Here is a 264,904-nt window from a genome sequence, read left to right as displayed (position 1 = left end):
ACATAATACAGAACTGAATAAGAGAACAGTTTGCTACAATTCTACAGTCGCACCACACTGAACTATATTTAAAAATATAAAAATATGAAATACTACCAAAACAATTAGATGCACAGTGGATGAACACCAGCACAGGTGTTTGTCTTTCGATTTCATCTACACAAGATGAAAAACTGGAACATTGGCAGAATAATGCTGTCTTGTCAATTCTAACAGTAGCGTGTGTCATTCTTGTTTTTTAAAGACATGTTACACAAGAAATTGCAATGCTAACAGTTGTTAGTGGGTTTGAGCTCACTGTTTTATAAGTGGCAAAGCGTGTTTGTGGTATTGTGGTATTTTTGAGGCCTGTAATTTTCTTCTAAAGAAAATCTTTGTTCACTTATTAGGAATTTTTCAAGAAACGAACAGTACTTCCATAAACAGCTTGGAATTTTTCTAAGAAAGAAGTTAACACATATAACATATGCGTTAACTTCTTTCTTAGTGAATCCGGCTTTTGATGTCCCCGCATGCCCTTTGGCTTTGTTTGTTTGTTGTTTTTTGTAACAGGTTTGGTATGATCATCAAACTTCAGCACAAAGGAGGAATATTGGCAGCCATCAGTGAACATGACTCACCTTACATTCATAATTTACATAATACAGTTTGTGAACGCTTTGGAAATATTAGGATTTCTGCATTGATTACTCATAAAAAAATGTGGTCTGATCTTACTCTCAATTATGCAATAAACTAATAGCACAAAAACACTTTTCACATCTTTGTTGCATATGTTGATCAATCATTTGGAAAAGGAAAGTGAGCCCTTGCATGTAGTAACCTGTAGATCCTTTAAAGTAAACTTTCAGTTGATCAATACTTCACTATTGTCTTGATGGCAGAGTCTTTTTAGGTTATGCATCTCATTTAACTTAAGGTTGGGACTCAGAAAAACACTCTTTTTTTCTTTTTCAGCCATCATTATTAGATGTCCTTGTGTGCACTGGGTCATTGTTTTAATGCACCACCAAACCTCTCTTTAGCTTGAAGTCATGAATATCTTGATGCACATTTGAATTCTCTAATTGCGGCGTTTCTAGGCCCTGAAGCAGCAGCAAAGCAGCATTAAACCGTGATGCTCCTACTTTACAGATAAGAAAGGGTTTTGCTTGCATGCAACAATACTTTTTTTGTGTGCATGTTATTGGTTAAGTCAGATTTTGTTTGTCTATCACTGGCTTAGATAAAGATCGGACCACATTTTATCAGTAATCAATGCAAAAGTCCATATATTTTCAAATAATTTCAATTTCAAACAAACACAAACAATGTGTTTTCCTGCCACAAAGTTTCATTACTGTAAGAAGCATTTATGTTAATACTTTACTTTAAAGACTTTTTTTATGATGCATTATAGAAGTAGTGTTAAAGCATTAATTATGCTTTGTAATGCACCGCAATGCATAATCTCAATAATTGTGATCACAGTTAGTTCAATATAACACTTATCAATTCATTGTTACACTATGCATTTTTAAGTTATTATTTACATAATTATTTACAACAAAATATAACATATTATAATGCACATTATAATGCATTATACACATTAATAACCCTTTATAATACATTATACATAAAGGCTTTAAGTGAAGTGTTACCGGGTTTATTTTACATGTCTGTATACAAAAGTCTCAAAAAAGCTCCCCTACTCACAAGTTCCTTGAACAACATACTTCCTCCTTCACATTTAGCCAGAAAAATATCAAGATAACTCAAAAAAATATTTGTTTTCAAATATTTGTTTAATGAACTTTCCTTGAGAGTGAAGTGCACAAGTGCTGCTTTGCGCTGATGTTTACTCTTTGTGGGCTGAACCCGACATACTGCTGAACTAGTTCCTTGCCCTCCTGGCATTCTTGGCAGCGTTAGGATTGCAGTTCAGGAAAGTTTGCTCAAACAGGCATTGAGATATTGTGACAAGTATTTGCTTTCTGTCATTCAGTTTTGTTCAAGTGTTCATCACCATTCCTTTGTTACCGTAGTTTTCTTTTATTTGTCTTTTCTTTTCGTTGCTGGTTATATTATTTTGCAACACTTTGCAAATTAAGAGTTTTTCCTGTGTTCTCTGATCGTTTGGGCAATTGTGAATCACATCCTAATTTCATATAATAAGCATGGAATTTGAATTTGAGTCATCTGTGAAAGTGAGAGATGAAGAAATATATTTGACTACAAGTCAAAGCAGCTGCTTCTTGGTGATAAAAGGCTGTGAAAAAATACTGTGAGCCATGCAAATCAAGTCACCTCTGTTTACACTTCTCATCATTCAAGTGTGAACAAAAAAAAAATCACACGCACAGGCACAGTTTACCTAAAAATGAAAGTACTGTAATTATTTACTCAACCTCATGTTGTTCCACACACTTCTGACCTTCTTTCTTCCATAGAAAACTTAAAAATTCATTTTGTTAATTTCACATTGATGTACATAGTGATGACGCTTGCTCCAAAGAGGGCATATTAATACCATGAATGTAGTCAAAGTCTAGATAGCTTTGTGTGAGGAACAGATCGAAACTGTTGCCAGTTCTTTAGTTGATAAAACATCTTTCCAAAAATCTTTAACTAAAAAAAAAAAGTTTTGAGACTTTTTACAGCTTGTGTTATTTTAAAGACTGGACGTTTATACCTTACATGTAAAATTCAATATGAATTGACTAAGGTCTGTATGTGTTTACAGAATACAGTGTTCAAGATGCGGTATGACAGGATGGATCCAAACTGAGATAAGATGTAGATATTATCTTGCAATGCTGAACTATTAACATCATATGACATAAAAAGTGTTATTTTGCCTGATCTTTTTCCTACAGGGAACAAGACATTTCTCTCTGAGTTTAAACAGATATTTGCATGTGTAAATATTTGGTAGCAATTGCTTCAAAAGAATAAGATGTGTGCAACCAACCAGCCTCTTCACGCTAAATGAACCTAAAACATCTATCTATCTATCTATCTATCTATCTATCTATCTATCTATCTATCTATCTATCTATCTATCTATCTATCTATCTATCTATCTATCTATCTATCTATCTATCTATCTATCTATCTATCTGTCTATCTGTCTATCTGTCTGTCTATACTCTGTCTGTCTGTCTGTCTATCTTTCTATACTCTATCTGTCTGTCTGTCTGTCTGTCTATACTCTGTCTGTTTTCTATGTCTGTCTGTCTTTCTATAATCTGTCTGTCTGTCTGTCTGTTTGTCTATACTCTGTCTGTTTGTCTGTTTTTCTATGTCTGTCTGTCTGTCTATCTATACTCTGTCTGTCTGTTTTTTATTTATGTGTGTCTGTCTGTCTGTCTGTCTGTCTATCTATACTCTGTCTGTCTGTTTTTTATTTATGTGTGTCTGTCTGTCTGTCTATACTCTGTCTGTCTGTTTTTCTATGTCTGTCTGTCTGTCTGTCTGTCTATCTATACTCTGTCTGTCTGTCTGTTTTTTATTTATGTGTGTCTGTCTGTCTGTCTGTCTATACTCTGTCTGTCTGTCTGTCTGTCTATACTCTGTCTGTCTGTTTTTCTATGTCTGTCTGTCTGTCTGTCTGTCTATCTATACTCTGTCTGTCTGTCTGTTTTTTATTTATGTGTGTGTGTCTGTCTGTCTGTCTATACTCTGTCTGTCTGTCTGTCTGTCTATACTCTGTCTGTCTGTTTTTCTATGTCTGTCTGTCTGTCTGTCTGTCTATCTATACTCTGTCTGTCTGTCTATCTATACTCTGTCTGTCTGTCTGTTTTTTATTTATGTGTGTCTGTCTGTCTGTCTGTCTATACTCTGTCTGTCTGTCTGTCTATACTCTGTCTGTCTGTCTATACTCTGTCTGTCTGTCTGTTTTTCTATGTCTGTCTGTCTGTCTGTCTATACTCTGTCTGTCTGTCTGTTTGTCTATACTCTGTCTGTCTGTTTTTTATTTATGTGTGTCTGTCTGTCTGTCTGTCTGTCTGTCTATACTCTGTCTGTCTGTTTTTCTATGTCTGTCTGTCTGTCTGTCTATCTATACTCTGTCTGTCTGTCTGTTTTTTATTTATGTGTGTCTGTCTGTCTGTCTGTCTGTCTATCTATCTATACTCTGTCTGTCTGTCTGTCTATACTCTGTCTGTCTGTCTGTCTGTCTATACTCTGTCTGTCTGTCTGTTTTTCTATGTCTGTCTGTCTGTCTGTCTGTCTATCTATACTCTGTCTGTCTGTCTGTTTTTTATTTATGTGTGTGTGTCTGTCTGTCTGTCTGTCTATACTCTGTCTGTCTGTCTATCTATACTCTGTCTGTCTGTTTTTTATTTATGTGTGTCTGTCTGTCTGTCTGTCTATACTCTGTCTCTCTGTCTGTCTGTCTATACTCTGTCTGTCTGTCTACACTCTGTCTGTCTGTCTGTCTGTTTTTCTATGTCTGTCTGTCTGTGTGTCTATACTCTGTCTGTCTGTCTACACTCTGTCTGTCTGCCTGTCTGTTTTTCTATGTCTGTCTGTCTGTCTGTCTGTCTATCTATACTCTGTCTGTCTGTCTGTCTATACTCTGTCTGTCTGTCTGTCTGTCTATACTCTGTCTGTCTGTCTGTTTTTCTATGTCTGTCTGTCTGTCTGTCTATCTATACTCTGTCTGTCTGTCTGTTTTTTATTTATGTGTGTGTGTCTGTCTGTCTGTCTATACTCTGTCTGTCTGTCCGTCTATCTATACTCTGTCTGTCTGTTTTTTATTTATGTGTGTCTGTCTGTCTGTCTGTCTGTCTATACTCTGTCTCTCTGTCTGTCTGTCTATACTCTGTCTGTCTGTCTGTCAGTTTGTCTATACTCTGTCTGTCTGTCTACACTCTGTCTGTCTGTCTGTTTTTCTATGTCTGTCTGTCTGTGTGTCTATACTCTGTCTGTCTGTCTATACTCTGTCTGTCTGTCTATCTGTCTATACTCTGTATGTATGTCTATACTCTGTCTGTCTGTCTTTCTATACTCTATCTCTCTGTCTGTCTTTCTATACTCTGTCTGTCTGTTTTTCTATGTCTTTCTGTCTGTCTGTCTATACTCTGTCTGTCTGTCTGTCTGTCAGTTTGTCTATACTCTGTCTGTCCGTATGTCTGTCTATACTCTTTCTGTCTGTCTGTCTATGTCTGTCTGTCTTTCTATACTCTGTCTGTCTGTTTTTCTGTGTCTTTCTGTCTGTCTATACTCTGTCTGTCTGTTTTCTATGTCTGTCTGTCTGTCTATACTCTGTCTGTCTGTCTGTCTATGTCTGTCTGTCTTTCTATACTCTGTCTGTCTGTCTTTCTATACTCTGTCTGTCTGTCTGTCTGTCTGTTTTTCTATGTCTGTCTGTCTGTCTATACTCTGTCTGTCTGTTTTCTATGTCTGTCTGTCTGTCTGTCTGTTAGTCTGTCTATACTCTGGACTCGGACTCGAGTCCGACTCGAGTCACTTTTCTTTGGACTCGAGTCCGACTCGAGACTCCATTCTCTGGACTCGTGTTTTGACTTGGACTGGTGGACTGATGACTCGTACTTGGACTCGGACTCGAGGATATATAAAATCAGACTTGAACATTCATTACGTTGTTTTTGACTAAAAATTTTATAAACTTAAAAATGTTATATTTCGTGCCCAAGACTGGCCGGGATCTATTCTTTTCCCTCACAGACACTGCTACCGCTCGCTCTCTTTGCTTTACAACACACTCACTGACGTCACTCACTTTACTTTCACATTACTTTTTTCCAAAGCACTTGGGCACTTGCAGGAAAAGATGAAGCTGATTTGTTAGTTCTTGTCACATGACCCGTGGTGCCCTTGCAGCATTCTGAAAAGTTTAGATGTTTTTTAACTCAATGCGGTGCGGACGCGCCTGGATGCTGCCGTTATGAGCGCGCATACTTCCATTATGAGCGTGCATACTGCGCGCCTACAGTACAGTGGACATAACGAACTTGAGCGTGCAAAAGACGCGATATTTGAACGGCCCTTATACGTTGCTTTCTGACCATGCGCGTGCCGTCACACACACACATTCACTTGAAAACATACAAACGCACTCACGCTAAATCACTCGGTCACCGTCACTCACACACAAATGCTCTCTCTCTCTCTCTCTCTCTCTCTCTCTCTCACACACACACACTCACACACACACACACTCACACTCTGTCTCTCTCTCACACACACTAATTGTAATATGCACGTTTCTTTTTTTTCAACGAGTGCATTTCTGTAATACAGTGTTAAATGATTAATTCACACATAAATGAAAATTTCCTAATCATTTACTCCTCCCAATGCCATCAGGATATCCATGGCGTTTTTTCTTAAATTATGTTTTTTAAGGAAAACATTTCATGATGTTTTTTTTCATATAATGGACTTCAATGCCTACCAACTCAGTTGGTTGCTATTGTTTCCTCAAAAAAAAAAAAAAAAAAAATTTCCAATTGGGGACTCGAGACTCGACTTGGACTCGACTCGGACTCTTCTTTGGTGACTCGGACTTGGACTCGGACTCAAACACTGAGACTCGAGACTCGACTTGGACTCGACAGTTGGTGACTCGACTACAACACTGCTGTCTATACTCTGTCTGTTTTTCTATGTCTGTCTGTCTATCTAATCTCTGTCTGTCTGTTTGTCTATACTCTGTTTGTCTAAACTCTGTCTGTCTGTATGTCTGTCTTTCTATACTCTGTCTGTCTGTCTGTTTTTCTATGTATGTCTGTCTGTCTGTCTGTCTGTCTGTCTCTTTTCTATGTCTGTCTGTCTGTCTGTCTATACTCTGTCTGTCTGTCTGTCTGTCAGTTTGTCTATACTCCGTCTGTCTGTCTAAACTCTGTCCGTCTGTCTGTTTTTTCTATGTCTGTCTGTCTATCTGTCTGTCTGTCTGTCTATGCTCTGTCTGTCTGTCTGTCTATACTCTGTCTGTCTGTCTGTCTCTCTAACTATCTGTCTGTCTGTCAGTCTGTCTGTCTATACTCTGTCTATAATCTGTCTGTGTGTCTGTCTTTCAGTCTATAATCTGTCTGTCTGTCTTTCAGTCTATAATCTGTCAGTCTGTCTGTCTATACTCTGTCTATAATCTGTCTGTGTGTCTGTCTTTCAGTCTATAATCTGTCTGTCTGTCTGTCAGTGAGTCTATGATCTAGCTGTCTATACTCTCTTTGTCTGTCTGTCTGTCTGTCTATACTCTGTCTGTCTGTTTGTCTGTCTATTTCTCTGTTTGTTATCTGTCTATCATCTGTCTGTTTATCTATCATCTCTTTTATCTGTCTGTCTATCATCTGTCTATCTGTATGTATGTCTGTCTATCATCTGTCTGTCCATCTGTCTAACCAGTATTTCCATCTGTTTTAGGTGTAAGACACACAACCACAAGAGTAACCAGTTCTAAGGAAGACGGCCTGAAGTCAGTTGACACCTGAGACTGATCACACAGAATTAACACTGACAGCTGCTGCTGAGAGCCCTATCAGTTCAGTTTTACTTGTACCACAATGGCCTTATTGAACGTTACTCTTCCCTGGAATGTCTCTTTGGACCTTAACCACAGCGATTTCAAATCCAACCTCACAGAATTAGAGGACACACAACCCATGGAGAAGAACTGGCCAGCCCTGTTCATTCTGGCCATTATATTTTTTACTGTTGCTGGGAATATACTGGTAATTATGGCCGTATCCATCGAGAGCAAACTGCATAATGCCACCAACTACTTTCTGTGCTCACTGGCCGTGGCAGACATGCTGGTGGGATTCCTAGTTATGCCTGCTTCACTAATTAATATTCTTTACAGTAAGTACTATCCTTTTTGTAAAGGAAACCTATCAGGTGCACACTTGAAAATGAAAATGGATGAGTCTCACAAAAGCTGTTGACCAATGTCAACAACAAATATCAATCTTGATTGTCACTGAATGGGATTAATTGTCTTCATGCAATATAGATATATATAATATATCAGCTCCACTTCTTTCAGTTTGTACCTGAGTCTCTGAAACATCTCCTCTTGTTGTGTATTTCCAGATCACATCTGGCCTCTCCCTGAACTGCTGTGTCCCATGTGGATCTTCCTTGATGTGCTTTTCTCCACAGCCTCCATCATGCACCTGTGCGCCATCTCTCTGGACCGCTATATTGGGATCCGTAATCCAATCAAATACAGCCGCAGCAACACACTTCGCAAGACCATGTTAAAAATCATTTCTGTCTGGACTGTTTCTATAGGTGAGAATTGAGCATCCAATTTACAGAAGATACCATTGTGGTACCATCAAGTCAACACATTTTCAAGACACAGGCTTGACCAGGCTTAAAAGAAAACAAGAATAATTGCCTTAAGAACCCATATTTAATTTTTCATTGTTCGAAAAAATAAAAAAAATAAAAAAGGAAAATGAAAATAAAATAGTGCCACAATATATATATATGCTGATGCTAATGTCATGTCTGTGCAATAGTCTTACCCCTCAAAACATCTAGTCTTTAGTTCATCATATAAGTCATTCAATGCAAAATGGTTAATCTAGTTGTCATAAACTGCCAAGCACACTTTTTATTTTTACACATTACTATTAGATTTTTTGTCAATTTGGAAAGTGAATTTTTACCGATGAAGAAAATGTAGATGATAAACCATTTCTCTGAAATATCTCAAAGGTTCACCTCACGAGTTTTCAGTTGGAAAGCTTATACTATATAGACCATAGACAGTAAAAGAAATGGACACAGCGACCCCATTGGAACTCAATTGAGACAAGTGAAGCCCGTTTTTAGCGTTTTTTAGCACTTCCGTTTCTGACGCGCAGACTAAAACGAAGCTTGACGATGTCAGCAACCTGTCTGCCAGATGTAAATCTTGTAGTAGCTGTGCGTGCAAACTGCCATCGTTAATCTTGCAGAGACGGCGAGCTTGAGTTCTTTGTCCTGAGTGAGCAGGAGTAAGTATTCGGATTAATTATTTTGTATAGTATTTTAAAATGTAACGCCAGTACGCCATATTAAGTTAATTGCCTGCGAGCTTCTCCTCCTGTCTGTACGGTAATGCGACAGAGAGTCGAGTGGTTATGACGCAATCGTTAGCTTATTTTTACAAAAACTGTTTCTACGGGGCCATAATGTAACATAGAAGGTAATGGAGCCCTTTATACATTGTAGTGTGTCTTTAGAAATAAATAATGGACAAACAGAGTCTTTAAACGCCTCAGATGTAAAGTTATTCGCTGTCAAAGTGACGCCAAAATGAATGGGAGTCAATGGGATGCTAACGCAAGTGAAGTTCTGCTACAAGATGCCGGCACCCGGCCGACTTCCTTGCCGCTTGGTATAGACAGAGGACAACAAAAGAGTTACAAATTCTGAAAATTGACTTATTTTCATCTTTGTGCCAATATTTCTTTTTCCTTTTCTATATCATTTATTCATTTAGCTGACACTTTTATCTAAAGCAACTTACAATTGCTATAAACGTCAGAGGTCGCATGCCTCTGGATACTAAGCGATTTGACTGTCTTATCCATAAACTATGACACAAGGACTTGTCATTCTGATGGCACTGACATGCTCATTGACACAGATATTTATTTTTGAGAGATGAATTAAGGATTTTGAGCAGGTGTTTTGCTATTTGTATGAGTTGTTTTGAGAAATGCACTTACTGTTTTACAAATCTCAAGGATGATCCGAGAAATGTACCAAAGCAACTGAGAAAAACTGTAACATACATATACTGCATCTGTTCCTCCGCTCATTTAGCATGATGAGCAATAATGTGAGCAGTCAGGCAAGTGCTCTGACCCTGTTTCTGTGTGCTTCCCGGGGCATCACAGACTCTGCTTGATGTCTTTACCTAGTGAGTACACAGCACTAACAGGAACTGACAGGAGAAGCCACTACTGCTGCATCAGGCCCTCCGTCAGCACTCCAGCCCTATCATGTATTTAGCATTTCTGATTTTCATTTTGAAGCAGCTTGCATCCATGCATTTACCTAATCCACAAGAAGCATCTCCTGTTCTTGGTCTAGAGTTTTTATTATCTTACGATGTGTTATAATGAGTAGCGATCCAATGCTAGAATTTGTTGTTCTTAATGTTAAAGCTGAGCGTTTGTTGCACACAGATGAGTGGAGAAAAGTGTGCTATAGAAATGTATATTTCAGTTATTTCTGGCCATTTCTCTTTTGACCTGAAATGAGCAAATGCTCTAGCACTGATCTCTGACTCTTAAAAATAAAGGTTAGTTGTTTATTTCATCAGTACCAGTACAATAGAAGAACCAGTTGTGTAAAGAGCATTTTAGTGAACAATTCCTTAGATAAAGTTATTTTCTAAACCTGAAGTACAGGAATCTTTTGTGTAGTTAAAGCTCCCAGTGGTGTTAAAGGTTCTTTGTGGAACCACAGATTAATTAAGGACATTTGTTGAGTGATTTCACACAATTAATATTCTAATTTATGCTTAACCTAATTATTTACATTTATGCATTTGGCAGACACTTTTATCCAAAGCGACCTACAGTGTATTCAGGCTATATATATACATTATCAGCATGTATATTTATCAGTACAGTATAATTATATAATAAAGTCACAACCATCAAACAACAAAGTAAAGTCCATGGATGTGATGTCATCTTGAAGCATCTCTATACTGCCAGATTAAAGCTCCTTTGTAAGATTTCTGCACCAGTAATGGAAGATTTGAAAAATAGAATTACTCAAACACTTCTGTTTGCTGTTGTCTTGTACTTTTATGCCTCACTCAAGAGTTCTGTCATTGTATCTTTCCATTTGAGATCTGGCTTGCATTCTACCTGTGTCCTTGGTTTGGTATTACATAGTACACTTATGCTTTGTAGTCAAGTCCCTGGATTGCAGTGAAAAAAACGGCATTCCTTTTCTGTTTTTTTTTTAAATATGTCTAGATTTATTAAGGCAGTTGTAAACTGATCAGTTAGACCCACAAAAAAAAAGACCAAAAAATAATATAGCAAAATTTAATATTTTGCCCACTGTAAGGGTAATTTACAACGGCATTTTAGTGCCATGATAAAAAAAAATCTAAGATTACGAGATTAAAGTCGTAATATTTTGAGAATAAAGTTGAAATATTACGAGAATAATATTCTCATCATAAATTACTTTATTCTCATAATATTTCAACTTTATTCTCGTAATATTTCGACTTTATTCTCGTAATATGTCGACTTTATTCTCATAATATTTCAACTTTATTCTCATAATATTTCGACTTTATTCTCATATTTCAACTTTATTCTCGTAATATTTCATCGTTATTCTCATAATATGTTATCTTTATTCTTGTAATATTTCGACTTTATTCTCATAATATTTCAACTTTATTCTCGTAATATTTCAACTTTATTCTCGTAATATTTCATCTTTATTCTTATAATATTTCAACTTTATTCTCGTAATATTTCATCTTTATTCTTATAATATTTCAACTTTACTCTCATAATATTTCATCTTTATTCTCGTAATATTTCATCGTTATTCTCGTTATATTTCTACTTTATTTTTTAATATTTCATCTTTATTCTCATAATATTTTGACTTTATTCTCGTAAAATTTCGACTTTATTCTCGTAATATTTCATCGTTATTCTCATAATATGTTATCTTTATTCTTGTAATATTTCGACTTTATTCTCGTAATATTTCATCGTTATTCTCATAATATGTTATCTTTATTCTTGTAATATTTCGACTTTATTCTCATAATATTTAAACTTTATTCTCGTAATATTTCGACTTTATTCTCGTAATATTTCATCGTTATTCTCATAATATGTTATCTTTATTCTTGTAATATTTCGACTTTATTCTCATAATATTTCAACTTTATTCTCGTAATATTTCATCTTTATTCTCATATTTCAACTTTATTCTTGTAATATTTCAACTTTATTCTTATATTTCGACTTTATTCTCGTAATATTTCATCTTTATTCTCGTAATATTTCTACTTTATTCTCGTAATATTTCATCTTTATTCTCGTAATATTTCGACTTTATTATCGTAATATTTCGACTTTATTCTCATTATATTTTAACTTTATTCTCGTAATATTTCGACTTTATTCTCATAATATTTCATCTTTATTCTCATAATATTTCGACTTTATTCTCGTAATATTTCGACTTTATTCTCATTATATTTTAACTTTATTCTCGTAATATTTCGACTTTATTATCGTAATATTTCGACTTTATTCTCATTATATTTTAACTTTATTCTCGTAATATTTCGACTTTATTCTCATAATATTTCATCTTTATTCTCATAATATTTCGACTTTATTCTCGTAATAATTCATCTTTATTCTCATAATATTTCGACTTTATTCTCGTAATAATTCATCTTTATTCTTGTAATATTTCGACTTTATTCTTGCAATATTTCGACTTTATTCTTGTAATATTTCGACTTTACTCTCGTAATATTTCAACTTTACTCTCGTAATATTTCGACTTTACTCTCGTAATATTTCAACTTTATTCTCGTAATATTTCGACTTTATTCTCGTAATATTTCATCTTTATTCTCGTAATATTTCGACTTTATTCTCGTAATATTTCATCTTTATTCTCGTAATATTTCGACTTTACTCTCGTAATATTTCAACTTTACTCTCGTAATATTTCGACTTTATTCTCGTAATATTTCGACTTTATTCTCGTAATATTTCGACTTTATTCTCGTAATATTTCATCTTTATTCTCGTAATATTTCAACTTTATTCTCGTAATATTTCGACTTTATTCTCGTTATATTTCATCTTTATTCTCGTAATATTTCAACTTTATTCTCGTAATATTTCGACTTTAATGACATGATAAACCTAGAATAATTGTTTTTTTAAGCTGTATTAACATTTTGAAATCAGCAGTTTTATAATGAGGCTCACTTACACAGTTATATGTTATAAATCAATAACAGACCATTACATGTCTTTGACAGCTTTTACTTTTTACTTTTACTGGTGTTCACATCAGTTAACATGTTCACATAGAATCATTGTGATTGAAAATGTAAAATTCTGCATAAAATTCCCTCCAAACTAAATTTGGGTCACTAATGTAACCGGTGGGATGCGATGGATTAAAACACGCTTTCTGAGCTGATTATTCATTCTTCTCGTTTTATTTCTTCCAGTGTTGTCGCTGCCCATTCCAGTGATGGGCTTCCAGGACAAGCAGAAGGTGTTTGTAAACGGCTCCTGCACTCTGAACGAGCCTCGTTTCGTCCTCGTTGGCTCCTCCGTGGCCTTCTTCGTTCCTCTGGTCATCATGGTGGTCTGCTATTACCTCACGCTCCGTGATCTCCAGAGGCACAGCGCTTCCTTCCCGCAAGAGAGCAAGGGCCAGTCCAAACATTCATCTGTTGAGATCAGTGACACGAGTCTGCTGAACAGTAAGTCCTCCACCATCAGGTCCGCACCAGGTCCACAAGGCCAAGGCAGACGAGGCATGATTCAAGCTTTGAACAATGAGCGTCGAGCCTCCAAAGTCTTGGGGATCGTCTTCTTCCTCTTCCTGGTCATGTGGTGTCCGTTCTTCATCACCAATGTCCTGGTCGCCATCTGTCAGGACAACTGCAGCGAGCATCTCTATAAACTCATTCACTTTTTTGTCTGGGTGGGATATATCTCCTCCGGAGTGAATCCTCTGATCTACACCCTTTTCAACGAGACGTACCGACAAGCCTTCGCTCGCTATCTACGATGTAAATATCATTAAGACGTGCAGCAGAAGAAAGCCCAGGCCGTCTGATAATATTCACACAGTTGCAGCATAATGGTTCAAACCAGCTCCACTAGTCGAGTGCTTAACGTCTAATTCACTAGTTGACCATCTTGACCTAGCCTATATTTCTAATATGAGTCTACCAAACTTACTTTCCCTTTAACCTCTTAAATGTCATTTCTGAACACTTTTTCACTTTTGGTGTGATCGGGCTTACTTTTGTAAAATATATGTTTTATATAAAAAAAACTAAACAAAACAAGCAAGCTCTGCCCAGATTTAAAAAGTAACGTACTACTTTCCATAAAAAGAGAAACTAATAAGCATGTTTTTAGGGAGTAATGCAATATTGTGATGCTTTACTTTCCCCAACACTGCCTGTAAACTGTGAGGATTAATGTTGTAGCTCCTGTCGTTCTCCAGATTTGTCTCTGAAAAGAACAGTTAGGATTCTTTACTTTCCCGATGGAAAACGTGATGCAAAAGCGTTTTGAATAACTCTCTATAATACTTTTGCAAACGCAGCTCTATCCAGGACTCGTGTCTGTCCACTTGTACTGAATGCATCGCAAGGCCAAAGCAAACACTAACACACTCCTTGCACTGTTTTCTTTGCCAGCCTTATCGCTCAGCCTGATTTAAATGAATCTGTTGATATCAAGGCTGTTTGTGTTACGCTTCAGTAAAAGCCTGCGAGTTTCTCATAGGACTGTGCCACCACGTGGTGACGACATTCATTTGTATTCTGAACCTGTGATTTATGGGGTTACTACAACAATGATAAAATATATTTTAACATGCTAAACTTTAGTTATGTGTTCTTGATTGAAACTGTTTGTATTTGAAATAAATGACATAAAGAAATTAATGGTCTGCAATGAATGGTGTTACTTTTTTTTTCCTTTGTCACTTAAGCATGCTTTATACATATAGGCCTATGTGTGTGCATGTTTATATGGTTTATCAGGACACAAATTTGTATTATGGGATGGGTATGACATAGGTATTACAACATGAAGGTGATTTATGAGGACACTTTCGCTGTTCCAATTATTCAATAGGTTAAAAAAAAAAAACTGTTACATTGTGGGGACCAAATGGCCCTATAAGGATAGTAAAACCTTTTTTTATGGGAGCAGCCTGCAGTGTGTGTTTGTGTGTGTGTGTGTGTGTGTGTGTACCTATTTAACCATATTTTGGGGACAAATTTTTACCCAAAAGTGAGCAAAACCTGACAAAATTTCCATAAACCTCCCTTTTGGGGACGTCCTTATGTAAAACGGGTAAAAAAATTTTTTAAATATATATATATATATATATATATATAGTAAAATGCAATGTAAATAAAGACCTTTTAGCTTTTTAAAATTTTAGTCATGCAGTATAGCAAGGGAAGAACGTAAAAAGATTTAGATTAACAGACTGAAATGCAACAAATATCCTATAGAAAAAAGTAATTTATTCCGTAAACAAGGGTCGAAGCCTATACAATACAAAGGCTCTCTCCTACTCAAAGCTTTCCCACGGTGGCCACAAGAAAACCCTCTTTTTTTCCCAAACAATGCAAACAGTTAAATGGGAAGACTTGGTTAAATTGGGTAAGTAACATAAAAAAGGACAATTCCTGAAAATAAAATACTAGTGTTTCCCTTCAAGCGTGTGTATTTCTGCTTATTTCATCCATTATGTCTCAGTGTTCCACACACACACACACACACACACACACACACACACACACACACACACACACACACACACACACACACACACAGGGTATCGCACACGCATGCGCAGTGGCATCGCCTCTGCAGGCGCACAGCGACGAGCGACGCTTCCCAGGCAACGCGAGCGTGCGTTTTCATCGCACCTCAACCCATCGACAGCGTGACGGCACCGCGCGCGTCTTAACGCCATGTAACGCCGAAAAGCCCATCGAAAACGACGACCTCGCGAAAGAACAGCGAGAGGACGGAGACAACTACACTTATTCGTAAGTAAATGGCAATTACGCGCAGGATTTCCTTGCGTTCAGTGTTTTCTCATACTTGTTATGTGATAATGCCGACATGACTAGAATAGCAGAAGCGAAGATATAACACTGCTGGCTCTGTGGGCTTTCAAATGAGCCGATAGATCAACAATTCATCACCTTCATATTAATGACTGTCACCGTTTCGTTATTTTCCCGTGTGACCGAAAGATGCACCTGTTATCATATCACATGCCAGCGCAGTGGTTTGCGTGGATGACGTCATGCGACTCGGCGTTATGGATGAGTGACGTCATGGTAATCAACAGCCACAGACTGAGATCTCATATGTGACCCAGGACCACAAAACCAGTCACAGGGGTCAGTTTTTTGAAACTGAGATTTATAAAACATATGAAAGCTGAATAAATGTAATTAGGACAATAATTGGCAGAGATGCAACTATTTGAATATCAAAATCTGGAATCTGAGGGAGCAAAAAAGAAATTAAGTCCTTAGGTATGCATATTACTAATCAAAAGTTATTTTTTTATATATATTTTTAGGTTTGGACATTTACAAAATATATTCAAAGAACATAGTCTTTACTTAATATCCTAATGATTTTCGTTTTTAAAAAAAAATCCATAATTTTGACCAATAAAATATATTCTTGGCTATTACTTATTACTGGTTTTGTGATCCAGGGTCACATATGTTCTTCATTTTGTCTAAGACACTGATTCATGATTCATGATTCAAAATGATGTATGCAGAAATGAAATAAACAGAGATAGTACAGCTCAGATCATTTGATGAGAATTGCTTGAGTTCAGTGTAATCTTTAACGTTTGAGTGTCTTGGCAAATCTGAGCATAGTTTGAGACATTGAGAAAATGTACAAAATGAAACCTATTGTGCAGCTGTCATGACAGATTCTTCTTGATTACTCATAATTAATTGATGCACCCAACATTTGAGATTTTACTGTATAATCAACAGCCACAGACACTCACTGGTCTCCTGTCACGAGCTACACCTTGCTGTGAATTTAATTAGCACTATTATCATTAAACGGTAGTATCTGAAAGACACTGGTGGCTAGTTCACCAAATAAACCATCATTTTTGCCATTTATTGTGATTTTTTTGCATTATTGAGGATTTAAAGCCCTCTGTGTGAACATCAGTTTTCAGTTCAGACTAATCCTGGTTATTTTATGCTTTTAAGCCTTCTGCTCAGAAGCAATGATGGACAAGAAAAAAAGAACATTTGGCAATGATGTACGATCTTATTTACAAGAAATCCCACGTTCTACAGACTGAAACCTGGGTGACCCGTTCCCACAGCTCTGAAAGCAGCCGCAAGCACGGGAATGCAGGGCTGGATTCACATTCCTAGCGCTGGGAACAGATTACGTAAATGTGTTTTTGGTGAAGGAGTCTAGCATGTCTTGCCACCAGCATAGTTGAGACGTTGCTATGGTTTCCTCTCATGAATCAGTTCCCGCCTCTGACTGTAGAGACAGAAAGTGAGAGATAATTCATCTGTGCAGAGAAATAATCATCTGTGGCTAGCAAATGCTCTTTAATTTTCACATACTATAAGGCAGACACAATATGTGCAATATGTATATTCCTTTGCTCTGTTCTTTTCCCTACTGTTTTCTATATTCATGTTTGTATTTTATTCACTTATTTACTTGTAGCTGTATCACATATTATCATTTAATCTTTTTGTCTAGTTGTTCCTGTTTGTTGTTGCACTGTTAGATGACAAAAAAAAAACACTAAGGAAAAAAAAAGCGGTGAATTAGTCAAAAGTAGTGTGGGTTTTTTGGGAAATGCATGTTTTCACTGGACCTCTGCTTCTCAGAAATGCTACTGTGTATTGTGCACATTGTTTTTTAACAGATATTGATGTTGTGATATTCAAATAATGTGGATTTGGAAACAGATGGATCGTAAGGTAATATTTATTTATTTGCTGGCATATATAATTCAGTGAAGTGATTGATGTCTGAGTGTTTTATTGTCAATGTTTTAGTTGTAATATTCGGACATTATAAAATGCATTTTTGACATTCGGGTTATAAACATGCTCGAAGTGAGCTTGAGATGGTCAAAATGCTTTTTGCATAGTTCTTTATATTTTTTTTTTACTGAATTGAGTTCTAATGCTTAAATAAACGACATGTTACTCAGAGACTTGATCAGAAATGTTACATTATGTTACGTGATGTTACATTACGAACTATCACAAGCTTTTGTAAATAATGCTCTTATTTTACCAGAAGAGGAGCAAAGTTGTTTTTATTGTCTCTTAAAACAAAAATATATTATTTAAAACCATGAAAAAGAAGATTCTGCTGTAAAAAATGGTGAAAAATCACCCTTATTAGATTTGGAGATTTGGTGTGTGTGTGTGTGTGTGTGTGTTTATGTGTTTGTGTAGGAGTATGACGCAATAAAATGAATATGGATAGAGTAGATAGAGTAGATACAAATGAGATTTATTTTTCAGTTTGTGTTAATGAAAGTAAAGAGGGGGAGCACTGTTAGCATACAAGTGCTAGCAAACATGCACATCTTCAGGCTAATTGCTAGGCTACTCACGCAGCTAAAATAATACGCGTTTGTTTCGTTTGAATGAGCTTACCTCGTCATGCGCACCACAGACTGAGTTCCCCGTGTGTCTGTATTTCTCTCCATGCCTCAGGGAGCACTGCAGCCTAGATTAAAAAAATCAAGTGTTGCCTTTTTATTGAAAATGGCCAAACAGAAATAAAATGAGTAAGAAAATGGATGTGTTTCGAGTAGCCTTACAGAGAGATGATCAGAGAGGAACAGACTTCCTCTCATGAGAGCGACTCTATAGTGTTCAGTGGAGCGTGAGAGAGGGCCTGGCTTCAAGACAAACAGTCCAAGTAAACCCATCAAACACACAGTGACTAAATATATTGGTAATATATAGTGAATATATATATATATATATATATATATATATATATATATATATATATATATATACACGTTTAGTCATTTAGCAGACGCTTTTATCTAAAGTGACTTCCAAATGAGGACAATGGAAGCAATCAAAATCAATGAAAGAGTAGTGATATACAAGTGCTAAACTATTCTCGGTTAGTGTAATGCAGTACACATAACAAGCTTTTTTCATTAAACTGTAGAATAGAAAAGAATAGAGCAAGCTAGTGTGCAAGGCATTTTTGTTTTCTGTTAATTGTATTATAAAACAGATCAAGAAACACATTATTTTTAAATAATATAACTGTACATTATTGTAGGTCCTCTATGCCCCGCCTCTCTCAAATGCGTTCCGATTGGCTGATCACCACAAGGACTCATGGGAAATGTAACGCCGCTTTCCATAATCACGAGCTTCATCTTTCAAAATAAATGTAAATACAGTTAATCATTTCCTTAGAACACACACACGATGCACAAAACTCTGCATTTGAACATTCAGTAGCCAATACTTAAACTAATAACAAAACATACTTACAGTACCTGTTTCAGAAGCTCAGATTGTCAGAATAAGCTCCTCTACTAGGTTCACGAAACAGTTGTCCATAAAATGTGTTGCTGTTCGGTTGTAAGTAATCTTAAAGATGCTAAATGCATCTACTTTGGAAGAACAAATAAAGTGCTTTTTCTTTCTCCTAGAAACACACACGTCTCCTTGACACGACTGCTTCAACACTAACTGTGTTACTGAAACCAGACTTATTTCTTTACATTAATATTTGGGCGGCATTACGCAAATATTTCCACATAGTGACATAGACATGTGGGGGCGTGTTTAAATGAGCCGTTTTAGGGGGCGTGGATGAGTCTTAACTTTGATAAAAAATATCTCTTTGGATTTAAGACTTTAGTCTTTGCAACTTTACAGATCTTCTTCATGCACCAAGAGCTTGTAACACTCCAAAGAGAAAGGAAGAATTGTTTAAAATGTTTGTGTTTGCCGCATGACATTACCCCATGATAATGTTGTGTTAACAAGCCTCCTGTGCTCTCTCAGGTCGGTGTGTGTAGCTGAGCTCAGTCATGCCTCTCGTGAAGAGGACCATCGAGCCCAAGCACCTGTGCCGGGGTGCTCTGCCCGACGGGGTGACCAACGAGCTGGAATGTGTCACAAACAGCACACTGGCGGCCATCATCAAACAGCTGGGAGGACTCAGTAGGTTCAGTTTTTTACTCTAGAAGTGCTGATGCACAGTCATCTCTCTCCCTGGTTTAATGCAGTCCTGACTCGGTCTTTTCATTCGTTACCCTGGGTTTGCTGTGAGCCCATTAGGCTTCTGCAGCTTCGGCGCTGAGCACAGCCAGCTGTGTTTTAGCTTTGAGCATATAGCTTTACAGTGTGTTTCTACATGGCTTCTTCACGAGCTTAATGCATTATGCAAAGACAAACAGCCTTTTTATGACAAGTTGCTTGTGATGTTCCTTGTTAGTAAGTCTCGGCTAAATTTTAAGAAAAACACGTTTATAGTTTAAAGCATTTAATTCACACGGACCGACCATCACAAATAGAGAACATGTGATCATGCTGGATACACACTTCACAAGATCTCACAGCTGGATGAGACTAAGTTTGCAAGGTTTGTGAAAATAAATGTTTATTAGTCATTCAAAAATTTGCTTAAATTATATAAATGCTTATTCGCTTAATGCTAACGGCAAACGAGAAAGTATTATAATGTTTGCCTTTCTATCAATAATAATATAAAAGCAATCGTTATAATACTTTTTGTATACATTAATTCTTTTGTTTAACCGTTGTATCTGATTATTAGACAAACTTCTATCCGTCAAAATAAAAGTCCTGCCTCGAACACAGTGGCCAAGCAGAAAAACTTATCCGCCAATGCTAATATTCTAAAAATGCCAAATATCAGCCGATATAACAGCCTTGGCGATATATCTGTCGACCACTATTAAATATAATTAGATTTAAATTATAACTCAGATAATTATTGCTGTTGATTTTACATGTCATAGTTTAATTAGTGCCAAATGTTTTGCAGATGATTATAAAGGACATTTTATTAAGCTACTACAACTTAATTTAAGACAAAATAACGCAGAAATTTGAGTTTAAATTGTGCACAATAATAAGCAGAAATGTACATTATTGTGTCACCATAACTCACTGAAATAATCGTTTGCAACTTAAAAGTTTTTATTTTAATTTTTCAAATAGCCCATCCCAAAATACTGATAATTCTGATGTCTTTTCAAAGTTTTTTTGATATGTAAGGAATACTATATTAAGATGAAAGTTTCATTAGAATGTGAAATGAAAATTTTTTTGTTGCACTTTTGTGATGAATTTCAAGGTTTGAATTTTTTACTCTTTTTGAAATGTGCACTTTAATAAATTATTTTTCAAAGTTGTAAATAAAACATAGACTGGAGTACATCTAAAAAAAACTTTTCTAATTCAAAATTGTATGTGTTACTTGCAGTTTTATTGTTACTGTTTTTAATTTTTTTTACTAGCAATTTGTGATTTTCTACAACATTTTTTTTATTCAGTGTACATTAAAATAAGAATAAGCCTTTTTCATGGGCTCATTCTGTTAGAGTTGTGACGTTCGCGAACGAACCGATTCTTTTGAACGGCTCATAAACATGAACGATGGGAGCCGAGTCGCGACTGGAGAGGAGCCGTTCTTTCTATCGTTCTTTTTTCCTATGCGTGTTCATACAAATGAGCTCCGCCAGGAGACAGAACAGTTATAGGGGGAGGGGCGCACCCAGCGCAGGCCAACCCTTTATAGCGTGATGATATTAGTTATTAGTTGTGCATGCATTTACATTGCATTTTGTGTTCATTTAAAACTTATTTTAAAATCATTAAAAATGTTCTTTTGTGATACTGTACTTGTATAGAAATGTTTCACTAAAAGCTGTTTTCCACAGACATTCATTGCAGCCCACTTTGTTATTGTTCATTGACTTGAAGGGGCTGATGTCCTATTTGCAAAGTTTACAGTAGTAATAGTATGTAGTATGTAGACATTTCCATTTTATTTATTCTAATTTTATCTACTTAAAAAAAAAATTTGTTTTCTATCAAAATGTTCTTGTGTGGAAGTGTTTGTAGTAAAAGCTGTTTTGCACAGAAATTCATTGCAGCCGGCTTAGTTTTTTATGTTTATTTGTGAGTAGGTATTGTATGAATAACATAAGTCAACGTAGTTTTACACACACACACACACACACACACTTTGTACTAAAGGTAAATCAAAATAATGATGTCAATGTCTAAGCAGAGGGATTTGTGCAACCCTATGGAATATAGTCGACACATGAGAAATGAGGTAATAATCAATATTTCAGAATAATTCAAACTCAGATATTGGTGTGTGATATCTGAGCTTTAATTATTTGACTACAAATCTCACCTCATAATACCTCCCAGTGATTATTTCCAGGATAAACTGAGATGCTCCCAAGCTGGCTTCTTAAAACTGACTAAATATTTAAAAAGAGCCAAAAGAGCCATTCTTTTGAACGGCTCTTTGAAAGGAACGGATCGCGAAGATCCGGATCCCCTCAAAGAGCCATAAATCCCATCACTACATTCTGTAGATGAAAGCTATTTAAATGGTAAGTTTTGCCTTATTGTACATCATTGTGTGTTTATTTGCTCAGGTCGACATGCGGAGGACATCTTCGGGGAGCTGTTTAACGAGGCCAACGTCTTCTACATGCGCATGAACAGTTTGCAGGAGCGCGTCGACCTGCTGGCCGTGAAGGTCACACAACTGGACTCCACAGTGGAGGAGGGTGAGTAACAGAGACCTGATCTTTTGTGACACGGCCTGGAAATACACCAGGATACAAACACAGGTCTGCTGTGAGGATGGGCGCAGGTCATCAGTATAATGCAGAAGTTAAGCACCCTATGAAATCCATTGTAGTTTTTCCCAAATTCTATTAAGTTTTTTTCCCAAAATATTGTTTTATATATATTTAATATTTAATGTTTTAAAAATATTTTACTATTTCTGGACCATTTTTAATGATTAAATTAATTTTAGTGATCAGAAAAGCATGTCTGATTAATTGAAATCATGAAACTTATACAATATTTATAAAAGTAACATTTTAGGTCCCTATAAAATAAGTTTAACTTTTTCTCAAAGTACGTTTTATATTTACAAAATTCTGTGTTTCCTTTTTTCTGTATTCAAATTAATTGGTTTAATTACATTGCAATAAACCATTAATATGCATGCCTAATTAAATCCAGTAATTCTGTGTTTTTCTAGTAAACAAATGATGGCATAACTGAATTTATCAACTCATTTTTGGCAAATAGTGCAGGACAACAGTGGTTTACTGTTAAAATGTAAACATGCAGGAATAACAGTAGTTTTATATTACTGTTATTATTATTATTATTATTATGGCATTTAGATGCACATTCTGTTGTACAATAGTAATATATTTCTTTCACAATTTGTTCAAGTTAACAGGACTTTTATTTTGACAGGTTTCCACGAACACCTTTAATTTTCCGTGTGTATATGATATGACGATATTTCTCTCATATGGCATGGTAAAACGCTCATGAAGTGATTTTCAGAGCAGTCTGAATAATAAGTAGAGATGGGTAGATGAGGCAGCTGCAGTAATTAGCAGCGTATCCCACTGATGTCTAGACACTAGCGGAGTTATTTAAGAGCACAGTGGAATAGTTTGGTTGACAAGGGAACATAATTAATAGAGCGGTGCCTTATGGGAAGTTCCTATTGATGTAATGATGTAATGTAATGTGCTTCATTGTCTGACTCACTTCATTAACCGTGCATGCAACATTTACAACTGCAGTTTAATTGGTCAGAACCATGAGTCTCTAAATGATATGCACAGAAAGAGAAAGCTCCCCACAGGTAACAGATTACCACAAACCTTAGCCAATCACCTTGCACAATTCATTTAAATCCTCTACTTACATAAATGTTGTGTCTAAAGGAACACTCCTAAAAAATGCGTATTTAGTAAATCTTGACAGCGAAAGAGTGTTTGTGGCTATGCAAGCTGTAAATCTGGCACTTTTTAGCAGGTTTGTGTTTGACGGTGTTGTCCGGCTCTGTCTGCTCGCTCTACAGTGTCCTTACAGGACATCAACATGCGGAAAGCGTTCAAGAGCTCCACTATTCAGGACCAGCAGGTGGTGACCCGAAACTCCATCCCGAACCCTGTCATGGAGATGTACCAGCGCTGTGACAAACCACCTCCTCTCAACATCCTCACACCATACAGGTCTGTGCACGCTGCAGCAAACACAGCTGACCTGTTTATCACCCCTTCCCTGTGCATCACATGACGTTAAGGTTCACCTGTCACTGTTAGAATATGACCTTGGCTAATCCAAGTAATGGCTGTTAAATAAGCTTAATTTTCTATATGCAAAATAGTAATAATAAACAAAAATAACCCTTTTAACTGTAATACATTCATTTTGTTGTGTTGTCTTTCAGGGATGACAAAAAAGACGGGCTCAAATTCTATACCGATCCATCCTACTTTTTTAACCTTTGGAAGGAAAAGATGCTGCAAGCCACAGAAAACAAGAGGAAGGAGAAAAGACGACAGAAGGTGTGTGTGTGTGTGTGTGTGTGTGTGTGTGTGTTTGCATATAGCCAAAAACATGCATTATGTAAGTACATAAATGCAGTCACAACTGCTTATCCAATACATTGCAAGAGGATAAAAAGACACAAAAAAAGAGTAATGTACAAAACAGAGCTTCCAACTTAAAGTGCAAGCAACAGAAGACACTAAAATACTTTATAGTATCTTTCTCCAGTGATGGCCATTTAAAAATAGCCATATATTTGACAAAAAATAAAATAATTGCAAATTTTTATCTCATAATTCTGACTTTTTTACAAGCTTTCCTCAGGTTTGGATTTTATAACTCGCTTTATTTACTTATTTATTTTTTCTCATAATTTATATTTCGCAATTCGGATTTTTTTCTTGCAACTGTGATTTTTCTTGCAACTGTGATATCTTGGAATTCACAAGAAACAAGCTTTTAGAATATATAAGTCATATTATTCTAGATGTTTTGCCAGTTACCAATCAGTTTTGGAGGGCTCTTGAAAGTGTGCAATGGATTTATTATATTTCTCACTGTCTGCTGCATTTAACATCTAATGAAGGCATTGGGAACATTGCATGTTCTGGTAAACATGTTAAACTGGTAAAATAAATATTACAATATAATCAAGTAGTTGCATTTTCAAAGTTAGTTGCTAAAACTAAATTACAGAAGAGATAATGTAGAGAGAATTGATTCAAAGTACAACAGATCTTTACTAAACGATACAGAAAACATTGACACTGATTTTTGTGAGATTGCTTGTTGAGAAGTTATCTTACGAATAATCTGTGATCATTAGGTCAGTGTTCATTTAGAGACTTTTTTCTGTTCTGTGTGGTTAAAGATTAGTTCTCGAGCTTATAGAAACACTTCCTTCTTTCTGCCTTAGCAAGAGCAAAAGCACGTGGAGGATCCCACTCGCGAGGTAAAGAAAGTGCGTAAAGCTCGTAACCGGCGTCAGGAGTGGAACATGATGGCGTACGATAAGGAATTTCGTCCGGACACTCGCCTGACGCCGTCTCCTTACCATGGCATGTCTTCTGAGGGATCTCTGTCTCCGGACAGGTGAGTCATGTGATCTCACTTAAAGGGATAGTTCGCCTAAAAATGAACTGAGCTCTGACAGCTCTCTGTATAAGGACTCTTACTGTTGTGTGTCACTTATTGAATTTTACTCTGCATTGGTTGACACGATGCTTCATTAACGTTTTTCAGATTACAGTTACTTTTTATAGAAGACTTTGGCCGTGTAATGTCATTGTTGTCTTCATGTTTGTTCATGTAATGCAGGGATTGCCAAACATTTTTGTCAGCCGTAAGATAAAATATTTACTTGAAAGATCCGAGGATGTAAATTTTCCAGTGATTTAACGATTTGCACGTTTACAGTTCTCTGAAGCTGGTTAATGGTCACATTGACATGCAAGCAAAGTGCTTACATTATTTTTATTTTACATTAAAGAATTGATACCTTTTTATCAACTCACAAAGCCACTGCAGTTCTTACATTGAGCCCAGTTTGGGAAAACCCCAGTGTAATGTACTGTTAATACATTTTATGGTGTTGATGGTTGAATGGTATATAATTTTGTTTATGTATCCCTGAATGTGACGTCAAACCCAGCAATATAAAGAGAGATGCATATTCACTAGTTAACACTGTTTAAAATTACTTACCTTAAAAACTATTAGCCAATGATTTCAGCAATACAATTTTTTTTTTAATTATTATATTTTCTTTGTGTCGTTTTGTGAACATGAACTTTTGTCTGTTTTTATTTTACTTGCCAGGGTTCAGTAAAGCAGATAAGCAGTATTAATGACATTTTCATTACTAATTTTTAATGCATGACTAAAAAACACGCATAAAATGCATAAAGTGGATGAAAATGACCCATACTATATGGTTTTTCTTCACACACAAAAAAAAGGTACCTTGATGTTCAGTTCAAGTAAATAAGTTAAGAACTTGACTACACACAAATGTTTCAACAATGATCAGAAATGAACTTCAGTGTAACACATTGTAACTATATTGTGCCTGCTGTGTGTGTGGATGTTGTTCTGTGCTTTAACACAGATCTGGCATGTCAGATGAACACTCGTACCCAGCGAGTCCCAGTCACCCGCAGGAAGCAGGTGCAGCAGGAGCTGATGGGAAAGACGCAGGCCTCACACAGACTCAGTCCCTGGACCGAGCGTACCGGCCCCCGGCCTCCTCCACCGCCGCGGCAGCCAGACAGCACTCTTTAGGACGTCTTCAGGCCCACCACGGACCCCCAGCGGCAGACTCGTCCCTCAACGGACCCCGGCCAACAGCTGCCAAAGAATACAGGCACGTCACTTCTCTCTCTACAGTTAAAGAATATATGTATATATACACAGTATATATATACATATATATATATATATATACAGTATAAACAGTAGGATGATTTTCTAAAACTGTACTCACCCTCAGGCCATCCAAGATGAAGATCTTTATCAGATTTGGAGAAACGTAGCATTGCATCACTTGCTCACCAGTGGATCCTATAAGCAGTGAATGGGTGCCGTCAGAATGAGAGTCCAAACAGCTGATAAAAACATCACAATAATCCACAGCACTCCAGTCCATCAGTTAATGTCATGAGTGTTTGTAAGAAACAAATCCATTACTAAGACATTTTAACTTAAAACAGTTAAAAATATAGATTTTCCATTAAAAAGTTAATCTTGTCTGAATCAGGAGAGAAATCTGCACAGATCAAGCAACATTTACAAACCGAAACAACAAATACGTTTCTGGAGGAAGCTTTACTAAGGATTATGGAGTTAGTTAAAAAGTTATAAAGTTAAAGTGTCTTAATAATGGATTTGTTTCTTACAAACACACAGATTTTGGCTTCATGAATATTAACTCATGGATGGGATATTACTTGTGGATTATTGTGATGTTTTAATCAGCTGTTTTGGACTCTCATTCTGATGGCACCATTCTTCTTCTTTTGTGTAATGGTGATTTGCATTCCTAGTGCATATTGCCACCTACTGGGCGGTTGTGCAATTATATTTTAATCTCATCTTTTAATCGTTAATCAGTTGTTATTACAGTGAACAAGAAATATATTGTTTCTTTAATGCTTACCTAAATTAAAAAATAGACTGATTGAACTACAACTGGGGTTGCAAATACAACCTTCTGAATGCAGAATAAAAAATAGCGTAAACATTGCTTTATGTTATAATTGTGCTTTATAATTAAAATACATATCTATAACTATATGATATAATATTGTGCTACTTATATACCCGAATTACCTCTGGAACCCAAAGATGAGGTTATATGGTATTTATCCATGTATTATCCAGGTATGCTGGTAAATTATCATTTTGTCCTCAATGAAAGAAACGACTGCATAAAGATGCATGTTTATTTTTGGGTTAACTGGGATGTGACAAATGCTTGTAATCACTTCTCAGCGGCCATCAGATCCTGGAGCATTTCGTGCCGCCCGCTCCTCCTCCACCTCCTCCCCTCATCCCGTCCTCTCAGACAGCCTTTGACAGTGCGTCTGGACCTCATTCACTGGCTCCGGGGACAGTGGTGTCGCTCTCACACTCCTACATCCCGTCTTCTCCTTCAGCTGCTCCATCTGCCTACACCGCTTCCCCTTCACATGCTGGAATGGGCGGCCCGCCTGTGGCCCCGCCCCCTCCTCCACCAGGACCCCCCACCCACGGCCCGTCCCCGTCCCGAGTAACACACCCGTCTGGAGAGTCTACTCTTCCCAGGAAGGGCCAGGTGCCTCTCATCCCCATGAGCGACGCCCGGAGCGACCTGCTGGCCGCCATCCGCAGAGGTCAGTGTGCACAGAAAAGAGAGTCCAGGGTAATGGGCTGAATGAAGCATGTGCTTTTTTTATTAATTAGGCTATTAAAGATTTTAAAATGGCCTTAAAATAGGCCCTTTAAAAGAAAACATGTATATGAAGAGTTAAGATGAAAATGCCTCTAAACGCACTCTGACATTTTCTTCTAAAATTAGCATTTTTAATCACTCTCCTATATTTATGTTCAGTTATTTTACAATAGTTATTTGACCTATACAATGCCATTAAAGTAAATTTACTGAACGTAGCCAGACACAAATGCTAATTTTAGACGAAAATCAGCAGTCACTACACTTTTTTGGCTTTTGCATCTGAACTCTTCAAATATACACTATATATATATATATATATGAACCTGAAACACAGAAGCAGTCATAAGCGTCAATTGAGATTTGTACATCATCTGAAAGCTGAATAAATAAGCTTTCCATTGCTGTATGGTTTCTTAAGATACACAACTATTTTAAAATCTGGAATCTGAGGGTGCTAAAAAAATCTAAATACTGAGAAAATCATCTTTTAAAGTTGTTCAAATGAAGTTCTTAGCAATGCATATTACTAATCAAAAATTATGTTTTTATATATTTACAGTAGAACTTTTTCAAAATATCTTCTTGGAACATGATCTTTACTTTATATCCTAATGATTTTTTGGCATAAAAGAAAAAATGATAATTTTGACACATACAATGTTTTTTGGCTATTACTACAAATATACCCCAGAGACTGCTTTTGTGCTCCAGGGACACAAATATATTACACTCCTGGTCAAAAGTTTGGAATCATAGAGATATTAAATTTTTTAAATAAGTATTTTCTGTAAAAACAAGGTTGAAATAAATTGAAATAATGTGAAATATTATTACAATCCAAATAGCTGTTTGAATATATTGTAAAATGTAATTTATTCTTGTGACACAAGGCTGTATTTTCAGCATCATTCCTCCAGTCTTCAGTGTCACATGATCCTTCAGAAATCATTTTAATATGCTGATATACTGCTCAAGAAACATTTACTATTATGTTTTTGCTGCTTTATATTTTTGTGGAAACGTCTCGGTTACGTCTGTAACCTCGGTTCCCCGAGAAGGGAACGAGACGATGCGTCGATAACGCTTTGGGAACGCATTCTGCGTGAGTGCGTCTGAAGCATCCATGTCAACTAGTCCAATGGCGAGAGTGAGCGTCAGGAGTGACGTCACGACCAGGAATTGATAAAAACCCCAACCGGAGCAACCGGTGTTAGCTTCGACAGTGCCGAAGCAAGTTGATCACAGGAACGAAGGAAGTATGGCAGGGAGACGCATCGTCTCGTTCCCTTCTTGGGGAACCGAGGTTACAGACGTAACCGAGACGTTCACCATCGAGGGAGAGACGATGCGTCGATAACGCTTTGGGAACGAGAATACCCAAACCGCCATATTACAAGTGCCTGAGTGTCAGACAGAAAACCCAACGCCTCTAGAATTAAAAACCTGAGACCCGGGAGTAGCGTCCAGGTCTAGGCTATAAAACCTGACGAATGTGAGTGGCGAGGACCAGCCTGCCGCATCACAAACATCCTGAAGAGAGGCCCCAGATAATAAGGCTCTAGAGGCCACCATACTCCTAGTAGAATGAGCTCTGACCCCCAAAGGGCACGGTAGGTCAGAAGACTCATAGGCAAGAAGGATAGCCCCAACTATCCACTTACTAAGTGTCTGTTTAGTGGCAGGAAGACCTATCTTAGGTGACCCGAAACAAACAAACAGCTGATCGGATTTCCGAAAAGAAGAAGTCCGATGAACATAAGTGTCCAATGCTCGCACCGGGCACAAGAGGTTAGACTTTTCCTGGTCCGATGATGCAAACGGGGGAGGACAGAAAGCCTGCAGAACAATAGGTCTCGGAACAACGGTCGGTACCTTAGGGACGTATCCCTGCTTCGGGTAGAGAAATGCTTTGACCATCCCAGGTGCAAATTCAAGGCAGGTGGGAGAAACCGAGAGAGCCTGAAGGTCTCCGACTCTTTTAAGGGACGAAATAGCAAGGAGAAATGTAGTCTTAAACGAAAGAAACTTCTCAGAGACCGAATCTAGGGGTTCAAACGGAGCCCTAGAAAGGCCTTCTAAAACTATAGCCAGGTCCCAGGCCAGCACTCTAGAACGAGTTGCAGGTCTCAGCCTCAAGGTGCCACGAAGGAAACGAGAGATAAGAGGGTCTCGACCCAGAGATGCACCACACACTGGGGCGTGGAAAGCCGAGATGGCCGCCACGTAAACTTTTAAAGGGGAATGGACATAGACCAGAAGCGAAGCGGTCTTGTAAAAACTCAAGAACTGAGCCAACAGAGCAGTGGACGGGGTCACACTGATGTTGGTAACACCAAGAAGAAAAAACACTCCATTTGAGTCTATAAAGTTTCCTCGTAGCTGGAGCTCTGGAGCTAAGAATGGTCTCCACAACCTCAGTTGAGGGAGACCACTCTCTATGAGTTGCGCCCCCTCAGAGGCCACACCCAAAGCTTCCAAATCTCTGGCCGGGGGTGAAATATAGTGCCCCCGGCCTGAGATAGAAGGTCTTTCCTGATCGGGATCTCCAAGGGAGAACCGTCGAGGAGATGAATCAGGTCCGCAAACCAGATTCGACTCGGCCAGTGTGGAGCTACGAGAAGTAGACTTACTCCGTCCTGGCGGACTCTCTCCAGAACTCCTGGGAGCAGAGCAACAGGGGGAAAGGCGTACAGACGTAGCCTCGGCCACGTCTGTACCATAGCGTCCAACCCCAGGGGGGCTGGATGAGTAAGGGAGAACCATAGTGGACAGTGCGTCGTGTACTGAGAAGCAAACAGATCCACTTCTGCTTGGCCATAACATTCCCATATGAGCTCCACCACCTCCGGGTGAAGCCTCCATTCCCCTGGCCTCAGCACCTGCCTCGACAGGGTGTCTGCTCCAATATTCTGAGTCCCTGGTATATACATCGCCCTCAGAGAGCGTAATTTCCCCAGAGACCATAGGAGGATCTGGTGCGCTAATTTGCAGAGTGGGCGCGAGCGCAGACCCCCCTGACGGTTGATGTAAGAGACCACCGATGTATTGTCTGTGCGGACCAGCACATGATGGTCCCTCAGGTCTGGCAGGAAGTGCCTCAAAGCTTTGAAGACAGCCATCATCTCCAGGCAGTTGATGTGCCAAGAGTGATGATGGCTCTCCCACAGACCCTGAGCTGAGCGGCCTTCCATTACCGCTCCCCAGCCGGTAAGGGAAGCATCTGTCGAGATGGTAACCCGATGACAAAGAGCTCCCAATACCGGACCCTGGGACAGGAACCAGTGTTCTCTCCATATGACCAAGGCGCGGAGACACCGCCGCGTGATCTTGATCGTACGAAGTGGGTTTCCCCTCGGGGAGAACCTTCTGGTCCTGAGCCACCACTGTAAAGGTCTCATGCCCAGCAGGCCAAAGGGGATCACATTGGACGCTGCTGCCATGAGACCCAACAATCTCTCGAACTGTTTTACAGTGCGTGACTGGCCTAGCTTTAGCTCCGAAGTGGCTGCGAGGATGTTGGCTACACGAGCGGGCGAAAGAGAGGCTCGCATCGTGACCGAATCCCATACCACCCCAAGAAAAGTGGTCCTCTGTAATGGAGATAGCACACTCTTCTTGGTATTGAGCCTCAAACCCAACTTTTGCATATGAGCGAGGACGACATCTCGATGCGGAACCGCCAACTGTTCTGATTCTGCTAAAATCAACCAGTCGTCCAGGTAATTCAGAATACGTATGCCCTGCAGCCTGAGCGGGGCCAGAGCTGCATCTACGCATTTCGTGAATGTGCGGGGTGAGAGAGCTAGACCGAAGGGAAGTACCCGATACTGGTATTCTTTGCCCCCGAAAGAAAACCTTAGGAACTTCCTGTGCTGAGGGAGGATGGAGATATGGAAGTACGCATCTTTTAGGTCTATTGTGACGAACCAGTCATCGGATCTGATTTGATTCACGATCTGTTTGAGTGTCAGCATCTTGAATTTTAATTTCTGAACTGTACGATTCAACAGACGAAGATCTAAAATGGGACGCAGCCCTCCATCCTTTTTTGGAACAATGAAATAACGGCTGTAAAAACCCGATGCCCTGTCGGGAGGATACACCTGCGCTATAGCATTTTTCGCTAAAAGAGATTTCACTTCTTGCTCCATGACCAGAGCCTGCTCGGGATGCACTACTGTGAGCAACACCCCGTTGTAGCGTGGGGGACGAGAACCGAACTGGATTCTGTAACCCTTCTCTACTATCTGCAGGACCCATTGAGATATATTCAGCAGACTTTTCCATTCTGTCAGACATTCTACTAAGGGAACCAGCCTCTCGAGGCTGGCCTCTGGTGTAATTTGAACAGCTAGTTCGGGGACCTGAAGCCGAAGCGCAGGAACCACCCGAGCTAACTGCTCTTGGACCCCCCTCAGAGGGAGCGAGCCTGACGCAGCGTCTGGGAGACACAGCGCCAGAGACCCGCTGGAGACCGCTGCGCCCCGAGGCACCAAGGGTGGCGGGGTTGGCAGGACGGCCCCGTGAGAGCACCGAGACTGGACGGGCACCGTATACTGAGGTGTACACCGCACCGTCTCGATTGGGGCTGCCCTCACAGGTCTGACCCATTTGGCGTCAGGACCTTTTCTTCTGAGCCGAAGCTTTCTTAGCGAGAAGAACGGTCCTCAGATCCGGCTTCTGCTTAGATTGCTTTGGCTGTGAGTGCTGGCTCGGTCCCCGTGATTTTTGAGGAGGAGCGCGAGACGCAACACTCTCTTTTTGAAAAACACGATATGAGGAGCATGATGGCTGGGGCTGCCTTGCACGCCCAGCAGCATCAGGATTAGAACGGCGAGGGAGAAAACTTTTAAAAGCTTCAGATTGCTTTTTATTTTCTTGAAATCTTTCAACCACTTCATTCACAGCATCACCAAACAGACCTTCATGAGAAATGGGAGCGTCTAAAAGAAAAGATCTATCTTTATCTTTAATATCTGAAAGATTAAGCCAAAGGTGTCTTTCTGTAGAAACCAAAGCAGCCATAGATCTACCAATAGCACGTGCTGTTTCTTTAGTCGCCCTGAGAGATAAATCCGTAGCCCGACGAAGTTCGCGAATTTCGTCACGGCTGACTCCCTCACTGTTATCTAACTCCCCCAGCAGCTCAGCCTGATAAGCCTGAAGCAAAGCCATCGAGTGAAGGCAAGCTCCAGCCTGACCTGCTGCTGTGTAAGCTTTACCCACTAAATTAGATGTGATCTTTAAAGGCTTCGTGGGCAAAGTCGGGTTCTTAATAGATGACGCTGAACCAGGGGTAAGATAGCTCGCGAGCGTCTGCTCCGCCCGGGGCATCGCTTCATAACCATTTTCTTTCAGCCCTCTTATATCAGAATAAATGCGCACTTGAGGGCTGAAAAGACGTGATGAATATGGCTTATTCCACGATCTAGACAGCTCACTGTGAAGATCAGGGAAAAAAGGGAGACCCCGTGATGTAGGCGATGTTTTAGAAGACAGAAAACGCTCGTCTAATTTGCTTTTAGGACGAGCGCTCTGTTTATCAGATGGCCAAGATATATGTAATTTATCTACAGCTCGTGTTAATACATCAACCAACTCCTCATATGCTGGGGAAAGAGATGGCGAATCCTCTTCCCCCCTGATTGTGTCACCTTCACTGCCCGTTACATCTAACTCCTCGGAGCTAGAGCAACGAAGCAATGGGCTCTCCCCCCGGGCGGAAGAAGCCGCGGGGCGGGCTTCCGACACCGGAGTTTGAGCTATGGATCTCCCAGGTAAGGGAGGAGAAAGAGCCCTCGGACCCGTCTCCAACCCCGCTGAGAGATCCATTTGCGAACCCCAGGAATGCATTCTCCGTTCTGCCTCGGCAGAAGCGGGTCCTGCACCCTGAGGAGCGCGAGGCTCGCCGCTCTTCTCATCAAAGAGTGACAAGCGGGAGCGGAGCATGCGAAGCGAAAGCTTCTCACAATGCGGGCAATCAGTCTCCTCGAAGGCTGATACCGCATGCTCCACTCCCAAACAAACTACACAAAGCTCGTGTGTATCCCCACCCGTTAAATAACGCGGGCAGGGAGAAACACACGGTTTGAATAGTTGCTTAGCCATAGTATATAAACTTTGCACAAGACAACAGTAAATATGACAGACAGGTTTGACACAGATCGCTTGCTGAGGCACAGAAAGCTAACACCGGTTGCTCCGGTTGGGGATTTTATCAATTCCTGGTCGTGACGTCACTCCTGACGCTCACTCTCGCCATTAGACTAGTTGACATGGATGCTTCAGACGCACTCACGCAGAATGCGTTCCCAAAGCGTTATCGACGCATCGTCTCTCCCTCGATGGGGAACTGATATTAAATTCAAAAATTTAGGATAAGTACTTCTTTAATGAATGAAAATAAATTAATGCTTTTATTTAGCAAGGATGATTTAAATTGATCAAAAGTGACATTACATAAATTTTTTTATGATTTTTTAACCATTTTAGAGATTCATAAAGGAATCCTGAAAAGGAATGTCAGAGTTTCCACAGAAATATGAAGCTGCACAACACATAAGATCACATGATCCTTCAGAATTTATTTATTTTTTGCATTATATATGCATGAGCTTTTATTAAACTGTTGGCTCCTCCTCCAGGTATCCAGCTTCGTAAGGTGCAAGAGCAGAGAGAGCAGGAGGCCAAGAAAGAGCCGGTGGGTAACGACGTGGCCACAATCCTGTCCCGACGCATCGCCGTGGAATACAGTGAATCAGATGAGGACTCTGAGCCGGAGGACAACGAGTGGTCCGATTGAGGCTTGGGAGGCCAGATGTGCGACCATAATGCTGCTATTTTCCATTCCTGCACAGTACACACTCCTCAGATGGGAGATCATGACAGACAGAGAAGGAAGGGAACAGAATTTGTTCAATTTAAGGTGAAAGGACACAGGGAGGTGACAGGATGACAAAATAGAGTTTGGCGAGGTAAGCACAGGAACTTTTAGAATACAGTGTGTCTCATTATAATCTAAATTCTACATTCTAGCATTTCTTTAAGAGACAAAATACTTATTGAAAAAAAAATAGTTGTGTGATTTTGGTTATATATTTTGGTAGCTGTCAAGAGAATGTAGAGAAATACTTATCCATCTTTTGTGGTACACGAAAATGTCATGATGGTTCACAAATTTATGTTACAAATCATTACCACGGTATTGTTGCACAAATTTGTTGTGGTATCTCTGGCTTGCTCCACTCGAGATGCCCTAAATATACAGTATGGACAATCAAATCATTGATACAGTGTCAAAGTACACTTCTCCTTCAATATCACAACTCTTCATTATCCAAAATGTGTCACTTTGTTCAGTTGTTGACAGTGTTGTGATGAATATTTATACCCCAAATTAGCCGTGAGTAAATTTCTTTATGCTTTTGTTGTTTTTCTCAAAGAACAGATGTGGACAATAATTTATTACTGCTTGCAGTTTACTAATCGTGTGTGTGTTTGTGTGTCGTGTGTGCGCCTAAATGTGTCAAATGAGATGATGGAGTGCAAGACAGTGTCGTATGCCATTTTAGAATTATTATAATTTGTAACAATACTATGTCATTTGCAAGTACTGTATCATTAATGTGTTTTACAATTGATCATTGTAAGGATTTTTGTAACACTACTCAAAAGATGGAAATGGCAACCATATGTATAAACTATCATGTTGTAGGAATATAGCCTAATGTGCATGTATAAATAATAAATAACATTTTGAAAATCTACTTAAATTTTGCATTTATTGAAATAGACAGTTCTCTTTTTCAGTTTTGAGAATGCAGCGGATGTGGAGGACTATTGTGCAATAAGAGCTTGTTCAAATACTGAGGTGCTAAACCATTCAGGGCTTTATAAGTAATAAGCAATATTTTAAAATCTATATGATTTTTGATAGGGAGCCAGACCGGGCTAATATGGTCATACTTCCTGGTTCTAGTAAGAACTCTTGCTGCTGCATTTTGGACTAGCTGTAGTTTGTTTACTAAGCATGCAGAACAACCACCCAATAAAGCATTTCAATAGTCTAACCTCGAGGTCATTAAAATGCATGAATTAGCATTTCTGTATTTGACAATGAGAGCATAGGCCATAATTTAGATATATTTTTGAGATGGAAAAATGCAGTTTTACAAATGCTAGAAATGTGGCTTTCTAAGGAAAGATTGTTATCAATAGCACACCTAGGTTCCTAACTGATGACGAAGAATTGACAGAGCAACCATCAAGTCTTAGACAGTGTTCTAGGTTATTACAAGCAGAGTTTTTAGGTCCTATAATTAACACCTCTGCTTTTTTTTTCAGAATTTAGCAGTAAGAAATTACTAATCTTCCAGGTTTTTATATCGGCTATGCATTCCATTAGTTTTTCAAATTGGTTTGTTTCTCCAGGCCACAAAGAAATATAGAGCTGAGTGTCATCAGCATAACAGTGAAAGCTAACACCATGTTTCCTGATGATATCTCCCAAGGGTAACATATAAAGCGTGAAGAGTAGCGGCCCTAGTACTGAGCCTTGAGGTACTCCATACTGCACTTGTGATAGATGTGATACCTCTTCATTCACTGCAACGAAATGATGGCGGTCAGATAAGTACGATTTCAACCATGCTAATGCACTTAACAAAGTTTTCTAGTCTATTCAAGAGAATGCAGCACTAAGATCGAATAGCACTAATAAAGAGATACACCCACGATCAGATGATAAGAGCAGGTCATTTGTAACTCTAAGGAGAGCAGTCTCAGTACTATGATACGGTCTAAATCCTGACTAGAAATCCTCACATATACCATTTTTCTCTAAGAAGGAATATAATTGTGAGTATACTACTGTCACGGTAGGAAATCCATTGTTTCCTCCGTGTCATGTTTTGTGTTTGTTTTTGTACTCACGTAGTCTCCATGTGCTCGTCTGGTTGATTGTTGTCACCTGTGTGTTGATTGTCTCGCTCCAGCTGATCCTCATCTCCACTCAGCTACATAAACTCACTCATCTCTCCGTCTGTTGTCAGATCCTCATTCATGTCTCCGCTCCCTAGCTGGATTACCGTCTCCCGTGTTCGTGTTCTGGATTGTGTTCGTGTTGTCGTCTTCGTGTCAGTGTTCCGGTCCGTTCCTGGTTTCATCCATTGACCGTCTTCACCTTCACCATCGACTTCACCATCCAGCTCTTCTCACGCCACCGTAGACCTTCTTTCCCATTGCCAACATTCTGGACTCTAATTTCAATAAACTTCATTTGATTGCCTGCAATTGCTTCCTCCTCTTTTTACTAGCCGTCACAGTAGGATCTGACCATCATGGAAGCAGCAGGCGATCGCTCCCCATCTCATCTGGAGGAATTTCTGCAGAGAGCCGTTGGTCGTATGGATCGCCAAGACAAGGCGATAGATGAGATGGGTCGAGCTTTCCAAGCAATGGTGACGAAGGTGTCCGAGCTCGCTCTCCAGGCTCAACATCAACTACAACCGCCACCCGCTGCGCCTCCCACGCCACCCACACCGCCGATTGTCTCCGGGGGGATTTCCCAGTCCGAACCACGCCTCCCCATCCCTGAGAAATATGCGGGTGAGCCAGAGTTTTGTCGATCATTTCTGTCTCATTGTTCTCTGCACTTCGCCCTGCAGCCCCGCACGTTTTGCACCGAGGAAATGAAGGTGGCATTCGTCTTGTCTCTACTGACGGGGAGGGCTGCCCTCTGGGGGACGGCGGTGTGGGAGAACCAAGACAGCTGCTGTGCCTCGTTCCACGCCCTTTCGGAGGAGATGAGACGGGTCTTCGACCGCTCCGTCGCCGGGAGGGAGGCGGCTAGACTTCTCACGGACCTACGTCAGGAAGACAGGTCCGTATCCGACTATTCCATTGAGTTCCGCACCCTGGCGGCGGAGTGTAAGTGGAACGAAGAGGCGCAGTGGGATCACTTCCTGCATGGGTTGGCTGACCGCATCCAACAGGAGATCCGCGCCGTCGAGCTCCCCACTTCTCTCAATGGCCTGATCGACCTCACCATCAGAGTAGACAACCGACTCGACCAAGCCGCCAGACGGAGGGGGAGAGCAGTTCTCGCGACCAGACCGGAGGCTCAGCGACAGCGCTCAGAGGTTGCGGTCAGCCCACCTGGAGATCTTGAACCCATGCAGGTGGGGCGAGCTCGGCTCTCCCGGGAGGAGAGGATCAGGTGGAGATCCCTGGGACTATGTTTATACTGCGGCAGCCAAGAACATCACATCCAGCGCTGTCCGGTAAAAGACCAAGCCCGATAGTAAAACGGAGGCTACTATCGGGTGGGATCTCTGCCAGGAAGACCTCATCTACATCGACACTCCTTCCGGTGAGTCTACGGTGGTCCACCCACGCACTCGATCATCACGCTTTGTTGGATTCTGGGGCCGAGGGTAGTTTCATGGACTTTAAGTTTGCCAATAAACTCAACATTCCTCTCACCTCCCTCAAACACCCCATTGCACCTTTTGCACTCAACGGACACAGACTGCCAGTCATCACACAGACCACCTTACCTGTTTCTCTCATCACATCTGGCAACCATACGGAGGAGATTTCATTCTTCATCACGGACTCACCTCAATCCCCCATTGTTCTCGGTCACACCTGGCTCCAGAAACACAACCCCAGGATCGATTGGCGCCTCGGATCTGTGGTTAGCTGGAGCGAGGAATGTCATTCGTCTTGTCTTTTGTCTGCTGGTGTTAATGTTTCTGAGTCTGTGTTTCAGGGGGAAGCAGTGGATTTGGCTAACGTGCCCGCGGAGTACCACGACCTGAAGGAGGTGTTCAGTAAGTCTCGTGCTGATTCTCTTCCTCCTCATCGTCCCTATGACTGTGCGATAGAGTTATTGCCAGGTACTTCTCTGCCTAAAGGCAAGTTATATTCTTTGTCTATTCCAGAGACGGCGGCCATGGAGAAATATATATCCAGTTCTCTAGCAACGGGGTTTATCCGCCCTTCTTCTTCTCCAGCGGGGGCGGGGTTCTTTTTTGTGGGAAAGAAGGACGGATCCTTGCGACCTTGCATTGACTACCGAGGGCTGAACAACATAACGGTAAAGAATACCTATCCTTTGCCGCTTATGTCTTCAGCTTTTGAGAGGTTGCAGGGAGCGTCCGTTTTCACTAAATTGGACTTACGTAATGCTTATCATTTGGTCCGCATCAGGGAGGGGGATGAGTGGAAGACTGCCTTTAACACCCCTAGAGGCCATTTTGAGTACTGCGTGATGCCTTTCGGGCTTACCAACTCGCCGGCAGTCTTCCAAGCACTCGTTAATGACGTGTTGCGAGACATGGTCGATCTGTTCATATATGTTTACCTGGATGACATATTGATTTTTTCTTCGTCTCTCCAGGAACACGTGCAACACGTACGACGAGTGCTTCTGCGGTTGCTAGAGAATGGATTGTTTGTCAAGGCGGAGAAATGTGTTTTTCATGCACAGTCTGTTTCTTTTCTAGGACACATCATTTCGACTGAGGGTGTTCGCATGGATCCTGAGAAGGTTAAGGCTGTGGTAAATTGGCCATCCCCAGAGTCTCGCAAGGCCCTGCAGAGATTTCTGGCGTTCGCCAATTTTTACCGGCGTTTCATCCGTAATTTCAGCCAACTAGCCGCTCCTCTGACCGCCTTGACCTCCCCTAGTTTGACGTTCAGGTGGTCAAACGCAGCCGAGGCTGCGTTTGCCAAACTGAAAAGCTGCTTTGTTTCAGCTCCCATTCTCGTCACCCCTGATCGCTCACGTCAATTCGTAGTGGAGGTCGACGCGTCAGAGGTGGGGGTAGGAGCAGTGTTGTCCCAACGCGCATCCTCAGACGGTAAGGTGCATCCTTGCGCGTATTATTCTCACCGTCTATCTCCTGCGGAAGTTAATTATGACATTGGCAATCGAGAGTTGTTGGCAGTCAAACTTGCACTGGAAGAATGGCGTCACTGGCTTGAGGGGTCGGGTGTACCTTTCATTGTATGGACGGACCATAAGAATCTTGAATACATTAGAACCGCCAAAAGACTTAACTCCAGGCAGGCTCGGTGGGCATTGTTTTTCGGTCGTTTCGATTTTACACTTTCTTACCGGCCGGGTTCCAAAAACATCTAACCCGATGCTTTATCCCGTCTTTTTGAGCGTTCCGATCGTACTGCTACTCCCGAGCCCATTTTACCGGGGACCATCATTATCTCCGCGCTCAGATGGGAGGTCGAATCGAAGGTGTTGACTGCCTTAGAAGGGGTAACGCCCCCGGCTCGTTGCCCACCGAACCGATTGTTTGTGCCGGAGGGGTTACGGTCAGACGTTCTCCAGTGGGGTCATTGTTCCAGTTTTGCTTGTCACCCAGGGGTTAGTAGAACTAGGTTTCTAGTCAAGCAACAATTTTGGTGGCCTGGTATGGCTCGTGACGTCCACGACTTCGTCTTGGCTTGTTCAGTTTGCGCTATTGGTAAGACTTCCAATCGACCTCCAGATGGGTTACTCTTACCGCTGTCTGTCCCTTCGAGACCCTGGTCCCACATTTCGCTAGATTTCATTACCGCCCTCCCGCCCTCTAAGGGCAATACGGTGATTTTAACCGTAGTGGACCGGTTCTCGAAGGCGACTCATTTTATTCCCTTGCCCAAATTACCTTCAGCCAAGGAAACAGCGGTAGCTGTCATTGACCACGTCTTCCGTATACATGGCCTTCCGACAGACGTGGTTTCTGACAGGGGTCCCCAATTTGTGTCCAAATTTTGGCGAGAGTTTTGTAAATTGTTAGGAGCGACTGTTAGTCTTTCTTCCGGGTTCCATCCCCAGAGCAATGGTCAAACCGAGCGAGCCAATCAGGATGTCGAAAGGGTTTTGCGATGTTTGGCTTCCAATAATCCTTCGTCCTGGTGTCAGCAACTCTCAATTGTGGAGTACGCACACAATTCTTTACCAGTGTCATCTACGGGCATGTCTCCATTTAAGTGTAGTTTAGGGTACCAACCACCTAATTTTGTCAGTACGGCATCCGAGGTTTCGGTCCCCTCCGCACACGCACTAGTCCAGAGGTGTCACCGCACCTGGACCAGAGCTCGCAGAGCTCTGCTCCAGGCTAGGTCGCGCACCAAGGCTAAGGCCGATCGCCACCGGTCGAAGCCTCCCCGTTACGTCGTCGGTCAAAGAGTGTGGCTTTCAACCCAGAATATTCAGATGCGTTCCGTTTCGAATAAGCTTGCTCCCAAATTTATTGGCCCGTTTTCTGTTACCAAAATCATTAATCCGGTAACAGTGCGTCTTAGCCTTCCTCCGGCGTACAGGAGGGTTCATCCCGTGTTCCATGTGTCCAAAATTAAACCGGTGATTTTCTCCCGTCTTAACCCGCCTGCCCCGGTCCCCCCCCCGCCTCGTATCGTTAATGGGGAAACCACATATTTGGTTAATCGTATTCTGGACTCTAGACGGAGGGGACACGGATTTCAGTACTTGGTGGATTGGGAAGGTTACGGTCCGGAGGAGAGAAGGTGGGTTCCTGCTCGGGACATACTGGATCACCGCCTTATTGATGATTACAATCTACAGGTAAAGCAGGCTGGGAACGTCAGGTGACGTCCTAGGGGAGGGGGTACTGTCACGGTAGGAAATCCATTGTTTCCTCCGTGTCATGTTTTGTGTTTGTTTTTGTACTCACGTAGTCTCCATGTGCTCGTCTGGTTGATTGTTGTCACCTGTGTGTTGATTGTCTCGCTCCAGCTGATCCTCATCTCCACTCAGCTACATAAACTCACTCATCTCTCCGTCTGTTGTCAGATCTTCATTCATGTCTCCGCTCCCTAGCTGGATTACCGTCTCCCGTGTTCGTGTTCTGGATTGTGTTCGTGTTGTCGTCTTCGTGTCAGTGTTCCGGTCCGTTCCTGGTTTCATCCATTGACCGTCTTCACCTTCACCATCGACTTCACCATCCAGCTCTTCTCACGCCACCGTAGACCTTCTTTCCCATTGCCAACATTCTGGACTCTAATTTCAATAAACTTCATTTGATTGCCTGAAATTGCTTCCTCCTCTTTTTACTAGCCGTCACAACTACCTTTTCTAATATATTGGACAGAAAAGGAAGATTCAAGATTGGTCTGTAATTAACTAGTTCTTTGGGCTCTAGTTGTGTTTTTTTTAATGAGTGGCTTAATAACAGCCAGTTTGAAGGTTTTGGGGAAATATCCTAATGACAATGACAAATTAATAATAGTCAGAAGAGGAGTTTTTGGATGTGCTAAGGAATTGAGATAAATCAGGAAGATTACTTACAAAGCAGTTTTTTGTTAAAGCACAGCTGACATCATGCGGTCTTTTTTTACTTCTTGGAACATGGTGAGCACAATTCTGAATTCTGTTTTTGTTTCTGTTTTGCTTCCATGGTTATCCAAAATGAACATACTTTAAAGAATTTTAACTTTCCTTTTTTGCAAATCCTATTTTTTTTATTGATATTATGAAATATTCTAATATTTTGAGATAATGGATTTTTGACTTGCATTAGCTGTAAGCTTTAATAATCAAAATGAAAACAAAAATACTTTTGAAATGTTTTAATTTACATGTACTAAATATAGAATATATGAAAGTTTCACTTTTTGAAATAAGTTTTAAAAAAGTAACTTTTTAATAATTGTGACGAGTAGGGCGGGGCAAAGAGCTGTGAGAATGGAGCAAGGTGGGTGGAGTGATTTGGAAATGAGCGACACCTGCTCCACTCACCGGTCTCAAGTCCCATGGAGGAGATCGGAAGGATACAAAAGAGGAGCAACGACAGTGAAGGACGAGAGAGGACCAGGCCTGGACTTTATTTTTGTTTAGTTTTGTTTGTGTGCGGCAGTCGTCCGCAAGGGCCTGTTGTGTGTTTATTTTGTTATTAAAGTTTTATTTGAATGGCCGCTGGTTCCTACCTCCCACCATATAAGTTTTTATAGTGTTACAATAATCTACAAATATTCAAAGGGCGCTAAAAACTGCAGCTACTAATGTAAGTCGTTAGTGCACATTTTGAGGTCAGGGAAGTGAGGTTTCACTTTTACTAGCTCACCCCAGGTACACATACTCCCATCCGGGTCACGGCACCAATTATATAAGGTCCTACTTGGAACAGTCAATAAGCTTTCAATTTAAGTCAATGTCAAGCCGGGCACACTATGAAAGACAAAGACCGCAACCTGAATGGTCAGTCAATTTTCAAATAACCCCTAAATATTTTTAATTAATGAATGGAGGAGTTTGAGCACCAGAGTTCCCACTGCTTTATATGCCTATTGTAATGTACGCTGTATCTCTAAATACTGCATTTAAGCCTCAAGAACACAAAAGCAAACACTCTCCTCTCTGCTGAAAATACATGCTTCTTCGGACATGGTGAGCACAATTCTGAATTATGTTTTTCTAATATATTTTGCTCCCATGGTAGCCAAGACATCATGGCTATGCAGCCATCTGGTGCCTCACAGCATGATGTAAGCTGTGCTTTAACAAAGCAAATTTTCAAGTAATAAATCATTCCATCTTACTTAACCTGCTCATGGCAGGCCACCTCCAAAACACATGCTTAGGCACATTTGTAGATTCTAAAATGACTAGCGTTTGATCTGATAGCTGTTGACATCATGAAATCTTGCGATGAAATCTCATGCCACAGAATGTCCCAGATATGGATACATTTGCTTTCAATAAGACAGGACAGACCATGTCGAATGCATTGCCTTTGAAGTGACCCTATGTATTTTTATCAGCACCATGTTAAATAAGCAGTCAGATGAGAGAGAGGGTGGGACAGGCAGGATCTTGTTTATATCTCCAGCTTCCCTCTGAGGCTATGACGTCACTGTCTCCTCCGTCAGCTAGGCTCCATCTGTCCCTTATTTCTCCGCCAGTTCTCCAGTAACTCATTGCGGAGCAGAGTGGATGCTGAGAGGAGACCCCTGACAAACAACAGATGCACACTACCTGTTTACCCCACATCAGTGAGTCACATAGGGCCATGAACTCTCTAGCACATTTATATGTACCTTTTTAGCGCACTGATGTTTCCTGTTAAGTGTGTGCAAATAATTCAACTTCCTCTAGAATTTCCTGTGTGACTAATGGACTGGAAGTAATATCCATGTTCGACTCATTGTGTGATTGGACAAACATTCAGTGTAATAAGATAACATACGAGTGACTTATATAATGTATACTGTTCCTGCTTTACTTTCACACGAAAAAAGTGCAAAACCGATTCCAAAAAAGTTGGGACACTGTACAAATTGTGAGTAAAACAGGAATGGAATAATTTACCAATCTCATAAACTTATATTTTATTCACAATAGAATATAGATAACATATCAAATGTTGAAAGTGAGACATTTTGAAATGCGATGCCAAGTATTGGCTCATTTTGGATTTCATAAGAGCTACACATTCCAAAAAAGTTTGTACAGGTAACAATAAGAGGCCGGAAAAGTTAAATGTACATATAAGGAACAGATGGAGGACCAATTTGCAACTTATTAGGTCAATTGGCAACATGACTGGGTATAAAAAGAGCCTCTCAGAAGTCAAGATGGGCAGAGGATCACCGATTCCCCCAATGCTGCGGCGAAAAATTGTGGAGCAATATCAGAAAGGAGTTTCTCAGAGAAAAATTGCAATGATTTTGAAGTTATCATCATCTACAGTGCATAATATCATCCAAAGATTCAGAGAATCTCTGTGCGTAAGGGTCAAGGCCGGAAAACAATACTGGATGCCCATGATCTTCGGCTCTTAGACAGCACTGCATCATATACAGGAATGATACTGTAATGGAAATCACAACAAGGGCTCAGGAATACTTCCAGAAAACACTGTCAGTGAACACAATCCACCGAGACATTTGCCATTGCCGGCTTAAACTCTATAGGTCAAAAAAGAAGCCATATCTAAACATGATCCAGAAGCGCAGGCGTTTTCTCTGGGCCAAGGCTCATTTAAAATTTTTTATTAAAATAAATTAAAAAACAAATCAAAATTTAAAGTTCTTTTTGGAACACTATTACGCCATGTCATCCGGACTAAAGAGGACAAGGACAACCCAAGTTGTTATCAGCGCTCAGCTCAGAAGCCTGCATCTCTGATGGTATGGGGTTGCATGAGTGTGTGTGGCATGGGCAGCTTACACATCTGGAAAGGCATCATCAATGCTGAAAGGTATATCCAAGTTCTAGAACAACATATGCTCCCATCCAGACGTCGTCTCTTTTAGTGAAGACCTTGCATTTTCCAACATAACAATGCCAGACCACATACTGCATCAATTACAGCATCATGGCTGTGTAGAAGAAGGATCCGGGTACTGAAATGACCAGCCTGCAGTCCAGATCTTTCACCCATAGAAAACATTTGGTGCATCATAAAGAGGAAGATGCGACAAAGAAGACCTAAAACAGTTGAGCAACTAGAAGCCTTTATTAGACAAGAAAGGGACAACATTCCTATTCCTGAGCTTGAGCGACTCGTCTCCTCAGTCCTCAGACGTTTGCAGACTGTTATAAAAAGAAGAGGAGATGCCACACAGTGCTAAACATGGCCTTGTCCCAACTTTTTTGAGATGTGTTGATGCCAACTTATTTTCCCCTTTAAATTATAAATTTTCTCAGTTTAAACAATTGATATGTCATCTATGTTGTATTCTGAATAAAATCTTCCACATCATTGCATTCTGTTTTTATTCACAATTTGTACAGTGTCCCAACTTTTCAATCAGAGGGCTCTTCTCAATCAGAGGGCCTCGATCAGCAAATTTATCTAAAAGTAATTATGTTCTTAAAGCAACTGTATGTAGTTCTGTGTATTTTTTCCAAGTTTGGAGCCCCATGCAGTTCAAGCGTGTGGAATTTGCTGTCGTAAATATATCATTGTCGTAATTACAGTAAATCTATCCCTGTCGTAAGGTTAGCAAAAGAAACTCAACTCTGGTCTCTATTGGTAATTTGTAGCCTTTTATTGGTGGCATACTACTGACATTTTTTTATGGTTAGTAGTTGATGGTTTGTATTGATTTTTGAAATGGAAACCATTAGAATTTTCCCAGCAGGGAGGATTCAGAAGGATGAATAAACTGCTTTTTTGGGAAAACATTTCCTATTTAAACCTGGGAAATCTTCAGCTTGTTTTAAATCAGGGTTCCTCAAATCTTGTCCTGGAGGGCAAATGCGCTGCAGAGTTTAGCTCCAACCTTGATCAAACTCACCTACCTGTGCTTTTCTAATGATCCTGGAGACATTGCATGCTCAGGTGTGTTTAATTAAGGTTAGAGCTGAACTCTGCAGGAAAGTGGATCTCGTGGGCCAGATTTGAGGATCCCTGTTTTAAATATTAATTTTGCACAGACCTATTTTTAGAGTTTATGCCAAACTTGTACTGTTTAATAAAAGACAATTTTACGAATATGACATCAGTTCACTATCCTCAAACAACAACTAACTGTCGCACAACTCTGCCAGAAATTCAGTGATGTCAAGGCTGTAAGAAATTATTGTTCATCAAGGAAGCCGTGATCCTAGTTGGCTGTTAAGCTTTCTCCAATGGTAAAGTCATGAAGCTTGGTATCTCCCAATAATACATCTCTGGCTGTAGATGTGCAATTGTTGTAACAAAAAAAAAAAGCCCTCTTCGAAGACAACACACCGGACTTACAAACTCCCAGAACAGACGTTCGGACGGAGACGTGGAAAAGAAACAGAAGCCATTCATCTTATTAGAGATCAGAGTACTATCAAAATGATTTTGAAACTGATATTTCAAGGTAAACATAAAAATGTATATACTGTTGCTTTGATTAAAAGAAAAGAAAAGAAAAGAAACACATAAAACATTACACTGAGATCTTTTTAAATGCATTTATTATCATTACAACTGAAGTATCAGAGATACACATCAGCTTAGCTAAAAGGGCCTTTGAATATTGTCTTAGACAAAGGGGGGCATTGAAACAGACAGGTTTCTGGAGTAATTGCTGGACAGAGATCAGTGACACTGTGACATGATATTAATGGGACCCTGCTCAACACACAAGGAGTGCAACTTTCGAATCAAGTATAAAAATATACTTCTATATAAATTTTAAGCAGAAAATAATTGCAATGTAACACTGTCATGTATAAAGACCAATATTTTATGTTAAACTGTCTTATAAAGTCTGAGACAATCACAGCTGCTAATGTGAAACTTTCATCAATGCACAGTACATTCAGACATCTAGACATTTTATACTATAATATTTTAAATAACACTGTAGTTTCATTCAAGTTCTGTAAATACAACATCACATTTGATTCTTTGGCTGCCTCTACTAGAAGATGTTGTCTCAGGTGAGCAGACATCTCATCAAACCAAACTACACGTTATCACACCCTTTAAGTAGATGAAACTTATGTTTTCACAGCGGACCCCACAATCTACTAAAAATGACTGTGAATACAAACACAACTCTTCTCTATTTACCATTGCATTTACAAATATAAAATGATTGCAAAACTGTTTGCAACATTCAAAGCAAGTGCAGATAAGGCATACTGAACCACACATTCGCACAACATCATTTAGATCATTTGAAATAGAAAGCAATCAATAGTGTACTACAGAAAACGATTATCTCAATGTCTGTTTGTATGGTAGTGTTGTAACAATACCTGGAAGATCACATCAATATATATCAGCATATGATGTAGAGAACTTAAACCCCAAACATGATGCATTAATATTTTAATAACTGTCTAGTTTAACACACGTTCTGCTATCCTAAACAAATCACTGATAGGGTTCCTGAACATGAACAAGCAGGAACAGAATGGCACACCAATGGAATATTGTACAGTGGTTAGTTTGATTGCACAAATTAATAGTGACACGCTGTGGAAATCATTTCTTTAAAATCCTGTTACCATTTTAAGTGGAACATTTGTAGAATGTGTATGCTACATTTGGATAATTAAAGGCCTATATATACCCTTTTCATTATCTGTGTTGAAATGCAATACTGGAATACTGTCTAAATGCATATAGAAACATCCATTTACATCAATGCCACCAAACATCACTACAGACATTGCAGGTCAATCTTTACATTACAGTGTTATTTGCCCAGTACAGTCATCATATTATTGTAGACAAAAAAAAATTGCAAGCGAATGCAAAGTTTTTTCGGAGGAATGTTAAACTCTTGCGAGAGAATCCAAAAACAATGAAATAAAGGTTTTCTTTCCACATCATAATATTGCAAGTTTACAAAATTTCACGGGGGAAAGTAAAAATCTTGCAAGAGAACTGAAAATTCACAGAACACAAAAACTGTAAAATATAGCCTTTTTTCCACCCCATATTATCTCTGTCATAAAAGTTGCAATCAAGCAAATACATTTCATGGGGAACACAAAATCTTTGTGAGCGAATGCAAAACATTAAAATATATAAAATTATATTATATTATTATATAATATTACATAGTAAAATATTTTCTCCAACTTCATATTATATCCAATATGAAAGTTTTGTTATCAAACCAAATTGAGCAACATAAAAGCACCAAATGTTTCCCTCCCAATCTCATTTTTTACCTTTACGTAAAGAAATTAAACTTTATGTTATATAAAATTATTCCAACTACCAATTAATCGTAATAGTAACTTATCATACTATACATGTAACATGGACACAAAGATATGAAGTGCTACCAAATTGGCCAAATAAAAAAATATTTACCCACTCCACTGGATTACAATATGTGGATTATACGCGCCATGTGCTTTACAGACAGGCCACCGCTAACATTGTGCTTTAATCTGAAGACGCTACACATCGCTGGGGGTCCTGGGTCGCATGATGAAACTGTAAGGCATGCACCAGCAACAAGCAATCCTCAAAGATCGGAGAATTTCAGGGTTCCTGAACGCATATATCATGGGGTTAATGATGGAGTGGCAGATGGCCGGAAGAGAAGTGGCGTAGGTGTAGATCACAGGGGTTCGAGAGTCGGCCACCAGTGAGTACATGGCGAGAGGGATCCAACAGAAGGCGAAAGTGCCCAGGATGGTGGTGAGGGTGGAGACCCCTTTCGTGGTGGAAGATGAGTGCGAGGTAGTCATAAACTGACGCTGAACAGCGATTTGCTGAGCGTGCCGGAAAGCGATCTTACAGATCTGGAGGTACAGCTGCAGAATGAGAGCGAAGACCAGGAGCAAGGACACGGCGAGCGCCGCGGCGTTGTTTTTGTTCACCGGTCGACAGATGCTACAGGTGCTCTCATCCTCCAAACAGTTCCAGCCCAGGACAGGGAGCGAACCGAGCGCGGTGCTGATGACCCACAACAGGATGAGTGTGATGTAAGTGAACATCACCGTGCCCTCGGTGTGGTACGTCAACGCGTTGTACAGCGACAGGTAACGGTCCACGGTTATCGCCAGGATGTTGAGCACAGACGCCGAGAAGGCTGTGATGACGAGCCCCGTCGACAGCAGCGTGACAAATCCCGAATCGATTATGTAAGTTACAATGAAATTGAGGATCAGGCCCAGGCCGGCCAGGAGGTCAGCGAACGCTAGACTCCCGATGAGGACGAACATAGGTGCTCTCAGTGTGGGCGTGTAGGCGATGAGAGCGATCACCACTGCGTTCTCGCAGGACATGAGCGTTCCCGTCACACACAGCAGCACGTCCCACGGGTTAACGATCACGGGCACCGGCTCCAGCTCCCAGGACGGGGGAGATGACGTGTTTCTTTCCTCTAATACATCCCAATTCAAAAGTGAAGTGTTTTGGAGCAGGTTACTCATCGCTTCAGCAGCAGGAGGGTGAATCACTGGAAATGAGTCAAACAGGAGAGTCAGAGACACAAGAGCACACAGTATCTATCTATCAATCTATCTGTCACTGTCAAATGATTAATCGTGATTAATCGCATAAAAAATGTAAGTTTGTGTTTACATAACAAATGTGTGTGTACTGTGTTTATTTATTATGTAGCCTATGTATACATGGAATATATGAATTAAATCAAAATGTATTTTTGATGTGATTAATCGCGATTAATCATTTGACAACAATGATTGATATCTATCTATCTATCTATCTATCTGTATATCTATTTATCTATCACTGTTGTCAAATGATTAATCGTGATTAATCGCATAAAAAATAAAAGTTTGTGTTTACATAACAAATGTGTGTGTACTGTGTTTATTATGTATAAATGGAATATATAAATGCAATTAAAATGTATTTTTTGGATGCGATTAATCGCGATTAATCATTTGACAACAATGGTAGATAGATAGATAGATAGATAGATAGATAGATAGATAGATAGATAGATAGATAGATAGATAGATAGATAGATAGATTAATTGATTGATCGATCAATCCATCTATCTATCAATCATTGTTGTCAAATGATTAATCGCGATTAATCGCATCCAAAAAATACATTTTTATTGCATTTATATATTCCATTTATACATAGGCTACATAATAAACACAGAATACACACATTTGTTTTACACAGACACAAACTTTTATTTTTGATGCAATTAATCACAATTAATCATTTGACAACAATGATAGATAGATAGATAGATAGATAGATAGATAGATAGATAGATAGATAGATAGATAGATAGATAGATAGATAGATAGATAGATAGATAGATAGATAGATAGATAGATAGATAGATAGATAGATAGATAAAGCTGGATATTGGCACTATGTAGCTGTTTGATAGATGAAATTGATTTGGTTTCATAATTTATTAATTTAGTAATATTAACACTGTTATGTATCCGTTTATTAATGTAGAACAATCAATATAGCATAGTGTGTTTTTAAAATAAATGTAACTTAAAAATCACCAAAAAATATACCAGGCTACACAACAAAAGCAAACCGGGTTTCAACACCCATCACAGATCTGTTAACAGTTCAGAGCATATTGAAAAGGAGGAGAGAGCTATTTTTAGACAAATTTCCATTTTTAGCCCTCTTCTGCATTTACACTTCATTCAGACATTTCTACCACTACTGAGGTGATAATCGAGCCTCTTAAGTAAAGTGAATATCTCATGCAATCTGCTGTACATCACTGTGAAATATTTCATGAACAAAAACCAGTACTAACCACAGAACGAGCTTGTTTCTCCATCCCTCTTCCATCAAGTGAAGATGAAGAATAGAGGAAGCTCAGGAAAGCATCCCATGCCAAGCGCATCTTTTCAGGGATAAGAATTTAAGGAATATATCGGCCTCCGTCTGTTTTTATTTTCATCTGTTTGCCTTTTTAATACACATAACATATTTTCTTTCTCTGTTTATTGGCTTCAAGGTTTCTTACCTGGGCTGCGTTCAGCCTTGGCTTGTCATTCCGCTCATAACGCGTTGGCAGTTCACAGACAGCGGCGCCTGCTTGTTCGCATCTGATTGGTCGCTGAGATGACTCGCACAGCTGACGTCAAGAGCTCGGGCTGCGCTATGATTCAGAAATACAGCACAGCCCTTGCGTTCACAATCACAACACCCATCGAACGCGACGCAACGAAACCGCGACGCTTCCACTGGAGACCATTCTGACGTCACGTGAGTGGCTTCATTCGACGCGAAAAACTAGCGTTATATCCACCTGCAAACATAATTGTGATTAAAATGTGAGAGAAAGAATAATTTAAATGTAATTCAGTTTAACTGCCGTCGCTTTAAATGTGACCCTGGACCACAAAACCAGCCATAACGGATAAATAACCATGGTTTTACAAAAAAAAAAAAAAAAAAAAAAAAAAAAAAAACCTGTAGTTAAACCAGGGCAACCACAAATTAACCAATGTTTTTCTGTACTAAATATAGTTTAACTATGTATTAAAAATGTGGTTATACAATGGTAATCAGTACGCCAAAAAACATGGTTACTACACTTTTACTACGTTAAAACTATGGTTATTATTATTATTATTATTTTTTTGTATCTAATTGAGATCTATAAATCATCTGAAATAAATAATATTTCCATTGATGTCTGGTTTGTTAGGAGGACAATATTTGGCTGAGATGCAACTATTTGAAAATCTGGAATGTGAGGGTACAAAAAAAAAAAAAAAATCCAAATATTTATCAAATCGCCTTTGACGTTGTCCAAGTTCTTAGCAATGCATATCACTAATAAAAAAATACGTTTTGGTATATTTAAAGCAAGAACTTTACTTGATATTCTAGATTTGGTGAATAAAAGAGAAATTGATAATACAAATATACCTCTGCTACTTATGACTTCTCTTGTGGTCCAGGGACACAAATAAGGTACATTTATTTTTCCATTATGAATTCAGTATGAAACATAATAATCAATCTGCATCTGTGCTGTAGCCTATATTTCAATGGTTTAACTGCAATCACTAGAGAAATAAAGACTTATATCTATTGGTTTAAGTTGATATCTCAACCAAAACTCAGTGGACTGGTATCTGAAAGGACTTAGTAGTTTTCTTGACGAAATATCTTGGCACATGCGTCATATTAGTCAAGATCCCCCACTATCTTATTGTTAATTTTGACAACATTACCCAGTAATGTATTAATGTATTAAAAACGGCCAAAAAAAATGTACAAATATATTTATATGAATATATTTTCTACCCACACAAGTTTTGGCCCTTTATACAATATTTTGGGAAAATATAAATATATATTTCTTTACAAATGCATTTTCCCTTCACATACTGTAGACTATCTCCGTCCAAGAAAATATATCCACATTTACAACAGCTTCTCTGTTTACATCTTATATTAAAATATATATTTTGTCCAGAAAAAAATATATATTAATATTAAACATTAATATAAAAAAAAAAAATGAGACTGGAACCACTACAGAATCTTTCTGTAGAGATGGAACATTAGCAAACTTTATTTTATTTATTTATTTATTTATTTTTATATAATAATTAACAAAAATCTGAAAGCTTCTCAGGATAAGGCAGGCCTACACGTAATATTAATTAATACTGCAGTTAAATATAAAATGCCTCGTCAAAAGCTTTCATGAGCTGGTGCTGGCCATGGTGCTGATTGTAGTTGATGGAGTTGACGCCAGATGGCAGCAGAGTCACGTTCAACGATATCCAGGGCTGTCTGATGATGCAAATGTGATCCCATGGCTTCTTTTTAGTTGTCAGCAACATTTAGGATGAATTCATCTGCAATATTATATTAAATATTTCTAAATGTCATGATCAGTCAATTACAACACCAAAGCATTCCTGTAGTCCATACAGTACAACATGGCACAATCAACAGACTTTTTCAAGAAGATATGACTTTGATTAGCAGGGAAGGCATCAACATGTAGACCTTGAAGGCAAAGATGCTTTACACTAAACATTAGAAAAAAGTCCAAGGCACTTCTCGGGTTTGAAAGCCTTTATTATTGTTTCGGCTGGTTACATTATATGTCATTAAATTGTTTTAAAAGAAAACTCCTCACTGACTGATACATTTCGGCCTTGTTTAACACTTTATGTACATCGTCAAAACTGTCATTAAATATTGAAATTTCAGCTCAATTATTTCAGCCATTTATTTGACGTATCAAATGAATATTTTTAGTATTCCTTTTATTGATATTAATAGGTTTCACACATTACAAAGAGGTAATTGGGAGCAGAATTAATCCATCTGAGAATATCCTACAATTCAAGGCACCCGACCCAAATAAAAAATCATGTTTGTCTTTCAGTCACTGAGTTTATGTGCTTATAGTTTAGTTTGATCTGTCATGTATTTCCTACAGGTGGGTGAATCACTCTCAATTAAAGAAAACCACAACTTATCTTACAGTCTCAGATATTTCAGTCTGAATCCACTCGTTTTCAGTCTTTCTTTTAAAGGAACGGTTCACTCAAAAATGTTAATTTGCTGAAAATCAACTCACCCTCAAAACATCAAAGATGAAGAAGAGTTTGCTTCTTCGTCAGATTTGGAGAAACGTAGCATTGCATCACTTGCTCACCAATGGATCCTATAAGAAGTGAATGGGTGCCGTCAGTATGAGAGTCCAAACAGCTGCTAAAAACATCACAATAATCCACAAGTGATCCACAGCACTCCACTCCATCAGTTATAATGTCTTGAGAAGACAAAAGCTGTGTTTGTAAGAAACAACTATTTAAAGTTAAAATGATGGATCAATTTTTTACAAACATGCAGATTTTGGCTTCACAAGACATTAATTGATGGACTGGAGTGGATTGTTGTGATGTTTTTATCAGCTGTTTAGTCTCTCATTCTGACGGCACCCATTCACAGCAAAGCATCCATTGATGAGACACTGAGTCAATGCTATATTTCTCCAAATTGGCTTCAGTGAAGAAACATATCTACTTTTTGGATGGCCTGAGGATCAGAAAATTATCATTTTCTATTCCAGTTTGGTTAAAAAACAAATAGATACCAAATGCGTCCCAGTTATTGATTCGGTAACTAATATAGCAGTATTGTTATGCACATGTGAGTACACTTAATATTAATCCAAATTGTTAAAACAGACTTGTTTTTGCGCCTTGTCTGTACAGTAACTGTTTGAGAAAACGGAGAACAACTACAAAAACATGCAATCAAAACCATCATTATTATTCAAGTGTGTCCCATGAAGGGGGTCCAGAATTTCGACACTTGGAGGCTGACATTTGACTTTGACTTGTAAGCAAACTCTCAATCCATCAAAAACACTTCTAACACCCTAACAACCACAATAACACTTCGGTGTCATAGCAAAAAAATATATATAAGCAAAAACACGCAGTCAAACATCAAACGACAAACGCCCTACGAGACCAAGTCTTTTATTTTGTTTAGCACTGTTGTTTTCTTGTGATCCTGATTTTACACTGCACAAAAAAAAAACAGTATCATTTTCAGCTCAAAGATTTCATCGGTGTAACATTTACTTTATTTCATAATCACGCAGATGTAGGAAAGTCATTCAGTTTAGGGCATAATGTAACATCCCATGTTTTATACATTAAAGGAAAGCATATTATAATCTCACACAAACTGTTTGAATTTGCTTGATATTCCTTTTTTGAAGTGAATGTGTCTTGAGGTCAAAATAATAACAATATTTATCGTAAATCTATTAAAATACAAATATGTCTGAAAATACCTATATACTATTAGATTGGAGACATATTTAAATTATGAAAATATTTGATTTCTCACTTATTTCACAAGTGTAATTTTAATTCTGAACGAGGAAGCGGCTGTTCTTGGGTGTAGATATATTTCGTGGTTTCAGATCCTCCCTAGGTGCTTCCGTGATCTTGGCCATTAGTTCACCAAATCTTTGTGCAATCTAGAAACCAAGCTTTGTGTTTCCTGTCAAAGTGCGCTTGAGCAAATCTGCTTCCTCTATTTAAAGGGAGTGTCTCTTGTTTTGTTTGTGGCTTTGGTGACAGTTTTTAGAAGAATGATGTCAGCTATGGGACAGGACCCATGACTGAGGGCATGCACTGAAACTGAACTACTGAGAAAAATAAATACATAAAACATTCATGCTTTATCAACTAGTCTCTTAATGCAAAGCACCGTTTCAGTGTAGCTGCAATGCTTCTTAAAGTCATAAAGTTATCTTTAAATTATAAAGTTACTTTTTCCATTAAGATACGCCAGTTACTTTATTTTTCCATTGATTGACTGATAGATCTCCTGTCCAAATGTTGAGAGAAATCGCGTGTGAACATGATTTTACTGTATTTCTAGACTAAATATGAACATGTATTAATTCATCTCATTTGCAAAAAAACACATTCAGTATTTCTCAAAATTAATAAAATTAAAATTAATAAATACATTGAGTCAGAATATGATGCAAACCTGAAATAATGAAATAGTTTAAACAACACAAATATCCTTTATTTATTAAATCCAGTTTTATTGACCAGTGTCTTGACCTTTGATGATCCATTCAAGCATACTAATAAACAACATAACATATATTTCTCTCCTTTTTATTGGTGACGATTGTTGAACTTTCTTTTCCTACATCATATCCTTAATGCAAGAATGATTGCAGCTGAAAGGTTTTTTGAGCTGTACAAAACATTACTGTACAAAAACCTTTTATCTTAACAACAAACAAGCAAGCCCAGCCCAAATGAGAAGCAGTCATGCAAAAGTAACGTAATGCATTACTATCGATAAAAATTAACTAATTAATGCAATTAGTTACTTTTATAGAGTAACACAATATTGCAATGCATTACCAACCATAAAAGGTAACTAACACAATTATTTATTTTTAAGGAATAACTATGTTATTCAATAAAAACTAAGTAACGCAGTTAGTTACTTTTTATGCAGTAACGCAAAATTGTAATGCATTAAATTCCATAAAACAGTCCTAAGTAATGCGGTTAAAAAGTAACTAAGCAAAGCAATTACACTGACTAAAATAATAAATGCAATACTTTTGTTTTTGCCCCCATTTTCCATGAACTGCACATTTTAGAGTGGCCTTTTATTGTGGCCAGCCTAAGGCTCACCTGTGCAATAATCACACTGTCTAATCAGCTTCTTGATGTGCCACACCTGTGAGGTGGGTGGATTATCTCAGCAAAGTAGAAGTGCTCACTAACACAGATTTAGACAGATTTGTGAACAAGATTTGACTGAAATAGGCCTTTTGTGTTGCATAGAAAAAGATTAAGATCTTTGAGTTCAGCTCATGAAAAATGGCGGCAAAAACAAAAGTGTTGCATTTATAATTTTGTTACTTTATATGACGTAGCGCAACATTGTAATGCATTACTTTCCATAAAACAGTACTAAGTAACACAATAAGTTACTTTATATGGAGTAACGCAATATTGTAATGCATTACTTTCCGTAAAAAGTAACTAAGTAACACAATTAGTTACTTTTTATGTAATAACGCAATATTTGAATGCATACATGGTTACATACATCAAATTGGACAGGGCATCTTTAATTATGCATCACCTCGTTTGACTCTAATAGTAAAACATCCTCAAGCTCTCCTGGTCTGAGCTCACTCATGATGTTAAGTGAAAGGCTACGCTGAGTATTACCACATGAAGTTTTACGATCAAACGGGCTTGTTATGCAACGGAGTTGTGTAATACTGAATGATTATATATTTCACACCCTTCAAACGTGTACTCACGCCACCTCTGTTGTTGAAATGTGGAAAATGCAGAACAATGGTGAATGCCTGTTTCGCAGTGTTCCTGAAAATGGGTGGATCTGACTTCATATCTCACTCGTTCAGCTGTGAGAACGAAACCTGCAGTGATATGCATGAGAAGCATCACTGTGTCTGCGATCTTTCTGAGATGTTTTTATACCATACTGCAATGCTGCACGAAGTGAGAACGGTCTGTTTTATCGAAACACGACTGCTGCATACTGCATTCTTAATATCAACTATGAGATCACAGTTTCTATGTTAATGCATCCCATGTGATTATCAGAGTAAATGCCTATGCATACAGGTGTATTATTATTTGATAATATAATCTAGGTTACAGTGGATTTTATTTGCTACCGTCATGGATTCTGACATATAGCTGTTTTTGACAAGCAGCACAATGTATTTCCCAGTGTCTCTGAGGATTTGGTGTTTATATAATGTCTCTCTCCCTCTCTCTCTCTCTCTCTCTCTCTCTCTCTCTCCTCACTCAGCATTCAACGAACTTGAACTCAGAGAGGAAGCAAGCAGCCCACTTCCTATCGTCATGGTAACAGCATGTGAATGCGTTGAGCCAGAGCAGCGAGCTAGAGAGAGACAGCATCACACGGCACGGTTCGGTCCCCAGAGCGGATGAAAGGTAAGACGAAGGGGACGATTCGGTTTGACCGTCCTCAGAGATCTGGGAAATGTGCATTTAACTGCATTGAAAGGTTTGTTGATTCCATGCCTTTGTCTGTGACGTTTGTCCTCTGCAGCAAAATTGTGTATTTCGGCGAAGTGACCTCTGACTTTGGTCATGCAACTTCGCAGTTTCTTAAACGGGTTGATTTAGTATTGTATTTTGCCTTGTAGTTATTCCAGCCTGTCAGGGGTGTCATGCACATCAGTACGGTTACAAAACATACATATTTCTGGCTGTAAGCAGCAACGTCACAATGCACACGCAGGAGCATGTGAGGAGTGTTTTTTTTTTTTTTTAATTTTATGTTTTGTTGATGTGAATTCCTGAAGATTCCTTCAGAGACAGCGCTTGTGACAACACAACTTTGGTGTCGACAGTGATATCACTGATTATAAACACAGAGCAGTTGTCGAGGTCTGAGCAATAGAAAACCAGTTGTAAACATTTGGTATGATTTTCAGAGCGAGCATCAGGTTGATTGCGTCCTTCACAGCAAGAAGCTTGGGATGCACTACAGGACTCGTTTAATTGCAAAACCATCAAATACTGGGTGGAATTGACTTAATTTTAGAAGAACATTAGTAATGTTAGAAATGACTCTGTTTTTAGTGAATACAATGAATGCATTCACATAGATGGTGGTGCGTTTAAGGATTTTTAAATAGATAAATGGACTTCAGTTTTGAAGAATCTTGTCATTTCCTTTTGAAAGGAATGAGAAGAGTGTGAATATTCTGTGCGATCATTCTGGTTTTGTTATTTTTCCCGCAAAGAGGTGCAATGTGACATCATCACTTAATTAATATTATATTAACAATGAGTATTTTTTTTTGTCCAAGGCTCCTTGAGCTTTGAGGGGGAGATATACAACAAATGGAAATGAAAAATCACAACTTTAAATGCCTGAGACATAGATTTTCTTTCTTTTTTTATTTACAACAGAAAGGATAATCGTCAAGGCCAGCCTGTGTAACACTTTATCATATAGGGACCAATTCTCACTATTAACTAGTTGCTTATTAGCATGCCTATTATTATCATATTGGTTGTTTGTAAGCACTTATCCTGCATGGATATATTCATCACTAAAACCTAAATTTAACAACTACTTTACTAACTATTAATAAGCAGCAAATTAGGAGTTTATTAAGGCAAAGACGTAGTTAATGGTTTGTTAAAAGCGAGAATTGAATCTTAAAATAAAGTGACCCCAGCCCCAGTAACTCTCATCTGAGCATTAATTTCCTCTATTCTTTAATAAAATATGATGATGGCTCCCTGCAGTCACCAGTCAGGATAAACGCATGTGGAAATACAGATTTCTCTCGAGTTTTTATGTGGATTAACAGGTAACTGTTTCCATGGCAGACACCCACTCGTGTGCCAAACAAAGACCAAGATGGGCAGATTTTAGTCCACTCTGTTTAAAGCATTCGGACAGTGATGTCACCCATGAGAGGAAACGATATTCAGTATTTGTCTTTATTTGTAGCATCACAGCCCTGCAATGAATTATTCTTTCTGTCGCACCAGGTTGTGTATTTTCAAGCTTGACGGAGCTAATGGAATATCTCTGCAACGGATTGATTCATGGGAAAGTGCTGAATTGAAATCGAAGATGGAAAACACGACCTTGGTTTGTTCTGCCCAAGGCTGGTGCGGCCCGAACATCTCCACCTTTTCATCCGAGTGGGATGATAACGTGAACTCCTTCCTGAAGGCACCTGACGTGATCAAACCCCCTCCACAGTTCCAGGATCCCGAGGAGACGAGCCAGACATCACCCACTAACTCTGCCGCCGTGATGAGACGAGATAAAGATTGCATGAAGAAGGAGCGTAGGAGTCGACCGATCAGTAACATAGAGCTCCACAGACGCTCCTTGTCACTTTTCGCCACGGTCAACTCCAATCCTGGTGTGGCCCGGCGCCGGTGTGAAAGCTATGCGCTTTCATATCCCAGCAGCAGCTCGGAGGACAGCGGCAGCGACAGCACATCCAGGAGAGGAGGTCGACTCCCGGATGCCGTGCCGCGATCTAGATCTCGAAGCATCGTCCTCAAGAAAGCCAAAACTAAACCAGCTCCACCTGTGCGCACAGTGTCACTGCAAAGGCTCGCGGCGGAGAATGATTCAGAACAGAAATTACAAGGGCTTCCTCTGAAAAAAGACGGCCGAAACATCATGATACTGCCTGATCTCATTCCAACCTCAAAGCAAGGAGTCAGTAAGAGCAAGAAACCAACAGCTGAAGCACCTGGCAAGACACTGAAGACGTCTGTCTCTAGCCACCGAGCACTTAATGAGCTTCGATCCAGCGAACCATGTAAGTCTATGCCAACTACAATAAACGGAAGCACCGTCGGTAATTATGAAATGAACACATCCCCGTCTTCTTCCCACTCCTCGCCCTCCCAGCCTTGCATCTCTTCTCCTTCCAAACGCTTCGGGACAAACTCTCCATCGAGTGGCTATGCAAGCCAATGCGAAACACCTACTCAATCTCAGCTGGGAGGCAGAATGCGCCATAAGCCTTCCAGTGTTATTCCTAACCAAAGAGTGAGAAACCGCAACGCAAGGCTATCTCTTCAGCTTCCCGATCTACATCAGCACTCTCCTGATCCAGAGCCTTCCGTAGCTCAGCCGAAAGTAAACCGCCGCTACTCGGACAGCACCGAAGCCACCAGACCCAAGCAAAGGATGAGCAACAGTTTGATGATCATGCCAGTGGTGACTCAAGAGGATCTGAACAGCGTGCGTTTGCGCTCGGTTAGCAGCTCCGATCTTGAGAATTCGCAGGAGACTACAGCGGATGCTATCGAAGAGGAGATCTCTTTAAGCCCTGCAAACCACCAAAAAGCCAAACCTCCAGTGGCTCCCAAGCCCCAGAGAAATAAGTGGCCACCCATGGCTCAGACGCGTTTTGGAACAACATCTGATCCAGAACCAGCAACAGTCAAACCCAGTGAGAGCCCGCAAGATATTTACGCAATGATTAACAAAGTTAAACCCACAGTGCCTGTACCATCAGACCAAGCGCATCATCTGAAGCAGCAGAAGGACTGCTACATTTCGGAAGGACATTCTCCACGGCCACAGAATCCAAATGTGCTCCCCTTCAGCACAACCACCGGCTCTAACCAACATGGACTTCCTAAAAAGCGAAGAGCCCCACCGCCTCCTCTGAAGAAGACACCAGCTGTGGACAATTCACTTTATTATAACTCACCAGCTCAGAAAAGCCCAGACGATTCCTTGTCTCCAAGTAAACTCAAGTCTCCGAAGTCTCCCATCTCTGCAAGTCAGTATCATGTTACTCTATATGGCGTCATTCCATCATATCCTATGGCCACTGACCAACAGCACTCAAATGCAAAAGGTAGGAGACCGAATTTGGTTTTTCCAGTGTTAAACTGTTATATACCAAATGCTTATCATTAACTCCCGTTCTTAATGTCAACAGATGAGCCAACGTACGATGTAGAGAAGAGGGAGCAAATGCCTGACCTAGGATCTCTGCAATTGGTAGGAGAGGAAGACGATGTGTTTCTTTACAAGTCCAAATCTCAAACAACGGAGGACCTGTTCACCATAATTCACAGGTTAATTAGAACGAAATACACTTTTTCTAAGTTGTTAAACTCTTCTTTTGGCTTCTAAATTCTGTCCTCATATCGTTTTCCAATTTTGCAGGTCTAAAAGAAAGCTTCTGGGTCGTAAAGACTCCTTTGAAAACAAGCAGGGGGATCCGGGCACTCAGACGCTCGGCAGTGGAGCGTCCAAAATCAGTTCTCAAAATGACAACTTCATGGCTTTTCTGAGAAGGACGAGAAGTGCCAAGGCTAGCTGCAGTGAACGAATCTCAGCGACAGAGCTCCTCAGAAGCTCCAAGCCCACGGCTAACATCGCGGCAAACATGACCCACCGCAAAAACAGCTATGTTCAGTCACACGCTCCATAGAGCAGACTTTTCCCCAGTCCTGTTTTATATCTAAATCAGTTTGTGACAAATGCCATGTTAAAGTTTCTGAAATAATATATTAAGAGTATCAAGACACCGGCTTGTAAATATTTGCTTTTGTTTTGAAAAAGACCTAAAGTAGAACATTATGAAGTTAAAACGTACAGTATATCTTCCTGAAACAGGTTTGTTGCTGTGAATGATAACAGAATGATACACATTTGTAAATACAAATACAGCTTTAAGTGTTAATGTAAATATAAGTGTTTTAAGAGTGGAGATGCTTTCCTGAGAAAATGTAACAGTTCTAGTCTCTATGTTACTGAATATTAAAACATAAATAAGTTGTTGTGTTTGGACTTCCTGTCTTCCATAAAGAAGACGACTATTGTATATCAATGACTGTATTAAAAGATGTTCTGCTGTAGATTTGCACATGTTCAGTATAATAAATTACTTTTCAGAAGTGACTCTTATATATTTTTGTGTATATTCACCCTTTTGCAGGCTTGTTTACAGAAATGCATATTTAGTTTGAGCTGTGATCTCAAACAGAAAGTGTGTCTATCATGTATCTCTTCACCATTAAATATGTGGGTTGTGTGAGGAAGAGCTGCCAGACATAACAAGGAATAATTCCTTACTAATCAATATAATCTTCAGGTTGCATAGACGTAAAAATGGCATCACACACCTTCTGCTGCCTGACTTTGAAGGGATTATTACTTAATTAACTTGAACTGAGTCTTTTATTTATTATCATGAATAGGATACTGCATGAAACACTCACTTTTGACAGGGTAAGTTTACAATCATAGGACACAGTAGCATGCATACATTTAATATTGCATTATGAAGCCAAAAATGTTAATCTCAAGCATTCAAATTCAGTTTTAGTTTATAATGATGTTGAGCTTGTGTCTTGGTACTTCTATTACAACCCAAATTTGCAATCAATGCTGCTGAATTTAAGGAGGAAAAGCACATCTCAAGCAAGCAAATAAATAATTTTGCAAGTTACTAAACACTGTGAAAAACAATGTCATCATCATGTCCAGTGACCTTCAGTAATTGTAGATTCTGGACGACTTTGGACCTGTAATGTTTATTCATATAATGTACTGCAATATAATGTTTAAAGCATTTTATGGCATTGATATAAAACATTTAATATATTTTTCTTTCACTGTGTTGTTTTATATCAATATGGTACATTTATAACAAGTTTGATTTAAAAAAGCAAACAAGTAAGATTTAAAAAAGTAATCTAAAAAGTCAGATTACATTAAAATAAGTAATAGGTTTAGTTAAATACAGTTATGAATAATCTCTAGCTCTTCTTGGTTCGTGTCTTCTGTGCTGCTTTTCTTTTTTTTGGCTTAATCTAAACCTTGTCTGTGAGACCAGGCCTTTTTTCAGTCATGTGTTTTAATTGGCAATAGTTGATTTATTTCTGTTTTTGTAAACTGTTTATAACTTATGGTAATAATTTTTTTAATACATGGAATATCATTAATGGGTCCTGCATGGCAGAGGCGCAAAGTAACTATGTAGGCCTATTGAGAGTGTAATTACTTACTGTACAAGTTTTAGTAACTTGTAGTAACTCTACATGTAGGCTAACCAAGCATGTTGAGATTGAGTAATTGTAACTCAATACATCGCTTATATAATATACTCACGCTAGTCACCAAAGAACAAACATCACATACATGTAGATATTTTGCCAAAACAATCCATCAGTCATTTTTGTTAGTCGTGCAGAAAATTAAAAATGTCACTTCCCAAAAATGTAAAACACAAAAATAGGTCAAAGTTTACGCTGTGTTGAATTATGCTGAATAGTGGACTCTCAGAAAGTTTGCAGGTCTACCGTAACACTTCAAATAATAGCCCAGTCCCAGACGCCTGTCCCTTGGGGCAGAAACACATATTTAGACAACTAGGGATGCTCGATATTATCGGCCGATATTGGCTTTAAAATTCAATATCTGTAAATATCGGTATCGGTTTAAAGATACTTACAGAGCCCACTTTAAGCCCATAGGGGCATTCACGATTGAATCCTGGTGCAAGCCCACTTTACACCCCTGTAGGCAGGTGGGGCCCAAATGGGTCTGACATGAATTGCCCAATTAAGACCCATGCAGTACCCTTACAGGTCCCACTTTTAGTACGTCTGGGCTTCCACGGCTTGCCCCAATGTGGATCCCGGGTGCAAGCCCATAATGGGGCCCACATTTGCCGCCCATGAAGCCCTCATCTGGGCCCCACATGTCATTGCTGGCTGGGAGAGCAAGCCGATAACATATTACGTAAAATATGACATCACATTTTACAAGCCCCACCCACAACTATTGACGGACACATCATATTAGCAGAGGCCCCGCCCTGAATGAGCCAGACACTCTCTGCAGTGTTCATCTTCACGCTAGAGCTTTTAAAAGCAGCATTCAAGTAAGAAATATCTTCTTACTGAAGCTTTAGGTGTTATTCAGTTCAGAGCAGTGAGTAATTTTCTGCTTTTATTTCATCTCTTGGGTCAAATTAACAGAATAGACAGCAGTATAGGTACTGAATGCTGCGTCACTAATAATAATAAATATTTTCCAGCTGGTAAACTTAATATAACCGACTGTGTTTCATAACCTATGTGTGTTTTCAACTTTCTGTGTGTGCGCTTAGAAACTGTATATCTGACATTTGAAATGGCTTTAAAACCCGTGATTTCAGCGATATAGACATAATAATCAAAACTAAACATGTTTTTAGCAGAGTATCTGAGATAAGAGCTGGAAAGGCACCTTTTGTTCTGGAAAAGTGGGCGGGGAGCAGCAGCTCATTTGCATTTAAAGAGACATCCACAAAAACAGCCTGTTTCTCTATTTAAAATAGGCATTTTTTTAATTGTGTAATTAATAAAATGTGTGGTATTTTGAGCTGAAACTTCACAGACACATTTTGGAGACATATTACATCTTGTAAAAATGGGCATAATATAGTAGGTGCCCTTTTATTTATGTAATATAGGGCTATATAACTAATTGATTCAGAGCCCATGAAACCTAAATCTAAATAAAAAATATACATTGCCATTAAAACATTTAAAATCAGTAACATTTTTTAAATGATCAAAAACACAGTATCAGGATGTTCTGATGTATAGAGGTAAGTTAATTGATTTGAAATAGAAATCCTTTGAAGTTTATAGAAAATTAGCTGTCACTTAGTTGAAGAAAGTATTCTTCAATTTTTTTTTTTTTTTTAATGACCACAAAAGTTTGAATAATATTGTAGAGTTGGATATTTTTCTAACATGCAAATTGCAAGGCGCGTTTCTGGTAAAAGAACCATTGATACATGAAGTGGAACCAGTGAGTTGAACCTGAAAATACATATATAATGTTAACACATTGTCAAATTTCATCCAGCAGTTACAGATAGCTCTTATACTACCTTATAGCTTTATAAACAATTAAACCCAAACCATTGACACTTATACATCCACAACCAGTGAACTGGAAAATATTGCATGAGAGAATGTATGTATTGGCTGCATCAAACATTTCTGAAAAGAGAGCTTCTGCCAGCAATCTGCACACAGTTGTTCACAGTTATTCAATTGCATCATTTACTTCGGATTAGGACAGTTAGTTTACACTCTGAAAAATGCTGGATTAAATATGGTACGATATGGTCCAGCTGCTGGTCATGCTGATACAGTGTTTGACTCTTAACAATAAAAGCTTCTTTATAGGCATTGATGGTTCCATGAAGACATCTATGGAAACTTTTCATTGTTCTTCAGATTATTCTGTTCTCAGTACTAAGAAGTCTTTTAAGTCTTTTAAAGAACCATTCACTGAAAGCTTCTTTGGGGAACCAAAAATGGTTCTACAGCATTACTATAAAAACCTCCTTTGGCACTCTTAGTTTTATGAGTGTTTTAGCGCTGGATGAGAAGAAAATATAATTCTGCAAGGCAAGGTTTATTTTGAGGTTTAAATAATGAGACACGACAGAGTAAACATTTTAAATACATATGCATTCTCAAGATATAAAATGTTTTTTTTTTTTTCAGGATGGATTCTCTGTTATTGCTTCAAGTTTCAGCAGTCCTAACATTTCTCATGACGTGTTTTGCATATGAATTTTTCTAATTATATATTTGTCATTGCATGTAGCACACAAGCTTTAATTCCCATATTAACCAGCATTTAAAGAAATATGAGCTTGATGTTCTTGACTGTGCTCTCAGTAGTGTTTGTTTATATTGCACTTTCTGATATAGCAATTATCTTGGGCTTGTACTGACACCTAGCGGTAAGAATGCAGCATGAGACGTTTGCTTTTGGAAAATCACAACTCTATTATTGCATGTCTGCTACATTTAGTGACTCATTAATTCATGCTACAATATCTAGTTATAGAATATGTGCATGTCTTCCATCAGTTATTCCAACAAATATTTCAATGCCACTGACGTGCTTCAAGAATCACACTATTAAGGTTTTCTTCTAAGGCACATAAAAATAAAAACCTTAAGTTAAAGGCATATTTTTGTATTTAGTCCTGGCTTAATTTAAACCCTGTCTGATAGCACTAATAACAATACAGCCATATGATATTTATGTGTACATATGATTAATTCCTAGTCTAGATTTCAGTAATAACATTTTATTTTATATATTTCAGATCAATATTCTTAAATATTGATATATTTAAATCTAAATTATTATTATTTTTTTTAATATGAATTATTTTAAAAGGCACCTCTTATGCAAAATTGAAAATACATTTGCAATTACTTGTAGAAATTCTAATTTTGAGCAAAACACAGCTTTCGGAAGAGTTCAACATCAAAGTTGCATTGAAGTGTTCAAAAGGCGCCATATGTGCAGAGAAAGAGGCCAAGAATAGAAAACCTTTTTTTTTTTTTTTTACCCTGTTAGTAATCTAGACAATGGCCCAATGTTCCTGTAAACACTCCATACCTTTAAAAAAAATTATATTACAGTTTTTCTCTTCCAGGAGATTCCAGTTAAAATAAGATTAGACATTTTAGTAAGAGAGAAAGTTGAGTTGTGTTTGACTGATGAACTCATTAATGTTCTTCCTTTTAGTATATGCTCGATGTAGGTGTTGTTGCATTTAGTTGCATTGCATTTTCAGTACATTTGCTTATGCTGTGTGAAACCCAAGTGTGAATGTTGACTGTTTATATGTTTAAAATCCTGATATTTGTACAATGACTTCATATATCAGTCCAAATGTTTTACTGCATTAAACTGATAATAATTAACTCATCTTCTGCGTCTTCTCCTAATCATTTGAAATCATATTGTTAGACAACTACACAAAGGGCAGAAAGGACTTTCCCCATCCTCACAAAGATGAAACAGAAGCTTTGTTTTATGAGAAATGAATAATAAACACTTTTCGTTTAGCATAAAACAACTGTCCATAAAAATAATGCTGCGATTATAGATCAAGTTGCCCACTTTTTTTTAACTTGTAACTTTGTTGTTCTTGTCCATATTCCCTTATTCGTATTCATTACCTTAATTAGAAATGTTTTTTAAAAATCCTTTATTTGTATATTTATTTATGTTTATGTTTATGAACACATATTATCAAACAAACATATAGAGCAACATACTTAACAAACCCAAAAACAGAGCCTAAAAGTCACAAGTTTACTCAATACATTTGTCAAATTAAAATATGTTGTGTTTGACATTAAATTTGTTGAAAGTGAAGAGAATTTTGATGAAAATTAACTTTACAAAATATTTAAAATGAACTGTTACACATGCAACAACGATAGGTTGAGTAGGAGAAACTTTTAAAATGTAATATTGTTCTGACTTTTTTTTCTAAACAATTTTATTGGACTTTAACTGAGACTATATTTTAAGCTTTATAGCCTACTCTAATCTATATTTTAGTATTTTTTTCATTCCAGATTCACTTCATGTTCTCTGTCCTTTCTATTATGTCTGACTTGAATTTCCTGACTGCTCACACATTAAATATTTAAAAAATTCAGTCTGTTAGGCTATAAAATAATCAGAGATAACATATTATGTAATGAATGTGAGTAGAATTAGTGAAGATTCAAGGTGCACCACTTTACCTAACAAACACTGTGCTGATGTAAAACTATTTTTTTATGTTTTATATTTATGTTTTTGTTCAACACAAACATTTTCGGGCAACTACAAGGTTTCTGTGCTTCTCTGCTACTTTTTTGTAACGACTTTGCTATAAGGCTATTTTAAAATTATCTGAATTGTAATCATATAATTTTAAAGAATGAGTAGAAGAGTCCAAAGTTTTGACTGATAGATAATCGCGAGGCACCACATCCCTGACTGTCATTAAAATCCATTTCGATATTAAAAAGTTGTAACACTATACGAAGAGTTAATTTGCAAAAACAGATGGCAAAAATATTTTTTGTTTTACAGTGCATTTCAATGAATCTCAATCAAACTGCCGTTGAAACAAAAAAACGATAACATAATAAAAACTTTATTTATTTATTTATTTACTTACTTGTCTGTTTTTGCAAATAAACTCTTCATATATTTTTGTAAAATCCTTATTCTCGTTACAAAGATATTTATTATTCCAGAACCAGAGTCTGCACACAGAGGCAAACGGCAGACGCGCTTGTTGGATTAACGGCTCTGATTGGTTTAGCGAACTGTCCATCACAGCTTTTTTCGCGAGCGGACCAATCAAAAGCGTCTGCTGACCCCGTTCACCCCGCGCAGTGCGCTGACGTGCTCGTCACGTGATGTTTTCGCTGGGCTGTAGTGATGTGTAGCCACCATGAGTGAAGCGGGCAAATAAAGATTTATCATGGCACCGAGCGATGATGGAGGCTCTGCGAAGATGCAATGTTTGAATAAACACCAAGGGGATACGTCGGAAAGCATCACGGATCACTCGAACGTGTAATTGTATCTGAGCTACGAACGCGCAGCCAACAAAATGGGCCGTGCATCAGTGTAAAGCGGAGGTAAAGTGACCTTTCATCGCATTGTCCCATGGAAGATCGGCCGCGTTTACCGAATCACGGCGTCATGTTGACACTGGAGCAACAACCGCGTCGCGCTGTCATGAAAACAGCCGACATCTCTAGTGCTGCTGGGGAGCCTCCATCCTCCTCCTCCTCCTCCTCCACCTCAATCAATAACAGCGGCTCCCGTTTGCCCATGCACTTAACAGCCTCCTCTCATTCTCAGCCTCAGAGGAGGTACCATCCGCCTTACCACTTTAAAGTGCACCATCTGTTCCCGGATGAGAGCCCTCAGGATGCTGTATTGAGGAAACACTTGCCACCGCTCCAGTATAAAGTGCACGATTCTGCCTTCTGCCGTGTCCTGAGCGCCGACACCACCGCTGCTGCCCTGGCCGCCGCCGCCGTCTGCTCCGCCGGTGTGGACCGGGACATATGGAAATGTGGCTATCTCAGAAAACAGAAGCACGGCCACAAAAGGTTCTTCGTCTTGCGGGGCCCCAGCAACCTCGGCCCCAGTCGGCTGGAGTATTATGACAGCGAGAAGAAATTTCGAAACGCCCTTAAAGCTGCTGCCTCTGGTGTTGCGTGCCCTGCCAAGAGGGTGATTTATCTGTCCCAGTGTTTTACGGTGAACAAGAGGGCTGATGCTAAGAACAAATACCTCATTGCCCTTTATACTAAAGATGAGTATTTCGCCGTGGTGGCGGAGAGCGAGCAGGAGCAAGAGGAGTGGTACCTAGCCCTCACCGAACTTATGACGGAGGGGAAAAAGGGGCAGCTAGACAACGACGAACTTGATGACGGTTATGGTACGATTTCGCCAGGTACTATTTTTAAAGAGGTGTGGCAGGTCAACGTCAAACCTAAAGGCTTGGGTCAGACCAGAAATCTAATGGGCGTGTACCGTCTGTGCCTTTCCGCCAAGACCATTCACCTGGTGAAGCTGAACTCGGAGACGCCGGCCGTCAACCTGCCGCTAATGAGCATCCGCCGCTGCGGCCACTCCGAGAGCTTCTTCTTCATCGAGGTAGGCCGCTCTTCTTCCATCGGTCCCGGTGAAATCTGGGTGCAAGTCGAGGACTCGGTGGTGGCGCAGAACATGCACGAGACCATTCTCGACACCATGAAGGCTCTCAAAGCCTTTCCTGACTTTAGGCCGCGGAGCAAAAGCCAGTCCTCTGGCTCGAACCCCTTGCCGTTCATCACTACTCGCCGACATCTCGGCAACCTTCCCCCGAGCCAAACCGGGCTGCAGCGCCCCTCCAGGACAGATTCAGTGACCGGCACGCCGCCTACAGGGAAAAACAGAGGGCGTGGCCAGCGCTATCGGACCTCCAGTGAGGGCGAAGGCACTCAGAACCGCCCCCTCAGCTCTGGAACAGGCAGCCTGGTGCATGTAAACACCCCCGTTCTCAACGTAGGCCGAGAGGAAAGCGGCAGCTGCTGCGCCCACGCCTCACCCGGATCGAGCCACCACACCCGGTCCGCTTCCCTTCCTATGTCCAACTTCCTGTCTGCCACCAGCCCCATCAGTGTGTCCAGCAGCAGCGGGCACGGCTCGGCCTCTGAAACCCACACCCGCCCCTCAAGCTCCTCCATTTGTGGCTCCCCTAGTGATGGAGGCTTCAACTCGTCTGATGAGTTCTGCCCCAGTCCGTGTGACTTCAGGTACTTTCACGCAAGTTGCACCACGCCCGAATCCCACGGCAGCACTCCGCCCGTTCGGGAGGACTATCGACTCACAGAGTACATGACCATGGATTGGCACAGAGATGGGGCGAGGACTTTCGAGGAGGAGAGCAGTTACATGGAAAGGACTTTTCTCAAGCTTGCACATTCATCCAAGCCGAAGCTAGGCGGCGGTGGCAGTGGATTAAGTATCACGCAGCAGAAAGCTACACAAACCTCATCCTCTTTAGATGAGTCGAGCCCGGTGGAGTCGAAACGACACCAGGTTTGCTCGTGCCTGCTGAAGTCAGCCTATAAGTCTTACTCTGAATTACATCATCCAAACAAGCCTCACTTGCTCAGCTCTGAGTGTCAAAAGAAACTACCAAAAGACGATGGCTATATGCCCATGATCTACAGCATTGCTCCCTCTCCGAATGCAGATTACATCCCTATGCAACCCCAAGCAAACCACCCCAGCACCCTGGACATCCACCCCTGTTCCTCGCAGCAAGCAGACCGATACGGTTACATGATGATGCTCCCATGCGACAGCGTCTCCAGTAGGGAGCAAGCAGAGTTTGACGACTACATGGACATGTCACAACTTACCGTGGCCGAAGGCTTTTCTCAAGCCTCGCCCGAAGGTCCAAAGACCTCGTACTTCTCGCTCCCACGCTCCTACAAAGCCCCGTCACGAGAAAAGCACGAAAAGATGGAATACATTCCCATGTCCCCGGCCGAGCCCCCAAGCCCGCCTAGCCCTGGAGAGTACATCCACATGGACTTTGGTTCCCGTTCCTCTCACGCCGCTGCTTCTCGCCCGTCAGTAACTTCTCCCTCCACTCCGCCGCCTTCTCAACCCTGTTATCAGCCTTGCTGCTCCTCACCAGACCATGACTACTTGGGCTTAAACATGGACGGCCTCTTGAAGGACCGCCCTCCTCGGCACTCGCTCGTAGCACCGTGGAACCCGCCCAACTACGCCCGTCCCTTAGGGTGCACTTACGGGCAGGCGCCGACTAATTTAGAAATGCACGACGAATGCAGAGAAGGTCCGTTGAGACAAATGCAGCACCTTTGCATCTCCGAGCGTCTGCCGTTCAGTCATACGGAGCCCAAGGTCATCAGGGCCGACCCGCAAGGAAGGAGACGACACAGTTCAGAGACGTTCGTCCCCTTGCCAGCGTCTTTTGCTAGCAGTTGTGGAATCAGGCCCTCAGCTAATCAAAATCTCCCTGAAGCTACCAGATGGCAGAACTCATGTGACAGCATGTGGTCGCACTCGGGCACCTCTCCTAACACAGCAGCCCTAGCGACGAGCTCCGCTAGCTCCGCTCAGAACACCTCATCCAGCTACCTCAACTACATCGCTCTGGACCTGAGAGAAGTGCCCAGGGTCACACGCGACACTCCCCCTTCACACCCAGCTCACAGTAACCTCCAAGAGAGCGATGCTTACGCTGGTATAGACTTCTCCGTTTCGGGAGGACGTGCCACTGCCTCAAAAGGTTGGTTGCATTTCTGTCTCCCCTTATGCTACAAATTAAGTGATCGCTAGTAGTCCTCAAACAGCTGCATGCTTCGTTAACATGCATTACTTGTACAAATGCAAACAGCAGAGACGGTTTTGAACAGAGTGCATTGTGTGATGTAAATGAACCTAAACAGTCTATTTGTTAAGATGCAGTTTTTTCTTTTAATCAAATGAGTCTTTTCTACAGTCCTGAGGAGAGACGAGAGAGCAGAATTGTCCTGTCAACTTGACACTGGCATGTTGTTGATATAGTGAGAAGAGAAACTATGAAAAATGTTGCTGTTGCTTTAAAATGTTTTTTTTTCTTGCTGATTTTCTGAACTGATTTGAAATTTGGTTTTGCACTTTGAATAGCACGTCATGTGCACAGAGCGACTGTGCAAACACAGAGTTGTGATGTGCAAACATGATATTAAAGGAATCCACTTGCATGCTGCCTAAAAACCTTGCTTTCAAAGTTTTAACACTCAAGTAAAACCTTTCACCAAGATGACTTAAAATGCTGTTTTTTTTTTCTTTGAATGCTGATTTCTGGTCTAACACAGATGCATTCTTGCTTAAAGTTTTTTCTTGCTCACCTATATAGATTTAAAAAATAACTTTTTGGGTAATGTTGCACTCACATTGTCATTCAAGTAAGCTTAAGTGATTTTTCTTACAGTTTTTATAAAAGCTATAAAGAGACTTGCACTCATAATGAACAACAAATAAAATTCCTCTGCAAAAAAAGTTTTCTAACTTAGTATTTTTGACTTGTTTTCAAGGACAAACATCTAAGCATTATTGAATCAAGATACAGTATATTTACTTGAGAAGCAAAATGGCTTAAGATATTAAGTATTGTTTTCTGAAAAAAGTATAACGTGTGTTAGTTTTGCTTAGAACAAGAAAAAATATCTGCCAATTGAGTAAGAAAATAATTTTCAAAGGGCAAACCAAAAAACAAGATTATTTTTCTTGCCCCATTGAAGAATTTTTTGTTGTTGTTGTTTTATGCAAAAACTAACAGTTTTAAGTATTCTTTTCAGAAAAGGCATCTTGCTTCTCAAGTAAATATAAATCTTGATTTTTTTGAATGTGTAGATATCTGTTACGGAAAACATGGTTAAAAACAACTAATTAAGAAAATCTTTCTTTTGCAGTGAATATAAGTAAATGTTTTTCTTTTTTACTCTCTTTTTTTACGCTCATCATTAAGAGATGATTTATCATAAGAGATGAGAGGTATATATTTGCTTGAATCAAATAACCTATAAAAACTAATAACACCAGGTTTTTGCATTTAAGAATTTATGAACACTAAAAACAAATGGATCCTGTTTTTGTTTGTGTGCGAAAAAAGTATGTTATTACTATTATTCATGAAGAGTACACAATTTAAAAAATTATCCTGATTTATATGAAGGTTATATTTTTTTCTAAAATCATCATCAGCTGTAACAAAACCCCTAACGGGTTAAAATATATTTACACCATAAAGTGTTTATCAGTCTGTTCTTTTAGAATAATTTAACACTACTATAGTAAACTGAAGAAGAAGAAAAAACAGATTTGTTTGGTTTCTATATATAAATGGGCTCTACTTCATAAAGATAATGAAGCTGATTGATGTTCAAAGTGACATTTTTATTGTACATATAAGCATGCATTTTCTGGAAATCAAGCCCATGACTTCTCCTATCCTAGCTCCAGGCATGCAAACACATTAAAGCATCTCATAACATGCTATCTGTCTCCTCACTCTTACAGATTGAGTGAGTCAAACTCCGGTGCCCGAAGGAGAATCGGGACACGGAAGAATCCACTGAACTCTGGATCGCCGAAGAGCAAGCCTCCTCCTCCTCGGACCTCCAACAACAAAGACTGAGAAACTGCACAACCTCTTATACTCTGTATTTCCCACATAACTGCCTCAACAACCGGTTTCATTTCTCCGAATGATAATATTAGTTTTTTGTTCCTTTATAGTCTTCGGTCTTGTTTACTAGAGCGGGTTCGCTAAACTAGAACTGTGAGCTTCAGATATCTAGCACTTCTATTTTTGTGTGTACGATATGAAACGCATCATAGCTCCTAGGTTACAGGTTTATGTTTCTCCGCGCAAAATCGGATGTAAATAGAAGCTTGTCTATCGAATATAATTTTGAGTCACCTGACACTCGCCGTACTTCGTTCCGGCCATTTTTATTTGTGTATAAAGTATTTTTTCAGGGGTTAACGGTGAACGCACTGTTTGAACTTTTTTTTTTTTTTTCGTTGTGTACAGTTATTAAATCACCTCGCCCTGTGTTTTGGGTGCATGAAAACATTCCTACGAGAGAGCGTCTGAGAAACGAGGCAACAATTCAAACGCAAAACGCTTCGAAACGAGTACGAGAGCACTTTCTAGCCGAGACAGTGTTTTTCCGAGTTACCCGGATGCTACCTCCCGTTCACGCCGTTGGGAAAACGCTCACGAAATCCTTTCAGCCTCGCCTGTATTAGTGCGATATCAACTATTGCCGACTCTTGAGATGCAAAACACCGTGACTTTTCTGTCCTCATTTGAAATAGCCTTGTTTACATAAATTGGGAGTGTTTTTGAGCCAACCGCTCACCAAACGACGATGTTTACTATTTCTTGTGGTGACGTATTTGCATTTCACTAACTGCCACAGAACTGAAGGATAACGTGCTACTTTGCCTTCACTCTCCACGTGGTACATCCAGTTTGTTGTTTTTGTTAATTTATTAATTATTTATGGATCGTCTGTGTTTATTTATTGAATCCAGTGTAGTGGCACATTCGTACGAATATAGTATTACTTGCTGAGAGGAGGAGTTCAATGTATATACGACTTCAGACCTGTTTTCCCCTCATCTCTCTCCAGCCTTTTTTTAACTGAGAGTTACTGGGCTCTTTTTTATTTTGCTTGTACCTGGAAGCTTTATATGAAGAGGGTTGTGGTTGAAAGCTGTGTAGTAAGATGTGTACGCTTTACAGTAGTAGTCCAGATTAAGTTGGGACGAAACCATCATCGTCGTTGACTTTTTCCCATCTTTCTTTGAATAGCTTTCGTCATGCTATTGTGTCATGATATTGATTTGCTTTAATGTAAAATGTGAAAATAAAAAAAACAGTAGTATACCGTTTCTTGGGGAATTTTCTACACCATAACAGCCTGGGAAAAAAAATAATAAAATTGTTTTTTTTATATATATATATACCAGTGGCTCTACTGAGGTTATATTTTGGGGATACTGATATTGTTTGGAATTGTGTGGTTTGCCTTTTAAAGTGACTGAAAGGAAGAGCTGGACAAAAAAAAAAGTAAAAATAAGAGATGGGTAAAGTTTGTCGACAATTTCCTGTTCATTTGGTCAGTACTGACTCACGCTGAAAGCTTGTGATTGGGTTGAAACATGTTGATAATAACGACTGAAGCAGACCATTATCAGCGCCGTCTTCCTTTTGTAAATATTGTAAGTTTTGATATCCCTTCTCTCGCCAACACGCTACACAGCACCTCGCTCGGTTTCAAAGATGAGAGAGTTTGAGGTCTTTTTTTTTTTCTTCTTTTTTTTTTTTTTTTTTGGTTCCTTCTACATTTTTATATATTTTCTTTTCATGTATATTTATTAGATTGGGTTTGCTTGTAATAGAGCTATTGCAATAAAAAAGTGCCAAGGTATCCCTGACTGAGTCATGTGCTTGTGATTTCTCATGTCTAGTATGATGCAACTTTGCTGTGGACATGTTAAGACCCCAGGTTCTCCACTTGTCCTGTATCTTAGTTGATGTCTGCTGCACTCTGCTGGACAAAAACAGTTAAGCAACAATTAGGAAGTATATGAATATATAATCCATTAGTAAATTGAGTTACATTTCCTACATAAATACACACACACACACACATATATATATATATATATATATATATATATATATATATATATATATATTTGTGTGTGTGTGTTTTTTTTTTTTTTTTAGCAAAATAAACACAGATGCACTACTGGTAAAATGTTTGTAATCAGTAAGTTTTTTATTTTTCTTATTCTCAGAAGAGAGAACAATTTTATTCAATCAAAAGTACAGTAGTAATATTGTGAAATATTACTATATAAAATAACTTCTTTCTATTTGAATATATTGTTAATTAATTCCTGTGATGGGCAGCTGTATTTTCAGCATCATTCCTCCAGTCTTCAGTCTCACATGATCTTCAGAAATCATTCTGATATACTGATTTACTGCTAAAGAAACATTTCTGATTATTGTTTTATAAATAATTGTATTAATATTTTTGTGGAAACGGTTTCATTTCCTTTCTTCAGGATTCTTTGATGAATTTTAAGTTTAAAAAAATATTTGAATTTATTAAAGTTTTTTTTTTTTTTTTTCAATTTAAGGCATCCATTTAAAAAGAAAAACTAATTATAATACATTTAAACATAAAAACCTTACCCAAAAAGTTATTAACGGCAGTATATATATATATATATATATATACTATATATATAGTATATATATATATATATATATATATATATATACATGTGTTTGAGATATTTATTTCATGCAAAGTAAACTAATAAAATACCTTGCAATTGTACTTTTAGGAAACTATACTGGTACACTTGCCAGTCTACTAAACTGGAAGAACTAATGTTGTACTTAATGCACTTTAAAGTAGTGCTGAAGTCCAACTAAAGATAGACTGAAGTATATTTGATTGTGCAGGTTTACTTCAAGAACACTTTAAATAATTGCATTTAAAGACTGATATTATTTTGAGATAATATAATCCTCACCAATAGTGATATTATTATTTTTTTATTATTTTTATTTTAGGCTTAATATTAAGAAACATGCATCATGCACAAGCAGTAATCCAAAATGTATATAAGCAAGTCTGGAGCTATACGTCAGTAAATATGTTAATAGATGTGGACTATACTTTGTATGAAATATTACAATCCTTTTATATTAGGGTTAGTTTTCTTTTTTTTATTATTTATGCATTAAATCTTTATATTAGTAAATATGAATAATATATAACACATGATTTTAGACATAACCAAAAGAAGAGTCATGTCCAGATTTGTCAAACCTTTATAAACATACAAAGACAGTGTGTACATGAAAAGGACAATATTCACCGATAAATGATAGGATCTCATAATTTAGTATCTTTACAGTTTATTTCATTTAAAAATAACCGTGATAGGAATTGGGCTAAACATTTTTAAATATTTCATCTGAAGCCATATTTACAGATGTGCAGGGGTGGGAGAAATAATTAACCCACTGTAATAAGAAAAGGAAACATCACCTTTACCAGACAGAAACATAAATATGTCGTAAAGAGAGGCACTTGTTTAACCAATAAGGTAGTCTTTTTTTTCCTTGAATAACACTGAATTAAAGTCGTCTGCATATGATCCATCTCCTGCGGTCAGGAGGTAGTGTGTGTTGAGGTTATAAAGATATCATCCTCATCAAAGCCTTCACCTCTCCATGATACAGTACGGAGAAAAGTTCTCAGTTTGTTTCCATAGTTAAAAACACAAGTCTCTTACACGAGCTCTGAACGAGGCTAAACGTCACTCAAAGCTGCTACGGGATCCTTGGAGGGGTTTTCTGCTCCGCTGTTGTTGTTTTTTTTGCTCGGTGTTGAGGCACTTGTTCAGTGTGGAGCAGAGCAATGCTACTGACATCTCTTCATCACACATTTAGGATCTCAAACTCCTCTTCTGACTCAAAAAGCTTGTCTGGGGACTCGATGAACTCTAGAAGAATGAGCACAGACTGTAAAGATGATATTCAGGTTATGAAACGAAATCATTTGAATCATTTTCTAGGAAGCCTGTATTTGTTATGCATGCTATATGTACTGTAATGCACTTAGATTTCTCTTGAACTATGGGAACTATATCATGCATGCACAAAAAATATCCAGATGATGGATTGCAAATACAGGCTTTTGCTGCGGTGTTCATTCCTCAGTACCTGCTCCTGTGGTCTGCACATCTGGTTTGGTGGGAGGAACGAACGGAGGCCAATGAGACGGGTGTTTCTCCACCAGCTCGAACATCCGCAGATTTCTTTTCTTGAGGAGCTCCTGGAAATCAGAGGGAAGAGATAAGAGCGAGTTAAAACTGTAGAGAAAGCACGCTGGTAAATCATGTTCTTGGTCGTTCTAACCTGCTGAACCAGATCACACCAGCTGTCAAAGTCCTCCTCACTCTTGCAGAAAAAACCCTAGGGACAAACATTCACGTTAACTGATCCATGAATGCATTCGAACATCTGTAGCGGAAGACGCTTGGCTCATTCTCACATTTGTTTTCGTCGAGAAAGTGAAATGTTCTGCCTTCATGAGAAGAAAAAGCAGAAAGCTGGTCTTCATTTTCAAAGGATGAACACTTCGTAACTTTTTTTTTTTTTTTATGTACATGGGTCTGTCTTCAGATAAAGCATCAGTTAGGGGCTGTTCACACAGAATACGTCTTTGTGGCTAAAAAAAGCGCACTATACACTATGCACTCATAAACTATGTACTTATGCACTATGTACTCAACCATGTAGTGCATGCATTATATAAAATTATTTTGTCATTCGTAATCTGATTCTGATAGCCCCTCCCCCTTTATTACATAATGTTTGCATGAAGTGTCCAACATTCCACACTTATTTTTTTTCAGTTACATAAGTGCATCATACGAAAGCAAAAGTAAAAAAAAAAAGAAAAAAGGATGCTTTTTATTTAAGCTACAAAGGTTAATCAGTGTTGAGGAGTGAGTGATTTCTCTTTTTTTGTTCTTTGATATCCATCAATAACAGACTGCAGCCGGTTTCACTTTAAAAGCAGCGCTGTCTCTTTAAAACCTGATGCACATGACTTTCTCCCAACTCTATAGTCATTTAGGATTTTTTAAAAATCTAATTGTTTACGAGATCACTGGCCATAAACAGGCATTTACATAATGTTGTGTGTTTTTGTGCATTGATGCGCTGCTGTCTGGTCCAGCTTATATTTGTGTGAATTCACTTCTGGTTCGGCACTGACGTGGTTTGAGCTCTCACCAGCGCGACAGACGGGTCCAGGCTAGTGATCTTCATGCGGTGTGGGGTCCTCTGACAGTGATAGCTCTGGTCGTCCACAGAACTGCCTGATTCAGTGTCCACGGCCTGCTGCGTGGTGTGAGGGTCCAGATAGATCAACTCATCATCTGAAAAAGATAAAACGAGAATGCCTCAACAACACATTTTCCAGGATAAAGCATGACGCTGATTTCCTTCGATCGGTTTATTTTTAATGGGAAACACGTTGGATCATTGCATATGCATTTAGTACATAACTTTATTACCCTACACTCTGTAAACGCCAACAAAACTCACCAATAAATCCAATAAAATAATAGGCGAGGTTGGGCTTTCCTCCCAAAACACCACATGACTGAGGCATCTTAAAACACTCCTAGGAAAATAAGATGAAACATGTGAGTTATATATGACATATGAAAAGCTTCTTAAGAAAGATGATACTGTATGTGTGTAGATGACTTACAAATTGTAGTTCTACACAAATTTTAGTTAGTAACGTAACCCATTAAATTACATATTTTAGGTAATTTAATCAGACTACTTTTTATATAATCAGATCATTTGTTTGATTGGTGGATAATCTCGTACCATATTGACTGAAAAATTCAAAGAAAAATAAAAAAATTGTTTCGTTGTTCTTAACAAACATGACGTGCATTCAACATTAAATTACATCAAGGTTTCCCCAAAACTGGGGTTTGTGAGTTTAATGTAAAGCTAATAAAAATAAACAATCAAAATTTTTAAACAATAAAAATGCTAAATTAAAATCATTTTAAAATAAAATCAATCCACATAAAATAAGTTGTCATATTTTATTTGTTTACCTGCATGTCATTTGATCGTTTACCGTGTTAAAACATTTATTTTTAAATCTAGTAAATATATAAGGCGAAAGAGTTTCAATGACAAAAATGTCTGGGAAGACGGTTTAGGAAGATTCAATATTGGTATTGTGTGAATAATATGTAATCATGTGATTAATAAAAAAAAAAAATTACATCAGTCTAATTACTATAACAGCGTTTTAGTGCCACGTTGAAAAAAAATTCTAAAAATACAAGATTAAAGTCAAAATATTACGAGAATAGTCTAAATATTACAAGAATAAAGTCTTAATTTTACGAGAATAAATATTTAGATAATAAAATTGTAAAATTATGAGATTAAAGTTGATATATTTTGAGATTAAAGTTGGAATATTATGAGATTAAAGTCAAATTATTGTGAGAATAGTCTAAATATTACGAGAATAAAGTCGAAATGTTTCAAGATTAAAGTCGAAATGTTTCAAGATTAAAGTCGAAATGTCTAGAGAATAAAGTCATTATACTACGAGAATAAATTGATATATTACGAGAATAAAGTCGAAATATTACGAGATTAAAATTGAAATATTACGAGAATGAAGTCGAAATATTACAAGAATAAAGTCTAAATGTTTCAAGAATAAAGTCGAAATGTTTAGAGAATAAAGTCATAATACTACGAGTCTAAATATTAAGAGATTAAAGTCTAAATATTACGATAATAAAGTCAAAATATTATGAGAATAAAGTCAAAATATTACAAGAATTAAGTAGAAATGTTTAAAGAATAAAGTCGAAATGTTTAGAGAATAAAGTCTTAATACTACTAATATTATTCTCATAATATTTCGACTTTATTCTTGTAGTAATATGACTTTATTCTCCTAGTATTTCGACTTTATTCTTGTAGTATTACGAGTTTATTCTTGAAATATTTAGACTTTATTCTCGTAGTATTACGACTTTATTCTCCTAGTATTACGACTTTATTCTCCTAGTATTATGACTTTATTCTCCTAGTATTAAACTTTATTCTCCTAGTATAACGTCTTTATTATCGAAATATTACAACTTTTTTTCTCGTAGTATTACGACTTTATTCTTGTAGTATTACAACTTTATTCTCGTAGTATTTCGGCTTTATTCTAGTAGTATTTTGGCTTTATTCTCGTAGTATTACAACTTTTTTCTCGTTGTATTACAACTTTATTCTTGTAGTATTATGACTTTATTCTTGTAGTATTATGACTTTATTCTCGTAGTATTATGACTTTATTCTCGTAGTATTATGACTTTATTCTCGTAGTATTATGACTTTATTCTTGTAGTATTTAGACATTATTCTCGTAGTATTATGACTTTATTCTTGTAGTATTTGGGCTTTATTCTCGTAGTATTACGGCTTTATTCTCGTAGTATTTCAGCTTTATTCTCGTAGTATTATGACTTTATTCTCGTAGTATTGTGACATTATTCTTGTAGTATTTAGACTTTATTCTCGTAGTATTATGACTTTATTTTTGTAGTATTACGGCTTTATTCTCGTAGTATTTCAGCTTTATTCTCATAATATTATGACTTTATTCTCGTAGTATTATGACTTTATTCTTTGTAGTATTTAGACTTTATTCTCGTAGTATTATGACTTTATTCTCGTAGTATTATGACTTTATTCTCATAGTATTATGACTTTATTCTCATAGTATTATGACTTTATTCTTGTAGTATTTAGACTTTATTCTCGTAGTATTACGCCTTTATTCTCGTAGTATTATGACTTTATTCTTTGTAGAATTTAGACTTTATTCTCGTAGTATTATGACATTATTCTTGTAGTATTTAGACTTTAGTCTCCTAGTATTATGACTTTATTCTCCTAGTATTATGACTTTATTCTCGTAATATTACAACTTTATTCTCCTAGTATTACATCTTTATTCTCGAAATATTACGACTTTTTTCTCGTAGTATTACGACTTTAATTCTCGTAGTATTTCGACTTTATTATCGTAGTATTTCGACTTTATTATCGTAGTATTACGGCTTTATTCTCGTAGTATTTTGGCTTTTTTCTCGTAGTATTACGGCTTTACTCTCATAGTATTTCAGCTTTATTCTTGTAGTATTTCAGTTTTATTCTCGTAGTATTACAACTTTATTCTCGTAGTATTACGACTTTATTCTCATAGTATTATGACTTTATTTTCGTAGTATTATGACTTTATTCTCGTAGTATTATGACTTTATTCTTGTAGTATTTAGACTTTATTCTCGTAGTATTATGACTTTATTCTTGTAGTATTTAGTCTTTAGTCTCGTAGTATTTCAGCTTTATTCTCGTAGTATTATGACTTTATTCTCGTAGTATTATGACTTTATTCTTTGTAGTATTTAGACTTTATTCTCGTAGTATTATGACATTATTCTTGTAGTATTTAGACTTTAGTCTCCTAGTATTATGACTTTATTCTCGTAATATTACGACTTTATTCTCCTAGTATTACATCTTTATTCTCGAAATATTACGACTTTTTTCTCGTAGTATTACGACTTTAATTCTCGTAGTATTTCGACTTTATTATCGTAGTATTACGGCTTTATTCTCGTAGTATTTTGGCTTTTTTCTCGTAGTATTACGGCTTTACTCTCGTAGTATTTCAGCTTTATTCTTGCAGTATTTCAGTTTTATTCTCGTAGTATTACAACTTTATTCTCGTAGTATTACGACTTTATTCTCATAGTATTATGACTTTATTTTCGTAGTATTATGACTTTATTCTTGTAGTATTTAGACTTTAGTCTCGTAGTATTTCAGCTTTATTCTTGTAGTATTACGACTTTAATTCTCAAAGTATTACAACTTTAATTCTCGTAGTATTTCGACTTCATTCTCGTAGTATTTCGACTTTATTCTCAAATCATTTCGACTTTATTCTTGTAATCTTAGTTTTTTTAATTCATTGTATTGTAGTCATAGATAACAAATACTTTAAAATAAAAGTACTTAATTTTTTTATAATCTGAATACATAATCCAGATTACATGTGATCAGTTACTGAATATAATAGACTCTTCAGATAAAGAAAAGTGTGGTACTTTGAAGGCCTGAATGTAGACGGGGTTGATGCTGTTGATGCCCATTCGCAGAGGGATGACCAGCAGCAGGGGCCTCCAGTCCAGGGGCCTTTGGGACTGAAGGTGAAGTGTCTCTGAACAGCTCTGGCCTGACGCTGGCTCTTCTCCTCGGCCACAGGGACCAGCCCTGGACCTGCTTTCCCGGCCTGGCTGCTTACACTGTTTCTCTGGTCCAGAGGAAAGAGGTTGGAAGTCAGAAAAAAAGAAGATTATTTATCGTCAGAGGAGAACTTGGGGAACTGTCTCCAGAGGTTTTTTCTCAATTTATGGGTTCCTTCCTACTGTTGCATTTGCCTTGCTTAGTTAGGGTTTAAAAGACACTTCATGTTCAGTCATATTCATGATTAAGTTGCACTGACAACAAAAGCTGGACTGAATATGACACTTTTTGAACATTTGATACATTGTTTTTAAACTGAAGTGAATCAACATTGAACTGACTTGAGATGTATAATGACACTATCGTAAAGCTGCTGCAGTTTTAATTCACTCTTCTACAAATTAAGGGTCTTGAATCAGAGCAGAAAGTCTTGCATTCATAGTCGTGGCATTAAATGTTGCATGCACTTAAAACAAATATCTGTCAGTGCAGGATGAAAACTTGTTTTCCCTTTGAATTAAGTTTAACTGGCAGATATTTGTTCTTGCTTTAAATCACAGAATCACTTAATTTGAATCAATTTCTCAGAAAAAATCTATATAATTTTGCTTCTCAAGTCAATGTATCTTGATTTATAAATCTAGACATTTGTACTGAATAACTTTTTTTGCAGTTCGAGGATCAGAAGCTCGGTAAAAGTTACTTCTATATTCTAGTAATTTGAATCAAAGCTATTCAAGCCATAAGCTTTTTTGTTTAAAAATATAAATAAATCTGTAGTAAGGTGTATTTTCTAACATTTAGAGATCATATTGACATATTGTGTTCCACTCGTTTTATTCCTTTAAATTTACCTGATCTTAAAAATCTTACATTTGCCATCATAAAAGCTGCAGAAACCCTATTTATAGCTCAACTGAAGTTATTTTCCTGTTTATTACTGTGTGATGCAGCTTTAAAAGAATCAGTATTGCATAAAGTGCTATAGAAATAAATTTCACATAACTAATCAGAAAAAGACACTTACTGATGTCTTCAATCACAACGGTGTTGTCCATCGAGACATACACAGCCAGTGTATTCCAGTCATCAAACAGAGCAAGCTTCCTGCAAGCATTAGTTCACACAAAATGTTGTTCAAACATGAGATTTAAATGCTGCTTTCATTAAGAGCAGTGTGGCATTCTTTAAAAGACCTTTTAAAGCGCACATTTTAGTGCACAAAACCTGTCTTAACTGTGAATTTTAAATACATAAGCTTTCCATTGATGTCTGGTTTGTTAGGAGGAATATATTTGTCCGAGATACAACTATTTAAAAATCTGGAATCTGAGCGAGCAAAAAAATATAAATATTGAGAAAATCATCTTTAAAGTTGTCCAAATTAATTCTTAGCAATGCATATTACTAATCAAAAATTACGTTTTGATATATTTACAGAATATCTTCATGGAGTATGATCTTTACTTAATATCCTAATGATTTTTGGCATAAAATAAAAATTAATAATACAATGTATTTTTTTTTTTTGGCTATTGCTACAAATATACCCCAAAGACTTAAGACTGTTTTTGTGCTGCAGGGTCACATATATAATTATTATTATTATACAGTACTTGATTACTACTTCACCCAAAAATAAAAGTTTGCAAAAAAAAAAAAAAAAGGATGTCTTCACTCTCAAGTCATCCAAGATGTATATGAGATGTCTTTCTTTGTGGGAACAGATTTGGTGAACTGCAGCTTTCCAGTGTGGATCCTATGCAGTGAATGGGTGCCGTCAGAATCCAACAGTTTGAAGTTAATCACATCTAAATGACACAGCTTTTGGCTTCACTGGATGTTAACTGATGGTCTGTAGTGGTGTGGATTATTAGTATTGGTTTTTATTACAGTAGCTTGGACTCTCATTCTAATGGCACCCATTCACTCCTTACAGGATCCACTGGTGAGCAAGTGATGCAATGCTACATTTCTCCAAATCTGATGAAGAAACAAACATCTTGGTAACATTTTCAGCAAATCTGTAAAACCACTGCATTAAAACAAAGACAAATGTGTCCAACAACAAAATATTATTTTTAAGAAATCAGTCTTTGGAAAAGAAAAATGGCACTTGCTTGAGTACTTGAGCCACTGTGTTGGGTCCATACCATTCTCCAACAGACTTGCCCTCTCCAACACCCATCTGAGCTACACAGACACACAATACTCATGACTTCAGCACCAGTACTCACACACACACTTTCAGATAGACAGTGCAATGATGTGCACTTGCTCATGGTTTTAAACTAAACATTCAATGGTCATTGATAGAGCTGAACCGGTAATAATGGTCTTGAATGACAAGGCAGCAACACACACACACATTTTCTGCCTTACCCATCTGGTGAATAGAGTAGCAGCTATCCTTCTTGTCTAAAAAGCAGTGCAAGATGCGATGATACTCTTTGGGCTGATGTTTCTCTGGATCCCATCTCCAGTCTACAACACACAGAGAAGCAGAGCACTTCAGAGTTGCAGTATGTGATACTAAAGGGTGCTGCAGTCCAAATATAAAATCCTGGAGAAGCTTCAGCGTTTGCTTACCTCGACCGAGGTGCCTGCAGACCAAAGCCTGCGCGAGGATCATCTGTCCACAGCGGAGCATGCAGCCCCATCCCGCGTCTGATGAAGGGCCTGTTCCTCCTGCAAACCACAGACACAGATCATCATCCAATCAAGACTGAATCAGCTCAACTCCATTAAGCTAGACTAGTTTACTTGCTACTTACCTATGGGAGAAAACTTCTTCCTATATGTGAACCACAGTCGTGAGCGCACATCCGACAGCAGCTCAGGTTTCTCTGGAAAGTGATCATTGCTAATAATTAGACATGAGCAGCAAATCAGCCAAAAATTATTGGGATTTTAAGCAAAGATCATGTTCCATGATGATATTTTGGCAATTTCCTACAGTAAATATATTAAAACTAAATTTTTGATTAGTAATATTGCTAAGAATTAATTTGAACAACTTTAAAGATGATTTTCTCAGTATTTAGATTTTTTTGCTCGCTCAGATTCCAGATTTTCAAATAGTTGCATCTCAGACATATATTGTCCTCCTAACAAACCATACATCAATGGAAAGCTGATTTACTCATGATGCATGAATTTCAATTTTGAAAATTTGACACTTAAAACTGATTTTGTGGTCCATGGTCACATATTAAAATGCTTTCATGTGAAGGATCATGTGACACTGAAGATTGGAGTAACGATGCTGAAAATTATGTTTTAAAATATAAACACATAGAAAATTACCCCTTTAAGTTGTAAAAGTATTTCCTAATATTACGGTGTCTTGATTAAATGAATGGAGCCTTGGAGAGTGGAAGAAACTTCTTTGAAAAACAAGAAAACTCTTTGATCGTCAGAGTAATGTATACAGTAAAAGATGCTTAGTTAGAAGCAACTAATCCTGAATCCTATGGTAACTATATTTTGTTCATACGTATTACTTTTAGTATAACTGTTTAATAACACTGTAACAAGGACAAGAGAAACCCAGATTTAATATCTTAATTAGTGGTTCGGGTGTTAATGGCTGATGTTGATATCCAAAATCCAATTTGATAAGAGTGAGTGTGTTTATATGCAGTAGTTAATTAATTCTGAAAGCAAAATGCCACTGCATTATGGCCTGTCTTACTTGTTTTAAGATTATAACATGCTCCCAAGATCCACACCGGCTCGTCTACATCCGGCAGGTCTTCTAGGAACTCTGAGAAAGCGTTGATTTGATTCTCATACTTGGCTAGAACTGGAATAATTGGTGAAAAGTTAGTGCTGTGACACAATCACAATACATTTCTGATAAAACAGCAACACAGAGGTACTTTTGACATCAACACTCTAACACTCTACTCTAAGGAACTTGAATACCATGGTACATAGCATGGTAAAAGTCCACAAACATGGTTTTACCATGGTAATTTTTGTTGTTAGAGGCAGTGTCAACATACAGAGTAATAACTTTGGTCATCTGAAGCACAACAACAACAACAACTCGTGGAGCAGACGAACTCTATTTCTTTGTGTTTTTAAGTGAGAGACGCACAGGCCACTGAAGAACAATGAGAAAACTTGAGACTCAGTTACGAAATGTCCTCTGTTGGAATCGCTAGCAGATCTCTGCCGACGATTTTCTAACTTAAAACATCGCCTTAACGTTGTCAACCGAACGAATCGAGGAATCGCTGATATTTTGCTTATTTTGTTTCTGTAAATTCCCTACCTGCCTCCATCCTCGGCCGTCATCGAATATAAAAACATTCGCAGTGCATTATGGGCAACGTAGTCCATCTCTGAGTCGTTCTAATAGTCAAGACCGCCAGAAAAACTACACTGACCAGATTTTGCGGCTCAGAGGCGGAAGTCAAATATTTGTTATTATTAAATGTACTGGGGCTTGTAGTCTAGTGACCCTCCATCTTTTCTTTTCACATCATTTTTATTTCTATTTTCCCACAACAGAGGCTGTGAAAGCTGTGGATTTGGAAAGATACATTCAAGATATCCCTCCGAGGTATTGATTTACTTTCTATAAGTTCGTTCTTTAAAGGAAGTTATTAAATGTTCACAGTCGTTTGCTTTGTTGAATAACATATTACCTTGACCAAGCTAGTCCGCTAGCTTGTTATCATTCGTCAAGTTTAGTTGTCATGTAATCTAAATGATACTTTCAGCACAATTAATAACCTTTATTTAATAAACGTTTACCGTTTTTGAAGCTTTAACCTGTTAAATGTTTGGTGCATTAAACGTCTGATGTGTACTTTAGGGGCTCTGTGTTTTTAGCCTTTTTAAGCAACTGTATACAGTTTATTAATTGCTGTGTGAAAAGATGAATTTGTAAAATATATATATATATATATATATTAAGACTGCATGATGACTATAAAGAAATTAGAAAACTAACATCAAAGTAGTTTTTAAATATGACATTATGTCATGTTGTCAGCTGTTCCAAATATGTTACAAATGTGATTTATATTTCCAGATCTCAGATATCAGGTGCAAAATGTCCTACGTGTTCATCAGTGACTCCCTGCAGACCACGGTGCCTCTGCTACAGGCCTGTATCGACGGGGACCTCGCTCACACTAAACGGCTCCTGGAGTCCGGATCCGACCCCAACACCCGGGACTGCCGCGGACGCACCGGACTGCACCTGGCTGCCGCTCGGGGGAACGTGGAGATCTGCTCTCTGCTGCATAAGTTCGGTGCTGATCTGTTGGCCACTGACTCACAGGGCAACACGGCACTGCACATGTGTGGGCATGTAGAGACCATCCAGTTCCTGGTGTCCAACGGCCTCAAGATTGACATCTGGTCAGTGTCTTCATGATCTTGTGATGGGTACCATGGTACAGTTATTATACAGTGGTACGCGAAAGTTTGGGAAACCCTTGCAGAATCTGTGAAAATGTGAATAATTCTAACAAACAAAGAGAGATCATACTTTTAATAGTTGTGTTTGAGTGCCTCAATTGTCCTCAGTGTGAAAAGATGTATCTCAAAATCATACAGTCACTGCTGGAAAGGGTTCAAATATGCAAAGAAACTGGAAAACTGAAGAATCTTCAGGACCTTAAAGCCCATCTTTCAAGATTTCTGAAGAACAGTTCTCAGTTTAACTGTTCAGAACAACGGACTCATGAACAACTATCCCAAAACAGAAAATAAAAATGGTTATCGATCATCCAGGTAACAGCACACAGTATTAAGAACTAACAAACTTCTGAATGGGACTATTTTAATAATTTCAGCATTTTTTTTTTTGTTGTGGACATAATGTAAACATCTTTTATGTACAATATCTTACTCAGGACAGTACTAAATAAAAAAATGACATGCATTCAGTATGATCTCTCTTATTTTGTTAAAATTTTTCACATTTTCACAGATTATGCAAGGGGTTCCCAAACTTTCGCATGCCACTGTATATAATGACACTGAATTACCGTTGTCCTATACTGGCATTCACATGCTATTCCAAGGTACCTTACCAGTCACAAATGCCATGACACTTATGTATATTTTATTTAGAAAAATCTAAACTAAGAAATAACTGATGGAAGTAAAGGATTTTTGCAGGAGTTTTCAAAGTTTTCAAAGGCAAAGACCTCTAAATATAATGATCACATAAAATAATATGATATAAACATAGATAAAAATATTAAAAAGATACAGTACACAACAGTATACAAAAGATAATTAATAAATATTTCTATTCAGCAACACATAACATTTTACATTTATATTTTTACATTTACATTGACATTTATAATCTTACAAAAAAAATATAAATATATATAAATGTTTTTTTTTAAATAATCTGAATTATTTCTTAAAAGGCAAATCAGCTTATTAGAATGATGGATCATGTGACAGTCTGAAGACTGGAGTAACGATGCTGGAAATTCAGCTTTGACTCTAAAAAAGTTACATTTTACAATATATTCATGTAGGAAACAGTTGATTTGTAATTATATTTAATATATTTTTGATCAAATGCCGTCTTGGTGAACAAGAGTTTTTTTTTACATAAAGAAAATGTAATTGTACGTGTATATGTGAAATAGAATAAATGTGTAAAGTATGATCTGGAAATTACTTTCTGTTCAGGATTTCTGGCCAGACTTTAAGCATAATATCATATTCTGAAAACTCTGAGTAACTTTTTTTATTCCATTTATTATTTTCCCACTTTATTATCTTTTTTTCTGCTGACCCTTTAGCTCCCCCTTGTGGTCTCCTGAGGGCCCCGGACCCCAGTTTGAAAACCCCTAACTAACAGTCCACATATCTAAAAGGCCAGTTCCCTGAAATGTGCTGTCTCGCTCGAGGAGGATTCATGAATTAACCTTTAGTTGCCACAAAAACTCTGACCGCTTTATGTCCATGCTTTTTGATCTGAACAGTAATCACAACGGAGGCACTCCTCTGGTGCTGGCCAAGAGACGCGGTGTGAATAAAGACGCGCTCCGTCTGCTGGAGGGGCTGGAGGAACAGGAAGTGAAGGGATTCAACCGCAGCTCCCATTCCAGTCTGGAGAAGATGCACATGGCTGAGAATGAAAGGTGAGATGATTAGCGTGACCTGTTTTGTATAATCCCACCGTTCGTTCTTCATACAGGAGCTGTTCTTACTCAGTGTGGGCTGCTGTTTCTCCTGCAGTGCCATGGAGAGCCACTCTCTTCTCAACCCACAGCTGCATCACGGCGATGGCGTGTTGTCCAGCTTCCGCACTACATGGCAGGAGTTCGTGGAAGATCTTGGCTTCTGGCGAGTGCTCTTGCTGCTCCTCGTCATTGCTCTGCTCTCCCTCGGCATTGCGTATTACGTCAGCGGCGTCTTACCTTTCACATCTAATCAGCTGGAGCTTGTGCACTAATATGAAAGCTCAATAAAACATGTTTTTTTTGCATTTGCATTAGCTGATGATTGTTTCTACAGTAACCACGCTTTAAATTGTAATCATACATTATGTGACTGAATTCTAAAATATTTTTGTGTATATTAATGTAAATAGACCTTTCTTGTTTGTTTTTTTTTTTTGTTTTTTTTGATTGTGTGTTAGGAAGAATATTTTTATTGCCTTTTCTGCATCCGTTCATGCTGTCGTTTCTGTACCGGCCCACATCAACACCTTTTTAATTTTATTTAAATTGTTGGATTTACACATTAAAGTTTTGTGATTGCACAAAGTGTTTATCATGCAGTGTGTGAAATTAGTTTAGGGGAATTTCTACAGTTTGTTGGAAATATTATGGCCCCATGAAACAATGCTGATTTTATGTTAATATTAACTCACTTTAATGCACAAATGGTTTTCCATACATTAACAAAAAAAAAATAATAATAGTGATAAAGCACTTAACAGACATTTTCCCATGTCACCAATCATGTTTTCTCAACTACATTTGGAAATAAAGGACACATATACATTTATAAATGAGCGATTGTGAGTATTATGTGCATCTATGTATTCTCTTTAATGCGAAATACAGTTTATCATGATACATATTTTGGTAAAATATGTGTAAACACCACTGAGATCAGTGTATTACATATGTATTCAAATAACATTTAGACATATAAAGCATTTTTTTATCTAGTATAAATAAACAAACATATACATACTTTTCTCCGAAAATGCTGATCTTCTGCTTGCATGTTGTTTTTTTCAAGCTTTAATGCGCTTCATTGTAAAGATTTCATAAGTGTGAAATGAAGAGTATTTGATCAGGGTAGGTTATACTACCCCAAACATTTTTTTTTTTTACAAAGTTGTATTAATGGCTCTTAATTTCGCCACTTTATCGATTGCATAAATATAAAATGTATTAAAATGGATTGCATAAATCTAGTTTGTGAATGTAACACTGCATTTAACTACAGTGACTTCGAAATAATATCCGTGATCCCCCAAACATGTTTGTTTTCATAATCAGCTGTGACGTAAACAGCGTCTTCCGACGGACGTGTGACGTCACCGTGTTTTGTCGCCTGTGCCATCTGTGTGCTCTGAAGCTAATGCCAGTCAGTTCGCCAGTCTTCCCTTCTCACTTCATCTAACAATGGTCTGAAGAAGAAATCATGAATCTCCGAGGCGTTTTTCAAGATTTCAACCCTAGGTAAGACTTGTGTGTGTTCCGTGAACGATAAAACCCAGCGCTTTGTTCTTAATTCGTTACCGTTCACTTTGTTAGCATAGCTGCTAATGTTCACCGTGTAACTTAGGCCTTTTGGTTTCGTCTCAGCACAGTTTCGCAGTGAAGAAAACTATTTTAAAACCGAAACCGAGAGCTTTGACTTAAAACACGACACGCCAGTTTTCCTGAAGACTCAAACCCTTACGAAAATAAACCATTGTTTTACTACAAATTAAACAAACAAACAAAAACTGTTAGCCATGGTTTTGCTACACTAACCATAGTTTAACAATGGTATTTGTAGTAAATCAATACACCAAAAAAAACATGGCAAGTACACCTTTACAACAATAAAACCATGGTTATTTTTTCGTAGTGCTGTCAAGCGATTAATCGCATCCAAAATAAAGATTTACATGTGTGTGTAAAGTGTATATTTATTATGCATATATAAAAAATACAAACACATGCATGTATTTACATTTTTTTTTGTTTATATTAAATCTATTTATATAAGAATACAAACATGTACATTTTCAAATAATATACACTGTTTGTGTGTGTTTGTGTATATACATACACAGTACACACATTATTTTGGATGTGATGAATCATGGTTAATTGTTTATAACAGTGCTATATTCTCGTAAGGGAAGCTCCTCAGATTTGTTTGTTTTCTGTCTCAGTGATGTCTGTTTTGACAGATGTGTCTGGCTCGTGCTCTGACTGTATGTGTTGTTGTTGTGATCCTGCAGTAAGTTCCTGATCTACGCCTGTCTGCTGCTGTTCTCCGTTCTGCTGTCTCTGAGGCTGGATGGTGTCATCCAGTGGAGCTACTGGGCTGTGTTTGCTCCCATCTGGCTCTGGAAGCTCATGGTCATCATCGGGGCTTGTGTGGGCTTTGGGGTTTGGGCACACCACCCACAGTACAGGTCAGACACGACTTCTCCTGCTTATGTCTAGGGTTGGGAATCGAAAGTCAATTTTGATTTCAGAATCAGATACTAAGGTCAGGAATCGTACACTATGATTTTAATCCCACTTATCAAGTCCTGAGTGTGCAGCTTTTGTTTTTAGCTGGCGAAAAAGAGCATGTTAAAAATGCATTTGTCTTTGAATCATTCATTCAAGAGATTTGTTCAAAAGCACTGATTCATCCAGTAACGAAACGAGTGAATCTTGAGTGAATCTTTCCATTCACAAATTCCACGAGATTTTGTTGAGTTGTCAGATATTTTTTCTACAGAAGTGTGAGAACTACAAGCTCCATAAAAAAAAAAAAAAATTATCCATAATCGTGCCGCTCTATTTAATCAATTCCAATTTTTATTAGCCAGCTGATTTTTATTCATGGTATCCAGCAGCAATTAAATGATTAGCAAAAAGAGACAGGATAAAAATGTGTGATATCGAAATGTTTGACTTCAAACATTGGAATTGAAACTGGGAATCCAAAAGCAGAAATTGAATCCGAATTGATAAAATTCAAACGATACCCAAATCTACTTCTGATCACTGTTGTGTAGCTCTTAGCATCGAGTCTGCAATGAAGTCACTTTTTAGACCTTGATCCACATAATCAAAACTGTGCTGAAATATTTACCGCACTACCTTCTGGAGTGTCTTTGAATGTTGCTTTTTTAGCAAGTGAAAGACCTTTGGTATGATTTTAGATTAGGGAACACTATTAACTATTTGCTTATTAGCTGCAAATTGGCACTTTATTATTGTGTATATGTAAATGCTTTCTTCTGCCTGACTGTATTTTAGATCTCTTATCCCGACCTTATACACATAACTACTACAACAACTACTTTACTTATGGTCAATATCATCTTGCTTGTTATTGGCGATACAGAGTGACAACTTGATATTTCTATGTTTTTTTTATGTAAGTAAAGATCTCATTGAATTACATTACAATCTACGAGAATTTCATCCTTCATTTTGGTCGTCTCACGAAGCACCAAAATTGCTTAGTTTTGGCCTCTGACTAAATCTGAGCTGTTTTTTCCTGTATGACCCATAAACGCCTGTTGTATTAAATATGACACAAAAAAAGAATGTTTCTTAAGGTAATATGTCATGCTTTAAACATTTAAGGACCCTCAAACACGTTCCTAGTCTTATTTAGCATAATTTATGTGTATACGATATCAAAATGTTGATTTGGTTCATGTTATTTAGGCATCTGTTGTAGGTTATGTCTTGCAGCACACTAGTAAACTTTGTGAGAATGTTACCTTGATGTCTTAAAGGGACAGGTCACCCAAAATGGAAAATTCTGTCATTTCATTGTTTCAAACCTGTATGAGTTCCCAAACAAAGGGAACCAGAAAGTCTTTGGTTACCAATATTCTTTAAAATATCTTCTTTTGATGGAGAGAAGATAGAGACTCAAACAGGTTTGGATTAACATGATGACAGTTTCTTTGGGTGCGCTGTCCCTTTAAGGACGTGTGATGTGGTGATGTGTTCTTCAGGGCTGAGGGTGAGACGTGTGTGGAGTTTAAGGCCATGCTGATCGCTGTGGGGATCCACCTGCTCCTGCTCACCTTCGAGGTGCTGGTGTGTGACCGTGTGCAGCGGGGCTCACACTTCTGGCTCCTGGTCTTCATGCCGCTCTTCTTCGTCTCGCCGGTCTCGGTGGCGGCGTGCGTGTGGGGATTCAGACACGACCGGTCGCTCGAGGTATCAGCTGAGATCCACAAACACAGAGGAAGATTTATCTGGAACAAACCAGTATTAACAAATCATGCTGAGGCAACATTAAAATAACAAATTATAATTTATGCATCGAAAACAAAGCTTGACTGGCTTTTTTTTGTTTTTGCATTGAAAGTAGTTTCATGACAGTTTAGTTGTGCTGTTTTATCACAGTTGTTTTGATTAGTTATATTTTTAATCTGTGGTTTATGTGTCAGTCGCATTTTAAATTAACAAAAGTGATTTAAATTTAGTCATTTAGTAGACACTTTCATCCAAAGAGACTTACAAATGAGCACAGTGGAAGCAATCGAAAATCTAAATCTGTGTATTTATAGACATAGGAAGCATATTAAATAAAGCTGCCTTAATTTTTCAAATAGCATTTGTGAAAATAAAATGTAAAATGTTACAAAAATGTTAGTTTTTTTATACTTCTGAACTCTACTTATTAAAATATATAAAAGAAAAAGTGATCACATTAAACGTTATTATATTTGAAATTATTAATAACTTGTTGCTGACAAATGGGTAAAATCTTCTGGTTTAAAGGAAAGATTTGTTAAGATTTAAAATGACAATTAATTAGTATTTTATTCATTTAATATCTAATGATTTTTGTTTTAGGTATTGGTATTTTCATACATATATAATGGTTTAAAGAAAAGAAAACTAAATAATAACTTATGTATTATAATGTGGTAAAGAAAAACGTATCTCTTTGTAATTTGTATTGATGTATGACCCACAGTTCACCCATATCTGCCTAAGCTTGTCGTGTTTACAGACAGAAGAGTTGTTTATTTGTGTGTCTCCAGACATGAATGATTGTGCACTCTTTGTGTTGTCCCATCAGCTGGAGATCCTGTGCTCTGTGAATATTCTTCAGTTCATCTTCATCGCTCTGAGACTGGATCGGATCATCAGCTGGCCGTGGCTGGTGAGGAGGGCATTCACCTCAGTGTTGTGATCTGAGCTCTGTGTCTCGTTCTGACAGTAAGAGCAGTGTGTGTGTGTGTGTGTTTCAGGTGGTGTGTGTGCCGCTGTGGATCCTCATGTCCTTCCTGTGTCTGGTGGTGCTCTATTATATTGTCTGGTCTGTGCTCTTCCTGCGGTCCATGGATGTCATCGCAGAGCAGCGGCGAACACACATCACGATGGCCGTCAGCTGGATGACTATAGTGGTGCCTCTGCTTACTTTCGAGGTCTGACTCCAGCATCAGTCAGTTTTTACTTGATCGTGTTTAGCAATGCTGAAGACGTTAGCATGTCTTGGGTAGAGATCAGCACATACTGACTTTCAAACCAGTCTACAATCAGATTATCTTCATGTTTGTGTCCTTTACTCAATATACAGGACCAGTAATTATAGTAAATATACCAGTACCAGTAAATATATATAATTCTTAGTTAATTCAAAAGTTTAGAGTCTGGAGGTGTAGGTTTTTTTTTTTTAATCTGCTTACCAAGGCTGCATTTATTTGATTTAAATACAGTAAAAACCGTAATATTATGAAAAATGTTTTTTTGTTTTGTTTGTTTTTTACATTTTACAATGTAATTTTAACTGTAAATTCAGCATAATCCTTCAGAAATCATTCTATGCTGATTTGCTGCTCAAGAATCATTTATTATTATTATTATTGATGTTGAAAAGGTCATATTTTTGTTAAAACTATAATACAATGATAACGATTATTTGCCGAATAGAAAATTCATTAGGACGGCCTTTATTTAATCTATATCTTTGGTAACATTATAAATAGCTTTACTGTTACTATTGATCCGTTTAATGAATACTTGATGAATATAAAAAAAAAAGCAAATTGTAGATCACAAAACTTGCATAACTATAGTCCATTTTTATATAAACTGAATGGAGTTTAATAATAATCATTTATTAAAAAAAAAAAAAAAACGGAAATGTCACCACCATCACAAAGTCTGTTTGATCACAAGTATTATGGCAAATGTTGCACTTAATCTTGATTACATGACAGCTGCTAGTAACTTCTCACATCCTGGTATTTTGCAGTGTTTTTGTTATGAGCGAAGGGATGTCTGCGTCTCGTGTGCAGCAGTAGCTCTACTTCACTAAATGTATTTCCATTATTTGACTATGGCTACAGACACACCCCACACAGAGATTGAGAAGTCACCAGTCCGGCTTCCTCTCAAGTACAAAAATAACATGAGGGCAGTTGACAAGACAACAAGGCCTCTACGATCTATAGATCATATTTCAGGACATGTTTTTAAAACTTCAGCTTCTGTGTTGTGAATTAAAAAAAATAATAATTTGAAAAATTATTAATTTTTCTGCAAAAAAGAAACAAAAAACTAATGGGAGCTACAATTGTAGTTTAAGGTCTGTTGACCATATTTATGTTCCATCTCTTTGTTAAAATATTTGAGTTGAAAACTCACATGCACCAATATAAGCTATGTGCAGTGTATCAGTTGACCAATCAGAGCACACCTCGCTTGAGCTTTGTAAGAATCAATGCATTTCAGAAGGCGGGGCTTAGATGAGAAACAATAATGTACAGTATGTGGAAAATAATGTTCTTTTTTTTTGCATGAGCACATTGCATTTCACCAAATACACAAATGATGTTTTTAGCAACATCATATGACCTCTTTAAAGGAATAGTTCACATAATGTTTGCTCAATAGTAGTGTTTTGTTTAATTGATTAATGTGAGTTTAATAGATGCAGTACTTGTGTTGTTTCAGATTCTTCTGGTTCACAAGCTGGATGGTCATTATAACTCCAGCTACGTCCCGGTGTTTGTTCCCCTCTGGGTTTCTCTGGTGACTCTAATGATGACAACATTTGGCCAGAAAGCAGGCAATCATTGTACGTGACGTGTGTTAACTACACTGCCGGTCACAGGTTGGGGATCAGTACGATTTTTCATTTTTTAAAGATGTTTTTTATGCTTCTCAATGCTGCATTTGTTTGATCAAAAATACAGAACAATGTTATAATTGTGAAATATTATTACAATTTAAAATAAAGTTGTTCTATTTTAATATACTTTTAAATGTAATTTATTCCTGTGATGCAAAGCTGATTTTTAGTATTATCTTTCAGAAATCAATCTAATATACTGATTCATTAATGTTGAAACAGTAGCGCTGCTTAATATTTTTTTGAAACGTGATACTTATTTAGGATTCTTTTATGAATAAAAAGCATTTATTTAAAATCTAAATATTTTGTAACAATATACACTACTGTTTTCGGGTCAGTAAATGTTATTTTATTTTAAATTACTACTTTTATTCAGCATAGATGGTTTAAATAGAAAAAAACTGATAAGAGTAAAGATTTCTATTGTTGGAAAAAAATTTTTTTTTGAATAAATGCTGTTCTTTTGGGAGGTTTTTATTCATTACAAAATCCTTTAAAAAAATTGAGGTTCCAAAAAAATATTAAGCAGTGATAAAATGAATTTAAATTACATTTAATGCATCTTAAAATAGAAAATTATTATGTTAAATTGCATCAGTTTTTCACAATGTTAGTGTTCACTGTATTTTTGATCAAATAAATGCAGACTTGATGAGCATAAGAAACTTATTATTTACTAAGAAAAATCTTACTGATCTCACACTTTTGAACCTCAGTATATCTGTCTTCTTGCTTCTCATTCTTTTTACCCGCTTGACAAAATGATTCAGAAGAAAAATAATTTTTACCATGCTAAAGTAGCATTATTATTATTTTTCTCATTTGTAATGAGTGATACAGTTTGCCATGTATCTCACCATACATGGTTTGTTTCCCCCTCACTCGCATTTTCTTTGTATCACAAATGATTAGCGCAAACCATTTGTTCCATATTTGTATTTAGTTTGTTTTAAATGAAAAGAAATCATGCAAAAGAAAACGACTCTGTACTGTACGTTTCCCCTAATTCAGCTCCAGTGCTGACTTCTCTGATTTCTCTCTGTATCAGGGTGGTTTGGGATTCGCAAAGACTTCTGCCAGTTTCTTCTGGAGCTCTTCCCCTTCCTGAGAGAGTATGGCAACATATCGTATGACCTGCACCACGAGGACTCAGAGGTGTCCGAGGAACTGCCCATCCACGAGGTTCCTAAAATCCCTCCCATGTTTCATAAGAAGACGGGTGTGGTGATCACTCAGAGTCCTGGCAAATACTTCGTGCCACCGCCCAAACTGTGCATCGACATGCCAGACTAACATTCAAAACTGCTCATGAACAGCACAGCACTATGCACTGAGCTCCGCTTCAGGACGTGCCATTTACGAAGAAAAATACAATCTACACAGATGCTTCTCCTGAGACTCTTAAACTCAAACACTGACTCCCAAGCATTGTGTGTACCATAGCCTTGTGTCTGTAAAATCCATAGATGGGACGTGTTGTCTTCTGGAGCGGATCTTTGAACTTTCCAGACAACTCAAAGTCAAAATGACTCGCAGAGAGACTGTCTAATCTGTAAATAAGCAAACCGTTTTGTTTTTTACCAGTTGTGTGTTTTAAATCTGTGTATGGTGTAGGCATTCAGTCGCTCATCTGTCGGTTCTTAGTTTTCTCCTAACATTCGTTCTTAGTCTGCGAGATTTTTCTCTGTGGGAATACACAACGCTTCCTGGTTTCCACTGTGATTGCAGCCTTTTCAGTGGAAGAAAAGCATTGGTATAAAAGCATTGTTTACGTCAATCTGATGTGGATTTTTAGCTATTTCTTCATCTGATAGGTGGCTACCATATGTGACCATGAAACCACGAAAGTTTCTCAAAATTGTGATTTATACATCTGAATAAATCAGCTTTCCATTGATGTAAGGTTTGTTAGGATCGTACAATATTTGGCTGAGATGCAACTATTTGAAAATCTGGAATCTGAATCTGGAAGTTGTCCAAATGAAGTTCTTAGCAATGCATATTACTAATCAAAAATTAACTTTTGAGATATGTATGGTAGGAAATGTACAAAATATCTTCATGGAGCATGATCTTTACTTAATATCCTAATGATTTTTGGCATAAAAGAAAAATCGATCATTGTTTTTTTGGCTATTGCTACAAATATGCCCCGAAGACTGCTTTTGTGCTCCAGGGTCTCACATGTGACTGAGGCTAGCCAATAAAACCAATCGAAGAAGTGACTTTCACAATATCACTCGAGTGTGCTAATAATGATTTCACACCCTGTGCAGTTAGATGGTCAAATAAACGCACTACCTGTTAGTGCTCTGTAATTCCAGTCCATTGCGTTGGCCTCCTACACTAACAGTTTTGATTTAATCCTGCTATTTAAGTGTTGACCAGCAATGTGTGTTGTCAATCCTACACCCAAATCTGAAAACTGGTATTTTTATGTTAAATACTGTCATGCTAGACAATATGAAATATTGTCCTCTTGTTCAGTAGCTAGCACACATTTACTCCATTCACTTTCTCAGCTGGTCTGAGTGAATAGCCATTGAAATATTGTTCTTTTTTCTTGTGGATCTGGACCAATATTACGGTTTCATGTACACATTTACCGCTCTCGATGTCCAGTGTGTCCATTTCTTTGTAAAGGCAAGACACAGCGTAGCTCTCGACAGTGCCTCACATTAAAATATGGTCATGCAAAAGCTGTGTGAGTCTTTTCATGTTTCAAATCCTTTTCTTTTTGGAATTATTCGTTGTCTTATATGTATCACTAATATTAATGCTTCCTTTTTGAATGATGGGTGCATGCTAAGGCTCACACTTAGGGGCAGTTTATTCAAGTATTCAGTAACTTGTACCTCTTTCTGCCGTCAATCGTGCTATTCAGTTTTTCTGTTGTTGGTTATTCAATTATTCAACTAATTGTGGTCTGTTACTGATTCCAAATTACACAACAAAAGTTAGTAACGTAATCCATGACATTACATATTTTAGGTAATATAATCCGACTAGTAGTTTTGGATAACTTGTTTAACACATTGATTTAAACAGGATAATCTTGCACCACCTTGATAGAAAAATACAAAGAGAAGAAAACATGTTCCATTCATTGTTATTAACAGACATGAAGTGCGTTAAACATTAGATTATGTCAACGTTTCCCAAACTGGTTCGTAAAGGAACTGCAGGGGAGTTTAATGAAAAGCTAATACTTAAATAATAAACAATAAATTTAAATAATTTTAAATCATAACATCAATTAAAATAAAACTAAAAACTGAAATATTTAGCTATTTTAACTGAAAAGGCAGATCAGATGACCAAAAGTTTGGGAATCCCTGCATTAAATGTAAATTTATGTTTACTCTTCAGTTGTAAATCCAGTGTTCAAGTGAAGTTTTCTGTGTAATTATATTCATCTGACTAGTGACTGGTCTTTGTGTTAACGTCCAAACTGGAAAAACTTTCATTTATAAGTGGTAGGCTACTTTAGAAAGACAGATTTAAAAGAGGAATTAGGGAGAATCCGTACATTAGTAATGTATTATTAATTTTTGGAATCTGATGGGCAATTTCACCCTTTTTTAATAGTTGTCATTTAAACATCTAAATATTATAAAAATCTAAAAGTAATTCCAAACTGTCCTTTAGGGGGACATCTTGCACTAGAGAGCGAGAGCATAAAAGTTTATCACATATATTTTTAGAAGAGAAGATTTAAGACAGTTGTTGGAAAAAGTGGGTCGAGGCCGCACATCTTCATTCTGTTCAAAAGTTTTCAACCCCGGCCTTAATGCATGGTTTTCCTTCTGGAGCATCAGTGAGCGTTTGAACCTTCTGTAGTAGTCATATGTTTTAACAAAACTGGACAAGTGAACCCGGGTCACGTCACAGATTGCAGTGTGTGGTGAAGCTCCTGATGGTGGCAGCAGCTTCAGTGACGCAGCGTCTGCGTGCTCCACCCAACGGCCAGAGCTTCGCGAGCGCCGCGCGAGTCATGGCGTCAAAGAGGATCTCCTGAAGAACAAACTCCGCGCAAACTCTCGCCGAAACCGCGTAACAAGCCTCCGACGACCGTCCGGATCTCACACAAAACACTAGAAGCCCGCCTGACGAAGGAATGAATCATGGTTACCGAGTGTCGACTTTGAAGCTAGCAGAGCGCAGCTAGCTCAAGAGTTTGGCGTCGCGACGAGTTTCGCGAACAGTGTGAACCGAGTGTAAATAGAGTAATATATGTAATTTAACACACAGTAGTGTGAGGAAAGGAACTCTTTAAGGGTCTCTCCGAGAGTTTGTTCGCGGTGTAGTGTGTGTGTGGACGGTTGAAGATGGCTCAGTCGCCGGTATCTGTTCAAGTTCCTGGAATGCAGGTGAGTTTGTGTGGAAAGGTGAAGCCAGGCCTTCATCATCATCATCATCATCATCATCGTCATTGGGTAACCTGCATTACTGCATATTGAATCATTACACTCGTTTATGTCAGTTCTTTAACAGCTTTTTAATAACTTGTTAAAAATAAACACTAACAAACAAGTAAAAAACTTTTAATTATACTATAGAAAAGCCAAGGTTTTATTTATTTTTTGTGTGTCTGAACGTACCACTGTATTCTTTTAGATTTAAAGTGCCATGGTACAATAATATGGTGATTATCTACTACCACGGTAAATGTTATAGGACCATGGGCTATCATCTTATTAACTAGTTATTATCATCTGATATTAATACTCTTTTTGTTATGACATGCTCCTATCTATTAAAGTTAAATCATGGGTTGTGTTGGACGACGAAAGCTGCTGTAAATTGTTGTCAAATGTGACCCTGCCTGCACCACAAAACCAGTCTCTTTTTTTTACCCTTGTGGCTTATACATCATCTCAAATTAGCTTTCCATTGATGTATATGGTTTCTTAGGATTGAGCGATATTTGATTATTTGAAAATCTGTAATCTGAGGGTGCAAAGAAAATCAAAATATTGAGAAAATCACCTTTAAAGTTGTCCAGATGAAGTTCTTAAACTTATAAAAAATTAAGTTTTAATGTAATTACGGTTGGAAAGTACAACATATCTTAATGGAACATGATCTTTAATTAATATCATAATGATTTTTGGCATGAAAGAAAAATCATACAATTGTGAATACAATGTATTGTTGGCTATTGCTACAAATATACCCATGCAACTTAAGACTTCTTTTGTGCTCCAGTGACACAATGCTAGATTATGTAAAAGTTAAGTAATCCAAAACAGACATTGATTTTGTTTTTAATATGAATATGCATTTCACAGTTTACTGGACATTTGAATTCAATCACATGATATATCTAATGTCATTCTCATATATAGAAAAAGAAATGTGAAAGTTGCTAAATAAAACACCACAGTTTCTACTCTTGGTACTACTAGATGGAAAATATTAAAATGATTGCTACATTATATATGTTTCAGAAATGAGTAACACCTCTTAGCAACATGCATCATATCTCTAATTATTTCCTTCAGCTGTTTTCCACTATGTTTGGACATTAAGGAGCATATTAATTGATATTTATTTGTGTGGATGGATTAGTCACCATGAGCGGATCAGTCTATATTTGGATATCTCCATGCTCCTGGTCTAATGATGGAGCAGATATTTGTGTGTAAGGTGTGCTAGCGCTCCCTCTCTTGTTCCCATCTCTCTTTATAAAGCATAATGAGTCTGCTTCTGCCACCCGTGATCTAGGACAGTGATGTAATCCTAGTGTTTAAGCGTTTTTGTGTGACAGCCTTCCTTGCAGCACAGGAAGTGTGAGTGTGGTTCCGTGTTGTGGCCGCTGTCTTGACTTCACACTCGGTAGATGCCTGGAATCAGACGCTGTGTTTGGTGCCTTAGAACTTCAGCTTGGTTTCTTTTTTGATAGCAAACAGAGGTCAGAAAGGTCACTGATCCAGAACACCACAACTAAGCACGTGCTCCTTCCTGGAATAACACACACACACACATACACACACACACTTCTCTACTATGATATCTGGGTGGTATTGTTAATCATTATGCAATGCACTGTAGATGGGTAACAGAGGTGCGTAACTTTGCTCATTAATGTTACACTTGTGCCGCCTTTTAACCTGTTAACGATCACTGGCCCACCGGTGGGCCCACTTGCCATTACATGTTTTAAACAGTAATATCTAAGTCTGAACCTAAAGTAATCTTGACAAACGATGTATCATTTGAAAGCTCAAAGACTGTAGTTTTGATATTTGGTGACTGATTTTTTTTACAGAGCAACTGTAATTTTATTAATATGCAAGAAGAGTACTCGTCAGAGTCAGAGAGTGCGTTCTGATCTTTACTTTGAAATAGTGATGCATAGATGAAATCATGAAAAATCTTTATTCATTTTCATGGAGAGGGTTCAAAAGATAACATCCATTGTATTTTTTGAGTAAAAAAGGTCTAAAGGTGTTTTGAATGTATAGAAAAAACAATAGATTATCCTTTTTTTCAGGTCACTCAAACCATTTAACCCTTAATGGTCACTAATGGGGATTAATAGTCATCTAGTGGAAAAGCTTGGTACTACGTTCAAACAAAATCTCCATGAAAGCTCATTTTTTGAGATATCAACTTCAAATTTGGAACATAACTTGTTCAGAATTTAGATTTTCTAGCACTTTTAGAGTAAAACATGTTTTGTAAATGATATATTTTATATAAAATACAAATATTTAAATTATTATATCTAATATTTTCATTAACTTCCATAACTTTTTTTTGTTATTTAATATTTTTTCACTTTTACAGTTATCTGCCAAGTGTCTGCTTTAAAAAGAGACCAACCTTAAGTCTTTGGACCAAAGCATTACAAATGTATAACAGTTTAAGTTGGAAATGTCATTTTCACATCTATGCTCAAAAGGTGGAAGTGGCAGTTAACAGGTTAATGTTCATTTTGTGAGTGTTTTTGGGGTTTAAAGTGCAGTCACTCTAAATAGGCGATACAATTGTCCATTGATAGAAGTGATGTGTTGTAGCTCCAGAAGTATGAAGGAGTGTCGTTCTCAGGCGTAGTGTCTGGGTGTGGTGTTTCGGGCGCTGGTTTCCCGTGGTTAACACCCCAGTCAGGTACAGCGAAAGAGGAGAAGTCAGAAGACACTTGATGAAAGCTTGTTGTGTCATGTAGCTCGTACCCTTGTGTGCACTTGGTGTGTTTCCCCAAATGCATTTCCACAGCCCCTGAGATGTGCCTTTTTGTTGTCGGTTCATGTGTTTGCATAGTGGAGGAAATGCATCCAGCTGATAAATCTTGTGGGGTACGTACACACCCTCTTTGCGAGCTTGTTAACATACAGATAGCCCGGTCAGGTCTGTGCACAGCGGTTTATCAGAAGGACGCAGACGGTGGAGCAGGATATGGTTCATCTAAACCGCATCAGAGATGCCCAAAACCTAACTATACAAGCCACGTTCAATGTTAAAATATTTTACTTCAAAACCTATCAATGCACATGATCTGAATTTGCAATTCAAGCAACAAAAAAAGCATGGTATTCAAGAATATTTGGTAGACCGCAATTATGGATGCAAATTTTGGTGAATTCGGTTCTAGCCAGTTAAAAAAGGTTAACCAACAATTACCAGACATGTCGTAAATGCAGTATTTGGGGTGAGAGATATAAACGAAAGCCATGTTTTCATATTCTTTAATATTTGGTTGCAGACGATATCTCAATGTGCATGTTTTTGGAAGACTTAAAAATGACTGGAAAAGTCAAAAAAAGAGTATTTGCTCCATAGGTAGGTACTATCAGGTGGAAAATGGTAAAAATAAATACATTTTGAAGGCGCACCAGCAGAATAAAAAGCTGTTAACAAAGGATGTATGATTTAATGCTTAAATGGTCCTGGTGTTAAATATATTTTCTTCAAAACAGACATCAGTGAATTTATTGCAGTCCAGTGAGTGAGCTAGATTCTCCAATCTTCAAGCAGTCAAGGACTAGTCAGACTGAATTAAACCATTAAACACAGTTAAAACCATTTTCTAGGTTTTTCATAATGCTCTGATGGCGAGCCTGAAATTTACTCCCTCCTCTATATATTGTGAATATGGATTTCTCTGTGTAAGACTGAGTCACCGACTTCAGACACGCTTTGATGGTGGAATTCAAGTGTTGTTAAGGGAAGTGTTTGAAAACAGCCACCTGTCAATAGTTTCATTATCAGGTTTATATGACATTGCAAATGATGGCTTTGTGGAGCATTAGAAAGAGAAAAACTGAAAACCGATGAGGGTCAAGCAAAGTGCACGTTTCTCACCGCACAAATCCTGTTCAGTGAAGCTTGTGATTGCCATTGTATTTTGCTTCAACCATGAAACATTATGCGTGTTTTATATACTCATTCTACTTTGTGTGTGTGTGTGTAATTGACAGCAGGCAGGATATGGCTCTCTAGTGCGTAAAAGTGCCCTTGAACATATGCACAAAAACAGTTCGGAATCATAGAAGAGAGGATCTATCCCTCCCCAACTCCCATAATTAACTGTATGATTTCATGCAGACTTAATATGTCTAATAAACAGAGTAAACCCAACAAAACTCAGTGTTGCATGTGGTGAAATAACTGTATCTGCAATGGGTAACTGATAGCAGTTAAACAGCTGTGTATATTGATTCGTAGAGCTCCCCTCCCAAAGGTTTCTTGGAATATTATTGATTAACCCAATGTGGCATTGGCATTCTCTCTGATGTAAACACTTACGAATACTAGTCTTTGATCTTCATTGTTCCTTGTTGAGCCTTTTGTAAAACCGAAGGAAAACAATCAAGCGACTGTAAATGTTTTTGATGCACACATGGTTTATAAAGAGATCGAGAGGTCTTTTAGTGTTGAATATGAGAGATTTTATGTTAGTGGTTTTAACCAGTTGATTACCTAATCTAGTCAACTCAGAATAACTCTTAATTTGTGTATTCCAGAACAGCCGAACAGACCCTGAGGAGCTGTTCACTAAACTGGAGCGGATCGGGAAGGGCTCGTTCGGTGAGGTGTTCAAAGGCATCGACCGCCGCACGCAGAACGTAGTGGCCATCAAGACCATCGATCTCGAAGAGGCAGAAGATGAGATCGAAGACATCCAGCAGGAGATCACCGTACTCAGCCAGTGTGACAGTCCTCATGTCACCAAATACTACGGCTCTTACCTAAAGGTATGGATTGAGTTTGAGTTTTTCCACACATTAGCTCCGTCACAATAACAGTTTCAGTAGTGGGTGCCTTTGTTATTATTACAGCAAAACTATTGGAACTCCTTTAATAAATTGATTAAATGTTAATTATTAATGGCAGCATGTATTAAAACAGCATGTAGGCTTCAAATGTTTTTTTTTTTTAAGTAAGCATTGTTGTAGAAGTCATGATTTTGTCTCATCTGTTGCTCTGATCACTATATCAGTCTTTGCATTTAAATATACAGATGTCACTCCTGAAACTGCTGAATGCAGCATTGGAAAAATTCAAGATAGCAAATTGTGAAAGGGTTGTTTTTAGGGCTGGGCGATATATCTAACAATATGATCATGTGCATCTAATCAGTAAAGCTGCTTCCTTGATCACTGCTAAAATCACCATCACCTGCTTCTAATTGGAGTGGCATTTAATAGACAGAGCCGTAGATCGCTGACAAGCTACCCAATATCAGGTTCATTATCGCAGATGAATCGCCTTCGATAATGAACGTGATATTGCGTAGCTTGTAGATATAAAGCTCTCTTCATTTTCTGTTCAGTTCAGCACAAGATTGTGCACTCTTTCAAAAACTTGGATGTAGATACAGTCTTATTGTTTCACCACCACTCGCCAAAATAAAAGTTCTGTTTAATAAAGATAATAATAATAATACAATGTTTTAATTTATATATTAAGCCTCTATTACACCAAGTTGATGAATAATAGAAATAGTGTTTTGTTGTCAATTGTTTTTATTCACTTTAAAAGATTGAATGGTTATAGTTTTATGAATTAATTTGATTACCACTAGTTTTGATTTTACATTTTTATCTTTAAAGGGGGGGCGTTTTCACTCAATATCCTGTTAATCTTGAGTACCTATAGAGTAGTACTGCATCCTTCATAACTCCAAAAAGTCTTTAGTTGTATTATATTCATAAGAGAAAGATAGTCTGTACCGATTTTTCCGGCTGGAGGCGTGACGTGTGGGCGGAGCTAAAGAATCACGAGCGCCAGTAGGCTTTTGCGTTGAGAGCATGTGGAAGCTGTGACATTACCGTGAGGGAAAACCCATCATCCAAAACAAACCATGGCTAACAGTCAGATTCAGCCGTTTATTTATGATCCAGAATCAGATCCAGAGGCTGAAACTGAACGAGAGCAGCAGCAGCAACGACTCGCTCCGAGCGGGGCTCGAACCCGGGTCTCGGCATGGGAGGGGACGCACTAACAAGGAGGCAGAGATATTTGAAGCAGTTTTACTCACCGCCTGCGGTTCCAACACACGATCGTGACCCTTTTTCATTGGGATTGCATCATCCTTAAGAAATAAATGATACACAAATCCGTCGTCAAACTGGGCCTTGTTTGTAAAACAAGCATTTTCGAAATGCAGGGAACAAACACAAACACTTGCACAACTACATTGATGCTCTGTAAAAATAAACTCCATCCACTGGTCCCTTAATGCTGTTTCTCTTTTGGTAATCTGTGCAGGGTTGTCTTGCCCTGGCAACCAAAACACACTCCTTTTGTGACATTTGGCGACGCTCTCGCTCTGATCAGTGAAGTCTGTTGTGCTCTCAGTGCTCTGCTATACGGGAGCGCGCTCTTCCGGCAGAAGTGCCTCAGGACCCATATAAGGAAATTCCGCTCCATCTAACGTCACACAGAGCCATACTCGAAAAAAACTTTCCGAAACTTGTGACAAACCGGAAGAGGTTTTTTTGGAACAAAAATACTCCTTCAAACGTACAACTTAATTTTTGTAACTTTGTCCATGTTTAGCATGGGAATCCAACTCTTTAACAGTGTAAAAAACTCAGTATGCATGAAATTTCACCCCCCCTTTAACCCTGAAAAAAAATTCATACAATGGACAACATAGAAATTGGGGGAAAACACTTTTCAAGGGCCCCTCTTATTGTTAAAAAAAGATAATAAATTATTACAGTTTGTAATTTTTTTTAATGAAAATACTTGGCTAGACATACTTTTTAATGATTACAATTTAATTAAACCATTAAAATGGAATCGAGAATAGAATTCAACAGAAAAGTACTGCTGGCATGTTCTTTATCATCGGATAGGAATTAATTAAAGGGTTAAATAGATTAGGTCTTGATTTTCTTCAACAAAAAAAAAAATGGATTAGTTTCACAAGTTTTACACAAGTGTAAAATACTAGATAAGCACCGTTTCTCTGTTCCCAGCTTCAGGTCTTTTGAGGCATGTGTAGCATAATATTATCATAGCAACATCGTGCTGAGCATTGTTTGTAACACTAGTACATGCACCGTACCCATGGCTGCTTTGGAGTAAAATAAATAGAAAAGAGGGCCGAGGATATATTTTAATGGGCAGTTCAGAAGCTGTTTGTAAAGATTTGATGCCATTGGTGACTCATGGCCAAACCCTTTGTGCTATGTCACAATACCTGTATTTCTGGACGGCTGCCAGACAGAACCTGTGCTTTGTGTGTCTGTGTGCATCGATGGTCAGTGTTTGTTTCCAACAAATGATGACAAGACTTCATTCGGTTTCCTCCCCAAAATTACCATAGTCCATATGGTGCCTGCACTGCCTAGTTTCACTATGCATTATCTTATATGCATATCATTTCCATATGCATATTCCCATCCATGTGATACTACCACATTAACAGAACAAGACACTGGGAGAATATTAATGAACGAGCATTATGTGTGTCATACTGTCTGTGTTGCTAAAACATCTTCAGTATTGTAAGACATGCACTTGGCACATTAAGAAACAAGAAACAATGAAACGCATTGTTTGAGGAAAATTGTGTACACAAACATTTAAATGCAAATTTTGTGGTGATCTGATTTTTTTTGGACCTGTGTAATAAAGTTACACCACCAGCGTTTGAAAATTGTTGGAAACAAGTAAATAGTCAGTCAAACAAATGTTACTACAATAGCACAAACAAATACAACAGAACACAGATAGAAATGAAATAAAAAGTGTTTACAGTCTTATAGGTAGGTTGTGATGCTAGCATGCAGGACAGAAGTACTTCAGAAGTTGAATAAAGTCACCAAATGTAAAATAACAATGCTTCGTTTTCTTCTTATAACATCCACATAACTATTAGAGATTTATGTTTCATATCACAATTATAGTGACAAATTATTACTGTTTTAGTGTTATTAAATACTGGTGGTGCTGTTAAAAATTAAGATTTGACCATAAGAAGTTAAACCTTAAATGAACACAAGCTTAATTAAGCAAAGGAAAGTGCATGTAAGAATAATAAACTATTTTGGGATGGGCATATTTATCCTTTCGAGGACTTGATGGGTCAGTAAAACAGGTAAAACATAGGAGCATGTACATCATGGTCATAATGAGAAGATTTTAATTAAACATACTGTTGATGACAATATAATGAGAATAATAACACTGCTAGGTTATTATTAATGCATCGTCAGTGTTTTAGAATAAGAAGGATCCTCTATTAGATTAATACATACATGCACAAAAGTAATATGTTATAATCTATCTAATGCTGTGAATGCACAAGTGAACTTGAGCTAAGTGATGTTTTAGTCAGAATGTGTAACTCCTGATGTGAATGCACGCTTTTCATAACAATGCTCTAAAACACATGCAACTAAACACGAAGAATTCACAGCATTGTATTATTACAGTAGCGTTCTCATGATAGAGTTATGCATATGACAGCTCGGCACACTGTACATCTTGCTTATCAAGCTCTTCCAGACATTGCTGCATGTTTTTTTTTTAGCCATGAAGAGTATCTGTGTTTTTGAAAAGGGACATTTAAATGGAATGTTATTGTTTTAGATAATCCAATTATAGTCAGTAATGTTGGCCATTGCATGGAATTGAATTGCTTTTGTAGCCGGTTAATTAACTCAACCAGACAGCATCCTATATGAGATATATCCAATGCATACACAACAAAAACATAGTATATTTCATTCTATAACAACAGTGTTCTCAATATAATGTGATGTTTGGGGAGGATTACCCCTGTGCATGTTGGGTTTAGCTGTATTGTGCACTTGAACAGATTTACTGTGAGCTTTTAAAATCAGTCTCAAATACAATTAAAATATGAAACAACAATACTGATGTTTGAGGTTAGTCAGAAAGCAAGCCATACAAATATGAAGGTGAAAGCGTTTTCATTCTGGGGTGAACCTTTAATTTTTAAATATTTTAAGACTACATGCTCTTGTTTTAAGAGGTGTGTGTGTTGTAATATTTAAGTAAGGCTGCTGCTACTAATTATTCTGCTAGCTTGAATATTTCTTAGTTTAATTGAATAAAAAAGCAGTTTTCTTAAGAAAATACCATGTCTTGGCCAGTGGTCTCATCCAAATTGAAGGCTGAATAAAAACAAAACAAAAGCATAAATATAGGGTATGCTGTACTTTTTTATATGAGAAAGCTTTCAAATACGGACATGCATTATAATTTCAACAACAACAGCTTTTGCTCTACAGTTTGAAAGCAGAAGTCAATAAAAAATAAGCAAAATCAAAAGCCCAAACTCTGTGTCAACTAATAAGTGACTGATTGCCAGTGATCTCACATTCACTCCTCTGACATATTTCATAATCCCATTATAGTTGCTTATCTCATAAAATGTCATAACATATTCATCAGATATCATGCTTGCCAGTTTTTCCTGTTCCCAAAAACAAAAGTCACACAAAAAGATGCATTACGAAACTCACTTTTGAGTTGACTCACAGTGGGTCGTGATTGACATTTTTCAGTGCTTTCCCAAGTTTCTATCTAAATGTCTTGTTTTTCCTTTAGGGTAGTAAACTATGGATCATAATGGAATATCTGGGAGGAGGTTCGGCTCTGGATCTGGTGAGTGCTTTGACTTTATCTGCGAGTGATCATGAGCCATACACCCTCATCCTTTTTGTGTTTATGTGTGTGTGTGTGTGTGTGTGTTTGTGTGCAGCTGAGAGCCGGACCCTTTGACGAATGCCAGATAGCCACCATGCTGAAGGAGATTTTGAAAGGTTTGGACTACCTGCACTGTGAGAAGAAAATCCACAGGGACATAAAAGGTGTGTTCGCAGAGGAATATTTGTGTCTGCTTGGATGAGTGGGTGTGTCGTCTTTGTTTTTCCACTGCTGTTTGTTTTTCCACTTGTGTGAACTCTGCAGGGTGAGGTAGATCCCGGATGCTCGGTCTGCAAATAGCTGCACTGATTGGTGTTGTGTCTTTGATGCTTTTGTGTTGTTGTTATTATTATTTGTTTTTTGAAAGGACTGTCGCTCAACCTCAAACTTGTGATTTTTTTAATGAGGAAAAAAAAAATCTTAGAAGTAAAATTTGTTATTTTTAAAAGTGATAATGTATTTATTTTTTACATTTAAAACAGGGTTTCAAAATTTTTGACTAGTAATATTCAGATAATTTCCAATTTAAGTTTGCATTTCACCATATTCTGCCAAAATAAAAGATTTGATAAAGGGTTTTACATCTTAAAACCTTGAGTTGGGTGTTTGAACATTTGAAAATGAAGAATTTAAGACAATTACCTCATCACCTCAGTCTTCAGTGTCACATGACCCTTCAGAAATGCTAAAATTCTATTTTTTTTTTCTTTTCTTTTTTCAGTGTGGGAACTTTTTATTTTTCTTGGAACCTCTGATGTTTTTTTCCTGATCGTTTAATGAATAAAAAGTTTAAAAGAACAGTATTTATTTAAAATATAAATATTTTCTAGCAATACAAGTCTTGACTAGTACTTTTTATCAGCTTAATACTGTTTCAATTTAAGTCTGTGCTGTAAAGTATTCATTTATTTAAAAAAAAAAAGAGAAAATTTGCTGACATCAGACTTTTAAATGGTAGTGTGTGTTGTTAGAGGGTTTCTATTTTAAAAAACCCTTTAAAAATATGAAGTTTTTAATATCATATGAAGCAGCACAACTATCCAACATTGATAATAAATCAGTATATTAGAATGATTTCTGAAGGATCAGACTGGAGTAATATTGCTGAAAATATAGCTTTGATCACAGGAATAAATCATATTTTAAAGTATATTAAAATAGAAAACTGTTACTTTGAATTATAAGAAGTATATTTTTACAATTTAGCTATTTTCTCTGTATTTTTGATTAAATAAATGCAGCCTTGATGAGCAGAAGTCACTTAAAAAAAAAAAACATAAAAAATTGTACTGATCCCAAACTTGAACAGCAGTGTATATTTTATTGTAGTGTAATTAGTAATGTTAGTCTTTTCTAAGTGAACGCCCTTAAAACTACGGCTGCAGGATAATGGTATATCACAATTATTTTGCTCAAATATATTAACGATTAAACTCGATTATTGTTATTTTAGTTTGATCATGCAGCAGACAGCACAAAATAGCCATGTGAAATAAAACACAGTCTTTATCACACTTTCATTTGAGCTGAATATCTTAATGGAGATGGACAAACTCCAGCCAGTGTTTTCAGCTCATCAACGCTTTCTGTTAGCAGTTAGTGTTTAAAAGGTTAATGTACTGTGGGTGACTGCAGTCAAAAGGAGCCCAAAAACAACGTAACATGTTGCAAAGATGTTGAAACGATCCCTTGACTACAGTGTCTCTCTTGTTCCTACTATGAAGACATTTAATACATCATGAAATGGAAATATGAATCAGTTTTTGTTTGTTTGAGTAATAGTAAAAGGTGCTGTGTCTGTTGGTCTCTTGTCTCTTGTTTTACACGCTTCCAGCTGCCAACGTGTTGTTGTCTGAGTCTGGAGAGGTGAAGCTGGCAGACTTCGGTGTGGCGGGACAGCTGACAGACACGCAGATCAAGAGAGAGACGTTTGTAGGGACACCCTTCTGGATGGCTCCCGAGGTCATCCAGCAGTCTGCCTACGACTCGAAGGTATGTCCCTCGAAATACACTCGCACCTTAAGGCCGTTTCACACGAATCGTCGACGAACAACATCACAACATCGATTATTTGAAAGTCCTGTACTTGGGTGTTTTACGCTCATGCTCAATGTCTTCTGAGCTTTATGTGCCACTGCATTGACCTTTTGGGTTACGGTAGTGGCCATGTGATGTAATGCTCAAATCTTATTGGACGGAAAAGACTTTGTCGGACTGGTGCGAAAACAACACATTTGCATGTTCGCAGTCTGTTTTAGTCCAGCGCATCCAATATTGGTTTCGCTTTCTCATCCTCAGAGTGGAAAGGCCTTTAAACACTTTGTACACCAGACTGCTGGTGTATTATCTCTACACTATGAAAGTAAACACTTCCAGAATTATATTGTTGTTTTCTGTGTAGAGCAGGCTCATGATGAGTTTTATTTTTTGCTCTGCCAAACAACACCGCTTAACTGTTATAAATTCACTGTAAACTATGGCTTCACAGGGCTTATTGCTTTCTTAAAATGGTTATTCTGTATATGTAGTACGGTTTCACAAAATAAAACTGAGTAAATGAAGTGTAATGATATTAATAAAAACAGTGTAACAACGACACCAAACAATGTAGCTCCTCAAACAGTTGTGGTTGTAACAATGTGGTTGCCGAGCAACACACAGAAGTAAACAAAGGTGTGTGTTTGAAGAGTAATTTAGAACTGCTTCAAACGTGGCTCAGCCAATCAGAATCAAGGACCGGAACAATGTATCTCTTTAGATATAAAAAAAAAAAAAAAAGAAAAAAGCAAGCAGACTTATTGTTTGTAGTGCACATTATCTTAATGTACAAGAAAACACTCCAGCACTTATGTCTTTGGATTATTTTATATGCAGTGTTTTTATAATCTGCTTGCAGGATAACTGGACATATTTGTGCTCAAATTTATTCATTAATAAGATTAATGTTTACATAATTATCGATTAATTACCATCTTTAGTTAAATTTGGCACTGACGATACATCAACTATTGTCTCAAAAATATTGGTCCATTTGTTATTGTACAGGACTGTAATACTACTAGCCTTTAGAGAAACTTTTTTTTTACCTTTTAAAAGGTTTTTAGCCAAGTAAATCCAAATGTAGTCTTAAGGTTAAGACAAAAAAAAATTAAATCCTTCTTCTTTTATTTATTTATTTTTTTTGAATGACTAAAGATGTCTCTCATCATGAACAAATGGCACTAAAAGCTGCACTAAAAAGAAAAGGAAGAAACACAAACAGACCTATATTTTCCAGTAATCTACTCTTCCGTGGTATGATGTTGTGCTTTGTGGGATGAGCAAAGAGAGCTGAACAACATGTGATGGTGTGTGCTGCAGAAAAAAGATCAGCCCTGAATTTACACAGGATCAGCAGAATTTAGACCAATATCAGCATATGTTTTTTACCTTTTATTAAAATATGAAAGTCCTCGAACTGGGGTTCAAACTCGGGACGCTTGTAACGTAAAGGTGGTATATATCGACACACTGACCCCACTGGGCTATCGACAAATATATTTATTTATATCTTAATTGTATTAAGTTACAGGATGTATTATCACCACAAATCATTAAATGTTTATTACTTATATGCTTATACAGTAAGGCTTTTGTCATTAGGAGTTCTTTATAATGTATCGTCACAAAAGAAAAAATTCCTTACCCTCAAGTTGTTCTAAATCCGTATGATTTTCTTTATTCTGTTCAACATAAAAATATATATTGAGGAATGTTGGTAACCAAACAATGTCTGGTCCCCATCGACTTCCATGGCGTTGTTTTGTTTTTTCTTCTCTATACTGAAGAAGTCAATGGCTACCGTCAACTGTCTGTTGACTAACATTGTTCAAAATATATTTTATGTTCAACAGAGGGAAGAAACGTATACAGGTTTGGAACAACCTGTGTCTCAGGATTTCAATTTTGGGGTGAATTGTCCCGTTAAGTAAAAATTAAAAACATTGGTCTGTGTTTTTAACCCTGAAAATTGCTGTTTTGGGGGGAAATTTTGGTTGCTGAACTTTGGGTGCATCACAAAATTAACTTCCTCTTTATTTATTTATTGTGTTTGGTTAATACTGAAAATAATGCTGCCATGTCGAGCTCGATGTGTGTTCAGTTTGTGAAGGTGTTTGTTTTGCTCTCAGGCTGATATTTGGTCTCTTGGGATCACTGCCATTGAGCTGGCCAAAGGTGAGCCCCCGAACTCAGACATGCACCCCATGAGAGTGCTCTTCCACATCCCCAAGAACACACCGCCCACCCTCAACGGAGACTTCTCCAAGAATTTCAGAGAGTTTGTGGACTCCTGTCTCAACAAAGACCCTACATTTGTAAGCACAGCTCAAGCATTGCTTTCTCTTGTAGGAAAGCTGCACTTAAACTAGGATCGTCACTAAAGTTTCAGTATGTTTAACACTGATTCCGTTCGATTGGTAAAAGCCTATAGTGTCTTACTATTCTGATTGATTTTGATTAAATGTAAGAAATTGCCATAAAACATGATGTATATTTTAAACAGGGAAAGACAGAACGCTTTTATTTTGAATGAGAATGGAAATCAATTTAAAGGTGCATGAAGGTAAATGCCAGTGCCACATCTGAGCTGCACATATCGTTCCACAAGTGACTTTCAGTATTTAGGAATGTGCCGTTTTTAAAAGTATTTTGATTATACGACTGGTGCACTGTTAAACTGAGCAGCGCTAACTTGTCCTGATGTGTTTGTGAAGTGATAAAGATGATAAAATGTCATTATCTACTTTTCTCAGAGGCCAACAGCTAAGGAACTCCTGAAGCACAAATTCATCTTGAAACATGCCAAGAAGACGTCCTACCTCTCCGAGCTCATTGACCGGCTGAAGCGCTGGAAAGCCGAGGGTCACAGCGATGGAGAATCGAGTTCTGACTCTGACTCGTAAGCATGCAGCGAACACACAAATGCATTTACAAAATCAGAGGTTCTCCACTCTGGCCCTCGAGAGCCACTGTCCTGCAGAGTTTAGCTCCATCTCTGTCTAGCTTTCTAGTGATCCTGATGAGCTTGTTCAGCTGTGTTTGACTGGGGATGGAGCTAAACTCTCCAGAAAGTGGACCTCGGAGGCAAGAGCAGAGAACCTCGGTCCTAAATACTCCCTGAAATATCAGTCAATACCAGATTTTAAAACAGCAGTCCACAAGAGGGCGCAGTGAATTAATCTAAGCCAAACCGTTTAAACAGAGATGCAGTTTATGTTCAATTAAAGTATAAAATCAAAAGATTCAGCCTAGGTTCTCAAGATATAGTTTTTATAATTAGTTTTTATTCTGACAACGTATTTTATTGGAAAAAAAAATTTCATGACACTATTTGTCAGTTTTGCTCACATTAAAATGTCCATTAGTTTTGACACGAAAGTGAAAAATTTTACATTTTATATTTAAAAAAAATAATGTTGTTTATAATGATATTATACGAACAATGTTCTGCTCATGCAGCTCAAGCTCACATTGTAATTAATAAATTATAACATATAAATTATAGTACATTTGGGGGGATTTTATGATACTATGCAGTATGAATAACGTTTTTTGAGCTATTTTATCTGTTATTTTATTTTTTGTATCCTTTAAAATTCAAATAATGCTCATGATTTTTTTGTGCATTCACATAGCTAATATAACAGAAGTCACCAAGTGTTATCTCATTCCATTGGAGTGAAAAAAATTACTTATTTATCAAAAGTAAAGATGTGATAGGATTGTTTCTGTGTGTCCTACAGGGAGCCCAGCAGCAAGGACAGCGACTCGTCTCCTGAGTGGTCCTTCACCACCGTCCGGAAGAAGAAGAAGCCGGAGAAGACGCAGCCCAATGGACTGGTGAGTCCTGGATGATGATCTGATGATAGTGATTTAGTCACTGATTATTGAGAACAGAGCACATGTGATTTTGATCTCTCTTCTTCAGGACGGAGAACTGCAGAAGAAGTCGAGCAGTTTAACCACCGTCATGGCTCCTGTTTTCTCAGAGGTAAGTCTTCTCTCATGTGACGCTGGAGTCTCTGGGGGATATTTGTAGCAAAAGCCAACAATACACTGTACGGGTTAAAATTATACATTTTTCTTTAATGCCAAAAATCATTAGGATATTAAGTAAAGATCATGTTCCATGAAGATATTTCATACAGTTAAATATATCAAAACTTAATTTTTGATTTAGTAATATGCATTGCCAAGAACTTGGACAACTTTAAAGATGATTTTTTCAATACTTAGATTTTTTTTGCTCCCTCAGATTCCAGATTTTCAAATAGTTGTATCTCCGACAAATATTATCCGATCTTAACAAACATACATCAATGGACAGATGATTTATTCGGATGATGTATAAATCCATTCAGACTGATTTTGTGCTCCAGAGTCACATATGGTCCCGTCTGCCCCTCAGAATCATCATGTGACCTGAGATCAGTCTAGTGATGTAGTTGTGAAAACAAAAGTGAGATTGTTGACTGTATAACAGAACACGGGTCGCTGTGGCCTTTGTGTTGTAGCTGAAATCCCAGCACAGTGACGATGACACGACGAGAGTCCTGGAGCAGCTGGAGAAGAGCCTGCATGTGGCTGAAGACATCTGTCCCGGAGTCACAGACCGGATGATCAGCCACATCCTGGAGAGGGTGCAGAGGTCAGACACACTCCTGACGTGTTTCTGACAGACGAGTGTTTGTGTACTGTTCTGTCGCAGTGACATTAGAAGGAGCAGTTGACTGACACATCATCAAAAGCATTATTACTGAGATATACATATAGATTTGTTTTTTAATTGTTCTGCAATACACCACTTCAAGTATATCTTATTGCACTATTCAGCTTTTAATGCATGTAGATGAATATTTTATTTACTAAGATCTCTTAAAGAAATAGTTTGCTTCAAATGTTCTCACCCTCAGTCCATCCAAGATGTAGATGAGTTTATTTCATCATCAGGTTTGGAGAAATGTAGCATTGCATTACTAGTACAACCAATGGATGCTCTGCAGTGAATGGGTGCCGTCAGAATGAGAGTCCAAAATGCTGATAAAAACATCACAATAATCCACACCAGAAGAGAAAAGCTAGATTTTTCTAAGAAACACATCCATCAGTTTCAAGTTTGAACTTGAAACCATTGCTTCCAGCTTAATATGAATCAATGATCCTTAATGATGCTTTCTCCAGTGAAAAAAAAAAAAAGAGTAATTTAGTTCTGAATCAGGGGAGAAATCTGCACAGATCAAGAAACGCTTACAAAGCCAAAACAGCTCTAAACAAATACATGGTTAGATTTTGAAGTGAGAGACAACAGGAGATAGACTTTTTCTCTGAAGGAAGCATTATCCAAACCGGACTCGTATTTTGGCCAGAAGTGATGTTTTTGAAGATTAAACACCTTAATGATAGATTTGTTTCTTACAAACTGATGGACTGAAGAGATATAGATCATTTGTGGATTATTGTGATGTTTTAATCAGCTGTTTGGACTCCCATTCTGACGGCACCCATTCACTTCTTATAGGATCCACTGGTGAGCAGGTAATCGAATGCTACATTTCTTCAAATCAGTGTCCCGTTTCAGGTGTGTGAGCTCAAATCTGGCCAGTAGTGTTGCCTGCATGCTCCGTGAGTGTCTGTGTGGTTTCTCAGTTATCATGATCAGATGTTTCTCCTCATCTCTCCTCTGTAGGTTCTCTATGAGTTAGTGCTGAATTGAGAAACACCCTCCTTCTGCTGTCAGCCCTGATGACTGCACCTTAACACACTCACACGTGTACAGAGACGAGAGGAACGCGGGGTCGCACACACACTATCTTATCATAACCAAAAGGAATTCTTCTTTTTTTTTTTTTTTTTTTTTTGTCCCAAAGAATGGATATATATAGTGTGTGTTCAACTGTATTTATACAATTCTGCCACATGCTTTTCTATTAGTCTTCTGCTGGTGCCCAAGGATGTGTTACACTGTTATTTTATTCCACATTTTACTTTAAAAGACACACAAAAAAATTGTTACCGGTCGAGTAGATCTGCTCTACAGCGCATTAGGTTTGCATATATTTATGTATTTGATGTCCCAATCCATTACTTTATTTTAAACTATGATCAATAATATACACGTTTGGTAGATTAACAGTTTCTTTTTCTTCGTCTTGGTTTGGGATTTCTTAGTTTCTCTCGACACACTGTTAACTGTAGCATTGCAGAACTGCTGTATGGGATCACATGCATATCATATCGGTCAAAATGAATAGAAATACCTCATTCAAGCAATCAGAAAAAGAAAGACGGCTCCTTGTTAATGAAGATCGATCAAATTGAAACTGCTAGGAAAACCAGAGGAATTTTGCTGTGCAAAAGCTACCTCCGCTTCGGGCCCGTTACAATAGGGAATTTCACTTTTATTCTTTTTACTTTTTTTTTTTTTTTTTAAATTTGCAAAATAATTTGTTTTAAATTCATAGACCTTTTAGTACGCAGGACTGTAGCGAAATATTTAGTTTCTCAGTAACACCCTCTTTTTTTTTTTTTTATAGTGTCTTGTTTTTTTTTAGCTGTTTTTTTTATACAAGGGTAGAATTATACTGTATTTTTGAAGGAAATATGCACTTGTTTTGTGTTTTAATAAACACTTACTTTGAGTAGATCTAAAGGCAGCCTCCTTCTGTAAGTGATGGGGGAATTTCTACACAAACTGATGCATTTAAGCTACCCGAAAAGACAGTCCATGATAGGCAGCAGTATAGAATTCAATCTCAATGCAAATTTCTTTCATGCAAGGGATTTATTTTATTTTTTTCCCAAGCTTGTAAAGAAACTCGAGGGTGCCATTGCTGGTGTGGAGCTCATATTTGCTCCTGTTGGCTCGGAGAGACTGTGCCAACGTTGCATCCCATTGTGCCTAAATCTCACTTTTTTATGTATATGATGTTATTGTCTTCTCAAACAGCTTTAAAACGAAATTTCACACACGTTGCCAGACTGCTGGAAGATTTTAGAGCAATAAAGGCGTTTAGTGGATTTGTATATTTCTTTATAGAAATTTAGATGCAGAAGCTGTAGGTTTTGTACATTTCTTCACCAGAGCTTTTGTAAATTTAAGACGCCAGACAGAAATCTTTCTAGGTTGTATCATATAGATGCTGTTCTCTTCGTTTTTGGACTTTAACTGTTACAGATAAGTTTTTGTTTGGTGTGGCAAATAAAATTTAAATTATGATATTTCAGTGTGTCTGTTGTTTTTTTCTTTATTTTTGTTTTTTTTGTTTGCTCTATAAAGGTTCAGAATTATTGCATGTTTCAGATGCTGTTCATACAGATATGATCATCAGGTTTTTGAGGAATGTTTTCTCTCAGGAATTTGTTCTTCTCTCACTCATCTTTATATTGCATTGCTTTATGTTTTGATCATCCAACTAAGCATTAAATATCATCTTACTATGGCAATTTATTTGAGATATAGTGACAATTAAATTAAATTTCATGTATCTGCTATAATTTCATAGAGGACTCATTGACTCACATTACAAGCAACTAGAATTTAATCACTTTTAAGTTTAAATATCGGCATCTGCACCAATTTGCATATTTTTGCTCCATATTTTCAGTATAATAGACTAATATATGAGCCATAAGAGCCTGACATATATGTAAATACTGAACAAAAAATTTGCGAACTCCACGCTAAATGGAAGAAAAAAAGTTATTTACTTTTACAACACCATAACTCTATCCCTTTAAGACCGTTTTAGCATTTTCGCAACTGAACTCATTTAGTCTCTGTATATTCTAACTTTAATGAAAAGTCATCATGATGTCATGAATTATTGTAATCAATATAAAAGAACCCGTATGTGCGACCCACTATCACATTTAAAAACGTGGGTGAGGGCGGGATCTACCAATCGTGATGTCACAGATGTGGGCGGGGACAACACCGTGTGCTCAAATACGTGGGCGGGGTCAAACGGGTCCAAAAACAGATTTCGATGACGAGTTTCCTTTTTTTTTTTTTTTTTTTACATTCTCCAGAGGTGATTGTTATTTTTACTTTCCGTGCTCCAGTGTATGTTTATAGCTTGTTTTTATACCTGTTAAGTGTTGTATCGAGCTTCTGTCGTTTTCAAATAAAGCATTTTAATATCTGTTTCGTTGTTGTGTAAGACATGGGGTGATCGAGTTTTTTTTTTTTTTTTTGCACATTTATGCAGTGGACTCTTATGACAGGATCCGTGTTTCTTTTTTCAAAGGTAATTTTCATGCCCCAAAGTTTTTCCGTGGCTTTGTTTATTAGTTGATGCAAATTGACCCGCCCATATGATGTTTTCTGCTTCCTGATAGGCTTGTTGATAAAGTTAAAATGTCGTGCATTTGTTTATTTTTGTAAATACCAACACGTTTTTATTCAAATTTAGACAGTGATTGTAAAAAATGTGCTGTACGCCTGATGTTGGAACAATTTTGCATTGCATGCACCCCAAAATCAAGATCTCAAATAGAGGAAATGCACTAAAAGGTTACCAAGATCTAAGACCAGCACACCTTGATTGATATGCTGCAGAAAGACTGTTTTTCTCTACATGCAAGGGTCACTTGGTATTAAAGCATCTGCTAATTCACTAAACTAAAACTTCTTTGTCAGGCATTGCTTCCAGTGGGAAAGACTAGTTTCCAAAACAGCCATGAAACCTCCTGGTGAGGAAGAATCAGTGACTGGACACACTTTTGCTCAACACCCTGGCAAGAGAAAGATGTCTTTGGAGAGCACCAGTCCTTAAGAACTGTTGCATTCAGGTGGAAGAATATTTGTCATTTGCAGGCTTCTGAACTACTTTAACCAGCAAGACCAGGAAAGTCACGCTGTGTGGTCCAAGCTGGTCTTCTCAGGAGGGAACACAGGTGACAGAATCAAATGTGAGCTCTACATTTGCCATGTTTGGTGTGCTTTCAGGGTTCAGATATCAGCCCACCATGTTCTAGTTTTCTTCAGAGACGTTTGCTTTGGGAGTCTGTGTTGTTAACAGCCTGCTTGCAGCAGTCAAAGTAAATGAAACGATTACACATTTCCTCCCATCACTAGAAAAGATGAATGGCCTAGACTCAAAGTCCTCTTTCTTTGCAGACTCGACTGAAATATCTCAAATGCATGGCCATCCCCTCTCTGATCCTTGCTGCAAAGATCAACGAGGAAGATGAGGTGTGTTTTGGCACAATGACAACTGAGACAACTTTGAACCATTCCAGCACATTTATTGTTCTGTTTTGTTGGTGAACAGGTGATCGCATCGGTTAAAGACTTGCTGGAGCAAAGCAGATGCAAGTTCTCAACAGCTGAGATTCTTCGCATGAAGCGAGTCATGATGAACAAGCTGCACTGGGACCTTTACATCGCCACACCAATGGACTTCAATCACATTGTGAGTAATCAGAAATCATACAACCCTTTTAATGTGTCTGTTGCAAACATTAGCAACATTTGGTCCTTGACGGGAATGTGGATATCTGCAGCGGCATGGCGATCACCCGCATGAAAACCTTCTTTAGGGGCGATTCGAGTTGCTTGTGGTACGTATTCAGCCAAGGCACTTATCTGGCTTGTACTTAAGCAGTAAAGCAGATAGATAACCCTGCAAAAACTTCTCCAATACAAATATACTATCAGAAATATCAGAAATAAGAACTACACTATATTGCCAAAAGTATTGGCACCCCTTTCTAATGTGTAAATGCTTAAACATTACGATTTGTACCAATGGAAATTACTAAAGTAGACAAATCTGCTCATTAGAAGGGGGTGCCAATACTTTTGGCAGTATAGTGTATCTTCATACTCTGTCTTTCCTACATGATGGGGTTCAGTTAAAATGTCTAAAAATATAACTGACGTTCTTTGCACAAGTTAGTGTGGCATAGATGTGGACGAGAGGACCAACAGTTGACAAATGGAGAGCGATTGCTGTTTTGGCACACCACAGACATTGGTCATAAGATAGCCATTAGAAATTTAAAGCATGTGAAATGAGACTGTTAAAAATAGTTATGTGATTTAAAATGAAAAAAAAAAAAAATAATAATAATCCTGATGCTTAAAAAAATCTATTAGTTAAGAAAATCTAATTAAAATATGGGTGAAACTCATGAAACATGGGTCTTTTTTCACCCCAGCTCAAAATGCAAAATACATTTTGGATTAACAAAAATGACGCCTGTTTTAGGATCAATAAGTTTTTTTGTAAGGAAATTCAGATTGAATGTAATTTACCAAAAAAGACTGCATTTATTGGCGTTTTAGATGTGATAAAGCATTATAGGTGAACCTTTGGGAAAAATGATAAAAAGTTGTTATTTTTTGTAACATGTTTTCTAGAGTTTTATTACCAAGATATATTTTGGAATGACGCATTTTAATTTTTTCTATGTTTTGTATGTCTTCATTATCATATTATCAAAAAAATGTATTATGAAATTAAGTACATTTTGTGCTGCTGAATAATAATAATGCCACAATATGTAAAAAAAAAAAACCTGGATGATCCTTTGTTTTCTTTATGCATATGCATTATATATTTTGAGATGTTTTTGTGGGATCTCCCCATATAGGTCATATTATAGATATCTAGACGTCAATAACACGTTGAATAATTCAATATAATTGCTAGCGAAATGAAAAAATATCTAATAGCATAGAAAAATAAATTTCCTTAAAACTTCCCAAATAAATATCCACAATTTAGAATACTTTAAATATATCACCAGTCCTTGGGAGAAGTGAACGCTCACACATACAGCCATAGATACAGAGGAAAGTCACACTTCCACAGTAAACATTTAACAATGACCCTGAACACGGCATTCCTATAAATTTAACATGGCTTATTTCATTTTCCAAACAGGTGACGCTAGAAAACATGAGCAGCAATGAAAATACATGTTAAAGAAATTAAAAATGATCCGTTTTATTTCGTTTGATGCCAATTATTTGCCAATTTTGCACACTCATATTTTGCTCTGACTTGAATGGAAAATCAACCAGGGAAAACTGAATGTATCTGTATTGAGAATCAGAGCGAGAGACTTGTGTTATTTTTAAAACATGGAGACTATTGAACACGGCCCGCTCTTGCACACAAAGCCCCTGGCCTCTGTCAGTGATTAGGTGGTCTCTGTTGGTTGTTCTCCCTCGGTTCCACGTTCTGCTGATGTCCAGGCTTCCTCAGAAGAGACCCTTCCTCCAGGCGTCGCTGTGGACCACACAGCTGCAGCACTGCACGGCCTGCCACCAGCTCTGGCAGTTCAAGGGCTCCATATTGGCTTTGGCCATCATCACTTTGGAGCTGGAGAAGCTGACGCCTGATTGGTTCTCTGTTGTTACCGACCTGCTGACGAAAGTACAGGGAGTCAAGAACACCGCTAATCTTACAGCTTTTGGGAGATTGATATGCTGCTTGGAATATTTTGGAAAACTGCTAATGATGCACCAAGAGGCAACAAAAAAAAAGTGTATGTATGTTAATCGCATCCAAAATAAAAGTTTGTTTATATATGTGTGCAGTGTATATTAACTGTATGTAAGTACACACAAATGCATGTATATATTTAAGAAAAAGATTATATTAAATATATTTATAAAACATATTATGAATATAAAGATAAGACATGTAAATATTTTGTACAAATATACTGTATACATATATAATATACACAGAACACACACATACATTATGCAAAAAAAAATATATATATATTTTGGATGCGATTAATTGCAATTAATTGATTGACAGCACACACGAATTTAAGCTTTTTTTTAAATGAGATTTAAGGAAAATTCTAAATGAAAATGTTTTTGTTTCATTCAAAATGTTGCACATTTCTTTGTGAAATCTGTGTGCATGATTACATCTCTACTAATTATTAAACATACCAGAATCTATTTCCATGCTACTAGTCTTTTTTTTTAAGTTACTACTAGTCTGCTTAATCTCTAGATACTGATACATTTTTAAAAGATACTAGTATTTTTAATTTTTATTACATGCTAGTAATTCCTACAAAATATTATCACTTTATTTTAAGGTCTAGTTCTCTCTATTAGCTAACTGTGACTTTTGCCCGTGTTAAACTCATTATTTGCTGTTTATTAATAGTCAGTAAGGTTGTTGTTTGTTGATGCATGGGGTGGATTGAGGGATCTAAAATATGATCGGACAGAATAAGGCATTAATATGTGCTCTATAAGTATTAATAAACAAGCAATATGTTAGTAATATGCATGTGTCCGTTAGATGGTTGCATACCAGATACTAGTGCATTTTAAGGATTAATCTGCTTGTAATAAAATGTTTTCAGACTGTTTGGGCCAAAACTTAGTTTTTGCTCAAATGTATTTTAGGTTGCATCACTATTAACTGTGAGTTTACAATTTTCTGACTGTGTAATCTTGATATAAAACCCATATATGTCAAAAAAGGGTCTTTTTTTGAAAGCTTAAAGTCTATGTTTCTCACACAATGCTGTTGCGTGGCATTTGAAGACTTCAGCATCATATGGCTCTTTGTCAGTGACCTCATTTAATCCTTCCTGTTGTGTGGTGTGTGTCCATGGCCCTGATTGCAGGGCTGTGCTGTCTGATGTGTGTCACGTGGATGTGTGCACTGGTTCTAGACGGAGAGCACAGAGCTGGTCTGCTGTAAGGAGACGGTGGACGAGTACCTCCAGCATGCTGCTGTTCAGAGGACACGACTCGCCGCACGAGGATGGAGATGGGAACAGAGAGACATGGACCGAGACATGGATGACTTTCATGATGAGGATGTGTCGGTGAAAACAGGAAACACAAGAACAGATCTCGTCTTGTCCTCCGTTACGAGCCTCTTCTAGCTTCGGTCAAAGTCTGGAGCGGTTAAATGATGGCCAAGGCACTTTTAATGAAATCTTTATGCTGCACTTTAACCATATTTGAGATTTCTTTTTTTTATTCCTTTTATATTTTTCCCTTTCTTAAGGCAGCTACAGATATCATATTTCTCCTCCTCTGAAATGAAACAAATAAAAACTTATTTTTCTAGCAGGGACTGTTCATTTTATTTGGTAAAAACAGCATTCTTCTGTTTCTGTGTCCTTCGTTGGCAGAACATTTGCCCCTTATGATTTCAGACGGCTTTCACTGCTACAGTACGGCCGGTGTGATAAACACCTTACAGCTCATATTAAAACAGGATTTGCACTTTCCTGAACTTTTACAAACGTAACTAAGACTGCTTTATTTAGCCATACTCATGCAGGCTGAAGTGTGTCACTGCTGTTATTGAGTTTGGCTCAGATCTTAAATACTAATGTACACTGGCGAGGGAAGATCTACGTCACAAAATTTGGCCTAAGACAACTGAACAGATGGTTAGTAACAAAAACTGGTCCCAAAAATAAAATGGGTTTTGATGAGGGGGGGGGGCATTCAAAATAAACCCCACCCACCTGAAAGAAAGAAAACATGTAGCAACAAGAACAATATTCAGTCCCCATAATGCATCTCTCTGGCTTCCTGTCAGGCTCTTTGGTCCTTCAACACAATGTCATGAGGAACATGTCAAAAACACAAGCTGATGCTGCAAGGTTAAAACAGGAAAGTCCACGGATGGCCTGCGATGTGCTCATAAATTAACTGAAAGAAAGAAAACAAACACAAAACAAGAAAATGAATCAGAAAATAAAACTCAACTCAAGATGAATGAAACATGCAGACAAACTTATGAATGGAAGTGAATTAGAAACACATTGTGATGTATGAAACAAATGAATGTATAATATTGGGTTGGAGTTTATTACATTCGTAAAGAAAAGAACACATTTAGCATATTTTATAGATTATAGATTATCAGTCACGTTTAAAAACAATATTTCATAGCTATCTACGTAATGCTAATCACATTAAGCACTGGAAACACTCATAATTAGACTGAAAGAGCAACATGAGTTGGTCCCACTTTATTATTTTAAGGACCAATTCTCACTATTATCTGACTTTTCCCTCAAGACGCTTAATTTGATGCTTATTAATAATTAATGAGGTCGTTAGCTTAGCTATAGGGTACACAAGTAATGTGCATGCTACTAAACAATCCGTTTGGATTTAAATGCATTGTTTAGAATTAATGACATGTATCTAAATCAAAGCCACCATCATTTATGTTCGTTATACACTAGTTAAGTTCCTCTCACACGAAACAGAAATGACAACTGTAAAATGTTCAGTTTTCCTTTTATTTACCAGCATGCTAACTCATTTTAAATACAATAATAAAATGTGACTTTTTTTTGTTTTCCTTTTACCAATGCAGTTTTGACCTGGTGAGACTTGTAGTGTATTTTCTGCTAAATTAGTTTTATGTGATTATATTAAAGAGCACATTTCATTGGGTGGATCCATGTCAGGTGCAAACCACAAAATGGATGCTCTGTGATTGTTAGACACATCCCATCGGTGACCAGAAGATGGAGCTAGAAGAGCTCAGAACTGGCTTCTTTTGAGCTCATCCAATCAGGTGACCAAAAGCCATATGTTTGTGGACACCAAATATCCCTAAATTATTACATGCTGGATTTTAGCTACTTATATGTATATACAGCGGTGGCCAAAATGATTATTACACGAGTATTTCCATCATTTAAGTCTGAAAAGAGACGGAAGGATAACTCACTTCTTCTTGTCTTTGTCCTTCTTGAGGGGCTGTGAGAGCGAGAGGGTCTCGGCGGCCACCTTCCTGCGGTTGAAGGCATTCATCTCCTCCTCCAGCTCCCGTCTCTTCTCCTCCACCTTCCTCTTCTCCTCCTGGTGTATGCGCTTCAGCTGCTCGAACTGCTCGTGTAACTGAGGAGAGACACAGGTGAGAGCTACGCCGGCACCAGCTCCACACCGACCTGCATCTGGTCAAGCATCACAATCATCTGGCAAGACACTGGGTTTATTTAAAAGTACAGAAGCCCCGCCCCTTTGATGTCAGCTTCAGCATCTATTTATAGCTATTTATAGCATTTGATTTGATCGAATCTCTGCTGACTTTTGGATGATGTCATCAAAATCATGGATCCAGATTGTTGAAGTGTTTTGGAGCACACTAGCTTACAGAGATTAAATATTTGACATTTGGAGATGATGGGGACGTTATGACGTTTGGTTGGAGTCTGATGGTTGGTGATTTTGAGAAGTAGAATAAAAGGTATTGTGTCAGGACTAACCTCTCTCTCCTTCTCCTTCAGCTCGCCCTCCGTCTCCTTCACTTTGTTCACAAACATCTGCCGCATCTCCTCTTCCTTCTTCTGCAGGTCTCCAAGAAACTCCTTCCTTTTGGCTTCATACGTCTCCTGTAGACTGTAGAGGGGTCATACAGAAAATAACAATTCTAGAGATGTGACCCTGGAGCACAAAAGCAGTCTGGACTCTCTGCGGTATTTCTGTAGCGATAGCCAACAATACATTGTATGGGTCAAAATTATTCATTTTTCTTTTATGCTCAAAATCATTAGGATATTATGTAAAGATCATGTTCCATGAAGATATTTTCTATATATTCCTACCTTAAATATCTCAAAACTTTTTTTTGATTAGTAATATGCATTGCTAAGAATTAATTTGAACAACTTTAAAGATGATTTTCTCAGTATTTAGATTTTGTTGCTCGCTCAGATTCCAGATTTTCAAATAGTTGCATCACAGACAAATATTGTATGATCCTAACAAACCACACATCAATGGAAAGATTACTTATTCTGCTTCTAGATGATGCAAAAAAGAATTGACACCTAAAACTGGTTTTATGGTCCAGGGTCACATTTATGTATATACATATTTATATTCTGTACATTACACATGTAACAGTGCTGCACCTGAAAGGCTGGCAGTCTGGGTCGGTGTCTTTGAAGCCCATCTCCTCTAGTTTGCAGCGTCTGTAGAGCTCGTAGTGTCTGGCGTGAGTCTGTTCTCGCAGATCCTCCATGTTCACTCGGATCAACATCTCCCGCAGTTTAACGAAATCACAGTGACTCTCGTTCTCCACTGCAACACACAGCATCACCATCAACACACACACAAAACACGTGCTCGAAACAACTGCAGCGGAGACAAGAATATCAGACCACTTCTTTATCTCGCAGTTTTATTTACTTTTCTACTGTTAATTACCAAAAATACCAGTAATAGTAGCACTGCTGCCCTTGAGTTTAAATATGCATATTAGATTGTGCAAAATTTATTATTGCTTTCTGATTTTTAAAAGATTGGAAATATAGTAACAGCACACACACACACTCCTAAAATGAACTACACTGAGTAAATATAACCCATCAATCAATTTGGAAAGTAAATTATTCTAATAATTTTTTTTATGAATATAAAGGATTTTTTTCAAGAAGGTCACATTAAATTGATCAAAAGTGACAGGAAGGACATTTATGCTTCCTTTGAAATCTATATTCACTTCATACTAGGGCTGTCACTTTTAGTTCGAAAATCGATTTCACAATCAATCGGACCAACCAAAAAAAGTTTTGAAAATGGGGAATCGATTTTAACCAAATATGTATGTAATTCATTTTAAAATAATTAAACAATTAGAAAATATAGATGTAACAAAACTCACAAACAAGCAGAAAAAGAAAATAAAGAATTCCGAAAGTGCAGTATGCGTTGCGAGAGCTAGACAGAAAACACCAGTAATTTTACGCTCCTATAAGACCCAGTGACGTCGAAAGCGAACTCTCTGCGTTCACACCAAACGTGAATAGAGCGTCTGGGGCAAATTATTTCAACTTTAAGTCAATGTAAAGATGCGTTTACACGGGTCTGGAGGTCACCTTATTCGCGCATCTAGTTACAGGAGATTCTGAGTTATGAAAAGGACCATTGCAAGCTGACAGCGACCGGCTTTTGTGGTGGAAAATTGGCAGTAATACCCCCACCTTGCACAGCTGTACCTGAGTGTCCCTGGGACATCAGTGCAGTCGGAGCGCGTCTTCTCAACAGCTGGAAAGTTGAATAAAAAGCACTCTGCTCTGGACACATGGCCTATTCTCAAGTCCATTTAAAGTTTACATTTTTTTTAACAGTTGTTTGAAATGGATTGAATTATTATTTAAAATAATCTTGGAGATTTTTGAAATGCCTAAATCATAAATGCAGCCGGGTTGAAGCCCGCAGTGATGTTTTTCTTTTGTTATGGCAGCCGTCCCCTCTGCATATATATTTTTTCGAGAATGTTGCACTTCTGTTGCTGTTTGTTATTCTGCACGAAACTTCATGCCAATAAATAAGAAATATTGCTGACTTGTGCGTTTCCAGTGCTCTCTTTATGTTTGTCTGTTATTTGACGATGAAAAAGGAAACGTCTTTTTTTTTTTTTTTTTAGACATGGAAAATCGATTTTACAATCGATTTAATGAACACTTATGTCTTAAAAATCGAAAATGATTTTTTCACAAAAGTGACAGCCCTACTTCATATGTTAAAATATACAACAGTCTTCTAAAATGTTTGATATTTTCAACCAAAAAAAATGAAAAATTAGCAACTGTTTAACACTAATAAAAACCCAACTTATTATTAATACAACATTACATTAGACTGATTTCTGGAAAGATCATGTGACAGATTTTTCATTTTACAAAGTATTAATAATCTGCATGTACGTCCACTGAATGCTGTTAGCTGTATTAAGCATAACTTAAGTCAAGTATTGTCTGAGAATAGAAAAATTTAAATATTGAATGTCCATTTGACAATGTTTTAATTCATGCACGAGTCTGTACTGAAACTAGAGGACAAATCAAACGTGGCGTGACCTTATCTGTGGCAGCCCATCTGAGGAAACAGTAATTAGCTCCGTCTAGAGTGGCATTTATCACCGCTTTGATTGATGGGATTGTTTTCAGATGAAAGGCATTGTAAAAACACCCCTCGCCCAGCATCCGCAGGGTTCAGTGTGTTACCTTGAACGACCCCCCAGGGATACTGCCTGGCCCTCACCGCCTTGTTCCCCACCTTCACCTCCTCCACGCTGCCCACCACAGCAAAGGGAAGATGGGCCTAGAACAAAGACAACTAGGTGAAATATAGTTTTTAAAATAAAGTGTTTAAAATGTTACATTTAAATCTATTTTATTGTCCAGGTCACTGTAGAATATAAGACCCAGAACATTTCAGATGATTAAAAGTAAAATATATTCTGGAAAATCAGACTGAGATCTGGAGCTGAAGCGTCTCTGATGAGACTCACGTTCATAGAGGAGTTGATTTCGGTCACTGCTCCGTCGTCTGTGGGAAACTGGTAGATCTGAACTCCGTTGCTCACCAGCTCGCTCATGATCTTGATCTTGAACTTGTGCAGCTCGCTCTTGGAAATCGTGTCAGCTTTAGCAATAATAGGGATGATGTTCACCTGAGAAGAAATAAAACACATTTCACATATCATATATCATGCAGCTAGATCAGAGATAAACTGGGCTAGAATGAAACATGCAATCAAAAGATCTTGAGCTAAATATGACTCCGCAAATAAAATCAGGCTACACGTGTTTCACAGATCCATAAATGAACTTACAGACCACGATTATAACTTCTTCCAGGTGATGATTGTGATGAAAAACTCCTCTGTCATTGTTTGAGGGGCTGATTTAGTCTGGCTTCCATGCAGCATTACCTCTTTACACACAAATCTGAGCAGGCACAGAGCAGCCTTAACTCAGCGGTGTAAAGAGTGACGTCAAACTCAACGCTTTGGGTCTAAACTCAACACTAATTTGCAGTACAAATGCCTTACAAAGACAAACACACAGGCTTTCTATAGAACACTTGATCACGTGACAGAAAACGAGGCTTTTCCCAGCCCTACAGTGTGTTTGTGTTCATGGGGCCCTGGGGCCACATCATTACCAGCCATCTGTGCATCTCCTAAAAAAACAGAGACCCCAGCTCTGCTCTCTCTCATGCGATTACTTTCTGATGAAATGAAAAATTGATTGGCTCTGTTTCCACTGGACAGAGAGAAGCCCCTGTCCTACATGTCCACATATTTGAGGATCATCGATACACCAATCTACAGCAAAACTGACATATATACACACACAAAAAGATGATTCACCACTGCAGCTGCAAAAGAAATTTGAGCGTAACAGTCCTACACAACTTCTTATCCATGTTTTCCGTTCACAGACAACTTGAATACTGATGAGAATTAGGTTTACTGCTGGCAAAGATTTGGCAACACAATTTTATATCGAATGAATCATGACGCAATAACTTTGAAATACTTTCTTTGTATATTGATTATTTTAATTCAATTCTCACTATTAACTGACAGTTACAATAAATTCCTAATAATAAGTAGTAATAATAATAATAATAATAATAATAATAATAATAATACAAATAATAATTCACACACACTTCTATAATCTTAAATTTTTTTAAATTGTACAATACACAGTTTTTTTTTATATATATATTATTTTACAAGATTCAACATTTTCATAATATGCAATATTTGGCTTTCCAAAATCGTATTACTATATTACACATTTCGACAACGTGAGCACTGGCTGAACCATACACACTGATTTTGTGAATTGAGTGAATTTTTTGCACAAAAAAACAAAACAAATTATGCTATACATGTAATTTGCCATCATAATAATATTGTAACTTTATAATCATTCAATCAGATACAGCTTCAGCCTAGCGGTTTACTGACATGCTATTAGATGAAGTCATAAATCTTCATAATAAAGCTTTTTCAAATTAATTTGGCAACTAAGGGAGCATCACGCAGCACACTGACTAGTAAACCACAGTGAAGTGCACTTACCTTGCTGTCCAGCTTCTTCATGGTGACTAAGTCCAAGGACTTGAGCGAGTGTCCCGTAGGAGCGATGAAGTAGAGGCAGATGTGGATTCTGGTGTCGTGGTAATTGAATAGACAACGCTTTATTTTCAGCTCTTCCTGCAGGTAGTTTTCAAACTGTGTGTCGATATAGTCCACAATGGGTTTATAGCTGAAGAAAACAGACGCGTTACAAGAAATCAGATATGCATTCACTTTAATAAGCATCAATATTTGAGAGAATTTCCTATATTTATTTTCTCCTCTAATGACATCGAGACATTCAGTGTGAGAACGAGAGCGACGCAGCTGTGGAGCATGTTTACACTGCCTGACCTCCACCTTCGACTTCTTGGCCAGTTTTCATTGCTTGGAAGTTTTCAGAGCCTGGATGCATTTTTCCCAAAAGATGCAATGTCTGGAACCGTTCCTAAATACTTCTGTCTGTCTGTCTGTCTGTCTTTACAGCCAACATTCAGAGTGTGCAAGACAACGATGCTGGTTTGAGCAGAAAGCAGTTTCTGTACCTTTCGTCTTTGTTGATCTGGTCCCCGAAGCCCACCGTGTCGACGATGGTCAGTTTCAGGTGGACGTTGCTCTCTTGCAAGTCGTATGTTCGGGGCCGCAGGTAAACACCGTTTTGGTAATGGCTGGCCTCCTCGTCTTCAAACATGGTGTTGAAAAGGGTGTTCATTAATGTGGACTTACCGATGCCCGTCTCACCTGATGTTCAGAGAATGATTGATTAGCATTTCCTCTACAAGATCAGACGTCGAGCTAGTGTCGAGTTTAAACGGTTGCTTACCCACACAGAGGATGTTGAAGCAGAAACCCTGAGTCACTGATTTACTGACCAGCTGATCGGGCAGACTGTCAAAGCCAACATGACCGCCGAGGCTGAGGTTTCTCTTTTCTTCATTCTAGAGAGGAATCAGAGATTCTGGACTGAAATAAGGCATAAAGGGCAAGGAAACAAAAAGCTCAGAGTATAAAGCCAATAAATCAGAAACAATTGTGCCATTTTAAGCTTAGCACTGACTTCTAACCATACTTGCCTGGTCAAATGAATAATGCACATTTTGCCTTATAATATAAATCAGAAATGCCATGCATCTATATTGCTAGAACAAAATAATTTTAGCTGACAGACAGACACCACATTATACTAATACTCTATTTTAGCCAACGTTCCCACTTTCTGGTGGTTTATATTGGCATCAGTCAAACTCACTCACATTGGTTGACAAATGGGGCTTGGGTTATATTTATAGCACATTGTGTTATTATAGGAATTTGGCTGATTAAGCTAATATTTATATTCATAATATGAGACTTATTCACCTTGATTTCCAGGTACTGTTTTATTTGACTTAAAGCATGCAATTTTACTGTCAATTGTGTTTTTGTTTAAAAAGAGGCCATGCAGTAAACCATACCAGCATATCTGAAGATAAAAACATGCCTCAACAGACAAACTTGACTTCAATATGCATCTATTTTATAATTCATAATGCTTGACAAAAGCACTTTGAATTGACAACAGCCTTATTTCTGCTCTAGAGTTAATAAAAGTACCAGTAGCTGGTAATCAAAGTGAAAATAGCATGGAAGAATCTATGACAGGCATGTAGAAAGTAGCTATGAAATTCCATGCATTTCACACCGACTTTAAACCATGCATCCTTTTACACAATCAGTCTTTATTAAAGCCTTTCTCAAATTAAAATCCTACATTTTAGCACCAAACAAATCTAAAAACCCACTAAAAGGTTTTCATCACACTGATGGGTGCCCTGAAACTGAAATCAATGCGCTCCTCCCCTGTCTGGCTTCGTCTTCTTCCCCAGAGCAGGCACATATTTGGTGAATGATGTCACTGAGACGATCACGGAGCGCACTACTGAGGGAAGCAGCAGTTCTGCTGGTGTTACACACATCAAGCACAAAAGGAGTTCTGACTGAAAAACCTACACTGATCCCCGTGTCATTAAAAGGGAGCTGCAGCGTTAGGAGGTGAAGGGGAAATGGCTGAAAGCGTTTATAGAAAACATGCAGTCTGGAGGGAGGAGGAAAATAACTTGAACAATGCCCATATAGGGGCTGATAGCAAATGCCCCCGCCGTAAGGAAACATTTCCCCTCAGAGGGCAGTAGATCGAGAGGAAAGTGTGCAGCGTTTGGGGCACACATCTATATTTTCTCAAGCCGTCCTCAGAGTGACAGACCTGTGCATTCTGACTGAACACTGAGAGCAGTGTGCAACTCCAGGAACATTCCTAAAACAATCACGCCAAACATCACACACTTACATTCTTCTTTAAAAGAGAGATTCTGATTAACATTCTGGATGCAGTTTTCAATTTTTAAACTTCTTAACAGTTCAGTAAATTAAAGGGGTCATATGATGCTTTTTTAAAGAGCATTATTTTGTGTATTTGGTGTAATAGAATATTTTGACATGCTTTAATGTTCAAGAAACACATTATTTTTATAGTAGTATAGTATTTATAGTAGGTCCTGTACACCCTGTCTCTCTCAAACACATAATTTTTTACAAAGCCCCTCCTTCTGACAAGTGCAGTCTGCTCTGATTGGCCGACTGACCTAGTGCATTGTGATTGGCCAAACACCGCAAGCACTCGTCAGAAATGTAACGCCCCTTTCCATAGTCGCGTGCTTCATCTTCCAAAATAAATGTAAAGTCAGTTAATAATATCCTTAGTTTTACCTTCAGTTCAAACAGAGTAAAGAGAAACAGAGTCATGACAGACAAAGTGATGAAGCTCGTATGTGTTTGCAGTACCAAAACATGGACAGACGGTCTCTCTCTCTCTCTCTCTCTCTTCGTCTCTCTCTCTCTCTCTCACACACACACACACACGACGCACAAAACTCTGCATTTGAACATTCAATAGCCAATACTTAAACTAATAACAAAACATACTTACAACAGCTGATTCAGAAGCTCAGATTGTCAGAATGAGCTCCTCTACTAGGTTCACGAAACAGTTGTCCATAAAATGTGTTGCTGTTCTGTTGTAAGTAATCTTAAAGATTCCTAAATGCATCTACTTTTGGGAGAACAAATAATGACTGCTTCAACACTAACTGTGTTACTGAATCCATACTTCTTTCTTTACATGAACATTTGGGGCGGCATTACGCAAATATTTCCACATAGTGACATAGATGTGGGGTCGTGTTTAAATGAGCCGTTTTAGGGGGCGTGGATGAGTCTTAACTTTGATAAAGAATATCTCTTTGGATTTGAGACTTTAGTCTTTGCAACTTTACAGATCTTCTTCATGCACCAAGAGCTTGTAACACTCCAAAGAGAAAGGAAAAATGTAAAATCGCATCATATGCCCCATTTAATAATGACCACGGCTTCATCCGTATCTAGATTTGGAAAATGACCAGGTTAAACAATTTCTCTAGGCAAACTACAGTAGTTATGAATTTCCATCATTTGGACCCGCAGCTAATAAGAAGATTATATAAAACTATAACTCTGCAGGGAACAGTGACGCCACCCAACGGAGAATCTCTAACAGAGTCTAGGACAACACAGATTGTTCAGGGCAGATGGGTGCTCAGAATGACAGTGGAGAACAGCCAAATTGGGACGGCTCCATTCTCACCCCCTACATACACCTGAATATGTGCACGACAAGTCTGCTGGCATCCCATCTGATATGGAAGGAGGAGGGGCCGACGTGGAGAAGAATGCAGATGGTCTAGATTTGGTCCCAGTATGGCATCTGCCCTAAACAACACAGCAGACTGGGTTTTATCTGCCTTTCCTATATGAGATCTTCAAGAAACTGTGTGCACAAGCACAGCTGACGGTGTAGTTGCACGTACGTTTTGTATGTAATATGCATAAATAACCGTACAAACACATTTGTTCTTGCCAAAAAGGGTCCTCTATTATTTGAACCATGTGATGTTGGTGTTTATTAATATCAGTGGCATCCAAGCACGAACATGATGTTGACTCATCGCAAAACGCATATAGCTTTACATAACTGTAACTACATCAGCCCTGCCCTGAAACTAGAGTATGATACAATAAATGAAATTAACGTTAAACAGGACCGTCTTGTTCCAAAAAAAAACGGAGATTAAAAGGAAGAGTTCACCCAGAGATGTAAATACTCTCATTATCTCATTATTAACTAAGATCTATGGTACCTATGAAAGTCATCAGAATGTTATGAGGGCGTGTAAATGATGACAGAATTGTAATTTTGGGGTGAACTATCCCTCAAAGCTTTTTTTACCCATTATGTAATTAGAAAATATGACCCACCACCACGGCTCAATGCAGATGATCGTTATGGCACCTAAAATCACACAAACCTCTATTCAAAAGGCATTGACTGTTAGAGCACACTTAGTATATTAACTCACATATTGTTAAAACAATGCTTGCATTCAAGCATTCTAAGTATAACAGAGACTTTTAAGGCAACGCACCATGTTTCACTTCCACAAGACACACACAAACTATTATCTACCCTTCACAACAGACTATAAACAGCTATGGTTACCCTTCTCAAACACAAACTAGCTGCCCTCGAATCCAAAAGACTTCCTCAAAATGAGGAGTAGTTGAGCTTTCCCAGGCATCCATCCTGAACAAGCGGTGATAGATCAGTACTCATGACACATCTTCATTAATGTCACTCAAAACACAAGTTTATAAATCAGTTTAAATTCCCTAGAGGCTTCAAAGGTAGCATCAACCTGATTGATCTTGGTTTTTATGTTGATCAAGGAAGTCTTGTTTAAGGACCTTATTAAGAAAGCCTGCTGGTGACAGCAGATAAGCAGCATCCAAAACAAAGGTCTTTTCATCACGGTGGCTTCTCCTTTCATTTAGACAGACTGAAATCTCACTGTGTTCTTGTAATCTTCTTAACCTTCACACCATCAACCACAATCTCAGCTACTCCAAACAGCCCACAGTTTGACTGTAGGACCATTATATATCACCTTATCCTCTCTTTATCTGTGATCTTAAACTGAAGGGTCACATGTTGGCCCCAAACTCTTCCCAAACTGCTGTGAGGATGAAGACGGCTCTTCACTGTGGTAACATTAGTGATGTTTCAGTTGGGATTTGGGTGCAGCAGTTAAACACTAAAGATGTCAACAAAGTGGTAAATGAGTGAACATGTTGCCTTCAAAAGCAACCATGTGCTGAAATTCTCCTGTTGTAAACCCAAATCTGTTATTGTAGGTTGTAAATAAAAGAGATGATCACAAGTAACATTCAAGACACTCAAAAAAATACGTTTTTCGTTCATCAACAACGTAGAAATGCATTTTACGGTTAAATTAAGCTCATTGAGACCGACAGTAAACATTTACATACACACAGTAAAGCAGGTAAATACACAGTGTTAATTGCACTACTGTCAATGTAACGTTAGAATAGCTAGAGTCCGTTGGGCTAAGCTACGTGCTAGTCTCAATTCATAACAGAAAACCTGCAACGACTGTCTCTATAAATCTGAGGGAAAACAGGTCTCTGGGAGTAAGGACTGACTGGAAAAGGGTAAAGTTACTTACAGAAAATATGTCTACATCCGTGGCCGCCATAATGAGGAATGTACGTGTTTAGAAAAGGCGAAAGGGAGCTGCCTGCCTGCCCTCGTCTCTCTGACCGTCCGCTGACACACACACTGTGGTCGGGATGGAGTTTACAAACCGTACTATGGTGAAGACCGTGCTTAAGAATTTAAATGACGCAACGGGACGCTCTGTGCTGATTGGCTGAAAGGCCGTACTGAAGCATCCTAGCACGCCCAGAGCAGTTAGGTTTCCAACGGCCTCTTGAATATTAAATAGATGACGTCACTAGACAGCTCAGGATGATCGCGTGGCAGGTTGAGACGAAATAATTAATATTCATGAGATAAGATTTCGCCATCCTAGTATTCGTAATTTCACAAAAGCATCTGCTCAATATGGCTTCTTCCTGGAACCTCCCACTGACTTCAGGAATGTCTTTTCTTAAGACGATGGTCCTAAATTAAGAAATATGCAAGTAATTATCAGTCATGATTTCAAAACGTTTAATAACAAACATAATGTTCGTTCAAACACACTCGCATGGGAGAGTACAGGCAATTTAATCCAGCATCGTTTTGGGAATTAATATGAATATGATTTTATTTTCAATTATTTGATAATTACTAGCTCAGCTGAACACCTTTACCTTGACAAATGATGCTAAAATAAACAAAAGACTTATTTTAAAGAATCGTTTTTAAACTTTTGAACAGCTCCGCCCCCATCCACGTCCTACTTCTTCTTTCTTTTATTAGTTTATTAGGCTCTACGTGCTGCTGCATTAATTCCGGAAGACAGGTAAGGGCGTGGCGACAGTCCAGGTGTCCAGTGTGTTCATATACAGTCTGTTAATATTTCAGACGAAATAAGAAATGGCTTTGACCCAAGAGGCGATTTTAAACACTCTTTTAGAAGGCAAAGGAAAGGTAAAAAACTCAGAGTTGCTGAACAAGTTCAAAGAGCCACTGAACTGCAGTGATCCAGTGGAGAAGAAACACAACCGAGATCTCTTCAAAACCTTTGTGAACAACATTGCAGTCGTGAAAGAATTCCAGGACGCAAAGTATATCGTCCTTAAGAAAGTGTACAATCATTTACTGCAAGAAGCCTCAAACGATGAAAACGCACCAAGAGAAGATTGCGGTAAAGATGGATCGCACCCAGAAGAAGATGAGAAGGAGGAATCCACTCATTCCCACAATGCAGAAGAAGGTAGGAAGTCTGAACAGAACGCAGTGAGCAGATCTCCGTCGAAGGCTTTAGACCGAAGCGCAGAACGCTCTCCAATAGAGATAACATTGGAAAGAAGCAAGAATGTGGACTTTAAACCTAAACAGTCTTTACATTTCACCGTCCCGCTGAAGCCTGATCTTGATTTCTCAAGAGCCGCCAAGAAAGAAGCAAGCAAACCTTGTGCACTACCTTTACGAATGCCCCAAATAGACTTGGGTCGTCATAACAAGAAGCCTTCCACTGAGAGCTTGGGAGAAGATCTTCAGCCCTCGCCTCAGTGTAAGAGGAGAACAGACAGCGTGGTCAGCGCTGGAGCTTCACCGCAGTCACAGAGACACTTCAAGACCCCTAAACAAGCGGATGAGCCCAAGGACTCGCACCATTTCCAACTTGATCCCATGGAGCACAAGTGGCTGGTGAAGTCTGCGGCTGGACAGTGGAATCAAGTATACGGCATGCTGTTAAAAGACACCCAGCTTGCAGAGAAGAAGGACTTCATGTCTGGGTTCACGGCTCTACACTGGGCGGTCAAGTGTGGAAACCTTGACATGGTGTGTAGGATCATTGAGGTGTCTAGAAAGAGCGATCATGGGGTGGATGTCAATGGAAAGTCCAATGGTGGCTACACACCGCTTCACATCGCTGCCATCCATGATCAACGCTCTCTGATTGACCTTCTAGTCCGTATATTCGGTGCCAATAGGAACATAAGAGACAACTGCGGTAAGAAACCCTACCACTACCTGCGCAACGGGGTCTCCAGAGAGCTGAGGGAGCTTCTCGGAGACCCGAAAGCGGCCCACCCGGAGGTGCATCATCAGGCCAGGGATGAGTGTGATGCACGGAGACACTCTATAGGTCACCTGTTCCTCGCTCATCCGGTGGGGCTCAAGAAAAAGAACAAGGCGAGAAACCAGTTCATCTCGGTCGGTGACGACGGCAGAGAGAGAGGGATGAGCCAGTGATGCAGAAACCGAGGCTGCTATCCGAGGTCTTCCCATAACTGAGACCAAATGTGGATTATGAGTTTGATTTGGAGACAATATTTTGTGACCCTGGAGCACAAAAACAGTCATAAGTAGCAATAGATGACAATTCAATGGTATGGGTTAAAATTTTTTGGGGGATTTTTCTTTTGCGCCAAAAATAATAAGGATATTAAGTAAAGACCGTGCTCCAATGAAGGTATTTTGTACATTTTTCTACCGTAAATATATAAAAACTTAATTTTTGATTAGTGATATGCATTGCTAAGAATTCATTTCATTTCAACTCATTTTTTTTTTTTGCATACTCAGATTCAAGATTTTCAAACAGTTGCATCTCAGCCAAATATTGCCCTTCTAACACACTATCAATGTAAAAGAAATAAAAAAATAATAATAATAAAAAGCCCCTTATGACTGGTTTTGTGATGCAGGGTCACATTTCGTGATCTAAATGAATCAGCCTTCATCTGAGATTCTAGAAGAATTATGGACTTCCAAAGACTTCTTTTAAAGTTAATTTTTAATATGAACGACAATTATAACCTGCCGATCAAAATGTTTTTAAAATAAATGAATACTTTAATTTTCAGCAGGAACACTTTAAGTTGATCAGTAAAGATATGTATCCTACAAAAGATTTCTGTTTCATGTAAATGTTGTATTTTTAGACTTTCTGTTCATTGAAGAATCCTAAAACTGTTTGTCAACTTTGATAATAATCAGAAATGTTACTTGAACAGCAAATCATCATATCAGAATGATTTCTGAAGATCATGTGACACTGAAGACTGGAGTCATGATGCTGAAAATACAGCTGTCAATGTCATTTCACGATATATACACATAGATTTTTTTTTTTAATTAGAGTAATATTTCCCAATATTACTGTATTTTTAATCAACTAAATGCAGAAAAATACTTCAGAAACATTGAAAAGCTCACCAAATTGTTGTGCACTATACAGTATGTGAATCCGATTTAAATGTAGCAATTACTGATGATTATAAATCATGAGGTTATTATGAAGGCTATTAGTATTAGGGTGTAGGGATCATAACCCAATTGGGAGCGTCCTAATTGTTATTTTCTGGCTGTTTAAGCGTCACATGTTTGCACACGTTCACTTAGGTGTTGTGTCAAACTGGGCAAAATTTTAGAGAATATTTTTGCAATTAATGTAGAACACATTCAGGTCATGATTTATACTGATCAACATGCTCATTTTTACTCAATAATAATGTTCATACCATCCCTAAACAATAAATACATTTTCTCATTCAAAAAATGTCTTTATATACAAAGAGGAATGATTGCACTTTTATGTCCTGTATATATGAGAGATTGTTTCTTGAGCCAGCGATGACTAAGAACAGATTCAGACTCACGTGAGCTGGTTAGATGCGGTTAGTTTTGCTGACCATGTGTGCTTGCTTTTAGAGGTCAGCCTTGCATTGCTGATCTGAGATCAGTAGTGGTTAATAAAGAAAGCCACAGTTTAGATTGAGGAAAGGAAACCGGAGCTGGGGGTTTAAGCCAGCATGGGCCCTCGTGGATGACAAGAGACTGTGAACGGTTTCGCTTACAGCTGCATCTCTTCTCGTTCCCACGATGCAGTGGATAAAAAACCTCTGGAGTCAGAGACCTTGTGCCCTTGAGACGGGTCACATGTTCCTCCCGGCGCATTCATCAGAGGAGAATAAAATGCCAGGCTTTACTCTCAGAACATCACTGTATTGCTACAGCCGAGAGCTTAAAGATGGATGACCTTTGAGAACTTATATATATATATTGGTGGCCAAAATGATTATAACATTAGTATATCCAGGAGCTAAGAATAGTTTTAAGTCAGTTATTTCCATCTGTGTTAGTAGGAAATATCAGTTTACATTTCCAAACATTCACTTTGACATTAATTGTAATAATTCAGTGAGATTTCTGGATTTTTGTTTGCCTCACACAGAGATGTGATCTGATCATCATCAGTCTGTCTGGAGTGATATGAAGAAACAGACTTTTTTTTAAGAAAGTAATGCAATATTGCAATGCATAACTTTCCCCAACACTGGCAAATAAATAAGAGACTCAAGTCGTTTCACCAGAGACATCTTTAAAGAGATTCTTCCAAACTGAATTAAAGTACTTGATCATTAAATACACATCCGACATGATAGTGGCAAGTGAAATTACAGGACAGAAGGGCATCAATGAAACAACAAAGCCCTGAAATTATTACAAATGAACATTTAGGATGCATTACAATATCCAAGTGCATGGTTCCTAATAAGAATGTGCAGTTTATTATCAAAGGTGCTTCTTTCTTTCCGTTTTTGGTCTTGATTTTAGATTGTCATTCATCTACTTGAAGATCTCATTAAAACCTTCCTGGGCTCTTAAATAAAGCTTTCGAAAGTCAGGATAACAGGATTCACAAATATCGAATGAAGCCTTGCATCACAGTCACTTTCAGGCGTTACAGAGCCATGTGCAGGAGTCTGATGGAGGCAAACTGCAGAGTAAGGCCTCCAGCTGCTCCTCTCCTAAACGCCGTTTCTCATCCAGGTCTTTCTGACGGATGAGTAGAGAGGCCTTGGTCTGAATGAAGCGCTGGTACTCCTGCAGCTGTGTGTCCGTCAGCTGTTTGGAGAGGAAGGTGGAGACCACGCGCTCCCGTCGCTCCAGGTTGTCCTTTAAGTCTTTGGCGTCCTCCCTCTGCTTGCACAGGAGACGGTGGCGGCTGTCCAGAGATTGCTGTGGATCGAGGAAAGTTGAGAGGATCACAATTCTGCTCATGTGTAACCCTAATAATAAGGGTCGATTTTCTGAAATTCTGAGAATTATACTTCATCTAGATGCTGAATAAATGATCTCTCCATTGATGTATGGCTTGTTATGATCTGATAATATTTGTCTGAGATGCAACTATTTGAAAATCTGGAGTCTGAGGAAGCAAAAGAAATCTAAATATTGAGAAAATCATCTTTAAAATTGTTCAAATTAATTCTTAGCAATGCATATTACTAATCGAAAAATACGTTTTGATATATTTACGGTAGGAAATGTACATATCTTCATGGAACATGATCTTTACTTAATATCCTAATGATTTTTGCCATAAAAGAAAAATCATTTTGACCAATACAATGTTTTTTTTTTTTAATTTAAAGCACAATCTTTACATTCTTATATTCAAAATATTTTTTCAGTGAAAAAATGGCCACTAGATGGCCTCAAAGATCTGACTGGAGCAAATGCATTGAAAAAAAGCTAATTTTCTTCTTTATGCATTTAGATATAGTATATTTAGACATTAACACCAAAAGGCACAATATAATTCAATATAATTCATACAATATAGTCATCGTTCTATGATGCAATAATCCCTGTCACTATTAATATTGTTACAGTTGTTGTGTGAATCAGTTTTTAAAACAGGAGTGAGCAACAGAAACCGTTCCTACAAATATATTCAAATATAATTTTAGTAAAGTTATAAGCTACACTGAAGCTCAATAGTTGTCAAAAAGATTCACAGTCAAAGACTGCATTGACTTCTTTATCTGTTTGCAATGGAAAACACTCATTGTACTGTGCATCTTGTTTATGGCATTAATCTTTTTTTTTTTAAAGTCTGTCGCTCTCAAAGCAACTTGAGCAGCCGTTCCGGCCTGATTCAGACACTCACTCTCTCCTCGGCGTCCATGCTGTCGTCTGCGGTGCTGAGGGCGTTCTGCACACGGGCCAGACGGGCCGACAGACACAGCAGCAGACTGACCACACGCTCCAGGTCCTCTATAAACTGTGTGTATCGCTCCAGCTCGGCTGACACACAGCGGTCTCGTACCAGAGCCTCCAGATCATGGCCTCGCTCTGCGTTCACCTTCTCCTCGCTCTGGACGCCGGAGCGCACTTCCTCCAGACACTTCAAGTGCTCCTGTATGTGTGCCATCAGCCGCCTCTGTGTGTGACCGGATGCCAAGAGGAACCACAGACACAGAGATAGGTTAATTTGGGAAAGCAGATAGTGTACGCTACATGTAAGAGTGCAGGTTTGTAAAGTAAAACCCCATGTATTTTCCCAGCAGACATTTATAAATCTTTCAGGAAAGAGCTACAAGGTAAAGACATATGCTTATCTAGAATCGAATCTGTAACTGTTGAAAAAAGAGGAGTTTAGGATATATGCTTAACTGTTTTAATACCTATTTGGGTTTATGCATATGCTTTATTTTTTAAGATTTAGTTTTTTATTTCCAAAGGCACTGTTACTTCCATAGCTATTCAAAGATTTGATTTCAAAAACAAAAAGCTGTCACAGCTATAAAATGGTTTCTTGATAAAAGATGTGCTAAAGTTTGATTTTGGAGGCGACTGTGCTTTAAAATTAATTTATTATAATCTTAGTTCAAGTGAAGTCTGACGGTAATCAGCATTGAGTACTGTTAAGTTATATATAAACCTGCTTGTTTAAAATGTTTCAAATTGGAAAAAAATATTAGAAATAAAAAATCAGGTACATTAATAAAGTTAAAACGTATTACATTTTAAATTGGGTAACTTGTAATCTGTAACCTATTACATTTCTAAAGTAACCTTCCCAACACTGTATATACATATTCTGTATTTTTCAGAAATAAGAGTACCTTTTTATCGATGATATCTGTGTTGCTCAGGACAGATTGATTGTTCACAGATGAGGAAAGGTTCAGTGGTTTCTCATCTACTGGCATCTCAGCGCTTTAAAAACAAAAACAAATATGCAAAATAAACATGCGGCGGAAGTGTCATATTTTAAAACTGATTTGAGTGAAATATGAAGAGCTCTGTATCAATCTCAAAATGTTCCAAATTCAATTCAAGTTTATTTGTAAAGCGCCTTTCACGATGCGAATCAATGCAAAGCAACTTATGTTTAAATTACGTTTTTACAATATGTTTAGTAGATGCTTTTCAGTGTTGACAGTGATGTCAAATAATGCACAAATACAATTATCACGCTTCACAAACACACAGCAGACTCCAGTCCAGGTTTAATATGCTAATAATGCAATAAACATTGAATACATATTACAAAATACAGTTTTTAGAAGTGAGAAAAAACATCAGGTTTAAGAACAGAATCATTGATTTTAACCCCTTTATAGTGCACGATCCAAACTTAAATTTTTATAATTCATGACTGAAAACATTTTGTAACATGATTTTGATGTGCCATTTACATGGTAATGCAATGTCTGATTTTAAAATGGGTTTTAAAGGATACATTTTGAGATTTTAAGTTTTCAGTTGATATATAACTTCTGATGATTTCTAAAATGTGATAGAGAAAAAGGCAATGAAGAATTCTTTTTTTTTTTTAACAAAGGTCAAAACTCCTGTTATAATTTAGATTTTTGAGGGTGCACTTGTCATAAATGAATCTATTACTTTTCCTAAATCATTTTTAACAAAAAACATTGGTAAAATAAATATTTGGGAGTCTTAGACCTTTCCAATGATATATAGTTTGCCAAGATTAGATTAGATTTAATTGTAATATAGAGAAGTAAATATAGGCGTCCCATATATGGGACGGGGTGACAGTTAAAGGGTTAATTATTTGCACAAGGACTAGATGCTTTTGTTGTGTGTATTCGTCACCTGTGAGCAGCTTCTTCTGGGTTAGTAACCCTCTGCTCCTGTTTGTTCCTGTAGTGCTCCTCCATTAGAAACGTATCCTCAGACAACAGCTGCTCCATCAGCATCAGTGCTGTCTTCCTATTGGTTATGGGGTAAAGAATGCGAGCTAACGATTGGTCAGCTGAGACCACGTCCCGAACCAGCACCTCCCACTCCAGTTTGTCCGCTGGACAGCTCCCTTCAGTCACAACAGCGCCGTCTTCCTTCTTCACGTTCCCGTCTTGTTCCCTATAAAGTGCGGGTGCCAAGCTGGCCTCGGTTTCCTGAATGCCAGGAGGTGTTGTGATAGACGTGGTTTTGTTCTTATCAGATGGGCTACACGGTGCGTTCTGGGGTTCAGCAGAAGTTGGTGTTTCAGTGGATGGCCAATAGTTTGCCTCCGTCTTATTTATCACAGAAGCGGAGATCCACAGACTGGGATCTGTCGTGACTCCGTGACCGAGAGAAACCTCTTGATTAGAGACAGATGTCTCAGTCTTATCTTGAGGACAAATGTCTTGTTGCTTGCTGTAATGTATCAAAATAAACATCATATTAAAAGGATGCTTTCAATACAGCCACACATACACACATCAAGTATGCAATGGATTCAGATATACCTGACTTCTAGCCTGGAGCGACTGGGCATCGACAGAGCCATGTCTTCTTTATCTTTTCGTCCATTGTCGTCTCTATGGATTTCATCATCACCAGATGACACACGCTTTACGAAAGGGGTTAGGAGTGGGTTCTCAGGGCCTGCCTGACAGTTTTCCATGTGTTCTCCAGAGCTGTGAATCCTCCTATGTGTGCGTCTTCCTTCAGCTAGAAATGACATCGTTCTCCTCTCTGTAGCAGGCATGACCTGTCCGCCCTGCACTTGATCAAGCTGCTCTGAACTTTTACTGAGAACTTCAGGTCTCGTGACCCTGGATACACCAAGCTCTTCCATAGATTTCCCTCTTGAAGCTCGGACTTGTACGTGCCGCTCATCAGGGACAGATGCTGTGTGACTCTGATGGACTACTGTGTCTTCCTCTATTTTCCTTTGAACACTGAAAAATAATTCAAGGGTTTCTGTTCAGTATAATGAAGAACTACAATGTCTTATTGTATATCTTTAGTTAAGCTTGATAACATTCAATTTGTGATAAAAAGTATATTATTTGAGAGCTGAGACTAAAGTAAAAAAAACAACAACAAAAAAACACAAAAGCTCTTTGCGATAAATGTAGAGAAGGCACATTACAAATAATGTTTGATGAAGGTTAAAAATGTGGACCTGGCAACCCTGAGTTGAACTACAGGGGTCAAATACTACCTGCGTTAACATCTCAATTTTTGGACCCCTTACCTGTCACCCCCCATTTTTGGCATGGAGACAGAAAAGGCATACCCAAAATAAAAAGGTTTCTGCTCATGATTCTTTCTGACTAGATACATAATCAACATATGTTCACAAAGCTAACACTTCAAAGTTTACTGTTCAGGAATCACTCAAACGTAAAAAATGTAAATATTAAAAACATTTTTAAAATGTATTAAAAAACTTGTTTATGTAGGATATGAGTTTAGAAACACAGTGTAGCTTAAGCCACAAGTCTACTAATGCTTCATTTGAAACTTCATAATATAATCTGTAAAACTGTGAATTTTAATGAAATATTTTCTAAGGCCATGTCATGTGATGTCATGTCAAGAGTTATGGCACTTGTCATCTTCTGTAAGCTCTCATGTAAAGCTGTCCTGTGTGCTATTATCTCATGTCTGGACTGGTAAACTCCCCCATTCATGATTCTATTGTTCTCACGAAACAAGTCTTTCACACCTCCGCCAGGAATGACACATTATCCGCATTATTCTTTTGTTTTTATTCCGCCATTATTAGACTTTGTTCTGGTATTTTAAGGTTTACCAAGCCACATCGCTTCAGTCCCAGTATGCATTTGCCACACTTTTATCAAAAGTCTCACTATAAAAATACAGCAAAACATTTTCTTACGACGTTACGAGAATTATTATGAAAAAATGTATTATGAAGAAGAACCGCAACTGTTATGTAGCTGCATTAGAGCTAACGTTAGCATCAAGCTACACGAGACTATTTATAAAAATATCAGTACACTTTTACTCAAAACTCACTTTAAACCCCAACCGAGTGTTTGTAATAACTTCCTTTTGCGATCACTTGTGGAATTTGGTTGTTTACTGTTGTAAAAATATGTTATTTATAGCCTTTTACATCACTGCACAAGTTAGCATTTCAGATGTACATTTTCAATATATTTTTTATAAAATGCCCCAAATCTCAAGAAAATCTCATACCAACAATTTACTGTCGTAATTGTTTTTAATATTTGGATATTTCATGGGTACAGAGGTTTATCGGTGTTGTTGTTTTCAGATATTAACACGGAAGTGTAACGGAAATGCGTCTCAGGATAGAGGGGGCGGTATATGATGCACAGTTATGATGGACTAGACACGGACGAATCACGTCTCTGTCAGCGCCAGCGTGCGCACGGCTCACTAAACACACAGAGAGAGCGCTAGGAGCGGCTCATTATCATAAGATCGCGTAAATCAGTGTAAAATGAATAGAAATTATAATTCTGTCTGAAGAAATATGAGGTAAAATCAGTAAATGTATCCATATATCTCCGTAGATATGCAACTTTGGACTATAAAACCTTACTATCGCTGTTCACTGAATCTATGTGAAAACAAATAAACCGCTGCAGACGTGACTGAATATGAATGAGTGGTGAATTTCTATTCTAAAAGTGACTCGTACATATAAGAGACAATAACAATAGACACGTTTTTTTGCACCCTTTTGATTGACAGGATATAATTTGGCAAATTTATCGGCTGTGTGTAATAATTTATCGGCTGTTTTTAAATTATCGGCCGATAATTTTTTAATCAGTCGATACTGATTATTGGCCCTTACATCTGTGCATCCCTAATAATAAATTCAGGACAGAGATCTCACTTCTACCGCTATCATACTCAACAATAAAAGCAATAATACTTCACCTTGAAATAGCCTTATTATGAATGGCTGAAAACTTGTCTGGATGTTTCCAAACCTGTAAAAAAAAAAAAAAGAATGCAAAAACAGCAATATGAAAATCTACATGTTAGTCGTGGATCATTCACATAAAACTGCAATTGTTTAAAATTTTTATAAGTTACCTGGAAAGCGTGGGGATTCGAGGTGCTTCGGGTACGAAAGAACTTGGGTTGTTCAGGCTGGTCCAGGAGACTCTCCACAGAGGCTGACTTCCCTGCTGTAGAGGACTCCTCTATCCAGCTGGACTGCCTTGAGTGCTTGGCAGTGATGAACTGGGAGTATTTAACAGAACTGGACACGGAGTCAAGAATCTGACCTGCGGAGAGAGGCCTGTGGAGCTTCTTGGAGTCCGACAGGCCAGAATTATGTCTGGAGCTCTCTGCAGTTGAATCCCTGTGGCTGGGTACTTGTGGAACGGGGCGCTGGGGCTCAGCGGCCTTTTGACCAGTTTTACGTTCCATGTATGCCACTAAGGCTTTATGCTGAAGGTGCTTCAGAGTTGGTCTTGAGAAAGTGGAGGCAGATTGAGCACGTCCCCGTGTTTCGAACACCTTCCGTCTAGCAGCCACTAGACTGTGATCTTCCTCCGAGAGAAGACAGTCTTCTTCATTGCCAAGAGAGTGACAGGTCACATGAGCCGGTTCATCTGCCAGCTGGTGTAGTTTCTCAGGTTCAGAGTGAGAGAGCTTCTTCTGATCCGCTGTCAAACGCTTCCTACTCCCTACCCGAGGCACCTGTGGTTGAGCAATATTCTGTGGCTTCTCTGTTTTTTTTTCAATTGCATTTTCAATCTCCTGACCAAGGTCCTTGCTGGACTCTTGAGGATTGTGTAGCGGTGGCATAGGAACAGCCTCCAAGTTGGGAAGTTTGTCTTGTAATGAAGGACCGGAAGGTTCGACAGAAAGCTTTTTGTCTGTCTGCTGCTTGATCCTGCGGGGCTGAGAAAGCTGCAAATCCCTCCTTTTAAATGAAGTCTCCCTCAAAACCTTGGATTGGGCATCTTTCAGTTTCTCCTTATAATACTTCTTGTAGGAGTCATCTAATGTACCACACAGGTAGAAGAATTCATTCGGCTGTTTATCTTTAGACATTTCACTCTGCCTATATTCGCTGCTGGGAGAGGCTTGCTCATCATTTCCAGATTTATCTTTATCTTTGACAGAGTCAGGATTCTTGACCTCTAAACCACAGTCATTATTGTTTTTGAACTTGTCTGTACATGACACCCTGCTTGCTCCTGTGAGGTGATATAACAGTGGGGTAGCCTCCTTGCTGATCTTGTCACTTGGGATATCCAGTTGGGGATTTCTCAAAGCTTTAGTCATCGGTTCCTCTTTCTTGGGGTGACTGGTATGGTCTTGCTTTATTTGAGCAGGGGTCATCGTTGTACCAACTGAATTGTCCTCCGGACCACAAAAGAAGATAGGGTGGCTGGTGGAGTGATGCCTGCCAGTTTCTCTACTCATGTCCCTCTGGTCATCCACATCTTCAGAAATGTCTGACTTGAAAGATGAATTAAGTGCCTTGTCATTAGGATGTTCCTCAACATCATTCTGAATGCTGAATTTGTGTTCCTCTTGGAAAAACAGTCTTCCGCTCGGACCATCAGGACAGCTCTGCCTTCGGCGCTGAGCTTTAGAAGACCACTCACTGGGGGTTTCCACGCTTGCACCGTCACCAACACCTTGCAAAACACTGGGCTCAGATGACTTGAAGACACCGGTAACAAAATAAAACGGTCCTTTGTGCTGAATACTCCCACTGATCATGTTCTGTGGCATATTGCAGGAACTCACAAAACACTGGTGCTCAGAAACAGGTCTACCATAAGCTGAATGCGACCTCTTCCGATAGGTTTCGGATTGGCTGCTCCTAGACTGCTGCAAGTGCTCTGGTTGACAGGTTTGCTGGGGGAATCTATTTAAAAGTCCTGTAGACTTTGGTGGATCAAGCATCTTGTCCTCCTGGTCTTGTCTGATGTGATTGTTAAGCTGTGAAAATGTGCGACCATAGACAGGCTCAGCCTGGACACCACAGACCTCTGAATTACTTGTCTGTTGTGAAGTAGAAAGGTCAGCAAGTTGTCCTTCTGGACTCTGACGTGCCCTTGAGTTTTCAAGGTTCCTGGTTGTTACAAAACTGTTCAGACGGGCAGGAGGAGGTGGTGGTGGTGGTGGTAATGGATGCGTATGAACTGGACCTTCATTGTCAGAGAAGCCACTGCTGCTCCAGTGATGTTTTTGTGCAACAGTTTCCATGGAACGGTAAAGGTGATCCATGCTCTTGGAATCTGAATTAAGAAAGTTTGGTTTGTATTTACCTTTGCAGTGCAAGTTTTGCGACTGGAGTTCATCCAGTAGAAAAGGAGAAGGGTAATCAGGGACTGTGGAACCACCGGAGAATGAGCTATAGGCTGAGTCGCCTTTGCTGTGGTGATGGTTATACTGATCAATACTACTACTGGACTTGGCTGGGGAAAGTCGACTGACTGGAAGACTCAGAGGGTGTAGGTCAAGGTTACTCATCCTGTCAAAGTGGAAATGATAGGAATCCATTTGGACTATGAAGTGGAACTGTGGACCCAGACTAAATATTTCCTTACTGTAGTTACAAAACCGAATCCACAGGAATTAGGCATTACCTGAGAAAAACAAACATAAGCAACTGTAGAACCGTCAGTTTGAAGAAGAAAAACAAGTCCTACCACAATACAGATTTATTTTGCATTAACTAAATTACTAGATCTACATTGATTGGTGTTAATGCTTAAGCTGTTAAGTACACTATGTAAGTATAGTATGCTACTATCCCTGCCCCTTTTCACTACTTAACACCGTGTCCCATAGACCATAGAGAAAGAAGGAACGACAAGTCTCCACTTCCTTTCACTATAGAAAAGTAAAGCCAAAGCATCCAAGTATGGATGCTGTCATTTTGCCAATTTGACGTAATTTGGAGCTAGAGTCTAACAGACAGTATTGATTCATTTGGAGCCAGAGACTGTGCAGTAGTTATAGTGAAGTAGAGCCTCGGTTTCAAACTCCAGCAAACCCAATCGCAAGCTCACAATCATGACACCACCTCCCATTTTTATAGCATCAAATAACTAAGAGCAAACTTATTGGAAAAATGAACACTTTAACATACACTTTAACTTTGTATATATATATAGGTGACTTGACTTGACAAGTACCTGTGATTATCACTGTCATAGTTTGTATGTTGTTGTTGCAGACGTGACATCACAGAAAATAGGAATTGTTTTTGAAACAGAATCCCCCGTCACTTGTTTTGTGTCGCAGCTGGTTAAGAGAGAAACAGTGATTAACGTGGAAAATATACCTTCACGTGTCACGGCGTCATGTTGCGTCTGGTTAGGACACGGTTCAAGGAAAGCTGTGATTTCATTATGAATGCACAACTTACTTTATTCACACTACTATACTACAAAATGGCAGAATACCTATGAGAGATGTGTGTGCATTACAACTCCCTCCCCTGTGTTTGAACTCCAGTCAAGTGTAGTACTTGGTACAATGCAGTACTTTTAAAGTCCCCTATGATAATAACGAAGCAATCTGATTTTAGCCTTCATGTGCAAAATTCTTGTAATACCAAGCTCTTTCCTTGAGCCCCATTTACCAGCTCACTGTAAGGATGACTTAACCTAGTAAGTTCTTTAAAGGACGCTTGGAAGCTTGTATGACGGAAACTGATGAAACTGGTTTGAATGTTAAAACTGCATATTTTTAGACACACTATAGAGATAGGAGCATGCAATTAGATTTTACTAAACTTTTTTTTTCTTTTTTTTTAAAGAAACAAAAGATATAAAATAATGATCAAATAAAAAAGTGATCAATGATGACATCTTTAATGAGAGTCCTCAGGAACAGGTGCTTGGATGGGGGACTGATTGAAAAATGTCTGGAATGCAATTTTAACCAGGCTGAAACATTTTGGCAGTAATCATGTGAGAACTCTTAGATGGATTATGTACTTTAGATAAATTCAATGAATGCCGGATTTATAAAAGATTCCACCTTAAATGTATATATGCAAGTCTTTAATCCATTCAAGCTGTAGGCATTACTTTTAGATATACTAGTCAGCATTTGAAGTGGATCAAAACCTTTCAGCACAGTTCTCCTAAAACCAAAATGTGTAACTGAATATGTTATTTTGAACCTGGGTGATTCTTTTATCACCAGACAACAGTATTGAATTTTAAACATGCTCCCAGAAAACAAACACTGTTTTTTTGATTGACCGTGAGAACATTATGCTCTATTTACATATTGAAGTATATAAACATGGGTGTTTTGTGCAGGAAATGCTGCATAATGTTCTATGCATGAGTACAGAGAAACATTCAAGTGGAAGGAAGCGCAATGCAAGCTAGCGACGATATGCACAAGAGCTAGAGGAAACTTCAAAAGGTTTTATATCCGGGACAAACTTTTTTTGATCACCATTCAGTATAAATTTATAAAGCATGCTGGTCTGCATCAGTGGCATACTCCTCTCCTGTCAAAAGATGTATACTACTGTATGCTAACTGCAGTGAGAAATCACACCAGGCTTCTCAGAGTAAGAGTTTAGAAAACCCAAGACTTCAAGAGAGAGAGAAATAAAGTAGACTTTAAACTTCTCTGCAGGCATATCCTGGAAAACATTCTCCTCAGCGCAGCAAATCTCTCCTCAGACAAACGCCGGCAGGATGGGCCTCCTGTCTGTGACGTCCACCCCCAGAGCACACAATGGGTGCAGCAGAGGGAATATTTCACCGCTGATAATGCTGTCTGAGGAGTGAAAAAAAGGCATTGCATTCCTGGCCACCGTCAGAATAAAGTGGGCCCCGGTGCCATTTATTCCCAGAGTCCTCTGCACGGAGAGAGCTGCCAAGCAGGACGTTTCCATCGCAGACTCTCTCAGAGATGGGCCGACCCTGCCCTCGAATACTGTAAAGGCTTCGTCATCCTGCGCATTATTCCATTCAAAATCATTTGAGCTGGTAGCACAAGAAGAACTTATGTAGCTTGTCGCAGGAAATGTTATTGTGTTACCAAAAGAGAAATCGACATAGTTTCTCCCAAACAACAGGAAGATTTTATTTTAGTAATCTTACATGTGTCTGCTCTCAACAGTTTAGAAAAGCTCTTTTCTGCAACTAAATGAATGAAAGTTTAAATAAAACGAATAAAATAGGGTCCATAAGAAATCTGTTTTTTTTCCTAAATTTTTATAAACTTTTTTAACAAATATTGATAAATCAAAAGCATTTTTAATTAATTGATTTTTAGAAAATTATAATAAATTATTATTGTTTTATTTCTTCAAATAAATTTTGTTGAGCATTTAAATGTTTCTGCTAAATAAATTCTGGTAAATATTCCTTTAAAATTAAAGTTTTAATAATACATTTAGTAGTAGCAGTTATTATTCGAATTATTACATTAAGCAATATTTCTGTCAAAGTTTCTTCAAGTTAAACCAAACTTTTATTTTGAAGGGTTGCTGTTTGTATATAATATGATGACAGTTTTTTCTCAAAAGAAATGGTAAAATGCTCATGAAGTGATTCTCAGAGCAGTTCTAGAGATCACATGTATGTGTTCATGTACTCATATATTGAGGTGACTTTTTATCTCACAATTCTGACTTTTTTCTTTCAGTTGCGAGTTTTAAAGTAAGAATTGTGTAATATATAAACATAAAACTCAGATTTGGACTTTATAACTCACAATTGAAAGTCTCAGAATTATGAATAAAGAAGTCCAGATTTTGAGGTATAAACTCACAAAAGTCAGACACTCCAAAACGAAACTAGATTCAACATCTCTTCTTCGTTGTGAGGAGTCCGGCGCAGGTAATTACTTCTCACACTCCCACCTCACAGATGAATTCACTAAAGCCTCTGACAAACAAAGGTGAGCTATCATCACCTGTTCTCATAAACGGTGATGAGATCTCTTCACAAAACAAGATCATACGCTGTTGACATGTGCAATTAATGAAGAAAGAGCCAACTATTTCATAATTACATTCATAAATAATGTGAATTAACAGAGAACATTAACAAACATTAGAAACACTATAAACATCCCTTCACTCCACGACAAACCTTTACATTTAATAATGAATGAAAAGAATGAAAAATATACGTATAAACAAACATTAATTATTGCATTCACTATATAACAAATGTCTTTTAGACAGCTTACAGCAAGTTACAGTAAGATACAGATGATAAGAAACATGACCTACTGAAAATACAGTAAGTTTGATTAAAAAAATTTTTTTTTAAGATATTGGTTTTGTATTTTTTTACTGTGGATACTGCAATTTGTTAAAAACCTAAATAAAAAATAAAACAAGCAGTAAGGTAAGAATCACATAACAGAAGATAAGATCAGATCACCAGTTTGAAGATAAAGTAAAGCATGAGGAACTACATCTGAAATTGCCTGAAGAAAAAAAAATAACTATAACATCCTCAGTTTTGACCAATATTTATTATTTTTTTATTAAAACTACAAATCTTTTTTTTCCCTTCTTGTTTAAAGCTCAAATTAGGCTGCAATATTTAGTTTATGATAATATCACAATTGCTGTTTTCGTGAAGCGTGAGCTGACATTATAAAGTATTAAAAAAAAAGGTAACACTTTAGTATAGGGTCCAATTCACACTAATAACTAGTTGCTTATTAGCATGTCTATTATTAACATATTGGCTGTTTATTAGTGCTTATAAAGTACATATAATGCATGACATCCATAATCCTACCCAATAACCTAAACTTAAGAACTACATTATAAACTATAAATAAACAGCAAATAAGGGGTTAATTGAGGCAAAAGTCATATTTAATGGTCAGTTAATAGTGAGAATTGGACCCTAAAATAAAGTCTGACCTTAAAAAAGTATCCCTGTATGTTTTTTTATATTTATAATAAGTAAATGATAGAGTTAAGTAGTATTAACAGAAGAATATTAGTTTTCCTGAATATTAACAAGTGAGCATGATCACTGTAGATCCAGAAAAACTGTTTTACAGATGCACATGAAAACCACGAAAGGGCAAGTAAGAACTAGGCTAAACTCTAACCAGGGGTTGTTTTGTGACAAATTACGACACATTCTTAACATCGCCTCGCTTAGGTTACAGGACAAGGTGAAGAAGTGTAACAAAATACAGCAAACGGATGTGTCGGGGGGAAATGGCCCACTTTGAGATGGGACTTTCTTTATGTTCCCTTCCTGAAGAATATGTAGTGGTCGTCCTTTATAGCAAGAACACAACAGAATAAAAAGTAGTGGGATCTTACTAGAAGCAGTATGCTTATTGTCAGCCGTGATAAGGATACTGTGAGGAATAATGGTGGTCTCTCATTACCAAAAAACTCACAACAAGAAGCCATGAGAGCACAGGAAACACAGCAGGTAAATGAAGGGAAAGGCACAAAAGGAGTCAGGATGAGAAAAGGGCGAAATCTTTTCTCGAGGCGTTCCAGTGATCTAACGCACCGCACAATTCAGTGATGTCACCGATAGTTGAGAACATAACAGGCCTGATTATAGTCAAAAAGAAGGAGCTTGGTTTCCTTGCGTTCCTAGAGTCATAAAGTCATCTATTTCCATCCAAAATGTTACTGTTTTCCGTATTCTATATTGACTTGACTATATTAACTCATTAACTCATTTTTTGTGATCATTATTAATAGGGATGGGCAACATACCAGTAGAAATTATACTTAAAAATATGCTTAAGTGAAATCAAACAGCTGAGAAAGAAAACACAAGTGGTAGTAACAGTGTATCGGATCTGGGCAGCTCTTAAAGTGACAGCGGTCTAATATTCCTGCTGTCTGTCATTCATGTTAATCAAACAACAAAAGACAGAAAACGCCTTAATGCTCGACTAAATCACCTTTGTAACTTTATTAAGATGAAATATATATATTTAATTTACATATAATTTTTAATGTATATATATTTTTTTATACATTTGAATACTTTATACAATGTAGCCATTTTATTCATTTGTTCTACTGTATTTTTTTGTCCCATTGTTTGTAATTAGTTTATTATTTTAATTTAATTGCTGACTGGTTACTTGTCTTCAGTGTGTTTGAGTTTTTATTTTTATTTTTTTAGGCTAGTATTAATTTTTTGTGATTTTCTTTTTTTTTGTGATTGACACTGGTAACAAAGATTATGCAATTGCTAAGGTATACATTTTTGATATCATAAAGACCTAATTTAAAGCAAAAATAACTATATTGTGATATACATTGTTACAATGAAATAAAATTACTGATATCATGACATAAGATTTTGGTCCCCTAATTATTATTAATAATAATAATAATAATAATAATAATATTATTATATTGAGTACTGATGTGTTTTATGATAGTGAGATGGTCAGAGTTTTATAAATCAATAGGGATATAATGATTTATGATACTGATTTAAAAATACGATTTTCTCTTTTTTTTTTTGACAAAATGAAATTCAATACAAATTATAAACAGAAAGGTGTTCTTTTATCATTTCTCAGACCAAAAGCTGCACATTTTTGAGTTTTAAGAACACTATTTATCTATAAATATTACAATGACATGGTTGTCTATAGGAGAGTAATGGTAATGCAGTTATATGCCCTAAAATTCAAGATATGATAGCAAAACTGCCCTGTTTAACAACTACCTATTAATAAGCAGCAAATCAGGAGTTTATTAAAGCAAAAGTCGGAGTTAACAGTGACTCTCTAAACGATGAAATGATGAAATTTCATTGGCTATATAAAGAAGTTGGCATGAATTCTGCATACTTCAAGAAACTCACACAACCCGACAGATGCGTGCTTGTGCACGGTCACTTCTCATGTAACCGAATGACGACTAGCTAACAGCAGGCACTCTTGTTGAGTCCTTATCAGTGGTAAAGTGATTACATGGGATGGGAATGTGCAAGATAAACTTACACATGCAATGCAAACACATACAGTATTATGTCACATTGACTCGGGTTGTTAGCATTCATGACTCGACTTTCTCTGATGATTCAACTTCAGTGGCTAATGTTACTGATAAGACCTGTGCTGACTAGGACTCGTCACATTATGAGATGGCTTGATTACACTAAAATATTAGTAAGGACAAAGTTTCATTTTTATTCTCCTTTCTTCAGAGAGGAACTCAATGACAACACTTTACAAGGAAATACTGCAAGTCACAGACAAAAATCTGCAAGGTGCACTTTTCTCCTTTTGCAACTCTGTTGGAAAATAAGCTGGAAACAGATAAGTAATGCTACCGGGGCTGTAGTTCTCACATTACATTCTCGGAGAGGCCAAGTCAGGTACAGGTGCGATCAGGTGACACTCACCTGTCAATCAAACTCAGCACAGTCAGACTACGTCTACAATACACACAGATCTGTGGAGAGCAGGTGCATTCACACACCAGAATGGTTCCAGGTACCAAACATTTATAGTCAGATCCTTCTTTTTTCTGGTTTGAAGGCTTTTGATTAATTGATTAGATCAGCCCTAAAACACACACACACTTAAAAAAAAAAAAAAAAAAAAAAAAAATGCACCTCAAGAGAACTTCTTCCAAATTATGTCAGGTCTTCGTTTCTCTCAAAATCAAAAGAAAGAAATAAACTTTATTTTTTGCATTATAGTTAACGGAAATTAAAATTAAAACCATAAAAAAACATTAATTAATTAAAATTAATGTTAATTGAAATAAATAAATGAACACTTTATTTATTTATTATTATTTTAGCTACTAGCCAAGCGAATACGTAATTTAACATATTAACAAAAATGATTTCCGAAGGATCATGTGACCCTTTACACTGGAGTTATGGCTGATGGAAATTAAGCTTTGCATCACAGAAATAAAATACATTTTAAAGGATATTAAAATAGAAACAATTATTTAATATTCTAATAACATTTTGCAAGATTACAGTTTTTTTCTGTATTTTTTATCAAATAAATGCAGCCTTGAGGAGCAGAAAAGACTTCTTTAAAAACATTACAAGTCTTACTGATCCCAAACTTTTGAACAGCAGTGCAGATATATATATATATAAATTAGATTTCTGCTGAAATACATATAGGACATTTATCTGTAATAGGAAATACTTTTGCATTAAATGTAATGGTCCAGTAAACTTCATTTTCATTAAGCAAAATAAAGTTCCTTTATTCTTCTTTTGTTTTCAGGGTGAAATATAGTTTGGACATTGTGTGTTTTCTCTTTACTCTCGCCAAGCCTTGAATGTCAGGTGAAGACACAACCTTAACGTCTGACTGTTCAAACATTCCTTTCTGGATTCCTGTTCACTGACCTTGAAGCAAACTATGGCAACATTACGAGACCAAGACTAACATTTGCATGTGTTCCTCACAAATTTGACTTGCAAATGAAAACAGTTTGATCAGCTGAAGAGATTGGTATGGCACATGTCCTCTGATTGGTTTAGAAGGACACAGAGGAACCACTATAACTCATGTGCTGACACTCCTGAGAAACATTATCTCAGCCAGATCAAACCAGTCAAGAACATTTTCCCACCTGTTGACATCGCCGAGGTGTCACACATAACTGCTCTTCTATGCTGGAAGTCAAAATCTTCCTAATATTTTCCCCTTGTGCTACAAACAAAATAAAAAATAAAAAAAATAAATACATTTAAATAAACAAAGAAACTAGTTTCTAGCCTTTTTGTAATAATCAATTCCAAACATTCTATCAAACTAATAAAACATTTATTTTAATAAATAATTATGCCAACTAAAAATGTGAAAATACAAACACATTCTCTTCTTGTCATCTTATAATACTTTACCTTTTTTCTCAACTTTAAAGTCTTAAATTACTTAAAATTTGTGGTTAGTAAAAACATTTCCATACAATCCTGGATAATTTCATGTACACTGTTAAGGGATCTTTAGCGGTTTCTGTTCAGACTGTAAAGCAAAAAAATATACAACAATAATCTAGAAGAAATTAAAATGCTAAAAGAAGAAAATGGGGAAATCTGTTTTTTGGATGTGAATGAATTAAAGGGAACTCTTGGATAAATAGATTTATCACATCACTGGATTTTTGTCGATGTGCTTCGAAAGATTACAATCTTAACACATAGCACAAGTGTGTTTTCTTTTTGAAGGACAAAAACCTGTTCAGCTGAACGGCTCAAAAAGATCTCCTGAATGAAAGTACAGCTAATGGAAAGTTCAGCTTAACTAGCGGTTCCTTCTTTTGACTGCGTAAGATACTTGAAACTCAACACAAAGGCCTTCAAGGTTACAAAAGATCATATAAGATAATAGATGTTATTTAAATTCTAATATGGAAGGAATGTGACAAATGTGTTCCATCCCTGCGCTTCTGCTAATTACAGCAATGACAAAGAGCAGCCATTACAGCAAGAGAAGAGAGAGAATAAAAGACTGCTGCACGGCCATAGTTCAGCGCTTGTGAACTTTACCACCTGGCATTAGTTCAGAGATGCATGACTGTAGAGAGGGAAGAAAAAGATGAAAACGTGGAGGAGTGGAGGAGGCACACGGTGCTGCTGGTTGTGTATCTTGGAATATGCTTGAAAGGCTCTGTGATTTCAGGATAAATGTCAAGTCTACCACACATCAGCTTTCTGAAGAGCTCGGTTATGAGCTACAAATGACACATTAGCCACATGATGCAACTAAGTGGAGGAACCTTTTAGAAACCGAAGCTCGATCCGACAGCGAACACAGCTTGCAGTATGATTGATAACTTATTATTGGTTTGATTCACCCCCAAATGCATGCAATGCCAGAGTTTGTTTTACTGCCATTAGAAAGTGGTGCGATATTTGGTGGTATTTTCAGTAGATTCTCCATAATGAACCTAACTGGGTTTATTCTAATGCCAGACGTCTCATTGTCCTACACTGGGCTTGTGTTAATGCTGGATCACTCAGAGACGCTGAAGCATTCGCTCACATTCTCCAGGGATTCCTCTGAGCTTGAGATGTCTGGATCACGCTGCTTCCTCTTTATGAGCTGCACTAGTTCATGTAGACAGACAGCGCTCTCATTTAATGAATTACAAGAGGGTCACATGATCATGAGTGCTGAAGAACGAAGGGACATGAAATGCCGAGATATAAACACTACTTTCACCTCCTTTTCACTTCATATGATAAGTACTTTACCAATATTTTTCCTGATCATGCAAGTTCCCCGTTCATTCAGAACTAGGTTTTTTCAAAGGCTATTGGAGATCAATTCATTCTTTCACTCAGTTAGTTTTGGATAAACATTTTGACCTGAGTAACAGTTTATATTTGTGAAATGATATTGATAACTTACAGTTAGATCAGAAAAAATGCAGGTTAGTTATTTTGATATCTTATTTTGCAAAAAAAATGCATACTTTTATATTGGAAGAATGTTTCCCCTCCATCTCTTAAGACTTTTTTTGACCAATTGTCTTCATTTTTGCTATTAGAAAAATTAACTTTGGAGAAATATAACCGTGGCCATCTCTTTAATGAATTTTGGTGCCCTTTACTTTTGGGTATTGGAAAATGATATGACCTTGTAGATCAAGTTCTGTATACTTGCTGTTCAATTATTATTATTATTTTTTATTTTATGTGTTTTTTTATTTTATTTTTTATTTTTATTTTTTTTCCTTTTTTGATTTTTATGTTGTTGTTATATCCCTATGTGGGTGGAAAAATGTTTAAAGGAAAGTCGTATACAGAAAATGTGTTAACCTTAAAATCAGGGATTTTTCTTTTTTTTTCTCTGTATGTTATATAAATGATTTTCTTTTGAAAAATAAATAAATAAATAAATAAAAAGAACTATGTTTTCATTTTTTGGTTAAAACCTTCTTTTGCTTCACATTTTAATCAACCGACTGAACTGACAGTGTGTATGGAAATAAAATAATGACAATGCTTATTGAAAAATGCACATATTAAAAAAGTTTTTTTTTTTTTTAAAGTGAACTCTGGAAGGTGGAATATGGATTATTGCATTTTTTAATTGAATGAAAGTGTGCATGAAATGTTTTGAATTTAAATATTCACAGATCAAATATATAACCATTTCTGTCCCTAAAAATGCAAGCCCTGATAATACAATGCATACTGTTAATGCAATAAATTATTTTTTTCAGTTATAGCAATTCAACATGCTTTTTATTTCAGATATTTTTGGCATTATTTTACTTCCATAAATTTGGCATAAGTTGAACGCTAGTAAAGAATTTTGAGGTTGCTTTTGTTTAAAAGGGTTTGGTTTCACATGATAATTTAATTGTTTTATAAAAAGAAGGGAAAATGTAATTAATAATCAATAAATATTAATAATACAATTTTTTTTTACATATTCATCTATTTGTTCTTCATTTATTTGCTGTGAGATTTGTACTATTATACAAATAGTAATATATTTCTTAGAAATAACAATAATAGCCTAATATTCGTTTTAATATATAATAGCCCCTCTTAGACGGCTTCAGTTGATCTGAAAATATTTTGACTTACGACAAAACTAAATTTACTTAAATAACATTCAAATGTTAGGCCTGTTATGGACTGTTCACCAAAAAATGAAAATGTTGTCATTATTGGTCAGCCACTGATAGTATGGAAAAAAATACTGTGGAAGTCAATGGCTGCCAGCATCTCGTTTTGGTTACAAACATTGTTCAAAAGAACTTCTTTTGAAGAAAGAAACATATACAGGTTTAGAGCTGTTATGATGTGGCTGCTAGAAACAGTAATTATAGATTGTGATGGAAATGAATGCAAAACACACTATGTGTTAATGACGACTGACAGATACTAATCAAAACACAGGGCTATAAGTGACTACACAAAAACACAGGTGAACACAATTGGCTACTACAGAAACAAACAGGCACGTAATCAGAAACTAAGAAACAGAGGACACAACAGAGTATCAAATGAAAAGTCAACTGAGCAGAACATAAACAGTGACATGAAGGTGAGTACTAATGACAAAATGATCATTTTTGGTGAACAGTCTCTTTTAGGTGTGGTCAGACAGATTTACTTCTTAAATACGCCACACAAAAATCTGCACAACATTAAACCGTTTATTCACTGATAAGAAGAGATTCACATCATGTTGTTCTAAACCTGCACAACTTTCTTTGTTTCATGAAACACAAACACATTATTTACTAATAATGTAGATTTCATATTAAACATTCATTTTATGTAAAGTTTTATTTGTAATAATTTTGGAGCACGGTCGTCATAGCTCGCTAATCATTTTCATTATATAGAAAAGGCCAGCCGTCTGACAAAGTCTTTAATCATTTCTTCTTTTGTGCTCCACACTCATACAAATCTAAAAGAGGAATGAAGTTTCATTTTCAAATGAACGACTCATTTACCTGGAGGTTAGACAGCAGTCACATCTGGCCAAACTGCTAACCGTTTCACAATATTTATTACAACAAAAGCTCAGGTGACTTTGCACCGGATCTGTTTACCGTCATGCCTGCCTGACATCTGCCCATAATGGCCTTTATAAAGCGTGTAACTGACCCATGTGGCACATTCCATGTGAGTGTGTCAGCATTTTCAAAACACACGGGAGACTTGTTTTAATGTAAAGCCGCATTCAAAGGTTTTAAATGATTAGTATTCTTCTTTTCTTTCTTTTTTTTCACTCAGAAGATCAATGTCAAAAGCTGCTGTTCAAGATGCATTTAACAGATAAACGAGTTTGTGAGCCTGGATAAACCAGTTTGCATTGAGGATGTACTAAACGTTAAAGTAACACCCAAACAATAAATGTATTGTCTCCATACAAAAGGACATTGCTGAATATTACATAGCGTGTAAATGATTATTAACAGACAATCCTTAAGTGATATTTTACAGCATGCAAGCATAATTGCACCTGTAACAGAAACAGGTGTTTTCAACGACAGTGCAAGCAAGGGAGACATCTTTGTTGTTGCTGCTAAAGAGCAGTAAAACTTGCTTGTGTATTCTCTGAATCTGGAAGGTGTGTCTACCACAAGAGCGAGACAAGGCTGCAGTGTGTGTGTGTGTGTGTGTGTGTGTGGCAGGTTTTTTCAGTAGCAGCAGCTGCATTTGTGTTTATGTGTGTCTTGCATGCAACACAACTCCTGACCCGTCAGAGCCTGCTACAGCATGGAGGAAGACTTCAACACAAGACGCTCAAGTTTTCACCCCTTTAAATTCATCTCACATATTACTTGGCTTACTGTATATTTCTACTAAAGTGGACTGTGACCCAGAAACAAAACAGAGTGATGCAACATATTTGTTATGAACAGACCCTGTGCCAAAGTATACTGCAATCCTCTTATTTCTCTTTCTACCTAATTATTACATACATCAGCTGAAAAAATGTTTCAAACCTAGACTTAAATGGGTTAAACTGGTGTTATTCCCCTATTGTTTGTTCTCAATATTAGAAAGTAGATGGTCAGAATCTGATTACATATTGCTACAGCCTTACACTTATTAAAAGCCCGTGTTAAAAGTAGACTACATACATCTGAGTGTACATCTATATTCCACTATAGAGTTCCTTTTAAATTAAAAGCATTGCTCATAATTGCTATACTATATCATACAGCTACATCGTTTAGTATCCACCTGTTGCTGTGAGCCGTGGACCGAAACTATCGTATTTACAACACGATACCAGCACTTTTAACTCTTAACTCAAACTCTTACCTGCACGCTTCTGTCAGGATGCGACTCATAACAGCAGCTGTCGGGTTAACGCCATAAACTGAGTGTTTTAAAGCATAACTCCGTGCGTCTTGAAGCAAAGTGAAGCGACTGCCAGCGAGCGGGGGCGGGGCCAAAGAAGGGGGCGGGGCGATTACAGGAAAAGTTACTGAGCTGTCCATCAATGGCACCTCCTATTTGTTTATGTAAATGTTAATGTTGCATAACTGTACAAATGTAATATGAATATTAATCCTAGAGTTAAGTAATAGTAATAGTTCACCTAAAAATGTAAAATAGGGCATCATTTATTCAAATTGTTTCAAACTTGTGTGATTTTCATTCTTTCATTGTACACAAAAGAAGACATTTTTATGAAAGTCGGGAAGGCCACTGACTTCCATAGTATTTTCTTCTATACTAGGAAATCAGTGGCTGTCAGTAGTAACTGTTCTTTTACCAACATACAGTGAATATTTTTGTGCTTAATAGAAGAAACTCATGCAGGTTAACTGAATTACAGTAATTTCATTTTTGGGTGAACTGTCCCTTTAAATGTTGAATGGCGACTGGAAATTAGAGAAACAAATTAAATGTCTGATCGAGAAACAGTGACCATAAACATTTAAACAAGCAAACTGTCAATATCTTGTATTTGCATATCTGTATTTGCATCTTAAAATGCAAAAAAAAAAAAAAAAAAAAAAAGAAAAACACAAAACTGTCAAAAATGTTATCCTTGCTTATTAGAAGGTCAATGGGCTCGATGTGCACTGCAACATTTTTTTTTTTTTTTTTTGCAATCTGATTTAAGTGCTTTCAGTAGTGCTATGCATGACCCAGCTTTGCCAGATCCAAATACCAAACGGATTGTGTTCATAATTATACTATTAGAGCTCAAGCTCTCCTAGAAGTCCGGATGAATGTACATTTGATAACTTTATTTGTGGTAATGCTTTATATTTTCACTAACCTAGATATAAGGTAGAATGCAGTGTTGTGGGTCATGCATTACATTTTTCAAGTAACCCATCACTTTTAAATTCACAACACAATATTTGAGTTACTTTTTTTTTAATAAATATCGGGGGAAAAAAGTAACACAAATGTAACAATGCATTACTTTACACAAAAAGTAACTGAAGCAATTAGTTACTCCATGGTGCAACACAATATTGTAATGCACCACTTTTCAAAAGTAATCCTAAGCACAGCCAAAACTTTTTAATCATATAGATTTTATTCTCAATACAGCAAAATACAAAGAGGATCCGCAACAGACTCCATTAGTAATACTCACTCCACCAAAAAAAAAAAAAAAAAGTGTTTAAATTACAAGTTATTACAAGTTTGGAGAATCGAGGCTCATAAGAGTACCTTAAAATCATATTGCATCCATATATGAATATATTTATATATATATGTAGATATTTTTCTTGTCAATACTTTAAAAACTAAATTGGTTTTATACTGCTCGTCAATGATTGTTTTGAGATCACTATAAAATGAGTCCTACATACAGACATCGAGAACCGCTCTAAATGATGTCACTAATGCTAGATCTTTCTTATAGTTGACTGCATTTAGCCCATTTCATCCCGACCAAGATCATCCGAATGTTCATAGAGCACAGGAAGTGACATCACTAACATACAGTGTTCGGAGGAAACAACACAAACATGTGCATTCAATATATTCACATCCTATTTACAATTAATACAAATGTTAAATCGTCTTAAAAATTTACCCTAAAAGAGAATTATGTACATCTGTACATCTTAGTATTTAAATAGAAACATGCGAGTGTTATTTTTCAAAAGGGTGAAAAAAAAACTCTTACCCTCGTACAGATATGATCACAAAGAAAATTAGAGATGGATTTAAATCAATCAGTCAGTCTGAGTCTCTAAAGCACTATCATGAACTCTAGTAGAAAATACAAAAACGGTAAAAACTAAAAAAAAAAAAAAAAAAGACGACACACCTTCATGTCTGGAGAAGCCAAAAAGGCTATGGGAGAATCCTTTTAAACAACCCATATTCATATTCAGTTACTTTATCATCATGAATCTGGTACAGAAATCACATTAGTGCATGAATTCATTTACATAAAAGCACAATTAACAGATCTCACCCCTATAACACAATGCATTTACTGACTCTCTCAATCAAAACGATGGATTTATCGAGACAGAGGCCAGTCGTTAAATGTTTCACCTCTAGAAGTTTGTTGTAACTGCTGAACATTTGAATTGGCACGAGTCCTTGTTAGCTTCTGCACAAACAAGCAAGAAAAACATCTGCATAGACAGAAAAAACAGTTTGGGAGCCAATGAGAGGAAAGATTCTAGTGCAAGAGATGCTAAGTGTCCAGCATTGGATTGACTTTTCACTTGACCTTCCTCTTTCTGGTGCTAAACCTATCCGTTTCTCGATCTGATTTACCGTGTGTGTGTGGATTAATCACTCGATGTAATATGTACAGATATAAAACTGCTAGAACACATAAATATATCCTTACATGACTGCTTGCTTTTAAAAGAACTGCAACACAGAGGTGACTACGACACTATAAAGGCAACCTCAAGACTCACATTAAATATTTAAATAGGATATTTTCATATACAATAGAAATACGTCTCTCATCTCGTATTGCAACCCTGTATCCACACCTAAGAGTGAAAACGCAACCTGGAACGAAGCGATTCGCCGTTATCTAAATAAAATCTATATTAGGCTGAGCCAGGGTAATAAAATACTCCTGCGTTTAATACCAGAAAATCAAGAGCGAGAAAGTGACGCCTATGCGAGCGCTACATTTCGTATAAAAGTCTTGGCCTGGGAGTTTGTTGTAGACAGGCTATTATTCCTTTGTGGCATCTGTGGATAAGCCAGGCCAAAAAACCAACAAAAATAAAACACATGAGTAATAATGCATTGATACGGAGCCGAACAGTCGTTTGGTCTGCTATACAAGAAAGAGGATCAGTCAGCACTGCATTCATTATTTGCTCTTTCTGCTCCTCGTTTTACAAGCCTTTGGCAATCCACACCCTGCGTACAAGTCTACATGTGTATTTCCAGATATTGTGTCTCTCGGTTTCCTGTATATCAAATACAAGGCACGATAAAATGATAAAAGGAGAAAACCTCAATTTTAAAGCACCTTTGGTTAAAGGGAGGTACTTTGGTTGAAATAAAAAGCCATAAACATCCAGTTATTATTCTTGTTTGCTTATAGCTAGCAGAAAATAAACCAAAAGGAGATTCAAAGTAAGAAAGCAGGCTGTTTTTCTTCTCTGTTTGATGATACGAGCAGGACGATGCAGTGTATGAGCGCTCTGACAGACGTGCGGTTTGGCCGCCTCCCCTCTCATGAATATTCATAGCGTCTGTGGTGGAGGGGCGGGGCCTCGAGTGTTTCCATTTTTGGCAAGCTGGTGTAGAAATGAACACAGTGTCACAGAGGTGTCTGAGGCAGATCGAGTGTGTGTGTGTGTGTTTCACGGCTCTACTGAATGAGCTTGGCGTCCAGTCTCAGCCAGTGCAGGCCCTGCCGAGTGAACCGCACCAGCTCAGTCATGCTGCTGGTGTTGAAGATGAGCGGACCCATAGCCTTGTCCAGCTCGGCGAAGAACTCTGCAGAACAAAGACCAAAAAGAAGAAGAAGTCAAAACTGATGATCTTTAGCAGGTGCTCACATCCAGATTCGAAAAAACAACAACAAGATCCTGAGCCAGAATCAGGTCACATTAAGCAATATAGCTTATAACACCTGTTTTTTGTTCTTCAAAACAGCTTCATAGAAATATATATTACTAGTGTTTACAGTATCTGCATGCCTTATTAAGTGGAGTACAGCTGGACGATACAGTTAAATTTTGGGGGGAAACGTGCAATACATTTTAAGATCAGTAAATAGAAAAAAAAACAACAGCATTTATTTAAAATAGATTTTTGTTTTAACAGTATAAAGTTTATATCAATTTTTACTTTTTTAACACATCCTTGCTGAAGAAAAGTTTTTTTTTTCTGACTCAGCAATGTACATTCAAAAGATTTCTATTTGATATAAACAAAGATCTTTTTGACGTTTTATTCATCATCAGAATCCTGAAAAAAGCATTACAGTTTCTAAAATATATTGAGCAGCACAAAAGTTTCCACCACTGATAATAAATCATTATATTATTCTGATTTCTGAAGATCATGTGACACTGAAGACTGGAGGAATGATGCTGAAAATACAGCGGAGAAACAACAGAAATAAATTAGATTTTAAAGTATATTATAATAAACACCTGCATGTTAAACTGTAATAATATTTTACAATTTTATATTTTTCCCCCTGTATTTTCGATCAAATAAAGGCAGACCTGATAAAAAAAAACACTGATCCAAACTTTTAAAATGGCAGTGTACATCCAATTTTATATACAATTTTGGAAGTTAATAGCTAAATTTTGCCAAAAAAATTTACAATATATATCTATAGATCACTTTACATGAGTGTAAACAGTTTATTTTTGGGTAAAGTAGATGTACTATATAACTTAAGCTGTAAAATCTATTGATGTGTAAGCAAATAACACAGACAATGCAATGCTTTCCATGGACTTAGAAACAGAGTGACTGAAGAAAAGTCAGTGAAGGTGTGTGGAGTCACAAAAGCAGCTTCAGGAAGAAGGAAAGAGATTAAGATAGCACCTCTCTGCTCTTTGGCGAGCTGTTCGGCCTGCTCCCACACCTCGATGGCAAACAGGAAGTTGGATGTGACCTGGACGTAGCTGGCTGCCATCTGGTGGATGCGCTGTGGGATGGTGACGGAGGAGCTGGAGCTCTGGCTGGAGCTGCTGGACGAGAAGCTGCCCGCACTGCCCGGAGACAGTTTAGGAGAGACCGGAGACGGCATTCCCACCGACTTACTGCAGGACACACAAGACACACACAATGAAGGATCTGTGCACGGACTGCGCCTTCTTCTGTACTCACTCGAAGTGTAATGTTTAAGTGACTGCTACCAGTTTATTCATACACACAGGGTTTCTGCAGGTTTTCTAAAATGGTAACATGTAAAGTTACATGTAAAGTTGCTTTCAGTGCAAATGTCTCGAGATATTTAAATCATGTAGCAAAATGAAATGATAGGCAGTCTTGATCTGAGAAAATGAAGTTAATTTATGGTTAAAACCACAACAATTATCTGCTTTTTTTTGCAATGCATGTCATTAAATGTGCATTTTGCAATATTGGCTTATATTTCAAAAACAGAATATAGCACTACCTCACATTTAACGCTTTTTAAGAACAAAAGGCGTGTTTAAAAATCAATATTACAGGTAATATCAATCTCGTTAATTTGTAAGTTATTAATTGTTTGTTATTGTTTAATGGCATATATAAAAGAGGAGAGATATTACACATTGGTGCCTTTTTGTTACTGTTTTTTTTTCTTCTGTGTGTGTGTGTGTGTGTGTGTGTTTTCTGTGTGAGGTTGCCAGGATGTTGCAATGTGGTTGCTAACGTGTTCTGCAGGTGGTCACCCTTACGTTTCTATAATATTTACACCATCTACAATATTAATAATAATAATAATAATAATAATAATAATAATAATAATAATAATAATAATAATAATAATATAAACCAACGTCACTTACTTTGCTACTCCAGGAGATGGAGCTTGGTTATTACTCAACGAATTCTGGAAGAAACAGACAAATAAAACCTTACTTAATACATCTGGTATATGTTATGATCTCTGGAAACATTTTAAGAAACATTAACAACAATAATAATTCAATTTCACATCATAGTAACCTTTTAACGGACAAAAACTACAAGGTTTTCCTGTTTTCTGGGATTCTGTCACACTGGATATTTCAGACCTACACTCTTTATTTTTTTTAAGAAATTAAAACTTTTATATTTAGCAAAGACACATTAGATTGGTCATAAGACAGTAAAGTAAAATAAATTTTTCTTGAGTCATGAATTAAAAATTCTAATTCAAATAGAAATCAGGGTAACACTTTAGAATAATGGTCCATTAGTTAATATTAATTCATTAATTAACATGAACAAACAATGAACAATAACTAAACATGTTAACTAAAGTGGTTAACTAACATTAACTAATGGACCATTATTCTAAAGTGTTACCGAAATCAGTTAGTTTAATTTGTAATCCCATTTTAAAATATTTAATTGATATAATAATAATATTTAATATGAAATAAAACCACCAAAAACATTTAAAAAGATGGTACAGACTCCAAACTTTTGAATTGTAGCGTACATTTGCAAATAGTTTGAGAAGAACCTTATAGTCCTGATTTAAAACAGTAAATCCTGTTACCTTCAAGTGTTCAGTGAGTGTTTTGGAGTATTTGAGAGCACTTTCTTTGCGCAGCTTGAAGAGCCTCAGATACAGGAGCGCTTGGCACCGGAGACTGCAGAGACACACAGATTTACCACACACTGGATTCACATTAACAACTCCCTTCACTTCATGACTTCAGTCGGACACTCGGTTTCTGGGACGTACCACAGCACCGCTAGCCTTTTGTCTGCGGAGGTTGCATCCGGTGCCAGGTAGCTCTTCAGCTTCATAGTGTACCTGCACACACACACACACACACACACACACACACACACACACACACACACACACACACACACACACGTGTTTGTCAGCACACTCCTGAAGCACAGTGGAGAGAGACAGGCGCTGGAGGACGTATTCTGGCAGCTTACTTGATGAGCTCCACGGTCTCTGCGTACATGGGGAAGGGTGATTTAGCCTCCTGGGCGCTCTTCTCCAGAGCGTTTCCACACTCGATGAAAGACACCACAGCGTCCAGGTAATACACGGCCTTCTCAAACCGGTCCATCTGTGGGAAGAAGGACACACGTCAGAGCCAAAACTAACTCTATACAGACGCTCTCCATCCACATTGTGTCCTGAAATGTGTTCCTGGAGCACAGAAGCGGTCTGAAGTCTCTGGGTATATTTGTAGAAAAAGCCAACAATACATTGTATGGGTCAAAATTATTATTTTTTTATTTTATGCCAAAAACCATTAGGATATTAAGTAAATATCATGTTCCAAAAATATATTTTGTACATTTACTATGGCAAGTATTTAAACGTAATTTTTGATTAGTAATATGCATTGCTAAGAACTTCATTTGAACAACTTTAAAGATGATTTTCTCAATATTTAGATTTTTTTGCACACTCCAGATTTTCAGAGTTGTATCTCAGACAAATATTGTCCTCCTAACAAACCACACATCAATGGAGAGATCATTTATTCAGCTTTCAGATGATGTTTAAATCTCAATTTCGCAAAAATATATACTTGCGACTGGTTTGATGCTTCAGGGTCACATGTGTGTGAGAATGCAAAGACGTGCTCTGATGGACAAGTTTTGTGTTTTTTTATGGAGAGTTTTTAATGCCTGCATTATTTCTGACATGTGGGTCAAAGACGAGGGGTCTGCATCAATTTAAACGTACAGTGATAGTACACACAAAAAAAGCATATTTAATGCAAGAAAAGCATCTACTTTAATGTTTCAAATAACGTTTGTGAAAATAAAATGTCAAAATATGGGTGAAATAATGTGTTGTGAAACCACATACATATTCTGACCAGAACTTATTAAAATATATGGTCACACTTTAGTTTGGGAACCAATTCTCACTAATAACTTCATTCACCATTTGCCTCAATAAACTCCTAATTTGCTGATTATTAATAGTTAGTATGGTTGTTGTTAGTTGAGGTTTGTGGTGGATTAAGAGATCTAAAATATGATTTTACAGAAAGAGGCATTCATGTGTGACCCTGGAGCACAAAACCAGTCATAAGGGTCAATTTATACATCATATCCTAATGATATTTGGCATAAAAGAAAAAACAATAATTTTGACCCATACATTGTATTGTTGTCTATTGCTACAAATATATCCCAGAGAGTTAAGACTTGCTTTTGTTCTGCGGGGTCACAGATGTGCTTTATAAAAACTAATAAACAGCCAATATGCTAGTAATATGCATGCTAATAAGGAACTAAGATTTGGTAAAGTGTTGCCCAACATGTAAAATGTTAAAAGATTAATAGCTTCTTGCTAATAAATGGGTAAAACAAGAATATTGGGAAAGAAGCAGTATTACAGTTAATTTGTATTTTAGGGGCTGCACTGTGATTGGTTTGAGGAGAGCACCCGTGTCGCTCTCACTGGAGGTCAGGGGTCACACAAATGTCATGCAGATTATCTGACACACACCGTAGGGCAGTAAACAGAGCCTCACCAGAGCATCTGCGTTGTGTTTCAGCTTCTTCGCTTCTTGAAGGTAATGATCGGCTGAATGAATCCTGCAATCAGATGAAGGACTGACTGTTACTTCACAAGAGAGTGTCCATGTGCAAAAATGAAGACAAGACGAATGCACAACCAAATAATGATAAAACAGTCACAGCCAATAACAATACATGATGCTTAAACCTATCACTATGTGGAGCCAATGGGATTTCACCATGCACTGTACAAACGATAAAACTAAATGTTGTATTCAATGTGTTACTTAATTGTGACGCATTTATTTATTTGGCTTCTCTGTGTGACATGATGAAAATACTAATAAAAAAATAAATATATATAGTCACTTCTCACTAAAATAGACAACAGAATCGGATTAACATGGATGCTTTAAATCACAAATCACACAGGATTTTATGGAATAATCTAAATAATTACTCAAATCTCCATACCTGTCCTCAAAGAGGAGTTTGGATCTATTTTTAGAGCCATCGGAGAGGGGCGGCACTGCAATGGGGTTCTCCGCTTTAGTGCTTTTCTCCTGAGAACAGAAAAAATAATAATAATAAAAAACACCAAGGGAGAAACCAAGCTTTCACTGTCAGATGATTGCTCGTTTTAATTTGCACCTCAAGTTAACGATCTTTATGTTTAGATATTTGATGAAAATACTGAGGAAGTGCATGCAACATTTAAATGTCATGACTATGAATTGAACACTTCTGTTTTAAGACCTTAAGTTCTGGACGGGCGAATAAAGACCTGCAGAAACCCTGGCTCTGGTAAAACATGAGGCATATATGCATAGCACAAAAGTGTTTTAACTAGATGCATAGACTAGATGCATTACAGTACATGCACAATACAGGATGTGTTAGGTAAAAGTTGAAGACGAATCACATCCAGAGCCTGAGGTTTTCTAATGTTGGCCTGTGTTTCTGTGTGTGTGTGTGTGTATCTGGACGACGAGCTCAAACACACCTTGGCATCCCTGCGTTGGGGCTTGTGGTCACTTCTGGGGTGTTTGGAGCTGGAGCTGCTCTTGCTGCTGGGCACAGAGGCCGAGGACTGGCTGAGCGTCCGCTTGCGACCCTGCTGCTCAGATTTGGGCGTCCGCTGCAGCGAGATCGAAGGAGACGGCGCAGACTCCTTCTCTTTGTCTGGAGCATGCTTAGACGAGCTACAGAAAACATTCGGGGTTAACATGATTATGCAACAGCTCGGTGGGACGAAACACAATTACTGACACTGCTCCGAAGACTCTGAGAGATTAATTGTCTGCTTTTCTCTTTAAAGGTGGGGTAAGTATTTTTTCTAAAACTGCTGATTTGTAGCCAATCAGCAGTAAGCATGAAAACTGTTGTGATAAAAAAAAAATGCATTTAAATACTTAAAACTATGCATTTACAGAAACCTCACCAACATTAATATTTAATTTTCAGTTGTAAAATTTAAGGGACGGAAACAGAATGAACTCACTCTTTACTGCTGGATTTGTGCGATGACTTCTCATCCAGTTTGGACTTCTTACTGTCTGGTTTGAGACCATCATCCTCATTCTGTGGAAGAAACACAACAGATCTTAACATGACAGTAAGATATGTCTTATTCATATGACACATATCAATATTAAGCAGCTCAACTGAATTCAACATTAATAATAATTATTTTACAATATATTCACATAGAAAACAGTTCAAATACAATAAAAGCTCACAAAAGCAATTGTAGGAAAAATGTGTCAATGATCCCAAAACTGTATATTTACAATTAAACCAAGGATACAACCAAAATCATTCAGAGCATATTAGGTGTTCAGGCAGGCTTTAAAGAGACAGGAAGTGAAACAGCGGTGAAAAAGTGATGATGCAGCAGTGTATAGTACAAGACAACTAAATCACTGAAATATGTGACCCTGGAGCACAAAAGCATTCCTAAGTAACACAGGTATACGTGTAGCAATAGACAACAATACACTGTATGGGTCAAAATGATCCATTCTTCTTTTATACCAAAAATCATTAGGATATTAAGTAAAGATCATGTTCCATAAAGATATTTAGTAAATTTCCTACCGTAAATATATCAAATCTTCATGTTTGATTAGTAATATGCATTGCTAAGAACTTCATTCGCACAACTTTAAAGGCGATTTCCTCAATATTTTAAATTTTTGGGACCCTCAGGTTTTCAAACAGTTGCATCTCGAACAAATATCATCCTATCATCTCAATTTCAAAAAATGTACACTTGCTCCAGGGTCACATATATTCTAGCAGAAGAGCTGCCACCAACCTTGCGTTTTCTCTTCCCCTTGCTGGCTCCCTTTTCTCCCGGCTGTTTCTGGAAGTCTTTTCCTTCAGCAGGGGAGCCCCTCTCTGCTTTGACCTCGGTCTCCTTGTAGACTCGACCCGGCACTCTGGACAGCAGACTGAGGTCGATCTGCACCAGCAGCAGTCTGGGCGGCAGTCTGCCCTCTTGGTCACTCAGCGGGGACAGCATGGGCGAGAACAGGACGGACGGGTTCTCTGTGTACTGTTCTCTCGGCGTCTGTGAAGACGAGGGGACGCTTTCGTTGCCCTCCGAGTCCGACGATGACGAGTCGGATTCGATGAACTCACGGGACTTGCTGGTCGTTTTCTTGCGTTTGTCTTGCGCTGGGCGAGGGGAGGAGGTTTTGGGCTCCTTCTTGATGTTGGGCTTGCGGAGGCCCTTGTTGGGCGCACGGACTCTGTGCAACGGGATCTCGGGCGAGGGTTCGGTCTCCACCTGGAGCCCATACTTGGGTTCCTCCACCGCAGGCGGCTTCTCTGGCTTTTTAGGCTGCTTCTTGCCCACCTCCAGTCGCCGCCCCTTCTGACTCCCCCCCTCACTCTGAGCAGGAGATCTCTGACTCCGCCGGTCTTGCCCCTTCTGGTTTGGTCGGAGGTCTCGCCCGGCAGACGGCGCCGGGTCTTTCGAACCCGAGCCACTGTAGACCCTGCTGGAGCTTTCTCCTCGCCCCTCTTTCTTATACTTTGTTGGCGTTGTGCTGCGGTTCTCCACAGGAACTTTCTTGAACCAGTTTTCCAGCTGCCATTTGTTGGCCGTGGGCTGCTCCCGCTGTGACGTCAAACAGGGAAACAAGCACTGAGTGTGACATCAATTTTTTTTTCCAGAATTTTGAATATTTGTCAAATTTTAAATCCACATATGAATGCAAAAACATTGCATTAGAATTTAAAATTTTCGTGTGAGAATCCAAATGTAAATTTTTTTTGGTGATAATTATTGATATTGAGTGTTCAGAGATCGAGTGAAAAACCTAGGACTAGTTCGCAAAAGTAAGCTTCAGATATAACTCAATTTTGCTAAAAAAGGCAGAGTGTACTTTTGTTCAGGCTAACCCAGGGATTGCAACAATGCCATGTTTTTGAGTCCACGTCAAGCGGTTTACGGTTTTACTTTTTTTGAATCAAAACTGAGATTTGATAAGAACTAAAAACGCTTTCAGCTTTGTGGATCTGTGTGTGCACCCGAAGGCTGTGTTTGTGCAGGCGATTCACCTCAGGAGATGCAGGACGAGGCGGCTCGTTGTTCTCGCTGTCTGTAGAGCTGCTCTCGCTCTCGCTGTCTGAACCAGAGCTGCTCTCCGAACTGTGACTGCTGGTGTCCACTTGTTCAGGAGCCTCGCTGTTATTACTGTTGTTACTGCGTACACATACAACTTTATTACCATCTTGTTGGCTGCGTGTCTTCGTGCATTCACTTCAACTTTGCAAAGGCTCAAATCCAAGTGAGATGATGTCAATACACTCCTTGAGCAAGTTTATTCACCAAAACCCCTTTAATGAGCAATGTACATCACTTTACCTTTCAATTACAAGATTCACCCAGGGCTGTTTGAACCAGCTGTCCGCAAGTTACAACATACACCCTAATAAATATTTCTGCATTGCACTAATGAACTTAACAGGAATGCAACCATGTATAAATATATCAAATATCTAAATATTTACTAAAGCACATGAGCAGGAGAAATGCAATAGACTGAATTGGATCAATTTCATGTTCGAGTTCTTCTTGGACACACGATGATGATGATGACATTTGCATTATTTACACAAAAACTATATTAAAGGCATGCTAAATGTGACATTTATCATTTATTATATTTATTATTAAAGTTATTTCATGATTAAGCATCGAATGTCAGTGGAAGTGCATATCAGACAAGTCGTTTCTAATATAAACTCCTTTTTAGTTTTTGAGAGAAGGGAAATGCATGGGGCAAGATGCTGAAATAACACACTACAGAGTTTAACACCAACGAGGAGTGCGAGGATTCATTTAGACAGCAGATTTAATTTCTTTCACGTAGGTATAATATCACAGCACATTTCAGATCGCTCCTAAATCCCAATATTATGATTGTGGTCAGCTGCTTTTACATGTTAATAAGACTGTCCCTTCCTCTTTAAGCAGGCAGCTCTTGGCAATTATGGTCCAAGAAAGTAGACCAGATAAAATTAGGACTACCTTAAATTAAGACTAACCTAATTGTGCATACTGAAATTTTTCATTGTCACCTTACGGCATGGACTCAAAGATAAAAAGTACAGATCTGTGATAGGCTTGAGTGTGTCACCTTGTGGAGGGGTTTTTAGCAGGATCTTGCTCTCCGTCACTGTCTTCACTGCTGCTGAGCTTCAGATCTTCATGCAGCGTGCTGAAATGAGAGATAGAGGAGTTCAGTAAAGCATGGGACACACCAAGCCGACTGCAAAGAACTAACCGCGGTGTGTGTTAAAGGAACTGACTTTAACTGAAAACTGAGTGTGTACGGTATTGCATACTTATTTAATACTGTAAAGCTGCTTTGACACACTCTGTATTGATTTTAAGCAGCTCGTGTTGTTCCTGTGGCTCAGTGATAGAGCATTGCATTAGCAGCGCAAAAGGTTGTGGGTTCGATTCCCAAGGAACACATTAGGTTAAAAAAAAAGTATAGCCTGAATGCTGAATGCAAGTCGCTTTGATAAAAGCATAAATGTCATGTAAATGTTATGAAAATATTCGACATGCATATGTAAAATGAATCTGGAATTGATCTGCAGTCTAATGCTTGACTGAACTGTAGATGCAGATGCAAGTCTATCAGTGACTCACTTGGACTGCTCGTTGTTGTCGGATGGCTTGGAGAGTTTTGGCCCTGAGTGTTTTTCTAAGAGGGGAAAACAATCATCAGCACACACACACAAACACAGGAGAAGAGCCTTTGAGAAAACAATTTCTAAAACTTACTTTGGGCTCCAAAAGACAGTTGCTGGACGTCCTATAACAAAGAACGCAACAATTACTTATTACACATGCATCACAAAAACATTTCACTGGTTTAAAATGCTACGTTTAGAATAGATATAGAAGTTTGCTGAACGAACGAATGCAAAGATAAACTTTGAAGAGCAGTTTTGTGTGTTTATGCATTATTTTCATTGTTGCTGTCTGAACAACTCATTGTTTCTACGATGTCCTGCACACATGATCAAGGGTGCTCTGTGTCCCTTTCAAGTCTGACCTTGGCGGTGGAGAAAGGAAACTTTGACGGCTCGGTCTTGCAGGGCGTGTGGATGGCTGTTAGCGGAGGAGGCCAGACCTGAGTCATTTCCTGGAGGAGAAAAAAAAAAAAAAACCCCAGTCAACAGAGCTTAGAAACCAGAGATAAATGTTGTGTGAATGTTTTAATTCTCTTTTACACGTTGCATTTACATGCGTCTTCCCTCTGAAGGTTAAGAGTCGAATTGCATTTATGCCTCATTCTAATGCCTTCATCTCAACCAAAACACTACCATATTATCACATTTTTTTAATATTATAATATAATATAATTCCGAGTGCTTTCTGTCATTTATTACAGCTGTATTCTGTAAGTATCCATGGTTTACAATGTTATTAATGAATAGAAGGGAAGAAAAAGTCTAGGAAGTGTCTCTCTTTTAGAGAAACTAAAGAGAAACGATAAACTTGACTAAGCCTAGTCTGCTTTGTCAAGTTTAAAAGTGAATTTTAAAGGTTTTCCTCAGATAAAATGTGAAAAACCAAAGACTATTTCAGACCCTAGGTAATTAGAGCTCATCAGACTAATAATGTAACAAAACCGTTAGCATGTTTTATCATTTTGCTAAGCATTGCTAGAATACTGTAAAATGTTGCAAGGCATTGTTAATATGTTTTTAACATTTAGCTATGTGTTGCTAGCATACTTCTATGCATTGTTAACCTTTTTACCATACCATTAACATTTAACAAGTGTTGCTAGCATGTCGTTATAATATTTTAATATGTTGCGAGGCAACTTTACATGTAGTATGTACTTTGCATTTAACATTTAGCATGTTGCTAGGCATCATCGGTATGTTTTTAACATTTAGGTAAGTGTTGCTAGCATGGCATTGTTAGCATGTTTTTAAATGTTGGCAGACATTGTTAACGTTTTAAAATTAAAGTGTTGCTAACATGATTGCTAAGCTCTGTTATTCTGTTGTCCGCATATTTTAACATTGTTAGGAATTGTTAACATTTAGCTTAGTGTTGCTAGCATATTGTTTGTTAGCAATGATTAGTTTAGTGTTGTTGGTGCTGTTAACATGTTGATAAACATTGTTAGCATATTTAACATGCTCCTAAGCATTGTTGCTAACATGTTTTAACTTAAAGTTTCCCATTATGGGTTTTTTGAAAATGATCTTTCATGCAGTGACGCATCTAAGTGAATGAAAACACCCTGCAAAGTTTTGAATCTGAAAGTGCATCGTGTATAAAGTTATCGTGTCTCAAAAGAAAAAGAGTGGACCGATATTTGGGGCACCTTAACATGAAGTGTTCAACATTTAATGTTTTGCTACCATGTGAGAATAAAGTATAAGTGTTTATTTTTCAGTGAACTGTTCTTTCACTATTGACAGCACATAAAATGTTTTTTACCTTTAATATTTCATCAACACAGCTGGCATCTGCTCCCATTGCAACCTGCAAGAATGAATGAAAGCATGCAGTTCTTTGCTTGCAGTGCAGCAGAATCATCAATCAAATAAACAGGGTGGTTTGTGACCACAGGTATAAGAAATATAACTTAATTTGTCATCAACACTTCAGTAGAGCTATAATACATGCAACTTGCCAATCTTCTTCATACTGTCATCGGAGGCACAAGAGTGTGCAAGACTGCAATGTGGTCAATGATTTGTCTTTTTTTACAGCTCTATTAATTTGTCCAAAAATCCTCTAGACATACAGCGACTGACTGAAAATGCAAATCTCTGACAGTAGGTGGCGCTTATGCTAAAGCAGAAACTTATAAACCCATCTTTATTCGGCATCATATGGAAATTACTCTTTACATTAAGCTTTATATATATATATATATATATATATATATATATATATATATATATATAAAATGCATTATCAAAGTAGTTTCAATGCATTAATTATCCCTTGTAATGCACCTTATAATGCACTGTATGCTAAATATATTTATAACCACAGTTAGATTACATTATACAAATTTTCTTAATTAGTTAATTACTTCTATTCATTGCTACAACTTTTGAAAGTATAATGCATTTAAAAAAACAAACGTTCTATTGCATTATGACATACATTATATAGACCTTTATAATGCATTATACAATTTAATCTTTATATAAAGCAACTTTGGTTAACCTTTAATTTAAGGACCAATTCTCACTATTAATTAGTTACTTATTTGCATATATATTACTAGCATACTGACTAAAAAACTTTTCTGAAGACAGTAAAGTTCTTTTGAAATGTATATTAAAAACTCTTTGGATCTGTGTGAATCACATGAAAAGCCAATTTCAATGTCAGAATGGCGAATTTTGGTTGGGTAAATTTACTCTAAAAAAATAATGAATTACTAGTAACTAATTACATCTTCAACTTTGCAATTTGATTATTCTCTCCAAAAAGTATTTAATGACTTATTACTTTCTAAATCCTATATCAAAATCTACAAGTTCATGACACAAGAATAGACACGAATCGTTTCTTTTAATTCTTTCAAGTAACTACATAAAGGATTACACTTTAGATTAGTGTCCAATTCTCACTATTATTTAATTTTTAACTATGACTTTTGCCTCAAAATTCTTCTGATTAGCTACAGCTTATTACTGCCAAGTAGTTGTAAAGTTTAAGAATTTGGTCGGATTAAGGATTTAGAATAAAGTCTTGCAGAATAAGACATTAATATGTGCTTTTTAAGTAATAATAAACATTCAATATCCCAGTAATATTCATGCTAATACAAACAAGTCAAAAGTAAGAATCGGACACTAAAGTGTTGCCAATATTCTTATTAACTCAATAGAAGGGTACATAAAAAGCATGCATTTTAAGGTTAAACTTTGATCTACAGTCTATACAGTATTGAGTTCAACTGTGAACACAAGCTCATATTCCTTATTTTTTAAAGGGAAAAGTAATTAAATAACAGTAACCATTTACTTAGTAATTAGTTAAACCCAATCCAGCAAATTCGCAGGTACATAGTTTCCAAAAATGAAACTTGAAATCCACTATTTAAGCTCTGTTTCAATACTCGGGGGAAACAGAGAGCATGCACGACTTACATCGACAGGCTGCGTCGGGATCTTGAGCTTGGTGAGGGAAGCCTTGCCATTGGGCTTCATTTCTCCCACGGCGCTGCTGTGTGATTGACCGCCGTACGACTCCGAGGAGGTCTTGGGCTCGGCCGTTTCCCGGTCGTCCATGGGACGCACATAGGCCGTGGGTTTCTGGAGCATGGAGCTGGGTTTGATGAGCGAAGGAGGGAAGCTCTGGCTGGGATGCTGTCCGCTGGAGAAGGAATGAACTCTTGAGGGCGAGTCCCAGTTGGGTTCTCTGTCCCTGGGAGACTTGGTGCGGACGCGCGAGGGTCCGCTGGAGCTCTTGGCCGGGCTGGACAGGGGTTTGTGCTCGGAGCCATGCTTGCTGGACTTCTTGCTGCTGCTGCTGCTATAGTTTTGCTCATGCCGCTGACCGCTGCTGCGGCTGCCCTGCACGGATGGACGCTTCGGTAAGGAGGAGGAAGCGGAGGACGACGGGCACGATGTGGAAGAGCTGACTGGATTCCATTTGTTGTTCTGACTCTGGGTGCCTCCGCTACGCTGGTCAGCGTACTGCCCAGATTTATCGTCCGAGGAGCTGGAGGCTTTGGGAATGAGTTTGGAGATTGGGGGTTCACCGATGGTTTCCTTCATCTCGTCGTAATTTCCCAGCATGCTCTGGATGCGACTTGAGAGTTTATCTTCCTTGCAGGACTGTTGGGAGAAAAGAACTTGAGATGAGTGAGAGAACAACAACTCAAACACCAAGTAGTGCCATATAAAAAAATATGGATTCAAGATTGTATGTGCAATTTCAAAAACTTCGAAACGTGTCTATTTAAGGGGTTCAAGCTTACTAAATCTTCACATTTTGCAATCTTTTTTGCTGATTAAGTCAAACTGATGCCACTAGAAAGTTTGATCAGCCCTAACCCTATTAACCTTTGGCCGAAACATTGCATATTCATTTATTATAATATTAGGGATGCAAAGATAGGATTTTTAGGGGCCGATAATGATACCGATTTTAACAAAGAGTTACTGGCAGTCTCCGATACCGATATTTGTTACTTTATCTCTTATTTGAAATTTTGGCATCAAAATGGATAGTATTTTGATCATGTTTTAAATCAGCAAAGTAAACAAAAACAAAAAAACAACAACAAAAAAAACACCTGCTTTAAATTATACGAGCAGTTTTATTGCAACAAATATACATATTAAATAAGCAGTGCTTTTTAGGTAGGTTTAACAGTTTTCAGGTACAGAAGTAAACAAATGTAAAATAACACTTGTGTATACATTAAATACATTTTAATCCTTTATTATTGTAACAGATTTTATTATGATTAATCTAATTTGTTTTTGAATACATTTTAATATTTTAAGTTAAAATATTTATGAGATCTCCTTTACAAAGGCAGGACTCTTATTTTGATGGGTTTTCTAGTCTACAGAGCTACATGGGTATTGAAAGCACGCAGTTCTTCAGATTTAAAGTTGGTCTGTTTATTAAGCAGGCATGAGATCAGTATATATTTGTTAACTGTTAGTTGTAATAAATGTTTTGTGTCATTCGCTGTATGTTGATGATAATGCAACGGAGATAGAGAGAGTTTAATGTACACTTCTCATGCGGTTTTGTTTAGCTCTTATGGTGATTTTTTGGAGTGAAAAAGGACGCAATAAACTTAAAACATCAGTTAAGTTTTGGTCATCATTCAGATGAGGTCCACTACACTTATGAAAGTTGCAAAAGTTATTTAGTCAAGAATCTTTTGTCTTTTTATTATCCGATTATCATTAAATATCATTAAATGGCAGACAGCAGTTTTGGGATTATGCAACAGATATTATACAGATTAGTGCCTTCACGCAGTTAATAAAAAAAACATTGGTTTGTTATATCGGCCTTTTTCCTTATATAGTCGATATGCCGATAGTTGTAAATTGAGGAAATATTGGCCGATAAATATCGGCGGCTGATACAGCGGTGCATCTCTATGTTATATAGTTATTTATGTGATGCAGCGTGAATATAAATTATGGGCCAAACCTGAAAATTCAGGATGCACAGAAATAAACATGATTTAACAATCAAGTAATTTATCACATTTATTTGCTCATCAACACTAAAAAAAAAAGCAGACTTGTATAAAGAGTTAAATTGCATATAAAAGTTTTTTTTTTATAACAGAATTATGTTTCTAGAATATATTGATGAAATATATAAAATGCAAACAATAAAAACACATGAAATTAAATAATGAATAATGTAGATTAAACAATGAAAATGACCGATTGGTAAAAAAAAAAATAAAAAAAAATGCATACATGTAGCAAAATGCTCCTTTATATATTTATTTTTTTCCAGCTGGCTACAAGTCTATGGACATTAAATGTCTGTCTTGAGGTAAATGTGAAATTACATAAAATTGTTTACAAGCTGTTTTGATGACGTCATTCTGCAGTTAAAACACAGACACAGCACGTTTCAAATGCTACAAATAATATTTAGCAGGTGCATCAAAAGAAGACAGCATAAAGGAAAAGACTGATCTTTAGTTTTAAGAATCCATGTTAGTAATGATTAAATCTATTAACAGTTTTTTGCCCTAAACCTGAAATTGCGCCTTTGCTAATAGAATCAAAAGGCTTTAAAGACCATTTTTAATGGATATTTGTGTGAATACACTTACATGTTTATGAATACATATGCAAATAGAAAGTAAGGCAAAGTAAGGCATCGTCAGATGCTGAAATGTCATCTGCACATAACACTGCATTAATCTGGAAATGTCATAGAAAGGAACATGGCCACTGTTGTTTGATCCCTGCAACAATTAAAAATCAGGGCTTTTCCACTGATAGTACGCACAACTTCATCTCACCCCAGAAGGAATATGAAGGTAATAACAGGCCTGCAGCTGTCTGTATTATCTTCCTGTCAGGCTGCATCTATTGTATCCTGTGACAGGTTCACCACCAAAGTAAAGCACTTACCGCTGCGTAAATCTTGTTAGCTGCAAAGATTAGACTGTTATCTTCTTTAGTGTAACCCATTACACATGTGTCCGTTTCCCACCCACTGCAGCTTTATATATTATACTGAAAACCCCCATGAACTGAATTTTTTGTCCACTAATCTCACCCTGAAATTCTATCTATAAAATAAAAATAAACAAAATAAATAAAAAGGAATGCAATTAAATTAAACTGATTGTTGTAGCATCAGACGGTGGATCTCCTCAATGCTAAAAATAGAGTAAAAAAAAAGAAAAAAAGACACATTTCCACTCCTAAGTTGAGTCCAATAAGCTTTACAGAAAGAGCATCAAAACATGGTTAAAAGAAACAATAAATCAAAAGTCCCGCCCAGACTTCCTGTTTAAAAAGGAAATGTGTCGACCCAGCGCTTGTGGGGCAATTCTGTGAGCTTATTAACATGAATGCAAAACAATTAGCAAAAAAAGTGTACTTTTCAAAAAATATAAATAAATAATATATATTTGTTGTACTATAATTGGGGGCAGAAACTGTGATAATTGTAACAATTAAAATAATTCAATTGCTCAAAATGATTCCATTAAAAAGTCTTCCTCAAAGTTCTGAGCTCATATTTGTTGTTTGCAACCAACAAGGACAACAAGATTAATTAGAGATGCACCGATTGCATTTTTCTAGGCCGATTCTGATTTCCAATTTATTTGGTGTGATCGGCCTATACTGATTTTTGCTGATTCAGATTTTTTCTTCTAAGATCTATAATTGACAATATACAGACAAAAAACTACTTTTCTTCAATGCAAAATTTTATTTTCATAAAAAAAATTACAAGTGAAAAGTTAGATGGAATAAAGTAAGAACAATTAACAAAAAAAATTGCAAACAGCACAAAAAATGCAATAGAATAAAGAGAGGTATGAAACTAAGTTTTTCAGGTTAAGTAAGATCTAACACAGAAATTAAAGTAATCAAAATGTAAAAAAGAAAACCTAACTTAATTTCTGAAGTCTTCATTGTAAAAATTAAATACATATTAATGTTTACCATTAAAGTTCTAAAACATTCAGTCAAGAGCAGTAAGTGATTTTCTTGGGTCTTGTGTTCTTTGATTAACGTGACAGACAGAAGCAGGAATATTGGACTGAGTTCCCTTTAAGAGTTCATCCACGGATCCAACATACTTTTACACAACATGCATTCCTTTTTTCAACTATCAAACGTTCCAAAACTGACTGTGTTTAACTAGATACTCGTTCTACTCGTAACTAGAACCTGCGGGAATGGCTAAAATAATGCGCAGTTCAAGCACTATTAAACCAGTGTGAATGAGATGTGTGTCAGAGACAAGAGAGTCTGATGTTATTGCCTGTGCCGCTGAGAACAAAACGGATCAGCTCGAAATGGGAAAGAAGTGAGATCGATCACAGATCATGAGGAAAATCGGCTGATTCCGATCCCTGGCCGATTGATCGGTGCATCTCTAAAATAAATGTACTGTCTTGATATTACTTCATGGAACACTTTTCTCTCTCTCTCATCACTTGGGATCATCTGAGGCAAAACAACGTAATTCCAACTGAAAAATAAGTCCAATGTTTCCTTCCTCACACCTGCAAACTAAACCACACTGAGAGAGAAGCATTTGCTGAGCACTTACCACACATTTAGGACAGTCCACAGACTATATAAGCAGCCATACTGTTAGCGAAAATCTCAAGCTGATGCATAACAATGCAAGTACTTACCCATAAAATTCCCTGTAATTACTGTTAGGATTGAAATATCGAATGAAACCCGTCACCAATAAAAACAGTACAACGCATGGTTTTCGGGAAACGTACCATGGAACTGTTTGAAGCACAAAGTCACAGATGCATATGTAGTAAACTCGATTCATTTTGAGATTTTCATCACTGATTGAAAACGTTTTCTAATTGGCCAATAAACCGATAGCAGTCACTACATAATGTTTCAACTGAACAATTGACTTTGTTGTTATCTGCATTTTGTATAACAGTGGTATCTTACTGCACTGTAAATAATGATCATTTTACAAAGTTAAAACCTATTGGCCTTCCTCCACATGTTGAAAAATGTCAAGAGATACAATGCACCATTTCCTGTAACTTTGCAGATAAATAATGTTGTAAATGTAAAATAAATTATCAGTGTGAAAGCTCACATTTGGTGTTTCTTCCTAAAAAACAGTTTTGTTCTTATCAGTTATGTACAGTAGGGTTTAATTTGACATCTTATGTTTAATTAATGTTTATTACTTTTGTGTTACTATGAAGGTGTTTAGTATTAATATATAATTGTATAGAAAATATATTTAAGGTGGTTATTGTAAAAATAAATGTTTTTAGTCATTTGTTAATTTATTTTATTTCACAAACATATTTTATGGTAACTGTAAATTTAATGTGTAAAACATAATTTTTGTTACAGTTCAGTCCTGGCAAGCAAAGTTGGTGTTGTTTTTCTAATGCAAATTAAAAAATTTAAATAAATAAAAAAAGTGGACAGTGCACCCATTAAAACACATGCATCTGTCACGTAAGCATGACACATAATTATTGGAAAATGTATGCAATGACCAAAGTTGCTGTATCACCACAGCGCTTTTATCTAGAGGGGGTTTTCTGCTAAAGAGCAAGATTAATTGAGAATAGAAGCCAAAAAGGAACAACCCAAGATTAAATGAGGTCTACAGGGCAGACGAAGAAAATAAATAACTGATGTTCAAGTGAGGAGGAAAAAAGAAAGAAGAAACAAAATGAACTTACTTTATAAGGTTCAGGAAAGAGGGGAGAGTTAGCTGGAAAGGCCTCTCCTCCCTGCTGGATTTCTTGATTTCTTCTTTCCCTTTCTTTCATACGGAGCATATTCCGGTCTTCACGGTTCATGTTGCTAACAACAGAGACACTAAGAGTCACTAAGCAGTGAAGAAGAAGAGGAAAAATAGCTTCCTGACACCTTGATCTACACCTGGATCTACCAAGATATAGTTACACATTTGAACAACAAATGGAGACAATAGACAGGATTACTAGAGACAATCAGATCAGTGCGTTCCCTTCAAAAAGCAAGCCTGGACTGTCCTACAGAATAACAGACAACAGTCGTGAAGCTGAACTCGTTAGTTAAATTCAATCAGACACGGTTATTAGTAAAACTGACTTTAATTCTGTGCATCTTTGTTGTATGCTGTATGCTTCGGCTAACCATTATATTACACACACACACACACACACCATCATTATCTCCCTGTACCTCATTAATAAGAGAGGACAACATTCGACCTATATTTAGGAAATGGAAATTCTGATGAAACTACAGCAAAAAGTTAAGACATTTAAGATTCGCATGAGATGTGCCTTTGGTTAAACGAGGGTTGAGTAACTGATGGCGTCAAGAGAAACTTCCCCAAAAACATTAGTCTGTAGTTTAGTAATTGGTAAAGACCATGACCACGTCATTCAGAACGACAGATATGTCCTTTAATATATTATTAAGACCAAAAAAAAAATTATCAGTTCAGATCATTTTCTGAAATGTCATACAAAACCACAACTGGTTGAACTTTACAGAGGCTTGATAAAGTTTGTAGCTCAGGACTACATTCGATCGTATGCAGGCTTCCAGACGTTTCTTTAGTGCAGAAAGATGGAGGTTAATGAATAATTACAGATTCATTTTACCTGCGCTCTCACTACTAAATCAGAGAGAGAACCAATATAAAAGAAAGAGAGAAAAGAAAAAAGCAAAAAAAAAAAAAAGTTAAGAAATGAAGATAGAAATAGAAAAAGACCAAAAGACTGAAATAAAGACCAAAAGAAAGACAATAAAGAATGAAAGACAGACAGAAAGGAAGACAGAAAGAAAGATCGAAAGACAAAGACTGAAAGATAGACAGAAAAACTGAAAGACAAAAAGAAAGACAGAAAGAAAGAAATATGTAAGTTATGGATAAATTAAAGTACACTTTAATCAAACTTCATTAAAACATTATCGGTAAACGGCAGAGAAGCCGAGGGGATGTTAGCGGTTCTCAGGGGGTCTTCTGTTCAGCTTTAAGGAGAAACACTTTAGATACATTAGATCCTGTCAAGGTTTATTTTGTTGAGTTGATAGCCGTGTGGAGAAAGCTCAATGAACGTGCTAATGGGAGAGCGTTTGCACGATAAAACCACTCGAATGTGACGTGTTCGTTCGACACAGACATGCAACAAAATCCAATTAATCAAACTGTGTGCACATAACCCTCTCTACACACAAAAGAGCTCACTCTGTAATGATACACTCATCTTCTTATGCTTTTAATTTATGGCTTTCTAGCTTTACCTCAGGAGATCAATTAATCAGACATGCAACTCAGAAAATGACAACAGAAGATACAGAATTTGTGAAATAAATAAAAAATATTGAACGGTTATGTGCAGTTCAGTGTGCAAAGCTTTCAAAGGGAATACAGGGCACTTTCTTCCCAAATTCATTTTTATTTTTAGCCAAATTCCATTTCGTCTCGGTTTAAACGTTCTGGATTCTATTTTAATGGTAAATTAAATGCAAAAAGACATGCCTAATTAACTGAAATCATGGAACTTGCACAACTTGAATGAAGAGTTCACCTGAAAGGCACATTCTGTCATGATTTACTCAGCCTTGTGTTTTTCTTCCTTCTGAAGAACGCTGATGGAACGCCATTGACTCCCACAGTACGGAAAAACACTATGGAGTTCAATGGCTTCCAGCAACTGATCAGTTGCCATGTTCCACAGAAGAAAGGAGTTTTTTTTTTATGCAGGTTTGGAAAAACAAGAGGGGGGGTAAATGATGACTACTAAATGACTAAAAAAAATCACAACATGCAGAAATGAACGACTTCACGTTTTCAAATTTGAATGAAAAATAAGTGCCTTTCTTTATAGGGACCTTTTTCTTTCTTTATAGGGACCTACATATGAGTGTGGATGGACAGATTTAATCTTTGCATGCTAGTTGGTGCACTCATCCAGTGTTTATTTGAGCATTAAGCCACTTGAATATATGCAGTTTTAAATAAATATTAAAAATAATAATAACCAGGGTGTGTATGCTCACACGAGTGGACTGTGCCAATGATGAAAACAGTCACATAGTAGCATGCAGACAAGAGAAGTATACCTTGGGCGTGATGTTCATAGTTTTCTAAATATGAACTTTCCACATTACAATCTCTCAAACTACACACAAGAAACAAACTGCATGACATCTACCATGAGAGTAAAATCACTCACATATGCAACTTAGTTTCCACATTATACGACTAAATAATGTCTATGATTAGCCACTGGCTAATATAATACATTGTTAGATTTCCCAGTTGAGAACGAGCAGAAGTGGGCGGAGCTAAGGCACCAAACGCCAATCTCATTGGCTCACCTATTAATCGACTGTTTAGATTTCAGCAAATCAGTTTGGGCGAATGTAAACAATGTGATTAATATTCATTAACCCAGCAGATCGTTAGAGCTTAGCATGTTTTAGGTTGTTAGTAGAATTAGCAGTAGTATAAACTTTTGTTTTACTAAATGACCATCAATGTCAACAATACAACACCAAAAATTTAAAATATCCAAAATAGAAATCTCTTCTAACAATCCAAGCAACACTGATAAATCAACATATTAGAATGATTTCTGAAGATCATGTGACACAGAAGAGTAATGATGCTCTAAAATACAGCTGTGCATCAAAGAAATAAATTATATTTTAAAGTATATGTTTTACACTGCAATAATATTTCACAATGTGATTTTTCTGTATTTTTTATTAAATGTAGCCTCGATGAGCAGAATACAAGTATAAATGGCAAACTAACCTTGATGGAGGAACAGCATGACATTTATGCGAAACATCTCCTTTTGTGTTCCCCGGAATAAAGTAATACAGCTTGGGAGTGAATGAACTTACATGTTTAGGTGGCCTAACCTCGTAAGAAATGACAAACGCTAGCTAAACCAACATTTGAGTGTGTGAGATACTGTTAGAAAGGCTTTTATATCCTAAGATGCAAGTGTAAAACTGAGGCCAGGGTGTTTATTCCAGAAGGTTTGTGATCATAACGACTGTAACGTGTATTGCTGGGAAGTTTCTGTCTCTTTTGACTGGAGTGATTCAGTTTCTAGAGAGTGGGCCAGAATTACTTTTGTGTTTTGATTTAGTCAGAGCATGAAATCTGTGTGTAGGTACTGACATCATACTGATACTAAAACATATCAGTAGCTCCAAATTCAAAAGGTGCTTCAGACAGTAATATAATCCAGATTATGATCCGTCCGGCCTGTCTACAATATTCTAATTCTTTGGCAAAGCTGCTAGAGTGCAATGCTCATTTCTACACCAACTTAAAAGACAAGATTCAGTTAGGCATTAAAGACTGAGAAATAAAACTATTTAAAAGACATAAAAGAAGAACAGTATAGAACTTGTTGTGAGAAGGCCTAAACCCCTACGGTGAATACTACAGGAGTTACTCACTGAGAACATGGCTGGTCTGGTGCTTACCCTGACTGAGAGGCCATGGCCTCAACCAGCGAACCATTGGAAGAGGATTGAGAGAGAAGATTCCAGACAACTCGATGCTTCTTCCCAGTTACAGCTCAGCAGCGTCCACTCGGAGGCACGGCTTCTCAATCAGCAGCTTTCACACTTCAGTCGTCGCTGCTGTGTTTCCTGGGATAGGAGATAAATGTGACTCAGGGAGGGGAGGTTACAGTCAGTCTGAGGAACAAACCACTGCACAGAACAGAGGAGGCACCGCTACAACATACAGGTGAAGTACCAAGTCTACTAATCCTAGCAACCTTTTTACCATCAAGTGATTAAAACAATTAAATAAAACGCTTGAAAGTTTCACAGTCAGCATGCGGACTATAATCAAACTCATCCTTTTCCATTTGATCCATGTTATGTCCAAGTGAAGTTACAAGTTAACTACACAACTACACACCCCTCTGTGTGCCGAGGAGAATGGTGCAGTCCAGCAGCGCCCTTATAAGGACATGTTATTTTATGCCACTCAGCCCCTCCCCTCTGTGAAGTTAAGAGTCGCAGCAGCCAATCAGCTGCTGCCTCTCAGTAAACACATGCCCTCCCCCACTTGGCCCTGAGCCAATACAATCAATGTCAGTTTCCTTAAAGGGCCAGATGCAGTTTTTCTCTGAGTGCAGAGGGAAAGCAACTCAAAAACATTAGTAAACCCAGGTGGTGATGAGGCTATTAGATGCAATACGGGAATCTCCAAATACAATTCTAACCATAAACATAGGCACTATGTTAAAACTGCATCTTTAGCAGTTAGCCAAGTCTTACGTTGAAAATTACACTAGCCTTGACCAGTCTTACCAGACTACATTTTCAGTCTAAGCAGTTTATGCAACTGGCCCTGTGTTAAAATTAAGCATATCGTCCAAAACCAACAGCTCAATTTAGCAACTACCTTATTATTAAGAATTAGTTTAAGGCACAAGTTGCAGTTAATGGTTTGTCAATAGCCAAAATTGGACCTTAAAATAAAGTGACACTAAACTTTGTTTTCTTAAAATGGGCAGTCGAGTGACTTTTTTTGAACAAGTAAAATAAATATTACCTTGAATTTATAAATGAATAAATAAAACATTATGGGGGTTGTTCACACAGAATGTGTCTAAAATCATCTTTTAAATGTTTTTAATATAAGCGCAGCACAGGATGTTGTCCCCAAGTTACCATGAAATAGAACAGTTGCCATGCCAACTTGCTATTGTAAACAAACGCTTGCCCCGCCTCCGGGCTCTTCTGATTGGTCCACAGTTTTGAACTGAGATGGATGAGCCGAGCAGGGTGTAAAAGTTGAATTTTTTTAACATGATACAGTGTTTTTTACTAAAACATTAACAAACAACAGGGACTGTATTCTTGTGACATTGGAATCACAAACTACAATCCTTTAAATCTGAATTTGATTTGATTTAATAAATCAAGCTCAACAACACTGAACTTTCTTAAATGTCATAAGTTGACACTAGTCTAGCTTTTCAACTAGGACATGAATCGTTATGAAACATGCAAACTGTATAAACAAATTCTCAATTTTTTCATTTCTTTTGTTAAAATGCAAATATATACAAGTAGCTGAGAGAACATTTTAGTTGTTGTAAAGCAAATATTCCCTTGTATCATGGCTGAAAGAAGAGTTTGTCTACATCTACACTGGATTTGTGAATTAGTGTTAAGTGAACAGACGTAACAGGGTTTCTATGTGACACTATCTCTGAGGATTGTTTGCTCAGGGTGTGTGTGTGTGTGTGTGTCTCAGAGTCATGCACACAAGCAACCAACCCACAGTCTGTGTTTCTGAGGTACTTTGCAGATGGGAAAAACTGGGAAAACCCAGGCCAAAAAGAGGGGTGATTTTAAAAGCAAACGCAATCAAATGTTGATAATAAACCTTATCTTGGAAATGTGTTGATTAAATGATCAACTGACAGTGTTTGCAATGGTAAAATAATGCATTTTTTCTCCAATTATACTGATCAATACAAATGTGAATTTCCAGTGCAGTTGTTTTGTCTGCACACAGTACCAACACAACACAGTTCAGTCTGTTTTAAGAGTGATGATTCATTTACACGAATGGTTTGAATCCGCTTGACGAATCCTTCACTGAATCCACAGGAGACGGTTTTTGTGTACGGAGGTGTACAAAAACCTACTTAAGGTTTCAAAATTGATGAAGCTATAACAATAAATGATGTTCCTGCTAAGCTCTTCTCTTTGAGTGGGAAAAAAGAAGCGGAAAATAAACGTCTTTAGCAAATGTTCTGCACATTAAAACGTTTTCTAACCAGCCAATGCCTGTCAGTATACAGCGCCTGAAAACATCACTCATTTCACTAAAGCAAGATCACTCTTGGTTAAAACTTTTCTAACTGCATAATATCTTTGAGAGCAATGGAGGAGGGTAAATCTTTTCTGATGTGTAAATAATGAAGAACATATCAATATTTCCCAGAAGCTGTTCAACACGTTTGAGGACTTAAAATAGAGGTTTTCACTGGCTTTGCATATAAACTATTACATAAAATGCATGAAATTCTGTTTGGCCTTTGCATTTTTTATTTGCACTCCTGACACAGTTGCATAAGTTATCAAATTCTGCAAACTAAAAGTTTAAACACCTTCCAACTTCTGTAAAACTTTAAATCGCTGGATATATCTAGTTAGCTTTATCTGGGCCTTTGATGGTCCTCTAAGTGTTTATTTCCATTTTAACATCTTTAGTTTATTGAATACACGTACTGTATTTAACTACAGAATCAAGATGTTTCTATGAGTAAAGAACACAAAAGAACTTTGAGTTTACTTGAAGTATGTTTTCAAGTAGAATGAACTCTTGTTAAAAGATCAAAGCGATTCTGATTTCTCAACGCTTGACCTTTAGAACTGGAACTCAACCATCTGGAAAACTTTCCATATCATACGCTCAGGAGACTTGCAGGCCTCGGGCCGAGCAGCAAGAATGGTCAAGTGTATGTGGAAAAACAGGCTTTGACTCTTTTCTGCGGTACATGAGCTCATCCAGGCCTGCTCCAGCTGCTCTCAAGGAAAGAAACGCCGCAGAAGCTTTAGAAACCGTGTCAGCCACATTCTCTCTAGTCCTAAACGCAGAAGAGGAAACGGTCACAACTGAAACAGGAAGCCCTGCAGAGAGTCAAGAGCTGTAACGGTTTTTACGTTTGACTCGAGAATCAAGAAAAAGATGCTCAAAGCCAATGTGGAGGATTTTAATACAACGTAAAGGCGATGGTTTTTCCGCACCACTGGTTCAGGAAGAATTATTTTCCCCCACATAGATTTAAAAAAATTATAATAATAATCTTTGTTAAAGAGTTAGAAGCCATGAATCAGGAGAATCACATTGAAACCAGTAATACTTTTTTTGGGAATAAAATATTCAAATAAAACTCTTTTGTTACAGTCTACACTGCCACTGTAAATACTCATTGTTAAAAAAAGTTCTATTTCGAATAACAGTCTCCCACCAAAAAAAGAGAGAGAATCATGGGTAATGTAGTTTTCACCAGGAGATCCACTGACAAACATGATTATTTGAAATTATGCAGACAAATAGCCCAGACAAAAGCTTATACCATCGACTAATAACTTCATAACTCACAATAGGCTTCCAAAGTTAATGTTAAAAAATAAATTCTCCTACAGAAAAAATTATAAACTTCTATATGCAAGTAAATAATTACTTCCAGGAAGGAACCTGACTGTTGAGCTGTGTGGAAGGTGAGGCTGTACCATTGCATTGTGGGATACAGTAGCCAGCACAGTACATTCTGTTCACTTCAGTCACGATGAAAAACAATCTCACATAGCTATCTTGTGCATTTTAAACTTGCATTCAACGCCTTAGCAGCCACTATCAACATGAAGAATTACAAGCACCATACTTTCCAGCAAGCTTTCTTAAAATATAATCTAGCATTGAAGTGGTGTTCTTCTCTACGTCCAGAAAAGCAAGATGCTGAGGCCCTTCGGACTGAGAATACACACTGCCTAATCACTAAACAAACACCCTATCAAGTCCACTTTGCGGGGCAGCAGAGAGAACTGGAACACACAACAAAGGCAGAAGCTAATCAGAGTATTCAGTGCATGGAGAGAATTTGCATACTACACAGAGCATGTCTACTTTATACCACACTACACAGCCTTGTACCTGGTCTACTGACTTTAAAATGGATAATGCAATAGACTTGCCCTTTAAAGTACATGGAGCACACGCTAAACATGGTACATTAAAAAAAAAACACACGCAGATAGTAAATAAGAACACTGACAACAGTCAAGATATAACGTTACTTACTCTCAAACATGTTATTTTCATCAGTTAATCCCAAATAACATTACTAACTACAACCAAATGTGCGAAATATTCACAACCGAGCTGAGGTGAACTTGTTCAAATCTGCCGTTTGGACTTTGTTTACATTCTGTCAAGTCGATGACGTCAACACGACTTCGGCTTAACCTTCTGACGTCGTTTAAAGCGCTAACGTCACAATCCGAAATGTAACAAGATTTAATCAAAAGTATAATAATAGAATACTAATAAACAGTAGAGCTACTGAACCGGTCAAAGAAGTGCGTTCACTTGACTCTCCCATTAGCATTTAACGATGTGGAGATGGTGGTAAAACTCAACTCATAAGTTAAATACGCTGAAATGACGTAAGAACCCATTTCTAGTAATAAACGTGCGTTCAAAAACGAACGCTAACGAACATCTGAGGGCGCTAGATAAACATGTAATGTAATGATACGTTAGAAATCACGAACTAAAATTGATAAAGAAATAAATAAAAGTATGTTCCTAGGAATGCTTCGTGTTGAGGATTGGACAGCTCGCTAAACAACACTAAGCACACACACACACACACACACACACACAGAGAGAGAGGAACAACGCTAGCTCTGCTTCGTTAACAACTTGACACAATCGATCTCCTGAATAAAGGACCAAGTGTAACGGTTTCTGATATTTTCACTTATGTAATTTCTCGATTTATGGCCCACTCACCTCTTGGCTTCTTTTAGGCCCGAAGCATTCTAGCTGTGAGAGCCTTTCTCTTTGTCTCTGTCCGCTTCACACTGATCGTCTGTCGCGTCCCAGTAAAGGTGTCAGAAACACGAGAATGCTGTAAAACACACAGCTCGTTTAGGTGAGCCACACCGCTGAGGCTCGTCTGCTGGTCATCGTGGTGTCAGACAGATTTCTCCAGCAGATCGCAATCATTTTTAGGAGAGCGTCGCGCATCTGACTGATTTCTCGGCGTCGTAAACTGACCTGGTCACGTGACGAGAGCGTGCTCTCAGAGAAAGGCTGCATCTCAACTCCAAATTGTGCACTACCTAGACAACATACTCGAGTGTCGAGTCAAGTCAAGTCACCTTTATTTATATAGCCCTTTAAACAAAATACATTGCGTCAAAGCAACTGAACAATATTCATTAGGAAAACAGTGTGTCGATAATGCAAAATGACAGTTAAAGGCAGTTCATCATTGAATTCAGTAATGTCACCTCTGTTCAGTTAAAATAGTGTCTGTGCATTTATTTGCAATCAAGTCAACGATATCGCTGTAGATAAAGTGACCCCAGGTAAGCAAGCCAGAGGCGACAGGTGCTGATCCACCATCTGGTCTGGATACCTACTGGATCTGGGTGACTGCAGTGACCCTCTGATCTGGATCTCGAGTGTGCACTACCTAGACGACATACTCGAGTGTGCACTACCTAGACGACATACCAGAGTGTGCACTACCTAGACAACATACTAGAGTGTGCACTAACTAGACGACATACTCGAGTGTACACTAACTAGACGACATACTTGAGTGAGCATTACCTAGACGACATACTCGACTGTGCACTACCTAAACGACATACTCGAGTATGCACTACCTAGACGACAAACCAGTGTGCACTACCTAGACAACATACTCGAGTGTGTACTACCTAGATAACATACTCGAGTGTGCACTACCTAGACGACATACTCAAGTGTGCATTACCTAGACAACATACTCAAGTGTACGCAGCCTAGACGACATACTCAAGTGTACACTACCTAGACGACATACCAGAGTGTGCACTACCTAGACAACATACTAGAGTGTGCACTAACTAGACGACATACTGTTTGAGTAAATGAATTACTCCGGGATATTGGTTTGTTTGAACTCAGAGGGAGTGTCAGACACATTAAACAAGTTAACATCTTAATTCATCTGTGGATTAATGCGTATTGGAGACGCGAACCATTTAAAACGATTCAGTTCGATTTGGTGAACTGTTTCAAAAAGATCCGGTTACATCGAATGATTCGTTGGCGAAACGGATATCACAAACTGCTTTGTTTTTAATTGTCTTACAACAGACACGGAAGAGAAGACAATGCTGAATAAAGTCTAGTTTTTGCTATTTTTGGACCAAAATGTATTTTAAATGCTCCAAATTCTAACTGACCCTTTGATGTCACATTACTTTGATGATGTTTTTCTTACCTTTCTGGACATGGACAGTATAACTTCACACAGCTTCAATGGAGGGACTGAGAGCTCTCGGACTAAATCTAAAATATCTTAAACCGTATTCCAAAAATGAACGGAGGTCTTACGGGTTTGAAACAACATGAGGGTAAGTTATCAATGACATAATTTTGCAAATTGAGCGAACTAACCCTAGTAACCGTTTTTTGTTTACAAGAAGTTACAGTCAAAGGAATTGTGATTGTCCTTTAGGTTAATCATTTGAAATAATAAAAACAATATGTTCAAACTTTTGACTACTTTCTTTAATAGCTACATAACACAGTACTTGTACTTTTACTTTCAGTACTTGAGTAGTAAATTTTTAAATAGACTACTTGCAATACTTTAGTACTTCTACTTAAGTGTGGTGCTTAAAGAGCACTTCTACTTCTACTCAAGTCACTTTTTTGATAAAGCGCTTGTACTTTTACTCAAGTCTGCGTCTCTAGTACTTTATACATCTCTGCTCGAGTGTGCATTACCTAGACGACATGCTCGAGTGTACACTACCTAGACAACACACTCGAGTGAGCACTTATTATTATTTTTTACAATTTCAGTTTCTACTATGTGTCTAAAACCATTAAATATCTATTTTTTATCTAAAGCCGTTTATTTTTAATTACTTTTTTTTAATCCAAATAATAATAATAATGTAATAACGAAATTAGTATAAACATGATGCATATTCTTAATGTGTTTTTATTTTATTTGAAGGCCATCAAAAGTATAAATCGCGATTAATTACATCCGAAATAAGTGTGTACTGTGTATATTTGTTTATATAAATAAAAAAATATTTAGATGTTTATTTATATTCACATATGTGTATATGCATATATTTGACAGTCCTAATTTTAATAAAAACAATTGCCATCACATTCGTGTAGTGGACTAAATATTTGTAAAACTATTTTTATCAAGCTATGTCTAACTATTAAATCTGCAGTGCTGTGGGTTCAGATCATTTTTATTAAGGAATGTGTAAAATTAAACTTTTTATGAGACGTTCTGCATTTTCAAGATATTATTTAATATTTACAAAAGGTACAATTCTTTCTGTAAGAATTCAGTTTATTTCTTAAGACCATTTTAAAATGAAAACTATGTTAATACACCTCAGACTCCAAGTGTACCACAATTCCTACTTAATGGTCTTTCTTAAAAAAAAAAAAACATGACAGAAGAAAACAAACCGCTTCAGACACCACTAGACAAAGAAGAAAAAGTTGTAAATAACAAAATGTAACAGTGGATGTGTTTGATTTTCACATTATGCAAAAAAAGATGACAATATACATATATATTTCTTAATTTCTTAACATACACGACTCCCCACTCTACTCTCATTATTATGACACGAGTTCTGTATTAACTGGACCCTCATTTCTTCTTTTTCCTCTTCTTGGGAGGGCCTTGATCAGAACTGCTGGAAGAATCAGAATCGGACTCAGAAGTGGAGGAAGACGAGGAGGAGGAGGAAGGACTGGAGCTGTCGTCGCTGTCACTGCTACTGTCTTCAGACGAGGACGAGGAGCTCGAGGAACCGCTGCTGTCCGAGGAAGAGTCATTGGAAGAGCTGGACGAATCACTACTGCTGCTGCTGGAACTGGAGGAGGACCTGAAAGAAAACAGCACGTGCTAGAAGCGCTACTTTACACCACGAGCGGAGTTTGTTCCTCACATGTGGCACAGATCAGTTAAGTCGGCAGTGTGAACAAAAACATCTCACATTTCCATTTTTAATCTAAAAAAATTAAAATAATATATATATATATATATATATATATATATATATATATATATATATGTGTGTGTGTGTGTGTGTGTATGTAACCCAACTCTAGCCAGGGTTGCAAAAAGGTGGAAAATCAAAACTGACATTAAATTTTGGAAATATTCAAGAATTGTTGGAAAGGATTTTTTTTTTAAGTTGCTGGAAATTTTCTACAACTTTGCGATCATTAGCTCAAATTATATATTTTTGTAGTTATACTTGTGTATGTGTATACACACACACACACACACACCCCTAGGGCTCACACTTTGAAATCATTTAAAAAGAAACACAAATTAAAAAAGTTTAATATAGTATGATCAAATAATCTGACACATTTATTGTGATGATCATAAGTAAACTAATATACTATAATTTTCTATAGTTGTTCACAACACTTTTAAAACCCTACAAGAGCGATTCAATTAAATTCACACTAGACCTGGCATGCAGCAAAAGCATTAGTTTACTGGTTCCCCCTCAGAGTAATTATATAGATATAAAACTCTGGAATTTCACTTTATAAAAGTGCATATTATGCATCAATCATGCATTAATCATAACATGTTTATAGAGAAATAAACGTGCCCAAAAAGTCAGGGACTCACCTTTTTTTCTTAGTTCTTCTCTCACTGCGTGGTATTACTCCAGGTCTAAAAAGTGTCAAGAGAACACAGTTTAAATGGGACCGAGGCTTTCTGAGAACACAATCCCTTGCATCATATTCATTCTGAAACAAATCCAATACTAGTTTGCAACTAATTTCCAAAAACAGTGCATGTTTTACACTTTTAAGCTTCCTTTTAATGATCGATGGATGCTGAAGGGCGAGTAAAATAATGTCACTTCATTGTACCATGCTTTTTGAAAGTGTTTAAAGAGTAGACATTGGATTTAAACGGAAGTTACTATCATAGTCTGCATTCTGATCTTTCGCCTCTAGATGTCGCAATAAAGAACGCATTTAAGACGTAACAAAAACGACACTATTAGAACTACATCAGATTACTTAACTTGAAATATTGGCACTATATAAGCGATTTATTATCGAATGGTCTTGGCTAATAGATCAGCGACTCGTATATTGATTGTTTCTGCTCTTGTGTGGTGTTTTTACCTCAGATCCTCTGAAGGATTGTTCTCCTTGTCTTTGAGTTTCTTTTTTAACTCTACTGTCCTGGAAGGTCTATAGAGGTACTTTCTTTTCCCAGTGCACTCGTAGGACCAGTGTCCGTATTCCAGACACTTCTGACAGCGAACATGTTGTTTGTTTGCCTCCCTGTGGGAATAACAACAAGACAAACAGTAATCCGCCAGTACGAGAAGATAAACACAACCGATAGCGTTTTGCTGGTAAAGCCGACCTGAAATTTCATATAAAAAAATTAACACAATGAATAGAATCGAAATGTTATGTAAAACTCCACTCCAAACTCGAATACTGTGAAAAATAACTCACGCTTGTCTTCGAGCGATCAGTCTATGCATGGGAGTCGCCATGTTGGACGCGCTCGCGCGAGTCTAACTTCCGGTTCAAACTCGAGCCTGGAATAACAAAGTGCGCCACCTAAAGCTTCGGAGAGTCTTCATTTGTCTATTTTTAAATAGCTATGAAGTTACTCAAACGCTTCTTTTTTCCACTATAGTTGTGGTTTTCATACACAGAAATTAATTTGAGAAAAAAAAATTACATTCAAAACTCATAACAAAACTTCAGAACAAATGGATGTTTAGTTATATTGTGTCCTGTGTTATAGGCTAATTATTGTGTAATTATTTCGTTATTATAGTTGTACAATCTTTTGAAACTGCTTAATGATGACGTACGACTGAGATACTATAATCATGTTTGTTAATATTTTAAAATAATTACAATTTATATTTTCACATTTTAATTAAGTTTTAGTAATTTTATTGTTTTGTCAGTTGTTTATGACATATAGTTTTTACTTCGTTTAGCTTTAGTTATTTTAAAATGTAAAACATATAAAACACATAAAAAATAAAATAAAATCGATTATAACAGAACATTAAGAAAAAAAAATATATATATATATATATATATATATATACACACACATATATATATATATATATATATATATATACATACACACACACACACACACACACACACACACATATATATATATATATATATATATATATATATATATATATATATATATACACACACACACACACATATATATATAAGTTAACAGGCAGGAGAAAGAAATCTCAATTATAACCTAAATAAAGTGATTCATAAAAGGATAATAAATAATCGAGATGGGAGGAAACAAAACAAAGATAATAATAATAATAAAACAACAGATAAATCAAGTTAACTAATGAATAAATAAATACAAAGTGATCATTTTAAAGGGGAGTACTGAAAAACAGCACAACAAGTGTTTTCCTTCTAGTATTTTCTGACAAACTATTGTTGCAACTCTCTAAAATACATCTTATTGGAGAATTTACACTTGTGGATATGATTTAAGACTCTGGAGCATAGTCTGAAGTCTCTGGGGTATATTTGTAGCAATAGCCAAAAATACATTGTATGGGTCACAATTATCGATTTTTCTTTTATGCCAAAAATCATTAGGATATTAAGTAAAGATCATATTCCATTACAATATTTTGTACATTTCCTACCGTAAATATATCAAAACTTAATTCATGATTACTAATATGCATTGCTAAGAACTTCATTTAGACAAATTTAAAGATGATTTTCCTCTATATTTCGATTTTTTTCTCCCTCAGATTCCAGATTTTCATATAGTTGCATCTCAGACAAATATTGTTCTACATCAATGGAGATATGATTTATTCAGCTTTCTTATGACCCTTATGATTGATTTTGTGATGTAAGGGCATGTGTAAGGGTCACATATTTGGCTGGAATATAAAGTATATTTATAAGATAAATATCTTTATCCTTTTTAACAATACAACACATCTTTCCAAAACAAAAAAATCAATCACAAACAATTATTCTCGATCGGCTGGAGTTGTCGTCATGGCTCCGTCATTCAAGGAAAGCTCCAGAGCCATCTAGAACTCCCGAAGTCTCGCGAGAAAATCGTTGACTACAGCGTGAACTCCGGCTTTTAACCGTTGCTTGCAGCAGTCAGCCGGTCTAACGTTAGTTAATGTACAGTCGAGAGCTATGAAATCGCGTTAAACTCGACTTTTTTAGGAATAACAAGCTCAACCGCGCTTCTCCGTGACTATTGTATATTTTAAAGGACACTTCTTGTTAGGTTTCAGTATTTCAGCCGGTGTGTAATTGTGAAGATGTCGGTTGTGGGGTTTGATGTGGGCTTCCAGAGCTGTTACGTTGCTGTGGCCAGAGCCGGCGGAATAGAGACCGTAGCGAACGAATACAGCGACCGATCAACACCGTGAGTCAAATGACCTTACTTTCATTCAGCTCTACACTCTACTCTTTCTAGAAGCCGCATGCATTGTAAAATTGACCTTTCACAATCCATTCACGCGGTGACGGCAAACCTAAGAAGCGCGGAACGTGAACAGAGCATGTTTTCTTCCATCATGTCAGTTTGATTTGATTTAAATCAACTTGCCGTAGTATCAGATTAATATTGCCTGTTATTTGGATTCTCTGTTTTGAAGGATGATGAATATTTCTTTAGTGTGTATTTGGTAGCAGTTTTTCATTGAGAGAATAACGTTAGTGATGAAAGAGAGCTATTAGCTGCGCGCTACATCGTGGTGTGACGTCACGACGCCGGCCACAGGAACATTCTAGCACATTAGACCGCGCATAACCCGATAAACATTACAATGAATGATTTTTCTTATGTTTCTTCAAGTAACGTATATCATTTAAGCATTTACATGACGTTTAACGTGTCATTTAAAATATTAACTGATGTTAAATTATAGTTTCTGATGCACCAAGGAAATGTCTTGAGATAATAGGAAAAATGAGGTAACGTTAGTGTAATTTACGTTAGATTACTGAATTTTAGTCCACAAAACCGAACAAAATAGGTTACTTTATTAAAATGCTTCTAAAAATGCGACTACTTAAGAATCATGATTTACCAGTATAAAAAAATATATAAAATAAAAAATGTATTTTTTATACAAAATCTATATTTTGAGTATAAATTTAGAACAGTTAAAAAGAAGGACAATATAATGTACAAATGAATAAAACATAAGCAATACAAAACCAATGAAAAATTCATTGTGACATCATACTGAAACTGTTCAAAAAGGGATAGGAAGAAGTCATAGGCGAGTACTAGTTAAAGTGATAGTTCACTCAAAAATTAAAATTATTCTGAATATGTGCTCACCCTCAGGCCATCAAAGATGTACAGGAGTTTGTTTCTTCACAGGAACAGGTTTGAAGAAATGTAGAATTGCAGCACTTGCTCACCAGTGGATCCTACAAGAAGCAAGTGGGTGCCGTCAGAATGAGAGTCCAAACAGCTGATTTAAAACGTCACAAAAATCAACATGACGTCAGTCTATCAGACAATGTCTTAAGAAGTGAAGTCTACATGATTGTAATGAACAGAATAATCATTAAGACACGTTTAACTTTAAAATACAAGTCTATACTCTATAAAGTTGTCTTGTCTGACTCGGGGGAGAAATATGCACAGATTAAGCACCTTTTGCAAGCATAAACCGTTCTAAGCTTTTTGTGTCTGGGTTTTACAGGACAATGGGAGACGGACGTTTTTATTAGATGAAGCATTTTTATTGATTATGGAAATGGTTTGTGAAAGTGGAGTGAAATGGTTTGAAGTTAAAACGCATTGATAATGGATTTGTTTCTTATAAACATGCAGTGTTTTAACTACACAATGCATTAACTGATGGACTGGAGTGGTGTGGATTACGGTGATGTTCATTCTGACGGCACCCATCCACTGCAGAGCTTCCATTGGTTAACAAGTAACGAAAGGCTACATTTCTCTAAAATCTGATGAAGAAACAAACTCTCAGGAATTTAAAATGTTGTGGTGGGCAATTCTTTCAAGGAGCATGAAGTTAAAGTTTCAAGCGTTTAAGATCATTTTAAATAGATTTTTTGTTTTTAGGTCATTCGTGTCCTTTGGTCCTCGTAATCGATCGATAGGTAACGCCGCCAAAAGCCAGGTAAGTGGTTATCAGTTTGAAATAAGTATAAAAGCAACTTACAAGGATGGACAGAAGATGTAATGGTATTTTCTGTTCTCATAACAAGGTGGTCACAAACTGCAAGAACACTGTGCAGGGTTTTAAGCGATTCCATGGACGGGCGTTTACTGACCCGTATGTTCAGGCGGCAAAGTCCGGCCTGGTCTATGATCTGGCTCAGATGCCGACTGGAACCACTGGTATTAAGGTAAGACTAATGAAACAGCAGAGATCATGTCAGAAAGTCACGTGTGTATGTTGTGACACTGGTTCTGCTGTCCGTCTCACAGGTCATGTATATGGAGGAGGAGAAGGTGTTCAGCATCGAGCAGGTCACTGCCATGCTGCTGACCAAACTGAAGGAGACCGCTGAAGCTGCGCTCAAAAAACCTGTGGCAGACTGCGTCATCTCTGTACGCATGTTCTCTAAGTATACTTGAAATATTCACTAGAACCGTACGGCATAATGTGTCTGTAAAATTAGCTGTGTGGTCATCTTCAGTAGGAGCTGTGATATATGAGGCTGTCAATAACCTCATCATATGTGATATGCATGAGTGCACTTGGCGAAAAAAGCAGATTTTATTTGCATAAACTGAAAGTAATCGTATGTTGTGTAAACTGTGTTTACAGAAATTCTAGGACTATTGGCAGATTTATAAAATTCTTGATTGTTTTATTGTCAGAAATGTAATTATTAGCCATATATTAAAAGTTATATATAAAACTGTTGTACTGTGTGCATGCAGTACACTTTTGTGAAGCAATGCATGTGTACATATAGATAGAGCGATACACATAAATGCATATGTATGTATAGAATACTTTTTTTTACCTTCGCCTCACATTAGGATTTTTCGCCTCTTGAGTTGAGAATTTCTTCTTTTTTTTTGTTCTTCTCTATCTTTAGTCCCAGTTACATCACTGATCCCATTTTCAGAATATCGCATTATGATTTATGTGTTTAGCAGTTGTAGTAACTGTGTAATGAATGTGAATAGTGATTGTTTTCTCATGCTCATGCATAGGTTCCCAGCTTCTATACTGATGCTGAGAGAAGATCAGTCATGGATGCTGCACAGATCGCAGGCCTGAACTGCCTCCGACTCATGAATGACACTACAGCAGGTGAATTACTAATGATGGGTTAACTTCATACTTCTTTATCCCAGACCTGTCAAGTCATATTCTCACTTTCATATCATGCCAGACCCAACACAAAGAAGAAAAAGATGAGCTGAATAATTTGAGCTTTTCCCTTTCCGACAAAACAGATATGGATTGTACAGCGTTGGATCCCCAAAACATAAAAAATACAAGCAAATAAAAGAGTTTCCATATGACTCTTAACTCTACACTGAATTATATTTAAAAAATAAAGTAAAATTTACTGTTAAAACCCGCAGCTGTGGTTGCAGGAATATTACTGTGAAATATACGATAGCAGCATTTTAGGATTTACAGTTTTATCTTAAACTTACAGTTAAATACCGTAATTTCATTAGCTGATATAATGTTAATATACCAACCTATTAAAGTACTGAAATCTGATTTGTAATACACTTGATAACCACCAAATGCTGATGAGAAAGTCACATGATGAAAGTGAAATAATGCAATAAAAACTTATTAAACAACATATGGTGTTTCACACAGCCCTAATATACATAACGGATAAAGAAAAAACTAAGAATAAACCGTTATTTCAACAACAAAAAAACCCATAAAATTTGAAATGTAACGCAGGGAATTCTGGGAATGTCAGTTTACGGTTTTTCACTGTAAATTATACAGTCTATTTCACTTACAAAATCAGTAAACTACTGTAAAATTATATAGAGTTGTTCACCGTATATAGTAGGAGAATTTACAGTTAACTGTTTAACAGGTTTTTACTGTAGCATTTTTACAGTCTTTTACCGTTAAATTGACAGTCATTTTTTAGAGTGATACTTCAGTTTTAAGAGTTGAATGTGTTGACGTGTTAACTGTGATTGTAGTTGCGCTGGCGTATGGGATCTACAAGCAGGACCTGCCTGCTCCTGAGGAGAAGCCCAGGATCGTGGTGTTTGTGGATGTTGGTCACGCTGGGTACCAGGTCTCTGTGTGCGCCTTTAACAAGGGCAAGCTGAAGGTGAGGCCTTCTCTCCACAGGCTTTATTATGCACATTATAGTGCCTTTTCTTAACTGTCAAACATTCATATTCAGGGCAGGGTTAGCTTATTATTGTTAACTAAATGTGAAGCTATTACAACATGTTTGGTAATTGAAAAACCTACGTTAAAATAAAAAATATATTAGATTTATTTATTAAATTATTATTTATTTTAATTAAATAATGACCAAACGAACGACCAAAACAACATTTCAGACTCTGTCAACTTATCCCGTGCAGTGCAGTGTCACATGACTTTTTTTGATGCGCATGGTTGAATTCATTCTGTAAATGTGTTTCCATCATAGTTAATGTGTATTTTTTCTTATCAGCTGATGAGTTGTCAAGTCAAAACCATTGAAGCTTAAAGGGTTAGTTCAACCCAAACTGGAAATCCTGTCATTAATTACTCACCCTTTGTTCATATTCTGAACACAAATTAAGATATTGTTGATGCATTCGCAGCGCTCTCTGACCCTTCATAGACAACAATGCAACTGAAATATTCCCAGACACAGAAACGTGGTAAGGACATCCATGAAACAGTCCATGTGACATCAGAACAACCATCAGCGTTGTTTACGCTTAAGGGAGATTCTCAAAAATGGCAGAAGATGATGAGTCGGGGGAGAAGAATTGTTGAAGAAAGTCATTGTTTTTGTTTTCTTTGTACATAAAGTGTATTCTCGTAGCTTCGGAAAGTTGTAGTTGAACCCCTGAGGTCACATGGACTGTTTTACCGATGTCCATGCTATGTTTCTGGACCTGTGAACATTGAGATGTGTTGCTGTCTGTGGAGGCTCAGAGAATGCTCAAAGTTCATCGACAATATCTTAACTTGTGTTCTGAAGATCCACAGAAGTCTTACAGGTTTGGAACAACGTGGGGGTAAATAATGGGGTGAATTAACCCTTAAAGAAACCGTTTTAAAATGCATAGTTTTGTAAATGTGTCTGATTAACGTAGGTGCTGGGTTCTGCGTTCGACCCTGAGCTGGGCGGTAAAGACTTCGATGAGGTGCTGGTCAAGTACTTCTGTGAGGAGTTTGCTCAGAAGTACAAGCTGGACGTGCGATCGAAGCCACGCGCTCTGGTCCGGCTCTACCAGGAGTGTGAGAAGCTGAAGAAACTCATGAGCGCCAACTCCTCGGACCTGCCGCTCAACATTGAATGCTTCATGAATGACATCGACGTCTCCGGCACATTCAACAGGTCAGTGACCGCGTGCCAGCAGCTAAACTGGGCGCTCGATGTCAGCTGTGAGCCGTGATGGGGAAATGTTTGTGTGTTATGATGTCAGCAGGGTTATTTAGTTGAAATACCAGGTCTAATAATATCTTGATGACGGTCTTGTTCCAGAGCCAAGTTTGAGGAGTCCTGTACAGATCTGCTGGCCAAGGTGGAGGCTCCGCTGCGCAGCATCATGGAACAGACCCGTGAGTACAAGCCCTTGAGCTTTCAGCAGTGGGCCTTCTTTCCTGTGAAGCAGTGATGCAGCAGTGGTGGTGTTTTTCTCTTCCTCCTATAACCAGGACTGAAGAAAGACGACATCTATGCAGTGGAGATCATAGGCGGCGCCTCCAGGATTCCAGCCATCAAAGAGAGAATCAGCAAATATTTCGGAAAAGAGCTGAGCACGACATTGAACGCAGACGAGGCTGTGGCCAGAGGATGTGCACTGCAGGTTAGTTCTTGGACATTCGCTTTTTAATGGACAATGCTGATATCTTAGAGAACATACACCGAAATGGAATACAACTCTAATGTGACCCTGGACCACAAAAAGGGTCTTTTTTTTTATTTATTGAGATTTCTTCGAGCTGAATGAATCATCTTTCCATTGATGTATGGTTTGTTAGGAGGACAATATTTGTCTGAGATGCAATTATTTGAAAATCTGGAATCTGAGAGAGCAAAAAAATCTAAATATTGAGAAAATCATCTTTAAAGTTGTTCAAATTAATTCTTAGCAATGCATATTACTAATCAAAAATTAAGTTTTAATATATTTACGGTAGAAAATGTACTAAATTTCTTCATGGAACATGATCTTAATATCCTAATGATTTTTGGCATTAAAGAAAAAATCGATCATTTTGACCCATACAATGTATTGTTGTCTATTGCTACAAATATACCCCAGAGACTTCAGACTGCTTTTGTGATACAGGGTCACAAATAAGACCTTAAAGTCGCAAACCCAAGCGATATTCTTTCTTAAAGTTAAGGCCCGTCTATGCCTTCTTAAAACGCCAAATATTGTAAGAGGCGTAACATTTCTGTCACATGCTTGAGGTACTCGGCCAATCACAACACACTGTATAGCTGGCCAATCAGAGCACACCTCGCTTCTCTTTTTAAAAATCAACATGTTTCAGATGGCGGTGCAGGGAGGAGCAACAATGATGTACATTATGTGGAAAATAATGTTTAATGGACCTTAAACTGCGTTAACTTTTAAACATTACTACAAATACACAAAATAATGTTTGACCTTTTTAATTTAAAGATCGTAATCACAATGTATAGCAATTGAAGCAATTTAATTATATTTTTTTACGTAATATTTGCTATATTGTATAATTGGGATTCTTGACAAATAAAATTAGTCATAATAAATGTTGTTTCTTAGTTTTTTTTATTGTTATTAATGAATTTATTTATTTATTTATTTATTGCTCCTTATTAATGGCAAATAGAGTTTTATGTATGTTGTTTTTTTTTATTTTTATAATACCTTTTGTTATTTCATGAATGGAAACATATCTTCCCTGTTTTAATTATGTGAGACAAAAGAACAGGAAAGGTTTAACTTAAATTATTTTATTAAATAACAAAAACTTTATTTAACCATTTAAACAGAATCTAGAAAAATCAAAACAGCATTTTGTTAAAAAATAAAACTGATTTCACAGGGCCCTAATCTACCACATGTGTGATTCTGTAACCACTGAATTGTGATAGTGACTTCCTGTGATAGTTTGTACCGCCAGTTTTTTCATATTGTTTTGCATACAGAGCTAATTTTTCAGCTGTGTCTCATAATAGCAGCCTACAGTGTTTCTCAGACAAATCTTTATTGTTCCTCAGTGTGCAATCCTGTCACCCGCCTTCAAAGTGCGTGAGTTCTCCATCACAGAAGTGGTTCCCTACCCCATCTCTCTGAAGTGGACCTCCGCGGCTGACGAAGGCATCAGGTGTGTTCTTGGTTCTCTGTGTGTCAGGATTTACTCTCCTAGTTCACTCTTTAATAGTCACGTTATGTCTTGCTCTGCAGTGATTGTGAGGTTTTCCCAAAGAACCATGCCGCACCCTTCTCTAAAGTGTTGACTTTCTACCGGAAGGAGCCTTTCTCTTTGGAGGCCTACTACAACAATCCTAAAGAGCTGCCCTATCCTGATCCTACCATAGGTTTGTTGGGAATGCTGCTTTACTTTGCTTACTTGGAAATTAGCGCAGTACTACTTCAGTAAGAATTAGTCCACACATGTCCGCAAACGAATGTGTCACTCTTAATTTCTGCCTGTGCACAGGCCAGTTTAACATCCAGAAGGTGGTGCCTCAGCCGTCAGGAGAGAGCTCCAAGGTGAAGGTGAAGGTGCGTGTGAATGTGCACGGGGTCTTCAGTGTGTCCAGCGCTTCTCTGGTGGAGGTCCTGAAGTCTGCAGAAGGAGAGGAGCCCATGGAGACGGAGACTCCAGCCAAAGAGGACGAGGTAAAGTCATTTCTAATGCTTTTATCTATCCATGACATCAATTATAACTATATGAAGCATTAACTCTAAAAACTAGATTTTAACTTGTTTTGTTAGCATTATTTTAAATTTAAATGTGGAAGTGAATTTCTTTTACGGTTGTTCTGTGTGTGAACAGAATACAGGCGTCACTTCTGAAATGAATACTGTATAGCCAAAGTGTTTCTGGAAGCTTATTTTTGCTACAGAATAAAAATGTATATTAGAAAAGTTCCAATTTTGAAGAAAGAAATCTAAAGTGTGAAGTTTATATCTTGCAGTGAGAAGTTCTAAACTCCGAACTGTGAGCCTAAAAAGCAATCGGGTCAAAACTATATATATTCTTTCTTTTATGCCAAAAATCATTAAGATATTGAGTAAAGATCATGCTTCAAGAATCATATGCATATAATATGCATCGCTAAGAACTTCATTTGAACAACTTTAAAGATGATTTTCTCAATATTTAGATTTTTTTGCTCCCTCAGATTCCAGATTTTCAAATAGTTGTATCTCAGATGAATATTGTATGATCCTTACAAACCTTGCCGTTTTTATGTACTTTTTATTCTGTGGTGGAAGTAAGCCTCCATTGACGCTTGTGAGATGCAAAAACAAAAGTATATAGATTGATTCAAAATGATTGTGAGTTTGGGTCAGGAGCAGCTACTTTTTTTAAGTTTTGAGTGTGTTTGTGATCATAGCCATTTACAAAACCTCATGAACTATTATTATATTTGCTCCTTACAGAACAAGATGCAAGTGGATCAAGAAGCACAGAAGGCTCAAGGTGAAGATCAGAAAGAAAATGCAGAAAAGAAATCAGACACTGAAGACATGGAGGTGTGTGAAAACATTTCAACAAAATACACGTTTTTAAAAGCATGCATTTCTAACTGCAGCCTGATCGTTGTGCATCTAAAAGTAGAGTCATGCTATTTAGTAAACGGACATGTAGTGCATTGGAGAAAGAGCTAATTCTCTGTGACTAATGACTTTTAGACTTCAGAAGACAACAAACAGGAGGAGAAGAAGAGTGAAACACAAACCAAGAAAGCCAAAGTGAAGACCAAGATGGTGGATCTGCCGATCGAGAACAGCCTGCAGTGGCAGCTGGCCAGCGACGCGCTCAATCTGTTCGTGGAGAACGAGGTACATCACGGTGTGCAAAGCACTGAAACTACACCACAGCCGTCCGTTTCTCTGAAGCTAGAGCTGCACAACTCCCACCTTTCTGAACTAATGTCTAATGTTACGTCTATGTTGGATTAAATATTTAAGAAAAAGGCTTCACTCAAATACTTGGACGATTCAGCTCTTTGAACAAAACTCGAAGGATTCAATGACAAAATTATTTTTTTTTTTACATCTTGTAGTGAAACAATGTAATCAAGAAAAGCCCCAAATGCTTTCAAACGGTGATTTCTTCTATTTCGTTCTTGTTTTCCATTTTTCAACATCATAAAATGCATTAAATATTACATCACACCAGTTTCCCAAACTGGGCTTAATCTAAGAACTGCAGTTTCTAATGAATTAAATCAGAAACATTTGAACACTGATCAAAGATGCAGGTGGCTTTTCTAGAAGTGGTTTCTGATGTTTTGTTTTCTCGTCTGCAGGGGAAGATGATTATGCAGGATAAGCTGGAGAAGGAAAGAAACGATGCCAAGAACTACGTGGAGGAATACGTTTATGAAATGAGAGACAAACTGCATGGAGTGCTGGAGAACTTTGTCAGCGAGGCTGTGAGTGTCTACATTCAGAAAGATCGCTATGCTTCTAAGAGATGGTTTTTATTAAGAGGCGTCTTTCAATGCAGGACCGAGACTCTTTCTCCTTGAAACTGGAGGACACTGAGAACTGGCTGTATGAAGAAGGAGAGGACCAGCAGAAGCAAGTGTACATCGATAAACTGGCTGAGCTGAAGGTAGACAAGAAGTGTTGCTGATTTGTTGCAATTTTAAGCCGTTGAAAAGAATGAAAAAATTAAAACCCTAAAGCGTTTGCTCATAGAAACTTGGAGATCCGATTCAAAGCCGATACAGGGAGGCAGAGGAGCGGCCGAAAGCTTTGGATGTGCTTGGAAGGCAAATCCAGCAGTACATGAAGGTCGTCGAGGCTTATAAGGCCAAGGTAAAGTCAAGGCACATTTATTTATATAGCCTTTTATACATTCCAGCTGGGATGAATCTGACTTCTGTGATCTCTGAACTCAGGATGAGCTGTATGATCATTTGGATGAGCTGGAGATGATGAAGATGGAGAAGCAGGTGAATGAAACCATGACGTGGATGAACAACAGTATGAATCTGCAGAGCAAACATAGTCTCAGTCAGGACCCTGTGGTGAAGGCAGAAGAGATCCAGGCCAAAACAAAGGTACCATCCTCACCAGTATTGAGATTGGCCCTCTGGCTCAAAAGCGGTGCTCAGAAAGCATCCAGTTGTGTGGGTTCTCCAGGAAATGCATTCGTTCCCTGGACCTCTGCTTCTCGTAAACACTACTTTATATTGTGCACGTTATTATTTTGGTCATGATTTTCAAATCTGTGGATTCAAGAGCATATTATCTCTCTTATTTATACAAAAATCTTTTATTTAAAACAATGAAAATGCAGATCCTGCTTTAAATAATAGTGAAAAAACACTTTAAAACTCGTTTCATTATTTGCCTTTAGCAGATATGTGACTGGAGCACAAAAGCAGTCTGGAGTCTCTGGGGTATATTTATAGCAATAGACAACAATACATTGTATGGGTCAAAATTATACAGTTTTCTTTTGTCCCAAAAATCATTAGTGTATTAAATAAAGATGAAGGTATTTTGTACATTTCCTACAGTAAATATATCAAAACATAATTTTTGATTAGTAATATGCATTGCTAAGAACTTAATTTGGATAACTTTAAAGATGATTTTCTCAATATTTAGATTTTTTTGCTCCCTCAGATTCCAAATTTTCAAATAGTTTTATCTCAGACAAATATTGTCCAATTTTGAAAAATTAGACAGATTTTGTGCTCCAGGGTCACATATGTATCCTCTTGAGAACCGAATCTTCTGACTGTGTCTTCATCATCACACAGGAGCTGTATTCTGCTTGCAATCACATCGTCACCAAACCCAAGCCCAAAGTGGAGCCTCCCAAGGAGGAGACGCCGGCCGAACAGAACGGCCCTGTGAACGGACAGGAGGGGTCAGAGGCCCAAACGGGCAACCCAGAGAAGACCCAAGACGGCCCAGAAAACACAAAGGCCAAGCTTCCCGAAATGGACCTCGACTAAATTCATTCAGCTCTATTCTGCGTCTGCACAAGCCTCTCTCATATGCCTCCAAGTTCGGACTTAGAAAACAAAAAACAAAAAAAACACTGATTTTGGTGAAGCAGGCTGCACGATTCACTTCTCTTGCTGTCGGTGGAATGTTTCTTTCTTTATTTCTTTTTTCTCGCTTTCTTTCTTTCTTTCTGTTTTGCTGTTTAAAACAGGATACATAGAGATCCAATCTCCCTTCTTTGTTTCTTCAAACAGGAAAAACATGTTATAGGTATTGGACGAGAACCTGGTCTGTCGCTTTTTTTATTTATTTTTTATTTTTTTAAATATCCACAGTTCCAGTTTCCCGAAAAGAAGGCGGACGGGATTATCAAGTGGGACAGACTGGTTTAGAGCTGTTAAACGGATAACACGTTTCTGTTCTGATCTACTGTTTGGAGAGTTTATTAGCATTGAAGATTTGTTGCACAGACTAACTTCAACAGTGAAGTTTCTAAAGCACTGAAACTGCTGAACACTTTCTGGAGGCGGAGGCATGAGCTGCACTGTATGTTCAAATAGAGCTGAGTTACTGTTATGCAGCATTTCATTGTAAAAGATGCGTCATTCTGTGTCGACGGCTTTTGCGTTTACCCCTGTTTGTTTTCCTTTTCTACTCTGCAGCCTGTGTGAATCTAACTTGGTGTCCATTCCAGTCACAAATGATGAGAATTATGAGAATAAATTCTTTTTGGTATATAGTCATTTTATTGGAATGATTGGAATCATCAGGTATGTGAAAATCGCATCTGCAAAAAACAAGCAAAACCTTGATGTCACCGAAGAGTAAAAGGTCTGTTCTGCACTATGAAATCGTTTCATTCTTTGCATTAATATTTGAGTGCCACACCCTCATCTCAACATCCAATCAACAACCAGCAGATGGAACCAAGACCACGCCCTACATTAGTTCTTTTTAGTAATCCATAAGTTTATTACTTTGTCTGGTGTGCAATAAGTTGCTGAACAGACTTCCACAAACAGAGAATGCAACACTTCTAAAGCTTGTAAATGTGGCATATTTATAATCAGATAAAAACTTTCCATAGTCTGAAAGCTTGCATAGTGCTTGACAAAGCTTACTGAAATATAAAAATGCTTCTGTTTTTGAAGATCAGGATGAAAATTGTAGTTGGTAATGTGATGTTACAAATTTTAGGTTGTGTATTCGGTCTACCTTTTTATATATAACTTGTTTAAAACCCCATTAAACCTAACATTGATATAAAAAGTTTTTTTAAAAGGGTTTTTTTTTTTTGAATCAACATAAAAAGCGTTAAACATTACATTACACAGTCTTATTATTGCTTTATTTGCAAACTTTTATTTTGTAATTACAACAGCATTTGTTTGGCTCTCAAGCTCTGTATGTGTGATTATTTAAAACAAAGGACTACAGTTTGCAAGATAAGTTTTATGCAGAATAATAACAATAATAGGTAGTCTAAAAAAACCTCTATCCAAAGAATCACGTTTAAGTTTAAAAAAAGGTAGCAAGCACAATAACAATAAATAAATAATAATAAATTATATAACGGATAGCTACGCGCTTTTGTGACGTCACTTTGCGTGGTTACGTTCCTCGCGCTCAGCTGTTAATTGTAGACCACGCCCACTTTATCAACGGCGGCACGTGCAGCATCAGCTGGGTTTGTTTATGCGCTTGTATGACATTGATTTGGTTTCTCAAGTATGATTGTTAGGAAAGCGTCGAGTAGAAAAAGCACTGTGCGCAACGTGACGCCACTGAGAGCTGCCCTGTCCTACAGTACGAAGCGTTTTATCTAATTCTACATTATTTATCTAACGTTACTCGTTATAATTGTAATTTTTTTAACCCGTAGATTTTCAAAGGCACGGGGCTAAACGCAGTCGAAGCGCTCACCGAGGTCGCCAGCTTTCTAAGTTAAAACCGATTGGACTCAACAAAGACAGGTGGGAGTATTTTCGGAAAGATTTCCGTTAAAGTTACACCTGTTGCCAGGAAACGCGTCATGAATATTAATGAGATGTGACGTTTCTTCAGCTGGGCTGTTTGCTCCAGGATTGTTGCTGCGTCCAAATTTAAATTGTAACTATTTTGTGTTCATTGTTGTTTGAAGAAAACATACATAGTTTTGAGTTTGTAGCAAAAAAGTAGATGAGCTTTAATTGGGACGTCCGTCGTGTTTGTAGTCTCTGATTTAACGTTACCTTTTTAACAGTAACTAGTAAAGTAACGCATTACTTTTTATTTTCCAAAAAGTTTTTTTTAATAAGTAACGGCAGTTACTTTATTTTCCTATTTCCTATTTGAGTTTTTTTTTTTTATTGCTGAAGAGTATTGAATTTTTTTCTCTTGCTATATTCTTCATGTAATCCAAGAATGGCAGCACAACATTAAAGGTTTGTTTGAGCTGCGTCATTTACTGTACAGATGTGTAATCACATTACCTTCAGCCTGGCGCTTATTCATATCACTTTTGGTCTGAAAGCGCTTTTACATTTGCCCAAAATGTATCTTTTTATATTAAAAACAAACAAATAAGCCCATCCCAGATTAGAAACCGTAACAAGTAATGTAATGCATTATACTTTCCATAAAAACTAACTAAGCAATGCAGTTAGTTCCTTTTTAGGGAGGAATGCAATATTATAATGCACTGATTCTCAAAGAGTTACACAGAGGAATCACTGAAACAAATTTAAATTTATTTATAATATAAATATAAATTTAAAATAATATAAATTGTAAAAAGTTTGCTAGCTGGCTTAATGAACCCTGAGTTAATTATTTTTAATCTTTCATTTAAGTACAGTAAAGTTTTTTTTTTTTTACTTTAAGTATAGTACAACTTTTAGGTACAGTACATTTTAATGTAAATCATTTAAGTTTTTTATATACCTTTATGTAAGCACAGTGCAGTGTTAATGTTCAAACTGTATTTATAATATTTAAACTTGCAGACAATAATAAATATTCTTATTAGGAATAAAACTGCCTCTTTTTTTAACTGTAGCTGAAGATTAGGCCTACAACGCTGCTGTATTTTAATGTTGGTCATTATAGAGGAACTTGGTGTATTACTTTTGATAACCACTGTTGTAATGCATGACTTTTAAACGGGACTTTCCCCAACACTGCTAGTTTTTATTAGTGTCTGAACCAAATCCCTGCACGCAGTGAACATCTTTACACTTTAAAAAGTTACTATATAACATCTTGGACTTTTGCCGTACTCTAAATACAATGTTTTGAAACACTTATGCCGTGTCTAAAATCACAGACTCCCTTAAGTGCCTACTTTTTTTTCACCTACTATATATTAGACAAATATGTGGTTTCATTCAGATCCCACATACACCTGTGGAGTGTTATCATGCGACACAGCACGAACCACTTTTTGGTTGTTGTTTTTGAAGCCATATTCTGCATCTTTAAGTTTCAGAGTCGTAAAGGCCGGTGGAAGATGTCTGAATGGCCAGTCGCTGGTTTCCGGGAGCAGGAGAGCTCATGCTGAGGTACGAGTGCTCTGATACCACTCTAACAAGGAGTTTGTGTGTGTGAGTCTGAAATCTGTGACTCTCCTCTGCTCTCAGCAGGCCACTGCCTCCGAGGACTTCAGCCAGGACTCCTCAAGTGGGTTTGACGCTCTCTTTTCAATGCTTCGAGTGTTATATTTCCTCACAGACATGTTCTTGGTTATTAAACAGGTATAACGATGCCCTCTGGGGTTTCCAGCTTCTTGCTGGAGTGTTTAGATGTTGATTCTCCAGCTTCAAACACGGACACGACGCTCTCATCCATCGAGGAGTTTCGCAGAGCTGACAATAATGGTATAATCTGTTGCCATTTAATTTCTCCCATGAAACACTCGACAGATGCGACCCTGTCACTGAACACAAAACATCTTCATTGATATTCTTCCTGAACATGTAGGATATAATGATGTATTTAGTGTGTGTGTATTCTGATCTTCTGTTCGGCTCAGACGAGGTGTTACTGGGTGAAGATGGGATGATGAACACGGTGAAGAACTCAACTCTTCTCGATCACAGTCACGCGCAGGATCTAGCGCTGCAGCAGCCGCCAAACCTCTCCTCCATTCTTGGTAAATCATGCCTGTTTATCATTCATAACTGCTATTAATGCAGTGAGGGCTGATGCATTTCACATAAATGTTTTAGCGCTGTCTTTTAGTCAGTATGAAAGGCTGTTACGCTTTTATTTTATGCAGAGCTATCGATAAACCCTGCTGAAGAAAAATCGTTTTCTTTGTCACCCATGTGGTAAGACCTTTATACATGCATAAACACAGATGGGTTTTCAGATTTTATTTTAAGCATATGGTATATATATAGAGAGAGTACTAAAAAGTTTGGAAATTGTTTTTTTTTTCAAGGCTGCATTTATTTCCTCAAAAACTATAGTAAAAATCCTAATATTCTGAAATATTATTGGCATTTGAAATAACTATTTTCTATTTGAAAATATTGTAGATTGTAATTTATTCCTGTGATGCAAAGTTAATTTTCCAGCATCATTGCTCCAGTATTTAGTCTCACATGTCGCTTCAGAGTTATTAATAATGTTTTTTATTTTCATCAATGTTTTTGTGATTTAGTATTTTGTGGACACCTTTTTTCAGGATTATTTGATAAATAGAAGTAAAAAAAAAAAACAGCATTTATTTGGGATAAGATCTTTTATAATATAAATGCATAAAGAAATTTATGTTAATAGCACTGTGTACATGAATATGTGCTGATACACTCCTCAGTATATTTGACTAAAGTGATGTATTTCTCAGCCTCTCTCCTTTACCGGTGCCCTCTGAAACATCAGATATTGCTTCAGGTACTTGAGTTTCACTCCATGCAAGTTATAAATACAGGAGATTGCATTACTCTTTCTTTGATTAAATAAAGCTCTGTTTGCAGGATGTGTGTTAGAATCCGCTAACGAGAGAACGCCTGTAAATACTAGGGTTGTAGTTCTTCCCCCTCTTGTGAAAAAGGTGATTAATACTGCATTACATCTTTCATATCATGTGTATGGTCCCATGCATGTCTGTGTGACTAATCTTCCCGCTTGCATTTACTAGAAATGAGTAATGATCCTGATGATATCACAGGGGCTGGTCACTATGTATATGTAGCATCAACAGGATAATGAGGAAACGCTTCTCTTTTTAGTGTTTTACAGAAAAGGAACAACCAGTGAAATGCAGAAAAGTGACATTCAGTGATATAGTGAGCATTCGAAACGTTTCAAGCCATAAACGTGGTAAGGCAGACCAGCAGGATTGTGGAGGAAAGCTGGTTAAAGCGAGCGGAAGAGTGTCAGCGAGATCCAGAGACGTTTCCTCGAGGACTGGGAAGTTTTTTGACTTTTCAGATGAGCATGAGAGAGAAGCCTTTTTCCAGAGACTCAAACAAACACACGTGTTCAAGTTTCCAGCCAAACCGGTAGTTTTCTTTTCTAGTTCCACATATTGACATTTTGTTAAATTTAAATGAAATTCATGTTGCTTTCGTGTGCATTTCTGTTCTTTATAGATCATCTCAATCTGAGAGGACTTAAGTTGAAACAAGCAAAACAATATCCCTTCTCTTGCTTTTTCATATCTGACCAGCAGAGGACATCCAACACTTCTTCAACGTGGTTGCTTTACAGTTCTACAAATATCTGAATTGAAGTGAATGGCCATGGAGTGTTTTTAAGAGCACGTGAGACTCTTTATTAAACACTAGAGCTAAAAAGTATACAATAATATTAGAACATACCTATGTAAAATGAAGTTCAAATTGATTATGTACTTAATGGATGATCTTAGCGCGGAATCATCAAAATGAGAAAAACAATGCCTTGCGGTGCTCGTGGAACAGGTTTTTACATGCATTAGAGAACCTTACACATCAAAATGATATTAGATGTTTGTATAAAAAATGAATAAATGTTAAAAACACGAATGCAGAACTTCCTTAATGTGAAATTGCTCATTCTTTTAGTTTCTCTGTGTATCACCAAGCATAAAAATAATTAAATGCCCGTGATTAAATGCATCTATCTTAATTTTAACCCCAACAAAACATAAACACAGCCGTTCTGACCACGTGGTCTATGATCTATAATATCAACCAATCGGGAAGGCGGAGGGGAGCGAAGCGAATTATCGACCAATCAGAGAGCAGCGATGTTGCCAAGCATCTCGTTTGACTAACGGCAGCCAGTCATATGACTGGCCCACAAATGGAGTCAGTCTGCAGGAGTCGAGTGTGGCTCAGGAATTAAACACAAAAGAGGATTTTCCTTCATATTTGTGGGTCCATAATGGCACCCACATTATTTAATAAACTCTTCAACAAAAAAAGCACGTTTTCACCGCCCGCGAAATGCAGCAAGGAGGACGCGGTGTTCAGGTAGGTTAACGTTACGTTACGTTTGGAGTCTTTTATCTCCAGCTTCCGGTGACGTTAATATAACACATTCACTAGAATCAATTTAGTTGAAGGTTTGTTTAACGTTAGCCGAGAGTCGTGTTTGTTTATGGTCACGTAAGGTTATGTCCATGATGGTTTAGCTAGCTTCATGCTAACGTCAGTTGGCTCAGTCGACACTGTCTCGCGACCCTTTATTTGTTTATGTCTCCGGATCTGACACGAGCCTTCCTTTAAACACGTCATTTATTTTACTGCACGTGTTTTATTTCTTGTCAGTCCTCTGCTTTTCTGAGAGTCTGCCGAGTGATCTTTAAATGCAGAACTAGCGATGCTGTGTATCCTCTGCAAGTCCACAATCTGCTGTACTATTGGCGGTCTTTTCTCTTCTTGTACTCAATGTTATGTTGGTGATGATTAAAGTAGTTAACGTTAGTGTCAGTGCACATCTGCTTTTAATACAGTCTATGATGCAGATGCTCAGAATCAGAGTAAAGCACTGACACTTGCGTTTGCCGTTGTATTCATTTCTGTTGCACTCTGATATTATCATTTTTATATAATCATATCATCTTTAGGTTATTTTGGAGATCCTGAAGTAATGGGGGACTTCAAGGCTACTGGCTATTTCTGACACTTCTGCTTATAAAACCAAAACTGCTTATTTCTAGACTTTTTATTCTTGGAAATTGGAAATGGCAGTATGGAAACTATTCAGTGAAATTATTAAATGCCATCACTACAATAACTAGAATGTTTCTGCATGCTTTAGACTTTAATTAGCAATGAATATGCATGATTTTGTGTTTATTTTTGTAAATTATTTTACCCTCAAATAGCCCTTTGTTCTTGATAAAATATAGGATAGAATAAATTTCCATAACCTTTCTCCATCTAGTAATCCCCACATACAGTGTATCCAGCTTGAATTAAATTAAATGTAATGGTAGTGGATTGAATTTACATAAGACACATGATATTTGACAAAGAGAGGAGAACAGGTTTGAAGTCTTTCTACTTTAATAAGTGCAAAATCATGAAGGAACCATGTAAAGGAGTGTACAATAGACATTGTTGGCTTCACATGCACATGTTCGATAGGTTCCTCAATCCTCACCATTGGACAAATACAATCGTTAGTGTGTCTAATATACATCAGTTAACCTGATAATGAAGATGTTCTGTTGTTAAATATTTGTGCTGATTTAGAAAGTGCTGTCAGTCAATTGGCATTCAGCAAAAAGCCCACTATATGACCAGCCTTTATAACTACGGTATGTGCACAACTCTGGTGTTGATTCGCTAGTGTTGAACGTGTTGATGTTATCTCAGGACAAGTGATTGAATGCTGTGAGATCAGGACCACGTGTGCCGTGACCTTTTGACCTCTCGTCCTGTATTATATCTTCTCCACACTCTCTCGTCGTATGCGTTTATGTTCATTCGAGGTACATGCTACAGGCAGAATCATCCCATGAGCTACTATGTGAAACTATAATTGGTGAAATGAGATTCTCTGTGGTCTTGTTGACCTGTTTCTTTAAATGTGGTTGTGAAGAGAGAGATGCACATCAACAGTGGCCTGTCATGCTTAAAGAGCCCGTAGTACCTAAGATTGCAGAGAGGGCATCTACATGAGTGACCCCGCTCAGAAGAACCAAAGGCCTGCTCACATTTCTGCTTCTTTGGCAGGACAAATCGTTCTTAATTGAGCCTGAGAGCTTTTGTGTGCTCTGTCAGTGATTACCCTCAGCCAAACCCAGAGACCTTGCGTCATCTCTATGCACGTCATACACGCTTTAGAAAATAAATATAGGCCTCATGTTTCATGCAGCTGTAACAAATGCAGCAATTAATCAGCAATTTCTTTTTTTAATCGGTTAATTGATTACGGTTTATGTAATGTTAAAATTAAAATTGATATGTAAAAACATTTATAAGATGGTAATGCATTTTATTTTTCTCATTCGGTTGAATTTATTTCAATTTTCAATTTAGGGATGGGCATTCGATTAAATTTTCTTAGTCGATCGTCGGGAGAATTAACGATCGACTATCGATTAATCATTAATATTTTTATAATTATTTAATTTTTATAATAAAAAAATGCAATGAATACAAAAATACAGCGTGTTTTTCCTCGGTGAGACCTTTATTACAAGATCAACTTGTGGCAGACAGTTAAACTACGTTCAGGCAAACCGAACATATATCCGCGTGCATATGCAGTGCTCTAAAGCAGCGGAACCTGCAGCTGCTAGCAGGCGTTCTTAACCCTTTCGAGTCGATTAACGCATATATGCGTTTTGAGTCTGAATAAAGTGCTTCATTCTTTTTTCTGAGGAAATCCATTTCTCAAATCATCAACCACATCACATCTTTTTGGGGTGAATTATGTCTTAGTCCTCTCATCGCGAAGCAAACAGTAAAATAAAATAAAAACTTGAAGAACAGTCTCGCTGCCTTTTCTTCTGTGTGGGCGTATTCAAGCGCGCGCTTCAGTTTGAATCTGAATAGCGCGTTCAGCGCGGGGGCGTGGTCACATTAAATATAATGAAGGAAGATATGAAAAACAGACATTGCGTTGTTTTCATATGGATTACTTTATCTCAGAATATTTCGGAAGCACTTGTTTAGTTTAAAAGTAGACATTCCAGGCTTTCTATAGATATCTATCTCATGTCTCTTCGTTGAGTATTCACGGAGTTACGGTTCATTTTAATGAAATGTTTGTACATGACGACCAGCGGAGACAAAGACTGTAGACAGAGCCTCATGAAAATTTGCCAGGATGCACAGGTACATCATTTGAGCCGTGGCCGTGTTGTACTTAAACACGGTATCGCAATGTTTGCAGTTAACTAGTTCGCTTTTTAAATCAAAATGGTCCCACGCCACACTTCGCCGTGACATCTTCATGATTATTCATTGAAATCAAAACGGAAGATCACAGATAACCGAGTAGGGTGTCAAATATTGCCCCATGGTGGTAAAATATTTAATTGCTGCCACACAGTGAAATTCATTTAATTGCTTGAAGACTCGCACTACGCAACGCAACCTGCATTAAATTAAAAAAAATGCTTTAGATTAATCGATAACAAATTAACATGATCGAGGAAAATCTTAACGATCAATTATCGATCGTCGATTAATCATGCCCATCCATGTTAATAATCAAAACCTATTATGTATCCTTTCAGAAGAAATGCTGAGTAATGCACTTTAACTTTTCTGGTAATCGAAAAATGGCATAAAACATTTTTTTTAAATCAAATTAATAGTAAACAAACTAAACAGAGGTCTAAAGTTTTAACAGAAGTAGTAGTGATATTCTGTCACAATTTCTTCAAGTTGTCTTGAGAGTTTTGTTTGTGTGTGTGTATGTAGCGTTTCTCAAATGAAATGATTAAATGGTCTTGAAATGACTCTCAGAGCAGTTCTGGAGGAGATGTTGTTCATGTATTTATGTCCTCATTTGGTGAGACTGCATTGCGGAAATCATAAGTCGCTTTTGAGATCCAGACGAGCGTCACACAAGCTTAAGGATGCGACACTGAGACACACACAACATACAGACTCCACATTTACATCAGTCTTTCTGTGCTTCAATATTCACAGACATGTCTTCATTCAATGCGAACAGCCCTTCTTATGATTTATTCATCCAGATCTTGCCAAAATTGCACTGTTGCGCTGAAATCAAAAGGTTTGTGTATTAGATGTGCTCTCAGCCTCTTGTGACTGAAGGATTGCTGCTGTCCTGACAGAGACGATAACTCAGTGAGTGCTTCATGACGATGTCACTCTTTTACTGTAGGTCATGTGACTGTGGTGTTGTGTGTTGTGTCGGTCAGGACTCTAGGATAGTGAGTTCAGTACTAGAGCCGGTTCCTGCACACTCAGATTAGTTTTCAAGGTGGAGACGGTCTACATGAGGGGCGTTTTAAATCACACACAGGTCACTTGTGCTGTAATGTCATGCTGTGTTAGAATGAGTGTGTTCCCAGTGAAATCTCAATGCTCTCACTACAAAGTATTATGTCTTAAAAATCTCTCTCTTTTTTTTTTTTGGCTTTAATGCAGACTGAAGAACAGATGAATTCATCAGCAAAATCATCCTATGAATGAAAGTATATTTTAGTGAAAAATGATTGTTAGTTGCATCTAGAGCTGATTATTTTAATAATAGAGTAATCTAACGATTATTGCCATTAATTGACTAATCGCTGATTATTTCACAGGTAGGATAATCAGTATGATTATTCAGCTTTACAATTAGTGAAAATACTGAGTTAGACATATTCCAACTAATGAATAAAACAAGGCACGCACTCAAACAATTATATTGATATTCTACAATTATATTACAATTGTAATGCATAGTTTTTTTTTTTTTTACAATACAAATAATTAGGACTATATATTTGGCACACAAAATGACAGAGACATTCTAATTCACCATTTAATTAACTGCATGAAAAGGCAACCCCTCATTCTTCCTAACATCTCCTTTTAAGTTATATGAAACAAAATAATAGTAAAAATTTATATATATATATATATATATATATATATATATATATATATATATATATATATGTGTGTGTGTGATTTTGTTCAAAACAAGTTCTCTCTTAAAACACCTTTTGTGTTATAATAATCAAAACTGTCCTGAGCTAGATTAAGCCTTAAACTATGAAAACCAAAATAACATTTTGCATTCACTTATAAAAATCAAGTTGTAATTCTAACTGAAAGCATCACTGACACTGTTTTTGTTGTTGTTGTTTAATACTGTATAGCTGCTAGCTTTAAATCTGTCTCTTTTATAAAGTACTAGGCCTGTATAAATAAAGGTGTCACAACTGAAGTGCCGTTATGCAGAGCTAATGCAAATATATGATCGGATGCTTTCTTAACTGCTGTTTTCTTACCGCTGTCTATTTTGTTGCATGCTTATTTTGTTTTTGTTTTTTTTTGTGGAAAGCATGGAGCAGATACAAGGCTGCTTTTAAACTCCAACTCAAGCACTGTGTGTGTCTTCTTCTCTTGAATTGCATCTGGGAGGGCTGAATTACGATCTTCTGCTACAGCGTCACACTGGTCAAACTGTGCTGTTGCATGCCCAGGTCAAAGTAGACTATTTGACAATTAAAATTTTAGTAGACTTTTTCTTTTTTCTACAACTTTAATGTTGACACACACATCGTTTCATCTCTAGTTGCATCTTGTCAGAAAGGATGCACTGATGCACCACCAGCCAGTTGAAAATCATTAGAAATATGTGACGATTGAAGTCAGTCGGTTGAGATGTTAAAAACAAATGTGTGTGGGGATTTATCTGAGAGGAACTGACTGTCTTTAGAAAAGTTTAGATTGTATTTTCTTTTCATCTGGTCTATGTATATTGCATATTAAAGTAGGGTTTATAGCTACATTTACAGCGGTAATAAAGAACATGATGTATTGTTGCTGTTCCATAAGCGCCACCTGCTGTCAGAGACTAAAATTGCTTTTTTATTCAATACGTTTTTATTTCATTCAAATGTGTGTAGTAGTATGTCGTATAGTTTCACAAAGCTACGGTCAGACCTTCGGTTAGACTTCGAAATTAAACAGTCGGATTAAAATCAGAAACTGCTAATGCAGATTGTACACAGCATCTTTGTTTGTAATGGTAAGTAAAATGCAGTGGTTTCTTTTATTTTTAAATGGTAAGAGCACAGGCAAGCGAAGCCTTAGTTTGTTCATAAAAAGAGATTTCATTTGTGTTATTTTTTTTTTTTTTTGGAATCAATTAGTTTATTTGACATTTCAATTTCACAAAGAAATGTGCATCATTTTGTCTGAGAAATAATAAAAGGACACCTTTTAATTTATAATTTGTCTTAAATCTCATTTTGTTCAAAGTTGTAAAGTTGTCTCCGTCTTAATTTTACACTTGATTTAGTATTTCTCTTTTGATGGACTCGATCACTGTAGAAAGTGAAGCTTGTGCGCGTGTGTGTGTGTGTGTGTGTGTGTGTGTGTGTGTTGTTTAGTGCTTTGGTGACGGATGCTGTGAGTTGATGAGCAGTACACCAGCAGCTGCACTCCTTCACTGAGCAGATACTGAGCCTGAGCTATTATTGTCCTCGCTGGACTCCCGTAGGCTCTGCTTGAGCGAGTTCACAAGAATGCAGCCTGGAAACATTCTCACCGCATGCGTTCAGAAATGACCCCTGCTAGCGGACAGGAAGTGCGTCATGGTCTGGATGCTTTCTTTATGTAACGGCGGCTCGCTCCCGTCACGATCAGACGCTGACCTCCGCTCGCAGGAGTCCGGAGGGGACGCGCTCGCCTCTCTATGCCCACATCACACCGTCTTCAGTCTCCAGTCTGCATGTCTTTGTCCGGCGCTGTCCAGCTCGGCCTGGAGGTCACCTGACAGTCTAATGTTGTTTAGTGAATTTAGTTCATTGCTATTCTTAGCAGCGCTCTGTGCTGAGGACAAGCGAGCCGCGGGCTGGCGAGAATGGGAAAGCAGAAGGGCACAAACGCTCTGATGTCCAGGTACCTGATGACCGCTTGCTGTCTGCTTGTCTGTGTCTTTGCAGTCATGGCGTGTGGTAGCTGAAGAAACAGCGAAGGTGTTTGTGGTGCCTTGAGAGGTTTTGCTGTAGGTGATCGTCCTCCTCGCTGTGAGCTGTAATGATGTTTTGGTCTTGTGTAACATCCAGCAGATTACGCTCCGCAGCTTAACTCCTTAAGTGTCACTGGCCCACCGGTGGGCCCAAAGCCATTGCATATTTAAAACCGTAATATTCTATACTAAACCTAAACTAATCTTGACAAACTATATATCATTGGAGACCTTAGAGGTTGTATTTTTTATATTTGACCACTGTTTTATATTTAAAATTATGTAGTGACAGTAATTCATAAATTTGTGACAAGAAATTTAGCAAAAAAAAAAAAGTAGTTGCCTTTTGTTACAAAAAGCTGATACATACATATACAATCACGAAAGTATATATTTCTTATATTTTTTTGGCTGCCAATAATTCAAACAAAACATCTTTTCTAGTTTTTATAAAAAAAATTGAGAATAAATTGAATATGTATATTTGTATATCTATGATTGATGTTGCAAGTATTCAGTAAAAAATTTAATGAATGTCAATTTCATGTATGATCATAATATGATGTGATAATATGATCATGAATGAAGTTTCTGTAACAACACTCTAGTAGCTATGTTTGATTAAAAAAATCATTTACAACCTATCTAGAAAGTTTTATTGCTGTTTGAATAAAAAAAATCAAATCAATCGTCCATTACAATTCATACAAGGAGCATGACTAGTACCTAGTGGACATTGTTGGTATAGCAACTAAAAATAACACAGAAACCTCATTTTTTGTGATATCAATGTCAAATTTGGAACAAAACTTCTTTAGATTTTAGGCTTTTCATTTGACATGAAATTAAATTCAACACATACTTTTTTTTTTTTTTTTTTATAAAATATAAATAAATATTAAATTATTATTTTTTATTACAACAAACTTAAACACCTATAACTTTTTTATTTTACATTTTATTCAACTTCTTTCACATGTACAAGAAACTTCCAAGTGTGTTTTTAAAAACGAGCCCAAAATTAGGTTCATATTCCAAACCGTTCCAGAATTACATTAATTTGAATCTGGACATGCCCTTTTCAGCTCTACCCCCAAAAAGGGGGGGTGACACTTAAGGGGTTAAGGACTTGTTCTCCTTCTATAGCAGAGCAAACGGGATCACAGTGAAGATAACAGTCTAGGTCACACATGTCATCGCTCTCCCCTTGTAAATGTCAGAAACCACTTTTAGTAATTACTCATTTTAAATTCAACTTCATTTTTTTAAATGCCTGATTCTGATAGAGAAGGTGGCTGATGGCAGACACACACACACACACACACATTATATTATATTAGTCAAGACAGAAAAAAGTTAAACATTTACATGGATATTTATTGATGGGTGAAGAAACACTAAATTGTCGATATTGTGGGACTCACTTGACGGTGATGTTTGATGTCACGAGACTAAGGTTATTATCAGGGCAAACTCTTAAGGACTTGTTTCACAAGATGAACCCAGAAAAACATGTACAATGTCTTTCAAAAGTATATTTAAAGAATGTTTTATAGACTTTTATATACAGAAATTTGTTTTTTTTAATTGCTTTATTATATTTTGTGTTGTGTACTATCTAATGTATCTTTGTTTGCCATGAAATAGCTTGTGAAGCTGATGTGGCGATGAACTCAAGTCAAGTCAAGTATTGTTTACATGTGTGTTAACATTGGCTCGTTTGATCGTAGTTTGAGACGGGGAAGGAAGAAGAGTGAGTTTCTTCAGATCAGCTGTTAGGATTGTGTTTTCATGTTTTGAAGGGGATGGTTGTGCGTGGTGTTGTCTTTGTGCACAGCTTGTTGCTCTCGATTCCTGATCCGTGTCTGGATGGTGAATGAGTCCAGTCATCAGGAATGTGACGAGTAAACAGCCGTGTGCTCTGAGCCTTTCTTCACCTGCCTTTACACAGAGCACAGAAATAACTTGTGCCCATGCCATTCCTGCCCTCGCTGCCTTTGTCCCGCTCAAAATCCCTCACAGCTCCTGGTTAGATGAGGGGTAGCGTCCCAAACCATCGCTTCTGATCGCTGGAGGAAGCTTGTAATTAAAGGGATAGCTCACCCAAAAATAGAAATCCTGTCATTAATTACGCATCCTGATGTCGTTGCAAACCCGTAACACCTTCATTCATCTTCAGAACACAAATCAAGATATTTCTGAGAGACCCTCCAATAGACAGCAATGTAATTAACCCAAACAAGATCCAGAAACGTAGAAAGGAAATTAAAATAATCCATCAGGCATCAGAGGTTCAACCGTAATTTTGCAACGCTACAAGAAAGGGGCTCCAAAATGGTTCTTCAGGGTGATGCGGAGGAGACGAATTGTTAAATTAAGTTGTTATTTTTGTTTTCTTTGCACACAAAAAGTATTCTTGTTTAGGGTTGGGTATTATTCAAAATCTTTCGATCCGGTGCCAGTTTCGATACTGGTTCCTAATGATACTTTTTTTCGATACCATATGTTTTAAAATCTATTTTAACATGAACACAAAACTTTTATTTTTCACCTTAATTACAACAAATTCTGGTAACACTTCACACTCAGGATAAAATTTTTAATACAACTGGTTGTGCTTTTTGGATAGAGGTGTGCCATTCAGCGGCAGACTGGGACCAAAAAGTTGCCCTGGACTTTCTGGCCCACAACAGCCCACCACATCATTACGCAAACGCTCCTGTTTTGATGTCATTTATTAATTTAATATTTAAGTAAACAGTTTGGGGATTTTAATCAATAGGGCAACTGATCCTCCGTTGAGAAAAAAGAAAAAGCAGCTGTTCATTTATCAACTCCTAGTGAGCGATAAATGCTCATCAAGACAAACATTGTTCTAGAACTAACACTTTGCATTCAGTTAACAGATCCATACGAATCATTCATGAAATAGAAGTTTATAAACTCAAACGATAGCTTTATGTGCTTTACAGATGAACTTGAAGTCTTTATTCATTCGAGATGTTCAATAATAGATCATCTCCAATAATACATTCCTAACTTGCGATGCATTGTTCACTCGCTTGAAGGGGTGAAACGGATCGTAGCTGATCGTTTGCACATTATTTACACTCATCCAAACAAATGCTTCATTAAATTGGTGGTATTGCCGGCTTTGGTTGCAATATTCTTATCGCATATGTTGCACTTTACTGACTCGGCATCCACTTTTATAAAGTGCAGCCACACTTTAGACCTCTTTGTCATTGTTAAACGGAAACGTTTTGAGAAAAAACAACTACACTTGTGTTGTGTGACTGCGAGTATCTTCAGAAATCCTCCCAGTCACTTCACTTGGTGGTGGACAGACAATCACGGCGAATTTAGGCCCTTACATGCTAGGGGTGTGACGGTTAGTATATAACCGTGAGACCGACGGTTATAGTTGAACACCGTCATTAGAACTCTATAACCGCCAAAACCGTGTCATTAAAATATTTTTTACAAACATTTTTTATCAAAAATTATTTTCATTTTTTAGATAAGATCATAAGATGCGCAATATATCGGGAGACATGGTTTTTACCACTTAATGAAGTTTTGTAAATCGTCAGACATGATATTTACCACTTCATAAAATTTTGCTTTGTAGAAAACCTTTCTTAAAAACGAATTTCGTTTTGTACAAATTTTATCTTAATTTTAATAAATGTTTCATCATCCAATTGCATGTATTTTAATAAATAAAAAGCAAGTAAAGCAGACAATGATAACCGTGACATGGAAGCACCAGCGCGCCGCTTGCACTGCACTGTGACCTAGAGCACATCTCATCGCAAATGAAACTCAGCGTAGGCCTGTGCCTCATACTTTAGCATTAAATATCTTTGCTGCATCCTTTCTAGAACAGACAATGGCTTTTTTTTGCGGCTCGCATCAGCAAAGCATTGCATCGCCATAGACCGCAAAACAAGCAGCGGATGGTGGGCGGGTGCGGCTTTGAAATTTGCTCTATGATTTCCATGAAGCAAAAAACGAGGACGGAATCTCGAAATCCAGTCATGAAAATGAAACTTGCATTTTAATATGGACAGTCATGGAATTTGCCAAAGTTAGCATAAAATAATCAAAATCAAATCTCCATATGGACCAGTATCTGTAAATGTTAAGCCGCAAAAGTTGTTTAAAATATAAATCCGTGTTCTGCGCGTCTCTGTGTGAATTAATGAATGGCAGAGACGTGCAGGTTTGTTTACTACATAGACTGAAGCGCATGACGCTTGTATTAATTTCAGCATCTGAGCTTCAGAGTTCTCTCTCCATCAAGCGATCTGAACTTTTCAGTTCATCTCAATGGACGCACAACGCACCTGTATTTGACACTCTGTAAACTCTTTGTGAAGGCACACGACTCACCGTCACTTTACTGATAGATAGCGCTGTTTCTCACACATGCAAAGAGAGAGAGAGCGAGAGTCTTACCACGCTTAAACAACACGCTATATGTAAACTATTCTTTGTTGTCTTCTCCTGTCAAAGTAATGGATTCAATTTAGAAATATTCATATTCATTTTCGAACAAGCAGAAGACATACCAGTTTCTCCGGTAGTGGGCGGAGCTAATGGGCAAATGGCAATGGCTTTTTTTTTGCGGCTCGCATCAGCAAAGCATTGCATCGCCATAGTCCCCAAAACAATCAGCGGATGGCGGGCGGGTGCGGCTTTGAAATTTGCTCAAAAAACGTTGGCGCGAATGATGAGTTTTGTGACAGATCTCCTTAATAAACGGAGGTCTGAAATCTCTGCCCCTTTACCGATCAGAGCGCGCGCTGACACGGAGTTAACCCGCTATCTCCACCCCCCCCCCGACGGTTATGTTATGAACCGTCACATTTGACTCACGTCATAACCGTCATCACCAATTCTGAAACCGGCACACCCCTATTACATGCACATATGCTACAAGCTCACACAGACACAGCCACTTGGCAAAAAACAAAACAAAAAAACCCGGCCGCTTGGCTTTTGGAACCAAAATTTGGCACCGAAAGATAAATAATGTTTCGATACTCATAGTATCGAAGTTTTTCGCTCAATACCATAAAGGCATCGAAGTTCGGTACCTAGCCCTATTCTTGTTGCATCGTAAAATTACAGTTGAACCATTGATGCCACATGAACTATTTTAACAATCTCCTTGCTACGTTTCTGGACCTTGATCGTGTTAGGATCCTTGTTGTCTGGAGAGTCAGAGAGCTCTCGGACTTCATCAGAAATATCTTAATTTGTGTTCTGAAGATGAACGAAGGTGTTACGGGTTTGGAACGACATGAGGGTGAGTTATTAATAAAAATGGACAGGATTTCCATTTTTAGTAGAACTTTGCCTTTAAGCTTCAATGTGTTTGTGGTGCTCATGTTGGTGTTTCTGTCCGTCAGCTGGTCGTCACCGGAGCTGGAGCCCTGTCAGATCCGTCTCATCGTCTACCAGGACTGCGAGCGGCGCGGCAGGAACGTCCTCTTCGACTCGGACGCCAGAAAGAGAAGCACAGAAGATGCCCCGGTCACGGTGAGTGCTGTGTGAACCAGAGCTCTTATCTCCAGTAATAATAGCATCAGCTGACTCTGAGTGTGTACGCATTCTTTCACATTCACATGACTGAAGGCGTGTCCAGCTCGCTCACGTCTGCTAGATGTTTGTCATTAGCTGTCATGAGGCTGTGGGTTCAGTGCAAAATCCGGTTCACCAAAAAAAAACAAAGCATTTTCCACACCTGCTCTTGTCATCTGACTGTAAAGTGAAGGGAATTCTGATCTGCCTTTCCCCAGTCAGTCTGAACTGAAGGTGAAGAGAGAACATTAAACAAACCTCAAAGTAATTCAGCGCGATGTTGCAAAATGTTTTGTTCACCAAACAGGATTTCGGCCGATCTTAATTTAGTCTTCCTCAGAGTGAGACCTTAAAATGTTTTAAATCGGAGCAGAAAGTCTTAAAGTTTTGGCATTAAATGTAAAAATGTATCGCTTTTTCAATATTTCCTTTTAAAAGTAATGGAAATCAGTTGGAAATTGAATGTGTAAACTCTGAAGTGGTAATATAACTCAGAAAATGATGATTTATTGTATCCCGTTCAATTTATTCCATTCATTTTGACTGTTAGTCTTGAATTTACCTTCATAAAACCTGTAGAAACTGTATTGAATTAAAATTCAGTGTCATCATTACTGATTTTCCCATTATAAATAAGTAATCCCTGGATCATTCACTCAGTGGTTTAACGTTTGATAATGATCAATCAGTTCAGTATGTCTTTGACCTGAAGCCTGCTGAATAAAAACACTGATGATTGAAAACATAAAGCATGCTCCTTCAAATCTGCTGCAGGTTGATTGATGTATACTGCAGGCTCAAGCAGATGAAGAATAAACAGTGTGTCTAGTGAGTCCAGGAGAGGCTCTGGAGATCGCTGATAGGAAGCCGAGCTGCGCCTGCAGTCACATGACGCTTTTGGCAGAGGACACAGTTTCACTAGAGAGAGAGAGACAGAGCGTCACTGACTGAGAGCTGGAGAGAGCGAGTAAGCAAACGCTCACGAGTCGTTAAGGAAGTCATATGACAGTCTCACATGCCCGAGTTCCTTTGTGCTCTTCAGAGAGACTCAGCATGAGCCATTAGAGAGACCGAGCCTGGCACGCACAGCCGAAACACTCATTAACTCCAGCGCTGGAGCTCTCGTGTGACACCTCACAGATATGAAGGGATTCGCTCTTTACTGACTGACAGGAAAGGGTGAAATTAAATAGCATGCAAAAAAAAAAAGTGTTTATGTGCACACTTGCCAGTTTAGAGGATCATGTGCATGCAAACAAAACTAAAACTTCAAAGAATAGAGCTGGGCAGTATTGCCAAATAAGAATATATATCTTGATATTGTTTGGCTGAATTGTGATATATTGTGTATATATCTGTATATTCCACTTTTTCTGTATTTTTGTATTAGAAAAAAAAATAATCATATTCATTCAAGAGTCATCTGATGGTGAATCGTATTAAACTGGTCTCGCTGTTTCTTTTTGCTTTGTGATCATGTCTCATCATGTAATTCGTACTCTCTCCCTCACTCCTTTAAATAAAGATCAGTGACAACTGATTCAACATTAACTGTTTAAAACCACTTTTGTTTTTGTGTGCTGCTGCATTCACACTCCAGAGAGTTCAAACACCTGAAGTGTGTTTTTTGCAGAATGTGGGTCTTGACGAACCGGTGTGTGTCTCAGGTTTAGTGACTGTGCTGGGTTGTTTGCAGAGGGTGTGTGGAGAGGCACAGGCGAAGATGTTTGGGAAGTGTTGTCAGCTGAGGCCTGCGGGAGGCAGCTCCAGTTCTCTGGACAGCAGCTCGTCCTGCGCCTCCGAGCCCAAAGAACAAAACCGCTTCCAGGTGAGTCCTGTCACAAGACTGCACTCTCTCTCTTCATATTCTTCATATGTGACCATGGAGCAAAAAAAGTCTCAAGTGTCAGTTTTCAGAAATTGAGATTTATGCATCATCTAGAAGCTGAATGAATCATCTTTCCATTGATGTCTGGTTTGTTCGGAGGACAATATTTGTCTGAGATACAACTATTTGAAAATCTGGAATCTGAGAGAGCAAAAAAATTTAAATATTGAGAAAATCATCTTTAAAGTTGTTCAGATGAAGTTCTTAGTTATTATGCATATTATTAATCAAAAATTGAGTTTTGATATATTTACGGTATGAAATGTACAAAATATTTTCATGGAACATGATCTTTACTCAATACACTAATGATTTTTGGCATTAAACAACCTAGTGTACTTTTGGATATTGCTTCAAATATACCCCAGAGACTGCCTTTGTGCTCCAGAGTCACACATTCAAAAGTTTCATTAAGGGCCAACATTTTCCACCTTAAAGCTGCAGTAGGTAACTTTTGTAAAAATATATTTTTTACATAGTTGTTAAACCTGTCATAATGTCCTGACAGTAGAATATGAGACAGATAATCTTTGAAAAAAATCAAGCTCCTCTGGCTCCTCCCAGTGTCCTATTGCCATTTGCAGAAACTCCATCGCTCCCGGTAAAAAACAACCAATCAGAGCTGCGGTCCGTAACTGTGTTTGTGTTCAAAATGTAGAAAAATGTATATAATAAGCGAGTACACCATGAATCCATTTTCCAAACCGTGTTTTTAGCTTGCCCTGAATCACTAGGGTGCACCTATAATAAGTGTTTATATTCGGACTATTTTAGATTGCTTCGGGGGCACCGCGGCGGAGTAACCCAGTACCTTTGTGATTCTTCATAGACATAAACAGAGAGAAGTAGTTCCGGCTACGATGTTCTTCCACAAGACGCAAGCAGTTCTGTTTATTAACCGCTGTTTATTATTTATTTTTTTACATTTAAACTAATAAATTTAGGTCAAATAATGAGACGCTATAGACAATCAAAAATAATTTATCAACAAAATAAATTTTTGCAAGCTGCATCTGAAGAAATTACGATCTATTTACACAGCAAATACAAAAATACTTGGAGATTAAAGTTTTAAAATGAACATTTTCAATAAAACAATCTGAAATTGAAGCTGCCAGTAGGTGGCGTCAATTCACTGTTTTAAAGATCGAGTCACAGTGCGAAATTTTTCAGATTTGATCGATTAATTCTAATCTAAAACACTTAATATAAACTTGATATTATTGCTTATAACTTCTGCATAAAATCAATACAACCTGCGATAGTGATAACATTAAGAAAAAAACTGGATTCCTATTCGCGTGATATTGCTAAACTAAACCATATAGAAATATAAAATAATAACTCCTAGAATATTTATTACCCTCATATCTTGAATTTCGGATCATTCAGTGAAAGCATGCTCTCAAGACGTGCTTTTGTTTGATTTGTGCAAACTCAGTGACGCTCATCAAAGTCAGCTCTCACGTCGTTTACTGTAACATTGGACAAGAAACATGTCACACACCGCTGTGTGCTGCTCCTGCAGATTCAAACCTGTGTGGTTTTCTGTCTTTCTGTGTCAGGGCTCCTCTCGGTGCTCATCAGACGCTAACATGCTCGGAGAAATGATGTTCGGCTCGGTGGCCATGAGCTACAAAGGCTCGACGCTGAAGATCCACCAGATGAGGTGAGACCGTACGCATGTCAAACCGATGGTGTGTGTGTGTGAAGAGAAGCCTGTGCTGATTTATTATTCATTTATTTATTAGTTTATTTAACAGGGACAATGCAGTATAACATTGCTACAATTTCAAGCAGCCGATGCTTCACATGTAGGCTTCTAGCCAAAGGATAATTTGCAGCTCCAGTCACTGGTTAGGCTTAATGTTTTAACAACAGTAAAACAATAATCACACACACAAAAAACTGAGACTGTTTTTGTTTTGTATAATATTAGAATGACTCCATCTAATTGGTTTCTTGTCTAACATTTTTAGTGTTTGTTTATATAGAGATTTAACAGGTTTAATAGTCAGTTGAGAAACCTGACTCCAGGCAGTCACACAATAAGATAAATGTGGAAAGACCATTGCATGCATATATAAATGATCATGTGTGTGTTTGTTCACAGATCTCCTCCGCAGCTGATGCTCAGTAAAGTGTTTACAGCGAGGACGGGCGGCAGTGTCTACGGCAGCCTGAACACGTGAGACACACACACACACACACACACACACACACACACACACACACACACACACGTGCTCCATTGCCTCACTGCTCCTCTTGGTTACTCAACAGACTGCAGGACAGTTTAGAGTTCATCAATCAGGACTCCGGCGCGCCGCGGCCCGAGCAGAACAGCGCCGCCAGCAGCTTCCTGGGCAGCATAGGTACCACAAGATCCTCCGCGCTTCACCCATAACTCACTCCTCATACACCGTTTCAATCACCAGCTCGTCCTTTCGATGACATTTGCTGTTTCAGCTGGCAACAAGATTTGTTACACTGTTTAATTTGATGATCTCCGTGCTTTTCCATGTTTCCTTCTGTGTCTGTTCTCCTCCATTGTGCGCAAGTTTTCTATGAAATCTTCAGTGTGTTAAAGATTGTGATTATGTGTTTGTATTGTGGACTCATTGAGAACATGTCCAGGTCTTAGTTCTTTCTTTATATTTTGGTATTTTACTTTGCATAAAGAAACTATTTCACTTAGACATATTTTAATTCATGAATTTAGGACTGTCACAAAAGCTTCTAGGAATGAACCGAGACATTGCGAAACTTTATCTACTGCCTTTTTATTAATCTACTGTTTTTTTTTTTTATTACCGTGTATACTGTATTTATATTTTAATAATAAACGGATTTTTTTCTTTCCGTTTACTTGCCGGATTAAAAAAAAACAGTAGATGATTTAGGAGATAGATTTCTGTGTGGTGTTGCATTCATCTCTGTCTGTGTGATCCTGACAGCTTTAGATACTCTACTGATCAAAAGTGTGGAGTTATTACGATTTATAAATGCTTAAAAAAAAAGTATCTTATGCTCATCAGGCTGCATTCATTTGATCACAAATGCTGCAAAACCATAATGCAGTGAAGTATTATTACTCTTTTAAGCAGCTGTTTCTGTTCATTGTAAAATGTTATTTATTCCTCTGTATTTCCAGCATCATGACTCCCGTCTTCAGTGTCACATGATCTTCAGAAATCAATCTGATTATAATCCTATTGAAAACAGTATCATGCTTACAGTTGTGCTGCCTCATGTTTTGGTTGAAACCGTGATGCATTTTATTTTTCAGGATTCTTTGATGAACATAAAAGTTCAACAGAACAGCATTTATTTTTTTGTAACATGATAAATGCCTTTATTTTGATCAAGTTAATGCATCCTCTGTTTTACTAATCCTAGATTTCTAAAATTTGAAGCAGCTTAACTGTGTTCAACATTGATGATAATCAGAAATGTGTCTTTAGCAGCAAATCAGCATATTAGAATGATTTCTGAAGATCATGTGACTGAAGACTGGAGTATGATGGTGAAAAAAAATATACATTACTATTTTACTGTATTTTTGATTACAATAAATGCAGCCTTGGTGAACATAAGAGACTTCTTTCAAACGATACAAATGATTCCAGACTTTTGAGCATCTGTGTGTCTCTTCCTGTTCTTAACTAACAGTCGGATGTGTGTCTTTCTCTTCATTTGTCGTCCTGATCGCGGTATCGTACAGGTTTCTCTCAGCTCTGCAGCCCACGCCGTGCGCTCTCAGAGCAAGGCCCTCTCCGTCTCATCAAGAGTGCCTCTTTCTTTTCAGGTTGGCGCGTGTGTGTGTGTGTGTGTGTGTGTGTGTGCATGTGACTCTAAGGTGTTTGCTAGTGCTTTGATTGTCACTAGTGTAGGACGTGTGACTGGTGGATCTGTTCTGGTGTGATCTCTCTAGCCTTGACAAGCCCAGGGTTTCTTTCTCCCCCGTCCCCCATAATGCACTGGTTTGCCCTGTCCTGCCTGCTGTGTGTGCATGTGTCTGATGTGATGTGTAGGTAGATCACAATGCTGATAAGATTTCTGGACGGGTGGTGGGTAGGGATAAGCAAACTCTTTAAAATCGTCCCTGCATGACTTTCTCTGTTCCTCTCAGGACACAGTAACCCCATGGACATGCCGGGCCGAGGACTGCATGATGAGAGAGACAGCGGCATCGCACGCTCCGGTGAGTCTGTGCACACATGCATACTGCATGACATTTATTTGTAAAATTGTATATTTGGGGCTCTGTGACATCTGGGCCACTTTGAGTTCTCCTAAATAGCAGTAAAGGTTTTCAGCTTTCTCTTAAAACCTACTACAAAGCTGCTGGGACTAAGTTTATCTAAGGAATAGAGGGAAGTCTAAGAGTAAGGGGGCGGGGCTGACCTCATTGCTATGGATGATGTCAGCATGCTTATTAACTATGCACACCGTGATTGGCTGATAGTCTGTCAGAGATTCATTCATAGAAATATTGTAAAGAGCGCAATATTATGTTGCCATATTCAATTAATGGTTTAAGAATAAATAAGGATTTTAAAATGCAGGTTTAGTTTCACTAATTAAACAATATGATATATGTTCAGGGAATTGTCAGCCTGTATGCTTCTCGTAAAAAAACTAAAATGAGTAAATATGCATATCAACAGGACTTTTTTTTTTCAGAGAAGCAAAGTGCAGTTTATTAAGAATGATGATCTAAAAACAAAAACATAAACTAAGAACTTAATCCATGACATGAAACCAAACACAAACATGAGTTTGACTTGACACTAAACAATGACCTGGAATAGAATACGTACTTCAGTACAAATGTGACAGACAAGAGGCCTTAAGTACAAAACTCTGGGTAATCACATGACAATCAACCAATGACTTTATTCTTACCCTACTATCTTAAGCTCACTGGGAAAACATGCCTCTATAAACAGCTTTTTAATTTACAGAGTGCAATAATCACAGGCTGATAGTATGACATGCAAACGTAAAAGAAAAACAAACTGGACGCAAGAACATCTGGTACTTCTTGTCCAACTCGTTTAATGAAAACAAAGCATATAATCACAGAACCAAAGTTGATGTTTTTTTTTTTTTTAGAGCTCTTAGAATAGTTTGTGGCTTGGTCTTAGTGACTTATGAGTCCTCTTTACTACTCCTAGTGTTTCACAGATTTAGGAGCTAGTTTTAGTGCTAAAATGCTTTGTGAAACAAAAATATAAGAGTCCTAAATTTAGGCCTGACACACCCATGATTTTTAAGATTTTTTTTCTTAATCGACAAGTTACGAGCTAGTTTAAGCCTTGAGATGTTTTGTGAATATGGGCCCTGTTCTACATGTTTTCCATTTTTGTTTTTTTGTATTTACAACTTTAAAGATGATTTTCTCTATTTAGATTTTTTTGCATTTTTTTCTCATTCATATGTGAAGTGGCTCACAGAGCAGCTTTGGCGATGTTCATGTGTTCATATTTTAAGACTCTTTGATTACAAAAAATCATATCTTCATATCTAGCTATAATTTTTTCTGTTGTGTTCTAAATATAAATGATACTACAGTCAGGACACTGTGAAGCTGACAGCACAGGAATATCTGCGCTGTGCCATTAAGATGTGCAGCTTTCTGAACATGCAGCAGATCTGGAAAAGCTTGTGCAATGGAAAGTGCCTGATGACCTGCTCGGCACAGCTGGGATCTCTCGTTCTGGCTAATGCAGCATCACATGCACAGACGTTTATATTTAGCAGTTCCCAAAACTGCCTGCACTATCTGCACTAGTAGAAGAGGAGGCTAATTTAGGCCTGGGTCGACACGCGCGTCTCATCTCCGTTGAGCTCTTTGAAAGTGTCACCTCGCTCTGAACATCACTCTCCGGTGACCCTGAAAACCTAAACGCTATCAGTCTTTCATCACTGCTCAGTTCCTCATTTCTTAAAGCAGTAGTTCACCCAAAATTGAAAATATGCTCACCCTCAGGCCATTCAAGATGTAGATGATTTTCTTCATCAGATTTGGAGAAATGCAACATTTCATCACATGCTCACCAGTGCATAGGATATAAGCAGTGATTGGGTGCCGTCAGAATTAGGGATGCCTTTAAATGCTCAGAAATGATTCTTGCGTTTGCATGTCATTGCACCTAATTTTTGCCATGTGTGAGTGTTTGCTCCTGGTGATGGGCTTGTGATCACATAGACACTGACCCTCTCTTCTCTCCACAGCATCTTTAAGCAGCCTGTTGATCACCCCGTTTCCGTCACCGGGCTCCTCTCTCACCAGCAGCTGTGCAAGTAGCTACCAGCGACGCTGGTTACGCAGCCAAACCACCAGCCTGGAGAACGGCGTCTTCCCTCGATGGTGCGAGTGCTACACACTCATCTGTCCACAGATAGCATCGGGCGATAGGACCAAAAGTTTAAATGACAATATAGCAGAAGATTGACTTCACCTTAATGTCACAGTAGCTATATTTGCCTGAAATAAGGTTGTTACAATAGCAGAATATTAAATACAATTTTGATTGCATGCTTTGATTGCACAGAGATAATCTGTCAGAAACAAGAAATACTACAGAAACTGAATAAAAATTGCTAAATAAAACGCTGCTTAGTTCTCACTGTATAAATTAAGAGATTCAGTTAAAAGCAGCAAGTCTTTTGAAGTTTGATGAACATTAATGACACAATTTGATTGTTTTCTTGTTTGCCAACTGTTGATGATCAATTTGATATTTTTGTGCATGAAAGCGATTTCATTACTTGGACGTTGTGTGCGCAGCTGCTTTATGGGCGCTTTCAGACAGAGCACGAGAACAAGGGTCTCTTTCACATCTTGTTGTGTTTGAATAGTTTGCAATCACTGGTTAAGTGTTAAAATGCATGCAAATGTAAACTGATGATACAACATTGCATCGTTAAAGTGCAGCCGAGACAGAGATGAGAATTTCATGACAAGGTTTTACCGGTTTATGGTTTCCATCAGTATATCACCTCTTTTTAATTACAGCAGGTTTTTCTTTCACTTCAGAAGTGACAAACAGTAGTGAAGACTCGTTAGTGCGTTTAAATATCAGTGTGAGAGTCTTTTTCACCCGCTCACATTTCCCCGTCTAATCCAGTGGTGTGTTTGCGTTCCAGGTCTGTGGAGGAGAGCTTCAACATGTCTGATGAGAACAGCGGGCCGACTCTGGGTGTCGCCAGGAAGAAGAAGATCGCTATCGGTGTCATCTTCCTGCTCTCGCCCAACGAGGAAGAGAACGCCAAGTTCCAGGACTTTTTCTTCTCTCACTTTCCGCTCTTTGAGAGTCACATGAACAAACTCAAAAGTGCCATTGAGCAGGTTAGACGTGATTTGTGTTTTTGTGGTTTGCCCCTGCTTCCCCTGTTGTGTCTCTCTTACAGTGTGTTTTTTGGCTCTCTGTTTGTTTGAAGGCTATGATACTGAGCCGCAGGTCAGCTGATGCCAGCCAGAGAGCTTTGGCTTACAGTCGCATGGTGGACGGCCTCAATGAGTTCAGGTGAGATTGTGGTGACACGTCTGTGGACGCTGATCGCCAGGTGCTTTGTTATTTACATCCTCTAAAGGTCCAGCCAAGGTTTACTGGACACTTAATCCACTCATGTGACTTGAGACACACGACACTGATCTATGCGATGCCTTTGTGTCCAAACCTAATGAACGCCTTGCACGATGACCTTTGACACGATTCACACGATAACTCCTGTGTCATGTTCAGGGCAACCAGAAGCGTAATGCATTCAAAGAAATAAAAACAAAAATTAACCTGTCAATCATACTAGAGGTGTCGCATTGTTTTTTTATTCGGTCAATTGTCATTATGAAAAGGCATTGTTTTGATGCTTTCTATGATCTCAGAGTAATGCGTCTTGTTCAGACTGTGAGTCTAAATCTGATTTGGTGCATATCCTATTGAAATCCAGTTTAATGAGTCCACACTGTATTGCAACTGTTCAGATCTGATTTGTGTGTCCCGTGCTGCTCTTTCATTTTACTGAATCCAATCGGAGCGGTCAGACTGAAAAGTGGTGATCCAGTATTCAGCCTCTCATACTTCCAAGTCATATGCTTGTTGGTCCACGGCCAGAGCAACCTGAGCACAGTGCCACAGAAACCTTATCTCCCTCACACACTGTCAGGACAGACCAGAATAGTCAATAATGTGCAAGTGAACAGACAAACAAATATTTCAGATTTACCACCTCCAGCGGGATAATTATACACCTTGGCGTTTATCCTCGGGGTCGAAATGAAGCTGTACACATTTTAGAAGAATAGACAGAATAGACTTGATCTAAATTTAATATAGCGCTCTTTTATAGTCATTTGATGTAGATGCTGCAGTGTAACAATAAAAAACTTTCTAAATTGTGACACAAACGGATCCTTAACTGATTCATTGGAGTTTAGTTTGGTTCTGTTAAGTCTTTTGGTGTACCAATGACATTGATAACACTTAAAGGTGTCACATAGCAAATTCCTCTAATAGCGTATTGCTTAAATAATCACCCAGGCCTGATTTTAAGTGATGAACGTTTAGAGTGTCATGTTCTGTCAGTCCTCATTTCAGGGTCTAGTTTTAAAAGTAGACATCAGAGCTTCATAAATCTTCGATAATCCAGTGCTAAAACAGCTCTGTCTTCCTGTTAGCTGCTGTTGCATGAGGCTTTATATAGGTCACTACACTAACTTCAGTACTGGGAAGTATAGTACGTCTTGGGAAGGGAGTACATTGTTGTTTTTTTCCCTCCAAGTGTCAAACATCTGCATCTTTCCCAGTGCCTAATCAGCACTAGAATTGCTTGTAATGGTAAACAACATTGCTCCGTTGTAGATTAGTGTTAAAGCTGCTCCTCTGATGGGATCCAGAGATTTGCTTGCGTGCAATTAAGTGGATAGTTTTACAGAAGCAGTCCTACTTGTGACTCTACAGACTTTCCTGAACTCATACCATTTGACTAGCATCTGGCTGTTGAGCTTTGGACCGCGGCCAATGCTCCCGGGCTACATGACATTTGAAGAAGTTCAATATGCTGTAAAGGTCTTTCCCAGCTGGGGCAGCCCTGTGCAACTGAAGCGCTCTTTGTTTCAGCTGTTGACAAAAGCTCTTCTGTCTTTGTGTGCTGACGCCCTTGTAACAGATATGCAGGTCAGCGATTCATGGGTTAAATTCTGTTTTATAAATTCAGACTGTTGGTACTAAATGCCAGCCTGGCTGGACTTAAACTATTTACGATGCCCATGCGAGCTTCAAAGAAGAAACGAAAACCCCCAACCCAAATTCTTCCAACACTGGAGACAAAGGAACTTTTCGTATAAGTTCCTTACTTTCATTTTATTATTAATATGTATTTTAATTATGTTTATGGATTGCATAAAATGGTTAATCCTTGTTATGTGAAGAGTATAAGTTGCAAGCTTATACTTTAGGAAATGTCTTTCCTCACTTTAACTTCCTCAAAGAGAGCCATGTCTCTGCAACCCCCACTTTTGCAGGTCGTAAAGTTTACGACCACACTGGAGAGGAGAGAAGCCAAATCTTCTCCCCAATGCATTCTATGGAATGAATTTGTTACCTGTTAGTTTTTATGCTGTATAAATGTATTACGTATTCCCTTTTGGTACATTTAGATGTTTCCCAACATCTGCAGTGTTATCATGTGTTAAGCAAATCTTTCAGATGTAGAATTACACATATTTAATGTAACTTCATGTTTTGATCACATATACCTATTATGTTTAGTCTTGTTCTAATCGTCATGCTTTGACAGACCCATTTATCTAGAGCAAAGTAATGAAAAATGTATTTAATCTGGAATAATGAAGTTGCTTTAATATTCCTGATGAAATCGGACAGGCCCTAAATCATCAGGGGTTTGTCTCAACCGAGACAAAGGAACTTTCCCTCCGCTTCAGATCGCGGACATTCATTGGATGCTCCCTCGAAAATGGGCGTGAACTATTTCAAGCTATAAGAATTGACCAAACAAGGTCCACCCCTTTTTTTCTTGCGCTTCTTTCTCTTCTCCGTTCTCGGACACGCTGCTCTCCAACGTTGCTTCCGCGCGGCCGTAGGCCGCGCTCATAGCGCGAACCCCCTCAGCACAGGGGCTGAGAGAAAAAGCCATTTTAATGGCTCCTTTGGAAGCTTTCGTTTCGTTCGTTTTCTTTTCTTTTCTTTACTAAGTTTATTAAACTATTCGCCTCTCCACGCAAGGAAGACGAATTCTGGAACAATGTTTGTTGAACCTTTCAAATACCGCGCGAGGACAGAACAAAGGACCACGTGCTCCACGCTCACGCCAAGCGCAGCGTGCACGCGCGTCACATGGCCTCCGTTTCATGGCACATGGCTGTTTCAACGCGCAAAGCTCACAAGCTCGACGCCGATCTCACGCCACACTCACATGGGACACTTCTGCAAGTATCACTTTCTCTATGGAGATTTAAATGCTGCTTTAAAGTGTTGTTATGATCTGATTTGTTGTTGGTTCCACTAAGGTTTACTGACTGATTTTCATACCTGAGCTCATTCTGTGATCTCTCTCGCTTTCTACACTTCTCTCTCTCTCGCTCTCTCTCTCTCTCTCTCTTTTATTTGGATTCCGTTGTCTTGTAAATGTTTATTGTCTGTATTTTCGTACGCATATTTACTCTGTGTGATTTGTAGTTTGATGTATTACTAGTTGAATTATTAAAAACTCATATATAAAATGATTGGCTTTGGACTCCACCCCACTCACATTACGAGTCACTGAAATGTTTTGGTCTTTAGCTACAAGCTCTAAATTTAGAAACTAAATTTATCATAAGGATAGGATAATATTTTCATGGCCAGAGAATACTTTTCCTTGAATTATAAGGCGTGATAACTTTATTGAAAATTGATAGGTCTATAGTGGTGTGCTGGACATACCACGGTTTGATCTTCAATAATTTACAGTAAGAGATATCACAATAATTGATATGAAGAATGTAATATTGACATATTAATGAGTAAATTACAGTGCCCTGTGATTAATATTGGTATTGGCAATTGAGCTATTTTTCATAATCAATAAAATTAAATGTAACTGTCATCTGAGATATATATTAATCAAATTCTTGATTAATTATTCAAATTCCCTATATATCATTTGAGTTAATTACTATGTAAAACTCATTGTTGTTACATATTTTGGTGGAGGAACGCGGCTATTTCAAACTTCGTTTTGTGAGCAATCAATCTGTGTATATGGTTTTTAATAATTTCTGCACGTGCGCTATGAAATTATGTAACGTTACTTGTGAGATAAGTCGCAAGACGCGAACTCACTCAACCGACTGAGGCAAAAAGCTGGTCAGTCAGCGCTAGGTATTTGTAGAAACTTAACAGTATAGTCACTGTTATTTTTAATAAAAGTAATCTGCAGTATAATGTTAAAAGTATCCTGTTAAGAAAGACCAAAATCTTTTTACAGTGAGAACATTTTAATATGAATAATTAAAAGATGAAGAAATCTTTTATTAGTTGCAACATGTAAATCTGAACATGAGCGATGTTCCTCTGATTCAGTAAAAAGGCCTTGTTATTAAACATCGTTATTGAATTCGTGGTAAACCACAGTAATATTCAAAAATAAAACGATAAAAACTCCTGGTCTAAAATTGGCTTAGCTACCCGATTTTTAAACCTAAAACATTTAAGTCATAAGTGCTATTTTGATAAATGTTTATTGGAGTCAACAGTTGGAAAATTCCTGTTTTTATTACAGTTGTGTGTTGGAAGTGAACGGATCCTTCCTTCATCCTATGTGAATATATAGCACCTCAGAAATTAAAACTTTCTGTTTGTTACTTGTGATTTTTGATGCAGAAAATCAGCCTGACAAACGATCAGATAATTTCTAAGTCATATTGAAATTGTAATTCCTCTATCTAAACACCAGGAGGAACGCGTGGGTTAGAAATTTCAGGGTACGCCCTGCTTTTTGATTCCAGCTTGCATGAGTGCAAAGCTGCCATCCTGTGGCCATTTCAGATAATGCGCTCTAATTGCTAATCTTTCCCCTTGATGTATTTGAATTAGATGTCTAAATTCTCGATAAATATTTGCATTTACAGCTTTGCTCGTGCGAATATTATTACAGGGAAACAAAAGAATGTTCCCTGCCTTTGACTGTTTACATTTACTTTGAGTTTGGTTCAAACATGATTTGAATTAAAATGTAATTGTTAATAGTGGAAATCTAGATGTGTCAGGTCAACCACTGATTGACCCACTTAGAAGGTAAGCCATCTAGTGGCAGTCTCCTGTTAAATCGACTAACAGACCTCTGTCTTTTCCATTCTGTTTTGAAATTGCATGTCCACTTTTATCCTCTTTGATTAATCTCACACTGTTTGATTAATTTCATGATCATTAATGATAACTTACAAGCTATCAATGGTTATTATAGGATATTATTCAGATTTTCCTTTTTAATTCATACATGCTTATTTTAAATTTTGATTTAAACCAGTTTTGAATTTTTAATTTGAATTAAGTTTTCTGCTCAGCAGGTTAAAGACAGAGAAGCAGTACTCCCCCCCCCCCTTGTGGTGAAAACCAGCTACTCCTTCTCTCTTGTTTCATTCCTGTTTTTTTATTTTTTTATTTATTTGATGTTTATTATTTTGCTTCTCTCTTTTGACTTAGGTTATTTTGATAATTACCATTATTATCATAAATTCCTTTGTTTTGTTTTATCATGATTAGGTAAAGCTGTTACCTTTCCTCTCTACATATAGTTACTCAATTGATGTTAAACAAACCAAACCTTAATTAACTTTAAGTTTCCTTTGTTCATCCTTTGTGTATTTGATTGTAGAACTCCCTTGGTGATTGGACAGTCATCTCAGGTTTCCAGTGAGCAAGGCTGCCCGACCGGTGTTACCGATACTGGCTGCGAGTGAAACTCGGTCCCTCTTGTCTCAAGAGACATCAGCAATTTTGGCACTCCAAAGGTTGTGCTAAAAGTCACAAGCCGTGCTGTCCTGCGACACGCCAGAGTAACGGAGGACCGGGGACACTGCGGTTCAGTGTTTGGGGAGCACCGGGGAGGTTGACCAAGCCACTGGTTCCCACCTGAATGACTTCAATTCAACCAGGTGAACCAAAAATGATAAAACCTATCCACTTATTATAAGCCACAGAATATTAGATATTCCCCCGGATATATTTTAAGTGTTCTGACCCTTTTGCTTCTTTAAGCCACACCATATTTCTAGGTTTCCTACCCAGATAGCCCACTCACCTGTTGGCCCTATCTTAAAACCTAGCAGTAGGCTTAGGCCTCCTTATTCTCACTAACACATTGTGTTTCTTCTCATTTCAAGTGTTGTGTTTCACTTTGATCTTTTTCTACCACCTGTTCTGTTGTGATTTGTTTCTTTCATTTCACATAGAGACAGTAACCTGGGAGCCACCAACGAAGTTAAATAGTAGAGCGACCACCAGCAGCCGGTGTCATCACACGACCCGCTAGGCTACTGCCTGTCAAATCTCCATTTCAGGTCCTTCGTTGACCCAAGTTAATTGGCTACTTAACTGTCTGACTGTTTGCATCAGTCAGCCCCAAAATTCTCATAAACGGCACAGCCCGTATGAATATAGCTCGTTAAACGTAGAACGAACTTGCATTGGTCTTTTTGTGTGTGTGCTGTGTTTCTCTCACCGACAGAGAATCAGGATGTTCCAGGCATCCAGTCCAGCAGTCCACGGGGGCCACCTCTCGACATGGTTGAAAGCAGTGACGACCCCCTTCCTGCCCAAGGACGCCAGTAACCTGCAGCACCCAGAGCAACTAGACACCGAGCTAGATGAACTGATGGCACGCGATCCAAACCAAAGCGACTACTACAGAGAACTCGCCAGGATCTTCGGAAGCCTAGTTCCCATTCTCGTCGCCCAGGCACGGCTCAGTGAACGGAGCAACATCGCGGAGGAGGCCTGGAAGGACCAGGCCCCAACCCAGAGTCATCTTGATCAGCTTCTCCTCGAGACCCAGAACCAGCGCGAGAAAGAGGACGACACAGATCCAGAGCTACAGAAAGGAGTTGAAAGACTTCACAATGCCCTGCAAGATCTTCGCCTCGACACAGATCAAAGAGAACATCTGGAGAGAGAAGCCAGAGAAGAACTCAACAAAAAACTCCAGCAAGGCGACGCTCTCCTAAAAAGAGCAGAGACTGAACTGAAAAAAAAAAAAGACTATAAAACCTGGGCCTGCAAAACACACTTGCAAGCGGCCCAAGCTAAATTCAACAAGCTTACTCTGCAGAGAGACAAGCTCCAAGATGAACTTTACACTGTTCACACAGAACTGAGACAATTTCACAGATTACAGAGTGGCTGGATCGGAGAAACGCACACCACAAAATTTCTCCCGGGCCGCCACTCCAACCCTTTCAGCCAAGAACCCAGAGCTGGAAAAGGGGGTGTAACAAGAACCAGCTTACAAGAACATCTGTCAACAACGGAGGGAAGAGAACCCTTCCAGAGAACGCATGTCACCAAACCCTGCACTGCTCACAGAGAACTTCACAAGCTAGCCAGAAGCATCTCTACATTCATTCCAGATCCTGCAGGAGGACATGATGTTCATGCTTCTTTACAAGCCATTGACTTTCATTTGCAAACTGTCGCCAACGTGACAGATGTGAACACATTGTACCTGTTAAAAATCACGGCCAGCCGTGATGTGCATTGCTTTCTGGATCGTCAACCAGAGACTGTCAAAGCGTACTACCAGCAACTGCTACAGACTTTGATTCTTGAATTCTCTGATCCAAACTCAGATCATGGGCTCCTTATTGCTATGGACCTCAAACAGGGCCGATTTGAAAACCCACAGACTTTCTGTAGTCAGCTACGAAACACCTACTTCGGAGCATGCAACGAACCAGGTATGGAACAGGATTTCAACTTAAAAACTCTGTTCCTCCCAAACCTACATGCCAGTTGGAGTTTTCATCTCAGAGTCCCAGCGTGTCCCCGTAACAGAACTACACAAGAGTTACGGAACTTAGCCCACAAAGCTTGCACCAAGCAAAAGACTATTTGTGAAAAGACTGTGAAAAACCCCAACGTCTCTGTCTCTGAGCACTGCTTGGAGTTAACCCTAGATGGCGCTCTACAACACCACAGTCACAGACATCTTTACAGAGAGTCAATACCATTCCAAGCCAGCAGAGGGCAACACAGTGCAGCCACGTCTGAGACCGCAGAGATCCTGAGGGTGCTGAAAGATCTTCTTCACATGAATACTCGCAAGGAAGATGAGCCAAGCACCCAGAACACTGCCCGAGCTCCACAGTCAACAGCTACAGCTAACTGAACGAGACAGCACAGGTCCTCACACCAGGTACCACAAACACAAGGTACCAGAAAATGCTGTTTTGACTACCTGCCTTCGCAGCGAGCTACACAAGACCACCAACCACCGATCGTCCCACCTGCCCTGATGCCAACATTCCTGGGCAGCCCTGTCAAAAAGGGGGTGGGTCAAAAAGGAGTCAACAGGGAAGACCTGATCGACACAGGAGTAAACCTGATGGTGATCTCATCTTACCTTTTCAAAAGACTCCAATTTGAAGCTAAGAGACAAGATCGAACTCTTACACCTCAAACTTATGAACTGAATGTACAGGTGTACAGACAGGATGACATCCAGTTTGAACCGGTTGTTTCCATTCACCTGACATTCGTTCCGATGAGTCTAATACATCCCATGTATGTCCCACCAATGAACACTCATACATTGCTCATCGACAAAGACCTGCTAGAACACTTTGACCCTTTTCTGAACTTCAAACAGCTAAAAGACTTTGCTCAAGTGCGAGAACCTCTTTCTCTCCAGCCACACAGGTTGCTAGAGCCAGACTGTCAGGTCGCAGAGGTCACGGGAACTCCCACAGAGCCAGACGGTCAGGTCACAGAGGTCACGGGAACCCCAGCAGCCAGCCATGAGTACAACGCCCTAACAACAGGCCCAAGTTCAAGCCTCTGTACCTTAGTCAACAAACAGGGTACGGTGGTACCAGCTTACACCAAAGGGGTCGCTGTTCGGCTCAACCTGCAAGGTGGTCAAACCTTACACCACACGCTGGGTTTCTTCCAATCCTCACCTGAATGTGTGGAACTCGGACTCACACTTGCAAACAAGCATGTCAAACACCAACACCTGTTCCAGCAATGTGATAACATCACAAAAACACACAATGTGATCGTGTACTGGAAGAAGGAAAAAGGACACTCAAAGTTACCAAGTCTAGACGAGGACTTTAAAGATCACACTGACACCCTTGCCAAAACTGGCACACTAAACAACATTCTGTGGTCACTCCCAACCCACCCACCCACATTCAAGGTTGAAGTGATTACACACAGCACAAGAACTTTACTAGCTAAACTGCCTACCTCAGAATCGCTTACGCAGGCTCCGTTGTCTACACAGACCAACATAGCGGACATGCAGGCTTCTGAAACCTTGATAATGACTTTGTTTTACCACCTCTCAGACCCCTCCATCCACCCTGGCAACCTGTCTACAGTCACTGACAACCAAAGCCCCAGACCACTGCATGATACACAAACCATGCTGCGTGCACAGAACAATATTGTGGGTTGTGCACCGTCTGACATCACAATGCCAGGGCGTGTAATGCCACGGAGCAAAAGGGGGATACTGCCAATATATTTCCATGACGCAGCATGTGCTGCACCACGCAGCACCAGAGCCACTGACAAAACACTGAGGCAAGCGTCATGCCAGCAGCAAGATGTGGCAAAACATGGGCGAGGGCGAGCTAAACCCAGTCGCCGCCCACGAAGCAAAGAGACTGTCCTGTCCAACCAAAGACAGGCCTTGTTTGTTTCTTTCTCCCCTTTCTCTCTCTCTCTCCCTATTATCTGTACCAGGATGCTGCTGTGGTTTGCCGTGCCGTGCTGTCAGCCAAAGAGAGGACAGCTGCCACCGAGAAAACCGCTGAGACTCCTGACTACCGATGACAGGGCACACTACCCCAGCACTGTAACCGAATACAGCTGTACAAGGTTCCGATGGAGAGAGGACTCCCTCACTCACACTGAGGCCGATGTCAAACACCTGTTCAGCCAATATGAGAAAGTGACGGTTACACAAATGGAGTTAGGTGGACACCACCACCGCTCCAAACAGTTCCCGGGAGCTTTGCTTAGAGCCGCTGCTGCCACCAGAATGTTTAACATTGTTATGTCCAGTGTCAATGCAGCGAATCAGACTGTAAACTCCTCGAAACCACTGTTTACTGTCTTCCAGAAGGACTTTACCCAGACTCAGCTGTTTACAGCGTTAACAACAGACATGCTGTGGGAGGTTAGCTCCTCCAAAGACAGCCTAACCACGAGTAAAACCCCACCATACATGATACCCTTAAGCCTTGTGTTAACTGTGTTGTCTTACACCATCACCATGCCAGCTGACCTGCTACGAATGCACCTGGCCAACTCTCTGAATAGCGCCTTCCTACGGCATGTAAACCCCAAACAGAGAGAAGTGAACGTGCTCCTGAACCAACTCATCAGCGAGTCAAGCCAAGTCTACAGACCTAAAGACATTGTCAGTGTCAGGATGTGGAAGAGCAACACCCACACCAAAACACACATTCCAAATGTGGTGGCCTACCACGACGGCAACACACAGCTGTACCTGGCCCCAAACATGCACATGTGTACTTTAACCAAAGACATTCATTATCTCTGCCTTAGCAAACCCTTCCTCAGACACAACTCTGAAGGAATCTGCGAGCTGCAACCCTGGGTCAGCGATACGCGCTGCCCTGCCGAAGCCAAGCCTCGTACACAAGTCACAGAAACGCAAGCAGAGATTGTGGGTAACAGATGGCTCGTCAACACTCCTGTGCACTCAGCTATGCTGACCTACGACCAGCATGACACCGCCACCCGTGCCAACCTGCTGGACCAAGTACTGAAAGGTACCACCCAACACATTGACATTACTCCTGTCGATACAGCCCTCCAAGCACTGTCTCGACAGCCCATTCTGAACCAGTCATCTGCGGTCCTAGCCTGGACTGCTGCCGACACTGCACGGTGCATCTCCACCGTCATTGGTCCCGCCCTTACTCTTGGCGTGACCTTCATCCTATATAGGATACTCAACGAGATGCAAACCTCTACAGCCAAACTCACGACAACTGTGGCTGGAGGTCTCCGATGGAATCCCCGGAAAAGGGACGCAAAGTCAAAGACAATACCGAACCTCACCAAGCTGAATCCTCAGCTTCAGGAACCACCTGTCATCATGACCCACCTGCTGCATGACCATCACGATTCACCTGTCATCTGCCCATCCGGGATGATTGCCGTCCGATGATGTCCACACAGGGACTTCATCTGACGAAAGGGGGAGATGTAACAGATATGCAGGTCAGCGATTCATGGGTTAAATTCTGTTTTATAAATTCAGACTGTTGGTACTAAATGCCAGCCTGGCTGGACTTAAACTATTTACGATGCCCATGCGAGCTTCAAAGAAGAAACGAAAACCCCCAACCCAAATTCTTCCAACACTGGAGACAAAGGAACTTTTCGTATAAGTTCCTTACTTTCATTTTATTATTAATATGTATTTTAATTATGTTTATGGATTGCATAAAATGGTTAATCCTTGTTATGTGAAGAGTATAAGTTGCAAGCTTATACTTTAGGAAATGTCTTTCCTCACTTTAACTTCCTCAAAGAGAGCCATGTCTCTGCAACCCCCACTTTTGCAGGTCGTAAAGTTTACGACCACACTGGAGAGGAGAGAAGCCAAATCTTCTCCCCAATGCATTCTATGGAATGAATTTGTTACCTGTTAGTTTTTATGCTGTATAAATGTATTACGTATTCCCTTTTGGTACATTTAGATGTTTCCCAACATCTGCAGTGTTATCATGTGTTAAGCAAATCTTTCAGATGTAGAATTACACATATTTAATGTAACTTCATGTTTTGATCACATATACCTATTATGTTTAGTCTTGTTCTAATCGTCATGCTTTGACAGACCCATTTATCTAGAGCAAAGTAATGAAAAATGTATTTAATCTGGAATAATGAAGTTGCTTTAATATTCCTGATGAAATCGGACAGGCCCTAAATCATCAGGGGTTTGTCTCAACCGAGACAAAGGAACTTTCCCTCCGCTTCAGATCGCGGACATTCATTGGATGCTCCCTCGAAAATGGGCGTGAACTATTTCAAGCTATAAGAATTGACCAAACAAGGTCCACCCCTTTTTTTCTTGCGCTTCTTTCTCTTCTCCGTTCTCGGACACGCTGCTCTCCAACGTTGCTTCCGCGCGGCCGTAGGCCGCGCTCATAGCGCGAACCCCCTCAGCACAGGGGCTGAGAGAAAAAGCCATTTTAATGGCTCCTTTGGAAGCTTTCGTTTCGTTCGTTTTCTTTTCTTTTCTTTACTAAGTTTATTAAACTATTCGCCTCTCCACGCAAGGAAGACGAATTCTGGAACAATGTTTGTTGAACCTTTCAAATACCGCGCGAGGACAGAACAAAGGACCACGTGCTCCACGCTCACGCCAAGCGCAGCGTGCACGCGCGTCACATGGCCTCCGTTTCATGGCACATGGCTGTTTCAACGCGCAAAGCTCACAAGCTCGACGCCGATCTCACGCCACACTCACATGGGACACTTCTGCAAGTATCACTTTCTCTATGGAGATTTAAATGCTGCTTTAAAGTGTTGTTATGATCTGATTTGTTGTTGGTTCCACTAAGGTTTACTGACTGATTTTCATACCTGAGCTCATTCTGTGATCTCTCTCGCTTTCTACACTTCTCTCTCTCTCGCTCTCTCTCTCTCTCTCTCTTTTATTTGGATTCCGTTGTCTTGTAAATGTTTATTGTCTGTATTTTCGTACGCATATTTACTCTGTGTGATTTGTAGTTTGATGTATTACTAGTTGAATTATTAAAAACTCATATATAAAATGATTGGCTTTGGACTCCACCCCACTCACATTACGAGTCACTGAAATGTTTTGGTCTTTAGCTACAAGCTCTAAATTTAGAAACTAAATTTATCATAAGGATAGGATAATATTTTCATGGCCAGAGAATACTTTTCCTTGAATTATAAGGCGTGATAACTTTATTGAAAATTGATAGGTCTATAGTGGTGTGCTGGACATACCACGGTTTGATCTTCAATAATTTACAGTAAGAGATATCACAATAATTGATATGAAGAATGTAATATTGACATATTAATGAGTAAATTACAGTGCCCTGTGATTAATATTGGTATTGGCAATTGAGCTATTTTTCATAATCAATAAAATTAAATGTAACTGTCATCTGAGATATATATTAATCAAATTCTTGATTAATTATTCAAATTCCCTATATATCATTTGAGTTAATTACTATGTAAAACTCATTGTTGTTACACCCTGTAGGACGACCATCTGCAACCTGTACACCATGCCACGTGTGTCTGAGCCCGTCTGGCTCACCATGATGTCCGGTCCACCTGAAAAGAACCAGCTTTGTGGCCAGTTCATGAGGGAGCTGGCCCTGCTCATGGAGCAAGCCTCCAAGAACCAGTTGAGTAACATCACACATACTCCTCAAGCCATCAAACGCCCTTGATGAGGGTAATGTAACCATGTTCTCGCTTGCCTTTTTAGATTCCTCCCTGCACTTCTCACTGCGGTTCTCACTAACCATCTCGCCTGGGTTCCCACGGTCATGCCCAACGGCCAACCACCCTTAAAGATCTTCCTGGAGAAGCACTCCTCACAGAGCGTAGACATGCTGGCGAAAACACATCCCTACAACCCACTTTGGGCACAGCTTGGTAAATGACTCATACAAGAATGCAAACATTTGTGCATTTCGCCACCTAGTGGAGTATTTATGGAAGTGACTTGCCACGGTGAGCTTTAGAGCAGTGTTCTTTCTGGAGGCATTACAACAATACACATTTTGGACATTTCTGGTCTCTACTAATGAGCTGATGAGCAGGTGTGTTTGCTTGTGAAGAGTCTGATTGTGTGTAGTGTTGGGGTGCCTCAAGGAACAGTGTTGGGAAACATTGCATTTGAACAGGAGTCTTCGGTTCTGCTGTCCTGCATCTTTAACCTGAATCAAACACACCTGAACAAGCTAGTCAAGATCCTCAGGATTGCTTGAAAATCACAGGCAGGTGTGTTGAAGCAGTAGTCAGGGCACAGTCTTAATCACAAAATCCCTGGAACATCCACTCCCTAAAAATCCCACAATGCAACTCAAGAAACAGGGAGCATCAATGCTCACTACACTTAAAAAAAGATCTAAAGGTTCTTGGCAATCTATATGGTTCCATGAAGAACCTTTAAAGCAGTGGTTCCCAACCTGGGGGTCGTGACCCCCCACTAGGGGTAGCTGAAGATTTGCAAGGGTTGTTGAGCTCTTTGCAGTTTGATGGTTACAAATAGAAATGGTTGCAAGTTGTACAACCCATGATAATACAGCCTTAGTTTTGTTTTGTGTGAATGGATTTACAGAGGGAAATAATATACATTTAAAGTATTTATGAAACTCTGAAGGGAACCAATGCAGACAAAATAATCCTGCCATTATATCAGACATGCAGCACACAAATGACTCCCTCTTATTTCCAGTGCTGGGTAGATTACTTACAAATTGTAATCTGTTACTGTTTACAGATTACATGATGAAATTTGTAGTTCGTACTACTACTACTCCTACTTTTTAGATTACCTTTTACATAACTTGTTTTGAACTTGCCATTAAATGTACCATCTTGATATGAAAAAGCAAAGAAAAAGAAAATATATTCCATTATTTGATATCAACATTGATAACAACAAAGTGCATTAAACATTGCATTACTCTCCAAACTGGAGTTAATGTGAGAACTGCAGTTCAAACTCTGTACAAATGTTTTTTTTTTTTTTTATGAATATGTAAATTAAGTTACTGTAATCTGATTATGAGCATTTTAAAATGTAATGTAATCCAGTTATGAGTGATCACCTTTTCATAATCGGATCACATGTAATCCATTACTACCCAGCACTGCTTATTTGTTTCCTAGCAAGTGTGTAATAACAGTTTTGGTTTATAATGTTGTTATTGCAGGTGACCTGTACGGGGCGATCGGCTCACCTGTGCGTCTGTCCCGTACCGTGGTGGTTGGCAAACGACAGGAGCTGGTGCAGCGTCTTCTCTATGTGCTGACCTACTTCATCCGCTGTTCGGAGCTACTGGAAACACACCTGCTGGAGAGCGCCGAGGACGTGGCCATCGTGATGCCCGGCTCGCTCATCACCACGTCGCTGCGCCCCGGAGAGGTGGAGGAGTCTGACTACGTGTTGGTCACCGTGCACAAGCCGAGCCAAGACTACCTGTCCCAGGGTGCCGAGGGAGAGGACGGCTACCCGTCTGATGACAACAGCTTACAGAGCAGCACATACATGGACACAGAAGCCCCAGACGAGGACAAGCGTCTGCATCCGGTGGACCGTATCAGTGATGTGCCTGTCTGCAGAGAAGCAGGGAGCCCTCGGCTCGAGACTCGACTGGAAACTGTGGTAAAAGTCAGCTCCAACTCGCCATGCGAGAGAAGACCCTCGCTCGAGATTCAAGGGGATGTGCGACCCGAGGTGGAGTCTGGTGGCATGCCCATCAGGATCTTCCATTCATCAGATATCCTCCTAGAAAAGAGCTTTGATAACGCCGGGAACGAACCCTCCTCTAAAGTCACATTCCTCATCGGAGACTCAATGTCTCCTGAATCTGACATGGAGAGTCGACAGCAAAAGGTGGAGGACGAGGTCAAGAAACACAAGAAGCTTCTCAAAGACAAGCAGCATAAGCAGTGTAACGCCGAGGCTAAACTCCAAGTGGACCAAATCAAGACCAACGACAGCAAGACTAGAACTAGAAAGACGTCTCAGAGGTGTCCGAAAGTGCAAGGCGACTGCATGGACATGTTTGACGAGTATTTCAGCGATGACAATCCCGTGGAGACCAGGACTATTGATGATGTCTATCAAACTGAGATGAAAGGCACAGGAAGCAGTGCTCCACGGTTGGACAAAGACGGCTGTGAGTGCGAGGCAGGAGACGTCAGCACGGGATGCTGTAAAACCTGCTGTTCTGCCGAGCAGGACAAGGGCATCGAGATGTCACTGAGTGTCCCTTCACAAGACACCATAGGGGAGAAGAAGACAGCAGTCCTGCTGAACGACTGGGAGATCCCACGCAACGAGAGCTCGGACAGCGCGCTGGGGGACAGCGAGAGCGAGGACGCCGGACACGAGCTGCCCAGGCAAGAGCACGATGGACCGTTTTATACTGAAGAGCAGTCTGACTGGCAGGATGAGCTCGAGGTGCCTTTACCCGGGTAAGAGCGGAGATCGGTTATCAGAAACATCTGTTTCTTTTGGCTTGTGGGCTGTATTTGGGCTGGACGCTTTATCTATCAATATATTTTGTATAAACGATATAGAACGAGACTGTTTATATCGATATACATCAATGAAAGCAGGGCATTAATATAGAACAGTGATTAAACTGGAACTACCTGTGCATTAAACTGTTTCACTGCATACCTGCCAGCCAATCAGAATCCAGCATTCAGACAGACCATGGAATAATGAGATATATTTACCATATATTGCAAATCAGCCCAAAAATACAAAGCACTACCCAGCCCTAGTCTGTACGTTATAAATGTTGCTAATAAACAAGGTTATGTGTTTTCTAGGGCGAAGCTGGTGGAGAACTACTCTAAACCAAGCATTGCCAACTTTGGGAGGTCGCTCTTTGGAGGATACTGTCCTGCGTACGTCCCAGACTTTGTTCTGCATGGAGCCCCCAATGATGAGAAACTGAGGCAGAACCTGGTGTCGGATCTGGCCCATGCTGTGCAGGTACATGTCACCAAGCAGCACCTGCCTAACACTTGATGAAGGGTCTGTTACTGATAGTTATAGTTACAAAAGATTAAAGCTGCAACAACTAATGAATAAAACTGATAATCCTCTATAATGACAATTATTGGCCACAAATTTGATCATCAACTAATCTGTGCCAGGGTTATTTTAGATTAGAAAAACTGAAATGAAAACCATGGGGGAAAATAATTATAACTTAAAATATTTAAAATGTATATATTTCAGCTAGTTTTCAAGGCTTCATTTCTCATTTTTATTTAGTTTATCTTTATGTATTAAATAACTAAAACCTAAATAAAATTGTATAGAAATTAGATTTAATTATTTATTTTTTTTACATTTTAACTAATATTTCATAAGACACTCAGCACTGAGTGTCACTGAGAGTCCTAAATGAACAAAAATGAAAAAAAAAAATGAACTGTGAAAACCTAATGTTAGTCATGTGTAAAGTGTATATTGATAAGAGTTGAATTGTTGGTGTGCAGCATCCTGTGCTGGATGAGCCGATTGCGGAGGCCGTCTGCATTATCGCAGACACCGATAAGTGGAGCGTGCAGGTGGCCAGCAGCCAGAGACGACCCACTGACAAATTGGGCAAAGAGGTGCTCGTGTCCAACCTCGTGTCCAACCTGCTCCAGTCCACCTACCAGCTCTACCGACTCAACCTGTCACCAAACTTCGTGAGTGCAACTTTATCACGTTTCTTCTGCTTTATTTAATCAATCATCAGGACATCTGTAAGGAAACGTGAACACATTTCAGAGCTCTCACTGTTGATTTATTTTTTAGGGCTGCCCCCTAATAGTTGACTAACCGTTAGTGAACCAGATGAGGTTTGGTTGGCCAGAATTGTAATAATCGCTTAGTTGTAGAAAAAAGAAAAAAATCCACTGGTCGAAGTCGTGAAATCTGTGACGGACAGATCATTAACGGCTGGTCTGTGTTGTAATACAGATGGAGGTGCCGGTGCGCTCACTTGCTCTGAAAATACTCTCTCATATTTGCTTCGAAGACATTAATTGTGTGCACTCACAATAACAACAAAACATTGTGCTTTTGTAAAATAATGAATGCAATCAGGTTCTGTGAACTTGAGCGCAGAACTCTGAAACTCAGTGTATATTTGCCTTACAGATATGTAAACATATATCTATAGAGAGCAAAATTTCTACTTTCAAATAAACCTGTTCCAATGGAAAACAAATATCCTCCGATTATGTAATCCGTATGAAACATGCATACAGGCGCATCCACTAACACGGAGCTGACGAGTTCGTTTCACGTCTCTTAAGCCAAAAAAAAGTAAGCACTAGTTTACCAATTATTAAAATCTTAATGCAGCCTCCTTATTGTTTTTCCCTGACACATTCATTACTTCTGCAGTGTGCCGTGGCAAGCTTTATTCGTGTGCTTGAGTGCTTATTAGGCTATGTAGGCAATTAAAGGCTCAGTATTATGATTTAAATGCTTTATTAATAAACGTGTGATTTAGTTAAGATTAGTTTACTTTTAGGAAATTAAAGCGAGACAGAATGCATCTTTGCATCTAAAACTATGGGACACAGTGTTCACAAATGGTATTAAAAAAAAAGTGCAGCACAGCTCTATCTTGCTGCCATCAAATAAAACCATTGCCTTGCCAACTTGCTGCTGTAAACAAACGCTTGCCCCGCCTCTGGACTCTTCTGATTGGTCCCGTTTTGGAACTGGATTTGATGAGCGGCGCTTCATGTAAAAGTTGAAATTCTTTTTCTTAAAAACGTGGTGCTCATGCAAGATTCTGCAATGTGCAACTGTCAAACATGTTTGTGTAGCATGTCTACATGAAAAACTATGGAAAAGTAGCACAGTGGAATCGGAAAAATTGTTCTTTGTGCAAGGCCCCTGAAAATGCAAAGCACATGGACATCAAAACATGCAAACTCAAAGCCGGGCTTTGGACTTTTATTGTGAAATGAGCAGGTTGAAGCTGTGAAGGATTGAAGTCAGTGCTGTATGTTTGTGACACGAGCTGTTCTCTCGCTCTTATTTTCAGTGTATCATGCATCTGGAGGACCGGCTGCAGGAACTCTACTTCAAGAGCAAAATGCTGGCCGAGTACTTAAAAGGACAGACCAGGGTGCATGTGAAGGAGCTGGGCATGGTGCTAGGGTAAGAATTCATACGTCTTTCTATCAGTTGTAATTAGCGGTGATAATTTGAAAAAGATTAATGTAGGTCGACCACTAGTCGTGATGCATGTCTGTTTGGTTTATCCCCACAGGATCGAGTCTAACGATCTGCCCCTGCTAGCAGCCATAGCGAGCACACACTCACCGTACGTAGCTCAGATTCTCCTGTAGTCCACATGGAGAGCAAGAGAGACTCCATCCCTCCAGGTCCGGTCCGGCCGCGCAGGGGTCCCTCGAGGGCCCTGAGACCCCTGGAGCAGGGAGACCGTGAAGATGAACGGTCTCAGGGTGAGCAGACTGCAGGACAGACGCTCTGCCGTTAGATGACGGTCGAAACCCAGAGGTCCCCTGAAAGTGACCTGGGAATATCACTTTTCAACAGTGGACATACGGAGTGCATTTTTTAATTCCATAAACTGTGTTTTGTTTTATTTCTTGTTCCTTTACACAATGTAAGAATGTAAAAGCCAAAGAAGAAATACAAGCAGCCCCTGCGTACAAATACTGAAGCTGTTCATGACCCCTTCTTCCAGTAAAGACCGAGTTATAAAATCAGTTTTATGATTTTAAATGAATATATCTCGGACTTTTCTCAATCGATTGTGTCAGCGAGTGATCATGTTATATTCCTTTATTTGTGTTTACAAGCGAACTTACCCAAATGAGCTCTACCTCAAACCTTCAGTGTCACACACACACACACACACATCTAACATGCGAAATTAAACATTTGAGGTAAAGTTTCATTTTTGGTTTTCAGTCACCCAGTAAAGATGAAACCATGGCACGATTTCTCACGAAAGAGCTCTGAGGATTCAGTTTTTATCTTTTTTTTTTTTTTTTTTGGGCAGCGTCACTTTAGCCGCCACAGAAGTGTTTACCTGTGCTTCTGGAAATGATTAAGAGATGCATTTTTATTTGAATAGTCATTTAGACGCAACATTCTGTGTGATGTGATTTTTAAAAAAGGGAATAATTTGGTCAAGAGAAACACGATGCTCACCAATCAATCACTATATTGGGATTTGTGCTGGACCCTTTTTTAACACTGATCCAGGGACATTCAACAATCATCTTGTATTTTCAGGATTGAAATGCTGACATTTTTTCATGTGTCGTCTTAGCTTGCAGACAGATTGTTTACTGATGGAATAACAGAGAAATGAGTCAATCAGTTAATGACTTACAAAGATGTTTATGAATGGTTGGCTTGCTTTGTCTTTGGGTCAAACCACACATCTAAGTCTTAATCGACAAAAAGAAAAAAAAACAATCCACAGGCTTTGCAAGGTGTTGCAGGTTATTTTAGTTGGTTAAAATATTGAGGTGTTGCTTCGGTGGGAAACTTTTTGTATTAAAAAAAAATAAAAATCTGTATCTATTTGCCTCCAGAATGTATATTTATATCTAATTATTTCTTTATACAGAAAAACATTTAATTTATTTACTTGGCATGCATTGGTAAATGTTAGCTGTATATACTGCATAGATTTTCTTGGTGTATTTGTACATAAAGCCTCTCTTTGTTTCCCAGTTTTTATGGGAATATTGTGCAATAAATATGCCAACATCACAATTATGTTGTTGTTTGTTACTTTGTACAGCAGCTGTCATGATCTCTTTACGGTCTGAATGTGTGGTGTAAAATGGAAAAACACAATCTAGATCATGTTAAATTGGGGATGCGGAGCATGTAAACTCGGATTTCATTTTCTTTGTCAATTTCTAATCATCATCATTTCCAAAATCAAGGTCATTTGACCATCACATACACTGTGACTCAAAAATCTGAGATCAGAAAGATTCTTTAAAGAAATCTTTTTTTTGCATTTATTTGACCTAAAAATCAAAAACGGTAAGATTATGAAATATCCTTAGAATTTAGAATAGTTTTCTATTTAAACATCAAAATATAATTTATGCTGTAATGCAAAGCTGAATTTTCTATTTTAAAAAGATTAAAAATTGAACTAAATGCGGTTCTTACATTTTTTAAATTCATCTAATCAATTTCGTAATTTTATAGCTGTAACTGTTGAGTGCATGAAGTGTGCATCATACTTCCACACTTCTCTTTGTGGTTAAGTGGTTAAAGTGAATTAAACATTATAATAAAAGCTTTAAAATTGTAAATTAAGAAATGTACAGGTTACTTTCAGAGTGTAAGTTGATATGGCTAAGTACATACACTGAACATTAGTTCAGTTTCTGGATTCGAAAGTTGAGATTTTCTTATATGTGAACTTACAGAGAAAGTGGTTAAAACTTGCTTTCTGAAATACCTCCTGGGTTCTCATCGCTCAGTGGTCAGTGTAGTTTAGTGTGCACTGGTTTCAGTGGTCAGTGTAGTTTAGTGTGCGCAGGTTTCAGTGGTCAGTTTAGTTTAGTGTGTGCTGGTTTCGGTGATCAGTGTAGATTAGTACGCACTGGTTTTGTGTCCTTCGGTGATCAGCATAGTTCAGTATGCACTGGTTTTGTGTCGGTCTGATTTGTGTAGTTTACAATGCTCTGGTTTGTGTTTGTCTGATTAATTTAGTATGCACTGGTTTTGTGTCAGAGCAGTCTAGTTTATTATGCACTAGTTGTGTGTCTGATTAGCATAGTTTAGTATGCACTGGTCTTGTATTTCTCATTGATCAGTTTAGTTTAGTGCACACTGGTCTCACATCTGTCCGATCAGTGTAGTTTAGTACGCACTGGTCTCACATCTGTCCGATCGGTGTAGTTTAGTAC

The 264,904-nt window shown here is 38.0% G+C and overlaps 18 protein-coding genes across 33 annotated transcripts; 12 read left to right on the top strand and 6 right to left on the bottom strand.

The window, feature by feature from the left end:
* The first annotated feature begins 7,205 nt into the window (after window positions 1-7,205).
* Window positions 7,206-14,509, top strand: LOC127986454 (5-hydroxytryptamine receptor 2A-like). The gene is made up of 3 exons (XM_052588718.1): window positions 7,206-7,809; window positions 8,041-8,241; window positions 13,193-14,509. The coding sequence occupies exons 1-3, from the start codon at window positions 7,512-7,514 to the stop codon at window positions 13,774-13,776; spliced, it is 1,083 nt and encodes a 360-aa protein (XP_052444678.1). The 5' UTR covers window positions 7,206-7,511; the 3' UTR covers window positions 13,777-14,509.
* Window positions 14,510-15,591: 1,082 nt separating this feature from the next.
* LOC127986615 (actin-binding protein WASF3-like) lies at window positions 15,592-36,067 on the top strand. Its single transcript, XM_052588922.1, has 9 exons — window positions 15,592-15,772; window positions 19,796-19,954; window positions 22,435-22,569; window positions 23,898-24,051; window positions 24,270-24,387; window positions 25,287-25,462; window positions 26,478-26,732; window positions 27,860-28,239; window positions 34,946-36,067. The coding sequence occupies exons 2-9, from the start codon at window positions 19,822-19,824 to the stop codon at window positions 35,101-35,103; spliced, it is 1,509 nt and encodes a 502-aa protein (XP_052444882.1). The 5' UTR covers window positions 15,592-15,772; window positions 19,796-19,821; the 3' UTR covers window positions 35,104-36,067.
* Window positions 36,068-47,200: 11,133 nt separating this feature from the next.
* LOC127985538 (G-protein coupled receptor 12-like) lies at window positions 47,201-51,824 on the bottom strand. Of its 2 annotated transcripts, XM_052587576.1 has the most exons (3): window positions 51,697-51,824; window positions 51,484-51,573; window positions 47,201-50,171 (listed from the first exon to the last, which is right to left on the bottom strand). In XM_052587576.1, exon 3 carries the CDS (start codon window positions 50,143-50,145, stop codon window positions 49,165-49,167), a length of 981 nt encoding a protein of 326 aa, XP_052443536.1. In that variant the 5' UTR covers window positions 50,146-50,171; window positions 51,484-51,573; window positions 51,697-51,824; the 3' UTR covers window positions 47,201-49,164. The 2 variants fall into 2 exon arrangements, with proteins under 2 accessions (XP_052443536.1, XP_052443535.1); XM_052587575.1 differs by having other exon boundaries at window positions 51,484-51,756.
* Window positions 51,825-57,609: 5,785 nt separating this feature from the next.
* LOC127986157 (NHS-like protein 2) lies at window positions 57,610-62,669 on the top strand. 2 transcript variants are annotated; one of them, XM_052588396.1, is made up of 5 exons: window positions 57,610-57,742; window positions 58,050-58,195; window positions 59,774-61,617; window positions 61,702-61,840; window positions 61,932-62,669. In XM_052588396.1, exons 3-5 carry the CDS (start codon window positions 59,859-59,861, stop codon window positions 62,197-62,199), a joined length of 2,166 nt encoding a protein of 721 aa, XP_052444356.1. In that variant the 5' UTR covers window positions 57,610-57,742; window positions 58,050-58,195; window positions 59,774-59,858; the 3' UTR covers window positions 62,200-62,669. The 2 variants fall into 2 exon arrangements, with proteins under 2 accessions (XP_052444356.1, XP_052444355.1); XM_052588395.1 differs by having other exon boundaries at window positions 58,050-58,268.
* A 6,319-nt stretch (window positions 62,670-68,988) lies between these two features.
* Window positions 68,989-76,105, top strand: LOC127986267 (insulin receptor substrate 2-B-like). Its single transcript, XM_052588535.1, has 2 exons — window positions 68,989-72,408; window positions 74,184-76,105. The coding sequence occupies exons 1-2, from the start codon at window positions 69,255-69,257 to the stop codon at window positions 74,186-74,188; spliced, it is 3,159 nt and encodes a 1,052-aa protein (XP_052444495.1). The 5' UTR covers window positions 68,989-69,254; the 3' UTR covers window positions 74,189-76,105.
* Window positions 76,106-77,513: 1,408 nt separating this feature from the next.
* LOC127986481 (cysteine protease ATG4A-like) lies at window positions 77,514-87,894 on the bottom strand. 3 transcript variants are annotated; one of them, XM_052588747.1, is made up of 13 exons: window positions 87,848-87,894; window positions 87,263-87,373; window positions 86,343-86,414; window positions 86,158-86,256; window positions 85,951-86,052; window positions 85,685-85,761; window positions 84,596-84,671; window positions 83,430-83,635; window positions 79,819-79,897; window positions 79,504-79,649; window positions 78,622-78,678; window positions 78,427-78,538; window positions 77,514-78,206 (listed from the first exon to the last, which is right to left on the bottom strand). In XM_052588747.1, exons 1-13 carry the CDS (start codon window positions 87,855-87,857, stop codon window positions 78,142-78,144), a joined length of 1,212 nt encoding a protein of 403 aa, XP_052444707.1. In that variant the 5' UTR covers window positions 87,858-87,894; the 3' UTR covers window positions 77,514-78,141. The 3 variants fall into 3 exon arrangements, with proteins under 3 accessions (XP_052444707.1, XP_052444708.1, XP_052444706.1); XM_052588748.1 differs by lacking the exon at window positions 87,848-87,894 and adding an exon at window positions 87,576-87,838; XM_052588746.1 differs by lacking the exon at window positions 87,848-87,894 and adding an exon at window positions 87,538-87,560.
* Window positions 87,895-87,979: 85 nt separating this feature from the next.
* LOC127986215 (ankyrin repeat domain-containing protein 46-like) lies at window positions 87,980-91,570 on the top strand. 2 transcript variants are annotated; one of them, XM_052588482.1, is made up of 4 exons: window positions 87,980-88,138; window positions 88,613-88,944; window positions 90,537-90,695; window positions 90,793-91,570. In XM_052588482.1, exons 2-4 carry the CDS (start codon window positions 88,634-88,636, stop codon window positions 91,007-91,009), a joined length of 687 nt encoding a protein of 228 aa, XP_052444442.1. In that variant the 5' UTR covers window positions 87,980-88,138; window positions 88,613-88,633; the 3' UTR covers window positions 91,010-91,570. The 2 variants fall into 2 exon arrangements, with proteins under 2 accessions (XP_052444442.1, XP_052444443.1); XM_052588483.1 differs by having other exon boundaries at window positions 88,002-88,138; window positions 88,620-88,944.
* Window positions 91,571-92,084: 514 nt separating this feature from the next.
* LOC127986214 (transmembrane protein 185-like) lies at window positions 92,085-100,592 on the top strand. The gene is made up of 7 exons (XM_052588481.1): window positions 92,085-92,252; window positions 93,026-93,202; window positions 94,754-94,961; window positions 95,833-95,916; window positions 96,005-96,181; window positions 97,713-97,836; window positions 98,942-100,592. The coding sequence occupies exons 1-7, from the start codon at window positions 92,215-92,217 to the stop codon at window positions 99,184-99,186; spliced, it is 1,053 nt and encodes a 350-aa protein (XP_052444441.1). The 5' UTR covers window positions 92,085-92,214; the 3' UTR covers window positions 99,187-100,592.
* A 1,192-nt stretch (window positions 100,593-101,784) lies between these two features.
* On the top strand, window positions 101,785-121,284 carry LOC127986213 (serine/threonine-protein kinase 26-like). 2 transcript variants are annotated; one of them, XM_052588479.1, is made up of 11 exons: window positions 101,785-102,329; window positions 106,863-107,093; window positions 111,928-111,984; window positions 112,082-112,190; window positions 113,861-114,018; window positions 116,196-116,381; window positions 116,820-116,965; window positions 117,810-117,906; window positions 117,995-118,057; window positions 118,581-118,714; window positions 119,753-121,284. In XM_052588479.1, the coding sequence occupies exons 1-11, from the start codon at window positions 102,222-102,224 to the stop codon at window positions 119,766-119,768; spliced, it is 1,305 nt and encodes a 434-aa protein (XP_052444439.1). In that variant the 5' UTR covers window positions 101,785-102,221; the 3' UTR covers window positions 119,769-121,284. The 2 variants fall into 2 exon arrangements, with proteins under 2 accessions (XP_052444439.1, XP_052444440.1); XM_052588480.1 differs by having other exon boundaries at window positions 101,789-102,263.
* Window positions 121,285-121,914: 630 nt separating this feature from the next.
* On the top strand, window positions 121,915-123,593 carry LOC127985567 (cyclin-I). Its single transcript, XM_052587617.1, has 4 exons — window positions 121,915-122,001; window positions 123,043-123,105; window positions 123,185-123,259; window positions 123,339-123,593. Exons 1-4 carry the CDS (start codon window positions 121,915-121,917, stop codon window positions 123,591-123,593), a joined length of 480 nt encoding a protein of 159 aa, XP_052443577.1.
* On the bottom strand, window positions 123,292-139,676 carry LOC127986210 (septin-8-A-like). Of its 3 annotated transcripts, none has more exons than XM_052588475.1 (10): window positions 139,505-139,676; window positions 134,734-134,848; window positions 134,456-134,651; window positions 133,914-134,100; window positions 132,327-132,488; window positions 132,040-132,136; window positions 129,943-130,111; window positions 129,295-129,427; window positions 128,757-128,926; window positions 123,292-125,441 (listed from the first exon to the last, which is right to left on the bottom strand). In XM_052588475.1, the coding sequence occupies exons 1-10, from the start codon at window positions 139,532-139,534 to the stop codon at window positions 125,276-125,278; spliced, it is 1,425 nt and encodes a 474-aa protein (XP_052444435.1). In that variant the 5' UTR covers window positions 139,535-139,676; the 3' UTR covers window positions 123,292-125,275. The 3 variants fall into 3 exon arrangements, with proteins under 3 accessions (XP_052444435.1, XP_052444436.1, XP_052444437.1); XM_052588476.1 differs by having other exon boundaries at window positions 123,292-125,438; window positions 139,505-139,675; XM_052588477.1 differs by lacking the exon at window positions 123,292-125,441 and adding an exon at window positions 127,116-127,720 and having other exon boundaries at window positions 139,505-139,663.
* A 614-nt stretch (window positions 139,677-140,290) lies between these two features.
* On the top strand, window positions 140,291-143,667 carry LOC127986212 (ankyrin repeat domain-containing protein SOWAHB-like). Its single transcript, XM_052588478.1, has one exon. It carries the CDS (start codon window positions 140,380-140,382, stop codon window positions 141,703-141,705), a length of 1,326 nt encoding a protein of 441 aa, XP_052444438.1. The 5' UTR covers window positions 140,291-140,379; the 3' UTR covers window positions 141,706-143,667.
* A 149-nt stretch (window positions 143,668-143,816) lies between these two features.
* LOC127986209 (protein Shroom1) lies at window positions 143,817-166,372 on the bottom strand. The gene is made up of 8 exons (XM_052588474.1): window positions 166,227-166,372; window positions 150,583-153,101; window positions 150,424-150,476; window positions 148,005-148,439; window positions 147,367-147,912; window positions 146,370-146,463; window positions 145,412-145,684; window positions 143,817-144,477 (listed from the first exon to the last, which is right to left on the bottom strand). The coding sequence occupies exons 2-8, from the start codon at window positions 153,013-153,015 to the stop codon at window positions 144,193-144,195; spliced, it is 4,119 nt and encodes a 1,372-aa protein (XP_052444434.1). The 5' UTR covers window positions 153,016-153,101; window positions 166,227-166,372; the 3' UTR covers window positions 143,817-144,192.
* A 1,072-nt stretch (window positions 166,373-167,444) lies between these two features.
* LOC127985806 (AF4/FMR2 family member 4) lies at window positions 167,445-198,066 on the bottom strand. Of its 3 annotated transcripts, XM_052587972.1 has the most exons (21): window positions 197,785-198,066; window positions 192,720-192,887; window positions 188,957-189,080; window positions 183,189-183,878; window positions 181,516-181,560; window positions 180,110-180,199; window positions 179,836-179,866; window positions 179,701-179,755; window positions 179,180-179,260; window positions 178,098-178,242; window positions 176,848-177,654; window positions 176,032-176,111; window positions 175,534-175,732; window positions 175,005-175,093; window positions 174,545-174,608; window positions 172,980-173,116; window positions 172,771-172,842; window positions 172,582-172,675; window positions 171,884-171,927; window positions 170,931-171,148; window positions 167,445-169,862 (listed from the first exon to the last, which is right to left on the bottom strand). In XM_052587972.1, the coding sequence occupies exons 2-21, from the start codon at window positions 192,734-192,736 to the stop codon at window positions 169,735-169,737; spliced, it is 3,210 nt and encodes a 1,069-aa protein (XP_052443932.1). In that variant the 5' UTR covers window positions 192,737-192,887; window positions 197,785-198,066; the 3' UTR covers window positions 167,445-169,734. The 3 variants fall into 3 exon arrangements, with proteins under 3 accessions (XP_052443932.1, XP_052443934.1, XP_052443933.1); XM_052587974.1 differs by lacking the exon at window positions 188,957-189,080; XM_052587973.1 differs by lacking the exon at window positions 192,720-192,887.
* A 2,240-nt stretch (window positions 198,067-200,306) lies between these two features.
* On the bottom strand, window positions 200,307-202,642 carry LOC127985448 (zinc finger CCHC domain-containing protein 10). The gene is made up of 4 exons (XM_052587450.1): window positions 202,534-202,642; window positions 202,192-202,353; window positions 201,683-201,727; window positions 200,307-200,918 (listed from the first exon to the last, which is right to left on the bottom strand). The coding sequence occupies exons 1-4, from the start codon at window positions 202,572-202,574 to the stop codon at window positions 200,681-200,683; spliced, it is 486 nt and encodes a 161-aa protein (XP_052443410.1). The 5' UTR covers window positions 202,575-202,642; the 3' UTR covers window positions 200,307-200,680.
* A 1,534-nt stretch (window positions 202,643-204,176) lies between these two features.
* LOC127985355 (heat shock 70 kDa protein 4) lies at window positions 204,177-216,148 on the top strand. Its single transcript, XM_052587334.1, has 19 exons — window positions 204,177-204,490; window positions 206,168-206,225; window positions 206,314-206,454; window positions 206,537-206,659; window positions 207,275-207,374; window positions 208,247-208,380; window positions 209,369-209,613; window positions 209,761-209,837; window positions 209,934-210,085; window positions 211,492-211,598; window positions 211,679-211,812; window positions 211,935-212,116; window positions 212,885-212,977; window positions 213,137-213,286; window positions 213,757-213,882; window positions 213,957-214,064; window positions 214,151-214,270; window positions 214,354-214,515; window positions 215,224-216,148. Exons 1-19 carry the CDS (start codon window positions 204,384-204,386, stop codon window positions 215,419-215,421), a joined length of 2,517 nt encoding a protein of 838 aa, XP_052443294.1. The 5' UTR covers window positions 204,177-204,383; the 3' UTR covers window positions 215,422-216,148.
* Window positions 216,149-217,040: 892 nt separating this feature from the next.
* LOC127985357 (uncharacterized) lies at window positions 217,041-221,414 on the top strand. Of its 4 annotated transcripts, none has more exons than XM_052587337.1 (11): window positions 217,041-217,219; window positions 217,296-217,386; window positions 218,880-218,952; window positions 219,031-219,070; window positions 219,145-219,267; window positions 219,423-219,542; window positions 219,669-219,720; window positions 220,242-220,288; window positions 220,372-220,448; window positions 220,627-220,899; window positions 220,990-221,414. In XM_052587337.1, exons 1-11 carry the CDS (start codon window positions 217,144-217,146, stop codon window positions 221,002-221,004), a joined length of 987 nt encoding a protein of 328 aa, XP_052443297.1. In that variant the 5' UTR covers window positions 217,041-217,143; the 3' UTR covers window positions 221,005-221,414. The 4 variants fall into 4 exon arrangements, with proteins under 4 accessions (XP_052443297.1, XP_052443298.1, XP_052443295.1 ...); XM_052587338.1 differs by having other exon boundaries at window positions 217,043-217,219; window positions 219,034-219,070; XM_052587335.1 differs by having other exon boundaries at window positions 217,044-217,219; window positions 218,874-218,952.
* Window positions 221,415-221,597: 183 nt separating this feature from the next.
* Window positions 221,598-263,747, top strand: LOC127985354 (folliculin-interacting protein 1). Of its 3 annotated transcripts, none has more exons than XM_052587331.1 (18): window positions 221,598-221,853; window positions 233,914-234,043; window positions 235,782-235,913; window positions 237,539-237,642; window positions 238,087-238,161; window positions 238,257-238,348; window positions 239,698-239,781; window positions 240,106-240,177; window positions 242,214-242,349; window positions 243,129-243,330; window positions 243,423-243,508; window positions 256,491-256,637; window positions 256,722-256,891; window positions 258,178-259,444; window positions 259,808-259,973; window positions 260,486-260,680; window positions 262,036-262,151; window positions 262,264-263,747. In XM_052587331.1, exons 1-18 carry the CDS (start codon window positions 221,765-221,767, stop codon window positions 262,340-262,342), a joined length of 3,342 nt encoding a protein of 1,113 aa, XP_052443291.1. In that variant the 5' UTR covers window positions 221,598-221,764; the 3' UTR covers window positions 262,343-263,747. The 3 variants fall into 3 exon arrangements, with proteins under 3 accessions (XP_052443291.1, XP_052443293.1, XP_052443292.1); XM_052587332.1 differs by lacking the exon at window positions 221,598-221,853 and adding an exon at window positions 227,921-228,426; XM_052587333.1 differs by lacking the exon at window positions 239,698-239,781 and having other exon boundaries at window positions 221,619-221,853.
* Window positions 263,748-264,904: the final 1,157 nt, after the last annotated feature.

Source organism: Carassius gibelio, chromosome B21 (genome assembly GCF_023724105.1).
Source record: "Carassius gibelio isolate Cgi1373 ecotype wild population from Czech Republic chromosome B21, carGib1.2-hapl.c, whole genome shotgun sequence".
Lineage (NCBI taxonomy): Eukaryota > Metazoa > Chordata > Actinopteri > Cypriniformes > Cyprinidae > Carassius > Carassius gibelio.
This window is presented reverse-complemented; position numbering and strand designations above follow the sequence as displayed.

What these genes read in the sequence shown, in the direction of transcription:
- LOC127986454 (XM_052588718.1), top strand. Translation starts at nt 7,512, where the DNA reads ATGGCCTTATTGAACGTTACTCTTCCCTGGAATGTCTCTTTGGACCTT. An exon ending in ACTAATTAATATTCTTTACA is followed by an intron (nt 7,810 to 8,040) that starts GTAAGTACTATC and finishes GTGTATTTCCAG; the next exon opens with ATCACATCTGGCCTCTCCCT. An exon ending in TGTCTGGACTGTTTCTATAG is followed by an intron (nt 8,242 to 13,192) that starts GTGAGAATTGAG and finishes TATTTCTTCCAG; the next exon opens with TGTTGTCGCTGCCCATTCCA.
- LOC127986615 (XM_052588922.1), top strand. Translation starts at nt 19,822, where the DNA reads ATGCCTCTCGTGAAGAGGACCATCGAGCCCAAGCACCTGTGCCGGGGT. An exon ending in AACATCCTCACACCATACAG is followed by an intron (nt 24,052 to 24,269) that starts GTCTGTGCACGC and finishes GTTGTCTTTCAG; the next exon opens with GGATGACAAAAAAGACGGGC. An exon ending in GCTGGCCGCCATCCGCAGAG is followed by an intron (nt 28,240 to 34,945) that starts GTCAGTGTGCAC and finishes CTCCTCCTCCAG; the next exon opens with GTATCCAGCTTCGTAAGGTG.
- LOC127985538 (XM_052587576.1), bottom strand. Translation starts at nt 50,145, where the DNA reads ATGAGTAACCTGCTCCAAAACACTTCACTTTTGAATTGGGATGTATTA.
- LOC127986157 (XM_052588395.1), top strand. Translation starts at nt 58,189, where the DNA reads ATGAAAGGTAAGACGAAGGGGACGATTCGGTTTGACCGTCCTCAGAGA. An exon ending in ACAGCACTCAAATGCAAAAG is followed by an intron (nt 61,618 to 61,701) that starts GTAGGAGACCGA and finishes TAATGTCAACAG; the next exon opens with ATGAGCCAACGTACGATGTA. An exon ending in CTGTTCACCATAATTCACAG is followed by an intron (nt 61,841 to 61,931) that starts GTTAATTAGAAC and finishes CCAATTTTGCAG; the next exon opens with GTCTAAAAGAAAGCTTCTGG.
- LOC127986267 (XM_052588535.1), top strand. Translation starts at nt 69,255, where the DNA reads ATGGAAGATCGGCCGCGTTTACCGAATCACGGCGTCATGTTGACACTG.
- LOC127986481 (XM_052588747.1), bottom strand. An exon ending in ATGTTATAATCTTAAAACAA is followed by an intron (nt 86,415 to 87,262) that starts GTAAGACAGGCC and finishes ATCACTTTCCAG; the next exon opens with AGAAACCTGAGCTGCTGTCG. An exon ending in CTACTCTATTCACCAGATGG is followed by an intron (nt 85,762 to 85,950) that starts GTAAGGCAGAAA and finishes GTGTCTGTGTAG; the next exon opens with CTCAGATGGGTGTTGGAGAG.
- LOC127986215 (XM_052588482.1), top strand. Translation starts at nt 88,634, where the DNA reads ATGTCCTACGTGTTCATCAGTGACTCCCTGCAGACCACGGTGCCTCTG. An exon ending in GGCCTCAAGATTGACATCTG is followed by an intron (nt 88,945 to 90,536) that starts GTCAGTGTCTTC and finishes TGATCTGAACAG; the next exon opens with TAATCACAACGGAGGCACTC. An exon ending in CACATGGCTGAGAATGAAAG is followed by an intron (nt 90,696 to 90,792) that starts GTGAGATGATTA and finishes TTTCTCCTGCAG; the next exon opens with TGCCATGGAGAGCCACTCTC.
- LOC127986214 (XM_052588481.1), top strand. Translation starts at nt 92,215, where the DNA reads ATGAATCTCCGAGGCGTTTTTCAAGATTTCAACCCTAG. An exon ending in GACACGACCGGTCGCTCGAG is followed by an intron (nt 94,962 to 95,832) that starts GTATCAGCTGAG and finishes TTGTCCCATCAG; the next exon opens with CTGGAGATCCTGTGCTCTGT. An exon ending in TGCCTCTGCTTACTTTCGAG is followed by an intron (nt 96,182 to 97,712) that starts GTCTGACTCCAG and finishes GTGTTGTTTCAG; the next exon opens with ATTCTTCTGGTTCACAAGCT.
- LOC127986213 (XM_052588479.1), top strand. Translation starts at nt 102,222, where the DNA reads ATGGCTCAGTCGCCGGTATCTGTTCAAGTTCCTGGAATGCAGGTGAGT. An exon ending in ACTACGGCTCTTACCTAAAG is followed by an intron (nt 107,094 to 111,927) that starts GTATGGATTGAG and finishes TTTTTCCTTTAG; the next exon opens with GGTAGTAAACTATGGATCAT. An exon ending in TCGAGTTCTGACTCTGACTC is followed by an intron (nt 116,966 to 117,809) that starts GTAAGCATGCAG and finishes TGTGTCCTACAG; the next exon opens with GGAGCCCAGCAGCAAGGACA.
- LOC127985567 (XM_052587617.1), top strand. Translation starts at nt 121,915, where the DNA reads ATGTGCGACCCACTATCACATTTAAAAACGTGGGTGAGGGCGGGATCT. An exon ending in ATGTGGGCGGGGACAACACC is followed by an intron (nt 122,002 to 123,042) that starts GTGTGCTCAAAT and finishes ACCATGTTCTAG; the next exon opens with TTTTCTTCAGAGACGTTTGC. An exon ending in AGATCAACGAGGAAGATGAG is followed by an intron (nt 123,260 to 123,338) that starts GTGTGTTTTGGC and finishes GTTGGTGAACAG; the next exon opens with GTGATCGCATCGGTTAAAGA.
- LOC127986210 (XM_052588475.1), bottom strand. Translation starts at nt 139,534, where the DNA reads ATGGCGGCCACGGATGTAGACATATTTTCT. An exon ending in CGGATGTAGACATATTTTCT is followed by an intron (nt 134,849 to 139,504) that starts GTAAGTAACTTT and finishes ATTCCTCTCTAG; the next exon opens with AATGAAGAAAAGAGAAACCT. An exon ending in CTTCAACATCCTCTGTGTGG is followed by an intron (nt 134,652 to 134,733) that starts GTAAGCAACCGT and finishes TCTGAACATCAG; the next exon opens with GTGAGACGGGCATCGGTAAG.
- LOC127986212 (XM_052588478.1), top strand. Translation starts at nt 140,380, where the DNA reads ATGGCTTTGACCCAAGAGGCGATTTTAAACACTCTTTTAGAAGGCAAA.
- LOC127986209 (XM_052588474.1), bottom strand. Translation starts at nt 153,015, where the DNA reads ATGGATTCCTATCATTTCCACTTTGACAGGATGAGTAACCTTGACCTA. An exon ending in CGCTCCAGGCTAGAAGTCAG is followed by an intron (nt 147,913 to 148,004) that starts GTATATCTGAAT and finishes GATACATTACAG; the next exon opens with CAAGCAACAAGACATTTGTC. An exon ending in CAGATATCATCGATAAAAAG is followed by an intron (nt 145,685 to 146,369) that starts GTACTCTTATTT and finishes GGTCACACACAG; the next exon opens with AGGCGGCTGATGGCACACAT.
- LOC127985806 (XM_052587972.1), bottom strand. An exon ending in TCCCGACGCAGCCTGTCGAT is followed by an intron (nt 181,561 to 183,188) that starts GTAAGTCGTGCA and finishes TCATTCTTGCAG; the next exon opens with GTTGCAATGGGAGCAGATGC. An exon ending in CACAAATCCAGCAGTAAAGA is followed by an intron (nt 175,733 to 176,031) that starts GTGAGTTCATTC and finishes TGTTTTCTGTAG; the next exon opens with CTCGTCTAAGCATGCTCCAG.
- LOC127985448 (XM_052587450.1), bottom strand. Translation starts at nt 202,574, where the DNA reads ATGGCGACTCCCATGCATAGACTGATCGCTCGAAGACAAGC. An exon ending in AATCCTTCAGAGGATCTGAG is followed by an intron (nt 201,728 to 202,191) that starts GTAAAAACACCA and finishes GACACTTTTTAG; the next exon opens with ACCTGGAGTAATACCACGCA. An exon ending in AGAAGAACTAAGAAAAAAAG is followed by an intron (nt 200,919 to 201,682) that starts GTGAGTCCCTGA and finishes GTTTTCTTTCAG; the next exon opens with GTCCTCCTCCAGTTCCAGCA.
- LOC127985355 (XM_052587334.1), top strand. Translation starts at nt 204,384, where the DNA reads ATGTCGGTTGTGGGGTTTGATGTGGGCTTCCAGAGCTGTTACGTTGCT. An exon ending in GTAACGCCGCCAAAAGCCAG is followed by an intron (nt 206,226 to 206,313) that starts GTAAGTGGTTAT and finishes TCTCATAACAAG; the next exon opens with GTGGTCACAAACTGCAAGAA. An exon ending in ATCTGTTCGTGGAGAACGAG is followed by an intron (nt 213,287 to 213,756) that starts GTACATCACGGT and finishes TCTCGTCTGCAG; the next exon opens with GGGAAGATGATTATGCAGGA.
- LOC127985357 (XM_052587335.1), top strand. Translation starts at nt 217,144, where the DNA reads ATGATTGTTAGGAAAGCGTCGAGTAGAAAAAGCACTGTGCGCAACGTG. An exon ending in AAACCTCTCCTCCATTCTTG is followed by an intron (nt 219,543 to 219,668) that starts GTAAATCATGCC and finishes TATTTTATGCAG; the next exon opens with AGCTATCGATAAACCCTGCT. An exon ending in AACATCAGATATTGCTTCAG is followed by an intron (nt 220,289 to 220,371) that starts GTACTTGAGTTT and finishes CTCTGTTTGCAG; the next exon opens with GATGTGTGTTAGAATCCGCT.
- LOC127985354 (XM_052587331.1), top strand. Translation starts at nt 221,765, where the DNA reads ATGGCACCCACATTATTTAATAAACTCTTCAACAAAAAAAGCACGTTT. An exon ending in GTCTACGGCAGCCTGAACAC is followed by an intron (nt 238,162 to 238,256) that starts GTGAGACACACA and finishes GTTACTCAACAG; the next exon opens with ACTGCAGGACAGTTTAGAGT. An exon ending in CAGCTTCCTGGGCAGCATAG is followed by an intron (nt 238,349 to 239,697) that starts GTACCACAAGAT and finishes GGTATCGTACAG; the next exon opens with GTTTCTCTCAGCTCTGCAGC.